At 39.7% G+C, this 288,358-nt stretch overlaps 1 protein-coding gene across 2 annotated transcripts; it reads left to right on the top strand.

Moving 5' to 3' along the window:
• Nucleotides 1-140,722: 140,722 nt before the first annotated feature.
• Nucleotides 140,723-283,030, top strand: FAT4 (FAT atypical cadherin 4). Of its 2 annotated transcripts, XM_082759456.1 has the most exons (17): nucleotides 140,723-146,141; nucleotides 213,366-213,497; nucleotides 216,300-216,561; nucleotides 219,140-219,490; nucleotides 223,747-224,669; nucleotides 225,419-225,593; nucleotides 242,033-242,213; nucleotides 245,579-245,829; nucleotides 248,724-253,073; nucleotides 261,816-261,920; nucleotides 263,120-263,427; nucleotides 266,778-266,863; nucleotides 268,247-268,426; nucleotides 269,301-269,425; nucleotides 270,546-270,763; nucleotides 275,236-275,497; nucleotides 279,624-283,030. In XM_082759456.1, exons 1-17 carry the CDS (start codon nucleotides 140,859-140,861, stop codon nucleotides 281,492-281,494), a joined length of 15,063 nt encoding a protein of 5,020 aa, XP_082615582.1. In that variant the 5' UTR covers nucleotides 140,723-140,858; the 3' UTR covers nucleotides 281,495-283,030. The 2 variants fall into 2 exon arrangements, with proteins under 2 accessions (XP_082615582.1, XP_082615583.1); XM_082759457.1 differs by lacking the exons at nucleotides 266,778-266,863; nucleotides 269,301-269,425; nucleotides 270,546-270,763; nucleotides 275,236-275,497; nucleotides 279,624-283,030 and having other exon boundaries at nucleotides 268,247-268,368.
• Nucleotides 283,031-288,358: the final 5,328 nt, after the last annotated feature.

Here is a 288,358-nt window from a genome sequence, read left to right as displayed (position 1 = left end):
AAAAGAACTTGGAATATCTTTAATCTCTGTCATACCCTTACATTTATAGGCAAAGTAGGAAAGTTCACACTTGTCACTACTTGCTTCAGGTGACTAGAAGACCTAAAAATCTGAAGCACATCTTTGCTAACAGACCTCTGCTGACATTAGTGTTGTGTATATTTTGTAAGCAAATAATCTGTCTCTTGCCATTAAATTACTCCTATTTTTTATTCTAATTGCAAGTAAGGAAAACTGGTTGTATGATATGATCCTCCTAATAAAAAAGAAAAACTACCAATGCATTGACTCTTCTCCCTCCCTCCAAAGGCACATATCAACACTCTGTAGTGTTTAGATTATATACGTGTAAAAAGTAAGAGAAGAAATTGGTTAAGCAGTTAGTCTGCTTGGTCCAGTTGCAGATACAGCATACAATTCACAGAAGAGCAATAGTGGAGTGACAGTGTTGAAAAACAGGGCTTCAAAGGAAAGTTACTTAAAAAACACAGACAGCACACAGAAGAGTAATAACATCTTGGCTTAATCTGACTTCAGAAAGGAAGCCTGCGATGGCTGTGATCTCACAAATGATACTGGGACCAATATGAATGCAGGTGGGGGTTTCCTTCCTCATTTTATGTTCTTCTTGGCTTTTCTTCAGGGGCTGTTTTTTATCAGTTTGGAAAGTCAAAATCTTAACAAAGTGCTTGAAAAAGAAACAGTGAAAACCAGAACATGTCTGAAAATCCGGATGGCTAGAGGACTATTTTTCATTCCACCTCCTTACTTATCTGCATTTAGCCATTGCATATTAACATATTAATACAAGGAAATGCATATTAATAGCACTCCGCTTATCTGCCCAGAGCAAAAAGCAAACGAATACAGCATATAAAGGAGCAACACTAGGTGCAGAATTCAGACCCATGTGCCTAAGAAGAAAACAACACAGCCTATTCTTTAATCTGTTGGTGTTGTCATATTAATGAAAGGAGAAGTTAGCCCTTGTAGTTTAATCTACACCACACCATAGACCTATCTTGGAAGTAGCTTGTGTTAACTGCATTAAGAAGGTAGGCAAAAGGTTGCAAAAAAAATGAATAATTTGGCATTCTCATGTTTGTCATTTTCCTTTTTAAAATAAAGCATTTGAGCTTGACTGCCTGTTTTACTTATTTTTATTAGACACTTTACCTGATAAATAAAAAATGATCCATCTCTGAGATATTTGCTGTCTATAACATTCTCTTTCTGATAAAACCTTACTAATTTGATAATATTTTCAATACTTTGCATGAAAAAAAAAAAAAAAAAAAAAAAAAAAAAAAAAAGATATACTCTCACATGAAAATAAGCTCTCCGAGTCTTCATTCAGGTAGGGCGATGTTGTGCTGTTTCATTGCAGATCAATATGCTGATCACAGCAACAATGGTAATTATGGAGTCCATCTTCTGGGAGGTGAGGATGCACAGCTCCCAGGAAATCTGCAAAAGTCAACAGCATTTGACGTCTTACATCAGGAGACTTTAAAACAGAGAAAAGCCAACAAACAAGTGAGCCAACAGACAAAATCCAGCTTCTACTTCAGAGAGGGTCAGTAGATTTTTCCTCTTCATCTATGTACTTGTGCCAGAGCTAAAGTACATCATTATGGACAGTCTCCTTCTCTGAAGCTAATTAATTCAGAGACCATTTTAAAAATAACCTATTGTTTTGTTTTTTATTTTTTTTCCCCATCTTGAGCATGTTTATATCTCTGTACTGTGCTTTCTGAGAGACCAAGGAAAATAACTAGAATCACCTATCTTTTTGCCCATTTTTGAAAGATTATGAGAAGCTGCATTTTTCTTTATAGACTGAAGCTTTAATCTTTAGGAGGCATTTGGATTTAGATGATAAGCTAAGTGGAATGTTCATGTTAGTGCTTTATATTTAAAAACACCTTAATGTCTGCACTAAATAAAAAAATGCTGGAGGTCCATGGGGATCACAATATTGATATTGTAGAACATTCTGTGTTTCCAAGTTGCTTTTTAATGTGACTCAGAATATTTTTAGTTGCTTTTGTTGTTGTTGCTGATGATGTTGTTAAGTATTTTTGATATAAGAAAGTAAAATCAGAGTTGTTCTGACCAGCTTTATCACAAAATAAATTCTTCCATGACAAATTTTACTACCATACTGCAAGTAGCAATATGGGTCTATGAGACTTTTATTCCACCATGGCAACTCATTTTCTTTTGATCTTCCATGGTTTACTTTACAGGCTCTTTGAAGCAGGGGCTTTAATACCAAGTTTGTGCTGAGAAGCTGCCATGATCACTTTTAGGGCTATAAAAATAAATCTAATACAGCACTCTTAACAGCTTGTAACCCCAAATATTTAGTTGAGGCTGGGTAAACTTTCTCCCATACGAAAAAAGTCTGTTAAACTGGTAGCAGTTGCAAGTAGACTGATATTCAGTGCCAGTAGTTAAATGAAAGCTATTGTAGAGGATTTATTTGTCATGCTTTTTGATCAGAAGAAGAAGAAGAAAGTGTAGCAGTGCTGATATTTTCAAACATTTTCAGAAACTTAATTAGTTGTTTTTGATGTAGGAAGAGGAAATATGAATTCAAGATACAGTATCTAAGTTTGTGTAAAGTATTTTTTTCCAAAATTAGTAGGTGACAAATCTGAAATGTCTTAGGGGTTTCATTTTCTATGAGATCCCAGAAATATATGACGTTAATCTCAACTCCTGTAAGTTAGGAAATAAGACTGTGTGTTCCAGAGGGCTTGTGTTCCTCCCGTGTCTGATCAGACATAAACACCCTGAGGATGGATTATACAGAAGGATATTGAAGTTTTTGTGAACACCATGAAAGACAGCCTTTAGCCTTCAGCTGAACAAGAACAGAAGCCTCTTGTGGTATAGCACTCTGCAAAACAAAGCACATCAAGCTAGATTTGACAGAGAAGTTTTAAGTTACAAGTAAAGATGTTTTTTTAAAAAACTCACGTGTGGGAATTTTTATTTCCAAATTCTATTTTAAACCTAAGAAAGTATGGGGATGGAAAGTAAAGGCTTGAATGAGATTTACAATTGTGTGAAGAAGAGCTGTGTGTAGCTGGGCAGTAGCACACACCATAATTGCCAAGTTCCTGCTTCACATCTGAGGCACTTCATTGACATCGGCCTTCTGTTTCACCCTTGCTTTCCCACTTTTTCTTCTCCAGATTCATTCTCCCAGAGGAGGTCCAGCCTCCTCATCTGTTCTAAGTGTCTGCGCTTTAGCAGGCAAAAATTGATTAACTGCCATAGCAAGTGTTAATGGATCATGGGCAAATGATCATTCATGGTGGCCAAGGAAGATTTATCTAATTTCTTACTGGACAGCTGAACAGTATGAAGGAAAGGTCTCTGAGATGTAAGCTTCAAAAGGAAAGAATGAAGCTGAAAAGAAGTGAAGTACAGCACCAAATCCAGAAGCACCTGGAGCATCAATACTAGGAAACAGAACAAAGCATAATTGGGTTGGATTTGATTGACAGTTGGACTCGATGGTCTTGAAGGTCTTCTCCAGCCTAGATGATTCCATGATCCTGTGGCCTGCAACTCCAGCTACTCTACTCTCTCCCCAGGTGAGCTTATGGCTAACTGAATGTTACAGTTCATGGAGTATGCTGAAATCCAAGAGAGATACAAAGAGAACCAGAGCAAGAAACAACTGATTTTGACCAATTATTAACGGCCTTTTTGAAGTACTCCGTTTGTGATTACTATTTTTAAAGAAGCACAACTCCTTGTCTCCAAAGACAATTGAAAATATATAACTTTTTGCCACCTTGCTTGGACCACCCTGCAATGCCAATGGGTTCCCCATAGTTCAACACCATGAACAACACCTCCAATGCAAAGCTGCACCTATGGGTTGCAGGGAAAGAGTGATTTGGACCATTATCAGTCATCTAACATATCTACAAGAGCTTAGACAAAACACTCTCATACTTTTTGACACCATTGAGCTACGCTTAGGGGCACAATGCCCTATGTAAGTTGGTGGGGGCTGTGTCCCATGCACACCTTTGAAAAGCCTGACATTCAGTCTTTTTAAGTACAGCTTGAAAAGCATCTGCTTCCTTAAGGAAACCAAAGCCGATTTCTATTTACATGTATGTTATTAGTAGCAAAATGGTTGGAAACATTTTTCATGGGATTTATCTATTGAACTGCTGGCTTTTCCCTGTCAGGATACAAGGCCATTTTGGGCAAAATGAATAGTGAAGTTTAATAAACATAGATCTCTGCTGACTGCACTTCACACAAGTGAGGTGGCAAGAATTAAAGTCCTTAATGGATATTTAATGGTGGATGAAATGAGCTTTCTCCTTATTAGTGCAGCGGCTTATTAGAGCAGGTTGCCCTCTCTAAAGCGGCCACCTGACTCACCTCTCAGGCTGGTGTTTAAAAGCCCTGCTCTGATTGCTAACCTCAGCTTCCCTGATCTGCGGCTCTTACATACAGTAAAACCCCTTTTCAAAAGGCTTCCTGTGAGATCCACAGTGGTCATATTTCTGAGATTTGTGGCATAATTTGCAATTTCACTGAGGTCATCACGTTCTTCTCTTTGATGCCTCTTTACAGGGAGACTTTAATGCCTGCTTTAATGCCTCCTTCCCACCCCGAGTCAAAGGCAAAAAAAAAAAAAAAAAAGTCATCAGTGTTTTCATTTTCATGCTCTGACATTATGCCTACATGTGATGCTGAATTTTTAGAACGGGTTTCCCTGACCACCTCTCCTTCACCTGACTTGAATGCAAATAGAACATTTGTGGCTTCCCACTGGCTGGATGCTGAGCTAAAGGAGATCAAGATCAGACATAAGGTTCTTTTAAAATTTCCATCTGTGTTAGTTGGGATTTCAGGGTTGTCACTTTTTCAAGAAATTAAAGCAATGACTAACATTTCCCTCAGTATGGTTTCAGCACAGATGAGGAAAACCCTTGGGTATGAGGGAAGAAATCCATGAGTCAGTTCTGACACACATGGGAACATGGGTTACTGCCATGGGTCAAGCAAAACTACTCACATCTCACATTTTCAAAGTGGTGGGCATCCGAGACCAAGGCAAGTGGGTAGAGAAGAGGTGGCTGCCCTGTGAAATCATTGGGAACCTGCAGAACCAGGTCCTGTTTGCAGCTCTGCTGTACACTCTGAGCTCTATGCTTGCTTGCTGTTGGACCAGGCCCATGACTTTCTGTGATTCGCATCTGTCCTGGCCAAGTTAGTTAATCAGCTTTTACAGAGCTGTATCTAATCTGCATTTAAATACTTGCAGGTTTCCTTCTGTACTTGACAGAGGTAAAATATTACAATTTGTGAGGGGTTTGGAAACTGCAGTGGAGAGTGCCATAAAATATCTGAGTAGTAATTCACATCAAATAAGATAGCAAGAGATTACTGTATATGGTCGCATGAATGGAATTGCAGGTTCTTATTTGAGGGTTTAAATATGAGATGTGAAAAGCCATACATTTGCCAGCATGGAAAATATCTTCTTATGCATGTGGTTTGTGGAAATCTGGGAGGAGATTTTTATCTCCACCTGAAGAAATTGGAATTTTAGTTATGGAGTTCATTAGATCTGGATTTTACCTCAGCTTTTGTAATGGGAATAAGAAATTAGATACTGATATGTACAGAACTTTGGATGTATAATTGGCCAGTGCCTGGCATTATATATTCAGCAGAAGTAGTGGTAGTTATGACACAGATTGTAGTTATAGCTTCAAGTCAATGAGAGGCACTAAGTCAGTCAGTCTTGTCAAATGAGCCAACATTTTTTTTCCTGTTGAATTGAAATTCAAAATTCAACTCTGACAGCTTTGGCAGAGGAATTATTAAATGATGAAAATAGAAAAATCTTTGCTTAAACAAATTACCTAAGGAGAATATTGGAAAATCTCCGTGTCTTATTTTTGAGTGCCAGTTCTGGCAGAGGCACTCAACAGCTTTACTCATTTGAAAAATATATCCTGGTTTATAAGATTATAAGTAATTGATCTGTCTTAACATGTTCAAGCCTGGTAGTAATTCAAGAAGGTGTTTGGTTTTTGTCATTGTGTGTATATATCATCTGTACCCCTTTCGCACATTGCATGGACATAAAGACTTTTATTCTGCATCTGGACACAGAACGTTATGCTCCTTGCCCATCTGCCTACACTTATGGTTGGCCTTATCAGTGGCATCAACAGCTTCAATTCTAGAAGACGAGAAGGGTCTTACTGCCAGCAGCACAGCTCTCCTGAAAAGTGAAGACAAGCTGGGGAGTCTAGTGTAGGCAGGAGTTCAATCTGGACACACCACAGAGAGCCCAGAATTGAAATATTTTTCTGAATATCAAAGAGCTCATTCTTTTAACTCATCCCTGACCTGGAAGTTATCAGGGACAGTGTGCTACTGGAAACACAAAGTGATTGGAAAGGCACTGGAGGGTAGCAGAAACGGAGACTAGGGGGCTGGTGGGAAGTGTGGGAGTCCCAGGGCTGATGGCTGGGAGGAGACAGTGGGCAGAGGGGATGATGTTTGCAGACCTGCTCATGGACAGGGGGCTGGGAAGTCTCCCCCAGTATAACAGAGGATGGTGTTTGCATCTGAGGCATTGGAAGAGCTAAACATCCACCCATAGCAGGGGTCAAGGGGTGGGGAGGTGGAGAGCGGAGCCCTGTTGGGCATTTTTGGAAGGGACTTGAGTGGGATGTGGGCACTTTTGCAAAGCTGAGCAAGGGAAGTTGCAGGAGCTGTGATGGAAAATGCGTAAGGGAGGTGAGGAGCGGGCTGTGAGGGATTATTGTCTGAGCAGAATGGGAAGGCCAGGTGTTGAAAAGAAAGGCTGTGGAGGAAGAAGCAGCAGGCTTCGGATCTGGCATTCACGCAGAGTGCGAAGTAGCTGTGGTTTATTTACCTTGGAAAGGCTCGAAGCACTTCTCCCTACTGAGAAAATTAAACAACGTGAGTGTTAACTACAAAACTGTGTACGTTACAATCACCTCTCAGGAGGTCACACAAGTGACTTCAAATCTTGGCTCCACCGTCTTCCTCCTTCCTTCCCATCATGCACACACATCTATTTGCCTCCACGATCATTTCTTTGTTGGAGGCTCTGAAGGGCCAACCGCAGGGGCTGGCATGCACGGGGTGGGCTGCGGCAACCGCGATGGATGCCTGCGCCTGCTCCTCTGTGTCCTCCAGGTTGGACGGGCTGCCCCTGCCCCTGGGTGCTGATGGAGACCAGGCCATACAGCCTGCGTGCTCGTATCAACAGGCCACGGGGCCCACACTGAGGTGTTGTCTGTCCACGTCCTCCAACATGGTCACCCCTCGCTGTGGCTGGGATCAATAAGGGGTTTGGGCTTTCGTCTCAGGGCCTTCTTTTGTCTCCTGAGTGAAGACAAAACAGGAGAGCCTCTCCCAGAAGTGAGAGTGAGCCATGGCATTTCTATTCTTCACACATTGCATTTCTGTGATGCGGTGCTGAGTGTGTAATTTTATCTGGTAGGTGGTCTAACACTCAGCTCAGTCCTTTGCTAAACTCCTGACATAAATTTCCATTTCTTACATCCCCGTAAGCTACACTCCAGTGAAGTATGTCTTTTTGGAATATTGCTCAGCAGCTCACGTGAGTCTCTGAAAACAGGTAAAAAATCCCCATATTGACCTCTCAATCAGTCTGCATCAAAAGAACATCCATCATGATTACTGAACTTCATAATTGACCTTATGAGACTGCTAGAGAAAACTCGCTAAAATTATATTAATTTCTCCTGTGACACCACTATTTTCTTCCATGTTGTATGAAAGACAATTAAATGAAGGTCGCCTAAGGTCAAAACATCTATTCAATAGATTTGAGCCCATTTCCATACACGCGCTCTGTGAGCAGGGGTTATAAACATGACATCAATTTCAATTATATGTACTGATGCCTAAGAGACAATGAGCTGATTTATGAGGACGGCACATGGTGCTGGAACACATTCATTCATTCATGGACTTGCAGGAAGATTAGTGCCTCTGCTGTGCTGTATATGTTGAAAATATGCAACATTTCAGGATACATAAGCAATAGTACATTACTGGAACATTAATATAATGTAGTTGTACTTCTGTGATGCCTTATTAGTCAATGCTATGAATGATGTAATGTCAAACAGGTATAACAAGTAATGAATAATCAGCAAATTTGATTATTTATGAAGAAGAGATCCATAGTTAGGATCCTTTTCCTGCCCATTGGCCACTCATTCTTGAAAAAAACAGGACTGAAGAAGTTCCAGCTTAGTGAAACCAGATCAGTTTAGGTGACATAAGGCAGCTACCAACAACAAAGAACTGACTAAATTTGTCTAAAATTTAGTTTTTATTTGGAATAAAACAAGATTTTTCTCCAACAGTAATTCAGATGACTAGACCTGTTTTATATATATATATATATATATATATATAAACAATAATGTTGTTTAAATAAACGTTTAGCTACAGAACGCATGTTTTTACTTTATATTAACTGTCATAGCTACAATGTTTTATCATGATAGAGGGGCTGTTCTGATATTTCTGAATTCATAATAACAAAACTGACCCTGTGAAACTAAGCTGAGGTTTAATAATGCATTTTCTCTGAAACTACCTAGTATTTTTAATCTGGACAGAATATAAAAATACATATCTTTTATAGATATAACACACTGTGGTTGGGAAAAAAAAAAAAAAAAAGAAAAAAAAAAAGAGAGAAAGCATAAAGAAAGAAACAAGGAAGGGTACAGATGAGAAGCAGAATAGGAATTTACCCCAAATATCAGGAATGCTCTGGGTAATTTTTTATCTTGAAATAGCAGGTTGTAAAAGTAGCTTCTTTCTCCATTAACCTGTCCCAGTAGCTATCTGCTGCTGCACTGAAGGCCCTTTGTTAATAAAGACAGTTCCTGATGGTGGTGAGCAGATAACCCAGCTGATTGTAATCGAGGTGCTGATGCTGACCTTGCCGGCTGCTATCTCATTTACTGGTGCAAGGGGAAAGAAGCCTCCTCTGTCCTCTCCCCAGAAACCTGTAGGGCAGAGGATGACAAAAGAGAAACAGCAGTGGTTGGGCTCTTGGCACCGAGGAGTCAGCAGCCAGTAGGCTGCCTGTTTGTTGGATGGGAAGTGTGGGAAACACTGTCTTGTTGAAGAAAAAAATACTTTGAAGCACAGTATTAATAGAAGCAATGTGATTACTTATCTCGCTGGATGGCTGATACACCCCTGCTGCACAAATAAATGCCGGGAAAAACATTTGTGAAGTGCAGGCCAACCATCCTGTCACAGGTGAATGGCCACCGGTCAAGCTGATGAAAGTCTGGGATGGCCAGATGGAAAAAAGAAGCAGGGAAAATTAAAGCTACTCCAAATAAATAAATCCGTTCCCAAACCGTGACAGACTTATCCCACTGAGATGCCATGTGTCATTTTGCCTGAACATTTCACAATTTTCTGCAGTAATTATGTGTTGCATTTACTATTTAATTTCTCTACTTTTAAATACAAGAATCCAGCAAATAATTGCCTGTTAGTTAGAGCAGTTGCCTATCTGAGAGTACATAATTAGTCCCTTCCCTCAGCAACTGCTACAAGCTACTGGCAGAGACAGGCTATAGGAGGAGGTGTTTCAAAGGCTTTTTCTTATGGATTGTATAAAAGATTAAAAAAAAAATGAAAATGATGATATTATTAATGCCATCATATCCCTGGAGAAAGGACTGAACAGCTCTGCCACCGTTCCTCCTGTGCTGACAGCTCGCTTGAATCGGTCCTCTTAACTGTAAATCATAATTAATGAAAATGACAAGAAAACATCATGTCTGAGCCTTTCCATTTCAGAGGGAGAGTAATTGAGTCCCAGTAGCCCTGGTTTGTGCCTTGGAGCCACTGGGAACACAAGGAAAACTGTACATGGGGCCTTCCAACCCTGCAAGCACACAAAACTCCCCGACCCTCGTTGATGATCCCACTGCACATGCCAGCAGTGGACTTCGCTCACTGGTTCTCACACAGTGAAAGTCAGAAGCAGTTTTCTCCTTGTGGAAAAAAAAACATAAAAATAAACAAGGATGTTGATTAACAGAGCTGGAAGTGTTTACTTCAGCCATTCACATGCAGAAAGATTTGTTGCTCCCTGCTCGGAGACCAGCAGTGATGCTTGCCACCTCTCCCTTTTTGCTCTGGATTCCTTAGTTTTTGCCAAGTTCACCTACATCCAAAACATCCAAAACAATTGGTTGGATGAACAGCAATAATATATATATACATACAAGAACTACGCTAGGAGAGATCATGCTCAGGCTCATATTACTTGTTTTTCTTCCAGACAGGATTTAATGCACACTTATATCCCCAAAACTGGTCTGTCCAAGAAAAAAACTAACACTGTTCTCATGGATTTAACATAGATTTCATCAGAATTAGAAGTGAACTGACACTGTAACCTCCGCAACAAATTGCTCATTACTCAGCACTGATGTGCCCTCCCTTATGAAGCAGCGGCCAGCCACTCACCCCTGCTCCATCGGTGCAGGGTTCCTGCAGCACAGGGGGCATCCAGTTCAGCAGACATGTACACAGTGCTCCGGGAGCCTAATTGCAGTGGACTGAGGTGTTTCCCACTCAGATTTAAACAACCAAACTGGGCACCATTGATTCCACATGGTAACATGGGATTCCAAATTAATTTCAAAATAGCCGGGCAAGCTGCCTGCTTCGAAATCTGTGCTACATTGCTCTGTTGCTGCATCCCAGGGAGTGAGCTTAAAGGTAGATCGGTATGTGGACACAAACTGTAGTCATACCACCAGACTGCAAAAGAGACCTGCCCTTCATAAGTCCTGGATACAGCTGATTAGGTGTGAGGAAAAGAAAGCAAGAAAAAAAAATGAATATTAGCTCTTTGGCTTTCAGCATTCAGCAGTGAAATAGCATCATGCTGGCAATTAAAGTAATAATAATAAGACAAAAATCATTCCAACAGAGAAATTATATTCAGCCATGTGCAGTTGCTTCAGTCAAGCAATACAACACAACATGTCATGTCCAGCAGTCTTAACTTTTGTCATGTTTTCTACTTTACAACAGTATTGCTTCATCAAGAAGGAAATCCAACGGGCTCTCACTTGAGTTGACTCCAGGGAAGAGTGCATTGCAGGGTTTTCTAGTCAAAATTTAACTATATAGCCAATCCATAACTAGCCTTTTATTTATTACTCTAAATCCGACATTTCATAAGCCTTGCCTCAAACCAGCAGAACACAATGAGGCCACAGAGAAGTACGATCCCAGAGGCTTTTCCCTCAGTTTTCCTTCAGACAAGTCTAAAGATTAAACCTGAAAAAACGTCCATCTGCTATTAGCAGTCACAGCTCTGCTCTGGCCAGGATGGGATAAGTGCTTGGCATCTTCGGGGCCTTTTGTCCTGCTGAGGATGGAGGGTTTGGAGATGCACTCCTAATCTCTAACTTCAGCCTGGTCCTTCCCTGTTTCCTGATCTGGGGGGAGGAAGAGGAAGACAGAAATTTGGATTCTGCCTGGTTCCCCACCCGTAAAGAAAGTCTCATGGCCGCAGGGGCTCTCTGGTGCCGTCAGGAGCTGGGCAGAACTGGCCGAGGCAGAGGATGTCTAAACCCACCCCTGGGCACTCCCCACTCCAGATGTCCCTGAAATGGCCCCTGCCCAGTGTTTCTATTTAAAAGGCATTTGGAACGAGCTTACCATTGCCAAGATAAAACTCGTTACGGGATTTTTGTCCAGTGATGCCTGCATGAAATCTTTTCATTTGGAGGTCATTGCAGTGATTTAATGGTGCTTGATGGTTTTGTCTTTTTTGTTTTGTTTTGTTTTTCTTTTCCACTGAATGTGGAACCAATCTGATCTCAGTGCTTACTTATGTGTTGCTGGGTTGTATCACCACGTGGCACCAAGTTTGCTATAAGCAAAGCCAGAAGATTTCTGTTCCATCAGAGAAACCATTTCCCCTCTTTTGTTTCCCATAAAATCCTGTTGGGGCAGAGTGGTGAACTTTAAGCAAGCTGCAAATTCATTGTATCAACACTACTTGTGCCCAGCTTTTCTTTGTTACACTCCTTTAGGAGCTGAAGCAGTCACAGCAAGAAGCTGGGATATGTCAAGAAAGCTGAGCATTGAGATTTTATTACCAAAACTGATCCGTGGCCATAACTCCTCAAGATCTTTGAAATTTACTGAATTTAAGTTAATATTAAAGTTGGTACCAAAGAGAATGGACTGTTTTGCAAATGTTCTCTTACTTGTGCTGAATAATATCATTTTTTGCGGGGAGGGGGTTTATCCTACAACCTAATAGTAACTGGTTATGAACGCCATGAGATCTGTATTGAAGACAGAACTGCATCACTAAGCCAATATGTGATCGTGAATGATATTTTTCTGTTTCTACATACCAAATTGCTCTAATGCTCCATCTTCCAAAAGAGGTAAAGAGGTGCTGTGTTGATTCAGATAATTTTGACAAAGAATAATCACACAATGAACTATTTCAGCAGATTCACTCTATAAATAGCATGGCCTCATTCCACCCTAACACATTTTCCATGCAACCATCTTTATAAGCAGCTTGGAAAGATTCTTCTGATGGCTACCAATAAAAACAACCATCCGTTGCAATTTCGACTGTGCAAGTAATGTCTAACCGCTCCATCTGTATAAAAGATGTTGTCCAGATCTCCTGATGATGTATAGCACTTGCCCTGATGGCAATGTGTTAAGGATTAGAATAATAATAATAATAAAAAAATCCAGTTCTATGATATGAAGCCTAAAAAAAAACACACAACACAGGACTTTTGTCTTTGGCTTTTTCCTCTCTGGTCTCCAAGGTGTCCAGACAATCTCAGCAATGTATTAATTTCTGCTCACTTGCCACAGCCCTAGAGGAACAATCAGTTTGTGGGAGGCACACATTTCCCAGGGACACATTTCCTGTTAGAGACAGCAGGGTGAGCCTTGCCTTCCCACAGAGTGCATCCAGCAAGCTCTGGCCTTCTTCTGGCAGTGCCTTGTGATGATGCCCAGTGGCTGTGGGCACACTGAGCTCTTCATGATATGTTTGGTATCTTCATTTCTCCCTATCTTTGCCATTTAATTGAATGGCATTATTTCACAGAACAAACAGGAGAATTCTCACCAAATTTACCACAGTCCCCCATGCTTTTAGGGGGTGAAACATAGTTTAATGGTTGAATTACAGAAGTTAATAGTCACTGTTGTCCAGTGATTATCAATCAGCTCCTTTCAATGTCTCTCAAGAGAAAAATTCCAGCTATCATCCTCATTAACGATGTAAATGCTCCTGGGGCAACTGATAGTTGAAATATGGTCTTTTATTTGTCCTGCCTCCCGTGGACACTAAGACACATTTCACTATGCTGGTGTGTATTGTAAACACGAGCAAACACATTCAAAGGCAACCTTATCCTATAACTTTTTATTTCCAAACCTCTTAAAAATGAAAACTCTTCATTGTCAGGAGAGCTTTTAATAGCTTCCACGTTCATCTATCACAAAGAGGGCTTACTCAATCCGCCACCTCTGAGCTGTCAACCATTTCAGATTGCCTTGTTTATACGCCCTGGAATTTTGTAAGAAATAAAACTGATATTCTAAGTTGTATAGACTTGCAGACTTATTCTAAGGCTAAGGCCACAGCAAATTCTGTTTGTTGTATCAACATTTAAAAACTAGCACGGAACAAATCTCTCTGCTTAATGGCTCATGTGCAATTTGAAATGGAAATAAAATTATACGGTTAAAGTCTGTATAATACATTTAAATGGTTTAAAGAGAGAATAAACAATCAGTGACAATACATGTGTGCATTAATGCAGAGGAGGATCAAGTCTTTCAAGTCTTTTAGATTTCTAAGGGGCCTCCCTGTTTTAAAAGTGGCAGGAGAGCTTGTTCACAAGAGGATCAAAATATATTATCCTGCAAGGAAAACACAATTTATCTCCACACAGACAAAAAAAAAAAAAAAAAAAAAAAAAAAGGAAGCACACACAGATCACCAAGGAAAATGAAATGAAAAGCCAAATTCAAATCATCTCAGCCCAACATCTACTTCTTTTGGAGATCCAGACCCAAGAAGGTCCTGTGTGGTGGGTCTCCTCGCCACTGCTTGGAGAGGGCAGCGTGGTGCTACGTGGGACACGGTGCCACATGCTGGGTGTGAACGTGTGTCTTCATTCAGACCATGGGATGTCTTGGGAAACAGCCGCTGCCACAGCTTTCCAGTCGGTGTCCTGCATTCAAGCATTTGTGGTGCTGGCAGAACATGGTGCAGGCATCTCCTGGGTGCTTTATCCTCCCCTACGATCCTGGAGCACGCAACTGAGATATGCGTAATGGCTTCTTCCCATCCAGAAATACCAACAGGAATGGGCCCTGCCTGGCTTGCATCAGAGAAGTCCTGACTAAAGCAATATGGTAATTATTTACTGTACAGAGCTTTTTAGTAAGTGTTTTGCTATAAATATTTAGTTGTACCACTGCAATTCTTTCCCCAGCTAGAGTGTTGCAAGCTGTAGGTAATCTTCTCTTATTGTTATTTTTCCCCTCTCTTGAGAGCTGCCCAGAATAACTCAAACTGAGTCTTTTTGGAGAAAGGACCATCTCACTACCTAAGCAGAATACCAAAACCTTTATGCCAGGTAGAGAAGGAAGCCAGAGGCTGATAATCAAGATGTAGTATGTAGGTTTAGCAAAACTGTAAATTTTCAGCTTTGGGAATCTAATACATTAAGTTACCAAAGGCCTGATCTTTCTCAAACTGCACACAATGTACTCAAAAACTGAGCTGAAGCTTCAAATTTTGTTGCCAGACAGTTAAGCTGGTGTGGCTTTTGTTTGACACCAACCTCCAACTGAAAGGCAGTGGGATTTTCAAAGGGGCTGCATGTGTTTGTGGGAGGGAGAGGGAAAAAAAGATACAAAAATGTTCTCTCAGTTTCTTAACAGGACCCTCATTTTAAGAGGTACATCTGAATGTTAGCTCAAGGATTTAAAACATCTGCTCCCATAGGTCAGTGAAATTACACTGTGATGTATATCCTTGGGTTGTGGCAAGGATGAAGCTTGGTGGGGAGATGGTGGTGCTGGGAAACTTGGAAAAGCTGGACTGCTTTGGAGGATGGCTAAGCAATGGCTTGGTTTCCTATGGTGCTTTGTCTTATAATGAGAAGTGTATCTCACCCCTGCAAGACTTTTAGGTAGTGGGATCAGGCTGGTTTAGACTTACTGGTGATGTGCCCACCCAGCTCCTGGTCTGAATGTTCCCCCTGCCTCCTCCCCATACCTCTGACATGGCCCTGCTGGGTGTACTGGGGTCCCCATCTCTGCCCATATTCTTTCTCTTCTGTTCCTTGGGATATCAAAGTCCCTATATGCCTGAGGAAACAGTAGCATTTCTATTAGACCTCTATCAAACAGCATCAAAACTCGGAGAAGTATGTTCAAAAATAGAACGGGGTTCACAGGCTGAGGGAGGGCAGCTTCTATAAAGTTGTGCAAACACCCAAGGAAGCAGCCTCTCCCATGTGCTAATTTAAAACCCCTCTGCAAATGGATGATTATTTCTACATTAAATATACATGTACATACTGTTAATGTTTGATAAATAATTCAGTGCTATAATACCACTGAAAAAATAGGGCGCTAAGCACAGATTTGGTAATGCATTGTATATTATATTTAGCTTCAGTCCTCTATTTACACCAACCTTTTTCTTTTCTATTTTTCACCCATATACATGTATATATATACATACATATGTATACATATATATAATAAAGAAAAATAAGGTAAATTCCCTCAAAAGCTTTGTTTATGCCTTTATGAAATGCAAGCTATCCCATGGCAACTGCTGGTTCATCCCTCTGTTACATATGGTCCGGAAGTGTCTATCAGATTAAAGTTTAAAAGGTTTAAAGTCCTTAGAAGTGGTGGGGGAGGAACGGGACTGTGTTCCTTGTTGTGCTGTGATGAGTATTTCCCTCATCCAAGCTACAATCTTCATTGTATGACATTAGGAAAGGCACAGAGGGTCACAGCAGCTGGCTGCCTCGTGTAGCCACCTCGGTAGGGGAGAAGGCAGGGCTGGGGCAGATGGGGAGTCCTCTCCTCTGCTTGGGATTGAAAGTGGGGAGGTTGTCTTTTGCCCCCCGTAATGGATAAATATTCTTCAGCATTGGCTGATGAGGGTGGTATCACCATTTATTGAAGTACCTTGCAGTGCAAGAGGGTTACATAAATAAGGGCAGCATCCTGAAGACTTCTGAGGATATGTAATAGCTTTGCTTTCCCCTGGCACACAGAGATTTACCTCTTGCACTAGACATGGTAAATTTAGAGTGCCATCAGCCAGGCAGCTGGGTCAGCATTTCATCAGGTCTATAAGCCCTCAGCCTTCAAAGCACCAGCAGAAGTTGATGCTGTCAAACCAGATGGGTTTTGACATCAGAGAGCTGCCCCTGGGTGCTGCTTGCAGATGGGGGTTATTGACCTTCTGTATTGAGTTTGTGAAGAGCAACATCCCTTTCCCTGTCAAGGAAAACCTCTCCCAATGCCAGTGCTGAGTCTTCTTGCTGAACAAAACTGCATCCATACAACTAGCAAAAGGCCAAGGCCCTCCTACAGAGTGAGCCTTGATTTATGATTATGTTCACAAATTAAAATTGTGAATGATTCAGGGTAGGCATGTTGCCATTTCTCTGTGAGGACTCTAATCATGAGGGGTTTGTGAATGCTGAATGTTTCACGGATTGTACGATGAGTTATTATCAGTCCAACGTTTTGCATCAGAAAGTGTAATTTATAATCAGAGCTCTCTGTTCCTTCCTCAGATCCTTCATTCACCCAGGTGGGACAGAAACAACACACAAGGTCAATGGCTAATCACACAGCCACCTATGAGACAATCCAAAGAATCCTTTAACACACAAGGATTATTCATCCAAACTGCTCTGAGTGTATTTATTAACAAATACCTGCTATCATGATCAGCTCACTAATGACTCACTTCGAATCTGGATAATTTTCAGATGAAAGGGAAAGGACAGTGGCAGAATCATAATTGCAAGATGATTATGAGCATCTCCTCCCTTTCCCTCCCTCGCCACTGCGGGAGCTTTAAGGAGTAATTGGATATTCATGTATGAAGGCTGAGGAGCTAAATCATGAGCAGGTCAGCCAAATGCCCTATCTTTTGTTCACAGAAAACTTTAAATGACTGTTGCTATGCAATCATTTCCAAGACAGCTCTTTTGAAAAAGCATCATGGTTACCAAGATGCTTCAGAAATACTGCACATAGACACAAGGAATTGGGAGTCTTCAGAATAGTGGATTAACTACCCAGGATGTATCAGTGCAAGGAATGAACGTCCACACATGTTATCATCAGGAAAGCAACACTATGTAGCAGAAATGGTTAGCAAAGAACGCATGAAATGGAAAACTCTACCTCCATGGGTGGTAATAGTTGGTAATATTTCAATATAAACTATGGAACCATTTAGTTGCTGTGATGCATTAATATGATGTCTCTTAGCAATCCTTATCAAACTTGTTCCTCAAAAACTGAGACATTGCTGCAAAGATCTAGGTGGCTTTTTGAGGTCCCTATCAGCCTTTCTATTTGTGAATTTATTTTTAATTAAAAAATTAACAGTTTTCTTTGGAGAGCATCCAATGTTAAAGAAATTCCCATTCTATGTGGTTACAAGGAGTACTACTGCAAATATTTACTGCAGTGCTAAAACATTATTTCCTGCTTATCCATTGTGATTAACTGAAAATAAACTAGGATTTTACAAATTTGATCTCATAGTACCAGGACAATTTTTGTTGTTTATTCTCACATTTTATTGTTTCATATTACAGGTTTTGTGCAGACATTTCCAGATTTTCCTAATGTGGCTGTTTTTCTTCCTGGAAGATCTTTGTACCTCGGTGAGTTGAATTGCATGACAGCTTTCCTGAATTTCAGAACTGATCAGTAATGAAGCATGTATTTTCTGTGACCAGTAATAAGTAGAAATCATTGGCTGAATGTAGAGTGCACCATGGAAAATTGTCTGAAGAAGTGCAGTGAGAGAGAAGAAAAGGTATCTTGGACAAGTTGCTTGTCTCTGTGTCTCCTTCCTTTCATTTTCATGCTTTATAACCCTGAAAAATTGTTTCTCTGTCTTGGTGCCAGCCAGGTACAGCATAAGCAGATACAGGATGAAGTGTGCAGCACCTGGCAACATTTCTGAACCCTGAGCTGAAATGACAACTGTGAAAGGACCAGAAGGGAAGTGCAATTTCTACAAGAGAATCCCTGTCATGCCCGCTAATTAATGCCTCCGGCATGTGAACCCCTGTCCCTATCACACTGGGCTGAAACTGAAGCTGTCAGCTCATTTGGGGCAAGTCACCATAAGGGCTATGAGGCTGTAATATCCCCTACAGCCCTGTCATGTTGTTTGCAGCCCAGAACAATATAGTCAGCACAGGGAAGCATCCTCCAAGGAGGAAAAAAAAAAAAAAAAAAAAAAAAGGTGTTGGAAAACAAGAGAACAGAGAAGCAAAATCACATAGCAGTAAGAATTAACAAGAAACACATGAAAATGAAAACTACCTCCATGTATGTCAATATTTGCCATCTCCAGCAGCATGACCCCCAGAACAAAGGCGACGGGTTCCCTGCTGCCTAGTGACAGAAATGAAAACAAACATTTCCTACAACCCAAGCCTGGCTGCAGAGCTTGCAAGTAATCTCTTATTTATATATTCTGCTCAGGGGATAACCTTAGCTCCAGAAACGCCTGGCATTTCAGCAGAACAAGCCCGTCTTTGGGAGGCACACAATGGCCGAGCTGCAGGCACAGGGCTCCCTGCTGTGTTCTGCAGGAAGGGCTGTGATTTCCCTTCTTGGTTTCTCTGCATTTGCAGGGGTATTACTGCTTATTCACATAAAACAAAAGAAGGAATACAGTGCATATGGTCCCACCTTTTTCTCCCCTGCTTCAGCATATTTAGCAATTACCACGAGACCCCATGCTGGAGAGATGACTTCTCGCCTTCACTCTCCTATCAGAAATGCATTTCCAGGATCATTCCCAGCAAATTAGTCAAATCAATGACTCGGTTGTCATTAGATGAGAATGTAACACAAACTCTCATTACTTTCCACACTGGCCTCCCAGAAGCACCAACTGCTTGATGAAAATGCTTTTGACTAAGCAGTACCCAAGGGTAAGACCTGGTGGCACTTTGAACTGACCCTTAGCTCCTACCCCATGGTCCACAAGTGCCCGCTCCCTCAAGGGCACTGAGACAATGAAACCATCCTCAAACCTTGTGTCTCTCTTCAGAAAAGATTACTTTTAGCTCCTTAACATGCCTTAAACCCATCCACGTGAGCTGTAGGGATGGGTGGCCAAGGGACTCGGGAGAGGAGTATGGGACCACAGAAGCTTTGCTTTGTTTCTGGTGGCTCTCATGAAGTTCAGGAGGAGGCTCTTGCCAGCACAACAAACATCACACAGCAGTGTGGCAGGTTCCCACTCACACAACCCTTCTGATGGGGAGCCTCACACTTACTTTTTTGTCATACTACACACACATAAAGTCTTAGGGCATGTGGTTCCTTAGTGCATTTAAGGTCTGGGTGTTATAGCTTGGAATAAATAGTAATGCCATGTAAAAAGTGGGGGGTAGGGTGAAAAAAGGGAAGAAAACTGCTTTCATCTCCACACCACCTGAGTTTCCAGTTCCTAATCAGCAGTTGCCTGAGTTTAACGAGGGGCTTTAGCTAACTTGTCTGCTTGGGATCAGTACCATCAGAGCCAGCCCCGTTGGTATTCCTGTCACCCAGGTGCTTCTCCCCGCACCTCTCGGGATGTCATACACCCTGCCTGGACCATGCTGTTAGGTCCCTGGATGCTGCACACCCCATCTCCCTCTGCTCTCTCCCTGCCCCTGCTCAGGCGATGTGGGAAGACGGATTCATTTGCAAATGTAAATACCGGCTGTCAGAGAGGGCAAGGGATTAGCTTTACATATGAAGAGGGAGGTGGCACTGCATGCTGTCAGGCTCATTAGGGAAGCAGGGCCCGTGTAGCTGGACCATTTGGTAATGATCTACCCACTCTATCCTTCCTTTGTTTCTTTAACAACCCTCCGGCTCAGGCCAGGTCCCCTGGGCTTTGACATTTTCCCTTCAAAAAAAACCCTATAGCCCTGATCCATTTGTAAGACGGGTTGAGAAATCCAATACAGACGCAGAAAGGATCTGTACAATAAGAGATATATATATATATATATATTTTTTTTTAATTAAATGTAACCCCAGCCATACCTTTCCATCACCAGCCTTGTATCAGTTGGTGCATTCGCATAGCAAACTGGATCAGCTCACAGATCCTGCCAAAAATAAATTCTGTAGGATAGCAGTGGACTTCAGCAGGATCCATGGGCTGACTGCATTCACTGTACAGCTGCATGATCAAACGCACAATATTCAGTGCAAACACACAGGTGGAGGTGGGAGAGTGCAGGTGGAAAGGATGGAGAGTCAGCAGTCTGCTTCGGGTGGCTGCGTCCTGAAACAGACACAGAAAGCTAAATTAACTTGACAGGAGCTCATATTGTGCTATGCATCTTGGGCCCAGCGGATGCTGCAGGCCAGAACAGACGTGATACAGAAAACACCTGGGAATTTCACCACGTAGCTCTGGAACCAAGCCCATAGCTTTACAAAAGCCAATATTTATTTAAAAAAAAAAAAAAAAAAATCAGATTTATTACCACTACAGCTGTGGATCACTGGGTTCCTGAGGACTTGTCATCTAGCTGAAACCAAACTTTGATTTCAGCTTTTTGCATCACTAGCATGAGCTTTTTGCAGTAGGGTCATTAGGAGGTGGAAGGGAAGTCCATGGCTGCTGCTGCACCACCAAGCACACAGCTGAAAATTGGTAACATATTCTCTGGATTTCCATACACAGGAGTCGAAACCAGATGACCTGGGTGAAAAAAATCAGGAATCCTGACCATGAGAGAGTTCTAAAAGGATTCCCCTACACCCTGTTTTCTCTCTCATTCAGATCCCTTGCTTCTCTGCAGTTATTTAGACTAATGTAAAAACAAAATTCTCTGTAAGAGGACTTCTGTAAAAATTAGTTGAAAATTGGCTGCTTATTTCAGATGCTCTTTGAAGGCAGACATGCACAGCCACCACACCATGCACTCATCAGCTCTGCGCTGCACCACCCATACAAGTTTCAGTTCCTGGTCCAGAGATGGCCAATCTCTTCAACATTCACGTTGTCTAAAATGAAATTCCTTAAGTCAACACCCACTGCCCAAACCATGGTTACTAACCCAGCCCAAACAACTTGGGATAAAATGCATTTATATTCTCAATTTGCATAAAAATTAGTACAGAAAATGTTCTCAAAGGCAGCAGTGGCATGAAATAAAATGCAATTCTGCTCCATTTCCTACTGGCTGCAGCCCATGCTGGCCATCCTGTTTTCCAATTTCAGTCTCTCCTTTGAAGTTAATTGTTTGCTAGTGAGAGCCGCTGAATAGCAAACCCAATGTGACTCACTGATAGCCTTTACTCTGTTCGGCAATTGCCTTCCAACACCTCCTGCAGCCCAGGAACCTCTGGGGGCTCACACTTCCCCGCCAGGCATCTTACACCAGGACCTCCTCCCACGGCTCCGTGGTGGGACCTGCCCAAGGACGGCTCCAAGCTGCCCATGCTCTTACTGGGGCACCTGACCTTTGCGACTTGAAGTCACACACTGGTTTCTTTTGGCTAATTCAAAGGCTTTCACTGTTTAGAAACGAGGAGCAGGTGGCTCTCTGTTTTGGCAGGTGAGGTCTGTATACTGTTGTTTCTGTATGCTGGGGAACTGCTCGGTGGATTCCCTTTGTGAAGGGAAAAGAGCACTCTCCAGACATCTTAACAAACTCTTGATTTTTTAAAAGGGACTAAATTCTTCACAGTGTGAAAGTAAGAGGGAGAATTAAGATCTTTTTTTTCCTATCCTTTCAATAAAAGCCTACAGAAAGTTTTCTATTAAAAGCCCCTTTTCACATCCACACAAAGGAATTTGCATTTACATGCTTCTGCGCTCAGGAAGCCCGTGGTTTCATCACCTTGTCTTCCCGACTGTGAGAGCTGGGGTCATGATGCACAAGTTTAACCAACCATGTTTTTTTCTCCCATAAGAGATAGTACTTCATTATTTCTCTTAACAACTGCACATATGCTTGCAAGCAACACATTCAGGTACAAACAATATTATAAAGGAGAAAATAAATTTTCTGTAACAAGCCATGCATACAACATCATTCACAAAGGCACTCAGACAAGAACACATTAAAATACATGCAGCACAGTCAAAAAAGTTGCAGATTGCTGTATTGATGGGTTTATTTTCTTTATTATTTCTTCAGCTCTAGCTTTTAGCTAATAAAGTCTTATTATGCACCTCCCTACACTGAGAAAGAATTATATTTACTAGGAGAAAAAGAATACTATATTGCATCCCAGACCGCCTAAGACATTTTTCTATTTCTGTGGGTTCTATAAATGGACTTTATATTTCCTTGAATACATTTTAATACATAAATGCAGGAAAATTATTCTCTTGCCTGAAGCAGACAACTTGGCAAAATGAAACAAAACAAAAGAAAACAAAAAAAAAACCTGAGTGGAACAGCTGTGTTCTCTAAAAGCTGCTAAGAGCTTGGATAGTACCGTTCGTTGCTTTTGTGAGAGAAGACAGGAAATAAAAAGGTCAGAACTGTGTGAAAAGCACAAAATAAAGGGAAATCAAAGCAATTCAAGGTTTAATTTAATTTTCCTTTGGTTTCTTCTGGAAATGTTAAGACTTTCATAATACAATGGAATTTTGCCCCAACATTAAATTTAGCTAAGCTAGATGTTTTAAAACATATGATTATGTTTTATTAATTCAATGACTTTTCACTCTTTTGCCCTCCTGTTCTTCTCATCCCTGCTATTCAGCATGCTCCATTACCACAAGGAAATGCAGGAGCAGGAAATAAGAGGAACTTAATTAAATTGCAAATCTCCTTAGAAATCTATGTGATCTACTTTCCAATCACCTTTTGGATCTGTCTCTGAAATGACCACTGCCATTTTCTTCATTTTTACTATCTTCTAGGGTGTTTTTCTCTCTTTTCTAATCACAAGTAGTCATTTCTCTTTTCTGAGGAGCTATACTCTTCATATAGTGTACAAGTCAATTTTCTTGGCTAGCAAAATGGTTCAGTTCAACTTTGTTTTTTCATGAAAATGTGTCTGTTTTACTCAGTTGAGGGGAGTTGGAGAGTTTCTTTAGCATCCTACCTTCTAAACTCGAGAGGTCTGCTACAAATTCAATAGTGCAAAACCTCAGCTAAGTTATAAATTATTGCAGTGAATTCATATCTCCTGGAAACAAACCAGCATTTTGTTTTGGTTTAGTTGATTTTGGCTTTGTATTGCTTCTATATAGAACAACTGTTTTGAGAAAGTGCTCTGGTCCAGGGCTGTGACGAGTCTCTGCCGCCTGTGCCAGACAGGGAGTTGCCACCACTGTGCCAACAAAACACAGGAAGAAGTCCATCTCCCATCTCTGGAGCTGCCCAGCCCTGAGTTAAGACCTTCTCCTGTCACTAGTCGCTGCAGGGACAAGAAGGGAGAAGTTGGTCAGATCAGGAACACAAAAGCGATGCATGTGATGTGCTGGCCTGCATCACCTCCTCCCACCCTAACCCCTGCTTCCACACCCAGCCCGGCACTCTCCCCTCCCACTAGCACTATTTTGTATCTCCCTTCAGAAGTATGGAAAAGCAAGGCATGTTTTTCAAGCTTTGAACTTTAATGAAATAGGTGTGGGCTACACAATACAAATATCTATTTTCACTCAGGCCACTGCTGGGAGAAAGTGAAAGAAGAGACCAGGTGTTATTTGTTTGCTGCTCCCTGTAGGATTTTTGCTTTAAAGTGCTGTGTATCCCAGCCACTCTGCATTCTGCTATCCATAGCATGGCTAAATATAATTCTTCAGGACTGAGGAGGAAGCCATCAGCACTGAGGATGCTGGCAGCCTCAATGAAAAGCACTGATCTTACACAGCTTATGCTGTAAAGCTACAGGATCATGACATCTTAATACAAGCAAGGATGAAAGCAACTCTAAGCAGACCCTTAGGTGATGTATAAACTAGCAGCAACAAGCCGGTTCTCCAGCTAGGTCTACACTAGGGCAACTGGAAGAGCACTGAAGTGTGAGGTCCTGGTGTCAGACACGCCATGACTTCAGGCTGGGTGGCTGCACTCCATTTCCCTTGACTCCATGTCTGGAGTGTCCCCTGAACCAGCATGTGTTGATATTCATCTGAAACCCAAACTGGTCAGATTTAATCATGACGTGGCTTATTAGACTTACATTTTATTTTTAGTGTGGTGTGAACATGACTGAGGAAAACAAAGATGCAGGTAACTGCAGTGCACTATATCCCTGCCAAATTGACATTGTATGTGTCACTTCAGCTCAATCCAAAGCAAATATACTTCTCCACATGCAACTGCCCCGACTGGTACTCCTGAGTAAAATCAGCATGCAGGGCTTTACACCCTGCTGCAACCAGGCCAAGTTCACTTATGGCCAGACCACCAAGAGGAATAGAGATTTCAGCAGGAATTAAGTCTTTTTTCTCTTCTTAAATATGAATTGTGTTCCTGTTCCTACAGTTTTGCAGGGTACCTGGAGGCAGGGGAATTCTTTTCAGTGTTGAGCAGTAGAATCATTTCTATATTTTTGTAAGATATGGTGAAGATGGGTACCAAAAGACAGAACTGATACTGCCTGTATTTGCTTATGTATGATGTTTATCTCATTCTGAACTGAAAAGATGCAGGTTCCCTTATACAAATGCCTTATAAAATAAAGCACAATCTACCTCATCTACCTCTACTTGACTTTAAAACATAAAAGTGAGGTAATAAGAGAGAGAATCACCATTCAGGGTTTTCCAAAATCCCCAGTACAGACATTGTTTTTCATTTGGCATTTCAAACAACAAAGCTTGAGGGCCTACCCCGATGTTTCTTTATTCACCTGTTTTCAAAATAAAATAACTTTAAACATATTCCTTGTTAACTAGGAGTTAATCCTACACAAAGAATAAAGACTTGGCTGTGAAAGTGGTTTTTGCCCTGCTTATTAGTCTCCTGGGGGGGGAAAAATGTAATATCAATGCATCAAAAACTTGATGCAAGCCTCTAAGTCTGCAAATACCTGCACCTGCACTCACATGTGGAGAGTAAGAACCTGACCCAATGAAAGTCAGTGGGATTTCTGCCCTCAGCTCCAGCATGGTCACTGCTTTACCCTGTGAGCAGTCAGATTAAATGAGAACTGTGCACAATCAGCTACTCCAATATTTGTAGGGGATTGTGCCCATGTTTTTAATTCTCTCCTAAATTAAAGATTAATTATTTCAAAGTGTCAATTGTATTATTTTGCTAATTTGTCTGTGTGTGATTCCCCATGCCAGCTGGGCACATAATAATGTAAGCACCACTCATTTTGAAAAAGGCTCAAACCAGGCAAAATGTTGAACACCCTTTGTAGTGATTAAGTCCTCTGAAAAGAGCAGAGGATGGTGTGGTAGTCAGCTTGATGTTCCCAGCACAGAGCTATATAACAATCTCCTGGTGTGAAACTTTGAGCGAGTTCCTGGCTGAAATGTAGAAAACAAAAGGAAGAGGATTTCTTGAATGTTTTGCAGTTTATGTTGGAAGCCAATTGGGTTTTCTTCCATAGTAAGCAGGTAATAAATACCTTGCAGAAGCAGGAGAGAAAAATCACAGTTAGCAGTTTTCAAGTGAAAACTGTTTTCAAGTGAAGTTCAAATTATGTTTCCTCCCAAATCTTTATCACTCACAATCCGTGTCAGGAAAAAGAGCAGACATTGACTTAGGCACATGCAGCATTAAAACCAGTTGCTTCCCAAGGTGAATACAAATGTGGAAACTGGCAGAGATGTAATGCCTTTACCTTCAGGTAGTTTGTGAAACTTAGATCAAAACAGTCTTTGGGGGAGCTGCCATTATTTCTGTTTGTGGCAGAAGCACCCAGCAGCCTGACAAAGTGAGATGTAATGTAGACAGATGGAATTCAACCTCACTTTAGGAAGGAGAAAAACTACCTTAATGACGGTTTATTTATCTTAAGCCATTGCCAGTCCACATCTCAGGATTTTTGTTAAACCTTTTATATCAAATGGCACATCATGTGCGGCAACTCATGAACAGCTGCAACTTTGCTGTAAATATTTTATATGACTTCAATTAAACATCTGTTTTGTTGGTGTACTGCAGCCAACGCTTAACCTTGGCTCCTATCAGAATAATGTGCACCTCAGAGCATTTCAGTTTCTGAAATCACATTTAAATAAATCATTAGCTTCATAAATAGGGACATCTTATCATATGTATTGATTGTTAAATGGATCTTCTCCAGGAAGAACAGTCTAGTGAAGTAAGATTTCTTCTTACATGCACTGATGTTCAGCTTCAACAAACATGTGCAGTACATACATGGGCAATATGCACCAACAAAAGGTGTCCATCTTCTTGAAAAAGCAAGGCCTGAATCTGAAATGACTGGCACAGGTTTCTTTCAAAGAAAATCAAAGCCAGAATCCAGAGTGTGAGAGCCTCAGAAATAGTATCTTTCTGTTGCTCAGCAGGGTGTGAAGTTATCCACTGCCCCCATGAAAATTACCTTACACTTTCACTGTAATGGTTTTGACATCTTTCTGCCCAGGTGAAGAAAAGTTGATTTTCTTTCCCCTTAGTTTGATTTAAGATCAGACAAAGTATGTAGAAGTAGCAACACTCATACTGTGTTTATCAAAATGCAGAGAAAGAAACTATAAGCTATAATATACAAGGATGAATGATTACAAGAAGAGAGTTGTACAAATAAAGAAATGGGATGTAGAACTGCTTTGCCACACTATGCAAATCAAACTGTCATTATCTCTACAAGTTTAATCACTCAGCATTTATCAGACTGATTTTTTTCAAGAATTCAAATTAAGGGTCTGGTTTCTTATTTCAGGATTCAACACCTCCATAACCAAGTGGAAAAACTACATTATCAATCAGCAGAGAAAATGGAAACTGTATATCACAGATCAGAGCGGCCCTGCGTATGTCTCAGAAATGCACAACATATTGGATAAATTTAATAGGATGAGTTCACATCACACAAACAAACTCAGCAGGCAAGTTACCAAAAATTAGGTGTAAAGAACTGAAAATCTGTAAACTTCAGAAGACAACCACATGCTTAACAGGAATCCTAAACATGCTTAAAAATAGACATTTCCCTGATCTGGAAGCTGCTGAGTCCCACATCCGTTGCTCAGAGCTATCTGAATGCATTCCCAATTAAAGGCACTGTTAGCAGCAGTGCAAGTGCAAGCTCAGGCTTTCCATGAAAATGGGCCAAGGACACTGATTTTAATATGACAGTGAATGTAGTGAATGCTCATTATCTCTTGCTGATTTTGATGGAGAGCTGAGAGAAAACATCACTAGAGTGAGGGGGAAAAAAAACAAGAACAAGAAACCTTACATAGGCATGTTTGATATTCTGATATAATGAAATTTGGGGATTCAGCTTTGGTGACTTTAACACAGGAGAATTTAGTCTAGCAACTTATATAAATTCCCAACACCCTGCTAGAAAGCAGAGTGGAGTTGAAAAACATTAAATGAAAGGTGTTTTGCTTCACATTTTAACTATGAATCCCAACACATCTAACATGCAGTATTAGGCCCAGCATCACCACATTGCTGGCTTGCTTTGGACATGCTCAGCCATGATTAGTGTTTATTTATGACACCATCAAGCCTTTAGCGCATGCCTGGGACCTGCTCAAAAGCTGTTTTTTGTGTCTGTGTGGGGGGCACATCCACTGGTGTGGATGAAAGCTAATTTGGGGAGAGTAGCTGCAGCTTTTGTGTGATGTCTGTAACTGAGGTTTTTGGTCATTAAAACCGAAGGCCTTACTATTAATAAAGGCCAAGCTGTTCTAGTAGTGGATTTTACCTCATTTAATGCAGCCATGTTACTTGTGATCTCCCCTTCAGCTTCACCTATTTAAATTCAGTCAGAAACATGATGCCTGGTTGGGTAAGAAGGCCTAGGGCCTCATGTGCCTCAGCTGTCCTTTCTTTCCCCAAGCTGTCATGGAGAAATGAACACTGCAGATGCCTATGGAAATAGCAAAGGAATCACTCGGTCATTTTGAAGAAAAATACATTTACATTTACAAGGCCCAAGGTGGGCAGGGCCTTGAGGGGCACATTTTAGAGGCCCAGCCAACGCTGGGCTTGTTCTTCCTTCCCTCCATGACACAACCAAGGCTTGGAGAGAAACCATGTGTCCTTGCATCAGAAACACCTCCACAGCCATATATTCTTGTGCTGGAGGGGCACCTTCTGGTGTTTTGGGGATAAGGAAGAGAGGTTGTGCCTCTGGTTCCTGGTCAGGTAACGGGCACAGCCATCCTGTTTGCCAGATCATCTCAGTCCTCGGGCAATTACAGGACACATTCTTCATCTATCAAATGGCACCATGGCTCTTTCTGAACGCTGTTGGCCCGCTTGCCACAACTGTGAAAGGCACAAGGCCTGGGCCGAGAGTTTTTGTATTGAATTCAGTACTGATGCTCAGTGCCAGCCACCGCCTCAGATCCCTGGGAGAACAAGGCCCCACTCGCAGCCCAGGCTTTGTGAGCCCAACAGCTATCGGTGTTTCCAGCGATGAAAGGAGAGATGTGTCTGCCCCTCATGTTACACGGTTGTATGCTGTATTTTGCTAGGAAAGCTAGATGTGTGCTAGACCTGTTGGCAGATTTATCACTTGCTTTGCAATGCTGTAGGTTCTTTAGAGAACAGCACAGTAGCTTCCTGTGCTGTTATTTTAAAGCAGGTTTTCTGTTACCATTGATCACAGACACCGTCTGTAAGCTGAGAACTTTCCACAACTTAAATCTCGATGTGAGGGCTCTGAGGGACCCCTGCATCCATGGAAAGATATATGCCTTTGCTTTGGAGAGGAGGGGGGTAAAAATAAAGTCAACATGAGCTTTTTGTCCTTGACCAACTTCAAGAGTTTAAATTTCCTAGCAACAGAGAACTTTGCCCATGACAGAAATAACAATTGCCCTTCAATTCAGTGAGGAAATATTTCCTCTGTGCTCCCAACTAAGATTTGTGTGCCTGCACCCTCCATTCTTGTAAGGTGCAATATACCACTTTAGGGATGTCCTTGCTAATCAGTGCATAACGCCAAGGAGAAGTGCTTTTTTATTTTATTTTATTTTATTTTATTTTATTTTATTTTATTTTATTTTATTTTATTTTATTTTATTTTATTTTATTTTATTTTATTTTATTTTATTTATTTTTATTTATTTAATATGTGAAACATTTACTCAGTTTATATGCTAGAAATCAATCTCTGCCTTCAAATGTATGCCTTCAAAGGAAAGAAGAAAAATAACTAGAGAGAGAAAAAGAATGAAAGAAAGAACTTCGCTATGAAACTTTGGAGAATATTTTCAGGTGTTGGTAAAATCCCTTAGAATCACAGAAAAAGTACAGCATCAGGAAGAGTTGTAAAGAAAGGGTCCATGGGTATCTGTATAGCTAGTTGTTCCCTTCATTTTTTGGTGGCACTACATTTCTGAAGTAGGAAATGAAGTCTTTCCTTGTGGCTGGTTGAGTATGGGCCAAACTTTTTGAAAAAAAATTTGCCCATCAGTGAGTCCAAAATCAGATCAGTTCATCTTAATCATCTGCCACTGTCCTTTTGCTTAACACACGACAAATGGATGTTCCCAGTCCCTACACATCACATTTTATAAGGGATTATTATGAGAAAAGCTTATTAATCTTGTCAAATTGTTCAGAACACAGTTTAAAGGATTATTTAACACCAGGTTCTCTCTCTCTCTCTTTTTTTTTTTTTTTTTTTTTTTTCCCCTTACCCATTTTATGCCTTTTCTGTTTGCTCAGCAGTTTACCACCTTAGTCATGGTACATTGCGTCTCACATAAAAAAAGACAATGCTTTCAGTGACAAGCATTTGACATGCTACATGGAGCAAATATAGGAAAAGATAGGGCTAACAGAATACCAGTGCAAAGACAGCTTTTCTTTTCTTCACACGTTGGAAACGTGAACAGGGCGTTTTAATTATCTAAAGTTTTTGCAAATGAAATTTGGATTAGTTTTGGTGGCAGTTTCATTAAGATAAGGGTTATTACTATTTTCCTTCATAGTCTGTATACATGTACCTCTCTCCATATTTCTCTGCTCTCCAGCTCTTTGGCTCTCCTATCTCTTTTTCAGTCTGTCTTACCAGTAACTTGTCTTTTCCCTTTCAAAAACACCATCCATCTGGGACTTCTGACAATCTACTTATATTCAATCTTGGGAATTGCATCTAATAATTTGTCACCTTTATAATGTGCTAGTTTTGGAGGGTTCATTTCTCATATTGTTCATGTCTCTGCATGACAAAGCTGATTTCAACAAGAGAAAAAGAGAGAGAGAGAGATTTAGATGCTAATAGGAAACGACATGATGTGTGCCAGAACAGAGAATCTCCACTATCCCTTTCCACATAAAGGAGTGTCACACCACTCTAAGAGGGTCCAAAATATTTTTTACCAGCAAGAAGTATATGTTCTGTAAATGAGTGACACCAAAGTTAGAAATAGTTAAATATCTCTGAGTAGAGTAGCCTTAAGTTAATTTCACTGCTTTATTAATTAAGGACTAACTTCTGTCACCCCTTGTTAAGGAGGATGCCTTGATCTAACTGTATGTCTAAAATATGAAAACTAAATTATAAATGACATATAATATATCTTACAGGTATGTTTTACAGTGAAAAACTACAAAGCAGTTATATACTTTGTGCTTCTTTTCTGGTATATGTTGAAATATCTTTTATTGTGGGAAGTGTACTGCAATAGTGAAGGACAAGTATTGCCACCAATTGGCAATACTTGTGTCATCCCTGTCTGTCAATCAAACATCTTTGTCAAGAAACTAAAGAAACAGAAGGAATAAATATCTATTAAAACAAACAAGCAAACAAACAGAACAGCTATCATGATGAAGTAAAGTTTTATAACAATAGTGTGGTAAATAATTTGATTCTGTGCAAGAAAGCTATTTAATCATACCATAGAAAATCAAAATATATCCTGGTGAATGAAAAGTTTCATAAATGGCTGCCTCTCAGATGACTGGGCTGGGCAGGTCACACTTCACCCCAAAGCAACTCAGTATGTGTGCGTGTTTATGTATGTGTATATGTGCATACATATACACGTGTGTGCATGTGGGTGTATTTAAATACACATATACTCTGTAACAGGATTCTGGCTCCTTAATCAACAAGTTTATATTACTTAACACACTATTCCTGGCTTTATTTCTTCTTCTTCTCTGGATACATAGAGTCAATCACCTTGATACAGGTTGAAGAGGAAGCCAGTGGGGAATCCAGGCATCCTCGAGCCCTACCCAGTGGCTTTCTGGCCTCATTCACTGCGCCCCAGAGGACTGAGCCCTGACCAGTGACTCATCAGCCCTTACCTCCAAGCCAAAAGTGCTCGGAACAGCCCAAAACAGTCCTGCACCACAGGAAATAACATGGATTTCCTAAATTCACAAAGCACTGCAAGTTACTGATTTGACAGCATTTTTTTTCCAGTAATTCCTTTACATAAGAAGAAATAAAAAGAAAAAGAAAAAAAAAAAGAAAAAAAAAAAAAGAGAGAGAGAGATTGGAGATTGTTTTGGCCTCAAGAAATAAATGTGATTCTTTATAGATATTCATAGAATCATAGAATCATAGAATATCCTGAGTTGGAAGGGACCCTTAAGGATCATCAAGTCCAACTCTCGACACCGCACGGGTCTACCCAAAAGTTCAGACCATGTGCCTAAGTTCACAGTCCAATCTCTTCTTAAATTCAGACAGGCTCGGTGCAGTGACCACTTCCCTGGGGAGCCTGTTCCAGTGTGCAACCACCCTCTCTGTGAAGAACCCCCTCCTGACGTCCAGCCTAAATTTCCCCTGCCTCAGCTTAACCCCGTTCCCGCGGGTCCTGTCACTAGTGTTAATGGAGAAAAGGTCTCCTGCCTCTTGACAACCCCTTACGAGGAAGTTGTAGACTGCGATGAGGTCTCCCCTCAGCCTCCTCTTCTCCAGGCTGAACAGGCCCAGTGACCTCAGCCGTTCCTCGTACGTCTTCCCCTCAAGGCCTTTCACCATCTTCGTAGCCCTCCTCTGGACACTTTCCAACAGTTTCATGTCCTTTTTATACTGTGGTGCCCAGAACTGCACACAGTACTCGAGGTGAGGCCGCACCAGCGCAGAGTAGAGCGGGACAATCACCTCCCTTGACCTACTAGCGATGCCGTTCTTGATGCACCCCAGGATACGATTACCCCTCCTGGGGTGCAGGAGGTTCACAAGGTCTCTTGCTGTTCTCATTTTACAAGTCATTTTGTTACCTCCTTCTGCAGTTATCCCTACCTTTTTCCCTTAAGATATCCAAATTTTTTAGTGGAACTAAGGGGTCATAACTCTAGCTATATGGCAAAGAAGCAGACAAATATGTGAAGTCCTCCGATTAATATGCATATGTTGCTGAGTTTAAGGCCAGAATGAGTGTTATTCAAAATTATAAGCCTCCAGCTTAAAGAATAGCTAACAGAAATGCTGACAGAAACTAAAGCTGCTCTAATAGCAAGAGAGTGCAAACAACTGAACATTTTTATGCCCTTGAACTATTAATTATACTACCTTGGAAGGATTAAAAAGAACTTCTGACTGACCTAAGTTCTGCTTTGAAAACAGAGAGAGAAATACAGTATTCCCTGAGTCCCTGACTAGTTTAAGTATGCATTTGTTAAATTTAAGACCTGCCAAAACCCAGTTATTATTTTCTAGCTGCTTTGTACCCAGAAGCTTCTTATAAGAAGTGACTTATGGAACATTTCAAGGCTTTTATACCAGCAACAATAACCATCATAAAACTTGTGGAATATGACGTTAGACTCCAAAATACCCACAGCATATGTTCTGACAATATTTTGTACAGCAGCAGACCCATGAAAAGATTTTAATACAATTAACGAGGCCATTAAGAATCCTAGGGATATCATTACATTTGATAGGCACTCTGTGAATAAAAATAGCTTAAATTATTGTAGTTTTCCTTATTAAAGTCAAGTATTATTTAAAGATTTTTTTTCTGTGTGTGTATTTCACTGCTAACATGCTGGGCATAAAGAAATCAATGTGAGACAAGTATCAAACTCCTTCAAATCTTTATGACAATCAAAATAATTAATTTACTAACTCATTTTGACTATGACAATTCCAGCTGTTAATCTCACCCTAGATTTTATTTGGCTTTGAACAGACATTTAGTGATTTCCACTCTGGAAAACAATTTAAAAGGCCTGTCTTGAGGAGAGGGTTTGGTAAAAAGCTCTCACCAACTTAAGGAGAAGAAACCCTGCTTTAAGTCAGTGCAATCACTCCAGCTATTGCCGTAGACCAGTTTGTAATGTCTTTGGAAAGATTTGGGCTGTCTGTCTGGTGACTGCACTTGTGCTCTCTGAATCTCCTACCCACTGTGAATTAAATTACAATCGGAATAGCTGGAGTATTTCTTGCAGAAGAAATGTAGAAACCATCTTCATAGCCCTGATGATGGGGAACTACTGCCAATCACAGATCAGTATTTGTATGCCCCAAAAGCAGCTTGTATGCTTGATCAGGACTCAGATGGGCAGCAAGGAAGATTTATACCAATCTTTGGTATGAAGAATTAAAGCAAACAGGCAGAAATTGATTTCCAGGAAAGACGAGCACTCCAGAACATAGTTTAAATAAATCAGCATGTTGATGATACCAATTGATTCATCAACACAAGTAAAATTAGGTACAAACTTCAGCCTTCTGCATTTTTATTTTTTTTTTTGTCAGTCCTGTTATTTTCTGAAAATTAGTTACTAGCGAGAAAACTAGCAATGATAATGGTTTTGTTACAGGCTATGATTTATCATTTTGTCATTTTCTCTTTCTCTTTTCCTTTTCCTGTTTATTTTTCTGTGGAAATGAAGGTAAACAGTCCCAGCAACCAAAACAGGGAATGCATTGGAGCAAGAAGCCACTGCAAGCCAGAAGCTAGGGCATAAGTACCAAGGCTTGAGAAGCTCAGCCTGGTAATGAGCTTGTCCGTAACCACTGGAGAATTCCAAAAGGAGCTCGTCTGCTAGCAGAAGGAATCTGTGAAATTATTCTTAATCGAATATTACACTTTGTTGTTTAAATGGGAGCCAGCTAGAGGAACACAAATGCAGCTTCTTGTGTAGGTGTAGATATTCGACATGGCTCCGTACGTAATTGAGTTTAAGTGGTGGGTGGATGAGGGATGAGGGGAGCCTGACTTCATGAATGCAGACCAGAGCCCAACTGCAGTGCCTGTCTGATGGTTACTGAGTGACCTTGGAGAGAAGATCTCCACTGGACATCTGTCCCTACCACAGTGGATACCAGAGCTGGTGCTGGAAGCCCTACCACTGCAATATCTAATCACGAACTGAAGATGTTTCCCTTTGGCAAACATTCCCCACAGTCCAACTCTGAGGTCCATAAATAACTAGATTAGGATAAAAGACAAAAACAACACAGTCCCTCCAGTGCCTCTATTCACCAGCCATAGTGCAGCTGCTCAGACTGTAACAGCCGTGCAGGCAGCACTGTTGATGGGGACCCGACGTTTTGCCAAACCATTGTAAAAAATAGATGACACATATACTGCTGCACTAGGACTGACGTGGTCTTGGCTCCCGCGCAGCTGGAAAAGAAAGGCAGTGTTTCTGCCTACCATATTGCACCTCTGAGGTGCAAGAACACTTCAGCTTTCAGAAAAGACATGCATCTTGCCAAGGAAGTAAATTTTTAATGGTAAAGTCCTCTTGAACTTTATTTTTCTGAAACACTTCTATGTGCACCTTCTCTCTGCTGTGTTCCTCCTAGGTAATGTGCAGCTGTTCTGAGAGAAAATGGCATTTTTTCCTGCTGCTCTGAAATTCTGGGAAGTGTTTTCTGTCTCAAAAGTTGCTTGTTGGGGTTGTAAATTCAAATTACTGCCATATCTTATGGCTTTCTTTGGCAGCAGAGCAGCACCACAGAGTGCAGTGACATATTTCATCCCAGGGAACATATCAAGCATATGTACACTATGCTGGCGGTAAGAAAAATGGAGCCCCTTTGTGTTCCACTAGTCACGGCAGGCATTAATATGCAAAAGGAAAAGGCTATGCCAAATGAAGAAAAATGGGAGAGTGGCGTTGCAGAAGAGCAAGAAATTTACTTTCTGTAGGTGCTATAAGTACCCATCACTGGCAGACTGAAGCGTGCTCTATCTCATACCACCACCAAGACAAATTGGTGGTACAACCCCCAGTCAACACGAGCTGCTTGGGAAGACATTTCATGCAAACACCAAGGCAAGGCCCCATCTCTGAGGGGGTTTGCTCTGTGGGAGTTATTATATTTCAACAAATTATTAGGGACCTAAATAAAGTAGAAAAATATATGTTGTAGGAAGACATGTCTGGAGGAAGATCAGGACAGCAAGGCTACAGCTAGGTTGTGAGCTGAGACTGTAACCATGAGGTTTCTCTTAAGAGTCGGGAATGAGCTGACAGACCTGAAACGGCCAAATGTTTTAGGAAAGCCTCACCACTGGCAGGGTGGGCAGGTTGCTACCAGTACTGCCTAGGCTGTGATGTATAGGGAGGTCGCCAGCCCTCAGCTGTGCCAAGAACAAGACCAGAACAAGGCCCTTGGGGGCACCTCTGAGGAGGGCGCGGACCAAGTAATATGAAGAGCAAGCTGAGAGACCAATAACTCATAGGCCACTAGGGCTAATAAAACATGAATAAAATCTGGAAAATTTAAAATAGAAAAGGAGTCTCTGGCCTGAGTCTCATACCTTTATTTATGAGTGGTCATTGCTAACCAAAACTCACCATAAAACACTCCTTGCCATTGCCAAAAAGGGCTAGCAAAGCTCGTTCTCTCCTCACACCCTGAAGCACAGAGATCTTCATATAGATGCACTGGAGACTGTTTATCCTGGTCATGCTCCCTCCATTTTTATCCCTTTCCTTCAGGTTTTGTTTGTGGTTTTGCCTGTGCAGATGTAAGCCTGTTCTGAGTGGTGTGTGTCTTTCTCTCATGTAGATATGCTATCATCAATCATTTGGGTGCAATGGTAGCATTTAATCTTTTTTTTTTTTTTTTTTTTTTTCTGTTGTAGAGGCTCAGAAAGCCGGTCCTGCAAATCCCTTGATTGCATTTAGCTTGTGTGATTTAGCCCTATACAAAGTGAGATAAGAGAGTTTCAACATAACAACTCCATCTGTCCACTACTGCAGCCCCCAACCGTGTGCCCAGCTGTTCCCACTGCCCCTCTTCATCCCTCTTCCTCTCTGCTTACCAGGTTACCCAAACCTAGATTATTTGGACATGGGTGAGGGAGCCCTCACATGAGTGAGAGCTGCTGTGGGGTAACGCCAGCAGATGCTGACACCAATAAATATTGTGGTGGCTCCTGTGGGGCCCATCCAGCATGTGTGGTGCTGACCAATGATGGGCAAACTAGCAGCAGCGCTGTTATAATTAGCAGTAACAAAATATGGCCATCAGAAAAAGGCAACATCTTTCTCAGGAGTCAGGAAGGGTAGAATACAATCCCTTTATGGCTCTAGATTAGATGACTAAATGAGACATCATCCAGCCAAGCCCCACAGCCCTCAGACACCTGGAGACAGACCTCAGGAAGGCTTTCTAAGTTTGAATTTCTATCCTTTCTCAGAGAAGTTTAAAAGTTTGGACTGCTTCACCAACTTCTTTCCACTCCCCTTTTTGTTTGAAATGTGCAGAACTACATGGAGGTCACAATTTCTACAGCATTTTGGTGTTCAGACCCCACAAGGCTCAAACTTTTTAGGGCATGCCATAGGCAGCAGAGAGCATGGCCTGCTATGAAAGCCCTGCATACAGAGTGCTGCCTATCAATCCTCTGTGTCTGGAGCAGACCAGGAGCACAACAGAGTGCCCTTTGCAGTGCTGAGAAATTGCATACCCCGCTGGCTGACTTGGTGAATTTATTGCTATCCATCTTTCTTCCCTGAATCATCACTCAAATCTTTCCTATCCTGCTGTAAAATGTCATTCCGATTAGACAGCTGAAGAGAACGAGAAAAAGTAGAGTCATAAAATGGCATAGCACAGTCAGAAAGTAAATTTTAAAGTTATGGGTCTCCTTCAGGTTTCCAGGAATGTAGGCTTTATTCCCTTTTTCTGCCGCTTACAGTTTGCAAAGTCAAATGACCAAAATATAACATCCAAACTTAACTACTCTTATTTTCTTATTTTGGATGCATTTCATTATCAAATACTCAAATATTTCTTATTTGGATATATTTCAATATTTCTGCTTTATCACTTGGCCATTCATAACAGCAAACCCAAAACCTTGTGTGGAAAGGAAATATCAGTGGAATAAGACATCCGTGGCAGTACAGCTCCAGCAAATTAGATGACACTGTTCCATGATGAACAAAACAGCAGCTGAAGTAAAACAATACTGCTATATCTCCATTTTATATAGAGAGGGTGAAATAGATGCACAAAGATGGTGGCACTGTCACGATCGCTCTGCAGCTCAGCTGATAATGAGAAAAGGATTCATTAAGCCTCCTGTCATACTTTCCTCCCTCACATGTGCAGTATTTTCTCTCACCTTTTCCTCAAATGTTTGATTAATCAAGTTGAACTACAGCCCTGGCTTTACTAGTCTATACAGAGCATCTGTATAGGTACACATTGCAGAATATCTTTGTCCTTCTTCAATCAGCGAGGATTATTTGCTGTGGCAGGGGAGCAGCCTTGTCACTCCCTGAGCCCCATCAAGAGAGCAGCAGCAGTAGCTATCCCAGTTATTAGTGAGAATGGTAATAAAAAAATAATCTTCTTGTGGCTTTGAAGGTCCCTTATTCCATTGAAGCAGTAACAGTTATATACTTTTTTTTTTTTTTTTTTTTTTTTTTTTTAATGTTTAATAGATAAATTTGCTTTTCATTGTGGGGTAAGGGGATTTAGTTCTGCTTGGTGCTCCCAATGGAGAGGCTAAATTCACTTTCATTAGAGGTGGATCTGGCCCTGCATGGCTACACGCATAGTCCATGAAGTTGAACAAGAGGGACATAACGGCACCATAGCATCTAGTCCTGTAATACTGTAAGAATAACAGCAAAGTACAATTATTCATGATTCATGGTTCATTTATTTACAGTAATATTTTGCATAACAAATAAATGAGGATTTTGCAATCTGCTTGTGGACATGCTCATGGTTAGGAAAACTGGAGAGGCTCATCCAATAAATAATTAACTGTGAATTAAACATTCATCACCAGCAGTAGAAAAGTAATAAAAGCATTTGTTTGCATTCCTTTTTTATGAAGAGTAAAAACAAAGATTTTTTAATTGGTTTTTAATGACAGACCTAAGCCATAAGTGTAGATGTTGAGTTGAATATCTCTGAGGAATTTTTACGTGTTGAATTTTACTTCAATCTATTATAAAAATATACTTCCATATATACTTCCAATATACTTGCAAAATATACTTCCAAATACAAAGACTGTTGCTACTTGACATTTCAGTGACCTGGATCCTGGATTTCAATCAAATAAACCAAATGAAGGAAATATTTACAGTCGACAGGGGCTAAGCCTGTGTGAATTATGTTTAAAATTTAAACCAATTTATCATTTGCTTATTTGTTTTCCCTTTCAGATAACAAGAAAAAAAAAATGCTCAAAATCACCAGTTTATAGTTACAGATTGATACAAGGCAAGCATGTTTGCAACACCTTGCAGCTTGAGCCTAGCCCAGCCAGACACAGAGCTTTCCACGCTTTCCAGATGCTCAGGCACTGATGCTGTTTTCATGATCCATGCCATTTGGGTTCCTAGTAAAAATCATCCCACTGGAAAATGGAAAAATGCACAAAAAAAACAAACTCCTGTCAGAGTGCCCCACAGCCAAAAATCTTAATTTTGTATTTTGCTGAAAGGTTTCTGAGATTTCAAAGGAGCCAATGTTTTAATGCAGGTCAGATGGCTTTGTTTCTATGTATTATTGCATAGGAGCTTCCTTATGGACAAGAATACAGTTGTTGCTTTGTTTTATTTTTCTTAGAAATATTACGTCCAGGCAAATATTTGATGGCATTACTAAGAAAAGATTATTTTCTCAGAAGTAATTTTACCTCTCCGTGTGAAGTAAAACCCAATGTTTCATTTCTGTGGGAAAAAGTCGAAACACAAGACAAAAGTGTTTAGGATTTTGTTTCATGAAGCTATCAGAAATGTGGTATTTTATTGCTTTTGGCACTACCATACGTTGTTTCCCAGCTCCACTGCTCATGTCCCAGCACATACAACCTTACACAACATGACAGGCAAGTAACTTTGGGATCTTATGTAATACGAAATTCCCAAGAAGGAGAGTGGGATGACTCAGGAGAAAGAAGCGCAGCCACATAGTTGGCCTGAAGACAAGCTCTGCCACTACTAAAGCAGGATGCATTGCAGTGCTTATGACCACGAGTGAAGCCTAGGAGATGTGTGGTGGCTTCTGCTCCCCATGAAGGTCCTACAGGACTGTGGGGAGCCACAAAATTTCACTCGTTTTGCAGCAGTTGCAATCTGCAGCATCGTGGATGTGGGATTTTTTTGGAGGACTGCACAGGCCTTGTGGTGCTCAATGTGATCCCTGCTGGCAGCCGGGATCAGCCCCAATCATTTGTCTCCGCAGCAGCCAACTCAAAGAGATTGCATGTCCTATAGGCAGCAGCTTATTTCTGGGTCAGCCATGACCTTTCCCTGCTCGTATGGATGTCAGCTGCTCCACACTTATCTCCAGCTGGAGAGGACTTGCATATTTTGCTTCAGCCTGTCATGGGGTGAATACAAAATGCAGTCTGCAAGCACAGAGCAGAAACGTATGTGTCTGTTGGTCTGGTGGAAGTCAGGCCAGCTCTGTTACGGGCCTCAACATTGGCACTGCAGTGTGGGAACAGAACCTGGCTTGTTGGGGCTGATTTTCATAAAACACTTTTTAATGATTTATATTCCTTCTTTGGGTATTAATTTAAATGACAGAGAGAGGTTTGGGCCACTGCATTAAATATATTAATGCATAGTTTTGAGAGTATTTCTGGGCATGGATACCAAAATTGAAAATTCAGTGTACTTGCAAAATTGCAAGTATAAATCAAATAACATCTAAAGCATTTCCTCAGACCAATGGTTTTAAGTGCTCTCAACAGCTGGAAAAACTGCAGACTCTTTGCTATGCAAAATTGGCGTGTATAGATTTGGAGCACAGACAGACCTTTGCTAAACTGCAGCAATCTGTCATGTTTAAATGTGTTTGCTGTTAGCAGGGCACAAGCCTGATTTGATTACCGTGGTGTTCTGACAAAAAGAAAACCATGCTTTTATTGGGAAAGACAAGAAAATAAAGTTTTTGAGAACCAACTCAAGTTACCAAATATTAGAAAGGGGAGTTCTGGTTGTCATCTCCAGTATTCTCTGTTTTGGCTTTCCATTTATTTATTTATTTTGGAGAGAAATGGGTCAAAAATTAGAAAAATACTTAGATATAGAGGAAAGTACTTGACCTTTAGCTTCTGAGTGAAATTTGCAATTGTAGCAGATAAGTCTCATATTTTTTACATTATTTATACAATTTATTATCAGTCTTAGCAGATAAAAATAACCCCTTTTTTTTCGAAATAAGAGCTCCATGAATGGTTCTTCTGAAGGTAGATGTGGAACCAAAAAGAAGGAAATGGTGCTTAGCAGTTACTGATCATGCACCAAGTCTCTGTAGTATCTCCTGTAGCTGGCTGAATGAGGAATCCAGCTAACTGGAAGAATTAATTTCACTGAGGTTTGCTAATTATATAGTTCAGTACACATCCTGAGGTTTATTCTTCAGAACAGTTATTTATTTCAGCTTTCGTTGTACAATTCACCTTTTTATGAAAAAAAGAATTTGACCTTTTGTGTTACTTTGACCAGAAGAGTTCATTAAAACTTGGAAAACAATACCAAAACAGAACAAAACAACAACAACAACAACAACAAACACACCTTTAGAGTTCAACTGAATTGCCATAGCTCTTCTTTGCAGGCACTGCTTCAGTTACCAGCATGCGAGGAGAGAGCCTGGACACCACGCAGAGGAGCACTGCTCACTAACAGGCTGCAGCATCCAGGCAGAGAAAGGCACATGCTGAGCACTCAGTAGTTTAGGTAAGATGCTGCCAAATGGTTAATAATCATCCCGGAGGCAGAGGAATCAGCATGTGGCCTTCAGTAAAAAGGCTACAAGCCCACAGCTGCACAGGGAAATGGATCCCTGGTGTTTTGGAGACTGTGGGAAGTGGTCAGTGAGCTGTGATGAAGCAGCTGTGTCAGGAAAAAGCAACAGGATGCAAATATCCCTGCCACAGGGACTGGGCTAACTTGTAGTTATGTTGTATATTACGGCTGCCTAAGTTTTATCTTGACACACCGTGAGAAAGGCCTTTTTCGTTACAGGCTAGAGATTCCTGTGAGCAGAGCTGTGCCCTGGGCTAGTCACTGCAACAGGCTCAGCTTTGCTTTGCATCTATGCTGGGCTGCACTGCAGCGTACTGCTGGCTTGGAATAATTGTCTACTTCGTTAGCTGCTGTAGCCACATATTCCATCTTCATGCAATAGTAATTGCTGCATGAATTCGAGGGAGGCTTAACTGACAGCAGAACTCATTATTTATAGATCCACAGCCTATTCTAAAATGCAAGAGTGCATATGTTGTGTAAACAGGCATGTTTATAATGGGCAAACAGTTGCAGGAGATGAAAGCAGATACTAACTCAAAGGTACTTTCCTTTAATTATAATACGCATGGGAATTAGGAATAATGACTGTGTCCCGGCACTTTTATAGGAGCCTGGGGAGAAGAGCTGCCAAAAGCACTACTGAAAAACAATTGACAAAATATTTATTATTTTCAACCATATGCATATGCTGGCTTTAACTATGCAAATGGTCTTAGATGCAAAGGTCCTACATGATAACTGAAAATAATTTCTGTATTGTTATTGTCCAAAGAGAACAGACAAACAAAAAACAGAAAATGAGCAATTCTGTTCTTTGTCTTTATGTTGGTGATGTTTCTAACATTCCCCAAGAGCAACAGGTATTTATCTAAACTTGGAAAAAAAAAAAAAAAAAAGAACAAGAGAGAGATTTAACAAGCAGGACCCAAGTAATATCTTCGTTTTTTAATAAATTTTCTTTTCCTGTGAACAGTGACACTCTTGTGTTTTCCTTTCCAAGATGTAGCTGCAAACCAGTTTATCAGATACAAATAAAATTTTCGTAACTTCAGCAGAGGAGAATAATGAATTGGCTTTATAAGCCTATAAAACAACCTGAGTCTGTGGACATTTGGAAATAATGGTCTCAATTAGGATCTGTAATGCATTCTGTGAGATATCATAAGAAATGTGGCAGCACGCTCATTTTTTTCCTCTCAAAATGATCACCTGCAATATGCAATAAAATGCTAGGATGTACTCATAAAAGAGCCATCACAGTATCCTCCCTAATATATATGCAAATATTTCATCACTTGGAAACTTTGAGGCACATGGGAAAGCTGTTACAAATTAACAGCAACTTCCAGCTGCCATATAAATCAAAGCAATAGCTCTTCTCTAAATAAAGTACCCGCTCAGGGAAGTAAGCTACTTGGATTAAATGGTGATATGAACTGGTCCTGCTCGGCACCGCTGCAGACAAGAGACAGAGCCTGGCTCTCACCACTCTGCGAGTGTCTCACCACTCTTCGAGTGTTTCCCATCGCTGCTTGCCCATTGTGGTGCTCTCACCTTGGGACTGTCACCTCTCTAAGGTTGAGGCTTTTACAGCTTAGAGGACTTTACAATCCTCTCTGGTCACCACACTGTACTGATACTGATCCACTGAGGCCTGACCACTCCTACTGATTCAAGGCTTTAGGAGGTGTCTCCATGCTCCAGGTGAATCCCAGAAGTTGAAAGGGGGTGAGGATGCCCTGGTTCAAACCCTTTCCTGTGAAAACCTTTGAAATCACAGACAGTGGCTTGTTCTGTGCACTTTGTACCAAAAAATAAGGTAGTACTGCAAGAGACTTCACTCTTCACAGCAGCAGGCAGCAGCAGGATGCCTGCCCACGTTAGCACATCTCTGGAATAAAGCAGCCTAAAGGAAGTAATCAACATTTTTCTAAAGTTCAGGGGAAAGAAAAATATAAGCGTTTTGCTCTCTAAGAATCGTCACAACTAAATGATTACAGAGAAGATGAAGTCAGGCAGGCCAAATTACATTAGTGCCCACTGTGATACTGCAATGAGCAGTGTCCACTCAGGAGCAAGTGCTGCTCAAGTAGCAGTGTACTTTTTAAGGTCTGCTAAGTATTCTTGTCCTCAGTGCATGCAGAAAATGATCATTAAATCTGTGAAGGAAGACTGTAAATCAGAAACCACTTGTTCCTGATCAAACAGGGAAGCGCAGAAAAAAAATAGGACATTTAGGTGGCAAGATAAGATAAAAAATGAGATAATCCAAAAGACAGATAGCGTACCAAATTCATTTTCACTTGTGATGAGTTCACAATTCACTCATGTCCTCATGTATCCACACTTTTCTATGTATAAGCTGCCTTTGCATACATCTACACTGGATGAACATTAAAACAATATCGAGGTCTGCACAGAACCCAGGAACTGCTGCCAGTTAATGAACAAAATGGATTTGGAGGCTGCAGGCTGTGCCGCCTGCTGGCTGGTGTTGCCCTACCATCCCCCAGTTCTCCTCAGGACACACTAAATGGCATCATGGGTGTGGAAATGGGCATTCTGCACCAGCTCCGCTAATCCCCGGCCCTGCTAATGCAGGCTCATTCCCTACTGACAAACAAGTGTATTTCCCTCTGGTCTGACTTCAAATGTGTCAAGTAGTGTGGCTCCAGTGGAGGTGTATTTCACAGGATAATTGATTTCACTGTCAGAAATGGAGCAACTCATGGCACGTAATTCAATGGATAACGTTTCTTCCCCTGCCCACGGTAATCCTGCTAGCAGTTCAGGAGTCTCTTGACTGTCTCTGCTTTGGGGAGTGCTTTGTGCACAAATTTGCTGCCAGGCAGAGAGCAGACCTTTGCAGGTGCTGTCTTGCCAGAGCCTGGGCTGGTTATTCTTGGTCCAGGGACACAGATATTCCTCACTGGACACAAAACCCCCATCTTCAGCAAGAGGATCTAAGCAAACCATTAGGGTTCAAAAGCTCTCTGGAGAAGTTAAAAAAAAAAAAAAAAAAAAAAAAGTGAAACAGGAGGGAGCAGCCAAAGGCAGGAAGACTTAATGCTGAGCACTGTATAAGCCCTATAATTCAGTATTGTTTCACAAGTATTTTAGGAGAGTAGGCCCTGGATCTGATTCTCAGCTCTTCTGGCTCAGAGTATGCTGAAAATTTTCAAAAGCACAACATGTCAAGGGAAAGGAAAGAAAGATAACAAGAGCTGCTTGCTCTGAAATTTCAGAAAAGGAAACATTTTTGCAAACTAAATGTTGAGCATTTTCAAGATAAACTCCAAGGAAAGTTACACCATTTACTAAAGATCTACTCTTGGTTTTGGAAAAGATTAAAGGCAGTAGTGCAGTTTGCATTAGAGAGTGTGAGTTATATCTCTGTAAGTTGTATAGCATAGACAATATTGCCCATGAAGCAACTGTTATTGAAAGCTCATGGCTCCTCTCCAAGAATGAAGATTTCTTTTCCTTGCCTCTCTGGAGAAAAGTTTATGATTTATGTGCCCTATCCCCAGACAAGCTGGGATGTTGCTTATTTCTGAGGTGAGCTGTTTTGTTCTTGGACAGGGAGTGGGAGGGCAGCAGCAAGGTTAACAGCTCCGAGAAGCTCAGTCTTATGAAAGCAAGACAGACAGGAGAGGAAAGTGGGAAGAAACACTAGTGTTGGCTGCAGCCACGCAGGCAGGCATGGTTTATTAGCCGGAAAGAAGTAGCTGCTCACAACAGCAGCATGGAAAGTCCAGCAGTGAGGGGGCTCACATTAACTGTTTTACATTTCTTCATGGGAACAACTTCTAACCCCGTCCTGCTGATTCCAAAACCCAGGAATTTCATGCTTTGAAGAACTATAATAATGCCTTTGTATATGCTTATGCTACATCCATGTATTGTGATATTTACAGCTGGAGCTGACAGAGGCTGCTTGCTGGGGTCTGCACATGCTGGGAGACCAGGCAGAACATCATGCAGCTCCTCTGAGCAGGGCAGAACAGAGCAAGTACACGGAGCGTAGCCACAGCTGCCCAAGCCATCACATCACGTATGGGAGGACCACGGCCACACAGCCTGAGGAAACCAAAGTGACTTGGTGTTTGTCCAGTCCTTACAAGTCCTGTAGTAAGTTGATCTTCACAGCAGCAAGTGGGTACCGTCAGCAGCTGAGGACTCCATACATACATGTATGAGGACTCCATACATACATACATACGTATATACATGGCCTTCACTGTCTGACATCCAAAGGGGCCTTCAGCTGTAACTTCCCATGAAAGTCAGCACACTCTTTGCTCCTGTGTGTCTATTTTAGCTGAAGAATTAAGGATTAACAGGAAGGAGGGACTGAGTGAACTGAGTCCCTGCGGCCTGAAGCTCGTACCAGACAGGTGGACAGATCAGCCTGCAAGCTGCGAGAAGTGACTGCAGGCCCTCAGGAGCAGGTAGCTCCCTCTGCACAAAGTCAGGGGGACACAGCGAGTGTGCTGGCTCCCTGAAATACCCAAATCCCACTTGCATGATTCCTTTTAAAGAACCACAGTTTATAAAAACAATTTAGAGCCATGCATTTCAAAGAGAACATTGTGTCATGCAATAGGCAGCCAATACCTCGCCGGGTTTTTCAGGAGTAATTAAATTGGTTAGCTTGCCTAATAGGATGGACAGAGAGTTTAAAGGGTGTGTTTGGATAAGCATATAAAGCTTACTCCAGCTTGTGAGCCTGCCAGAAATGGGACTCTCAGATTTGCCAGAATGGCATTTGTGGCTCCTGCAGGCTGGCTACATGTTCTTCAGCAATGCCACCTTTTGTTGGACTGCCCTCTAAAAAATGACTGCAAATTTGCAGAAAGTCTAATTCTGGCACATCTTTCAAACATTATTAGAGCTCTAGTCTGGCTCTAACTATCTCTTTCACTGCTAGTCACTAACCTGGCTAAATACAGATGGGTCTTCAATGTCACCTGCCGTGCTCTCTGCCCTACCCTCCCCTCCTGCTCAAATGCTATTTCCACTGCAATAGATCCAAACAATCAAGGCTTTGGGAGGAAGTGATTTGTTAATGTGGTACCCATGGCATTAAAAACAAAAAACATCAACAATATCAGACAAGTGCCTGAGCAAAAATCAAACGATGGAAAAAATAACATTTCTGTATACAGGAAGTGCACAGATGAGGGAAATAACTCTAGAGGGAGCATAAAGACATATCATTTTTAGGGAAAAGAGGAGACATGCAATCTGCTACATGATTTTGGGCTTTTTGTTTGAATGACGCTGAGCAACCCTTCTTTTTAGCTGATGCCTAGGAATACAAATTGTCTACTAAATATCCACAGCTGCAGTCTGTTCTGCTATTGAAGTGGCTGCAGCATGTCACTGCTGTTTGCATTGTGTAAGAAGAGAGAAGGGGGAAGGGTTCAAAGAGAGACAAAGACCACAGCAGCATTACTAAGGCCTGTTTATTAAAGCTGTGGTTTTTAATGTTTCCCCTTTCAATTTCCCATGCTCCTCTTGGTTTGTTCAGTAAGAGAAGGGGAAGTGGCAGAACAAGGATAAGTGAAGAACCCGAGCTAGGTGAGGTCCATGTTCAATTTGAGACAATTCCTTTCAGTAGCACACAGAATTTTGTTTTAGGAAAAAATAAAAAAATTAAAAAAAAAAAAAAGGGGGAAAAAATCATGCTGTTATGAAGATAGTTCGATGAAGGATTTGGAGGGGTTGATGCAATAGAGGTTAATGGTGAATTTTGAAAAATCATTCCTATGCAATGGAGTCTAATTGTCAGACCGCAGAATTATCTACAGGAAATGCAGGTGAAGGAGCTTGTATCAGTGGCAGAATGAGGAAGGCAGAGGATGAGGACAAGCAGAACCTGGGATGGTCAAAGCAGAAAAGGTCCATGGAATAAAAGGCTGAAGTGCTGTCATGGGTCAATGAACAGAGCAGGGCATGTCTTCTTCATCAGATCCAAAGGGAGAAAATACACAGAGTGGAAGGAGAGAAGAGATGCTTCTCCAGGAAAAAAAAAATATATATAAATAAAATAATCACAGATCCCTTCAAGCACTTTTGTTCCTCTTTAGGAGATATAATGTCTTGTAAGTACTTATGCCTCACTCAGGAACATGGTTTGGATTTCTACCTGGTCCACATCCCTGGTCCCTGTGTCTTTCATGTTGGAAAAGCCAATGCACACAGCTGAATGTGCTGTCTCCCTGTTGATTTCTTGTCATTGCTATTATTTATTATTTGTACTGTGGTAGGATATAGAAGTTCTGGTCATGGCCCAAGATCTTATTTTTCAAGGGACAAATACAGACAAAAGCAATGTAACCTTTTAGAGGACTAAAGATTTATTGATTTTTTTAAGGATGTCTGTAGTATGCAAAGTGTCTTCCATAATGCAGCAGACCAGATTATAAATAACACACAAATGGCGTATTAGAAGCCAAAGAGAAAGCAAAGCACAGATTCATCAAAAGCTAGAAACTCATAGCCCACATAAAAGACCACTGAAGCTCGAGGTACAAAACTCATATGAACTTCTGGGATTAGGCATGTTGTACGTTTTTAACCTTCAAATAAAAATGATTAGCAAGAGTAAAGGAAGTTGTAGGAATGTTATATATTATCATGTTGCTTAAGTTAGCACTTTCTTTCCAGTCTGTGCTGTGTTTAATTCATGGCTGCTGAAAACCAAAATCACTTTATTTTAGAGAGTGAATCAGTTATAATACTATGTTAGACAACAAGACAAAGATCAAAAAGTCACATTTTTAACATTTTAGTGAAGTCATTTAAAATATAATATCTGCGTCAGGCCCTTTAGAACCAAGTATGCCAGTTGCACTGCGAAGTCTCAAAGCATACAATGTTTTTCTTCGGTTCTAAATTCCTTCATTTAATGTCCGATGGTATCACCACTCAATCACAAAGAGCGTGAATCCTGCTATCTTCCTACTGATTTCATGGGGGATAAGGGCTTTGTTCTTCTGACTTTGAGGGATACATTTGCACATAGATCAATACAGAAGGCAAGGTGAATTACATCGGGAAATAGAGACAGAGAATAATATAGTACTTTAAGTCATTTCAGCTACCTGCATTTATCAGATGAAATATACTAATCAACAAACTTAATTGACTTTCAATTAATAAAATCTCTCTAATTTGAGGTATTTTTAAGTCATATTTTAAAATCCAGACATTACTCTATTCAGACACACTTGGAATAATTTTGCTTGTGTTTTGAATAGCTAAAGAACCAAAAGATTATACCGGGGCCCTCTAAATTAAAATTACACTCACTAAAAATGAACCCAACTTGCATATGCAACACTTGAAGTTTTAGCAAAATTTGATTACTAAGAGATCTGAATGTTAATTTGCTTTATTTTTCATAGCAAATGTATTATTGAAATATAGACATTTATTCAAATTTGTGTAAGATACGCTATGTGTAATAGCGTGGGTACAGTTTTTGGAATAAAAATTGACAGTCAAAGTGCTATTGAGAGACAGAAAGGTACAGTTCCATGAAAATAATGTTTTAGACATGTTTCACAGCAGGAGAAGAATGGCAACAGAGAGGAAAAGGAGAGAAAAGGGGGGAGGGGAGGATTGAATCAGAGGCAAAAAGACTTAGAAAAATGTTGAAAGATGGGTAAATATATTGAAAGAAAAATGCAATGGCTTTGCAAATGTTAAACTACTCTGAGTTTCTTGCTATAAACCTAAAACTTACAGTAGGCACACGGAAATAAATCTCCATTTACTGAAGTTATTTCTGGTTCCAGTGACTCCGTGTGGATATATGAGTAGCTTGACTGGGTCAGGGTAGAAGCATAGCTGAGCACCAAGTGCAGTCACTGATATGTCTGTTCCTTTATGCTGAAAGACGGGCTTGATGAGTTTCATCACATTTTTGCTCTATCAATTGATTAAGACATCTTTTCAAGAGGAATCATTTCCAAAGTCTCCTTCAACTGGTGCTTGATTGAGCGTGATTTGTCCTTACACCACAGCATAGCAATCTCCTGGCAGTGACTGCAGGCATCATGAAACTGTTCTCATCACACAAGCTGCAACACTCATCTCCATCGTTGTGCTCCCTGAGTGGAGACAAGTAAGGAAATAGATGCTTTGGGCCTCTCTCTTTTCATCTCTTCTCAGAAGGTGTTTTGTTGTCCTTTGTATTTCTGCATGGGAGAGAACTTTGCCAAAGGAAAGTGAACCATGGAATGATTTATTGAAGAAAGCATGTGATAACAGCAAGAATTTCGAGTTTGCTCGGTTTTGAAATATACTGCTGGTTTCCAATAATGTTTCTCATGGTAATATGAAGAGCGATTCTTAAGCCAGTATAATCTGCTAAAATGCAGCTTCAAGCTTTTTTTTTTTTTTTTTTTTTTTCCTTGTTTGTTTTAGTATCAATAATATTTTACCTCCCTTTACAGCCATGAGAGCCTTAGAATTGTTTATGTTAGTGACCTGCTTTCTGAGAGCAGTTACTGAAATTGTGTTTAATTCAGGTTCTGGGTCCATGTATGTCTGAAAGCTCTCCTGGCCTTGCAAGAGCCCAATGGAGTGCAGGGCAGTTTTCAGACCTGCCCTCAGGTAACTGCACAGAAACCATCACACAACAAGAGCTTTTGAAACTCTTGGCCACCCCACATTCCCAGTTTCCTTCCAGATTTTTCACTCCTTGCAGAGCATCCCCTACAACAGAGGTGGTCATTGCACCATGGAAACAGAGACACAAATTCGGGATGGCTTCGACAGGTCTGTTTTGCTCTTCCATCCATAGGGAAGAGTTGCATACTAATTCACCATGTGCTCACTTATTCTGAGTTGGTATAAAAGGTGATCTAGCTTGAATGATAGTTCTGCTTTCCCATCTTGAGTGTATGTAGAGATCTGCAATTAAAATTACCTATTTTATTACTTTTAGTGTTCTGTTTCTAATATAATCACATCTGGCTTATATCAGACAGGTGCTAAGCATTTTGTTCAACTGCTTATGGAAAAAGCTAAAAGTGATTAGAGGTGACACACTGAAATTTGATTTCTTTACCTAAAGGAACAATGCAATTACAGGTATTACTATTGAATGTTTCAAAATTACTGTGTTCTTAGAAACAAATCATCAGTTTATGGGGTTGCTACTTTTCTCAGAAAGATAATCCTGCTGGCAATTTGGCTATTAGGAGCAGCTGAACAGAAATTAAAATCTAGGCTGAGCAACACTCATTGAAAGGAAATTATCTGAAGGGATTAATTGATTCTACACTGTAACGTAGCTCTTCAAACAGCTCTTTTTCCCATCATCTTAAATTTAGCAGTGAATTTCAGCTGGCAAAATACATACCTTACAAAGACAGCAAAATAACTTTTTGGGGGGACTGTGGAGACCCCTCCAATGTCAGGATTAAATCTTCCAGCTGCTTAGCAGGTGTTGTCACAGGTCCCCATTGTGCAAGGCCTGTGCCAGCATCTTTAGGGCAATGAGCCACTGACAACACTGGGATACCGGGGAGCATTTCATAGAATTATGGAATCATTTAGGTTGGAAAAAAGCCTTCAAGATTATCAATTCCAACCATCAGCCTTACTACTGAGTCGCATCACTAAACCACATCTCTTAGGGCCATGTCCCCACTTCTCTTAAACAGCTTCTGGGTGTACTGGGTCTGGCTGGAATGTTAACTTTCTCGGCAGCAGCCCATACAGTGCCGTACTCTGTACTTGTAGCTGGAACAGCAGTGTTATCACACCAGTGTTGTGTCTACTGCTGAGCAGCAGTGGCACAGCATTGGGCCTTTCTCTAACCCTCCTAGGGGGTGGGCAAAAAAGTGAGGAGAGAAACATCACTAGGGCAGCTGACCTAAACCAATCAAAGGGATATTCCATACCATGTGGTGTCACACTCAGCAATAAAAGGTGGAAACAGGAAGAAGAGGGGAGGGGTGGGCTCCTTCTCTTCGTTGAGAAGACGTCGGTCCTCCTCTCGAACACCGGCTGCGTGCGTTGAGGCCTTGCTTCAAGGACGTGGTCAATCATCGCTCATTTGTGGGAAGTAGAGAGTAATTTCTTTCCTCTGCACTTCCTTATAGCTTTCATTTATTTTGTTTGTTTGTTTTCCTCCCTTTTTTCCCCTTTCCCTTTTATTTCCCTTTAGTTAAATTGTTTAGTTCATGGTAGTCTTTATTTAATTATTATAATTATTTCCCTTTAATTAAATTATCCTTATCTCAACCCGTGAGTTGTTCTTTGCTTTACTTCTCCCCCTCCTCATCTAAAGGAGGGGGAGTGAGAGAGCGGTTGTGGGGTTTAGCTGCCCAGCACGGTAAAACCACCACACTGGGGGACTCCACCACTTCCCTAGACAAAGTTGGGTCTGCTGCTGCCAAGGGGCTCCTTTTATTTGAAATACGCCTTTGTGTTACATTTCTTCACAGTGACATACTTCATTTGAAGTTAGAAGGAACTTCCCGTGTTTGTGTGTGCACTTTGCAGTGCTTCCATTACATATGGTGGCTGTAATAACCTACGTGAAATGCCCTACCACAGAACTGAGCCCCATCAAATCTGTTGAATGGGGATTTCTATTGAGCATAGCTGTAGCTTTGCTTCATGTAACAAAAATTTCTCCCCTATGTTACCCATCCTCAAAAGTCATACTTCATATATGAAATTTTATTGTGCTCTAAGCAACAGCATCTTCCTGTTGCCTGAAATAGATAATTTCTCCTACACTAACAGAGTGGAATAGCTAAAACACCCAGATCTGGCTTATGAAAAGTTTATGACTGCATTGAAAATACTTGCAAGTATGATATTTGATGGTCTCACTTCAAAATAAATTATTTAACAATTCATATTTTTTTAGCCTTTTAAAGCCATAAATTATATTAGCATATTTAAAGAATTAAATTAATCCTCAAAAATCACCTTTTAATTGAAAAGCAAGTCAATTAAACCAAGGAGAAATCAGTCAGTCTGACTATATACTTTTGATGTTACTCCTACATGTACCAAAGCTTATTTACAATTAATAATAATGGTTTTATTCAAAAAGCAAATACTTGAAAAGATATGCTTTCTGTTGAAAGAGAGAAAAGAAAAGAAAAGAAAAGAAAAGAAAAGAAAAGAAAAGAAAAGAAAAGAAAAGAAAAGAAAAGAAAAGAAAAGAAAAGAAAAGAAAAGAAAAAAAAGAAAAGAAAAGAAAAGAAAAGAAAAGAAAAGAAAAGAAAAGAAAAGAAAAGAAAAGAAAAGAAAAGAAAAGAAAAGAAAAGAAAAGAAAAGAAAAGAAAAGAAAAGAAAAGAAAAGAAAAGAAAAGAAAAGAAAAGAAAAGAAAGGAAAGGAAAAGAAAGGAAAAAAGGAAAAAAAGGATAGTCTGATCTTTCAAAAATCTTTTTGCTCATAGACTTTTTGACAGAGACAGTTTGGGGCTGCTGCTCACCAGTTACCACTACTGACCTAGTAGGTGTAAATCCATTGGTTCAACTTGCTTTGCAAAACGGTTTCCTTCTCTTTGACACTTCTTTTGCAGGCATTTTACCTTTGTATAGGAACTTCTGTTTATTTCCCTTTGGGATTTTAAACCAGCAGTTTGGAGCAATAAATGTATTATTTGTTCCACCAATTGGCTGCATGAAGCTGTTACAGACATTTTACTCTGTAAAGGCATCTGGCTAGAAACAGGCAATGTTAACTAGTATCATAGCTATAAAAATAAAACAGAGCTTAAGATCATAACTGTAGCAATAACCTTGCCCTAATAGTATAAAACAAAATAGGACCTATTATGAATTTATTTATTCTTTTATTACCATCTGTCACAATTTCCATTTTGGATAACTGTGGAACAGTTTCATCGTTTCTTCACACTAAACAAGTTTGGAATAAAATGCAAGTTAGAAGGAAATGAGATAACATTAAATCAACTTGTCCTGCTAAGTGCAAGCATTGGTATCATCATCTTGATTTATTTCTTCCTACCCTTTAAGACGTTGGCTTATGATCTCCATTCCAGCGAGAAAGTACGAGACAGAAAGCAGGGAACAGCACAGAGGCACACAGTATTTCTGTTTTAGTAAATCTCCTTGAAATGACACCAGAACATAAGGGGTACATAAAGTAAAACCACCACAATGATACGGAGAAACAATATTCTTTCCCTGTTTAAAATGTCAATGCTGTTCATAACAGGTAGGCAAAAACTAGTGAAAGGATAGTTATAAGAAAAATTAGCACAAAAGAAAAAAAAAAAAAATTTTACAAATGGCACATCATGTGAGTTTTGGGAGGTTGACAGTTTCACTGGGCATATTGGTGTAAATGATCTGGCCAGAGGAAGAGAAATGGGACAGCTTCCACAGCAGAAGAGCCCTTCCTGGAGGTGATGCTTCATTGTCTTCCCACTGCCAGTCCCATTGCTTCACCCTGCCTGGCTGTCTCTGGCTGAACCAGAACACAACCTGCTGCACCGGGTCTGTGCTGTAGTCAAAATCACACCAGGGACCAGTCTGTCCTCTCCACTATCTGCCTCGTCAGCCTTTGGACCACCTGGAAACTAGATTTGCTATGTTAAGGTTATCTCTCCAAACCACTGATATGAGTGCTAAGCAGTGCACAGCCAAACTTTCTGGCCATGCTCTGGCTGCCCACTGTGAGGACCCATAAGAAACCCTGCTGCCAGTGATGACTCCTCATGGGTAATTAATGTACTCTACCCTAACTGTCAATACTGACCCCACTTAAGTCAAGGCCACTGTATAAATTTCTGCCATCATATCTATCTCCTTTAGGAGTATGCAAAGCTGTGGTCTGTGATTTACAGTCTTAGGAGCTGAAGAGCCCAGCGTAGATAGAGTTATACTTTATCAGTTTATGTTCATTCCAGTTTCTACCTACAAAAGAGAGAAGCTGCTGCAAGAAGCTGCTGCAGAAGAGCACAGCTGGATTAAACTAGCTAGAGATACAATCATTTTTTGGACAGCATGGCTATGTAATTCTATCTATGCTGGAACAATTTTGTGTGTGTGTGTGTGTAGGTAGGTAGAGAAAGGGTGCTACAAAAAACAGTCCTTAGCAATACTCCAAAATATGAAACTAAAGGGTTCCCGTGTAAATATTTGCTACAAGATTAAAATGACTTCCTATGGATAAATCCATGCAATATAGATAGATAGATAGACAGATAGACAGATAGATAGATAGATATTACCTAAACATTACAAAGGTTGTTTGCAATATTTTTTTTTAAATTCCAATTGTTTAGTTGCTAACAAAGTGTGTTATAATAAGTACACACTTACACATTTTTACATACATTTCTAATTCATAATTTCACTGACTCTTCTTTCTCAAAGACTGGAATGACTATACTGTCACTGTAGAGAATTTCCTTGACTTTATTTTTTCCTTTTCTAACAAGATCAATATGGCATTAGAAAATCAGTTACCAGTAGGACACATTTTCAAGTACCCCTAAATGTAGGAGTGAAACTGAGTGTTTGGGTAGAGGTCCCTGAAACAAAGTAAAGCAGCTGTTGGCTTGTCAGTGTAAAACATCCTACAAATGCATAAATTTGTGACATATGTTCACTGAAACAATTTTGACATAATTTTGGCTCAACATACTGTATGCATCTTTCCCTAAATACTGTATATATATACTCTTGTTTAATATTCACAGAATTGTGTACCATTTCCCAAAAGCATAAATTAAAGAAGTAATATTTCTCTGTCATTACAGTTTATGTCCTAAAATAAAAATACAAGGTTAAAATGATTTCCCAATCACTGCACCAAAAGAAAACATCACAGAAAATGTATATGCACATGTAAATTGAAGTAAATAAAATGCTCTGAGTTGCAGTGGCAGAAGGGTATTCATCACTTTTGTAGCAATTAAGACAACTTGGTACACAGTTTTCATCATTTATAGAAGTTGAGGGAAATCTGGCTGTTGTTGCTGTTTAATGTTTAACTGAACAGCTTTACCACCATTACATGTAATTCACAATGCTTTCTGAAGAGAGTTTGAAATTCACTTCTTTCAGGAAAATTATATCATTTAATATTTTATCGCCTTCCCTCCAAACTCCAGTTTGCCTGTTCAAAGCTGAAAACTACTCCCAACAACAAGGTATTTACACCCAGCAATCTTGTTCTTCTGAAGGTATTGAATCACAGAATCACAGAATTTCTAGGTTAGAAGAGACCTCAAGATCATCGAGTCCAACCTCTGACCTAACACTAGCAGTCCCCACTAAACCATATCCCTAAGCTCTACATCTAAACGTCTTTTGAAGACTTCCAGGGAATGATTCAGAGCCAAGGCCAAAGAAATCCCCAAAGCACAAAGCACCCTTCAAGATCCCAATACCCCAATGGGCAGTGGGAGAGAGGATGGAAATTTGAACGGGAAAACCTATAACCTGGAGCAAAGCATGCCAAAAAAGCTTTTGTGCCCATGTCTGGGAGAGGGGAACCAGCCTCCAGCTGGCAGCTGGGCACTTGGGCTGCCCACCTCTTGCCCCAGACAGGGCTTAAATAATGTAGTATTTACATAGAGGAAAATGATTTGTATGCTGCATGCCAATTTTTTTTTCATTATTATTATCATTATTATTATTATTATTATTATTATTATATTTTTATTTTCTTTTTTTTCTTTTTTTTTTTTTTTTCCTTTTCTTTCCCAGACTCAAGCTGAGTTTTTTGAGTCCATTTCATTCAGCACTAGAAGGCCTTGTCAGAAAAGCAGCAAGATACATAGGACAGGTCTTCCGGGGAAAGAAATATAAATTTTAGTCAGCATTTTTATGTTTTGAAGATCTAAATGTTTTAAAAAGTGATAGGTTATATACTATTAATTTTTATGTGAGTCATACTGTTAATTTTTATGGGATCCATATACTAGTGAGTAAGTCTATAACCCAAAATTATCTCCAGTTCCGTAGTTTCTTATCTAGCAGAATGTCATTTCAGTCAGAAGCAAAGCTGCTACAGTAAATCATTGTCATTAATTAGTTGAATCAATAAGTTTCCAAGTCTGATTTCAGAAACTGTAGTTTCCATTTTTGTGGACGCTTCGGGACAAATCCTGCTTGCAGAAACTGTGGTGCAAGTTCTGAGAGGCAGCGTTTATGCCGGCTGAGGAGCTGGCCAAAGAAAAATAAATTTTACTGAATTTCAATTTGGCATATGCCCACTGCCATCAGTATCTTCCAGTTGGGATTTATTTATAATTTTATTGTGTTTTTAAGAAATCTGTATAGCTAATACAAACACGGTTTTGGCCAATCTGTTTGCACTGGAAATTCTCAGGCCTACACGCCTCTTCAGTCCCAAGCTGAATTTGGAGCAGTGGCTGCTGGGGACAGGGGAGTAGGCAGGGCCTGGGGCCTAGGGTTCAGCCTACTTAAACCAAGTTAGTGCTAAGGAGGCTTGTTAAGGTGTATGGTCTCCTGAAGTTGTCACACATACCCAAGCGTTTATTTCACAGCTTAATTTGTCCATTTAAAAAAGTACAGATGAACTCTTTGTCCATTCTAGCACATTAAACATGTTCAGAAACTTTCTAGAAATGCTTAAATGCCTTTAATCTCCTAAACTACATATCTGCACTGAGGCTGTGGGGTTTGGTTTCTTGACTCCCAGGCCATGTCCAGGACACTGGACAGTGCCATTAGCCACAGTGAGAAGAAACATGAGCAATGTGCAAGGGCAGTGCACAGGAGCAGCCACACTCTACAAAGTCCTTCATTTCCCTGTCACCAGGCCTGCCCTTCCTTGCAAAGCCTGTGCTGAAAATCAGTGGGTGTGTTAGGCTGGCTTTGGTGGAGAAGATATATGTATGTGCCCCTGGCTGAGTATTTAATATTGGCTAACAGGGGAACTGAGCTGTTCCTGTGCCCTGGAGAGCTCACTGAGGTTCAAAGCATTAGGACATTGACATACAAGTTTTCAAAATACAGTTTTTATATTAATCACAAGTGGACTCAAAACTTTCTTGTTTGTGTTGTACCATCTTCATTAGCCTGAGGAAAAATATAGCCTTATCTAGGTGGAAGCAAAAGAAATGAATCCCTTAATTCAAGAAATAACAGGCTTTTTCAGTCAGGCCACACAATTATGTTTGCGATTTAATTTGATATAGTTGCAAAGTTCTTCCATCATTTATTGGTTGTGCAACATTTGAAAATGCGCAGAATGAGAAGATACTGGAAATTGCTTGCAGCTAGTAGAAATATAATTTCATTCTGTGTTAGCAGAGAATGCATGTGTCATTCAGTGCCAGTGGAAAGTTTTGTATCTTTTCCTTTTATGTCTGTTGTTAAGAAAAGTCAGACAAGAGGCATTGTTCACAGTCTCATCAAGTCATGCTGCCATGAAAAGAAAGACAACAGCAATTAAACTAGGCTGATAATTATCAAGACAACAGAAATCAGACTCAGTTTTAGAGGACAAAGGAGTGGGCAGGGGGCCAAGAAGAGTTAAAGGATGTAGTCTCTCTACCTTGCTGAAAAAGGAACAAGATCAACTTTATTTTGTGTGTGTTTTTGTTTTTGTTTTTGTTTTTGTTTTTAGATTGCTTCAATATCTATAAAGGTCTACCCATTCTTTTCTTATGGCTTCCTTTCATAGAAAACCTCTTTCTGTTTAAGGACTAGGGCTTGTAGCAGAAATTACAGGGTGGAAGCAGCCTGTGCTATGTAGCAGATCACATTATGTGATCAAAATGGTCTTTTCTGCTACTAAAATACCATTGCTAAATATTCTCAGATTTAGTAAGCAGTTTATGAAGCACTTTGAGCAAAGCCTATAATTAGGACCACCTGATGCTGCCTTAACATACAGGGATGGACAGCCACATCTATGCTGAGCAGTGAGTCTGTATTGCACAAATCATTGTTAATGAAGGTCCTCAGGCTTCCTTAGTCTGTTGCCTTCTCAATCCCCAGGATTTCTTCGTCTCATCCAGAAATCACCCCTGAAAAATTCAAGGCCAAGGGGAACTGTGTCCTAATTGAAAACAAAGCCCCACTGAGGAAGATCGCTACATTTTACTCAATTAGAGTTTGTGTTTGACACTGTGAGCCATAATTTATCCAGGAAAAATGTGCCTGTAGTCTTACAGCAGCCCCTCAAACTGACCTACATCCTCAGGGAATGAATTTTGTTCTTGGATTCCTTTGAATTTGTATCTACCAAATGTTGCTGACGGCAGGAAAGAGAGGTTTGGGGATTAGAGCTCTTTTCATTTGTCTTGATGCTGTCTGCCATAAATATTGTTGCCTATGCAATGATGGTAAGGCCACTATGCAAGCATGAGAACAGAGTAATTGTAACTATTAACGGTACTAAGTTTTCCACATCTGTGGGCTATAAACTCAATTTAACAGAAAGAAAAAAAAAATGGGACCAACAAAACATTCCACAACAGCTAAACCTAAACTTGCTATTCAAGTTCAGTTCTTTCTAAGTACCTCTTTGTTAAGTCAACACTTAATCTTTTGACTGGTGATGGTGAAATTATTACTTCCTCAGGTCCCACTCTTTAAAGCATTTAACCCCTTAAATCTCTTAAAAGCACACTTGTGGTATCTGCTGCTTTTCTATCAATACTGTCACTGTGGTTGCTTGGGACTGGACACCTTTGGGCATCTGGTCTTTGTAATACCAGCTATATCAGTCACAGGGGGACACTTGTGCCTGACATCGGCTCATGCAGTGACATTGGTTCATGCAGTGACACTTCTAGAAGATGAGCTGTCAAGCTCTTTGGTGCCTGAGGGACATCACCTATGCTATTGGTACAGGAGCTGAAAATGTACGTGTTCTTTATAGCAGCTGAACTAAAGGCACTTCATTGGGTAAATGACAACAATGTGTTGACAGATGTTTCAGGACCAGTACAGAAGAAAATTTCATTCTCAAGCTCTGTGAAAATGGCATGTTCATTTGTGTGTGTGTGTATGTAGAATTTTGCTTTTTTAATGTTTAAAGAAAGTTTAAAGATCATTTAATGTCTTTAAAAGTGCAGTCATGTCTTAGAAAAACTGCATCTTCAGGTCATTTATGAACAGTCATATTTGTAAATTTTGGCTGGTATAAAACTCCTCACAGGCACATGCATTTCTAGTATGAGACAAAGATTGGAGACTACGGTTACATTTAGGTGGCAGAGAGTAAAAGGTTTGCCACTGCTTAGCTTGTGGAGCATACAGCATGAAATTTTACAAAGCTCTTTGCCACTTCATTGTTTTGATTTTCATCTTATATTTATTGTTTCTGCTTTTTTTTTTTTTTTTTTTTTTTTTTTTACCCCTCCTGCTACTTTTTTAGATGAGGGTCATACTCTGCCATTTAACCTACACGTTACTCCCACTGATGTCCTACTTATCAGGATGGGACAGTGTATTTAAGAGTTAAGCATCTGAGATAACTCTGTTATTCACATATCCTTCCTGTGTGATGGCTACCTCCACACCCACACATTATTTTCCCCTTACCCGTACCTTTTCCCCTCCCTCTTCCCTTCTCCCCAGTTTTCCTGTTCAATTCCCACTTTCCAGTTCTTTCTGACTCACTCTCAGACTTGTTTTGTGCCTGATACTAGTGAGAAACCTTTTGCCGCTCACCAGCCAGCTCTCATACCATCACCTCTTTCACCATTTCCATCCACATGGAAGAAAAGGAAACTTTTAGTCTAAGAAGCTGCCAAGACGCCGTGACCAAATCTGAGCTGAGCCCACACAGTCAACATCTTTTATCAGTGGCAGATCCGGGCCTATATTTTAACAGCACACTTTGCCTTGGAAAACTTGAGGTTGTGGAGTACTGGGTGGGCAAGAAGCTTTAGTTTAGCAGGGAGAGTCTCACAAAATACATTCACACCACAGTCCTTGGGGCTGGCAGCAGTCACTGAGCATTATCTCCATGCACTCTAGCTGCTATGTCAGTTATTTCTTCACTGAGTGGTAAAGAACAGGCAGCTGTAATTTATACATCAACAAACATGATCATTTGTGTCACAGAGCTTAGAACAAGAGGGAGAAACTGTTTTGGTCAAGTTTTTTAGCAAAAAAATAAAATAAAATAAAATAAAATAAAATAAAATAAAATAAAATAAAATAAAATAAAATAAAATAATCGACATCTATAGCCACAATAAAATATACAGTGACCTTGTGCTTGATAATTGTGCTCCTTCAAAAAGAAGGACAAAAATATTCAAAACTTGGAAAAAATGTTTCCCTTAAAGCAGTATCACCAAACTTGTATGTGCTTCACTTGTTAAATGTAAAATTATGATGTTTCTTTTTAAAAGATCTGTTTCAGTTCTGATGCTCAAAATCTGAGAGGTACAGTGACACATTTTGCTTGAACTGAACAGTTTTGGTTCCTGGCCATCTCAGATAAATTTCTTCTCTTCTTTTCATTGCACTCCTCAGTTTTACCATCATTAGCAGTTAGAAAGCAAACACTTGCTCACACAGTTCAACTCAGATAGTCTGCAACTGCATGGGAAAGAAACTCAGGGAGCAAGGCTCTGCCCTGGGTATGGATATGAGACTTTTGCTATGCATCAAAATCAAGAGAAACTCATGCCTTGGTCCCTGGGGACACCAGCACCACTGTCGAGCTTTGCAACAGCCTAGCTCCGTGCATGCACTGGAAGAGGTTGTAAGAGGGATTGAAATGCTTGACATGTGGGGAAAATAAGGTAAGTATCACTCCATTGTGTTTATTGATCACATTCAGGTTGTACAAGCTTGATGAGAAATAGTCCAGAAATTTAAGATAAGAAGAATCCTTATATTTCTCTGTTTATATGAATTCTAGATACGGAAAATTCATGTACACAATGAAAACTTTACACAGGTTGGACAGTACTATTCCTAGTCTTGCAGATTGCTCTCCTACTGCAAATAGCTGCCTCCCTTGCTACATGTCTGAGAGATGACTTCATATTTTAACAGTCCTCTTCTCCTATCGTATGGATGGGAAGGACTTCCTACATTTTATGAATCAACATGCAAATTTGAGACCTTCCCATAAAATCCTTCAGTAAACAGGATAAGTTTGCTCTAAACAGTTTTCATCCAGTAACAATTCACTTTAAATTCAGCTAGCATCAACAAACTATTTTCCCTTGTGTTCTTCTAATATCTGTTTCCTGGTGTAGAATAACAAGAAAAAATAACAGATATTTTGTCTACCCATTGAAGAATTTAAGTTAAGTTATAGGTACTTTTTAAATAGTTACAGTACTCTGGTAGTCAACTAAATTTTTTTTTTAATTTTAAATGCAAAATAATGAATGGAATTAAAATTGGAATTGCTTGGATTCAGTAAGTGTAGTATTGCAGAAAATTGAAGTAGGAAAAGTTTCAGAAGTCCACTACTTGGCATAAACAAGAATTTCACAGAAGATATCCTTACTGGAATGCATTAATAGAGTAAATAGACTTTTGTTAGATGTTATATAAAAGATTGTCAGAAAGATTGATGGTACAATAGTAAGCAAAAGAAAAAAAAAAAGGCAATTTCAAATTTTACGCATATTGAAATTCATACTTGATTGTTTTCAGTGCCAAAGTTAATGATAATAACAGGATAAGGAATTGATAAAAACAGTACAAAGAAATATTCGCCCAACAGATATAACACTGCATAAGGTTGGGATATAGAAATGAGTCTCACTAGGCATTTGCAAAATGCAGATTAATATGTATGTTTTCTTAATTCATAAGTTGCTATTTCAAGAGAAATACTACCAGGAACACATTTTTAGGCTTCTATGTAGTCTTACTAAGGGGTAAAAAGCAAACAAAGTAGATGCTCAAAGAGAAATGTCAAGAGTAACTTGGGCACCAAACTGGCACTACATTAAAGTGGCTTGAGACCAGGATCAACAGTTGTCGGAGCAATAAGGGGGTGACAAAATGGCTTGACTTATTTTAAGAGAACCTAAACATTGTGTTAACGTTGACAGCTGACAGTGAAAACATTGCTGAAAATGGAGTGCGAGACAGAGGTTTTCTTGATAGCCACAGGATGTCCTTGGAACAGAGGCTGCATCTCAATGAACTTGATTCCATTCACAGTACATTAGAAAGAAATTAGTTAGGGTTGAACATTATCATAATGTCAATGTAGTTTCTGCTCCAAGATCCATCATTCCAGTTAAGAACCATGCCATACTTGGGAAAAACAATGTCTTGTTTCCAAACAAGTCCAAACACACAGCAAATCACTTCCAGACCAAACACAATGTTTCTCTCCACCTTTCTTCTTCCCATGTTTTCTTCCTCTTTCAAGCACAGTTATAAAAACTCATGTTTTCAGCTGCTTTTGTCAGGAGAGCTAATGAGTTGGAGAGGGACTAAAAGAAAACACGGTAGAAATGGGGTCACTGAGAGGTTAAACTTCATGAATTTATTCATTGGGATTCAGCTCACGCCCTTCTGAAATGAGATGTCATCATTAAAATTGTGGATGACACTGTTGCACAACGATGCTTCCTGACAAGCTGTTAGAAAGACATGAAGGAAATAGGTTTCATTTAGCCTTCAATACATCATTGAGATAAGGAAACAAGCCTAAATGAAACAAACAATGTCAGAAAAGTCCTGAAAACAATCTGTATCTGTGTAGGATGATTGTAAAAGAGAAATGTTCTAATTTCATAAAAAAAAAAAAAAAAAAAAAAAAAAAAAAAAAAAAAGCATCTAAGCATCTCATTATTCCTTTCTTTCTTTTCTGGAATTAGTAGTTGTGAGACATGAATAGCACAAGTACCTTGGCAGTGAATTTATCGCACATTTCATCCTAGTACTTCTGGTATAGCAGAAATGTTAGCTGGGTGTTTTTTTAAGAGAAGTGAAGAATCTAGTTTTTTGAAAAGGAGAAAAAAAGGAATAACAACCATTTCTGATGAAGCACGAAGGGTACAGACTAAGGAGGTGCAGTCCAGGGCAGATATAGTCCTTTCAGTGCACAGGCTGACACCACTGGCAGATGAATCAAACAGCTATCCCAAGGCAGAAATCAGTCATATCTGGGCCAGTCCTGACTGGTGCTGTTCTGCCTTCTTCATTGGGGGTTGGCATCTTTTTCCAAAATGTTGCTTTAGTGCATTATTATCCTTTATTGCTAGATGGCTTTCAAGTGGCTAAATGAAATCTTCCTGGCGGTAATTGGAAACCATTACTTTGTGCCTTATCTGCAATAAACCCTTTCCTCTTTGCCCTCTGTACATTTAAACACTGCCACCCTATCCCACCCTCAGTTTCCTCTTCCTTTAATTCACTACACCTCTTCTCTCAGGCATGTTTTGGGGTCTCCCCTGGCTCCTGTTCCCCTCTGGATTCCCCCTTGTTTCCCATCTCTCTCCAAACCAGCACTGCAGGCATAGTGGTTTTTAGGCAATACCTCACCTTGAGAGGAAAAATTGCCTGTCTACAGCCTGCACTCCCATTTATGCAACCCAGAATGGCATTTTCTTCTCATGAAACAACATGCCATTTACTGTCTGATTCACCATCAAACACAAACCACTTCTGCTGAGCTGCTGCTTGCCAGTGTGCTCCTGACTTGCATTTGTACAGCTGGCCACTAACTTTCTAAAGTGGCTTAACTATCACTTGTCCCAGCTGAGCCTCCTTTTATTTGCTGCAGACCATACGTGTATTTAGGGAAGAACATTTGGAATTAAAATCCCATCTCCTAAAACGTTTCCAGCCCTTCCCTGCTTGCTGAAGTCTACAAATCTAATAAACCTACTCACTATTAATACCTCCAGCTTTTTATAACTGGATGTCTCAGTTATGAACAGCATTTTTCCTACCATCCTTGAAGGCTGCCTTGTTTTTTGGAGAATTTATGGGACTCTGAAGCTAACCAAGTTGCCCACAGAAAGGTTGCTGGCTCATCAGTGAGATTTACAGCCTGCTAACTACTCCATAATAAGGTAAATTGGGAACTGCTGGGCCATCAGGGAGTCTGACACAGAGAAAAAAAAAAAAAAAAAAAAAAGGCAGTTTCCTCTCCTTTCCCAAGCCCCTTGTCTTGTTATGTTTAAAAAAAAAAAAAAAAAAAAAAAGTTTTAAAAAGATGGAAACTTTCCATTTTAAGATAAAACTAGAGCTTTACTAAAAACTTTGAAAACTTTGAAAAACTTTGTAAAACTTTGAAAGTAGTTGTTGAGATTAACAGAAGTCAAATCTGAATAAATACCATGGAACTTTAAATGGGATTTCTATCCAATGGAATCCAATGGAAACCAAATGCCCTACAGAAGAAAGCCATCTCTCTGATTACTCTCTGTGCTGTATAATTGTCATCCATTTTATCATGACTCTCCAATTCAGAACAGCCTTGATTTTTACAACTGAGAAAACAATGAATAGGAGAAGACAAAGTCCCATATGACATACAGCATTTGTTGGCAGGGAATGGAAGCATGCACATGAACCGTAGATAAACTAAGCTGTAAATTAATTTTAACAGAATTGAGATTTCCTGGAAAAAAAAAAAAAAAAAAAAGGGGGGGGGGGGGGGGGGGAAGGGGGGAAGGGGGAATATACCATTTTTTCTGGAAGAATTTATGGCACTTTCTCTGCTCTACATTGGTGATGTCTCTGCTTGCACTTTGCATTGCTCTGGAGTAGATTAACTTTCTGGGTAGCCCTCATTACCACATTTCATTGTGTGACAGCATTTCTGTAATGCTGAGCTTTAAAAGACATTGCCATACACCTACTGCTGGATCCCTTCTGTTCTGATTAGCTACCCTGGGAAAGCTACAGACTGAAAATGAACTCTTCTTTTCTCTTCTTCTTTTAAACGTATATACTAATATGATGAAAAAAAAAATCACACTTGTCTGTGATGTTATTTGGAATAAACACCCACACATTGAAAAGAAGCTGTTTTCATCTCAGTACGTCTACTGACTATACCTGCATAACCTTTTCAAGTAAGACAACCACAAAAGGCAGGTGATTTTGGTATTATTTTGTTTTAGGTGACTTTTTCAGTATACTGTACAATTAAGCTAGCTGTTGTTGTTGTTTTTTGTTTGTTTGTTTGTTTGTTGTGTTTTGTTTAAATCTCAAGAAAATAAGTCAAAAAATTCAGTGCAGAGAGGCAGAATTAAAAACTGACCTGGAAAATATCACATAACTGGAACTGCAAACACTGATCTTAGCAAAAATCTGAAGGGAAATGCCAGCCAGAATTACACATTACCTTGAAAAGAACAAACACAATTTTTTTCCTAGAGCTACCAAAGGATCTGGTCCTAGTCTATAGCAATATAGTGTGGTTTATATTCCAGGTGTCCTCAGTTCACTCCCTTCACTGCTGAACTCAGACATTTAGTCTGCAATTTGTTCCATACAGGTGGACATGTGCAAGCAACAGTTATGCTGATTGTGACAAATTAGCTCATTTGCTTGCAATTGCTGAGGTTGAGGCAGTTGGAAAATGTAACAGCAAGGATTTTCCAAGTAAATGGCATAAACTTGTACACATATGTTCAAGATAGCTCATCTGCAAGGTAGTAGTAGTGGACAAACCACTACCCAAAATACTGAATGTAGCTATTGCAAGGAAAACATTGTGTGCTGAAGAAAGAAACAGGGAAAGTGAAGGCTGAGATTCCTTTGGAAGATCCAGTTCTGCCAAGGGCTCTGTTTGAAGTGGCCAGCTTGTAAGTACTGTTTGGAGTGATGTGCTGAAATGTCATAAAATCACTTCTCTATTTTGAATAGCTTCACTTGTCCAAAAAAATATATTTTTAATGCAATAGGAGCACCTACATGCCAAACCAGATCAAGCAAAAATCAGCAAAAAGGCCATGCACCACTTCCTCTGAGAAAGACAAGATACTGCTTCTCATAACCTCATCACCATCATCTGGGCTCTTTGAAGGCATTTCTTGCTTCTTTTCTGTTTGAAACCCTATGCTCATTTCAAGCACACTCTGTAGGGACAGACCCAAGGAACTGTGCTGTGTGGCCATAATGGTGATGCCAAGGTGCTGTTTTCTGTTCTGTTGCTTGATTTTTCAGCCCCTCACTTCTGTACACTGATATTAGGTACACAGCATGTATTTTGATTGCTAAGTGTTTCACGATAATGCCTTTCATATGTGGGTAAAAATTACATCTGTGCTCAAGCTCCTGACCCAAATCCATAATCCTGACCTGAGTTTCCTCCAAGGGGAAAAATGTTTGCATAATAATGATATGCTTGACCTCAGATCTTAATCTGGGAGACATGAATCAGAAGACAGGACTGTGGAATGGCAAGAACTAACTTATATTCTCATGTCTGGCAATGGCTCGCTCCGTGACCTGAGGGAGTCATTTCTTCCCTGGGTGCCTTGCTTTCTCCCTGTAAGCAGAGGTAATAATGCTTACCCTCACAAAGGCAATTTGAGGTCTATTGCCAAAGGCTGCTAGATGCATTTATAACTGCCTGGGAAAATTTTTGTTTTGTTTCCTAGAAAATGATCAGGATAGCAGCTTTTACATAGTTTAGAGGTATTTACATGCAGCAGTCCAAATCAGCCATTGCTAATACAAATCTGACTGGGTCTTCGAGGATCTCTGTGTATTTATTGTCCATCAACAGCCTCTATAATTAGGCTGCAAATACAGGAATGAGCTCATGTTTGGAGCTTCTGCCATTGTTTCACTGTTATAGGGAATTTCTATACCAGTTGCCCCACTACCAGTGAAGCAGGCATGTTGGAGAAGGAGGAAAGGGAACGAAAGGTCTTACCAAAGACCAGGACCCTTAGGACAGACCCTTCTTTCCATGCCCAGCTCTGCTAACGGGAGCTCTGACCCCCCCATGGATCCTCTCTGTGATGCCAAGCTTGGTGGGCACCCCTCTCCATGGGTACACACTTGCTGTGACTGCCACCCACTCTTCAGCTCAGCCTGGCTCTCCACTGCATGGATCTGAAGTTTATCCCCCCAAAATCACATGTCTTTATCCAGGGGAACACTGTTTCCTTAGAAGAGAGCTGGGTTGACATCTGTGGCACCTTCTGGGGGTCAGCTGCTGGTGGTGGGGCCTGTCACAGCTGATGCGGTGTGTTAGTGCAGCTAGGCCCTTCTGAGTCACTAACCCCAGGCTGGATATACAGGATGCAAACCCCTCGTTACAGGATCTTTGTCAGCCAGATACATGGTCTTTCTTCTTTCTCAGACTTTGAAGTGGTTTTGTGGTTGTATGAAAGCTGTTTAGTCAACACAGCTTCCCTGCCAGGCAGCAAAGTAGTTACTGGGATCAGAGTGTCAGGAAAGAAAGAAAATGTAACGCTGCATTCATTTGGAAATTTTATATTCATCTATGCGTGTTCCTGCAAGGTGGGAAGCCTCCCAAAGTTCAGTTAGAACAGCCACCATCCTCAGCTGTTCCCATAGGGATCCTTGGGGCTGCACTGACCACAGTGCCTGTGCCCAGGCCTCTCAGGCAGGGCCCACCTCCGCAACAGGGAAGAGCTCCCTCTTCCATTTACCAGGCCATAAAACTGGTTCTGCCTGTGGAGATCACCTCTCCCTGGGTTTCACTAGATTATGGACTTCACTGTTTTACGGGTTTGCTGCTTCCCATTTGAGAGCTATCTGACAATGCAAGTAAATAGGACAGAGTCTGCAAAGGGTTTTCCACATATGTAGATTTCTATCAAAGTCACGAAGCTTATGCAAATTAGGAAAAAAGTAAAAAAAACTGCCTGGAAAAGCATTTTACTAACCCTAAACATCCTTTGAGCTTAGAGAAATCCTTTCATGGGATCCATTTTGTGTACCTCCTTACTCAGTAGACCTTTGGTCTATCTCTTATGTTGAGATAGATCCCTCTTCATCTAACAGGACATGGTCACTTCAAGCCTCTTCAAGAGATTCAAATCATTGTTGCTGGGGTAAAAAGAAGAGAAGAAAATAAAATAGAAAAAATACTGGTTAGATGTATTGAGAAATATTGTTGTGTTTGAATATGGGGTCTTTCTGGTTCATAACTCTAGATCTCAAGCCGTAGTCCAACAAAAGAGGGAGAAAAAAGAAAAAAAGAAAAAAAGAAAAAAAAAAAAAAGCAATAGAGTTGCCTGATCAAAATATTGCTTGCAGGGCAAGATAGAGCTTTTAATATGAGGTAAGACTCCATTTTTCTGGCTTTTCATCTAAACATAAAGTACCACCCCTATCTATAAATTAGTATTTATTTGTATTGTTGTATTTCTTAAGAATTGAGCCATGGACCAGAAATAATATGTTGTTCCTTAGCAAATACATGCATGCATAACCACAAAGCTGGAACCTCACTGCAAAGAGAGGATCTTAAAGGCTCAAAGAAAGAAGATGAAAATGCATCAACTTCATTCCAGATCTAAATCACTTTTAACTCAATCATTTTTCTAGTTTCAAATGTTAAAGAAATTTCCTCTTGTGCTATGTAGCTGATTACTAGGTGTTTTCTGCCACATTTAATCATGATTAGATATAGTTTTATATCTTAGAAAGCTGTACTTTGCCTTTGTGCAATCTGTGTGTGAGAAAGGTTTGAGTAGATTCATTTCTCACCAGAAGATTATATTGGAATAACAAGTACACACTTGCAAAATTTTCTTCTGATTTTGAGGACCATCAGACTTTTATACGTTATTTTTTCCCTCTCGGTTTGGCTTTTCTCTGCTTTCTTTTTCAGTCCCTCAGTTCATTAGTCTCACGCTTTCCCTCCACTCTCTCTGTCCTGCCATACCGTCTTCTCAGGTTTTCCTTTTTGACAGCTGAAATATAAGAAGGAGAAGATGCTTTTACTGCTACTTCTGACAGTACAAGTATGAGCCAAAGGGTGATAAGACTTCAACTAACAGCTACGAGTGCCTGTAAGGAGAACTCCCCTTCCTTCCCCACCCCCACTCCCTTTTTTTTTTTCTTCCATTTCTCTTGATTTGGAACTAAAGAGAAATCAAAAAGCCTGATGCCTCAGCATTTGAACAAAAAACACAAGAGGAAAGAGACATCAGAGAGTGTGGCATGGTCCCAGACCCACCTATGATACACTAAATCACAAGGGCCCAAGGCTGCTGATGTACTAGTCTACTGGGCAGAGCTTTAGTGGGACAGCCAACAAAATACTCCTTATCGTCTCTGAAAGTTTAAGCCACCTTCTTCATCTTAGAAGTCCTCATGATGAGAGATATCTTTTAGAGATATCATTTATTCTTCCATGAAACCTATTATTACTCCTTCTCCACTGGGTTGAATAGGTTTACACTAGAGAATAGAATCCCTTAAAGTTTTCAAGCATTAGGTAAACTAATAGACATGAGAGATCCCTTAACAGAGGAAAGTATTATCCTAGAAGCTCTGAATGTTTTTTTCCTGTCATACAAATGAATATAGTGGATGTTAAAATCCAGCATCCTGAAGGTTAATATCTTCTTGCCAACTGGAAGAGGAGGCAGCCTGGAAAGGTTCTCATACACACAGCTCCACCAATGCTCTTGGTTTTCAGCAGGAAAGGGGCACTTCTGAGCATGGCAGAGCTAGTTTATAAGATGGCCAGCGTGGCCATAGCTGTCTTTGCACAGCAGCAGGGCTAAAGCAGTGCCATGGCTGAGAACCGAGGTCCACTTGGTTGAGAGCTGAGGTCCATCTTTATGGCAGAGCCCAGTTTCCCTGCTGGTACCATACCCACCTGTCCTCCCAACTCATTTGAGTAAGAAGCTTTGGTTCACTGTTATCTCTGCTTTAAATAAGTGATTTCAGCAATCACTTTTTGCTAGTTTGAAGTGTTTCAAGCTGGCTATTGCAGATGTTGAGCACTCGTCTGGGTCTCTGCCCAGGTATCACTCCAACGATTTGAGCAGAAGCATTACATGCTTGAGTGATAGCTCTCTCCATGTCCCTACCTGGACCTACCCCAACACACAAATGCTTCTGGGGCTTAAACCATCCCCAGCTGATCTTCCTGTCACGGCCAGCTGCTCGGTGCTGGGTATCACACCACAGCGGTGGGGAATTGTTTAATATAACACTGCAGCTTGAAAATGCATTCTTTTCAAGCCAAGGAGACTAGTCTCCTTCAAGCAGGACTTTGAATCATAAATAATGTCACTTGTCTTTATAGAAAAGATGACACTCAGTTAATAGGGTGGCAAAGTTCATACGTTACCCTATAATTAAAAAACAAGGGGAAAGACGGACCACTTGAAAGGGTTTCCCGCTGTGACAAATTCTGTAGATAATAACATTTCTGCGCTGCTGTAAAAAGCTACCACTTTGGCTGTAAATCCTCCAGCAAGGGTAATGAGTAACATAGTTGGCCTTTCATTTGTTTTGAAGCCTGATGCCCAATCTTTTTGGAAAATAGAAGCACAATGCCTGAATCATTGGATCAATTGATCCAGAATGTATCTTAAAGAAACAGCTTTGCTTCCGCTTCAGTGCCTAATTTCAGTTGTGTAATTAAGGCAATATCATTTGCATTTTTGATGTATGTGCATTTTGGTCTGCACAAACAAATGCCATGTCCATGATTTAATTCTTATCTTTATTTTCTGGTGGCTCACATTTCAAATCTCTCTGTACATTGACAATTTATGATTATTATAATTATTGTTTTTGTTATTGTTATTTATTATTGCCAATTGACTGCCACAAATCCCCTCCCACTAGAGACTTTGGTGGCAGGGAAACATTCTTCCCTCATCTGCCAGCAGCCTCTTAGCACACAACCCTAGATGAAGAGCACTTCACAGCAGATAGTATTTCTAATCTTAATAGGCTCAAACTTTAAGTTTCGTTTGCACCTTTGTTAACCTCAGAACAGAAATATAGCAAGTTCACAACTTTTTTTATTTTTTTGTATAGAGTGTAATGAAAGAGCCCCCCCCCCACACACACACAACCTCCCATTTCCTCCTGCGATTAATTGAAATGCAGCCCCCTAAACCTCCACTAATTTGTTTTGAAGCTAGCTATTTCCTCAACCAGTTGCAGCAGATTAAAGTTGTTGATAGGAGACAGCATTTTTTTTTCCTTCCATTGCTACATGCCAGTTAAATCCCTGGCTTTGCTCCCCTATCTCTTGACACGTATATCTGAGCCACCACAGATAAACCCACCAGGCTCAGACACAAGTCCACTAGGCCTGCGAGGGGCTCACTTTGCTCTCTGCTGAACAGCCTGGTGACAGGCAGTGAATGTAGCCACAGAGGAGGAGGGACAAGGAGCAGAGCGCCTAGCAGTTAAGGTTATCATTTCCCAGGCTACTTCAGGGGCCAGGTTTTTCCACCCTTTCCCATCCTGAGCACTCCAAAAGCAGGCAGCTGCTGAGCCAAGCAGGAGGCCAGTGCAGCTGCACGCATGTGAGGCAGGCAGCGTGGAGGGCTCTGTTGTTTGACTTGCCAAAAAAAATTACAGGGCACATTTATCTGAACTCTGGGATTCAAGGCAGCATACGGAATAATTTTACCAAGGCATTGACTGGGAGATTAAAGCTTGTTGTTAATATGTGCATGGTTGTATACTAGCTAAACCTATTCTCCTGAAGGTTACACATGACTGGGTTGTTCGGACAAAGCCCTTGTTCTCTCTTTTTTTTTTTTTTTGGCACTACAGTTAGCTTGATTTCATCCAAGTCATTCTCATTCTTCATGTGTCATGCTCTGCGTATGCTTGCCGGCAAATTTACATCCTAAGGCGGTTGTGTCACAACCTTCCATACAATTTTTTTTTCCTGTTCTCAAATGTAGACATATTCTTTCTGGGACTGAATCCCAGTTTCCTTCTATATATTGTTGTCTTTAGTTTTCGACTTGTTTGGGACAGGGGGGTTCCGCTGTCCTGCTGGGGCTGGGGGGAGCTCAGCTGCAATTGATCTAGCACTTGACTGACGTACTATGTTTCTGTTTCATCAGCTTTCCACACAATTGACCATAAAATTAAACCTACACTTCTAAAGCACTTAGTCAGCTGTAAGAATTACCCATTATGCCCATTTATTTGCTGTATGGGTTTTTAGTTTTATTTTATTTTGTTTTCTTTTTTATTATCATTATTTATTTTGTGCTTGTCTAGTGCTTTGCATCTCAATGTGGCTATTAGTGAAATGTAAAAGGGACATCTAAGGGCCACATAAGCAAGGAGACATGGACCCACCAGGCTCTGAACCGTGTTGTTTTTTTTCTTTTTTCTCTGCTTTTGTTTCCACTGTCATTGACAGTGTTAGCCCAATAGAGTTTGTAAGAAAATGTCTTCAAAGTGCAGTTCTGTTGCTGCTTGACTGCATTTGTCTATGTTTTTTCTTTGTCTGTCACTGAAGCATTGACTCAAGAATCACTGAAAACTTACATCAATTTCTAATGAGTAAGACTTTACCAAGCAGGTATCTGGACAAAGAACAAACAAGCCCTACTTTTCTCTCCAACCCAGCTGCTTTGGATCCCATTGAAGACTGCCAAATAGGTTAGAGTCATGCGTGAAGTTTGTCACTTCTGAGTTGCTGACAGTACCTACCTCAACGTACTACAAGCTATGCATGTTAAATGATTTTACTGAAAGAAATTGAAATGTATTGAAGCATTGCTGCCTGTTATGTAGCACTATTCTTTCCACATGCAGTTGGGAAAAAGCAAGAAGTGATTGTGTTTTGCCATTACAATACTTGGTTTTGGTAAATATGAACATTTCAGAAGCTGAATAAAAGTAGTCACTATAACATATTCAGCCCATCTATTCCAGCACATGTTTGATACTAAAATATAACCTCCTGCCTAGGACTGTCTGTGATTTTACATATATAAATATGCAATAGAAAGAGATGTTCTGTAGGCTTATAATGAAATAAAAAGTTCAAGGCAGACCAAAATTACCTCCCTGCCTTCCTGCTTTCTAAAGGACACTTTTCATGGTATGTATGTCCTTGTGTCCTACCCATTCCTCCATGCAGGAGCTCAGCAGCTCCACCACTGGTTCCTTCAGTGGGGAAAGATCCAGCCTCTTTCTAGGTATTTCTGTCAGCATGTTTTCATCAGTGCTGAAGGATCATAAGCAATGACTATTGCACATCAGAAATGCCCCATAATCCACGGATCCACGCAGCAGAGGCTATAACATGTCACTGACTCCTTCAATATTCAAAGACTCCTTGGAATTGTATTTAGCATTATACTGAAGAACTTTTTTCACAAGATATCTTCGCCACAGACGAGAATAAACAAGAAAAATATATCTGTTGGCAAAGATCAAGTCTGAGTATTAGAAATGTCATTATATCACTTACTGGTAAGAATACTCTTCTTTTAAAATAAGGCCACCAAGCCCCATGGTATCACTATTTCATCACATCCTTTGGACCATTTTTTTTCTGATATATTACCATAAGTAACAAAATATACTCATCAGGAATGGCATCACTATGGTAAGAAATTAAGTGAAATTATTTTGAGGTTCTGTTTAACAACTTCTAAACAACAAGTTGGGGTGTGATATTAAGTGGTGAAATGGAAAAGGTACTTTTAAATTTAGTCTCTCTACCTAATCCACAATAAAAAGAAGTTATTTTCTTTGGGTAACAATTCTTTGATAAGATCTGTCAGTACCCAACTATCTGATAATAGCTGGTAACTAGAGATCCGGTGTCACCTTTTATTTTATTTTCTTATTCTGTCAGCAATACAGGGATAGGCGGATAAAGTAACTCCAAAGTTTTCAGAAGTTTTCTTAGCCATAATTTATAAATGAAATCCCAAAGGAACTTTCATTCTTTTTCATAAATCACAAATTAAATATGATCCTCTGAAAGAAAAATCACTACACAGTAAAGACAACTGACAGTTGTGACTGAAGCTCTTGCCAGCCAGCCATGTGTTTAGCACAAATGCATTTCTTACCCCTGTGGTTCCCTCAATTACAAGCTGTAAATCACATCTCCCAGTGATATGTCTTACCATTCGCAGTCCAAATCATAAGGTTTTTGCCACTACTGTTAAGAGCCCATGTGTGTTGTAGTGGCCTGGCACCTCTGGGGCTCGGGGCTTGTGTGAGCTGGGTTTGCTGCGGTGCGGCATGCAAGCTGCGGGGCCATCCCTGGGGAACCAACTATTTTAACCATTTTTATTAAAAAGGATTTTTTTCATTTTTATTTTTCATTATGCAATGTAGACTCCAAGGGCATAGCATTTTGACTAGACCAGTAATAAACTCTGACAGGGGGTTAAAGAATTAATTAGGCTAATATGCAATTCTTAATTCCATAGAAGTCGGTAGTTATCTTGTTGCTCATAGCAAAACTTTGTGTGAAACATCTTGGGCTGGGATTTTGAGATGTAACATGAATGATTTCAAGATGCTTTCTACTTCGAACTGTCCACCTGACTCTATTTTAACATACTCAGTGCTCTGTTTTGAATTTTAGGCTTGCCAATTCAAAAGAAAATGACCTGGGAAGACAGTTTAAATAAATAATGATCAGTTATTTGCTATTATTCAAAGAAGACTGTGACATAATACATGTTTTAAAACCAACAAGGTGTAGATAGTTAAACTATTGTATTAATCATAGATAATAATGAAACTATTACACTAGTAATGTAATTATGCAAAACCACCATTTAAGTCTATTTATTTTTGCTACTGCATATGTATATAATGAACACTTTCCACAGGTCCTCTGTGTAGCTTTTTTATGCTTTGACTAGACCATATCTTGTCTTTCCTGATGAACACGCATTGATTTGCAACTCCATCTACCGTATTTAAACTTTAACTTTAAAAATCGGTATATCTGTGAGCATGCCCCCTCTGTGCCTTTTTATCAGACCAAATCAGCATGCAGGAGGAATCGCAGGAATCCCACTCCCGGCTCCGCTAGCCATTAAAGCTTGACCTGTGACTCTGTGGCATTCCTCACGTCTCCTGTGCAGTCATTCCTCTGCTGCCACAGAAACTGCCAGTTATTGCTGGCAGCAATGGCCAACTGCTTTGATCACCTGCCTTGCTATAGGGGAAAATTATACACACCGTTCCAGCACACCTACAAAAGGAATACTTAGCGTTTTCCTCAACCTCTTCCTAGGTCATTGGTCTGGTCCCTAAAACAAAACTACTGGAAGTTTCAGCACTGTTTTGATTGTGTCTGCATGGTGAGGAAGATGCGCAGCTGGTAGGAATTGTGCATTTAGAGGCACAATGAAGAGGACCAAAATGAGGATCTGCTTCCCTTGCTGGGGATACCCTGTACTGCACTACTATTAATGTTTAGTTAGTGATTTAAAAGATGTCAATTATTTCATTTTTCTAAATCATTAAACCCCAAAATCTTTATTTCCATTCCTGAATAGTGAATACATCAGCTTTGATTCAAAGGTTTATCACCGAGCTTGTCCTTTATCTTGTGTCATATACTTGTGCTTTGTACTTTTCACATACCTGAATTGTACATATCCATAGAATGATTTATTTTTCCACATAGTTTTGTTTTCATTAATTTTTTAAGTTGCCCTAGTAATTCATTTCATTAACACAATCTTATAAATGCTACTGAGGAATAAACCAAAACAAGTTACATAAGAAACTGAGTCTTAGATTTTATTTTCTGTGTTGCACATGCAAAGTTTTCCTAGTTAATTAAGAACAAACACACCCACAGCACAACTAGCTCCTACAACATGAATTTCATTTCCTTCAAGCTAAATAAAGACCAAACAAAACTGTTCTTGTTACAATTCTGATCTTCAAAGGAGTTTATTTATTTCCTTTTATAGGTCTGGACAGCCTTGAATGCTCTGTGTTTAGATTAAATCAGCTCCAGAATCCCTCTGTCCCTTTTTGCTGTAAACAATGCTGAAATGGGAATGATACCTTAAGATTAAAGCTGAACCCCCCGAATCAGTGGGATTAAGTGAAAAGAGGTTGCCAAGAAGAAGGAGCAGCCCTACCCTAGACTCCTGCATTCTGGGCCCTTGCAGGTCTCTGATGCTGGGCAAACCACTGGAAACAAACACCCCATATCCCTATTTACATATTGGAATGAGGATCTGTTCCTGCCTGCTCTGGTGTCTCTGCCAGAGGAATTTGTTTGGGGCAGGAACTGCCTTTTTGTGGATGTTGGTGAAGCCCCTGTTATCACGGTGGTGTGAGGTACAAGTAAGAGTACATGGCTGCCATCTGACCCACAGGTCTCAGCATCGTCCTCCAAGCTGGGCACTGAACTGGTCTTCACACGTTGGTGAATTTGTATGATGCTGTCAATAACACCTTTCATTTTTCTCTCTTTGCCTTAAAACTGAGAACTCTGGCTACATCTTCAAATTTAAATAAATAAATAAATAAATAAAAGTATTTTTTGTCCACTTTCTCTTTTGTAAATGTTTTTTATCCCCTTCAGGTTACTAAAACACATAATCGCTGCATCAAGATCAAATTTTTGACTAGCCACAAATTTTTCTAATTGTTTCTCCATAGCACTTAACTTTACTGAACCTGTAAGCTGTCCATGACCAAAACAAAACAAAAAAAAAAAAAAAAAACAAAAAAGCCACGTTTCTTCCTAAAAAAGTCTGTTATGTTATACTAAGACTAAGCAAAAGAAAGGAAGACAGTATTGTCCTTTGCAGGAGTGACGAATGATGAACGTCTGGTGGAGCTGTGATGAATCGTGGTGTCCTAAGGACACCGGAGGTAACACAGGGAGGGGAACAAGAGTCTATGAGGTCAGTTGGTATAGAAGGGAATCTCTCAGACATCTGCTACCTTCTCTTACATAAGTGGTCTAACACACTCATCAGACTCAGTCCTAAATAATTTTTCTCCACTTATATCCAGCTTTGAAACTTGCTAGTTTTATGTTCAGATCTGGAGAAGGCATATTCACCTTTGTATTTGTCTACATTGTAGAGGGCAAGTATTGTCATAACTGGAGGTGTGCTGTGTGCTTTATGTTTCTTGCCTGAGCATTTAGCATACTTTGCCTGATGCATTTAGCATACTTTGGTACGCAAGAACTTTGCCTCTAATGGGTTAGGTGAGAAAAGACATTTTTTGAAGGCTGGAATAGAGGAGAATGAGAAATATTTCTTTCTAAGTGTGACATCTTTCTGTTGTATCCTGGGGTAGGTTAATAATTTTCAATATGCATTTTAAATTTTTTAATATGCATTATAAAATAGGATGGTATGTAAAAATTCAGTTTTCATTGTGAGGCACACTCTGCACAGAATGCACTTCCATTAAGACAGAGGGTCCCTGAGATTGAATAGCCTTGGCCCTCCATCCTGTATCTCCTAGCTAGCACTGGAGCACTTCTTTCCATTGCCAGTAAAAGCTCAACTGCTCACCTCAAGCAGACCACCTGGCCAAGTCTAGCCAGATGTCTTGCAAACTTGATTTTCATGATTGGATAGAAAATGTTACTCAAAGTAATGCTATTTCTAAAGCCACTTATTATATTCTTGTTGTTTCTGTGCTGTCACTTGAGAGACTAGATGAGATTGTCTTTGATGGATGAGCAGTGGTTCATAATCCAAGATCTGTGTTCCCTCACATGTTTGAAAATGTCAGTACTAAAATCTCCCTGGAAGCCACTGAAGCCATCACAGATTAATATTAGAAAGGAAATTACAACATAACACAATATTACAATATAATACAATACTGCAATAACCCCATGTCACCACTCCTTGCTATTAGTACATTACCATTGCTGTTTCTTCCAGTGAGGTCTAGCTGTGTGGACCAAGCTGCTGCCTCTTCTCAGACACAAAACATGCACTTTAAGATCTCCTAGACTTTTCCACCCTGCTCCCTGGCTCCCAAGGCTGAACATTGTTTTCCATGACCTAAAATATTTTTCCCCAGTAAAACTGAATAGTTGAATACACATGGAAAGCAATCAATTTCACAAATCATTGTCAGTGCTGTGTGTAGCACTTGGGCTGACTTATGCACATATCTTCTTGGCTCATCTGGGGAATGCCCATCCTGCACATGCATGAAGTGGTACACTGGGGAATAAAGGGCACTGCCTGCCCATCCCTGGTGCAAGCTGGGGGGAAGAGTGCCGTTTTGGGGACCCACACCCCTGTCCTCCCTGTGGCTGTGCTGGTTCTGCAGGGAGATGCCATGGCAGTGCACATTCCCCCACCACGTGGCTGTTTGTGAGGACAGGAAAGTTTTTAAGCTTCTACATCCCTCTTCTTGATTACCCCTCAATACTAGCATAGACTCAGTGCACTCACTGATATGGATGTGTGCTCTCACGAGTACACAGAAGCAGGCTGTACGCCCTTCAACACGTACACTAGCTGGTATCTCACACGTGTGGCTGCTCAGAGGGAACCACCTCAGCATTCCCGCAGCACCAGCTGGTGCCAAGCCAGGGTGTGGACAGCCTGGATCATAACGCCAGGCTCGAGACTTCCCCCCCTTGCCAGTAACAGGAACAAAATAATCTAGTTTAAATAATTCCTCAGCGGAACACAGGTCACACCAAAACGACCTGCTCACATCCTTTCATTAAGTCACTTTTCACACAATTAAAATAACTAAATAATAAATAAACAGGATTGCTAGAAGTTAACAGAAAGTAAAACAACGTTTATCAAGAAAATTAAGATTAATTATTCACTGAACTCTCATTAGGAGAAAGAACCTCATGAAGAGGGAAATGATAATTTCATTTGAAATGAAGACTGGTTATAAATGCGTTTGGGTATTTTTGGAACAGGTTCTGGTAAACACAAGATAAGCTGCATTAACTTACATTGGATAGCTGTTTAGTTGTTAAAATAAATATCCAATTAAAATAACATGAAGTATGGTGGAAGCATGCTATGCATAAGCTTTATGCAGAGCCCAGTGAGCAGGGAACTGTCTGGCAGTGCTCTGTGATGGAAACTGGTCAGAAGAAACTGAAAACTCACATCGGGAGCGTGCCTCGTTGAGAGCGCTGTGCTTAAAAGAACAGGAGGTTAATGAGGTCCTTGGTGGTATTTCAGGACCTGAGAAGAACATACTGCTCACTGAAAGCTTTTTAAGTTATTTATAAAGTGTGTTAAAAAGGAACTAATTCTCCTTAGATTACACCAGCGTGTGAGGAATTCTGTTCTTTAAAAGCCCAAAGCCATTTCTTTTAATGAAAGTGATGCTTAATTTATATAGACAGAATCAATTTAAAACACTTTCCTTTCCATTACTCATTATTATTGTCACAAGTAGCTGCTCTTCCGCAGCACTGAAAAGCTGGTAAAGGCGAACATCTCTACCAAGCCTGTCACTCATTTATATCATCATTTTGGGCATGTTTTGCAGGTTGTCTGTCTCTTAATCTCTTATAATTGCAGAAATAAGTGTATTTGCCCCCCTCTGTGCAGCACTTTCAGATCTAGTGTTGAAAGTACTGTAAAAGCATTAATTATTATCTTACTAGTGGCAAGTACATGAAAAATTACTTCAAATCTTGCACAGAGGAAATGTTTCCAAACCTGAATGTAATTTTTATTGCATCCTATTCATATTACACAGGCAATAATATCTCTGTAATAAAGCTGAAACATGCGATTCTTTTGTACTAGATGCAATTTTGTAATTAGTTCCATGGGATAGCTCAAGAGATGAGTGAAACTGATAAAAGTATTTAGCAGCTTCATCCTTAGCTTGCACGATGGTTCAAATGCTGCTAAAATGAACTTGCAGCCACCTCCTCAGCGTGCAGATTGGCCACGAGCTCCTGGAATGTTGTGCCTTCCCCAGAGAAGTGTTCTCTTTCTGCCCACCCCACCAGCACCCTGCCCCATGCCGGGGGCTGTGCAAGCCACACACACCCCTGAGAAATAGACTGTTTGTTTTTTTTTTTTTTTGTATGGCTAAAAAGCAGGAAAAGTCGGATGAGGACTGGAAACTTTTCCAAAAGACAAAGTTAGTCATAAGGAAGGTTTCAGTGTGATAACCCAGAGAAGGAAATCCTATCAGTGTGAGCAAGAGCTAGAATAAACAAGTCACCACAAATACTTCTTTCCCCTTTAATAAATATTTGACTGAGGTCACCAACCTCGCCTGAAGTGGACTTATATCTGACAATGCAGCTCATTCCTCCCACTTAGAGCTGAAAATCGGCTTTGCTGCTTTTAGAAGTCAGAGCTGGCAAATCGGTTTGCACACAGGCTTTTTCATCCTCTACATCAGCAAACAATCAGGAACTGTTATTACACTGGTGTATTAACAAAATCTAATGACATGGTCCTGAATAAGCCAGTTACTTAGCTTCGTCCCTCTGTCCCAGTCCACCACTCACAACTGTTTCCAGAAAGTAATGCTGATTGCGGTACCCAGAGCCACTTCCCCTTTAGGCGGAGAAAAAAACAACCCTTGGCAGATTAAAGCCATGCCACAAGGCCATTCTCCTCACTAATGGTCCAAAAGAGTTTTGGTAACATATCTTTCCACTTGATTCATCTTGAAGACACTATTTTGTCTATGGAGAAGAAATCATTCACATATTCCTCTGTTCCAAATTTCTTATTTTATGTTTAGGCACATTCAGTTTTATTGTGCATGTGTCTTGGCTGAAAAAAGGGGAACAATCCTGAGAAGCACTGAAAACAGTTATCACCAATTGATGCATTGCATTTCTAATCACCTTTGCTTTCTGAGCTTTCTACCCAAATATTAGACCATTTCCTATGGGATCTTAATTACCTGGTATTGCAAAAACTCTCTTGCTGGCAAAAAGTAGTGCAAGAGTGCCAACCCCTGCTTTGTGCTGTAGTGTTTTCACAGGTGGGATTTGCTGCAAAACCTCTTCTTTGTATGACATATATAAAGTACATGGTTTCACTTTAAAATATACAAGTTCTCAAAATATTTGAAGTGCAAAACAGACAGTGGTGATCATCCTGAGTTTGGAGGAAGATGCATTTGATTCCAGAAATAAGCATGGAACACTTTTTCAAATTGTGTAAGCTGACCATAACTGCACCATGTTCTGCTTTGCTCTCTGAAACACAAAGCAGCTGATAGCTTATAAGGAAACTGCCAGGATTCCCAGCAGATAGAAACTACAACAGCCTCATGTTCCTGACACCAGTGCTGCTGAAACACTCACTTCTAAGCCCCCTATCTGTAATACAGTGTTCTGCATAGCCAAGTATTTCAGAAAAAAGCAGCAAAGGTTTTATAACTCTAGATATGAGAGAAGCAGTGACATATGGTATGTCCTAAAGGCTAAAGAAAATGTGGCACAAATCATTAAGCTGCCAGGAAGCCAACATGTTTAGTAATTTTCTTATCCAAAACTGGGTCCTGTATGTTAGGTGTAAAAAGGACGTTGACATCCCTAGAGTTTGCTGCTTAAAATGCTACCACCTTTTATTGTAGCAGAAGACAGGGCATTACAGGCTATAGTTTCATGGGAATGTAAGGGTGAAATTCTCTTGTCCTAAAATATGCTCAGTGTCACAACCACTGTCTTACTATACGCAGCAATTCCCAAAGTCTTTGGCTGTGCTATGGGTGTTGATGTTCACAAATCTCCAGCTCCCTTGGACCAGTCATGGGAATGGAGAAGGCAAACTCCCCAAATGTGAAAGAATATCTGAAAATATACAACTGCAGACTTTCACCAGGTTGAGCATAGCCCAACCACTGACATATTATCCACACGGTCTCCAAGCAATGGCAGGATGCCCATGGCCAGGATGCTGGTTTGCTACTTGAACCATCAGTAACAAATGTATTGAAAAACGAATACCTGTAAGTTCATATGGAGAGAGGTATGGTCCTAGATTTCTTTTTATGTCATCTGATTACACATCACATCAATTTGACATATTTTTACGCATCAGATTTGACTTCCGTGACCCCATAGTATGTATACAGATCTGCATGTTTAGAAGTAAAAGGTTTAAAAGGTTTTGTCAAGCATTCTTCTGCTGTTATATTTCTTCTCATAGAATTTGTAATCTATTTCTCAGTATGTTCCTAGTGCATCCAAAAACAAGAGCAAAGTCTTTCTATGGTTAATCTAGTGTCCATAAATTCTAAGACCGTAATGAAAACTTGTGTGACCTCATGGATAAAGTGTTTGATTCATATTTTGAAGGTCATAAATTCAAATCCTGTTAATAGTCTCTCTTTATTAAATGTCTCATAGCTTATTTTCATCAGTGTAATTGCACACTAGGTCAGTTAATTATTACTAAATTCCTCCAGCAACAACAAAAAAGGCAAACTATATACTAAAAACAACCTAGAATGTAATGCTTATAAAATGATTAGCAATTTAAACAGTCTAATTAAATGAGGTAATTAAGTTTAAGTAGATTCCTCATTAGAGTAATTTTCTGTACTTATAACTATACAAAACTCTCATAAGGCTTTTTGGGAACTGGGGAGTCTGATGCATTTCCATGAACTTAAATGTGCCATGATTGGGGCTCATATGCATGTACCTGATGAAAGAATTCAGCTGGGGGAATTTATAAACACAAGTATGGGAACTCTCAGTCAGAGAGATCTATTCTCTCTAATAGTATCTTGTTTAAATTATTGAAAGATATATCACAGGCCTTTCCTGAGTTCATTTGGAAGAAATGCCCTGTTCCATTGTATAAAAGCAAATTACACCTTGTTTTGAATCAATATTTCTAGGAAACATGAAAATATTTTACAAATAAAAATAGCTTTCTGTAGTATTTTATGTTTGTATATCAAAATTAATGTACTGTTTCATTAAGCAGCTGTTATATTTTGCATGGAAATACCTTGCCTCTCCTGACTTGTGAGAACATACAGTTGTTTCTCAGGACTCATGGCAATACTCTTGCTTAAATTGAATAACACTTGGCAAAATACATAGAAAATCAGGGAAAATGGTGGTGACAGAAAATGATGAGATGTTGTATTCCTCGCTGAAGGAAGAGGGCTTAAGACAAGCCGGTCTCGAAGGCACACCCTTAACAATCTGTGGTGGTTTTACTCAGCTGGGCAGCTGAGCACCACCACAGCTACTCTCTCACTCCCTGCTCCAGCACGGGTCCCCCACAGGTGGCAGCTCCCCCCAAACCCCCTGTTCCAGCGTGGGCTCCTCTCCACGAGCTGCAGCTCTGGCCCGGGGCCTGCTCCTGTGGGGGCTCTCCATGGGCTGCAGCCTCCTCCAGGCCACATCCACCTGCTCCACTGGGGGCTCCTCCACAGGCTGCAGAGTGGAGATCTGCTCCATGTGGGACCCATGGGCTGCAGGGGGACAGCCTGCTCCACCAGGGGCCTCTCCACAGCCCGCAGGGGAACTGCTGCTGCGTGCCTGGAGCACCTCCTGCCCTCCTGCTGCACTGAACTTGGGGGCTGCAGGGCTGGTTCTTACTCCTCGCTCTCCCAGCTCCTGTTGTGCAGCAGGTTTTTGTTGTTGTTGATGTTGTTGTTGTTGTTGTTTCTTTGTTTATTTTTTTCCCCTTTCTTAAATCTGCTCTCACAGAGGGGCAAACAACATCACTTATTGGTTTGGCTTTGGGCAGTGGCAGGTCCCTTCAGAGCTGGCTGCAACTGGCCCTTATCTAACATGGGGGAGCTTCTGGAATCTTCTCACACAGGCCACCACGTACACCCAGTACACAATCACACAGCACAACAGGCTGACATGCTTCAGAGCAAAAGACAACATAAAATGGCAAAATTCTTCTTCTGAACAGGTCAGCCCCAACTGCTCCTTCAAGCAGCTCCTGCTCGCTCCTCTCCAGCTTCCCGCTGGGCACTGCAGCCAATGCGCTGCTTCATGTGGTGCATCAAGCCAACAGGGAAACAACCATGCAAGTTTTAGTTCACTGCTGTTTTAACAACTCTGGTAAAACAGACAAGGTAGGAGACTCTAACCCCAGTTTATATTGCCATTCACAAACATCAGACCATGAGGTTTAACTCCTGTGCTGATGTAGGAGTAAGAGAATCAATGAAAGAAAGGGCAAAAGTATGTCTTCATCTGTATACTGCCATAGGGAGGAATTTTTCTGTATTTTCTTCCACCAACTGGAAGTGTGCCTTTTTAATAGCACATAAAAATAATTTGCATGTGCTCAAAAAAGTGCCTATATAAAAGTACAGTGTTTTGGATTTTTAGAGTAGAGTTTGATATGACAATTTTATCCTAACGTATCAAGAACTAAAAATAAAAATGAAAATATAAGAAGTGGAATAAATAAGAATATAAGTATATTCTTTCCAGAGGTGACTTTCAATCTAAAGCCAGCGTAATTTGTCTGGAAGCACACTTCACATAAATATGTGTCTCACAACATGTTGAGCCCTAAGGGAATGCTGAGGTGAAAAACATGTTTTATTTATTTTGTATGGTTTAAGACTAGAAACTTTACAATCTACAGCTATCCATGCATGAAACAATGAGAATACTCGGAAACAGAGTACTCAGAGAAACAGAGTACTGGCAGTATGAGGCACAAACCCAGCACAGACTTCAGCACTGGGGGAAGAGGGCAGCTACTTTTCTATGTAGAAGTTATCCCACAAAACTTGCTGGTAAGGTTTGTCTACAAGAAATTGCTCATATGAGTGTCTTGTAAATTCAAGATGAAATTCATTGTCAGTAGCAAATATAACTATATGAGAACAAATAGAAGTTATCAGTGATAATGCACACTTTTGTTGATTGTTCCATGGGTGAGGATTTACTTTCCCAATCTGTGATATCATTAAAACAATATGAAAATATTCAGTTGGTATCCCCACCATATGGAATAATAGCAGAGGCAGGAAATGAGTCGTGTTTTCCTTTTCTGAGGCAAAAGTGAATCAGTGTTGTAGTCTAAGTTTACCATCCTTCATGGCTGCAATCGGTGTAGCTAGATATTTCCTCTTTCCAGACTACTGGCTAGGTTGGTGGTCTGGATTGACATTATAATGTCAATGAATGAGGAAAAACAAAACAAAACAAAACACTTTAAAAGTGATCAGTGATTAAGAATTCATCAGGATGAGCTGTGCCATGGAGACACTGAGGTCTTGATTTGAGATCTAGGAGTAAAAGCAAGACAATACAGATGGGCTGTGAGTGGTACTGCAGAGAGCCCTCTAGGAAGATGAATTTTTTTTGTTTGTTCGTTTTTGTTTTTGTTTTGTTCTGTTTTCTCTCATCTCTGTACACTGCCATACAGAATCTTCTGTCAGTAAAGGTACCCTTAATATTTTCATTGCAAATTTGAAAATACATGTTAGAGCACAAACTATGTATTTGATGAAAATTCATTTAGCTTTTTGAATGTTTCCTGATCTTTTAGACTTAATTAATATGCAGCTTTATCAATGACCAAGTTATTCACAAACTGCATACTCTCACAAATTTTAAATTACAGTATTCTATTTATCAACAAAAAAAAGTCTCTGTTGCTTACATGATTGAAGGCCAAATGATTGCTCTTTTTTTCTGTATGAGATATTTTAAACAGAAGAAATTAGAAGTGATATTCTAATAGCTGTATAACACTTGTAACTAGAAAACAGAACTCTGCATTGGAATATAAACTGGTAAAATTACTCATCTAGCTACCTAATTGGACATTCAATCAATTAAGAAAACTTTTTTTTTTTTTTGTCCCTATATTTTATCTTTGTTGTTGTTGTTTGTTTTGTTCCCTAAACCACAATTCAGAAGTCTGAAAGGAAGAAAGTTTTGCAAACTTGGTACATAAGCATATTATATATACAGTAGCAATTTCAAACTCATCTGTGTTTCTTTAATCTTGGTTTGGATTATAACAACTGAGGTTATGTTAGAATGTAACAGCCACTGTCAAAAAAGAATCCTAAAAAACGTAATATGAGAAAATACCATACTTCCCTCTGTCCTCCCAGCTCCAGAAAACCCACGTAAAATCCAGAGCAGCTGTACTGTCTTATGAAGTAGAAGTCTGAATATTGGTCCTATCAAAGTCAATTATTATATTCTTCTATCAAACTATGGCAGTGATTATGGCTCCCTGAGGAAAGAAAAAAAAAAAAAAAAAAGATGTTTTGCATAATTTCTGTTTATTTGTGAATTTGGCTTGAACCCAGTGAATGGTATCAAATAAATAAAAAAATACAAAAAAAAATAATCAGACTGAGCAGTGGAGAAGAGCAGTTATCACCCCATGGCTCCTTGCAATAAGACAGTGCATTTTTATCTTTGGAAAATACAGAAAGTACAGCAAACTGGGGTTTCTAGCTTATCAGCCTTGCAAGGAAAGAAAGCATACTGAAATATACATAAATGCTGCAACTCAAGGAATTATTGCACATAGACTTTCAAGTGGCAAATGTTCTTTATTGCAGATGTTATTTATTCTGTATCCACTAGTACTTTTGTCTTTCAATAAGAAGCAGAGACACAAGTTAGCATGTTGATGTGGGATGAAATAGATGGAAGATATGAAAAAGTTACATATAGGAAACAAGCGGTTATCTTTAGTCTATTTGCCTGAGTAAAGCTAGAGACATCTGGGTTTGATCTTATATATGTACATTGCTTTAAAAACATTGAAGTAAATGCACACAAGTTGTTAAAGCTAATTATTTTTTATTTTTCACTATAATCAATAATCTTTCCCCTCTGGTATTTGGCATTCCCAAATGCCTGCCATTAGTTAAGAGTCCTAAGTAATGTGTGCCTTTCTACTGTTTATTTGGCTTCTGTTTTGTTTACATGCAGTTTTGTTATTATGCCACCCATAGAAATCTGGCATACCTAAAGAACAAATAGCACAGGAAACAAAGTACATAACATCAGGGGAAAATATAAAACTGAGAGAGGTCATGGGTATATCTGACACACACACAAAAAAAAAAAAAAAAAAAAAAGAAAAAAAGATCATGAGCTCTGAATTCCAGTTCAGTGGGTGTTGCTTACCCAGCAATTACCTCTGACCCTTTGCATTGAGTTTTCAGTATAAGAGCTGCCACCTTTCAGATAACCCATCCTCAAAATGGACTTCTGAGTAATCATTCAATGCAAAAGCAAAGTATACAAGAAAAGTTAAGAATGTTTCAAAAAGCAAACAAAAAGACTTGGACTGAAGTGTGCCAAACAGGACAAGAAGCACACAGAAATGGAAAAAAAATAAATCTGTGTGCATTGAGACAGGGCTACATGCTGGACTCAGAAAGCTGCAGATGTAGGTTTTAGAAAGTGCCAGAGACTTCTGGAGGCAATTGTACTGTGTCAGCTAAATCTTCCCACATGGACACCTTTTCCCCAAGCCCTAATGCTATTAAAACTCCCATCAGTTTCTATAGATGCTCCAACAGCAAGGAGAAAAAGATCAGCTGCTGGAGAAGTGAGAAATCTTAGTTCTCACTCTGTTCTCACCAAAATGATTCTGATTCAGGGTGGCAAACTGAATGGTACTGAGCACGGGCTTTTCACTAACCCTAGAGAAACAGTGAAGTGTGCCTTCAGAAAGAAGAAAAATAAAAGTGGCAAAGCACCTATATAAATGGGCCCAAGGCACCACGATAAAGCCCTGCTTTGGCTGGAATCAACAGAGATGGTGCCACTGGCTGCCCTTTGGATAGGGCTCAGCTACAAGGACAAGGGTGTTCAATCTACCTGTTGAAATAAAGGCTCATTTGCAATTATAGTGGCCTTCAAGGGAGTACTCACAGAAATAAGGCATCTCAAATAGTATTAGTTAATGTAATTCAAAACCAGTGGGTACTGAAGCCCCCTATAAACCCACAGCCTAGACCTATTTGAACTAAGTGGGGTCTTTAATTGCAACAGGGTTCTCCATGGCTTCCAACTAGCAAAGAGGAAAGTATGTAGCAGAAAACAGTATTTCCATCTTGGAATCACTGCATTAAAATATTCATTAATGGGCAAATAACAGAAACTAAAGTGAACTAAAGGAGTATACATTGGTAGATATACATGGTACATGCCTCAGGAGTGCTACAAGCGTAGAAACAGTGCAGTTGCTGAGTGACCTGAGACAAGTGCACTTCGGGACTGCACATACCAGTCATTATTCTACCTGCGCAATGGCATTAAGTGAATACAGGAATAGAACATAGGGTAAAAGTACTTAATGTTTTTAGTGTATACAGCCTTTTTGTGTAATAAGTATTTCATTGTGTTTGTATCATGGTATCTGCTGGTTATTTCTCTGCAGTGATCGATAACCGTGCTCAGACCTGTCTGTGTTCCATATGGTTACTGCAGCCAGAAGCAGGTTCTTTACAGCTCCTTAATCAATTTTAACTTTTGGTTTTCTATTTCCTATATAACTGTCATAAAATAAATATCAACTCCATGATCACTCATATGTAATGCCCTTGGCACCCTTTGGTGTGTACTACTACAGAGAAAAGGAAACAGGTTTTTAACTCCTTAAGCGCTGAGCCATCACCACCATATGAAAGGGCAAACAATGGTTAAGTATGAAGGAAGAGTAAAAATGAAAAAACAAGCTTGTGGAGACAGAAGTCAATCTTGCAAAGCGATGAATTCACTTCAAAAAGGGGGGAACATATAAAGTACTGCATGGTTGGAAGTAGTGTTAAAATAACAGCATGAGCAAAGGCATAGGAAAGGAACAACAAAACAAACCAATTAAACTCAGTATTTTATATTTTGACCTTCCTTTAATCCAGTAACATGGCAATCAGCAACATTGTTTTTAAAAGACTCAGGAAAACTTTAAAATCTGACATGCATTGATAAGCAGAAATCCTTTAAAGTAAGCCTGAGCTAACAGTTTAAAGCTAAATAATAGAAGGGTCCAAATTAAAATTCTGGAAAGGTTGTTAGGTTAGGTCAAGGAGTTTATTAGCACCTGGAAAATCTGTGCTGCTTTCAGATATTTGTTACAACACAAGAAATATGACCATAACTTGTGAGGTGGAACTCTCCTGAAAGGAGAAGAAGAAGCCTCCCAGTTCCTGCTCTGCAAGGTTTCAGATTTGAATCCAAGCTTTTGACATCCTAGCTTAATTGCTGCCTCCAACTGCATCTAGGTACAGTTGGGTATCAGGGATAGCTTCTAGGTCTGTGAAGCCCTTTTCAGCAGGCACACCCTGCCTCAGATCCCAACTGCAAATAAAATAAGAGATACTTCATTATAAATGGAAAGTCAAAGCAAAGACACAATTATAAGAGCTACTCTTTCTTAGCCCTCTCAGTGGCAATAACAAGCTTCATTACAGCAACATTATAATCTTCATTAAATAGAAACAAGTAAAGGAGAATTACTGTATTATAAATAAGGCTACCACATCTTAAAAAGCAATACAGCCCCACTACCTCATAAATTCCTCACTTTCCATTAACATAGAAATAAGAAAACAAGAAACCAATTCCCCCCTGGATTGTCCTTTTAAGAATTTTAACTCCCGTGCTCCACCCACCATCACAGGTGAAGGGCATATGGTCTGGAATCACGATGCAGGTGGGGTGATATATATAGTGCATCTGGGACAGGTAAGAAAAAGTTAATGCTAATTTCTGAGGATGGGGTAGCAATAGAAGGAATGGAGAAGCTCTAGTATGAAGTGGTGGTTATAGAAGCTAAATATAAAAGTGCATTTTTTTTTGCCTTAATAAGAAAATTAAGAAAAATAAAGCTAAAATGGAAGCGTATTTTTTTCTCCTCCTCTTTATTGTAGCAGTAGATTTTATAAGCTGAAAAAAGTATTTTTTATTTCTTGGAGTTTTATCATTTTCAATTCTTTAGTAAAAGTGAAATTTATTTTATATACTGCAGATTTCTCTTGTGACTGCCTTTGAGGAAAAATAAAGAAGAGATAAGGAATAGCTATAGCAAAAGCAAGGTAAGGCTAACTTATATAGCTCCCTAAATTTTCATATTGATTTGTATTAAGAGGTGAATATAGCCTGATACAGGACCTGAAGGTTGTTCTGTAGATGCATTCAATATTTGTTTAACCTTCCATAACAGTTCTTAGGCCATGCAATTATTTTTAAGGCTGTAGCTAAAATGTAAGAAGCTAAATTGGGGGATTTTGTTGATGTAGAGAGGCTGTACTATTTCTTCATTGTTCTATTACTTATTCTAGTCTGTCTATTGATACTATGATATTAAGTGGAAAGAAAAGCTTCTGTAAACCAGAATGTAGACTCAAAGAAATGCATAAGAACAAAGCCCTTACTGTATATGTAAATATGAGTTTTGCGCATAAACAGTACTTTTCGTCTGTTGTGAAACATGCATGGAATAAAGAAATAATTGTGATAAAAGGCTACTCTATTAAGGCCGTATTTTTGCAATGAAGTATTTGCATAATGTAAACATGCCAGAAATTCAGTAGAGTTCAAATGTAGTGTGATCATGAGCAGAGTAATTAAATTACAATTTAAAATATGTGAGCCATCTGCACTGCAGTGTGGGTCTTAGTACTAAAACTAAATCTACCAAAGCTCTGCCTATTTTTCAGTCACTTCAACACTTGCTATTAGTAGAGCATTCCCCTTGGCCTTGTTGAACTCTTATTAGGGTATTACACTTGTGTGGCTCCATAATTGCTTCAAAGGCCTTACAAAAGTGGATTCTAATGCATTTTATCCTAGGTAGGCATTCTCTAAGTTCATTAAAAGAATGTGAAAGACAGAGCTAGGTAAATGTGTAGGAGCATTTCAAATGGAGAATTTAATGCAGGCTGGAGGTTATTCAAAGCAAACACATTTTCCTACTGCTTTTATTTTCATGCTTGTAACAAATATATGAAAGTGTAGCAGCTGAACTTAACATCTAGGAGATGTCTCTGGTACTTCAACTTTAAATGTCTTTTGACCTTGAGAGAAAGGCATAGAAAATACACTGGGAAAAGACAGCTGACTGTCTAATCCAACAGATGATTTCATCTCATCTGCTGTGGTTTGCTTAAACAGAAGAAATAGTAATTCTCTTCCCTATTAAAACCAACACACAGCAACACTTCTTTTTGTGCTGACTTCAAGACTGAAACCCCTGTGAAGACCAGTGACATTAGGAGTGGCTGTTGGGAGTTTGTTGTGGATGCTGTTGTGGACCCCTCCTCCCAGAGGCTGTTTATCAGATGTGAACAGGAGAGATCATGTGCCATCTGTCCACAGCCTTATGGAGAGGCTTCTGGGTTTTGCTTGGTGCAAGGATGGAGGACTGAGACTTAATGTAATGGAGGGGTCCAGTAGCATGTTGCCAGGCAATGCTAAAGGTAGCCTCCTGCTACCATTTGATTCTGCTGTAGTTTGCACAGCCGATGGCTTTCAGCAAAATTTCAAGCTAATTTGAGGAGGCTGGGGTAGAGGGGAGGTGAACCAAAGGATCATCAGGGGCTCTAGTGGAAAGGGAGATTGTACTAAGTGGGAGCACTCTGAAAGGAATAATCAGGAAGCTATAACTGGGGGAAAAATGACTTATTTTCTAAGAAAACAGGAGAAAAGGTAGAAATAATTTAAACATTATGAGCTATGCTGTGCAAATCTTGTTAAACTAGAAAAGCAGACTAAATTGGTACTTAGCAGGATAGGTTGATGCAATTTCTCTGTTGCATTTCCCTTTAAAAGTGACTGTAGAAAGACTTCAGCATCTTTACTGACCAAGATAAAGGCAGGGAAACTCTTGATTGTTTTGTATTGTATGTGGTTTGGAGGTGTGAGCTTCCTGGAGAAATAATGTTTCTTCCTGGACTGTAATGAGGAAATAAAAAACATGAACTATGTGTTTATCTTAGCTCTCAGATTCCTGAAAAACTGAGTACATTTAGAATTGAATTTGCCACTGCATGCTTTTGTAGAATTAAATAAGTGGTAATGTAGAAAGGTAGGGGGAGGGGGGTGAGGATGGATGTTTTGTGTTCTAGGAAAAAGCTGTTGCAAGGCTAAAATGAAAAAGCAAGAATGAAGAGTTGGCTTCACTTGGATAACTGATACTTTAGTTTTAAAAAAAAAAAAAAGCAGTCATAACTAGAGAACATTTCACAGCAGAGCACTACAGGAAACTCAGCTACATTGCACAGGAGTGAGAATTTTTAGTTCAACATCACTTAAAAAAAACTTACTGCTAGTAATCCTTTTAACATTACAGAACAGCTTGAATTTGTTAAATTTAAAAGTATTAGGATATAATAATTTTCAGTTACTCCCATCCAAATGACAGCAAAGTACTCAAAGATCCCTGTCATGTCCATCAGGAGTCTTCTTCCTTCTATCTCTTCCCAAAAGGGAGAAAGGAAAGATTTTACAATCTTCTTGTAGAAATCCATAAAGCTAAATATTTCTAAAAAGATAATGAAGACAATGGAAACTGGTACAGAATTTAGCTACTGGACCAAGTATGCGTCTTATGTAGCAGAGTTACAGGGAAGTCCTAAGGAAACAAGTGATTGAACACCAGAGCTATGATGGGAATCCTAGGTGGCTGGATCCACTTCAGCTATGGACATTGCATCTGAATCGAAACTTGATGTCCATTCAAAAGCTCTGCAAAAGATAAATGATACAGTAGCCAGCTTTTTTCCACAAAGTTTTAAGTATACTGAGTAAAATTAGTCACAAGCAGAATCTTACTGAATGAGGAAGTTGCTATAAAATATTTCAGATTTCTAAAATGCCTTAACAGTAATGAATTTCTAGTCCAGCTCCTGCAGCATGGGGACTAGGTAATTCCACTATTACTCTGACCCATTGTCTGTGTTAGTTGAGGGCTGTGAACCTCTGTGCCCAGATAGCAACACTGATCCTTAAGCCGAGGATGTACCTGAAGAATATTTTTGGAGTGGCTTTGTAATCCACATACTTTCATTACAGAGAAAGTGTAAAGTACAGTTGTACTGAGAAGCCCAGGTAGATAACTTCTTATAGTTAAAATAACAAATTACATAGACATAAATTGTGGAAAGCAATATTAGTTATTGCTTCCCACTTCTGGAATAGTGTGTTGGCAGGAGGGTGTATGGTTTGGGTAGTTTATTTTTCTTAACTGCACCTAGTGATTTTAAAATTTATCCTTTTGTATGCATTTAGATATATTTGTCTCTAAATTGTCTCTTTTTAATAAATATTTCCTAGGACTGGGAGTATAGATGGAGTCCTGTTTGTTTTTTTTTTTTTTTGCTACAGCAATGCTAAATCTGCATATTATTCATTATTAGATGTATTATAGGCTGCTTATTATTAACCTGAGTGTTATTTGAAGATACATTGAAATGACTTTTCTAAATCTTCCTTACTATTATATATGAATCAGGAAACTCAATGCTGTTTTTCAGTGTGAAATACAGAGATTGACCAATTTTAATACAATATAGTGTTTGCCTCAAACATTTCTGTAGCTCACTGGGATTATGCATGATTTGCGTGCTTAATAAATAATGCGTATTCCTACTAATTTCAGTTGATGAAACCCCAAAACAAAGATGAACTCCTGAAGGACTGTTGGCAGATAGATATTTAATAATAAAAATAATAATAAAATCTTATCCTAGTTAAAGTCTACTTAGATATCTAAACAAGATCACTAAACACTGTACTTCTTATTCCTTTCGACAGTTCTTACATAAAAGTAGAAAGGCAATATATTTTTACTTGAGTAAATTCTGAAATTATCACAGCATGTTTTCCTGTGTTGAATACTCAGCATAATATTAAGTCATGCAATTATGTCATTATTAGTTCGGTAGGAAAAAAGAAATGAAGGGGAAGGGAAGAGAACTCATGTGGCCAGTTTATGAACTCAATTCAAGCTATGAGCTTTTTTCCCTCTGGTATATGACCCTCCAAAGAACACAAGGAACAGACAAATGTAAATACTTAGCCTTCTGTCCATGTCTAAAAGCATTTCCTGGATTCTGGGTATGTCTATATATGTATATTTGTCATGTCTTCCTGCAGAGCCCAATCAGAGTTGGAACGTTCAGTTGCAATGCAGTGCTCTGAGACCAGTTTTTGACCAAGGCTGTTATTGCACCTGCATGGGGAGGCTGAGACATCAAAGGCAACACATGAAAGGGAGAAAAACAGTAAATTTAGGGATTTGATTATTTGTGTAAATCATCATAGATACAGCATTTCTCTTTGATGTAGCCAGCACAGCAAAGGGTTGGGAGGTCACACTTAAATTGTAAACTGCTTCTCGGCTCCTCCATGATCCTCCTCCAAAGCAAGATTTTTGTGCAATATAGTCCTATTCCACTTCATTTCCACCCCCCACTTCCCCTTTTCATAGTTTTCCTGTGAAGTGGTTACTTATTACTTGTGGAACTGCTGGTGGGATCAGTACTAAAAGATGTTGATGCAAAACCCAGTCTCCCTCTTGGTTAATGAAGTCTTCAAGCTAGTTCTTTGAATATGGCTTATAAGAAGGCATTTCAATAAAGCTGAAATCTGATTTCCAAAGAAACTGGAGGCAATCTAGAAGCAATGCAATGGACATTTTTGGCTCTTGCAAAACCAGGCTTCTGCTAGGGACAGTGAGCCGAGAAAGGGGTGCACTCACTTGTGCTCTGATTGAACCTGGGAGATGCAAACAGGGCTCCTGTCTCTGCTGAGGTAGCCTAATGCTTAATGCCACTGATGTTCCTCTGATCAATAATCTCACACATACTAGGTTAAGAATGTTTTTAATCAGTAAATTATACATTAAAATTTGCTAGTGTTCAAAAACTTAAATGAAATTAGTTATTCTAATCATAATTGACTAATATCTTTAGCTTGTTTGCTTAGGCTTGTTGTCTGGGATACTGTTATTAGTGTCCTCCAAAGAGAAGGATGTTTGGTACAAAGATCTCCATTAAAGGAAGTAGGTAAATTCTCACATTGCTGATCTATGCCACAACATTGTCTGACTTAGAAACTTGGTGCAATTATGTTTACATGAGCTGCAATAGTTGGATGGTACATGTATGTGTGGCATGAGATCCACAAGGCAAATACAGGTTTGCTATGGGAGCCCTGGCAAGCTTCCAGATCACAATTTAGGCATTCTTTGCACTCATTTCTGTAAACTCTTCATGAAAGTAAACCTCTATGAATTCAGGGGAGTTTATTTAGTGAAACAGTTTTTTGACATTGGTATTTTAAAGTTGTGATCCTACTCTTGCATTTAAGCCACTTTCCATGCTACAAGACATCAGTCTACCTGTGTTTAACTAATAAGTCTCTTACATACAGAATTTAAAGGCCATTTTCCCTCATTTCTGTTCTCAGTATAATGAGGAAAGGACCTTAGACCTGTGAACTTGGAGGAATAAAGATATTCCTAGACTGGAGCTTTTGGGCACCTTTGTTATTGATAATTCAATAGGTACCAGTGACATATTGATCACACTGGGGAATCAGCATCTCTGAGCTCAAGTCAAACTGTTTCAGCTAACTGGACAACAACTGAAGAAATGCGTAGACTAAAAGGGAAATTACCCACAGGATGTCACAAAGTAATTTATCCCATGGGGCTGTTGAGTGGATTAATTAGTAATGCTTGCTGAAATCGTCACAATTAATGTATTTTATTAGCTTGAATATTTTCCCTCCCTTCCTCTCCCCCCATGAAATTGCCTCTGAGAAGTCTATGGATTTTTAAAAATGCGTGTAATTGGGATAACAGTCCATCTGGATTTAAAATGCTTATTCAGCAAAGCAAGCTTCCTGTCTGCTCTGTCACATGGATCATGCAGACTGTGGTCCCAAATGATACTGAAAATACATCCCTCCATTTCCTCACCTGCCTTCTGAGTTAGACACTTTCCAGGACAGCTGGCTCCAGCTACCTAACTTTATAACCTCTCCTGCCTTCTGTCCAGCTCCAGGACACACTAGGAGTATTGCTCTCTCTATGACAGTGAATGATTGTTCTCTTACCTTGAAGTTTGTCACTCTACACTAACTTTTTGTTAGTGAGGAGTAGTGATGTACTATGATAGCGTGTGCATTGGAACCTTAATTATGCTTTCAGTGTATAATTGATTGGCCATTGTAGGAAAAGACATACACCCTTAACTTGATGAAGATGACTTGTAATCACTTTTTTCCCTTCAGGGGAAAATACAACAGCTTTGGGTTAGTATTTGAGCCTCTACTTTTGAGGAAAATGGATGATATTTTAGATCAGACTATTAGTAATTTAGTCATACTGTATTGTTACAAACCAGAATTCCAGAGAGCTGTGGGAGGAAACTGCCATTTCCTATCCCATAATAATGCATTATTACTTTAAAAATACTTCAAATGCATCCTGAGGTATAGAAAATTATCCTGTCTTGAATACAGATACGTACAGAATACATGCAATAATACAGGAAAAGTGTTTTTTGAAAAGCATGTTTCATATACCTTTGTTCCAGTGATGAAACTGGATTTTCTGCTTTTTGCATCAATTTTAATTGTGCTGATCAATGCAGACTGGAATGCATGTGGAAGCCTGTTAGGCTCTAGGGAGGTAAAGAAAAGTACTTTACATTTTCTTTATATGCCTGTAGTATTCTAAAGCATAGTAATAAGAAAGCAACTATACCTATGTTATAGATCTTGTATTCTGTAGCAATAAAATGGGGCTCTGTGGTGTTCATTACACTTTAAATCTCGTGTGGTGCAGGAGCAGATTAAATAATATGCATGAAAGCAGGCCAGTCACTGTCACTTCAGAGAAAATAATCCCTTGATGACTCAAGAAGGACCTAGGCTCTTTAACACCTATGGGCAGGTGGTGTGTTGTGGGGGGATTAAACTTCTTGAATGAGTCAACTGCTCAGGATTAACTTTTAAATTCTGTGAAAATTACATCTAGGAGAAATGCAATGCAGAGTGTTTACTTATTTATTTCTGGCAAAGCCATTTATTCCCATGTGGATATATAATTACAGGCAAGATCCAGGTATAATTCCTGGAAGATTGAAATAAGACCAACAGCAGGAAAACTGCCTCATGTGCAAACTCTTCCTCTGCCCTTAGGAAGTGGCACTGAGGTCACATGCTTGAAGATTTTTTCATCAAAATTTTTATGATTATGTTCATCATAGGATTAAGAGAACATGTTAAAGTATATTTGAATACAAAAATGATCAAGTCTTTCTTTGAATATCTGTACGCATAGTGAGAGCATCGTTTTTCAGAGGCAGTCTTGGAGAAGGAGCAAACCTCTGTGATTACAGCTGCACAATTTATCCCAGCAGAGACTCTGTGCTTTTGCGAGGAGATCTGTCATATCCCAGCCCTGTTTAAATTGGCAACACTGCTTGCGACAAGGTCCCCCAGCCTTTCTGGAGGGGCAAAACTGCTCCAGTGGCTGGGTCTCCAAACACTCCCTGCTGCAAGGTTGTCAGTCTGCTGCTACTCTTTTACACGCTGCTTGTGCTGATTAGTTTTGATGGAAAAATTGCTTTGGAAATAGTATTATACATCAGCGTGCTCAAAGTGAGTCTTTCATTCCCTCACGGACATGATTATCTCCATTTTCTCTTTGGCAGTGTTTTTCAGAGAGGAGTGAGGTGGCTTGCTTGGGAGGGGGAGGCTGAATGCACAGCCCTCGCTTGCTAGCCAGTGCCTCCAGATCTGCTTCTGTTCACCCTGTTGTGCCAACCCAAAGAGGTCAACAATATCAAGGAGTATTGCAGATTGCATTAACAGTACTCCAGGTTGCAGCTTTTGAAATATCTTGTGACTGATGAATGACTAAAACCATTAGCATTTCCTACTAATGATTTCCAATTGGTTTCTCTAATAAAGAAAGCCACAAAAGGGAAATGGAAACAAAGCCGAACACGCAGTCTGTGCTAGGTAAAGCTCCTCAGCTGGAAAGATGGTAGTCTTAATAATTGGATTTTTTGTAAAAGCGCAGAAGAAAAAATAACAAAGGAGCCCAACTACTAATTGGCTTTATATAGCTGTTACGAATGTAGCACTGAAGAGACAAAATCCTTCCAGAAAGCCCCAAGGCAGGCTTCAGGGATGTGGTTATGGCCACTTTGTGTCTGCTGCTTCATCCCCTGGGCTGGCAGGGCAGCTGTTAGCTTTCTGCACCCACGAAGGAGCCTTTCCCAGCTAATTGTTTTGCATAAACACAAAGGATTTTTCCCTCAAATCTCCTCTCAAAGGCAGCCTTTGAAGAGCTGGCAAGAAGCCTACATCTCCAATGAGCAGGGCTCTTTGTGGGACCCTTTCTCTACTCTGCTGCGCCTTTGCTTTTGCAGCCCTACAACCTTGCTTGTGGGTAAATTCAGCAAGGTAGCTCAACTATGACTTTGTGTGTGTGTAACTCTGCCATCTTCAGTGAAACAGCTTGACCATAGGTAGGTCAGTGTGTGACAGTTAACATCCAGGCTTTGGTCCATCTTACAACCTCTTCCCCAGGTACCTGCACACCTCTGGGTGGACCTGCACTCTCTGCCCTGCTGTGCCAGTTTCTAGGTGCGCAAATACATGTGAATATATTTGTCCAAAAAGCTGTTATTCCAAAAATTAGTTTATATTTGTGCTATACAAGTTCACAAACCAAGCCTTCTGTTTATATTTTGAGTATATTTATGTACAATAAAACCACATCCAATTCCTTTCTTCTTACACACTCATAACAGAAAACTCAATTAGGAGTTAACCTGCCCAGTGCAATGCCTGCTTTCCAAGATAGCAAACATCAAATTATTTTTAGGTGACTGCAGTGCTCTCTTGACCTTGCAGTTTTCCACCAGAGAAGCCTCTGGCTCATCTGCAGCACCCCATGGGCTGCTCTGTGCTCTGCACTGCTGTTCATCCTCACTGTGCACTCTTTCCAAGAAATGTTACTTGCCTGCACCTCTTTTCCCAGCTGCTGAGGTTTCTTCTGCCACATGCAAGTAGCAATCTGTCTCCACTAGCTGCTGTGGTATCTTCACTGCTCCTGTGTGCTTCTGCTCCTCTGAGCCTGTTTAGCAAGGTATTTAATACTGCCTCATGTCAAAATTTGGTTTCTGGACTGTCACTTGAACCCCATATTAAGGGAGACTGTGATATTTGTCTTAGGAACAGGAAGGGGTTGGCTAAAATGCTTAAGCAGGGTCACCTAGAGCAGGTTGCCCAGGACCATGTCCAGATGGGTTTTGAAGCACTTGGGTGCTCTGCAGCATGTACAGCACTTGTTTCAGGGAGAACAGTGCTTGAACAATTACAGAAACATCATTTATGTCTGTGTAATGGATTTACTTATCAGAGTTTATTGCTTGGGCACGTGGTGGGAGGTTGTTTTAAAACCACAGGCTGTGTTCCTTTAAGACAATAAAACAGTTCCCAAACTGCAAGTGTGTAGCATAAATAGAGACAGAAACACCAGGCAAGTGCAGGTGAAGCAGCCCCAACTGCAGCTGCAGGGCTCCCTATAGCTGCCAGGTCCCCAAGGCTCTGGCTCGTGGGGACTTCTGGGGACCACAGCACTCATCCCTCGTATCAGAGACAAGTCCCAGGTTCCCAGGCCAGCACCTTTGCTAGGGAAAGGCCACTGGCTTCTCGTGTTACCTTATTTGTGATTGCATCTTAGGGCTGTGAGTTGGTGGGGGGGGGGGGGGGGGGGAAAGCTGGGCTAGACGTATCCAGTTAATCTGATAAAATGTCAAAATACTTCTGTGTATGAGATAACCATCTGCAGGCTTCCTATGAGTGCTTTGTGAGAAGAATGGCAGCCTTGTTCAGAGGAAATGCCTGGATAAAACAGTACCTTTTGAGGCAGGTAATCTTTGGGAAGATATTCTGTTAGACCAGCCCCATATTATAAATTATCTGCAGCTCCTACTGCAGAACACCCACAAATAAATACTTGCCTACCGGTAGCATGAAAATTAATGGAAGAGCCACCTCTTGTATGTAAAAACTGATGTAGACTTCTTGCCTCTAGTACAGCTATGTACTCTTTCACCAAGTGACTCTATGAAATGACATACTCAGAAACTGTGTCTTGGGAAGCTGTTTTAGACAACACAGAAAAAGATGATGGATGGTTGGCCTTCTTCTTCTTAGGTTTGCCAAGTGCCTCCATTCTTACAGTTTTAATTTGTTCTAAAAATGTTAAACCTAAATGCTGAGCTGAAATTTTCCATGCTGGATGTCAGCTTTCTGCTGCTCTTATTTACAATTTCTTCCAGTAGAAACTTCAGTAATTTTAAGCAAGAGAAAATACTTTTACTGTATTTAATAATTAAATAATTTTGTGGATGCTCTTAAAGACTAAATTCCCATTTTGATCCAATAAAAATGTATTTATGGAATGGATGATATCTGTGTCACAGGAGTTTCCTGATATGGTAAACTTTTTGACATGACAACATCAATAGTATTATGCTATTTTTCATGTAGCATCATTTATAACAGTGCAATAAATAGTATTACTTCATTTCCATTCAAGCTGTTTCTCTTCTCTCATTTCAGTCCCTTATGGACAAAGAGTTGCAGGGCAGCATGACATATAAGAACTGTAAACTGCAAATAAGTCCTTGCTGTAAGGTGATGATTTAAACGTGACTTTCTGCATTTCAACCTCATACTCAAGTTTCACCCACTTCTTCCCTTTGCAAATTGTTAACAGTACAACAGTAAGGATAAAAAAATTTAAAAAAAGTTTCCAAAAGACGTTACTATTTTGCTTCAGGAGTTCCCTATACATCACAAACTGCCTTGCAGGCATTTCGGAATTGCCTGTTGTAGGTTTTTCTGTACCTCTGTCTCCCATCAGGGACAGGGCATATTTGAGCAGAACCAAGAGGACGATTGCATTAGCTTTATTTTGAGGTTCATTTTGAGCTGGAATTGGAAACGCAAGACAATCCTCATGTTACTGAGAAATGAGGGAGAGTCAGTTTATAAAACTCTGAATTTAATTTAAAATCTTTAAACTCTAGTCTCTTTTTTTTTTTTTTCCTCACTACCTCCTGTGTTTTTATGAACACAGTCATGTAAGATGATAACGTTTAGTACACCATAATGATTCCAGAAGGAAGATATTTCAGTGTCAAATGTATCACTTGGAGGGAAAAAGCACACCTCAGTGAAGAAGGTTATTTTCAAATTAAAACCAACCTTTCCTCTGGATGCTTGAGGAGCAGTGCCTCAATTCTTCATGTGGGAGAACAGAGTCTGTGTAATGTTTTGGAGGTACTTACTAACAATGTATTATAAGCCTAAATCCCATACAATGCTCACCTGTGTTATTAAAGAAAGATGTCTGAGACTAGAGGCAGCAAATGAAGGCTCTTATATATATCATGTGCACTAGAAGGTTTCAGATAGTCTGGCTTAGATGCAGCTTATTCTTTTTCCTTATAAAGAGAGCTTCCAGTTTATGGCCGAGGAGATTTAAAAAAAAAGTTTTACATCTTCCCCATGTTGTTTTGGATTCTCTGCTTCCTTTTCATTACCACAGTCACCTAATTACTCCCTGTCCATGTGTGTTTCCTCTTCACCCTTCCACAATCTCCCTGCTGCATCCTTTCTGGGTTTCCCCCTCCATTTGTTTTTTTGCTTCAGCCCCACTCCTGGGCCTACTGATCCCAACGTCCTTGTCCTAATTTCTTTTCCAGACTGAACTCATTTCCTTTCTTGGCCATATTTCTCCTGACCCATTCCAAGCTTCCTTTACACCTGCCCAGAGCTGTTTTCCTGCCAAACCCAAAATACAGTAATTGTGCTATGAAAGTCTTTTAACAAGGCCAAATACTGCAAGATGAAGAAAATGACAGTGGTGTTTGCTGCATTGCTCTTCATTTACACGGCTTCTGGTGATCAAAGTGTGGGTGCCAGTGAAGAGTGTATTAGATGTTGGGTGCCATGTATCTCAAAAAACATGTATCTGAGAATAAAAGGACAGATGTATTATTTCAGTAAATTCATGTATCTCAGTTGCAATAATAAAAAGATATTTGATACCAGATGTGGATTTGATCCCTAGAGGAGGAAGATACTGGGGATTATGAAATAAAGCACACTGTTTCTTGCTGGTTTGCTTGTTTTCAGTGCACTAAACTTCCAGAACTTTGTTTTGCATTACAATGATATTACTGGCATGTCTGTGCTTTATCCCACAGAAAAAAAAAAAAAAAAAAGGAAAAATAAAAGCCAACATCCTAGTCTACACTGTTTTATTCTGAGCAAGAATTCCTCCATTTGCATTGCCCTTCTTATTTCTTGTCTCATACTTGGAACTCTAGTTTCTTTACTCATTTGACTGTAAAAGTCGGTCAAGCACTGAGTGTTAACCTTTTTAAAATCTAGATTTTACCAGGACTTGTAAAGTTTCATTCCTCAGAGCCTCTCCTGCTTTAAAATTAGCTAGCACAGTGCTTCCTGTATTACCTCTGCATCATAGGAAACAAGTTACTGTCGGAAGTTACTTACTTCATGGTATTCAAATTGAGAAAGGAGTCTGTGGTCAGAGATTAGCTTTTGTTTTAAATCTGGATGAACTAACAAAAAAAAAAAACACACAGAAGGAGGGTACACCCCCACATGCTATACTGTGTATGTAATCTAAAGAGTGGTGATGGCTGCAGATGCTAATGTATGTTGCAGCCATGGTGTCTCGGGCTGTAATCTTGCCACATCTTTAATGTAGCATTCAGGCCTGGTCTACATCTGGGAAATTTCCAGAGAAAACCTAAGTGTTATAATGAGTGACGGTGGTGATTTAAGAGGTGACACTTTCCTCTCTGTATTAATCTTAAGCCAATGTCCCAGCATGATGCTGAAGAAAATTATGTTTCTAGAGGTATTATGCTTTGAAGGAGATGTAAAATGGTGATCCGTTTCTTGTGTCTTTATTTTGTCATTGTATGATACCTCATGTGGCAGTTCTGTTCCTTCAGAGTCAGTTTAGAGGCAATTGTATTTCTGCAACAATACGTTTCGTGCTTGTGTTAGGTCTTTGAAGTGCATTAGAACAATGTTATTTTCTTGTGATATCTCATACTTAATGTGGGTTATGGCCACTGCCTCTTGGTGGTCTTTGATGAAATAGGGAGAAATGTCAGTAAGACTAACTTGCAGAAGACAACTAGTATGTGTCTGAGACCTCTTGCTAACCCTATGTTTCATCTAGCTGAAGTTTCAAACCTTAGCTCTTGTGTTATTTTGCTGAGGAATTTGTACATGCATGCTATGATTCTGAATGCACGTAGGTACTTATTCTTGCCAGTTGTATTTGGACTTGATGCACATTGCATTGTCTTATTGGAGCACTGTTCCAAACTGCACCTGATGGGTCTGTCTGGGAATGCATCCTAGCACACTGTGTTTATCTAGAGACAGATAATGAATAGTTGGGAAAAAACACAAACAGGCGCTTGCATAGGGAGTCTAATAATGGCTCCCTGTTGGTGGTATCTATAAGATGCAGATGTGGGAAACAGCAAGAGGTCCTAATTGATTGTGGTGGAGGGATACTGACAGTGTGAGGAATAAAGGTAGTTATGAACCAAATACTTCTTTCCCATCCAAAAGAACAATGTGTACTACTGGAAAATATGGGATGACAGAATCAGGTAAACACCAATTTCACCCTCATTTCTGTCTGTTCCATAAAATTTCACATGGTCATGTTTTCAGTATTCCCCCTCTCCCCCAAATACATATTGGATTTGATAGAATATCTCCTGCTGGACTTCTCATTGTCCTGTGTATTCCCTCTACTACATCAACACCTCTCTGTGATGAAGATCAGCTGTACCATATCCCAGATGCTTATAGACTAGCCAAGATCTTGCTCAAAACTCATCTGTCTTCTTGGCACTTGAAGGTCGGGGATGTTTTTGAGATTGCTTTCTCTCCCTCCAGTCACAAATGACCAACTGCCTTCCAGCCTTGGAAGTCATCACTTCCTCTGGGCTAGAAGTCCAAAACCCTGTAGTGAAGAAAACCTTAAGGTATAAAGCCACTGTGGACTGCGGGCTTTGTGTGCTTCGTATTTCAGAGACATCATCTAGCATGAGGGTTTCACTGAGCTCTGGTCTATGAGCACAGAGCAAAGAAGGTCAGGATGAGGAGCACTTGCAGAGGCAGCTGCAAGACTTAAATAAAAGAAAAAGAAAAGTAGGGCTTCAGCAAAGATTAATCAATCAGCAGGCAGTAATCACAACTGTTATATATATATAAGTGCAGTCTGCATAAAATGGAGACACGGCAATTAAGTATGCAACTTCTGTGCTTTTTAATGTGCCTGAAGGAGAGGTTTTAAACAGTGCTGCTAAAAAAGAAAAGAGGAGAGAAAAGGAGAAGAAAGGAAAAGGATATGCCCTCCTGTTTTAACACATTTTCTTTCTGAAACTTCTACTTCTTCCAAAAATGAGCTTGCCTCCATATGTCATAGCTATTCCTGAGGAAAGATGTATGATAAAGCATGCACACAAAATGCTTTGGCTGAGATACACGTTTGAAAATCATGTAGTTTAGCGCCCTCAGCCACCATGCATAACTGAGATGGTATTTTGATATGCATGTATGGCATCAGCTGCATCTTTGCCAGAAATCCAAGGTGCAAACAACATTTTACTATGTTGCCCCAAGAGCAGAAACCAAATGCTCATCTTGTTGCCTTGATGAACTCTTGACTCCATAGCTGTGATGTGCTATGGTGCACCAACAGAGGACCACATTCTGTTGCATTTGCTGGCAAGGGTAAGAGTCCTACCTTTGCATGGCATTTCCTTACTGCCCTTATTTCTGTTGCAATGAAATAAGGAAATATTGGGTAAAAAAAAATCAGTCTATCAGACTACTACAATAGCAGATGGACATGGTTAGACACTGAAATAGACATAGAATGTGTTAGACTTAGGAGCTAAAAATATTAACATACCTTCTTTTTGTCTTGCCATTTTAATCACAAAAGCCTTTACAAAATTGTGTTATTTTGAGATCTGACCAGATCAAACAGCAATGTTAACAGTTAATATAAAACAAATTTTGATGTAAAAGGTTTTATTACTTCTGAGATAGCAGGATATCTACATTTATATCAGGAGAAAAAAAAAAAAAGAAAAAGAAAATAATAAAAAAATAAGAGCCCTACTTAAAAACTCATCACTAAACCTGAGAGAAATCCTGATCACTTTTAAGGCAATTTCAGATATTCACATGTCAACCTCCATTATCCTGTTTCTTATGCTGTAGGAAATTCCACTTACATCATTGACTTCCTGCTGCTGTGGAAAATAGACATTGGTAATGGTTTAGAGTTAGAATTAGCCAGATCTCCAGTTCTCAACTGTGTAAGTTTAATTACCCAGAAATTATCAGTGCAGTCTTTTTCTTTTTCCTCCCTTCTTTCCCCAGTTTCCACTCTATTAAAAAAAATCAAGTTTTTGCAAGCCAGAGTAAAAGTAGAATTTAAAGCTGTTGATGCTGCTCAGAGTAAGAATCTCCCTCAATTTAAAAGCCATAGTGGGCATAGGGAATTCTCAAACTGCTGGGAATATAATTGGTTTCTACAACTGGGGAGTACTGCAATGCTCATTTTCAGAGCTTAAAGGTGCAGTAGTAACACTTGTGTTGTCTGAGCCCAAGAAAAGCAGCTGTTTCTCACAATTTAATCCAAAATACAGCCATGTATCTTAGATTAAGATAGCTGCTGCTGCAAGTCACAGTGCCTGATAGGACCTGCCTTTCTGAATGTTTTCTGACAGTTTCCAGAGGTACCATGTAGCTGATATGCTGGTGGGAAGTTTCTGCTGGTTAAGGATGTGGCAATGACCTTCAATGGACAATTTGGGGGAGATTTTTAATCCTTGTAAGACACATGGCTGACACACTGGTGTATCTGAAGCACATGGGATTCAAACGGGTGTTTTTAGGACTTGTGTTTCATCCCCTCTTCTCAGTCTCACTGTGCATGACAATGTGTATTTGCTGCTCATATCTGGCAAGCACAAGAAACAGAGAAAAAGAAATGATCCCTACATTACTGGTAGCAGTGCGTGCTTTTTGCTGTGTCACATATTTGTAGTGTTATCAGGGATGTTATCTTAAGACCATACAGCATCAAGAGCAGCTGATCAGTTTGACTTTGGAGAAGTGATTCAGAGCCTAAAATGGCAAACACCATCTTTGCTTGAGAGTAATTGCTTTGTGTTTTTTGCATTCACACCTCTATGTTATGGAGTGCGAATGCCATGGCTCCTTACCTTAGTGCTGGAATGACTATTTGTTGTCTTTCTTGCTGATCTTTATAATGAGCATTGCATTTTCTTTTTTCCTCTGTCCCTCCTCCCAAGTGAGAACACTTCCACATGGGGAGTTGTCATGCTCATCCATTCCCACTTTTTGGTTTCTTTTTCAGCTGACAGTGCTTGCCAGGAGCTCAATCCACAGGTAGAGCTTCCCAGTCTGGGCTGCGTTCTTGTTTACTCAGATTATTTTGCTGAGAGAAATGCCCTGCTGTGATATTAAAGGAGAAGAAAAAGTGGGAGATTTGATTAATGAGCTGCCCGTTGATGTGGGGATGTGCAGGCAGACTAGTCACAGGAGCTAAACCTGGGTGCTGAGAGTGCTGCTCAAAGCGTGAGGATATTTGCATGTTTCATTCGTCTAGACTAGCATCTCAATTCAGGCTCTTGGATGCAGCTCATTAGCAAAACTGGGAGGCTTTGCCATTTGTCAGATTACATGGTAGTAATTAGCCATTAGAGTGCAGTCCTATTTTTTAACTTTGTGTCAAAATTTCTCTGTTCATTATCTGTGGAAAACACTCACAAAACAATCAACATCCATTTTGCTGTAAGTACAGTTGAATGTCCTTGCTTTCTTCAAGATGTTCCTTTCTGATGTTCCCCCAGTTGTCCCTGCTGTTGCTCTCTTATTTTCCTGCCATGCTTTGGAGAGACTGAGGATGGCATTAAGTTTGAGAGTTTTATATCATCTCTGTGAGCATCCTTGAATGCTTACTAAGACTCATTTAATGTAAGTAAATGATACATAACTTTAATAATCTAGTAGCTGTGTTTATAGTCATACCCAGAGGCTTAGCATATGCCTATACTTTGGTAATATGGGTGGTGTAGTAAAGCAAGGCAAACACATGAAACCAGTTCTGGTTTAGCCCTACCAAGATACAAAAGTTTGTTAGTGGTAACAGAGGTTAGGGATATGGTTTAGTGGGGACTGTTAGCATTAGGTCAGAGGTTGGACTCGATGATCTTGAGGTCTCTTCCAACCTAGAAATTCTGTGATTCTGTGATAAGTCTCTGGGACCTGATGTACCCTGCCCTGTTGATGCTGCCCTACAGAAGATGCAGAAGGTGAGTGCTGGAGACAGCACATCGATCCAAACCACTCTCCTTGTTTGATCCCAGGGGGAAAAAAAGCCATTTTGCAAGTCAAGGATGATGCACTGCATTTTTTCCTATACCCTTTGTTTCTCTAGAGAACAGAATTTAACACATTAAATGCAGCTTTTCAAACTGTTCTTGAAAAACAAAGGAGGAAGTGGGGTTGTTAGATGTGGTGATTGCAGACAAACACTCAAGGATGTGTCTCCTTCCAGTGAAGCCCTTTTCACATCCTCGGGCATCATACAGGTATTGCAAGCATTCAAGACTCCAAAAGACAACAAAACCCATCCCACTTACAAACTTTATTCTTCTCACTCCCCTGTCACCAGCTGGAAATAGGTGGATCCCTAGCTTTGATGTCTAGGCAGTGGAAAAATATCCCTCTCTGCAAATACAGGCAGGGACAGATTGTCATAGCAATAGACAGACACTCACTCCCACACCAGATAAATTCATCCTGTGAAGGATTGCTTTAGTGCTGGATAGCAAGAATTTCACTGGGAAATAGACATAGTGACGAACAAGGCAGAAATGCACTGAGGGAAAGTCTAATTGATCTAAAGGATATTTTTACTGCCAAATCAGAAGTGAGCTAACAAAACAAAAACAAAGCAACAACAAAAACCTCATGTGGAACTGGGTATTAGTTTTTCTTGTCCTGGAGTCCCAGAGGTGTCCTGTGCATGGATGGCTGGGTGCTGGCAGCCAGGGGCAGGGCACACACCCTGAGGATTCACTGGTGAATCTCACCTCCCCTTTGTTTTTTCATGATCATATGCCACTGCTAGGCAGTACCTAGAGAAAAGTGCACATAGAGACTCACAAAATTGTAACTGCTGTATTTTTGACAGCCCCACTACAAGAAGGTTCATGGTTTCTTTCAAGGTTTCCCAAGAAACATGGTGTGTACACATTCATAAAGGAAGAGCAGAGAGGTCTTTCTGATGCCTTGCCCTTGCTCCTGTTCTTTGTCCTCACCCTTTCAAGGCACCTGCTTAGTCCAGAAGTGGTCCTCAAATGCTCATATACAAAAGCCACCAAGGAAAAGACTTGGAGGTGTTCCTGTTTAAGTCCCCACAAAATGTAGGGACTTCTTTTACACTGTCATTCTGCATTGAGCCTGTAACAAGTGTGCAAGCATAGCCGAGGCCATAGAGCAGCCCAACAATCTCATGGAGTTTTGTCTCTTTACTTACAGCATCCAATTTTCCATTTTCATCCTAACAGCAAGTGAGAAAGGCAGGTATAGGGAATTTTTACTTTCAAGCAAATATATCACCTCTTTATAAAATCAAACCAAATCTTTAATAGATCTCATCCCCTTCATTTAAACAACAGACAGCTACCAGGGACAGCATTACTGCTGTCAGTAATTGTAAAAAAGCTTCCACAGTATAACACAAATTGGCTCCCAAGAGTCACCGGAACTAAACATAATGGTCCATCAACTCTAATTTTCCTAAAAAGTGGTCAGTAAGAAATGCATTAGAGGAGGGAGTTAAAAATTCTACATCGCAGCTATTTGCTTGACCTGCCCTCCCAATGGGCATTTTTTTCCTAGTTTTATGCTCTGAAATACAACAGTTCCCTTCCCTTCCTGTTAGTCTCTTGGGTAGGGAGGGATGCCTGTTTTTGAAAAGTTCTGATCATTCTTTCAATAAAAATAAATGCTTTTCTTTTTTTTTTTAGTCATGCTAATCTTCTTGAAATATCTTGGGGTAGTGAGTTCCACCAGTCACTGTGTGAATATTTATCTCCTCTGAAACATGGCAAACACAAACCACATACCCACTGAACACCCCTACCCATCATTTTTGAGTTTCTAAGAACAGGCAAGCCTAGCTTGCTTCCTTAATTTCCTTCTTTATTCTGCTCGGTTGTGTGTTTTCTTTCAGTCATCTCTAAAGTACAGAGGCCAATCTTCTCCGTCACTCGGGGCAGCTGTCCCTACCAATGCACACCCATGTGAGGGCCATCTGTGGGCTGGCCTGAAGCCACTTGTCCTGCTGGAAGATACGTTCCCATCTCCTTGAACATACAGCAACTGCTTTAAAATAAGAGCCTTCCATTTGCTTGCTTCAAAGGAGCAATTTCTTGGCTGCCTCATTTCTAACCCTGTTGCCAGCCTGACATTTGAAAAGGGATGAATCACTTCACTTTAATTGTGGCTTTTTGTGGTGAGTAGCAGATAGGTTATTTTGTAAAATAGCACAGAAGACCATAAAGCTTTAGAAAAATTTTTCCTATTTATTGCAGAACACCTTGTTTTCCTGTTAGTGCAATGACTAAAAGACACAAAGACACTCTTTCCCTATAATCAAGTTACAGCATCACAATATGGCTCTCTTTATAGGGGTCATTAGGTCTTTTATTTGGGGAAGAGAGTTCTTTCCATAGCTTTGGTGAATTAACTCTTTTGTCTGTAACAGAAGGTTCTTCCCTCGAGCAAGCTTTATTTAGGCTCTACAAAGCAATCTCAACTGCCTGGAACTTGCATATTTATTTTGCTCCCTTTGTTAGCAAAAAAAAAAATTATTTTTCTGAGCAAAACACTACATAAACTGCATGCTAGCTCAAGTGTCTTTTTTTTTAGATACCAGTTTGTTGTTTGTATGCCATTTGCCCTTGGGGGAAAAAAAAAAAAAACAACAACAAAAAAAAAAACCTTGGAATAACTACTGCAATATTCAAAGAGTGTAAGACTGTACAGGAAGGCCACCAATGAAAACTCTCTGGTGTTCATTACCTAACCTAAATTCTGCAGAGCAAAAGGAATGTGTTTGGATTTCTATTCATCAAAGCATCAATTAAAAAAAAAAAAAAAAAAAAAAAAAAAAAAGCTTTTCAAGGTAAAAACTTGTCTTCATTCACTGGAGTGGAGTATTGTTTCTGATTTACTTCTTTCCTCAGCCTTAGCTTCCATCCGAACACAGCAGCTGCTGGCAGCACTCTGCAACTGGACTTAATGGAAATGGAAGTATGTACGTGTATATGTTAGAAGAGCCCTTTGCTACAGCTTTCCATTTGGGGAAATATGCAGCAGGAAGTTGCTGTTACCAGGCTCTTACCTGCTAGCTTTTCATGTCTGAAGACCTCCTCTGTGAAAAGTATCATTGAATTGAAAAATGTCAAAGTTCTTCTGGGCAAAGATTTTAATGTCTGCCACAACTAAGACTATGAAAATAACTCTCTACGCTCTTTGTCTTGGGGCTCATTCTCTGCTGAAACCATGTTTTCCCATGAAGCCAAATGAAGCAACTCCTTTCCAAAAAGAGGGGAAACAACAATATGATTAAGCCAACAGATGAGTTGTTTTGAAAGAGCTACAGTGACCTTGGACCAGGCAGCAGTCTCCAGTAGGGAAACAATTGAATCACCTTGCTAGCACGTGACTCTATGACAATTAACAGATTTTAGCAATGCCCCAGATGTTATCTACAAGGGGAATAATATCTCATTGTGTTATACCCGCAGGGTATAAAGCTAACTCATGCCATCGATGCATACTCATTGCACTGAGTAGGAAGAGATCCAGTTGTTAAATTCTTTGCCTGTGCTCTGCTGTTGCAGCATTGGTGAGCCCAGATGGCCTTGGAAGCAGAGACCAAGTGCCCCTGGGAGGTGGGCGAGGGAGAGCAGTCACACAGCTGCTCCACTGGCCCCCACAGCTGACCATACAAAAGAGCAAGCCAAGCAGCACCAAGCAGGGAAATGTCCTGGTGTGGGTGCACATCAGCCAGTTTGCATTCTGGAAATTTGGGGGATGGAGAGGCATGCCAGCTCTCTGCCCATCCAGGCACTGAACCCTGCTCTCCATTGCACATTGTTCCCTTTACAGTAATAGACCCAGTCATATTTTTTAAAGAGAAAATGCAAGAATCATTTCTAGAGAATGCTGCTCTCCTGATTCCCTCCTTTTTTCCCCCCTGTCTAGCAGGAAATCCTGCTGCTGTCCTCCCCTGCCTATAGTGTTTTGTCCAACAGCCTTTGCCTGCGCTAAACAATACCAAACACTCTTGCTGCTGCAAAAGGCCAGATTTGGATTGCAGATGGCAATCAAAAATCTACCAGCTCCTATTATATCCATTACATTATTCAGTAGGTAGTAAGAAGGCTAAATATGTTCAAAAGTAGAAAGGGAAAAAAGAAGAATGGAAAGATAATCTGAATAAACTACCTGGTTATTTAAGTATTATTTTTAAGCAATAGATTTTTAGGTTTTAAACAGGCACTTCTAAGTATTTTCCACAAAGCCAGAGTAAGATGGTGGCATCTAAAAAAAAAAAGGCTGAAACTTTCAGCATTTCAGTCACAGAAATAAGTAAGGAAATCCCAGCAGATGATGGCACGCTGCCATACAAGGGGAACCCACTGACTACAGGGCACGTGGTCTGGACAAGTAGCCTGAAGGTTGGAGGCCTTATACCGCCAGGCTGCGCAGGTGATGTGTGTGCAACCTCCACTGCTCATTTGGGTCACTTGGAGTCTACCTGGCTCTGCCTTTTTTGTTTTTTTTTTTTGTTTTTTTTTTTAGACTTTTTAAAAAATGTACCTTTAGAAGTCATTTGCTGTTCTCTGTCCATATCAAAATAATTACGGGCATTAGAAGAACAAGGATAACTGGAATCTACAGACACCTCTCTTCTTGCTGCCATTACTTGGCACAAGTGGAATCTTGCCTTTCTTTGTCTCTCTCTTGCTGTGTTTTTCCATATACTTACCTAATGCACTAGAAAAAAAAATGTAATATGAAATGTCAATAATACTTTGAAAAATTGAATAATAGTACAAATAATATGTTATTTGAAAATTATGCCTGAGACATCATGAAATTCCAAAATTTTTTCAACTGTATTAAAAGCATTGGCTGTTATTCAGTATTATGCTCAACCTTGTTACCACAAGCAGAAAAATGTTTTATCTTCCTTGAAGTCAATCTAATTCTCCTTGCACTTTATAAGGTCTCCTTCCTCCATGAAATTAATCTTTGTTCCACTTGTGGAGGAAATTGTCTCATTCCCAGATTATACTGAAAAAAATATCAGTGGCTTCAAGAGAATTTAGGGCTCATCTTGATGCACTTTTCCCTTTTCCTTTCTCTTTCCTTTTTCCTTTCCCTTTCCTCCAATGGCTTCCCTTGTTTTCTATTTGTTTAATTTGTTCATTTGAGGTCTTATAGATATACTTTTTATGAACGTCAGGAGAGTATTTTGATTGTTTCTCTATCTTCAATTTCAAATACCTTCAATACAGATCTTACTATTTCATCTATTCTTCCCGATTGGTAAGATATTTGCATTTAAACATCCTGTTCCATTTGGTTTATTTCCCACATATCTGAATTTGCTAAGTAGTGTGTGCAGCCTTATCTTAATTAGCAGCTTCTGATCCAAACAGCTGTATAATTGAATTTATTATTTCTTATACTTCAGGGCTTATATTCCTGCCTTTGTGGTACAGTTGAGATGTGATTCTTCCTCCACAGCTGGGAAAAGAATGCTATCAGGACAGTATTAGGAGAAGTAACAACAGGAACATGTAGAAATTCCAGCTGGAGCTGGGGCTCATTGTAGGTGTTGTTCACTGTATCCACGGTGTCCTCCATGAAAAGATTTGCAGACAAACCAGATGAGGACACAGGTAAGAAGACATGATGTTATTCAGACTTTATTATCATCTCTGTGAGGAAGAAGATGCCGTTTTCAGGCTCCTAATTTTGTACCTAATCTTTGATCATACTTCCTCCTGATAATGGGCTTTGCTAGCATAAATATTTATCATTATGTCATAAACTGAACAACCCAAAGAAAACAGAACAAATCCATAATGACAGCAGAAAACAAACAAGAAAGCCATGGCAACACAACTGAAAAAGTAGCGGGCTGCTCTTCAAAAGCCATTTCAAAACCAATATTGCCACGTTGTGCTCATTCAGTAACCTTTTAAAGAACAATCCTCTTATGCCAAACATTATTTTGGCAGGGAAACTTAGGGAATAAGTTAATAAATCTAGCAACATCTAAGAGCCTTTTGAAGAGTATTTGCTTCCATTCACGTCTCCTCCTTACTCCACTCTCAATTTGAAGTCCTGAGTTTTGTTTGTTTCACATAAAAAATAACAGGGCTAATTGGTAGCATGCTATTAGTCAGACCTCGATACTACATCAGGCTTATATGAGAGACTGATTCAAATGTCTGCTGGATGGAGAATGACCAGCTTGACTCCTGGAAGCCCACCAAAGCCTGCATTTGTGTCCCCTCTGCAGCGTACATGCATCTGCTGGTGGAGGAGCCAGTGGGGTCAGGAGGGCACATGCTGCAGAAATAAAGCCATACACTGATCTCTCCTCTCCCTCTTTAACATGATAGCGACTGCAGTGGCTTTTCATCCATGAAGGCATACATGCATCATTTATTTATAACATGTCTGTTATATCAAAATATGTCAAACACAAGCCACTGCATCCGGAGTCATCCAAGAAATTGAACTTCAGGGTGTAACCGAGCATGAAATAAGTCAGCCAGCACAGATAAGCTGCACAAGTACCAGCACAGTGAAAAGGAGCCTTCCTCCTCTGACTTCTAAAGTCCAGACCACTGTTTTTTCAGTTCATAAACCCGCTGATCCTGATGATGGTTAAAAATGCAACTGCCAACAGTAACATGTCCTGTTAGCCTTTATAAAGTGCATAAGAATAGCTGTTTCTCCTAAGAATAACTGCTACAGCAAAACCAACTTTAAAGCTGTCTTTCGAATTAAAAAATATTTGGCTGAAGTTTACGCTGATGTCAGTGAAATATCTATGAGTGAGGACTGTTAGCAATAGACGATGGTGAGGCGATGTTTATTGGGGCAATAAACAGTTATAGAAATAGGGCTGTGGGTGGAGATTGCCAGACCTGAGCCTGGTGGGGAGAGGCGATGGAGGGGAAACGCATGCCTGGCTCATCCAGGGTGTCATTTTAACACCAGCATCAATGACCAGCCCTGAGCTGGGCAGGATTGCTCCCACCTTGCTTCTGGTTTATGATCCTTGCTTTTTTGCCCTGCAGTTTCACCCTGAAGTTGTTTGAAAACAGACATCATTTCAAGATTAGTAGATCCTCTTTCCAGTCTCAGTTCTTCTTGAACCTTGGTTAGAATACAGAAAACAAATACATTCCACTTCTTAACCAAAAATCATCAATTCAAGCCAAAGGAAAATTAACAATTTTTCCTTCACAGCTTCTATCTTCTTACTCAATGAGACAGCTTTGCTGTTCCAGTCCATTGGGTTTATTATATTTACTTGTTTCCTCAGATTCATTGATTCATTCATTATCACAAGTAACCTCATGTTTACCTCTCAATGAACACAAAACAAGCTGTCAGAATACCTGGGGAAAATGAATACTCTGGAACTGCAGTGCTCCTGGTGACATCTTTGCTGGGGCTGTAGTTACTATTTTGTGGGGCAGGGAACTGGAAAAAGCAAGCCACTCCTTTAAGTCTTTATTTACTTATCTGACACGTGAGTTTGTACCAAAAACAAAATGATGATAGTATTTAATGGTGGTGAACCAGTTCTTTAGCTGATGCAAATAGTCATAGATTCTGACTTTTGCATAGCTTCTTTAGCAGCTAACGTACATGTCAAAGTCAAATGGTGTGGTAGACCACCTGTGAGCTCATACTTTTGTGCTGACTTAAATTCATCTGTACTATATTTGACCTTAGTTGAAACACCAAGGAAGAAGGAAATTCGCCACCACCAGGTCAAAACTTCTTGCTCTGCAACATATCCTATCACTATTCAATTTTCTATGCTATTCACCTTTATTCATCAAGCTTACTCTCTCTCTTTTTTTTTTTTTTTCTTGTTCTTTATGAAAATGTAGATGAAAATATTTCTCTCAGGCCAAGGACAGCTGGTTTTCCTTTTCTGGGGGAACTGCAGGATTTGTTGACCTGAATTATGATGGAATATCTGTAGCTACAAAGAAGAAAATTTCTAATAATCGCTTCTTTTTTATATTGTCTTCTGCAGTATGAATACAAGATCCATAGCTTCTATTACAGTAACAGATATGTTTGTTGAAAGACAAACAAATAGCTCTAGTCTGGAAATAATATATATACTAGCAACTCCACAAAATGTTACGCTTACTGCATACAAATACTTGATGTTTTGTCTATGATTTGCAAAACAAAACAGTTGTGTTAAAAGAAGAACAGTATTTATTCAGATACTTGTGTATTTTTTTAAAAAAGTTCCTTCAATATTCAGAGCCATGCACATCTAAAAACAAAGAAGAAAAGTAAACTAGAAAGAAGCTGTCCAATGGCTTCCCAAACTTCATTTTTAAAATCAGCTCCCTGCAACTAGATGACAAATAATTTATTGTCTGACTGGATTATGCAGATGTTGAAAATACCGTAAGGTTTTTTTTTGGTTCCACAGAGTCCTGCGAGGCTGTTTGGGCTCGCCTCCACAGTACTGGGATTTGGCCAGCCTGGCTTTCTTGGCCTCTTTGATGTTCATATGCTCTGCTGGGCTTCCTGGGATTTGCTCCTTCCTGATTAGAACAACTAAGTACTTTCCCAAGCCCATCAATTCCTGGCACTACTCTGCTCCGTGAGTCACAGGAGGCTAATTGAATCAGTGGTGTTCAATTCCCTCCATCCCAGGACCTGCCCCCAGCCCCAGCAGCCAGCACTGACATCAGGGAATTGTGGCTGAAGGCTGCTGATGGACCGGATATGTAAAGGGGGGGGAAAAAACCACCAACAACAAAGGATGTTGTGTAAGGAGTGAAACAGTGACAGGTAGGGGACATCTGAGCAAAAGTTTACTGCAGAGGATGGAATAATGCACATTCTTAGAGATGTTCTTTGGAATGTTTTTTTGTTTGTTTGTTTGTTTGTTTTTTTCAGGCTAAGGTAGATTTCACATCTCCCTGTTCATATTTCTAGATATTCTTTGCTAGCTATGCCTGAGTTTGTTGTATCTCCTGCACCTTGTCCTGTCTCCCCTTGATTTCAACTAGACAGAAGGTTCAACCATGCCCCTCAGCAGTGACTGCTAGCTAACACTTCCAAGAGAGAGGAGCTTTGGTACTGTGCTGGCCACTTTTTCCAGCTCCTGTGGTAGTCGATACACTTCTCAAAGGAGAATAGAAAGTTCCCTGGCCTGGAAACTAAACTGTACTGAGTCCTTGAGACAGGGATCAGACCACAAGTCTCCACCTGCCAGGCAGTGCGGCAACCACAGGGGCAGGAGGTCGTGTTCCTGCTTGCAGGCTCCCCTTTTAGAGGGGAAGTACATCTTGCAACACCTTTGATTGCAGTTTCTGAAGTTTACGGAGGAGCCAAAACATACAAATGTTATAAAACAACAACAGGAGCTGAACCTTAAGGTTTAGCTCAAGGTTTGCGTAGGAGTCATGTGTCTGGAAGGCAAAGAACTTCTGAAGCGTTATGCAGGGACGTAAACTTTTAGCACATCTCCTCTTTCTTCTAGAAGGCCTGATTGCAGTGTGCAGGTAGTGGCACAATTTCCTTTTACCAAAAAGTGCAGAGGAGGAAAAATATGCCAGCTGCGACTGTCTGAAGAAAAGCCCCATTGATTTATTTGCAAATGCAGCTGTCACTCGCTGGCTGTAGCCAGTAAAGCCAAGCAACAGGACACGGTACTAAAACACTGCAGGGCACTTGCACTTTTCTTTGCTTGCAAAGCACCTCACCCTGCTACAGGCCCACAGGGATAAAACAGGACTGTAGGAAAAAGCACACCCCTATGCCTTCCCTTATCCAGCCATGCTTGTTGGAGATGCAGGGGCTCCATCTGCTGCAGGGAAGGGGGCACCCCACTGCAGGCACAGCATGGGGAGCTGGGTGGTACAGTGGGATCTGACATGGAAAGAAGTGGAAAAAAAGCACCACGGAGTGCAGTCTGTGCTTTAGCAAGCTTCTGCTGATGAGGGATAAGGCTCAGGCTCCCAAAGGTGTGGCAAACAATGGGTGTCCCTACATATCTGTACTTTGGATGTGATGAAGGTAATCCAACTCGCCCACCCCAGCTCAGCGATGGCCTGACAGAAAGCCCATGGAATAGCTGAATGAATATTGTGTTAAACTGCTGCTGTGTTGCCTTCTCGTATTTAACTTGGGATGGCACATGGGATTTTTATGTGTAATTCTGGGGGCTCCCAAGCCCACTGACTCAGCTTGGGGTGTGGAGTAACACGTACCAACGATAAAAGGGAATGTTTCCTGAGTGCTAGTTTTCAGTTCTGTACAAAACAAACACTTCTTTCTTTACTATTTCTCTAAACTCCATTTCTGAAGTTGATTTAGATCTCCCTCCTTTTTTGCTCCAGTTTCAGTCTGTTGGCCACATTCCTCGCCATTCTTAATGCCCACATGAGCCCCATTAAGCTGCATGCTTCTGTGTATGCAGAAGTACATGTTTTTCTGGGCTGAGTTTTGTTTGCCAAATCTGGGCCTGTTTTCACAGATAATGACCTCATTTTTTGTCTCTTTCCCATTCTGTGTCCTTCTTCTCCGTTTTTGGTCTTTTCAAAATGTAATGTGACCCTCATACATCATTTTTAACGGACTTATAAACCTAGTATAGCATGGTTGTATGTAAATTCATGCATTTAGAGGCAGTAAGAAAAAAAAATCAGTTCTCTCTCAGGATCTGAGGATACCTCTGTCGTTCAGAGTCAAGGAGTTTTTATTTATTTATTTTCTATCTGAAGCTATTAGTTTCAACAGTGATATATTTAGGGTAAAAAATAGAAATGTCTTCTTTTCAAGATGTCATCATTCATGCCTGCATTTTTTGAAAGGCAAGATTCTGACATTCTCTCACTTTTCATTTGGAAGCATATTTGTATGTGGTGTTATAAAACGCATGAAATCAAAATATAAAAAAGATTGATGAAATTAAACTTTTTTATTATTTTATTTCACAAAGTACATGGAAGTTCTAGTTTGTTCTTCTCACTAGTAATGAAAAATATTTTGGAGAAATATACAAAGTATACTTTCAGAGTAGTATTCATCACAGTCATATTGGTAGCCTTGTGTCTGTGTGCTGGGTAGAGAATTGTTGCTGATGAGGTCTTGGTAAACTGCCCTTGGCCACTGAATCAGCACACAGCTTTGCAGCAGTAGTCAGCAGCAGTTTAAATTTGGAAATGAATTTCGTAAGAAGGACATTAGTTTAGTTAAGGGCCCCCTGAGAAGGATGGGGAAGGGTTCCCCAATGCTGGCAGCACTACAATGCCGTGCAATGGGGACGTTCAGGTCTAAGTGCCACAAAAGCACCCGTGGTACACATGGGGCTATGAGGTTTCAGTTGGTTATGCTATACTCCTGTCTATTGATACTCCCTGATAGCATCTGGGATTTCTGAGCACTACAGGGACCTTTGTAAATGAAGTCGCCTCAACAATGTTTGTCCTAGACTGAGTGCGCTGGGGCAGACAACTGATAAGGGACCTACAAGCTTGACATCAATACACAGTTGCTCTGCCATAACAATACAACAGCTACCTCAGCCTCTAGGTTACAACTTCTCAGAAATAAGGAATGCTCATTAATGTGGAAGATAATTGGAAGTGGTTTCCTAGAAAGGAAAGCCACTGCAGGCAGCTGCAATGTAGAGGGCGGGTGTTTACAATGGTGACTTTGTTTAGAAGCCATTGACGTCTGCAAACAAAAATCTATTTAACTTCAAGAGAAAAATATTACAAATGCCTTGTCCTTCCGCTCTAAACTGAGTTGACAGAGATTCAGCAACACTACCTTCCTCTGTACATAAAACAGGTTTATGTTTCTAAAGACATTAATGTGAATGACATGGGTTTCTTTTTAGATTTTTTTCCCTTCTCCAATAGATGTGTGCTAAAATATCTTGGCAAATATCAGAAGTCAGTCAGGGCCAGGGCAGTAGAAATATTTTTCAGCAATAGCTGTGTTGCAGAATGCCATTGTTTCTTTTCACTTGGAAATAATTCTATTTAGGATTAAATGGAAATGTTTATTTGAAATCTCATTCTCATCAAATATCTCTCAGATACTTAAAATTTTATAAGCGCAAAATGAAGGCATTTATTTAAAGAACATCTACCAAGCACTGAATAAGAACTGACTGACATACAGACAAGTATCTGTAATATACAGACACAGATAGGTAATCCTTACTCAAGAGCTCTTCGTTTTAAATCTAAAAACAGTCTGAAAAACCTGCAAGCTAAACAAAAATACCTCAGAGATATCATTTTTATTAATAATTATTCTTTCCAATTCAACAGCGGAGATCACAGCCATGTTCTTTTTGGGCCATATCCTGCACTTGCTGAATAGCTAGCGTAATTCTTCCTGTGGACTTTTACACCACTGACCTTTTTAATGACATAACTTAGGTAACATGCCACCTGTGAGCACACAGAGCAAGGTAGCCCCTTCACCATAAATTTCATTTCCTCCATCGTTCTTCCTGATTTAGGAGAGCAGTCTTCTTGTCTTATTTCTCACCTCCTGCCTATGGAGTTTCCATCAAAATCAAAATTTGCCTGTGATATTTGTATGAATGCTGCAAGAAATTCCTTGCTGAAAAATATCAAGGGAAACAAAATCTCTTCACATGCAGAGGAGTCCATTCGTTATTAGAGCTAGAGTTACAACATCAGTATATCTAACTACATGCACAGGGTGCACATTTATGTAGGTCTGCTTCATGTGCTTTTAGTTAAGGTGAGGTTGAATTTTCTTATCAAATGAAAAAAAAAAAAAAAAAAAAAAAGTGAGTTTTAAATAGACCCAAGGATGTTCATAATAGTTCTGTTTTTCCCCCTTTTCTCTTCTTCCCTTTCTCTCACTCTCAAGAGTTCACTTCCCTTCTCCCTCCCTCTCTCTGTAATACACATATATATTATGAACAAAAATGAAAGGACAGAAATAAAAGAAAACTGCAGAATATTTCAAATTGCAAAGTAAAGAAAATTTAGTGCTATTGTGGAACCAACATCATTTATAGTTTTAAAATTATGATTTTTTTTTTAGGTAAACCCACTTTTCCCTGTCATCAAGAAATGATATAGATGGAAGAAAATTTTTGATAGCCAACGTTTGTGTGTCAGTAATTCCAGCATGCTTAACACTTGATGAACAGAGAGGTAGAATTAAGGTGTATTTTGTTTTGTTTTTATGCCAGATCTATAAATAAGTATGAATATGAAAATAAAATATATTATGATATGTTTTGTCCCTGAGGATTTTTCAGTGACTGTTCTGAAATGAGAAACAAAACAAACAAATAAATAAAGACAGAAAACAAAAACAAACAAAACAAACAGGGAATTATTTTATTCCATCCTTTACTTTTAATGCAATTCCTGTGACAGAGAATAAATTATTTAAAGAAGAAGTTGGTATCTGAGATGGCACTTTTCAGTTCTTGGTTGGAGAGTTTTGCTGTCTGTGCTGAGCAGGGGTGGCATTTTCCTCTGCAGTTTTTGGAGCATGTGCCATGTCACTGCCTTACAAAGCCAGCCTGAACAGTGAAATTTTATATGGAGATTGTTAGATCTTTCCAGATGCCTGAAGAAAAAAAATATATTTTTGTATCCTTTTAGCTTCCTTTCTTTTAATTATGGAGTTTATGGACTGCTGTAGATAAACTACACTCCTTTACGAAATAAAAAGCAAACAGAGTGAAAAGTAGGTACTCTCCCCCATTGATTGCCCAGATGAATCCTTTGGAAGGGTCACCGTGTGGTGCCATCTCAGGTGGCAGGCTGGGGAAGGACAGTTTGCCCAGGCTCTCACCAGCTGAGAGGTGGGTATGGGGCTTCCCCCCACTGCTGAGCCTCACCTACCTGTCACCTCAAGCAAGACGTTTCTCTGTGAGACTACCCTGTAGACTTCAAGGAACAATCGAGCCATAAAAGCAATGACAGGAAAGTGCCTCTGATGTCTTTCCACTGTTTTCAGTCCCTTGGTAAGTATCACATTGTCAATAGGAGTCAAAAGCTCAAGAAGCTCATAGGTGATAACGTAGAAGATAAAATGTAAGACTGATTGATTCCTCAGTCTTCTTTCAACTCTACCATGAAAAATTTAGATTTCATCTCATTTTTTTCTTCTCTGGGACTGTTGATGGGTACAAAAAGGAGTGATTATTGTGATGGTAAGGCTGCACTGGGAAACCGTGACAGCATGAGTTTCTCAGCCAATCTGGATATTAAAGCACCTCCTATCCCTGCTGTTTCAGACTCTTTTACCCTGACAGCTGAGATGGTCTCCGGGCTGCATCTCTCTTCTATGTATGACCTATGAGCTAAAGTACATCAAATTTTGTCTGGTATTTGCTTCAGAGTTAAGCATGATGCTTTTTTTTTTTTTTTTTTAATGAACTGTCATAGAAATTTAATACTGACTAGTCTACTGGTTTACAGATACATTTTGGTAATTACAAGAACCTAGTGGACACCTGCATAAGGTGAAATCCTAGGATTTTTTTTCCATTAATTTAAATAAAGCCTTGATTCAGAAGAAAGAACATGAACATTATTTTCTTAGGCATTTCTCTATCTTTTGAAACCTTTCCTCTAACTTGTAGTATTTCACATATGTATAAATGCAAAATTTTATGGTAAGCCCTTGGCTTATCATATCTACATCTTCTAATTTTCAATAATTAGACTTATGGAAGTGCTTTGAAATTGATGAATTTGCCTAAGTTCAGTGCTGCTTCAAATTTTCTTCACTTAAGGAATGATGGTTTAGATGTTTCGTGTTTAAATCATATCTGGTATTCTGCTAGATTAAAAAAATACGATACTCTTGTTCCTCTCTGCTCACAGTACAGACATTGATTTCATGTTATCCTTACAGCCTTTATTACCAAATATAATTTGTTTTTCAGATTCTGAAGCCAGATGCTATTATCTTGAAAAGCATTTGATGTACGTAAATGTAACAGCCAATTCTATAAAACACTTCATGGGTTCTTGTGTTCCAGGGCAGCATTGACAAGATTTTGCTAATTAAGAAAATTAGTTTTGCCCAAGGAGGGAGAAAAGGTCATCAATATTAATAATAGCATGATCTTCCTCTCATAATCTGAATCACACTTTTCATAATAAGAATCATAAAATTATATTCTTTGGAAGACAGAAAAAAAAGATCAGTTTTGCCAGGCATCCACTGAGCAAAGATAGATAGGTACACTGCAGGCTATACTGAGCAAAGTATTTGTTGTCTATGCTGTGCGTATGGCAGCACAAGCTTTCAAATATGATTTCAGGCTCCAAGAGGAATGATCAGGAAGCTCTAATCTAAAATACCTGTTAATGTGTAGCTAGAAGTGAGCATAACAGGGTTTTTCATTTCTGTGATGCAGCATTTCCAAGAATATTAGAATTTGAGATGAAATTTGGCTTGACAGGATTAACTCTAAATGAAAATGAAGGGAAGCCGCCAATGTCCAATTAGCAAACATGCAGAGGAGATAGCTGCATAAAATAAAAGTGTGGCTGTTCCACGGGCACCAAAGCTGTCTGCAAGACATACTAACAGGGCGCTGCAGGTCTGATGTGCACAAAGCAGTGTCCACGGGGTGTTTGACAATCACTGGCTTCAATTTTTTAAACAAACAAACAAACAGGGTTATTACATGATACTAATGGGGCTCTAAGGAAATACACCTGCTTGGAAAAAAAATACAGAAATCAAAATGTAGCAAGGACACAAAACACTGTCTTTAAAACATAATAGGAAAGGAATGAGTAGTATGGCTGGATGATGAAAAAGAGGAACCCCAGTGGAAGCAATTCTTACGGTGTTTGCTTACTAGCATGAATAGATTTTGAAATATATAAAAGCCCGTTTGATAACTGAGTTGGAATCAATTTTATTACCTTGAGACTTTTTTCCTGGAAAAAAAATAAATAAATAAAAAGAAGGCCAGAGTGGTACCTGGACCTGCAGCTGCCTCCAGTGGGGACAAACACAAGTCGCTGTGCTGGAACCACTGTTGCCTGCTTCAGTGGTAGAGGGAGCATCCACAAGCACAAGCCAACCTATGGCAACCACCATTCAGCAAAACACTGGTTTTGCAGCATATCCCATGTATGTCACAAATTTATTTTATAAGGAAGCAATATATGCAGGTTAAATCTGTACTTTCTAGGGGAAAAAACAAACAAACAAACAAACAAACAAAAACCTCAAAGCATTATAATGCAGAGATAACAGGAGGATCTTAAACAAGAATTAAAAACTATTGTTCCAGTAAACAGTTAGAAATTGTTGTTTTCTTTTTCTTTCTTTTTTTTTTTTATATATATATATATATTCAGACATCACTTCATATATATTATGTTTCCTTCAGAACATTGCATTTAATGGTGGTGAAAAAGCTGGTGTGCATGGATCGTGCTTGCTGCAGGACTTAATTGTGCCTTATGGGGATTCCCTTCTGCCAGTGATTAGATGGATATTGATCCATGTAGCTAGAGGACCTTTTTATTTTGTACTTATTTATTTATTTATTTATAATTGATCTATAAACAGATATTTGAAAGAAAAAACACCAGGAAAGGAACACTTTCATCTTTCCAAATTCAGCTATTAGAAAGCCTGCTAACAATCTTTAGATATCTTGGACCGTATCTCTTACTCACAGGCAAATTTGACTATTATTTCAGGGAATAAACTGGAACCAGAGTCACAATTTCCCTTGCAGCTCAGGTACTTGCACAGCACATGGTGCAGAAATCAGCAGCTGGTAGAGCTGGTAGGGACTGGCCGTGGGAGCAGAGGAGACAGACCTCAGCTGTGGGCAGAAACTGCTCTCAGCTGTATCTGCATAGCAAATCCACCTGTGTGATATTTGGACATATCATTTAAATCTCAGGTTCTACAGGGCTTCTGTGTGCAAGTCAAACACAGCTTTTCTGTGTGAGCAGAAGAGGTGGAGAACCTCCATTTATGTGGTGGCCAGGGAAGGTGCTGAGGTGCCATGGTGGCCACCAGGTTTTTCCAACCACTGCCTGAAATCACACCACTCGTTGAGCTCACTAAAACAAAGATCTTCCTCAGCTGTTTCTTTTTTTTTTTTTTACAATACATCCCATTATTTTCGTGGGGTACAACAGGTGCAGGGGAGATTATTCAGCCTAGTGCAGAGAGGCCTAATCATAGGGCTGCTGTTTAGACGGTACAACCTTGATTATCCAAATGTCATGGGGACACTGAATATGTTTGCATAATTAAGGCCTTGGCTAATGGTAGTGCTTCTAAATGTAATTAATAGCTTTCTGGGGATATGATTATTTAGAAAAACAGGGAGATTGTGGTAAATGAAGTTCAGAAAACAGTGGTACAATTTACAAGAGCTAGCATGAAATTAGTGGGGAATTAATGTGAAATAGCAATTTATGAAGAAATATGAAGATATCATTCATTCTTAAAGGTGTTACTCAGGTATGTTAGAAGAAGACGTGCAGCCACATTATGTGTTAAATTTAACAGAAACTGTAACTGGAAAATCATATTCGCAACACTGAAAAAAAAATGCCATATTAGGTTTATGAAGGCAGCTGCCAAATGTATTTCATCATTTAATAACATCTTTCTTCCTTTTTTATTTGTGTGGAGGCCATTCTCATTTTGTTCAAGGCTCCTTCCGATGAGCATAGCAGAAGTAGGATATTTTCTTCCTAACAGTACAACTTGCACTTTTAAAATGAGATACAGGCACATGGTCATGACTCCAATGAGAATTTATTGCCTTTGTTTGTTTGTTTGTTTGTTTGTTTTAATGTCAAGCAGACTTAAGAGTGACTATGCAATACACATCCCCACCAGATCTGAGCAGGTCCCAGCCTTGTGCCCCTTCTCCTCTGGCAAGTGGGAGGGTGCGGGCGGCCCCAGCGTGGCGGCCAGGCTGGGGGGAGCATCCCCCCTGCGCTGCTCTGCAGGGAATGCAGAAAGATGGCTTTGTGTCCAGCACGGATTGGAAATAGAGTCCAGCTTTTCAAATGCCTGGATCTGGGCAGACAGCTTGAAGGAATTCACATAGATGCTCCAAGAAAATACTAAGGGTATTAGTTTTTGCAAAATCTTTAACTTTTTTTCCCCTGTTTCTTAGAAAATAACAGAGAGCTACTGTACCCTGCTGAGACCAACATCTGTGCAGACAATTAAACCCTTTTAGACTCTGAGCAGGGGAAACTCAGAGTAACTGGCCCTTTTCTACTACATCCTCTGAAGGATTACAGATAAATAAAAGATTTTGCAAATAGCTGGGCACATACATAATTACAAAGAGGTCCTGGTGATTTGTTTTTAAATAAATTTGGTTAACAATGAAGATTTATTTTCTGAAAAATACTGATATTGGCACTTGGGTCTAAAATGCAGCTCTGACATCTTTGTTGTGTACCTCCTTTGGAAGGGAGCCAGATCTAAGGTGACAGAATAAGCAGTTGAACAAATCCTTGGGTTTCGTTCTTCACATTTCACAGGAAATAATTTTTTGAAACTTGCTTCACAATGATATGACACCACAAGCTCATTATACAGGATTCTGTTTTCTTCTCAAAATGTCTTTCATTTTCCTTAACCTTTTCTATCATTTAGCTAGGGTAGGGCAAATGGCACAGAATATTTCTGCAATTTAAATTTATACCTGAGATTATAGTGTGAAGGGGTCTCCAAGCAAGGACAGGTGCTGGTGTTTTGTGGGTAATTTAAAGGTAAATTTAGTCACTGCTCCGAAGGGCTTAAAGCCTAAATAGACAAGGTAAGTGAGGAAACTCAAGTGAAGAGCTCTGCAAAAGGAAGAGAAGTGGAAAAGACACAATCGCAGATATCATTTTAGTGTCACTTTCTAAGGGAAAATGCTTCTGTTGAAATTATTCTGACCCAGGGCTGTTATTAACAGTGTTAATCGCTGTACTTTTCCCAGTGCACAAACCATTCTGCAGAAACGGAAGCTACATTAAGTTCTAGGAAATCACCACCAGCAATTTCAGGTTCCTAGGAGAACAGACAGGTTAGCTGGGGCCAGCCTGCACCCCTCGTCATGGCGCAGGAGGGAACTCCACCACCTCTGGGGACAACTAACAGGTGGGTGCTTTTCACACAGTGATTTTGGGAGCCTTTGGTTCACTCTGATAGATGGAGGTACTGATAAAAGTACACCATGGGAAATATGCACTCCTTCAACTTGGGATGAAAACATGTGATGGATGGACCTCCTACCACAGAAAAGATGCCTGAAAAATTCTGACCTGTCAAATTTTAAACCCTTGGCATATCTACAGTGTAAGAGGAAAATGTCACCTCTTATGACATATCTTTTTTTAATTTAAAAAAAAAAGTAAAGCCCTGTATTCATGGCACAATATCAGGAAACATGTTCTGCTCCTTCTAATTTGTCAAAACCAATGCAATTCTCTGTACACAAGCCCATCAGGGAAGTTATACAAGTTATATTTATATAAAGTTATATATATTAAAAGTTATATATATATATATATATATATATAAACATATATATATTTATATATAACTATATATAGTTTAAATATATATAGTTATTTATAGTTTTATACTTATTTTGTTATATATATAAATAAATATATATATAAAGTTATATATATGTATAAAGCAAATGTGAAGGTAGAAGATAAGATTATTAATGTTTGGGTATGCCCACTATGCAGGACAGCCGTGTTTGCTTCCTGCAAACATGACCTAGGCAGGTGGGAGCACCCACAGAGAGAGCAGAAGTCTGGATAGGAAGAAGAGTGTTCTTATAAACAAGGAGACCAATCTTCCTTCCTGAAACCGAGATTCTGCTTCCTATTTAAATGTAACCCCTGAATCCAACATGATGCACAATGGTACTATGATATTAACAGTGTTGTTTTCAGGAGGCACCAAAACTGCAGTGATGGAAATACTTATTTCAGTGTGAAAATGTAAGCTTTCCTAATATTTAGTGTGTATCTAAGTATTAGTTTCAAAATGTGGCTGCGATTATAGAGAAAGAAGACTTACATGTTTTGAGAGAAAATAATAGTTTAATTATGTTTGCACACCAGGTTAGCTTCATAATAACATTTGTAGAACATATAATTATAGGCGTTTTTCTAATAAATGATCATGAAATGAAAGAACACCCCTGCCAAATCTGAACTAGTCAAACTTTGATACCCAGAGTGCCTCCCCATGGTTAACCGTGTGCTGTTCATGCTCTGGGAGAAGACTCCACTGGCTGAGACCCTCTGCTTTCAGGTACACTGTGTATGAAATAAATGGCCTGCAAACAGGCTTCTGCTGGCTTTTGCCAGTGCTCAGCAGGACATGGAGACAGCCTTCGTCTTCTCTGTCTGAACTGAGTGCAGTGAGCTCTGTCAGAGTTCCTACTGGTTCCTGAAGCTGGCATATTCAGGAAGCATAATGGGGAGCAATAGAAAAAAATAACAGAAACAGCAACAGTTACACTGTGAGTGGGGATTTTCATTCTCATTACTTCAAAATTAAATTGAAGCAGCCAACTGTAAAACAGAGGATGGATCAAATGTAATGGAAAGTGTCTCTTCCATATGGATAACGAGTCCTTGAGAAATAGAAACAGCTTAGCCTCAAATACAACTTGCATACAAAAAAAAAAAAAAAAAAAAAAGTAAGAAAAAAAACTACACCAACAAAAAACACTTTACTAATATAAGTGATTCTGTAAAATTGCAAATGATTCAAGACAGCATTTCTTCTGGAATAATGCAACGAATGCATACTGCAGTATGTAAGCAAAATACTCCCTAAGGGTAATCGAAGCAGAAATATCAGTAATTACCACTAAAAGGGCATTTCAAATGAAGAGGGGCAAAAGAATTACTTGCTGTGCTCATTCTCCCTCATCTGGTTTTCTGTTTCTGTTGCTATTTCATTCTTTGATGGAGACCACCCAACCTCAGCTTCCCTGTTTTGGTTGCTCTAACTGGAGAAACCTCAGCTCACACTTCAAGAAATAGGAGATGTCTGAAGCACACGATTAACACACAGAAGTGATGCGAGCCCACATCGAAACACTGCAATTTCACCATCATTGATTGCCAAAGGCAATGCTGACTAGCCTGGGGGAATAAAAGCCATGCATTAATGTATCAGCCCACGTATTGTTTGGTTGTGCTTGATGGTAGCAGGGATGAGCAGTGAGTCCCAGCTCCCTTGGTCACTAGCTGGGTGCTGGGGCCACTGCCCTGGGTTTGGTTCTGAAATCCTCAGAGGGTTTTGAGACTCAGCTAGTGGCTTTTCTTTGGTGTTAATGACTTAGTCTGAATGCTTGTCACTGGATGCAAAATTACTGGATCCAGCAACACTCACAGGGGGGCAAATTAACCACATCCACCTGAGTTTTGCATTCAGTATCAGTCAAGAATTTATCTCCTGTTTTTAAAAATTGCATGACAATAGAGCATGACAATACAGCGGATCTAGTATCAACACTATTGACTGCTATGCTGGAGAAGTCTTTATTTCACAGGAAATTTAAATCTAACTATGTGGGAAGCAGAAGCTGCTTCAGTAGATGATGATCTATCCTGTAATTAGCAGACAACAACACACTGACAATCAATACTTTTTAGCTGACGTGGCTCTTCCAGTAGTACGGCAATATTTGTCAAAAGAGGGGACTCATTTATGTCTGATATTTCTTTACTTCTTTATGATGTTTCGATGGCAATTATATTAAAACACAATGTTTTGAAGGAAAGTCTTGTTTGCAACAAATACTGCTCTCAAACCTAGTGACCAGCTAGCCATGCTTGTGAGGAACTAATCATAAAATAGGGCAAAATATACCTTTATGAATTAATCTGAGAGCAAGAATGCACCCCCAGCCTGATATTATCCCTGTTGCTCAAGTAGTATTACAAATGTACTGGGCTGAAGCAAAGCCAGGGTGTTCCTGCCTTCTACACCACTGCATAATCATATTAATTTGGCACAGTATTTTTGTGAGACCAAATGGATTGCCTTAAAGCTTTGTTGGATGCATTTAGGCCCTGTAACCTTTCAAAACAATGAAGATAGGAAACTTTCTTTTTGACCCTAGCAAAGAGGAGTAGGAGAAAACAAATCAGAAAATAATATTCTTAAAAAAATATAAATCAATTAAATGAAAGTTACACATATATAAAGTTTTAGTGTACAAAAAACCCCCACAAACAAACAACAATATATCAATGTCTCTATATTATTGGGCTTAATTTCTAATTTTTAGACCTATAATAACTCATATGAAATCTATTTTTTTTAATGTTACATTGATTTAAAAATAATTAATAATGATTTACATTTCCTAACCACAAAAGATGCTACAATTTTATAGAATTTGGAAGGAAAAAAGAAGTACTTTGTAATCCGTGTCGCAGTTACCAACAACCCCTAGGTATTTTTTCTCTAGGAAGTACTACCTGCAGATTTTGCATAATACTTTGCGTTTGCTAAAGCTTTCTCTCTTCCTGTAGTTCACTAACCTCACTACAAAATACATTTCTGTCTCATAGTCTATTTTGTAACATTGTGCATCCAAATGGTGTGGCATAAGCCTCATAAGAGCTTTAGTTAATCAGGTCAAAGTCAACTAAGTAAAAATATTCTGAGTGTATCGGACAGGCTCTATGTGCCCCAGAGACTATTCACTATGAAGGAGGGGTAAGCAGTTTCTAATCTGTATATATATATATATATGCATAATTGTGTCTCTTAAAGTCTTAAAGTTAAGGCAAGAGTAGCCTATTTGCATTAGGTAATGGTAAGTAACTTCAATTCCATTGAAGTTCATGTTATATTGTGTGTACTGGAGTGCTCATATGAATTTGCACATATGTATATGAACATCTTGAACATATTTCAGGACAAAGTTCATGTTTAGACCAATATCAAATTAACCCATCACCTTGGCGTCATCAAATTCCACTTGTGCTGCAGAGGGTTGCCCTGTACAGCTATGCTTTGCTGTTTCTTTCTCTGCAGACACCTATTCTCTGGAGCTGCAAGCAGCCCTGCAGGGAGGTGAGGGACCTGGTGTACCAAGGGATGTGTGGCCAGTGAGCTGTTGGCAGCATCACTGCCCTGTCCACAGGGAGCGGAGCTCACGGGGTGCACCCATGCAGCTGCTTCTCAAGTGATAAGTAACCATTCCTCCTCATTCATTGTCAATTTATGTAAGTTCCCAACACCCACTTTCAGTCCCCATTTAGCACTTAGTTTGTTGTAATTACACCTTAGTGTAATACATGTGTACTTTAGGATGAGATTAAACAGTGATATAAAGTAGCTATGCCTTATCCTAACATTCATAATATGTTAGAATATTAATATTATATATTTTTTTGGTAAAAATAAAATTCCACCTTAATCAATAAAATATGAAATGAATGAATTATGATAGACCATAACATATTTCACCTTCTCTACAGCCTGAAGGCTCCAAAGTTTTACCTTTTAGGGGAAAAAAAAAAAAAAAAGCCTTCATAATAAATCTCCATGTCATGTCATTCTAGAAGCAAAGACATAAATATCTTGTTCCATTTTATTTTGAGCCTGATTTAATTCTGAGAGCTTTATTTTTTTTATTGAGTGTGAAATAGTCATTTGCTTTAAGGAGATGTAAGGTAAAGCCTATGCAACACTTACATCTCATACAACTCAGTACAGAGCCTGCATGCTGTTTTGCACCCTTGAACACATCACAGGTTTTCTAAGGTGTTTAAAAAAAAATGATGAAAAATGTCTGCTTTTTTTTTTTTTTTTTTTTTTTTAATCTGTTACTTCCTATAGACTGTATGCATTTTTGAATGTTATGCAGATTCTCTTTCTTACATAAATTTACCCCCTGCTGTTCCTTCAAAGATTATTACCTATTAGCAACTTGGGTTGAGCAGATAACAACAAAGTATTCCAATGATGAGTCTAAGAATTTAATTAGCATGGACTGAGCTTTGTACAGCTGTTATCAGTCACTGTATCGATAGCTTAATAGAAGCTCATTTATTCAGGTTTATAAGCAGCTGCAAGCGAAGCCCTGAAGAAAGGGTTTAGAGACTCAGACTGCTCCAGGACTTCAGTGCCTGACTGGGAGATTGCAGGGTGCTGGGAACTGGGAGCTGCTTTTTGGACAGTGCTATCAGCTCTGCAGATCAGAAATACAATGACCAGTAGAAATAGCTCTTGAAAATGTATAAATTAAAGTAACATATGTGAAAACCTTTATTTTTTTTACTGTTCCTCTCCTTCCCCCCTCTTTTTTTTTTCTTTATCCTCTAATTACATCCATATCTGTGATTCTGTGATACTGAAATAACTGCCATTATATGTCCAATTTATAACAAATATTTCTTCTTCCGAACTCCAAGTCAATTTTAGCTGAATGGATTTGCTGTTTCAAACACTGCATTTGAAACATGGGTATATTACTCAGCTTCCTTAAAAAAATGGCTTCATGAGAAGAGTCAGTAAAGCACCACATATCACACATATCAGTAAAGCTGCTGGACTCCAAAGGACAGATTTAACTTTCAGATTTGTTGATTTGCACAGCTGTTGTACTGGATGATAGGCTGTATTTCTGATTTAAAGGCATCTTTTTCTTATGAAGACAGAGTAAAAGCCCAGCAGCTTCACAGTAATTGATACACTAAACCAGATTACAGATTTGCAGGATTCAAGACAAATAGTTGGTTTTCTCAATGTCCAACTGTCAGTGGTTACTAAACAGATTGGACAAGAGAACTGTATCCAAACAGTGTGGTATACAGATGTCTGAAGGAGTAACAAGATGCTCTCATTCTCTTTCTTCAAAATAGATAGCAAGGCTAAACAAGCAACGAAAAGTTCTCCAAAAGTTCACAGAAATTATGAAAAAAAAAAAAAAAAAAAAAAAAGTTGAAATTGAGCTTCTGGGATATTATCAAAATTAATTATTATTTATGAGTTAGCAATAGTATCTGTTCATGGCATAGGCAACAGTAACTCAGAGATTATGCTACTTCGCAGCTGTACTACACCATCTGGTGGGTATCTAGGAAATTACAGTTTCCGTATCAAAATCATTAGTAGGTTTTTCAGTCTAAAATTGATGAGAGCATTGCCATTTCTTATAAGCAGCATACTATGAATAGAACACTACCAAAGCTTTTATGTAATTTGTGCTTCCCATTTGTCATGTGCTGAGTCCCAATGGTGGATGCACATGCCACATATTCCAGTATCTTCCAGTTCTCTTTCAAACTTCTAACTTGATCTGTGGAAATTTTACAGTGAAAGCAGAAAAAGAGAGCGATACAAACCTTCTGCTGCTATTTAGGGTCTTAAAACGGTGTTCCAAGGAAAACAGAACAATAAAACTTAAAAGAAATGAAAACAACAAGGACAACAAAAACAAAAACGGTAAAGAAACATTAGTAATACCCTGGATAATTCCTTCCTGTCTCCTGGCCAAATCAGATGTCCTTAGGAAGTCCCAGTGTCCTGTCTGGGAAGCAGAGGATTTCTATCTGTTTTGGGCTTTTCTATGGTTTTTATTTTGCGTTGTGTTTTGTTTTCAGAATCTCTTTAAAAACCTTTACAAATGGGGCAGCTGCTGACTTCAGTAAGATTTCACCAACAACCAGGCCACGGCTGTTAAAAAAGAAGACATAATTTTGAAACAACAGTGCCATAGCCACCATACACAGTTAAGAACACTGCTGAATACTCTGGCTGTTAAAAGAAAAAGAAAACATACTGTTGCAGACAGATGTTGCAAAATAAATCTACTGGGCTCAAACCAGTATATTCCTAGGCTATAAAACATGGCTGGAAAAAAACATTTTAATGTTTTTTTTTCCAAACACTGCTGGTCTATTAAGTGCTAAATATCAAAAAGGCCAATTCATCTCTCATTAGTGTGACTGGGAAGACAACTGAGAATTGAATCAGACTCAAAAGGGTTGATCCTGCTGCTACCTACCAAAGATGCTCCTACCAAAGACAACATGATCCTCAGTAACACATTATGAATTATGCCAGCCTAAAATCTGCAGGGTCAGAGCAAAGAGAACTTGAGTCTTGTGGAGACTAAACAGGGGCATCAATAGCAAGGCTCTGTGATGAATTATTTTTATTTATTTGTTTGTTTGTTTGTTTGTTTGTTTTAAGGACACGCTGCTTATAGTGACACATGAGTCACTGCAAGCCCCCCTGCAGCCTTGGTAGGACACAAGTGCCCTGCTTCCCTTTTTGTAAGGCAGAGAAGACAGCAGGGGCTGTGTAAGGGAATGAAGAAAAAGCAGACTTCTGTCAGCTGTTTTTGTAACCAGTGAAAAGTGGGTGTGCATGTCAAGAATAATAACCTTGCCCACGACTGAAGATAGGGTTTCCCATATTTCCTATATTGCATCAGTTTCCAGAAGGATTTTCTGCATTGAGGTCATAGCTTTGAGCCCCATGAAAGTGTTTACAAAAGCGTATGAGTGGAGCTGATTATGCCAACCTAAGTCCCTGGGAGCCCAGGGTTTTCTAGGCATAATAGTAATCGCATATACTCACATCCATGGATTTTAATTAATTCCTTCAACCGACAATGAGTGGACCTCAGGAGATCCATGAATGCCATCTGAAAGTCCTTATGAAAGGCAATGGAAGAGAAACAATCCTCTTGTCAGGAGGTTTAAATTATCTACAATGACACCGCTGCCTCACTTGCTCATGTCTATGGGCTGGCTTGTGCTAATTCTTACCTAGACTGTTGTCCACATTTGGCCACTTATGTGCAGACCTGTTTTTTTGGCAAAATGATAATAATGAGAAGGTTGTAATCAATAGTGATTGATTTAAATCACTATTTGTTCTGCTTCAGTTACTGATAAACTTCTTCCTGAGGAAAATATTATATTGGTATGTCACAACTAAAAGCAATGGAGTAAAGCTGTTTTTTTCCCCCGTATCTTCCCCTGACTGAAATACAAAATGGTGTTTCTAATTTGAATGAAGTTAATCAAAGGAAGCAACAGATAGAAAGCTCAGCAGAAGAACTGAAGAAGATTAGATTTACCCATTCATCAACAGATGCTTCACCCTCTTAAGAAAAGGGTGTCTCAGATGAGGCAGAGGAATATGACAAGTAAATACAATTCAGATAAAAAGCTAGGAAATCATGAAACTGTACAAGTGGGTGAGAGAACATGGGAAATTGTCCTTTGCAACTGTGTATTAAAATAACTACAACAACAAAAATCCCAACACATTTAATAGAACCCAGCTTTGCCATCAAGTTTTGTAGTGGGAAATTCGCAATTTTATTATAAGACCTAGAATTTCCTATCGCCATGCTGGTCTTGGGCCTGAAATAACACTGTGGGGGGGAAATAGATTCCAAAATGTGCCTGTGATAAAACTGTCTGAAAACTGATCTCTTGGTCTCCTTTGAGGATGTTCCCAATTCTCAAGCAACTTGGTTGTCATAGCACCTTCCATAAAGCTCTGCCAGAACATCGAAATATCACCTCTGAGGGAGGGGTTTTATGGGCTAATAAAACAAGCTGTCTTGGACTGTCATTAGGACGTGGAACATAGGTTTCAACAACAACAACAACAACAAATTATCAAATGTTGGTTTATGTGAGTAATGGCAAGGCTAGTCCTGTGGTAAAAGCTCCTGGAAAAACACACTCTGGAACAATGATGAAGAAAACATTTGCTTGCTTCAAACACAAAAAAAGAGAGACATATAACAAAAACAATATTTACAGTACAAGTCAAGAACTGTAAGCTTGGCTTCTGCAGAATACTTGACAAAGCACATGAAACTCTAGTGAGTTACAACTGGAAATCTACCCTTCACTGCCTGAAAACTTTCCCTCCCACAACATGACAAATTCAGAATGAAATTACTTCTTGAAGGGAGTGGTCATTGCTATAGAAAGCCTGCAGACTTCACTGGCCAGGCCAATTTGCCAGCATGACACAAGGATGGTGCTCGGTGGCCATATGTGGTGGTGCCAGGGCACGATGCCAGCAAGGTGCCACCACCACCAGGTGAACGGTGGCTGAGGCTGCACTCCCCTGGTCCATCCCCAGGATAAACAGAGCTTAGGCAATCGACCTCAAATGTGGACCAGCAAATGCAGCTTGAATCTTAACCCCCACATCCAGTGCTAGTTTAGAAGCCTATAGCATATTTCAAGGTCATAAAATTAAGCGTATTGAATTCCTACATAGCACTAAGCCTAAAGGACAGCATGGCTTAGAGAAATGACTGATACCTACTGAGAAAAAATATAATAATAAAATAAAAACAAATATTCTTGCTAACTGCTTTCAATGGACTGAAAGATAGCGTCCATTCCTGGCAGCTGCTGTACACTCAACATGTAATTATATGACTTGTCTCTTTTCCTGGCATCTTATGACTGGGTACACAAATGTCAGTAAAGCTGCATTAAAAAAAAAAAAAAAAAAAAAAAAAAAAAAAGTGAAAAAAATATTAGAATAATTCTTGGCATGCAGGACCTGGATTGCTCATTTTAAAAGTCCTTGAACATATCAGTAAAATACTAAGAGACAGTTAAACAGTTAATAATGTACGTTCAGACAGGCTGGAAAGGACAAGCTGGTTAGTCTGTTGTCTGTCATACAGTCATGGAAGACTCTTGTGCTGGGCGAGGGCAGAATTCGAGCAATGAATGCCAAGTTGATTTGTGACACATTTTGAAATAGGCTTTATCTAAGAAAAAAAAAAAAAAAAAAAAAACAACAACAACAACAAAAAAAAACAACCAAAAAAAACAGACAAAATCACATAAATATTGAGTTTGATACTAGTTTTGTGAGTAGTGATACTAGGGTTCTTTATAGCATTTAACTCAATCCCATATGAGTCCTGATAAAATATCTCTGCTCAGAGAGCAGACTGTGTTCAACAGGCTAACTTAACTGGACTGCTGGAATAGGACAAAAAAAAAAAAAAAAAAAAAAAAAAGAGGTATCCTTGTTGTAGTAGAAACCATCTGTCAGAAACCATCTAGTCTTGGTCAAATATCGTTCTAGATTTTTATCAGTGGTCTGGGAGAAAATGGAATTAATTTTGATAAAAATGTCAGAAAAATATGTGGTATAGCCAAATGGTAAGTCAGTTATGTCATTTATTCTGAACAATCTGGAATGTTTTTTTGACTGAGGTATAGCCTACACCATATGAAAACATAAAAAGGAGTGGTAGCATCCCCACACAGTCTGCTTTGTCGGTTATCCTCACTGTGCGGGGAGCTGAACTCAGAGCAGCCCGCGTTTCAGTGTGGTGTAACTCTGTATGTATAGGAACAGGGAGCGTCAATCACACCAGCAGGACAGCCGAGGGTGCATCTCTCAGACAGGCTAAAGCTGGAAAAGATATTGGCCCCATTTCCTGACTACAAAGGTCCCCGGTGCAGGGCTGACGATAAGAAAATGGATTCAGTTGCTGTATGTAGGAGTACAGGAATACCCTCCCGGAGCTGTGAGGTGAAATTTCCTTTATATATCATATGGGTGAAACTAGTGAAACTAGAAACTGCTTCCTGGGAAGACCCAGGCTGTCCTTTGAACAGCTTCCAGCTCTGCCACCCACCCTCACAGGAATGCCATTAGGCAGGCACAAAGATTGAGTTCTTCCGAAAAGGACTGACACCTCCTGCCATAAATGAAGCCGCAGCACGCAGAGGATGGAAATGTGGGGGGATTCCAGCTGCCTTCAAGAAATAGGGGAAATGCCCAGTGCCGAGTCCCTACTGAGGAGTACGGTGCATCAAACAGGCAGAGCTTTTGTGGTCTTGCCTTCAGCACGGCAAGTGCAAAACACAGAGACAGATCCACCAGATCTGCTGAATCCATAGCTGGTTTCTACTCTGGCTGCAGGGTAAAATGCTGTCTTTCTTGTAATATCTGATCATAAGCCTGAGGCCTCTTAGGACTCTGTGTGATAAGAGGTACAGATTCAATCTGCATTTAGCTTACACAGGAAGGAAACGTGCTTTATTTATTTGTTTAATTATTTTTATTTTTCCCTATAATGTGTTGCTCCAAAATATGAGTGCTTCTTATTTCATTCATCAGCTTCTGTGCTTTTGGTGCCTCCTTGCACAACGTTTCAGCAGTATCACCGGCCACTTTTGGTAGCACAGCGTTGGCAACGCATGAAACGTAACAGCCAGATGTGCTGATCTGTTGACACTGGACCCTGTGAGGGCACTATTAAGGTTTTGCAGGGGAGTGTGAGCAGGACGGTGTGAGGATTAGATTGCTTTTCTGTATCTGGAGGTGAAACCCTGATGAAGTGTTGGGCTGTGTTATCAACAGGATTTTAGGCAACATGAAAAGTGCAAAATGACCTTTTCTTCACTTTATTTCTGTATTTACAAGGTTATGAGTGGTGAAACACTTCCTAGAATAGCCTTAACGGTGTCTAAAGTTGTTATTATTTTTAATCTAAAGGGGTCAATGCTTGCACTGGGCTTCAGGGAAGTTTTTTTTTTTTTTTTTTTTTTTTTTTTTTTTTACTTATTACTTTTTGCTGAGGTTTAAGACCTTTTTTTTTTTTCTCTCTCCAACTTTATTCAAGTTAAGCAAAAAACTTTCTTGAAGTGCTCAGAACTGCAGTTGGTTGAAGCAGCTCAGGTAGCACAGGAGATGGCCGTGATTTCCACGAGCTTCAGTTATTTAGCGGCTTTCGTATGCCAACAAAATCATAGGCTTGTTTTAGTTTCAGGCTCAATAACAGGGACAAAAGCTACCAGGGGCAATAAATGATTTCTCTCCTGCTATATTGCTTCCTACCTTGGCGAGCTCCTCATAGCCACTCTTTCTCAAGGCAAGCTGGGGGGTCCTTGGTGCCGTCGGGATTGTTGTCATCTGAGCTGCTCGGCACGACCTGCATGCAGGGGAGGTGCTGGCTGTGATCCTGCGGCTGGCAAACGAGCTTTTCTCACTGGCTTTTCACTTCTGTCACAGGCTGTCTTTTCTACTGATGGCATGTAGAAGTAACAGCGTGTGTGTAACATTCACATCCGAGTCTTCATATAAACAAATTGTTCATTTTTCAGGAGGCAAAATTAGGGGTAGTGACAGAGGAGAGAACTGAGCCGAAGGAATTTATTGCGCTGGTCCATTAACTCCTTTAAAACACATCCTGCTGACAGTGCCAGTGGCAGCACAGAAAGTTTTGTTTTGTTTTATATCTAGCATAGCTGCTCTGATTTCAACAGGTTTTTTTTGTTTTGTTTTTCCTAGCCCTTAAAATAACTTTTTGCTAAAACTAAAATAAATATATAAATTAATAATTGCCCTTAAACAATTTCATAACTTTGGATACATAAACTATTCCTAAAAATCTAATACAGCTGTTATAAGAATGTTATCAACGTTTTCTGCCTGAAGTTGTTTTGGTAATTAAAACTCAGCTGCAGAATTTAATCCAATTTTCTGTAAGCATTTTGATTGCAAAAACACTTTCTGAATCCTATGAAATTTAGATGTGCTGAAACACTTCAAGAACATTTTTTTTTTTTAATGGTTGTGGGTGGCTGGTATCTAGAGATACACCAAGGATAGTTTTACATCCATAGGCACAAAAGGCTTAAGCAAATTCCATTTCTGAAACAACTTGCTGATATTTAAAGTCATCATGCGAGATCAGCAACATAATTGCAACTATTAAACTGCAAGGCCTGTAACATTGCTATGGATATTGTTTAGTTTAGTATCATGCATAATTGCACAATCTTGCATTTACTGTTTGTGCTTATGCAATGAAAGAGGCACCTTCCGTTACTCCAGCACCTGGCATTGACGGGCGTTATTTGCAAGTGTGTGCGATAGCGTAAACCTGGTGCTTTGAACTAGCTCCCCGTATATTCGCTTTCCTTCTCCTGTTCTTTTCCTTTGCTTCGGGCAGCGGCGGCCGGTGGGCAGCAGAGGGCGCTCGGGGAACGCGGTTGTGCGGGGCACCCGCGCTGCCCCCTCCGCTCCGCCGGGACGGGACGGGACCGGGCTGGGACGGGGAAAAAGAGAAAAGGTAAGGGATGGGGAAGGGAAAGGGAAGGGAAATAATAAAAACAATAATAAGAGAAAAAAAAAATATCTTTTTTTTTTTTTAAAAAAAGCAAAATAAAGTAAAATACAGTAAGATGAAACAAACGAAAGAAAAGCAAACAAAGTAAAACAAAGTTAAATGACCCCCCAGCAGCCGCGGAGCGCTTCTGGCCGCCCCGCCACCCGTGTCCTGGGGGCCCCCCGGTTCCCCACCCCGGTGCCCGATGCCCGCTGCCGGGTGGGGTCGGTCCGTGCCGCGCCCCCCCGGCGGTGCCCGCCTGCCCCAGGTGCCGTGCGGTGGGCGGGCGGCGGGCGGGGATGGAGGCGTTGCTCGGCGCCTGGCGGCCAATGGGCGGCGGGGGGGGAGCGGTCCCGGGCGTCAAGAGGGAAGGGGTCCATGAGCGCGCCGCAAAGTTGGGGCCGGGCGGCAGCAGCGGGCGGCGCGGCCGCGGGTTGCGGAGCCGGCTGGGGGGCGGCGGGGGCTCGGCAGCGTCTCCTGGACCGCCGCTGGGCGCCTGAGCCGGGCATGGAGGAAGCGGTGGCGGCGGCGGGGCGGCCGCTGCTGAGCAGCTTCGGCGGCCGCTGCTGAGCGGCGATGCGGAGCGCAGCCCCCGGCCGGCCCCCGGCCCCCGAGCGGCGGCGGCGGGCGCAGGAGGAGCGGCGCGGCCCCTGAGCGCGGCGCCGGGCGGGCAGGGCGAGCGGAGCCTCGCGGGGAGGGAGCGAGGGAAGGGGCGCGGAGCGGCGCCCCCCCGGTCGCCATGGGCCGCCCCGCCGCCGGCCGCGGGGCCCCGCCGCTGCTGCTGCCGCTGCTGCTGCCGCTGCTGCCGCTGGGCGCCGCCGCCGAGCCCCGGCAGGTCTTCCAGGTGCTGGAGGAGCAGCCGGCGGGCACCTGGGTGGGCACCATCGCCACCCGGCCCGGCTTCACCTACCGGCTGAGCGAGCGCCATGCCCTCTTCGCCATCAACGCCACGTCGGGCGCCCTGCACACCCGCGCCACCATCGACCGCGAGAGCCTGGCCAGCGCCGTGGTGGACCTGGTGGTGCTCTCCAGCCAGCCCACCTACCCCAGCGAGGTACGCGTGCTGGTGCTCGACCTCAACGACAACGCGCCCGTCTTCCCCGACCCCTCCATCGTGGTGACGTTCAAGGAGGACACGGGCAGCGGGCGGCAGCTCATCCTCGACACGGCCACTGACGCCGACAGCGGCACCAACGGCGTGGACCACAGCTCCTACCGCATCGTGGCTGGCAACGAGGAGGGACGGTTCCGGCTCAACGTCACCCTCAACCCCAGCGGTGAAGGAGCTTTCTTGCACCTGGTTTCCAGGGGTGGGCTGGACCGTGAGGCCACCCCCTCTTACCAGCTGCTGGTGCAGGTAGAGGACAAGGGCGAGCCCCGGCGCCGTGGGTACCTGCAGGTCAACGTCACTGTGCAGGATATCAATGACAACCCGCCCATCTTCAGCCAGACCCTTTACCAGGCACGTGTTCCTGAGGATGCACCCGTCGGGGCCAGCGTTCTCCAGGTGGCAGCAACTGATGCTGATGAAGGCACCAACGCTGACATCCGCTACCGGCTGGAAGGAGGTGACGGTGGCGGCGGTGGTGGGGAGGGGGCTGGCAGCCTCCCGTTCGAGGTGGACCCTGAGAGCGGGGTGATCCGCATCCGGGAGCGCTTGGACTATGAGACGCGCCAGCAGTACTCGCTGACGGTGCAGGCCACGGACCGGGGGGTGCCTGCACTGAGTGGCCGTGCCGAGGCCCTCATCCGCCTGCTGGACGTTAATGACAATGAGCCCCGGGTGAAGTTTCGCTACTTCCCGGCCACCTCCCGCTTTGCTTCCGTGGATGAGAACGCAGCCCCTGGCACCGTGGTGGCCCTGCTGACGGTGAGCGATGCTGACTCCCCTGCTGCCAATGGGAACATCTCTGTGTCCATCCTGGCGGGCAACGAGCAGCGGCACTTTGAGGTGCACAGCAGCAAGGTACCCAACCTCAGCCTTATCAAGGTAGCAGCTGCGCTGGACCGGGAGCGCATCCCTGCCTATAACCTGACGGTGGCGGTGGCTGATAATTACGGGGCCCCGCCACCACCCCCTGGCTCCCCCACTTCTTCCTTTTCCTCTGATGGGGCGGTGGCGGCTCCTGTGAGCCGCTCGTCGGTGGCGAGCCTGGTGATCTTTGTGAATGACATTAATGACCACCCCCCTGTCTTTGGGCAGTCGGTGTACAGGGTGAACATCAGCGAGGAGGTGCCGCTGGGCAGCTACGTGCGGGGCCTGAGTGCCACAGACCGTGACTCAGGCCTTAATGCCAACCTCAAGTACAGCATCGTCTCGGGCAACGAGCTCGGCTGGTTCCGCATCAGCGAGCACAGCGGGCTGGTCACCACAGCCGGCCCCGAGGGTGGCACCGCTGGGCATGCTGCAGGTGCGTCCCCCTCCGTTGGGCTGGACCGAGAGACAGCTTCTGAGGTGGTGCTCAATATCAGCGCGCGTGACCAGGGGGTGCAGCCCAAGTTCTCCTACGCGCAGCTGGTGGTGACCATCCTGGATGTCAATGACAACAAGCCTCGCTTCAGCCAGCCTGAGGGCTACCAGGTGTCCCTGGCTGAGAACTCCCCGTCAGGAACTGAGCTGCTGGTCCTGAGCGCCACAGATGGGGACCTGGGGGACAACGGGACTGTCCGCTTCTCCCTGCAGGAAGCTGAGCCAGCAGTGGCAGCGGTTGGCCCACCCCTGGTGTCCCCTCGCAGGATTTTTCGCTTGGACCCAGTGTCGGGCAAGCTCAGCACCATCTCACAGCTGGACAGGGAGGAGCAGGCTCACTTTTCCCTGCAGGTCCTAGCTACTGATTTGGGTTCTCCTCCCCTTTTTTCAGTAGCTCGGGTTAACGTGAGCCTCCTGGATGTGAATGACAACAGCCCTGTGTTTTATCCTGTCCAGTATTTTGCCCATATCCAGGAAAATGAGCCAGCTGGAACCTATGTAACCACAGTGTCTGCCACTGACCCTGATCTGGGACCCAATGGGACTGTCAAGTACAGTATCTCAGCTGGAGATACCTCCAGGTTTCAGGTCCATGGCCAGACAGGGGTCATCACAACTAAAATAGCTCTTGACAGGGAGGAGAAAACTGCTTACCAGTTGCAGATTGTGGCCACTGATGGTGGTCATCTGCAGTCACAGAACCAGGCCATTGTCACCATCACTGTGTTGGACACTCAGGACAATCCACCTGTTTTCAGCCAGGGCATGTACAGTTTTGTTGTATTTGAAAATGTTGCCCTGGGTTACCATGTAGGTACTGTTTTTGCTTCCACCATGGACCTCAATACCAATATCAGTTACCTTATTACAACAGGTGACCAAAGGGGCATGTTTGCCATCAACAGAGCGACGGGGCAGATCACCACAGCCAGTATTATTGATAGGGAAGAGCAAGCATTTTACCAGCTGAAAGTGGTGGCTAGTGGCGGGGCAATAACTGGAGACACCCTGGTCAATATAACAGTCAAAGATTTAAATGACAATTCACCGCACTTTATTCATGCGGTGGAAAGTGTAAATGTGGTTGAAAACTGGAAAGCTGGGCATACCATATTCCAGGCTAAAGCTCTTGATCCTGATGAAGGTGTTAATGGCATGGTTCTTTACAGCCTTAAGCAAAACCCAAAGGGCTTGTTTTCAATCAATGAACAAACAGGTGCTATAAGCTTAATAGGACCACTGGACATAAATGCTGGGTCTTACCAGGTTGAAATCCTGGCCTCGGATATGGGAGTGCCACAGCTGTCCTCTAATTTTATCCTGACCGTCTCTGTCCATGATGTGAATGATAACCCTCCTGTGTTTGACCAGCTTTCCTATGAAATCACTATTTTGGAGTCAGAGCCTGTGAATTCCCGGTTTTTCAAGGTGCAGGCTTCTGACAAAGACTCGGGAGTGAACGGTGAGATAGCTTATAGCATAATTGAAGGAAATACTGGGGATGCCTTTGGCATTTTCCCAGATGGACAGCTGTACATAAAGAGTGAACTGGACCGTGAGCTTCAGGAAAGATACGTGTTACTGGTTGTTGCCTCTGATAGGGCGGTAGAACCGCTCAATGCTACTGTGAACGTTACGGTAATTCTGGAGGATGTAAATGATAACAGGCCATTGTTCAACAGTACCAACTATGTGTTTTACTTTGAAGAGGAGCAGAGGGGTGGTTCATATGTGGGTAAAATAAATGCTGTAGACAAAGACTTTGGGCCAAATGGTGAAGTCAGGTACTCTTTCGAGCATATGCAACCAGATTTCGAGCTGAACACGGTAACTGGGGAAATAAGAAGCACTCACCAATTTGACAGGGAAGCTCTTATGAGGCAGCGGGGAGCTGCAGTATTTAGTCTTACAGTAATAGCAACAGATCAGGGGTTGCCAAAGCCTCTAAAGGATCAGGCAACTGTACAAATCTACATGAAAGACATCAATGATAATGCCCCCAAATTTTTGAAAGATCTCTACCAAGCTACAATATCAGAATTGGCAGCAAATCTAACACAAGTTCTGAGGGTTTCTGCCTCAGATGTTGATGAAGGGAATAATGGATTGATTCACTATTCTGTAATCAAGGGAAATGAAGAAAAACAGTTTGCAATAGATAGCAGCACAGGCCAGGTGACCTTAGTAGGCAAGCTAGATCATGAAGCTACTGCATCGTATTCTCTTGTCATCCAAGCGGTAGACTCTGGAACAGTTTCCCTAAGTTCAACTTGCACATTGAGCATTGATGTATTGGATGAGAATGACAACAGTCCTTCCTTCCCTAAATCAACTTTGTTAGTGGATGTTTTGGAAAACATGAGAGTTGGTGAACTTGTTTCCTCTGTCACTGCCACTGACTCTGATTCAGGTGACAATGCTGACCTCCATTATAGCATTACAGGGACAAACAATCACGGGACCTTTAGCATCAGTCCCAACACTGGTAGTATTTTTCTTGCAAAGAAATTGGACTTTGAGACGCAGTCATTGTATAAGCTAAATATAACAGCAAAGGACCACGGAAGGCCACCACGGTCATCTACAATGTCAGTGGTAATACACGTTAGGGATTTTAATGACAACCCTCCTAATTTTCCTCCAGGGGACATTTTTAAATCTATTATTGAGAACATACCTGTTGGTAGTTCTGTCATTTCTGTGACTGCTCATGACCCAGATGCGGATATTAATGGGCAGTTGACATACGCAATCATTCAACAGATGCCGAGAGGTAATCATTTCCGTATAGATGAAGTCAGAGGAACAATATTTACCAATGCTGAAATTGATCGTGAGTTTGCTAATCTCTTTGAGTTAACAGTCAAAGCCACTGATCAGGCTGTTCCTGTGGAGTCCAGGCGATTTGCCTTGAAGAACGTGACCATTTTAGTGACGGATCAAAATGACAATGTTCCTGTGTTCATATCGCAAAACGCTCTTGCGGCTGACCCTTCGGTTGTGATCGGTTCGATCCTAACAACAATTATTGCTGCAGATCCTGATGAGGGCGCCAATGGAGAGGTGGAATATGAAATAATCAATGGAGATACCGAAACCTTCATTGTGGATCGCTATAGCGGAGACCTAAGAGTAGCATCAGCTTTGGTGCCCTCTCAGCTCATATACAATCTCATAGTTTCTGCCACGGATCTTGGCCCCGAAAGGAGGAAATCTACCACTGAAATGACTATAATTCTGCAAGGGGTTGATGGGCCTATTTTCACCCAGCCGAAATACATAACCATCTTAAAAGAAGGTGAGCCTATTGGGACAAACGTGATATCTATAGAAGCGGCTAGTCCGCGGGGTTCTGAGGCCCAGGTGGAATATTACATCGTGTCTGTCCGGTGTGAAGACAAGAGCCTGGGGCGCCTCTTCACCATTGGGCGCCATACCGGTGTCATCCAGACTGCTGCCATTTTGGACAGGGAACAAGGAGCGCGTCTCTACTTGGTGGATGTTTATGCCATTGAAAAGTCGTCAGTTTTGCCCCGCACACAACGAGCAGAGGTATAGCTTTTATTCAATAATTATGTGTTTGCTCTCTAAATAAGCTGTTTAACGTATATGGTTTTAATTGAATATTTTATAAATATTAGTGCACAGCAGAACACCTGAATGCCAAGTCTGCTGATTCATTAATTAGAGAAAACCTTTCAGCCTGTATACTTCAAACATTTTTTTTTTCCCCTCGAAGCTGCCTCTCTAGGAATTTCAGAGAGGATTGGCCATAGTGCTCAAATTTGACTACTATAGGCATAACATTGGCCAAATACATTTTGGGTACTGAATGCTTTAGGTCCTAAAAGCTTTAATCACAGGCATATCATGAGTTTTGCACACCTTCTCATTTTAGCAATCATTAATTATTTTAAGTCTTTGTATTCCTGTGTGAGTTACAACCAAAATACTGACATGATTACAGTAATGAAAGATGTTGAAGATTGGCCAGGAGGGGATTGCTCTCTGAACAGTTCATTTAGTGTCTCCAGCCTGCCTTGTGGTTTTCCTGGTGAAGCCCCTCAGACAGATCTCCACATGCATCTCTAATCTACCGTTACTTCTTTACCCGCACAGATGAGCATGAAAATGCTCTTGTTTCTCTTCTCTAGTGTGACAGACTGAAAAAGTGTAACAGTTTAGCAGGCACCTTTCCTTATTAGAAAGCAATTTGCTTTGGCGTTGACTCGAGGGTCTTTAAATGTGCTCTATATCACTAGCTTGAGCAGCAAACAGGTTTGAGACATCAGCAGTGAAGTGCAAGTATTTTAATTGCCACAGAGTATGGCAATTGGATGACAGACCTGAAATTTTACACCATTCTTGCCATCTTGCACGTGAAGACTGAGAGACCTGTTGTGAAAGGGGGCCTTGTGTTTGGTTTAGCTTGCACCACGTTACGGAGATGCCTTCTGTGCTTTGTTATGAGTCATTTAACTTGCACTCGCTGGAAATTTGGGTCTGGCACCACTGAGTGTGTCAGCCAGTGGGGGATGCTGGAAGTACAGTGGTTCAACCATTTCCCCCGCCAGCTAAGCCCATTACCTCAGTATTGCATAGCCTTGTGTGTCCCAGGTGTTACCCCCATCTATATTTCCACTTCAGAATTATGTCTTTGTCTTGAGTCACCAAGGTGCTTTTTTTTTCTTCTTTTTGATTTTAGCAGATGGGGTATTTCTAATTCTTGCTTGACATCTGTAGCTTTTTCTCTTGTCACTTTCTTTGTTGTTGTTTTTACTGTTTTTAGGTATGGTCTGTACGTAACCTGATTTTCCTGTACTGACAGTGATTAATGCTTTGTAAAGCACTGTTGTCAGACAGGGAATCTGAGCAGAACTCAAAGATTTCTCAGTGTGTATGAGTGAATTTATCTCAGCAGCATATGTGCTGTTTGCTGTTGATTATTGTTTTGAAGTGTATCGGAACATGACCTGTTTGCTGCTGCTGGTTTATATAGTATGCTGTTTTCATGGGTAGATTTCTGTCACACTGGTGCCTGCATCCCTGCTAGCAATTTGTAAAAGATAAAAGCAAAAACTGATTTAAAAAAAAAAAAGAATTATTAGTTACATTTTGTCTTGATGGACAGTTATTTTAAGGGTTAAGCCTTTGTCAGTGAGCTTTTGGATCGCGATCCTGCAGCTTGGAGTCTGCCCACATGACTGAAGAGTTTCTTGACTGAAGGGGGACTCACAGGAGACCCTATGGTTGCAATAGGCTCACACATTGTAAAAGTATTTAATATGAATATTTGGTGAGCAGCGAAAAGAACAACTATTGAAACTTTAAACAAATTTTACATTGTTGAATACAAACCACTCCTGAAATCAAAAACAAATGTTTTATTCTGTAAAGAATATTGAAAGCAATGGTTGGGAGCTAGGATTTCATATTATTACTTACATGTTTATAGCTTCTTAAATGCGTCTTTTCCCAAACATAATTAGCATACAGTGCTTCTTTAGAAATATATTATAAATTATAATCAGCTATCAACCTTAAAAAACATAACCATATGCAGTATTTCTCTTGACTGATTTCATTTCTCTGCAATGGCTTTTGCTGCCCTGCACTTGAACAAGAACTACTACAGTGAAATTCCTTGCATAAGCTGCCTGTCAGTGGGTGCTGAATAAGCAACGCAGCTTTTTTCCATGTTGCTTATGGATGTTAATTTTTTTGCTCACTGGGACAGTGGTTTGATGAAATGGGTGTGCTCGATACAGTCTCAGAGTTTACTGCCAATCTTTTATATGAAACAGCTGATACCCAAGTAGATGACTAGTATCTTTTACCTTTAAAAACCCGCACTCATGCTACAGTCTTTATGCATCAATTCTATAATCCAGAAGCTTTAATGTTTTCCTTCAGCTCTGATTTTTATGGTGATGGTTCACAGAACACAGACGAGGGATAGTGAATGTGCATGAACCTGTAGAGGTTATAAAGCCACAAAACCTAAGTGTTCTTTCACACATAATGTCTTCAACTTTTTTAACATTTACATGACAAAATGAGGACTGACCAATTTTGGATTCCTCTGTGAGAAGCAGGTTATAAAGCATTTCTCTACACACACAGACAAAGCATAATGGGTCTGGCTGGTATCACAATACCTGACAGTTTTTAAGCAGATAGCTGTTACGAGAAAAAACTCGAGTGTTGTGCATTATCTTTCTTCCTTCTCATACAGCGTGTTGTTTTGCTGTTGCATCTGGTTAAGGAGGAGGGAAAGAGCAGCAATAGGTTATGCTTAATAACTTTCTATTCTTACTGCCTGTAGCACCTTCTGCCCCAATACCAGACATCATCCTAATTAGAGCGTGGCATGTGTGTGAACCAGAGAGCACTTTGAGCCACTCAGCAAGAAGTTGTTATTCCGTCTTTTTTCTAACTTGGGCTTTAGGAATGGTTTTGGGTGGCAGGCACCTGGTGTGAAGTAGGGTTTTTTGCAGCTTCAAAGCAATGACTAGGCATCGTCTAAGAAGAGCAGGCTTGTGTGAAACCACTTATAAAATAAGTGAATCCTTGTCCTTGGGAAATGGCTTTTTTTTTTTTTTTTTTTTTTTAGGTTCTGTTATTAAACTCTTTCTTTCTTTTTTATAGTATCAACTATATTGAAATGACCTACTCAGTGCTCCAACTGAAAAAGTCTCTCCCACCTTTCACATCCATCCCTGGGGTTTTCCCTATATGATCCCACTACAGAGCCATTCATTGCATAGCTATCCGGTTTGTACTCTACCCCTTTCTGAAGGGAGGGTCCAAGGTAAGAGCTATGCATTGGCTGAATCCCCTTCTGAACACAAAGCAGCTGAAAGTGTAGACTTGCATTCTTTTCAGTAAAGCAGGTAAACAAGCTAAGAACTCTTTGCCTCAGTTTCTTTTTTGAGGTGACAAGTGATAGGATGTAAGACAATGGTGTCAAACTATACAAGGGGAGGTTTAGATTGGATATTGGGAAGAATTTTTTCATGGGTGGGGGTGGTCAGACATTGGAATGGGCTGCCCAGGGCAGTGGTCGAGTCACCATCTCTGGAGGTATTTAAGAGCCACGTGGATGTGGTGCTTAGGAACATGGTTTAGTGGTGGACTTGGTTGTGCTAGCTGATGGCTGGACTTGATGATCTTAAGGGTCTTTTCCAACCTATATGATTCTATGATTTACAGTTTGTGGGTTTTTTTTAGCACTTAGGTCTCATATTTGTGCATAATTCTGTGCTCGTTATTGCCATATGGAAAGAGAAGTGTGAGTTTTTTGGAAAAATGCAGGTCATGAGGTAACGTTTATGCTCAAAGTACTACATAGTTTGAGATTTGCAAGGAAAACAAATGCTTATTCCATTGTATTTTACAGCCAATTTGTGTAATTTTGGATAGTTATTAAATTTGAAAGCTGCTTTATTATTTTGATTTAGCCTATTTCTGTGTAATCTACAGTGATAAACCAGATTATTTGACATTGTATGAAAGTGTTCTGTGATCAATCTTATTTTTTTTCCCCACTTGTATTAGTTATTAGGTGTTGCATTGCTCTTCTCTGAGAGAAAAATAATGTAGGTGTCCCAAAGGGAGCCCTTCTGTTTGCTATTTTATGTCTTTTAACATACTCGTGCTGGAAAAACAAAGAAACAAAAAAAACAAATGCTTAGCTCCTTTCTCCTGGCTTTCCAACATAAAATCTCTTTTAACCTCTTCCAGCAAGGATGAGGATTTCATCATCGTGATCCTATATATGTTACAGAGTGACTAATGCGTATGGGTATCACTGGAAAAGCATGTGATTATATTCAGTCTTGCCTTCCAAAGCAGTCGTGTGGTGTATGTTATTTTGGGGGATTGTATGTTGTAATCTGTGTCTGGGGTGGCAGTAATGTAAGGAACCTATGGACGATGTTGTTATCTGTGCCATGTTACTAGGGATTAAGCAGAATTAGACAGAATCTTAGTTTGCATGTTTAACCCTTAAATGAACAGATTCATTGGGAGGAGTAATGAGCTTGCTAGGGACCAGCAGTGCTAATGTGTCTGTCATGTGTTACCAGGAAGAGGGTAACAGTTGGGGTGTTGGACTAGTTCAGTCCTTTTATCAGACAAGATATAGGGATTTCAGACAATGCAGACTGCTGGCGTGGTAAAGGTCTGGAAACTAACGCAGGCAGGCAGACTGTGTAGCCATCTCCCTCTGGAAAGAAAATCATAGCACATTTTACCATGACTCTGTGTGAACTGCAGCTACAGCCATAAAACCCTAGCTGCATAGTGTAATTAGTTTGTGCAGCTTTTGACTCAGCCCAGCCTAGGTGCTGTGGCTTAGCTAGCTCTGGGTCATTGTAGCACCACGTGGGTCCTTGCTCAAGTGAGATGGAGGGCTTCAAAAGCGTCTCCTCTGTTTCGTGTATATTGTGCAGAGCTCCAGAAACCCAATGGAAAGCAAAGTGATACTAAGCAGGAATGACAGGATACATTGGAGAAGATGCAGGCAGAGCCATAGGAGCATTCTTGTCTCCCTCCTGTTTAGGTTGGAGGCTGCTTCAGAGATGTGAAGGTGCTGCCAGGGTTGCACATGGCCTAGACTTAATATCTCTCCCAGGGAGGGAAAGGTGTGAATTGGTAGGGCAAGCAAAACATTGAAGGTGTTACTTCTCTAACAGAGCTGGCCAAGGATGGAGGGCTTTAAACTTAGAGAATGTGAACCATTTTACCAAGTCTTATCTGGCTTTTCTCTGTATTTACCAGTGCAAATGGGAACAATGGAGTACTCCCTGTATTCATACTATTTATAAGTCATTTTATTCTTTAATGATACATGGCACGTTAATTGTAGCTTGACAAAGGAAACTACTTATGAAACATTTGAGTAAACAATGAAAATCGGCCTTCTTGTCCAAGTTCCAAAACCTTTTTTTTTTTTTTTTTTCCCCCCTAGTGCTGGTATTACTGATGCTGAGAAATCTGGAACTAAAGGTATTGTTGTCACTTGCACTGATCTTAAAAAAGGGATCTATAAGCTCTCCTTGAACTAGTGTGAGATGGATGTGACTTATGTTGAAAACTGTTCCAAACCAATTAGTGGGTTTCAGTTCAAAGCTTTTAATCTTCTCTCATTTCTTTAATAATTCTGCTTTTCTACATTTTCTCAATATCTAGAGTTTCTAATTTCTTTGCTGTTTTTGCAGCTTTGGGGCATTCTTGCATGTGAGGTCACTTCATAATTTTTATGTTAAAAATCGCTAGACTTTAAAAACAACATTCTTTATTATGGAAAATATTTTTCATGTGTCTCTAATGTAAACATTAGAAATAATGGCTCACAACCAGTGTGAAACGTTTGTGTGCTTATTTTTGCTAAGTGTTAAATTCTTCATACAAATCTCTGACTGATTCTTAGGTTCTAGTGATGGTAATTAGCAAGTCCTTTTCCACGTAAAATGATACCCCCCCAACCTTGATGGAGTGCAGGTTTCTTTCTAAATGCTAGTGTTATGTGGAAACAATCGGTGGCTGTTCATTTTGGAGAACTTCAGAATTTAGGCACCTCAGCATGCCTGCCCTCTTGGTGTCTCCTGCTCTCATCCCCAGCTTTGCTGCAGTAAGACAATGTTGCTGTTGGCTCCTTAAATCTTTGTTATTGTCTCCGCCTGTTTCCTGAGTGTATCTTGAACTTTGAAGTAGCGAGTGCCGCACCTCATCAGAGGGTGGTTCGTACCCTCTTGACTGATGGAAAGAGGCTCCAGAAGTTTTTGTGGTCTTTTAGGTGTGTTTTTTTCTTCTTTTTTTTAGGTCAGGGCTGAATGTTGTTAAAACACCACTCCAAGGGCTATTCTTTCCCTCTCCATAACAAAGTGCCTGTTTTGTGTATATCAAAGCAACCCCGGAGCATGACATAGCTATACTAGTGTAGTTTGTTTTAGCTGTGTCTAGACTAGGGAGTAGCATTACCATTAACTCAGTTTGGTTTGTTACCCATGTAATTATGTCTGTGCAAAACCTGTGTGTGGACAAGCCCTAATACTCTAGGGTTCTAATTAGAAACAAAATTTACTGCGAAGAAAATTGAAGTAAAACAAAGACTTTTCTTAACATTTAGTCAGGAAAAGTGATGCCAGATCAGTATGGTACATCGTATGATTTGTTTCAGTAAATTTATAGCCTTAATTCACTTGCCAAGAATAATACCAGATATGTTGGGAAACTGTGTCTTTGTTTTACTATGATGTTTCTCTCTATTCTAATAAATCTTGTATTTAATTAGATCACTTAGTCTAGACTGTCACCCAGGTTTGTTTTTGTAGTGATCTATTTTTGTTTACCTCCTCAGAGCAATAGCATACCAAAAGGAGAGTAGAACAGATGGAAGCTGATAGTTCTGATTATACTGTAAAAATACATACAGTTACATTAGTTAATTCAAAGGAATTTCAAAGAGTCTGTTATGAAGTGGTAATTTATATGCCAACAACTATGCAAAAGGTAATGAAAACAAGCATTTGCCGTAATATTTCATATTCTGCAGTCTTCACGTGTGTACACACTGTGAGTAGGCTATTGTTCGTATTGACATAACCATCTTGAATTGGTATATCATGGTTCTGCTATGTTTACTGCAGACATCCAGCTCTGCAGACAGGTAGCCATGCTTGTGTTATCTGTTGCAAACATTCAGTAGCCTCTGAGGTTCAGACAGATGGAAGGAGCTTTGTGGCTGCTGCTGGTTGAGAGGAGCATCTATCTTCTCACAGTGAATCACCTTCCCCCTCTCTCTACCCTCTAGCCTGGAGGTGGTATCCCTGGCAAAGTCTGGGTTCCCTGCAGCAGCCAAGCAAGGGAAGCTAACTCCTAAGAGTCCCATGAAGTTGGTCTGGAGAGGGAAAATCAAAGATTGGAGATAACTCAATGGCAGAGAAGGGTCTGTATAAAGATTGCCTTTTGATGGTGCCCAGGAAATGAGCAAGGGCTGCTGGCTAGCCCCTGCAGGTTGCTAATGTGATGGAAGGCATTCACTGTCTATTCCCTGTGATTGCCATAGTGGGATCATCTCTGAGAGGTGGGTTGTGTCTATCTCCTTGTGGGTGGTGTGTTTAGCATCCTTTTTTAAAGCTAAAACTTGAAAGGATTTTTCTCACGGATCTGTGTTAAGTAAACAAATGAGAGTAGTTTTGAGATGTGCCATATGACCAGCAAATGAAGTATCATCAGCATTAACACAAAACTGCCATCCTTGACTTCAGATATACACATTTTCCAGTCTCTTGTCTAACTATGCTGCCCTATAAATATGCATGTACGTGCATGTGTCAAAATAATTCTCTCATCAGCTGCTCAGTTGGAGCTGCTTAGAAAACAACCAGTCTGCGTCTCAAGGAAAACTGTAGTCTCCCCTGTAGCATCCACCTGTACTGTTTTCAGATCTCTGTCAAGCCAGGCCCCAAGTTGCCATTACAAACACGAAGTGTCTAATAGGCAAGGGGAACATGGCAGTGCAACTCAGTTCTGTTCCAGTTTCTCCTCTTTGTATTTCTAACCTTCTGAATTTCCTAAAAATCGAGGACACATTTTTCTGTCATAGTACCTCTGGTACAAGATACAATGAAGGTTCAGACCAATGTCGTATGTTGTCTTTGGTGAGGCACATGTGGGCCTGCATTGCAGTGCAGTATGTCCCTAGAAACCTGAACTCAGATAGTTTTTGATAAATGGAAGGCATGAGAGAGAACAGTAAACTTCTATTTCAAGGGTTGATGTTGGTAGGTGTCTTTCTGGGCCTTTGCAGCCTACTGCTCCAGCATGGCCAGAGGTCAAGTGGGAGTTGTACTGGAGTGCCCAGCGGGCTGGGCCCTGTATCTTCTTGCTGCTCTACTGTTTTTCTGGAAAGCTTCTACCCAGTTTAATACTGCACATCCGTAATCTCTCTCTTTCACTGCTACGTTATATTTAACTTTTGAGGATTAAGGATGCTACTTCTTGCTTGATTCTATTTGGCATTGAGGAAGCCAATAAGATGGAAACTTTCAGTGTCTTACAAGTGCCTTTTGACTCATTTCCAGGTTCTTAGGTGGATATCTATGCTTTATGGGACAGCTTATTAGTACAGAGAGTAACAATCACCCTCACTAATGGGAAGCAAGAGTGGTTTGTTCCTGACCCTACTTTGGGAGAGCAGAGCAGGACCAGAGCTGAGCATGGCAGTACCCTGGTGCACTTCCTGCCCCTGGGAGCTGGGTCAGGGATCATGCCAAGGGTCTTCTGCCAGGTATCGGGGGGAAGCTGCTCCCAGCTGATGCACAGCTCTGCTTTGGTACTGCTGCATATGTGCTTTTAATGTCTACTGTGAAGTGAGGAATGAACAAAGGACAATTCTTGTTTAGTGAGTTGTGGTAATTTTAGTTTTAAAATCATTTCAGGCTTTTCCCTTAAGGATTCATTTGCAGCTATATTCATTTTTAAAGCCTTTGAAGCATTTTCAAAACATGTTTTTGTCTAAAATATGCACAGGTAAAATTTTAATTTACAATTTTAAGCAAGCACATCTACTCATCTTTCAGTTTTTAACTGAGCAGTATACAAGTTTGGGTTTTGGTAGTTGCAACATTTCTTAAAATACAATTCAGAAGAAAGCTGTTAATTGAAAGAATGCATACATGCTGTTTCACCTACCCAAATCTGTAGTCTCCTTTTTAACCTGTACACAGAGTTGATAACCTGGCTATGCCAAATTAATTTGTGTAGCATCCAAATCTACATAGTGCTAAACTTAACTCAGCTATAGCAATTGGTTATCAAAACGATAATTTGATGTGTAGCATCCAGTAGCACCTGGAGAAAGAAAATACCAAGTTCATATCATAGGACAAAAGAAAAAAAAAAAAGTTTACTACTTAGAATTTCAAGCTAGAGGTGTAGGTTTGCAACAATCACTGTATATGGGGAAATATGTGATTATGTTTCCCTTACAGTGTACCAGGAGATAAATTGTTCCTTGGAGAACTAGAGAGAAAACGGAGGTGAGGGCTTTTCATGTCAACTCCTTTTGGATCATTTTTGATAAATTAAGAGAATTCTGCAGAAATAGTTTGGAAGAATAAATAAAATGCCTGAACGATGGCACATGTCTGTAGTGTATGTGCTTAAAGCTTGTATTTTCCATAGGGGATTTCTTGTATCATGTTACACTCTGGGATTCCTGGGGCTTTTCCCCATTCCACATTCTTTATTCTTTTCAATACAACAAATCTTTTTAATCCATCAAAATGTCACACTATCTGAAATATGGAGACATGTTGCAATTACAAGGCTGTTTAGAAACAGAAGACAAACTCAGTAGTTTATTGCACTCTTATTCTTCAGAGACCTGCATTTTTGTTTGTGTGTTTATTTAAATGACTTTTTTTTGTGAGCATGTTTTTATTCCCTTTGAAAGCTGCTAAATAAAGTTTTTATGTCTGTCTGGTTTGAGAAAAGAATTTGAGCCTTTATGATTTCAGTGAACAAATTAATGAAAATCCAGATTTTAACCCCAGCAGGGTCATGTCAGATTGTCTGGAAACTAATTTATGGTAGCGATGATCTTAAAAGAAGTTGAGGTTTTCTTTCCATGTTTTTTTCCCTCTCTAACACCACTCTTAACTCATGTACTTCTAGCTTTCCAGGAGTCAGCTTTTATTTTATTTTTACATATAAATTTCTTAACACTGAATAAGTCCTATGATCAGCGCTGTAAGTTGCAGTTTTTTATCATCTGTTTATTTCTCTACATTGTGTTATCAAATGGGGTTGCAGTTATTCAGAATATGGCTAAGTGATAGTGTTGAGATCGTAATTAATTAAACGTAAGCAACGGTGCCTTCTAATTTCAAGTCCTGCAATCGACAGATTTAGACGGCTGTTTGAGCCATGCACTGGTGGAAAGAGGAGGAAGTGGGAGTGAACGTTTTCTTTGCAGGGCAGGATGATATTGGGTAGGAGAAAGCTGCACACATGCCTGCCAAAATACTTGGATCAGACTAAAGGAACACAGATGGCTGAGGCTGATAAAGGTGTCTCTTATTGTTTTTTCTTCTCAGTACTGTTTTGAGTTTGTGTGAGAGAAAGAGGTAAGAGGGGAGGAAGAAGACTACATGAATATGTTTATTTTAATACATTTTACAGCATAGAGAAGAAGTTGCATAAATTCAATAATCCTGTATGTCTGTGCTCAGTAGGACGCCGTATGCTGGAGCTAAGCCTTCCTTTTAGGTTTCGGTAACAAATGAACAATAACGAGCCCTTAGGGATTTGCGCTGCAGTTCTACCAAGTCCTGCTGTCTGACCTTTGGTTCTTATCTCCTCATAGGAAAATTACAATGCAGTGCTGGAAGCAGCTCCTAAGAACTGGACTGAATGTGTTGGCTGCCCTGGCCTGCTCATAACCAGCCCAAATGCTAGTGCTCCTCTTGCGTGGACCCTGCATGCCTCCTTGTTTTTCAGACCACTCATTATCACGTTTATTTATTGTATGCAATCTGTGTGCTTGTATGCGTATGTTTGTATGTATAAATAATATCTTGCCTGCAGGAAGGTAGTGCATAAGTCTGCAGTTTGTTTGGCACAGGAGGAAGATGAGCTACTGCAGAACAGGGATGTGTAAAGGAGCTTGTAAGGGATGAGTGAACCGCACACACTGTTCATCTGAGCAAAGTTCATTTTTTTTTTTTTTTTTAGCATTTCTGCTATTTATTGTTGTAGAAATCAATCAGTCACCACTATCTAGGTAGTACTTTGTCTGAACTTTAAAGTTGCTTGCAGAAATGAGTCATTTTCACCAGACATAGTGGTTGTTCCAAGTCATCGGATCCGTTACACCCCTAAGCAACAACATCCATCAGTGCAGAGCTGAGAAGGAGGGACTAGAAACAAGGCCTTTTTTTCCCTCCATGTATTTAAAGCAAAGTCTTGAACAAGCATCTTCAGTAAGAGGACTTAAGAAAGATTCTTGTTTTCTAAGTGTAATGTTTACCTGCTCATGACAGCTGGAAAGCCACAGGATGTGCCTACAGGTGAGCATGAAAGTAAGACTTCATGCTAGAGCAATTTAATTTCATTCTGAACGTCTTCATCAGTTGCTATCAATAAATTGACACTGCAGTTTTTTTCAGAGGAAAAGGCCAAACTTGTCCGAACCGTCTTTCTTGTCTGTTGTCTTCTAAATGTTCTCTCTACTTCCTTGATCCCCCCCTTATACCTGTATTTTTAAAACAATGAAATACATTTTTTGGTGGTGTAACACTGTCCAAAACTGCTGGAGGGAGACAGTGTTTCATTCTAAGATTTGCTGATATAAAATGAATGAGCTTTTATGATTCCTTGAGGTCTCACATGTGCAAACAGTCTCTCCTATAATTACAGGATAATATTATGAATATTAATTATGGCTACTACTATACAAATAGAAAAATAAATGCAGCCCAGATACATTCTTCCTGGGAAGAAAAAAAAAAAGTCCATATGTTGTGAGCATTAAAAGGCTGCTTTTTTCCGTGAAAATGTATCATTGTTATTACAGCTTTGGCTCTCTGAAGGACTTACAAGCATAGGAATCTGGAATTTATAAAAATGAATCCTTAAAAAAAAAAAAAAAAAAAGACTGGCTTTTCTTTCACTTAGTTATGTTAATTTTCCATCATTATAATTATATTTTTAATTAAATTCCTCTTCACTTACACTGGTACAACCAAGCAGAAAATGAGTAAATCTGAAGGACCTATTTGTGTAATTTAAAACCTATATTGAAAGTGACATGGGATAAACACCAAACAACTAGCAAAATCTTGCCAAGGAAATAAGGGAAACAAGACATTCTGCGATCTTTAATTACGCATTTTACATGGATGTAACGTAGTAAAAAGAAATTATAAGACAATGCTATTAACACATTGCTCCCATGAAAAGAACTACCAATGGTACGAAGAAGGTTACAGGACAACTTTATGGAGCACAGTTCTGTAGAAACTGTCAAGAAAACAAACTCTAGAAGTTTTTAGATATTTAGACATTTCTAGTTTTAGATTTACATTTTTAGATGGTCATTGTTCATATAATTCTAAAAATAAAGTAGAGCTTTATCTAGTATTAGAGTGCTTTCTGTTGTGGTGTAGTTTTTAAAAAGACAAAAATTACCTTCCCTGAGCTAAGTTAGAATTTTGGTATGTGATATCTACATAGGCTGGTAAAAAGAATGGAAATTCTAAAGTAGTTTGGTAGGGGCATGTTGGCAGCCTAAAAATTGTATTACCAACACACGTATTAGATCTATTCCAGCCAGGAATAGGTAAAAATAGCTTTCTTATGGGAGGGGAAAGATTCAGATTTTAAAAATGTAGTTAGTGAGAAACTTTATGCATGCACACAGTCAAGACCCAACTATAAAATCCTGTTCTTTTCACTCCTCTTGAAGACTAGGACTACTAGTGTAGAACTAGCAGCTTGACCTTCTGGTAGTGCCAAGACAGGCCATCTCCGAATTTACAGAAAAGTATTTCCTATGTAAAATAAAATGGGCTGCCTACTAAAATGGGAATTCCTTGAGGAATGATTATGTGTTCGCTGCAGAGAATGTCTTCACTAAAGAAAACTTGAGTTGAGCTGTTTTCTTCTTTTACTGCGATTGGGACCAGCAGTCCTTTTGATTCAGCAGATGGTGGGCTTTGGGGTCACCTGCAAGCTCTTGTGCCCTGCAAGTTTTCTCTCTCAGTATTTGCTTACCAGGGGAACCGTAACATCGTGGTTTAGGTATCTCATTGTTTGGCTCCCCAGATGCATTTAGTAGTTGTAATAATATCACTAATAAGCTGTTTGTTGAGCGTTCCAGTATCCCCCAGCAAAGTGAAAGGCAATGAAGAAGGTGAATGCACCTATCTGTCATGGCTGGGGGACTCCTCCCAAAGTGCCCATCCTGGGTGGCTGGGACCTGCATGCCTTGCTTGAACTAGGCTGCTGTGTTCAAGGTGGCTAAATTTGGGTAGCGAGTCCCATTGCAGGTGCAGGTTTCTGTTCACATGGAGAATAGCAACCAGCAAATGCTCATAGCATGTTTGAAAATAGGTTGGCGGTAGCAGTTCTTCCTTCTTCAACACCTCCTGTGGCCCCCATGTTCAGCTGTAAATGGAAATGTGTGAAATGGGTGGTGTGTTCAGTTGCTCAAAAATGTTTAATCAAGTTTACATGGCAATCTTCTCTTTAGAAGAAGCTCAGTTCATTAATAGTGTTATAATAGTGTTTCTGTTTTATTTTTTATTTTTTTATTTTTTTATGTTTTTATTTTTATTTTCAGCCAAGAAAGTTATATTGGAAAGAAAGAACTGTGTTAGTAGGCTGAAAGATACTATCTTTCTCCACCCAAATTCCAAAGCATATTTTAATACGATTATAAAGTGTAGCTGTGTACTTCTCCAATAAAAAAATAAATAAAAATGTCTAGGGTTTAGAATAAAGGATTCTGAAACAAGGAAACATTGCCTTAAGATTTCCTCTGTGACACCAACAGACACTTTTTAATTGGGACAGTCAGTGTGGCTTTCTCTTAAAAAGAAAAAGCTTAATGATTAACTAAATTCTTTTTCTGTCCCTCCCACTGAGCATATAAAAGAATGTAGAAATGAGGCACTCAGTTGTTGTTGTGTGCACAATAGAAACACAGCTGAATATTTCATAATATATTTTATATAACCAAAAACATGAATTTCCATGTGATAGTTGTCAAGTTTTGAATATAATAATGTATGCTCCGAGTCACGGAATGTTTTCTGGAGAGAACAAAACTAACCTTCTCCCTGGGGTGTAGAGAATGTAACACCTACATTGAACAATTTATGCACTATATATGTGCATGGCAAAATTGCCATTGAAAATGGCAAATTTGGTAAATTATTACCAATTCAAAACCCAATGACATTGCTCTGGCTCGATGTTTCTAAATGCCCAGTAAAAGGTAGTGAGACTTGAAATGTGCCTGCTGTGAACATGTAAATTCTTTTGTTGGTGTCATCAGGGGAAATAAGGCCTTTGTTTGATAAATGAGGGGATTGTCATGCAGTTGGCAACGACTGTCATCTTCCACTTGAAATTCCATGTGGTTGGTGACTGCCAGACACGATGGTGTGTCGAAAACATAGGATTAAGCATCTCTTGAATGATGTCTACATAGTATTCAGCATTCTTTTACTTGAATCAAATTCAGATCTCTTGAAATTACATTTTCAAACAAATGTGTAAGATCTGTGCATATGCTTTTGCAAAAATATATTCTTGATATTTGTTATTTTGAGATATTTCCCTTCTCATTTTGTCTCTCTGAACTGGCATTTGGTGTTATTTTAGGGATACATTATCTGGGGTAGTAAGAGGGCAGCAGAGCTTACATCAAATTTTTGGAAATTGTCTGCTTTTACATTGTACAAATCTTCTTCCAAATTACATAATAGTGGCTCCTTCATGTAATAGGGTTGTTAGAGTAGAGGTGCACTCAGGAGGCAATGGAACAATGAGAGGTGGCTGAAGAGGATCAATGGACCTTGTACAAATTGGATTCACCCCAAAGTGCATAATAGATGTGAAGCTTTCTGAGATACCGTGTTACATAGGGCACTGCATTTTTAGCTCCTGTTCAGTGGAATCAGTTGCATTTCTCTGTTCTTAATCTCTGTCAAGACCCCTGTTTTACTTACTGGGAAGTAGTCTGCTCTTCTGGGGAAGAATTTTCCTTGTATTAGCTGATAGCACTTTGTAAATGGCAGGTTTTCATTTGTTCTTTTCCTAGTCGTGTGGAGAATAATTGTAGTATTGAGCTATATGATTCACCACAATCATTAAAATACAAAACTTTATGTACTGTTCTGGTAATCTAACAGATGTTATGTATAGATCGAGGTAAAAATTACAGCAAGGTGGTTTCAATGTGGTTACTTTAATTTATATATTTTTAAAGTTACATCCTTCATAAAATTACCTTATAAATGTGGCATTGTGGGTTTACATAAGAGATGTCTGTCAGTAGCTTGCAGCTAAATATCCTTACTTTATGAGTCCCCTAAAAGTCATTTTTCCTCTAATAGTCAATCAGTGGTAGTTTCATAGGTGCTAGCTTGCACACACCTAAGCATCTGAAATTCAGTTTTACCTTTATGGATGCTGGATTTAGGCCTCTTATGGCATGTGAACTGTGCTGTCAGAAAAATTTACAACTTCACATCCAAGCCTAATGTATATACTTCTGAGGGAGTGCTGTTTGCATTACGGGCTGGTAGGTTTTGCCTGGCTCCACTGGCTGTCTAAAAGATGTGTGGGATGATGGCACACTGGTGTGATGGTCAGCTGGTCTCATCTCAACGACATAATTTCTTTTGAGGGACATAAATTCTGATCCAGGCTCGTTTGTTTCTATCATGGCAGTTCTTTCCTGAAAGTGGCCTTCACTGGATTTTTAAGGGTCCTTTGAAAGGAGCCTGCATGTTGCTCTCCAAAGAGGCAGTTTAAGGAGGTATCTGGTGGGGGCTTCCCTGGCTCACCTCCTGCCCCCAGCTGCTCAGTGCTGCCCTTGCTCGCTGCCTTGGCACCAACAGTTGTTCTCAGCACACTGTAAAGTGGCTTAGGAAACAGATCCAGCTGAAAAATAGCCCCAGAATAATTATTTTTTCAGCCAGGTCAATTTTCCTAACCCATTTTACAGCCTAGTGATGCAAGAGCCTGTGCTGGCTGACAGTAAAGGGCAGTGGGGGACTGGGGATGAAAGGCTGGCAATAGAGCAGGGGGATTAGTAGTGGCTTAAGCCAGGATAGTTTCAAAAAATGTTATACAGGCTATTTTTCGCTCATGGAATATTTTGATACTGCTGAAAGTTTCATTTCTAAGTCCTGGCATCCGGGCATTTAATAGGTTTGGAGTGTTTGGGGTTCTGGAGCATCTCCTGGGACTTGGTTCCTATATCTTGTGTGCCTCTGCTGGATGGAATAGGGTGCATTGAGTAGACCTGAGATAACTAGAGCCTTGGAAGAGAACCCCATTTTCTCTAGAATCTTCTCAGTTCTAAGTCTTCATCTAGTTCATTGGCTTTTTTGTTGTTTTCTATAAAATCCTATTTTCTGTTCTTATCTATATATATACACATATGTATATTTAATAGAGGCTTATCTTTTTCTGGCTTTATCAAATAAGCAAGTTTTTTAAAACGAAGCAGAACATGGTTAGCTTTTGGATTTGATTGCTATTATTTTGAAGCTGAAAATGCTGTAGAAGTCAGGTTTTAACGATGGCTTGCAACAAGTCTGCCAAAGAAAATAACAAAGCTATCTAAGGATTTAGTTACTAGTACAACTGTTTCCTCATTTCAAATTCAGGCAGTCCTGGGTGAATAATGGCATACAGGAATGAGTGGAATGAAGGAATGCAGCTGGATGCTGCAGCCCCAGGAGAAGTCACAGAATCGTGGAATCAATCATCTAGGTTGGAAAAGAGCTCCAAGATCTTCTAGTCCAGCCTTTAAGTTGAGGTCATCCAAAGTCAGGGCTTCAGTGGTCAATGAGGAGAAGCACTTAACAAATTGCAAAATGATCTTCCCTAGGCACAGGGGGTTCCTGGTTACTGAGCCTTCGGCAGGAGAAGAAAATGAGCACGTGTCTCTCTTTCAGAGTACAGAGCCTTTGCAGCATCAGGCAGGAGAGCTGCAGAGAGATGGTCATGGCATGGTGTTGGAAAATGTGTTGATGTATGGTGTACATCACATTCCCAAGGGGAATAGGTGAAGTTTAGCCCCTTCTCCACCTAACCATCATTGCAGCCTCTATCTTTTTTTGCCACCTTCTTTGCACTGCTACAAGTCCTGCAGTCACATCTCCAAAGCATAATCTTTGGAGGTAAGGCAGGCAGGCTGTGGACTCGCTGTGTGTGTATGCAATGATGCTGTGGTGTAATGGAGGCTTGTCCCACGGACTCCCATGGTGCCTGCCTCACTTTTTTGGTCTTGTGAACTTTTTACTTGAGCACTTGCCCAAAGTAAACTCATTGTAAGTTAATTCTGAGTGTAGGAAGTCAGGATTTGTCTCAAGAGAAACACTGAAAAATAGGAAGATAAACCTTCAGTTTAGAAGAAAGATGCCATTTTTTCTTGCTATTGTACTCCAGTTTTCTGTCATTGTCTGCACCCATGGGTGCTTTCCTCTTCTGTTAATTTCCAAATGTAAATTTCATATATATGTTTATTTATGTATATGTATGTGTGTGTTTATTTTAGTGTGTAGTCATTTTTATTTATTGTTTTTATTTAACACTTCTTCCTGCTCTTTTACTGGCAGCAGTATTTGATTTATTTCTGTGATTAATTCTTATCCCTTTTAAATCCATGGAGCTTTTTTAAAAGGAGAAAGAAATCTTAACAATAATAGTAGCATTCAAGCTTCTTTATCTTCATTTTGTTCCAGTGCAGTGGTGGATATTCCAAATTCTCCATGGTAATAGAGAAGTATTTCAGAAGCAAATATCTTGCCAGATCTTTGCATTTTCATTACAATTATTGCTAAGGAGAAAGAGTACTTTATCAGCCATAGGCTTTGTAGCACTAGAACATAGATGTTTAAAGCTGATGCAAATTAGTGTTCTCTTTTCATTGTGAGTATACTGCTGAAGTAGTGCAATTTTTTTAAGAACCAAAGATCTTTTCTTAGAAAGACTTCACTGGCATCTCTTTGGTACGCAAGCAGTGCAATGCATCCCTGCGGTTTCTTACAGGCCGAACAGAAAGATCTCCCTTACTCTGCCTATTTTGTTACTTGTGGATTATGTGCATTAGCTGTTATCCCATTATATGGTACATTCATAACTGCTCTGTTCGAGTTCTGAAGTAACCAGGTTGGGACTGTGTATAGTCCAGCTAACATGAAAAGAGTACAGGCAGGAAAAAAAATGAGTGTTTGGCTACTGGGAGGACAAATAATGAACCAAAAATATCTCTTTAAATTTGTTCAATGTTTTTCTTGTTTTCTGTCTGGGAGATGTCTGCCTGACTTCTGTCCTTAGACAGACATTTCCCCTCTTTCATTTTGCCTGTCATATCTGACCTAAGCCCCAACCAGGGAATAATTTTTGCTTCCAGAGGCTCTGCCTGGTCTTACAGTAGTTTTTCTATGCTGTAAGTGTGATGAAAACAAGGGTTAGGAACTGTGGTATTTCTCTAAGGTTATCAAAAAAGCAGATCCAGCTCTGTTTTGTGAAAAGAAGTTGTTTCCTAGAGTGAGCCCAAGGAGCCTGGCTACAGCGGTGAGTGGGTTGAAGCCTTGCAATACGCTTGCAGAGCTCTGCTGGGGACGCTTGGAGGGTGGGTGGTGTGCACAGTCAAGTTGCAATAACAGCTACGCTTCTTTTCCTACAAAATGTTGTATTTTTATTTTGTTTCATTTTCTAAATTAATCCCACTGTTGAGGTTTTACTTAGGACTGAATTTAGAATTAGCATTTTAGCGTTAAACAGTTTTAGTGTCTAGTTTTTCTACATAGACAATTTATGGGACAAATACACTACCTTTTCAAGAGAAATATATGTATTTAAATGTAAGCCTTCTTAGATCAAAATAGTTCCTATCGAGTTAAGGTTAATAATGAATGCAATACTGTCCTTGTCTGGACTAATTATTGAATGCTTCAAATTAAGGATATTCATCAAGGCAAACCAGGAAGAAAGTGATCTAATAAAAAAATCGTGTTCAAAGGGCTTTCATCTCCATTGAGATTACATACACGAGTCAGTTTGAAAACACTCACCTTTGTTCACTGACATTTAAGAAATTAAGTAGCTTGGAGCTACTCATTATGTTGCAGTTACTTAAGACTTGTTTAATTAGTGGTGGATAAGACGAATTCTGGAGAAGTCACATATGATAGCTGTTTTGATACTTGAGACCTGGTTAATTGCATAGCTAAATGATTATTAACAGTTAAAAAAAAATGGAGTCATACTTCACAAAGTAAAACCATATAATTTCCCTATATAATACAGTATAATATTTTATTAAAAATTTGTCCACCTACCAAATTTTACCTGCAAGGCAATGGAGGTTTGTGAGAATTGTGTAGAATAAGGATCCAGTCACTCAGTTAAGGTATGACAAATGTAATAAAGCAAGGCAAAGTGCATGGAATTGTTTCTGTTTGGATTAATTCCTTATGTACAACTTTTTATTAGACTTCTTCACCATGGTTTGGTGTGCATTCCTAACAACATAAGAACATGCATGTGTGGCAAGAAGAAAATATTATACCGTGTTGTGTAATTGTAAGGGTTGAACCTAGATCAGAACATTGCAGCTGGGTCTGCTGTGTCCCTGTATCAGCTAAACATTATGCCATAATACATAAGTAAAGAGAAAGGAGTTCTTTCTTTCCTTATGGGCTTCATGTATTTACGAATTTTCATACTGATGGATTTTTGAAACATTCTTTTTTTTGTAGATATGTTGAAAATTTCAAACCTAATAGTAATGTCAACTGCAGAGTATCTTAGGCATAGCAGCATGCAGTACTATTATGTAGAGGACAGGCAAGGTACGGAAGTAATGCTCTTAGAAGGTCTTTTGACTTTTGGGGGTTGTTCACTTTGTTAGCCCAAACACTAAAACCTTGTGTTCTTGGGTTCTGATTAGTGACACTTTAATAAAGTCATTTGAAGTTCTGTAGACTGAATTTTCCACCTTTTCTAATGTTTCTATGGTCACAGGGAAGCGACCTGTATTCAATCTTTTAAATGCAGATCTTTGAAAAGTTACTGTGCAATTTTGTATACCAGACTTCTTCATGGGTTACAAAAAGTGCCTTTTTAAAAAAGCTACAGCAATGTCTTTTTCTTTTCTGTTTTCCTCCACTCTTTCTTTCTTCTGATGTGACAGCAATTGACTAAACTTGGGTCTTTTAGGGTAACAAAGGATTGAGAAAAATCTTAAAGGTTTTTATTGCTGCACTTTTTTGGCTGGGCCAGGACAGACAAAGGCCTTTCCACTTGATTAGATAATAAGGCTAACGTAGGCTTTGAGTGAAAAATATCTTTGCATTCTCCTCTTCTCTTTCTTCCAACCCCCCCCAAAAAAAAGAGAAAGGGAAAAAAGAAAAAAAAGAGAACTATGCCTAATCAGCCACAATTAAATCTTTCATGGCAAACTCACTTTGGAGGAATTAATGCATTTTGTATTGCCTAACAACTCAAGTGAACATTTACAACACGTGAGAACTGAGGGGAAGAAAAATTATGGTCGTCTCTTTGGTTCACAAGAACCAGGGAAGGCAGGTCATTGACTTGATTTTCATGGGAAGATTGACTCTGGAGTGCTCGCAGATTCAGAAGCGGAGCGAGCTGGTATTGACAGCTGCGGCGTGGGGAGGGGATCGTTGATTGTGCCATGGCTTGTTGGGGAAAAACAAGGGAAGATGTAAAACAAAGCGCAGAAAGGGAACAGTGGTTGCAGTGTCTCCAGGCTGATGAGCAGCTTCTTGTCAGTGCTGGCTAAGAGATGCACTTTGACTCAAGAAGCTGGGGTAGAGAAATATTAGTATTAACTAAAGAGGTTGTCCTTAAGTGAGAAAGAGCTTGCTCTTAATTAAGCTGAAGAAGTTGTACCATGTTCCTCTGCTGTATACAATGGGAGACTGCATGGGATGCTCCTTCAGTCCTGTTGTCCTCATCGCTGAAGAATAGCTCATGCAAAAGACACTGGAAATCCAGGTGTGTTTTCCCAAGATAGCCTGTAGTACATATTAAGAAAAGAGTAATATCTGAAATGGTTTTTAATTATTATTTTAAAGATTGCTTTTCTGGAACCTGTTTTGTGAGTAGACTGTGTTTAAAATTTATCTGGACACTGAGGTGTGCTCACATAGATTGGTCCACTTATTTCAGATCATTGTTTGTCTCCTGTTGCCCAATTAATCTCTTGCTTTCTCATCTCTCCCTCTGCCTCTTAATCCATCGTTTCCCACTCTCACGGTGTGCCAGTGGCTGTACCTCCAGCCAAGTTTCCTTCTAACGTAGAGGGTTTTCCAACTTCCTCCTCAGGAAGGTTTTGGTCCCTTTTGAGTGTCACATGCAGGATACACAATTGTTACTCAAAGTAAATATTTTTTTTTCTGATAAGAGGCCCACTCTTACAGTGAAGTTGCAGTTAGGACAAAATATATTACAGCCTAATCTCACGAGCTAGTAAAATAGCTTAAACCAAACAAATATGCAGATTGTATGTGATTTTGCAGGTAAAGGAAACATGGCAAGAGCCAAACCAAACAAGTCTTACACTTAAGAGCTGCCTGGGAGAAGGCTTTTGCTATTTTTCAGGCATTTACCTTGGTGCTTCAGCCCCATGGAGCCAGTTAGTACTGAGCCCAGGCTGCCATCTGGGCTCCACAAGATGGATGCCCCCCCTAGCAGCCAAACTCACCCCTTGCTCTGACCAGGGTCGCAGGCCAGCTTGTGGAGCCCAGTCTGGAAGGCTTCACTAATGTGTATGTGGAAAAATCGCCTCACAGAAGTTCAAAACCAAAATAATGAAATTGTGAGAGAATGGGGTTTGCTTGTTTTTGGGCTTCTGGAGTGCTAGGTGGCCAGAAACACGGAGGTGGTGGCTGGCTTTTTCCTTCCCATCTCAGGCCAGAGGGAAGGGGACCAGGTAGCTAGCTCAATGCTATCAACTTTTGTCTGACTTGCAAGTGAATAACTGTTTTTTTATATATTGCTCTGTATTCATCAGACCCTTTCTCTGTGTGCCTTGCAGGATCACCACACTGTCAATGACTGCAACTTCATAGGTGACAGCAGTTAAGTACATCTTAGCCAAATTTTGACCACTTCTTTTGAATCCCACATAGAGGACTTATGTATATGCATTGAGATATGAAAACACATGAAATTTATTTGTTAATTAAGGTGTATATATGATGTTTCCATAAACTGCGACTTTAAGAAGTTATTCCATCTGGAATGTGCTGCCTCATTTTTTTCTCACTTCAACACTTAGTACTCGTTCATTATTTTATCTGTTTTTCCATGAATTACTAACTGGTCTTGTACAACTATTTTTTATTTAAAAAAATAAATTATAAAATTCACTAACTGAATTTTCCATTTAAAAAAGCTGGAAGTACTGTTTACACATGTAACTAAAACAATTTACATAGTTACTCTGGTTTGAGCTGTTCTTTGCAATGGGATATAGCAGTTATCCAAAGCAAAGTCCTCAGTTTCTGATGCTGACTGAAAGCAAACCAACCCACGTTCCCCCGCCTCCAAAAAACCCTGGGGTTAGTGCTGCACAAAGATCACCATAGGAAGTGGCTGGTTTTTTTACCACTGGCTTTTATCTGAATCCCTGCTTTGCTTGAGCTTTAGAAGTCAAATGAGCAGAAGAAATGCAGCAGATAATTTGAGATGTGTGTGGGGAGAATGGAAGCTGAAAGATGGGCTTTCTTAAGGCTTCACTCAGTTCCTGCCTTCCCAAAGAGAAAGCAGGGAGATTATTCTTACTGGCTGTATTCCTACAGCAAAATAATAGCCTTGAGGATGCCTGTGTGGAAAGATACTTATTTCAGATTATCTTTGTATTAAGTGGTTGGGGGGAAAGCAGAGGTAGACCATTGGGTTGAATATGTTAAACTGCTTTATTTTATAACTACGAATGTCAGTCCTCAGTTTAGACCTGCCATGCCTTAATCCATTTGTCCTGCAAAGCACTTCCAACTGTTATTGGTCTGATCTGGGGTCTTACACCTTGCCTGGGAAATGATCTGTTTTTAGCTGATTTGTGGGCCAGCAACTTGCACATCCCGGCAAACCCGTTCTGTCAGGTCACTGCTGCCTGCAGCACTTCTGTAGCTGCTTTTTTTCCTGCCTGAAAAAAAGCCTGCTCCTCTAAACCAGGGGGAAGAATGGACTGCAAAAGGAACATCAGGTCGTGAGAAGGTGGTGTACGAGGATTCAGGGAGAGTTACATGTTATTGCTATGCATTCAAGCAAAAAAATTTGCTTTCATTGAATTCAGAGCTGTCGTATTAACATGTCAACTCATGGTGCAGTATGTTGCAGATGAACAAATGTGGTGTAGTAATATTGCATTAAAATACAGCAATATCTGTACAGAACTAAAGGCACAACAAAAGGAAAAAAATCATTCTAAGTAACAGGTGCCTGCAGAAATACCATTTTAATTCCAAAGCTGCTCTATAGCTGCTACTTAGTGCATTTGTTGTATTATAACACATACATTTCTGTACAAATACAGAAAAGCAAGCACAAAAGCATTTTCATTACTAGCCCCTAGGCTTCAGACTGTACTGGTGGCCTTTCTGCACTCCAAACTTTCTATTTAGAAAGGCTGAGGATTTTGTATCTCAACCCCTTTCTAACCTCTTTCCCACTGACAGGGTGCAATCTCTGATTTATCACTTCCATTGTTTGCGTTAATCTAGCCCTGAGTAGATCTATTATCTGTCTTCAGCTTTTCTTAATGATAGTTTTCCCAAGTTGTTTGGCACTTTAAGCAGTTGCATGATTGGATATTGCAGGCGATGTAACTTGTGTTCCTAACTTCAGTGCCCCATTGCCATTAGTTGGACTAGGAATTCATCATCTTGAAGAGGAGGCTGATTCACTTAGCAGTTTCTTATTTTTTTGTGTGTGCATTAGTCAGAATAATGGCACATTTATACTTGCAATTCGGGATAGACAATTTAGATGGTGTAGTTCTTGTAAGTTAGCTTTTATTTAAAATGCATGTAACTGATTAAGTGGCTTGGCAGCCAGTCAGAGTGATTACTTAAGTACTGCAACTTCACAGCAATTTTAAAATGGAAAAACAGCCAGTAATTTAGTGATATCATTGAGAAACATAGCATTCTTTCAAAACAAGCAAAGACTTTGTTCACAAGGGATAGACGTCACCCCTTCTTTTGGCCACTGCTGTTTCATACATTCCTATATGCTGCTTTGTTCCATGTGAAGCAGAAATGAATGTCAAGTGTTTCCTTTAATCTAGTGCAAACTTTACATTTGCTAAAGCCATATAAAACGTTAGAGTTCATCCACCCTAAAATTGCAAACTCTTGTTTTGTGCTTTGTTAATTGGATTAAGTGGTTGTTGTTATCTCTTCAAAAAGAAAAAAAAAAAAAAAAACAAGCTTTCTGGGTATTTTAGTATGGAAGAGCTCGTTTACATTTGCTTTGTCTTGGTCATCAGGAAGCTAACTGTCAACTTTGGCTTGCCAGTGTTGATATTTCTCTCCGCCTGTCAAAAACAGTGCAGACCATCATCCAGGGAACCCTACCATTCAGGTAGAGCAGATCATAGACAAGCTGAGCAGTAACATGGCACAGCAGTAATACAGGCACAGAGAAGTGAGTCTTCTGAGTCTTGCTCCTCTGCTGTCACTTAGATTTTGTCGTTTTCTATTTAGGCTTTTTTTTTTTTTTTTTTTTTTTTTTTTACTGAAGTCATAGTGCAGACCCATGGCACAGTGTAGTCCAGTATTAGATGGAGAATTCCTGTTCTAGCTTAAAAAAAAAAAAAAGTCACCTTGCAGTTTGGCAGTACTGCTCCATTTGCTTACTGTTCATTTTCAAGACTAAAATGAGTTACTGTCAGGCTTGCACATAATTCTGTGCTTGGTCCTGATGCAGTATCTGCAGATTTTGCCTGTAAGCTGCACACAAATCTATATCATAGGAAATTTGTCTTCTTGAAAGTGGATAAGGGGAAGCTAACAAACCATGGATTGTCCTAATTTTCTTCACAGAAAAGTTGAGCGAATCGTGTAACTCATCTCTTAGATGCTACTATCTGGAGGCATGCATCAGCATCTAACAGTCTAAAGATTTGTGTGGTTTAAATAAGTGTATGAGCCTACTTTAAAGTGTGTACAACTTAAAAAAATAAAAAATAAAAAGGATAGCTGCAAAGGTAAACTTGTCTCAAATTCGCAGAGGCAAGCAGGTATCAGTCAGGCTGCTTTTGTAAAGAGCTGCCTGGATCCCAGCTGCATCCTGTGATTGACACTGCTGCATCCAGATGGCAGCAGTCCTGCTGTTTTCGACATGCTGGGTTTTCTGTCCCCAGCAGGTCCCTGTGTGCTCTCCTTGATGGGCACTGAGCGGTGAGCTGATTAAAAGCCTCCTTGCTGCTGTGTCTGGCTTTGGGCAATTGCAAAGCTTTGCTGAATACCGCTCAGTGTGGTTTTGGTCTGTGTGATTTGGTGAGTCCTGCCTTAAATTCTGTGTGTCAAGGGCATTGAGAAGACACTTCTGTTTCTCCCCATAAATGAAAGTGATCCCTGAGAGCATGAAAAAAAAAATTATTGTTTGATAGGAAGTATTTGATGTAGAAATGACAGCTTTGAGTGTTTAATGCTTGTAAAGAACAGATTGTTGTCATGAAGATTTCTCAATAGTATTGAGAGTTGAGGTGCTTACAGAAATGTCCTCAGCAATGACAAATCAGGAAAAAAAAAACACACCTAAATAATGTAACTAGAAGACAATTTAGGCAAGAATTGGTTTCTTGAGCCCAGTTCTTCCAGCTAATGGTTTGTCTGCAGTCAGGGATATCCTCAGACAACATCCTGAGACCTGAAGCTCCAAGGAAGCTGGCTTACACGGTATGGTAGATTGTATCTGCAGACTGCACTGCTGATTTTATCTGTGATTAACAGAGCTACAAGGTAGTTTGTTCAGAAGGAAATCTACCATGTTACTGAGAAAGAAATAGGGAGAAAAAGATAGTTTAAATAATGACTTTTCATCCTCCAGCTCACAGGCCGAAAGTACTAACAGACTGATTGACTAAACATGGAAGAAGAAGTCCTTTTATAGTCACATTGCAGAAGAAAACAAACAAACAAACAAACAAAAAACACAACAAAACAAACACCTTACGATCACACAGTATTTTTACTAATTTGCTCAAAAACAAACAAACAAAAAAAAACACCAACAAACAACTACTTTCAATACCGAGCAGCACTGCAGCACTATTGTCATTCTTCTTCCCATCAGTAAAATGAAATGCTGAGACCGTTCCCCCATCTAACGTTATTCCTCACATGGTGACATTCAAAAACCCATTGACAAGCTGCAAATGATGTGTGAAGCAAACTCCAGGATTAAGTTTTATAACCTTCCCCAGGGGGAAAGAATTTGGAGACAGGAATGAACTCAGGATAGTAAAACAAAAGGGCACAAGTGAGATGGATCAGGAGAACTCATATTCATATTTACCTAAATGAGAAATACCAGCCAGTTTTAGTTTATGTGGTGTCCTGGGGGTTTTACACACAGGTATGTAGGACATTATTTTATAGCTCCTACTCACAGGTTTTACTGCTCTCACTAATGAGAAACTACATCTCTCTCTCCAGCTTTGCAGCTGGGATTTGAAGGTGCGATAAATAAAATATAAACGGTAGAAGACCGAGGGCTTATGTCCTGTGGATATGTTTGCATCTTGGGTTTCAAAAGGCATATACCTTCCTCCTGGGGGGGCTGTCATTTACTACTGAGTTTGTTGTCGGATGGGTGTGAATAGGCTTTGGGGGCCTTTAGACGCAGTTAAATTGCACATGTTAATGAAATGGTGGGGCTAGGGACCTCCTTCCCTGCAGTAATCAAAGAACCAGCTAGTTCCCTGCCATATCTGTAAGATTATTTCCTTTCATCTGCTAGCATTAGCTTCTTTTGAAGTCATTTAGGCTGTGACTCAGCAGAGAGGATACTTGGGTTTTAAGTTCGAAGCACACCCTCTGGGGTTAAAGTGAAGTTCAGCCGTGCCTACAAAGCACACCGAGCACATTAAGTCCTATGGGGGGGACGACGGTTTGATGAGAGATGGCTTCCCAACGCCATCTGCGTGCAGACATCGCTGAGCGAGGCTTGATGCTTGGGTTTGTTTCCAGGAAGTGTACTTAAAAAAAATGAAAAATCGTGATGGCTTCATAACGGTTGCCAAAAATGCAGAGACCTCCTGTGTAAAGCCGAGCTCTGTCAGCAGGACAATACCATGGGGAGAGCTCCTGTTGCCAAATTAAGATCTATGTCAGGAATGAGAGGTTGGGACCTGATGTTGTTACTCTGTCTGATGCTGCGTTATCACCAGTGTGATAAGTTACTGTCCTCTTTATAGTTCGCAGTGGAGTGGCAACACTGTCCCTTCTAGGTTTCTGAGCCATGTGTCGTGTTTTGTGTGCAGTCATTTTTAAGGTAATAGTTTTGGTTTTTTTTGTTTTTTTTTTTTTTTTTTTTTTTTGTTGTTGTTGTTGTTTTTTTTCTCTTTGGATTGCTGCATGCTTTTGTGCATCTGCTCCCTTCAATACAGGTCATTTTTTAAGGAGGGACCAAAGTTTGGAAAGACCAGAAACATGTGCTTTCAGGAATTTGAGACAGAAAATATTCAGCAAGATTCTTCATTAGATACCCTTTGGAAATATGCTAAGTCAAGAAAAAGTACAAAGATATAAGTTCAGCATGAGGAAAAAGTTTTAGTAATAACTAAACAGCCTTGTGTGTATACGAATGAAATCACGTGGATTTTAGTTACAAAGCAGGACTCCTTGCTTGCCTTTCCAGCCCTTCTTTCAGTGTGGGTCCCAAGCATTCCTTCTGCCCAGGGTGCAGGAGGAGGCAACAAACGCTCGTCAAAAACTAACCAACTGAATTATGGAAAAATAAGCATTCTGCTGTTCCCCCGAGTACAGCAGAGTTCCTTACAGCCCTAACAAAGCGAGGACGTAGCTTGGTCCCTGCAGACCCCAACCCACATGGGTCCTGCCCTCACTTCTTGCCAGTCCTTTTGGGGAAGTGTAGGGCTGAGCGTGGCTGTGACCATCAGAGGCTCTGTGGTGGAAAGGCTTGGGGTGACTTTTTACAGTCGTTTACTTAGCTAGGTTTGTGTAAACAACTTTACTTGCTGCATTTCAGAGAAAGGAGCTTGTATGCAAGTATCTGCTCTCGTGAGTGTTACTTCCTGAAAAGAAACTGAGTTATTGCTGAGCCTGATGGGCTTTTCCTCCTAAAAGAAAGGATGCAAAACATACATGTGCAGTCTTTGGACAGCTTATTGTATTTGAAAATGTGGTTTTGATTTCTTTCATTCTTTTTTTTTTTTTTTTTTTTTAATAATGTTTCACTATGCTTTGTGAGCAGTACATGCATCACAGCTGATTTTTTTTTTTAATTAAAATACCCCTAGTGATCATGGGTGATCCAGCATCTGCCCTTCTTGGCCCTTGATGCTGTGTGGGCACAAGCCCAGGTGTGGCACAGCTGTCCCCTGTCCCCAGCTGTCAGGGGTGTTCCCAGTGACCTGACACCTGGCTGGTGTCTCCAGGTGGTAACCTGAAGGTGGAAGGTTGTGCCCCTCCAGCCCCAGCTGCCAGCAGTCTCCTGTCCTCTGGCAGGGAAGTTTCAGCAGGGAAAGAGTGGTGACAACAGGTGACATTTTACAGATCTAAAGTAAAACAGGGGGAGAGAAATGGCCCTTCAGTGGGATACCCCTAGCAGGAAAATAGCTGAAGACTGTGTTTTTTCTTTAGCAGTGATTAGCACTCTGCAACAAGTGGGGTCCTACACCCCAAATATTTTTCCTGTGATCAGTATCAGACTCTGAATGTGATACTTTGGTTGTTTGACAAAGATCATGTTTTAGAAGTCTTGTTCCTATTGAGTAATGCCTTTGTGGCAAAGGAGACCTTCCCAGAATAAGATGCTGCTCGGTGCAGGTAACGGTTTGCTTCTAGATGAGGCAAATCCATCCATGAATTAACCAGGAGTGGCATACTGGTGTTGGTGAGCAACACGGACCTTTGTATGGTAAATGAGTGCCTTTCAGGGTGGCTGAAACTTCATTAACTCAGCTTCTCATTAATTGCATTTAATTCCTGTTATTGTTCACGTTTTTGTTTTTACGTATTGCTGTGTTGGAATGCTGCGTGTCATCCTGTGGCTTTGACCTGTAATACCCATTAAGTGCTTCCCTATGATTGCCTAAATCCTACCAGCGGATTCCTTAGGCTGTTCCGCTCAGGTCTCAGTGTTGTTGCACCTGTTGCTATTGTCTAAGCCAGAAGATGAAGATGGTAAAAGCAGATGGAAATCACAGTTTTCCGGAGACATTGCAGCAACCAGCTGTGAGAGTCCCTCAGGCTTGAACGAGGAGCTTGTGCTTGTGTGTCTGGCCTTCTTGTGGTCAAACGGGCTTTGTTTTGCTTTGCTGGGTATTGTGGTCCTGTTTGGTAGGTAGCCACAAGAAATAGGAGCAGGAAAGCGGAGACTTTTGTGCACATTTCCTTTGGAGGTCATCTCAGATGGTTTTCAGATGATCACAGAAAGGGAGTGTGCCAAAAAGTTGAATCACTGCTACTGTGTCGTAGTGGAGACTTTTTTCCAGAACACTTTTGTGTCGCAAGTAATGGCCACAGCTTGGGTACTGAGCTCTGAAATGTCTCATCGGTGATCCTGTGGTGCTTTGATGAGGAAAAAGTCTTTTTGAATTGCAGGGATCGGCTGTCTGTCTCTTAGAAAAATAAATTCCAAGTGGTCTTTGTTAACCACTAAATTACAGGTTATTGTGGCATAAAATAGAAGTTCATTTAGACTGCACATTTTTGTTCTGAAATCTGCAGGAGGAGGAAATGCTGTTATGGGTAGGAGGAAGATTTATCAAAGACGCATACGTTCACACACCCATTTTTTTAAAGCAATGGTCAGTAAATGATAGGCTTCCTTCCCTTGTTTTTTAATGTCAAGTAGATTTCTAACAAAATTATTTATATACACATCCCTTTTAAAAAAATAAAGCCCCACCAGGTCAGTGCGAGGCCTCAGTGTCCAGTTTGAAGTGGGCAGTGAGGGAACTTCAGACTCAACCTCCAGGCTTTCCTGCCAGCACAGCTTCTTGCCGGGATGGGAAGGAGAAAAATATGAATTAAACATTTCATTATCAATAGGTTGTGCATCTTTCTGCTTATTTTAATGTGTATTGAGTCCTACAAACACTCTTCCCAAATACAAATTATGCAGATAGCTTAAAGTTACTTTTTTTTCTTTTTTCTTTTTTCTTTTTTTTAAATACAAACAAATACAGAAAAAGGGAAATTGCATAACCTGCAGTCCTAGAACTCCAGATAGTGAGTAAACTATTTTCCCCAGACTGAGCAAAACTATACACATAAAGAGTTCACACTTCATTGCTAGACCTACTAGACACACGCTATTTATAATTTTGAACTTGCCAAGACAGTCAGGATGTAGGTTTCAAAGCAAATAAATGTGTATATATGCATAGCCTTCCTTCTTCAGGGACATTCTTCCTGTTTCCTTTTCAGTGTTTCTCCTAAAATTAGTTTCTTTCTTGCAGTAAACACAATTGGGTACTTCTAAATATTGTGTAGGGGGGAAATGTTACTGGTTTCAGTCGTCATGCTGTGGGTCTGAGTGATGCTGGTAGCAATTAATTAGTACCACTTGTTTTACTTGGTGCTGTTTAAGCTGTAGAAACCAAGGGCATGCTTAACCATAAATGACCAAACCATCTCCTGAAGGGCTTTGTTTATAGCTGCATTGGATGATCCGTAATTCCAAAGAAACGTTTCTTTCTTTAGACTTTGTTACTGATTCTTACATTTTAATGGACAACCATAATTAGTTTTATTGTTCCTGTTAGTCTAAAGATTTTAAACAACTCTTTCCCTCCCATCTGCCCCATCGCTCGCTGGGCTCCCCATTGCTGCCCCAGTGGGACTGTGCCTGTGGATGGCTGCGGCACATCAGCAGCACGAGGAGGATGAGCAGTGGGTGTTTGTGTGTGCAGGTCCCTCGTGCATCCTCCAACTGGCTCTGCCTTGTCCCATCAAGGGGACACTTCACACCCCGTGCTCACCCTCCTCCCCTGCCCCCCCTTCGGTGGAGCCAGAAGTACTTTGGGGTCTTTAGCTGCTGAGGCTTCCACTTGTGGCTGCTTAAAATTGGGTTGAAATCCTTCGTGCTTTTGCATACTTCACCACTCTTTTTTAAAAGGTACTCCTTGTAATAGAACGGTAAAAAAAATGTTGAAACAAAGTAATTGGAAGAAAACCCAGTGATCTTTAGGTTTGATCATGCTATAGTTTGCTATGCTGCAGCAGGAGCAGCAGAGGGAGCACAAGTTAACGCATGATTTCTTTACCAAGAGCTGTGCTGTCATCGCTGATGACATTTTGCTTAATGGTTAAAAATCAAAACCAAAAAAGACCCAGTCTAGTGAGTTTTCCAGAGGACAGGAGGATAATGTCCCCGGCATTAAACCTGGAGGGGCAGCAAAGGCAGGCTTACCCTTATGTCAGGCTGTGATGTGGGTTGCAGGAGGGCAGCGTGGTTTTGTGCCAGGTTGTGGTCGGCGGCAGATTCACACTGTGCGGTTTCAGGGCGCCGTAGTGCCTGCCCTCCTGCCTCTCGGTATTTTCCTGCTGGACCTGAAGCAGCAAATTAGTAATTGTAGGTATTGAAAAGGAAAATGATGACAACAGGCAACTGGCCAAGTTCATCTTTGGTGGGTGAGGTCAGAGCCACGAGATGCTGAAGCACGAAGCAGCCTGGCCTGGCCTCCAGATAACATTTAAAGCACAGCCTCATCTGCAATTGCGTACAGAAATATTTTTTCCTTGGAGTTTGCTCTGGCCTTTCAGCCCTGGGAAATGTGGGCTCCCTTCATCCGCTCAGCCCTTGCCACCCATTGGGTCACGCACGTGGGGCAGGCTGCTGTGATCAGTGTCACTGCGTGGCATTTGTCATTGTCTGCCCTTAGGCCTGCAATTTCACTGCCTTTTTTCCATACAAGCAGAGTTTTGGACAGGGCTGAATCTCCAACTTTCTGTTCCTAAAGCAAAGTCCCCAGTAAGGTCAAAGAGAAGAGATTCCGCCCCCGGAGTTTTAATAAAATGCAGGCTCTAAGTTTTCCCTTCAAATTAGAGATTGCCAATAGCAAATCTTTGTTGAATTATTAAGCAGAAGTAAAGGCTGTTGAAACATGCAGATTGATGGCAGGAGACCCAGAGCTATAACTTTAAAAAGCACTGGGGGCAGCAACCATTTTTGGTCTCAGAGAATAGAAAGAATAGAAATTTCTTTGTGTGGAAAAAATAAACCGCTCGTGTACTTTCACTAATTCACTCTTTCCACCTTGTTGTTTTATTCAATGGTCAACTTTGTTTCTGAGGGCACTGCTGACTGTGTGTAATGGAGATAGGCACAGGCTACTAAGAAATAAAAGGTTATCTGGGCAGGTCAGGCGGCGAATTCATTGTTTTCCAGGAACACTTTTTAAACATTGAATTGTGTAATGCTCAGAGCTGTGGCACAGAAGTTCGATGCACAGATGGTAGCCTTTATTATTCATCACCTATAAAATTAATTACCAACTCCATAGATTTTTAATGTAATTTACTTGATAGCTGCTTTGAAATACCTTCTGGAAGCGGCTATTTATTCTCCTTGGTGTTGCAGCTCATGTTTCTGAGAAGCTTCCCCAGTGTATTTTATTCAGTTTTCCCTTGAAATTTTCCAAGCGTCAGCTGGACTCCGAGCATGTACCCATGCTTCTCAAACCTCTGCAGGGTCTGAGTGTCAGAGCACTGGTCTGCTGCTCCCATGGCCACCGAGAGGAGATTAGTCGATGAAGCTTGAGGCTTCAAGACCAAAGAGAACACTGCGATGCCTAGCCTGATCCCTGGCTTTCACAGAGCTCTTCTGTGGATGCTTATGCAAATGCATCTCCCAAAGATATCTAATCTTTTCTAAAATGCTGTAACTCCAGCATAAATAGAAATACTTTGCCTATTTTACTCCTTTCAGTGGTGTGTTTTATTTTTTTTGATCTAGGGTCTCATAGGAAATTGTCGAAAGGTGAGATGCAGTTACTGACTCATGAAGAATCTGATGATAAAAAAGGCCAGTGTCTAACAATGTGAGGCCTTTGACGCCAAGTATCTAACACAAAACATGGTTGCCTATTGTAGCGTGTCTTTAAAATAACTCTTCTTTGTCAGAAGCAGGAAAATAAAGATCAGAAGCCATAAACAAGGATCGGCATGGCCACCCCAGTTACTGATGGCAAATGAAAAGTTGGCTTTATGCAGTGCTGTTCCTTTCACATTTTAAGAGCATTAAATGGTTATAGTTTTAAGGAAAACCTCTCGATGCTAATTCTGGAGAGGTAGGCTTTTTCCTTATAATGATGTTGGCTATATTTCTGCCATGGATATGAATATAATTTATCACATGCTTTGGTTAAGCTTCAGCCAGCTGTTTTTTATTGAAGAGCTGATCTTGTTTCACCAGCAGGAGAGCTCAGAGGTGATATAAGTAGCACCCGAAGTGCAACCAAATATAAAGCCTAGTGTCATTTGTATATGTCCAGCTCTGGCTGTTATCACTTCTAACCTTTCCTGTTTGTTTAAAATAAAAGTTCAATATTGATCTGTGGCATTTTTGTGTGAGAGAGCTGTGAAAGTAGTTCTCTTCATATATGCCTCTGTCTTACCAATATCCTGTGTGGGGAGAGAAAAATGTACATTCGTAATGGAAAAGTAAAATCATTGTAATTTGTGAATAAGTGTGGGTTTTTTTGAGGTAGACAGTACAAAAAAAAGGATATGAGCATATCTGTCTGTGCAGATGTACAAAAATTCAGAGCTTTGGGGCTGGATTTGCACAGACGTCTGTGCAATTGAAAGCTCTCTATAGTGAGGCAAACACAATCAGGTTTGTCACATTTCTTTGCTTTTTGTCCTCCCCACCATGAGGGGCCAGGTTTGCTCTCCAGACCTCTGATTAATGGTCAGTGTGAGCAACGTCCACCTTGTACTGCTCCACTCATGCTACGTTTTGGTAGGTTTGTGTCTTTGTCAAGTCCCTGTCAGAAAGTGGGTAGTTTGCTATTGCAAGAAATAAGAAATGAACAGTCACACACCTAGAAGATTCATTCTTCTTAGACCCAGAGAGTGTCTTGCTTTATCCTAATCCAGTATTGAGTTGGCAAACTGTCTGTGAAGGTACTGATCTTGTTTCCAAAATCATTTTCCTGGGTCTTGAGACTCAGGACAAGAGAAGCATAGGCCTACTTGGTCAGTCAGAACAGTGCTTGCATCAGCACATTATTATTATCTGGGGTTAGAGGGGGAAAAAAAAAAAAAAAAGGAAAAAAAAAAAAGTGGAGTAAGGAGCTGGCAACTTGCTTCATCTCTGAAAGCTGTAGAAGGAGGTAGTTCTCTGCACAACTGATGGAGCTACACAACAGAGCTCCCCCAAAAAAAGCACTGTGCAGCTAACAGTTGACATGGGTTCAAGGGAAGATTGGACAATACATAGAAACCACATCCTGCTCGAGAAGTGCTTGGACTGAAGCTGGCTGAAAGCTGGAGAAGTGTGAAGGTAATTATTCTTATATGTAGGATCGTGCTTTTTTTATTTTTTTGGTTTTAGACGTGTGTTTTCAGCCCCAAGTTATGGAATAAAAAAACATCTAACCAACCAAAAAAAAGAACAACAAAAAGAGAAAGCAATGAAATACTTTTTACTAAAGAAATGTTTTATACATGCTTTTCATAAATCATATATTTCAAAAATAGTATATGTATGGAATTGAATCTGGGCTCTTGTTTACAGCACTGCTGGAGGCCTGAGCTGGCGAACCTTTGGCCTGACTCAGTATAGTTATTCTCTGATTATTCTTCAGGCTGAAGAGCTTTTGATGTTTGCAGCTATTTAGAATAAGAGCCACATCAGTGCTTCTCAAATACGATGTTCAGATTTGCTGGACTGTTTGCATTGTAACAGAAATGACTTTCACACATGTTAGTGGAGGGAAGACCATTTCTGTGCTCATCACCTAAATGATGAAGAAGGGAAGACAGAGGGAGAAGATGTGCCAGCCCTTGGAAACATGGGTGGTTCCTGCAGCTCCATCGCTTTATTGGACAACAAAATAAGTAGCTATTGGCTTACCACACCAGGGGAGGGATCACTTACTCACTAGGACAGCTTTTTAATAGCAAAGTTAGTACTGCCTTGTAAGGGCATGTCCAGGGAGTTCTGTAAAACATTTTTCAGTATGCATTTCTTAGAGTGGTTACAGAAGTGTGTGTCTGGAATGCCACAGGTACAGTTGATCCTCTCTTTGGGCATGGGGATGAACTAGCTAGTTGTTTTCCAGATTTTTCCAGCCTTATTTTTTTGCATTTGTAACATGGGACAGAAGAACTTGGCACTGTTTTTAGAACTGCTAATCCTAGCATGGTTGGATAACTCAGATGTACCAAAATTTTAGGCCAAGCCAAAACACAGTGAAATTAATAAGTAGCAATTCAAACAGCAGTGCCCCAAAATAGGACAAATGTATTCTGAAGTGGCAAATGCATTAAGGAGCTTATATTGCTGTCAGTGGTAGGAAGTTTTTATACGGCTTCTTACCTTTTCTATCTATTATTAATCCTTTAAAGTTTTCCGGTATGTTTAAGGGGGAGCAGTTGGAAGATTTTTTTTCCCTTTCCTTTTCTTGACGGGATTTGACAAGAAACAATCCCTCGCTTTCAACCATTTGTCTTTCTCCAGCAAAAACTCACCCGAGATGTTCTGGTGGTCTCCCAAGAAGCATGATTTCTCAGCAGAGCAGGGCATTGCATTGTTTTGGTACGAACAAGGGCTGCCAGAAACAATACTGTGCTGAGTTTTCAGATTCATTTATTATCCACAGTTGCCTTCTTGTTGTGCATCCCATTTTCAACTAAGAGGATGTGTTTCACAGTGTCAGGAAGGGCAGTGTTTTTCCGGCACCTCTGTTCTGAATCTTTTTTTTTATTGTCAGAATTTTTGTTAATGATGAAAGCTTTGCACAAATAAATATTTTGGTGTTCATTTGCAATTCTTCAGCTGCTGCTGAGTGTCAATGAAAAGAAGGGGTTGTGATTTGTGGTGCTCTGTGGGGCTATAGCCAAAGGGCACCATTTCAGAAAAGTGAGCAGAAGCCAGCTAGCTGGCTGCCTTTCTCAGGGCATTTCCTTCAATGTAAGTACACACCCAGGGCTGCTAAAATATTGATGTACTGGAGTAACTCTAGGAAGGAGGGCATGTCATCTGGAGAGGTCAAAGTGAGGATAAATAAATGACAGACACCCAGAAGCAGTAGCCATTAAGTAAAGGTTGAGAGAACCACAGATTTCCTTCAGCTAACACAAAGTTACTTGTGAAATCTGTAGTCTGGGGTGGGAGATCTCTGTTTTCTTGGTGTCAGGGTTTGGTCAACATTGCTTGGCATTATACAAATGCAAAGATTAACGTTTTTACTGTGTATTCTTAATACTTGCTACTACAGCATATGAGTTTTTGAAATACATACAGGTATATATACATACACTAGGTAAAAACATCATATAGATTTAAACCCCTCAAAAAAAATCACTGAGAATAGGTTTTAATTTTTTTTTAATTTGTATTTTAATATTTGTTTATTTGATTAGAAGTGGAAGAAGCAATATTCCTTCATAGACTTTGTCATCTAAAATAGTTTTAATAGTTTTGTTCTTTTGTAATATGGAAGGTTTGTATTTTTTGACTGTTTTGTCATGGATGTAACTCCTTAGGATTTCAAGCTTACTGATTTATTTTTTTTTAATGTCCTTTACAGGTGGCATGCCAAAATAGATAAATACTATTCTCTGAACTTTACAGATAATAATCTGTCTACCAGGGACAGATTTCATGAGAAAAGTGATGGGGGTAATCAGAATGAAGGACAGACTTAGAGAAATGGGAGAGATTTGTTACTAAGAGCCCTATAAAAATATTTCCTTCTGTAAACACAGCTGCTGTATGAAATGTTATTTTAAAATATATTGTGAACGTCATATAAATGTCTAATTGACAGCTGAGATATTGCAGAATGTAATCTGTGTGTGTAGGTCAGGAAAAGAAAGTGATAATTCAGGGACAAGTGTTTCTGACACAAGTCACAAATCCAAATTTTATGGATGCTTTTTGCTCACAAATTTAGATAATGTGTGCCTTTTCTCCTGGGATTTAAATCTTCCTGCCCTGTAACAGCAGTTTCAGCTTCATCAAAAGCCTGTTTCAAGGCTGTTGTTTGATGGCCGGGCCTGGCACAACAGCCTTTAGTTGGCCATGTGTAGATGGCAGCATTTACCTACCAGACTTTCTTCTTAAATTACTTCAGGCAACAGGGATGATTAGTTTCTCCGTGCTGAAATAAATCACGTTTCAAAAAAACAATAGGGGTAAAAAATAATTTTGTCCAAACCCTGCTCGTTTTTCGTAAGTCAGCAGAATGACTAAAATAAATAGGGTAGATGAGGGGGTGAAAGAACATGTATGTGCTTTTGAAGGTCTCTCTCTGTGCTGGCCAGAAAGACAACAATCCTGCTCTGTGGGGATGGTATTTTATCTACAGGGAAAAAGCTAAAAGTGGTGGCTGCCTTTGAGAGTTTGGTTATTTGGGCTAGAAAAGGGCGGCACCGAGTGTTTGTGGGCCCTGATAATAAGCTTTGCCCTGGGACCTCGCCTCTCAGCCATCCTGTCCAGGCTAGTGTCTTGACTTTCCCAGAACCACTGCTGGTTTGCATCTCAGCTATGTCTCTGCTGTTCTTCACAGAAAGGGAAAAATAATAATTAATAATAATAATAATAATAATATGGGTGCTCTCCAAGCTGTTTCCATGTACTTGAGGTTGGAGGTTTTTTTATTAAATGGCTTATTTCTCAAAAGCTTTGAACTTTAACATGAATAACAAATGTGAATAATATAGGAATTCTTAGAGATCTGTCTGTAGGATTTTTCTTATTTATTTAAAAGCATTTTAAGTAATTGTGTACAGAAGGATTAGGAGGAAAAAAAATCTTTCCACAAAGTCCAGTTTCTGGACAAATAAGATACAGTTTTGAAAAGTAAACAACATATGGCACAGAATTAGAAGAGCTGGAAAGCACCATACAGTGCAACCCTCTTCATTTAGTAGCACTGGGAAAATTTTTAAAGGAGAGCCTTTAAATTGTGATGCTATTTGTTCTTGAGCTATTTTTTTCCCCCTTGACTTTGTAACATGGTATAATCTGTTAAAGTATTGCTGTTATTACTCCCATCACCTTACGCTAAGCAAAATGCAAGCAGCTCACAAGCAGCAGATCGGGTGGTGCTGAGCAGACAGAGGCTGGTACGTGCGTGGTGCTGTGAGAAGTGCTCCGTGTTGGTTGTAGGGACACCTGGTGACTCAGGTAGGCTGTAGGATCAGCTGAAATGATGAAACCTGTTTGGCGTGTGCTAGCTAAAATCTTAATTCAGCATTATACTTTTTTTTTTTCTCTGCAAACTGAGATTAAGAACACACATTGCAGGCTGCCTCTGCCCCACAGAGTTTGCAGTATAAATAAGATCATCAGAGTGTACTGGGGAAAGCAAAAAGGAAATACCTACGATTAGGGGAAAAATCTTTAAATTATTATTGTTGACTCATATTTCTGGCTATTCTATTAAATATAAAATGAGATGAGAACAAAAACAATACCTGGAAACCCCACGGTGTCCAAAAGTAGGAGGAATCTCACTGTACAGGGCTTTACTATTATAAGATTTTATAAGAGTCCATGACTTTGCAAGTTCTGTTGCCATAAGGATTGGCAGTGAAGCATAGTAAAGTAATAAAAGGGCAAGGCGTGGAGCCAAATACTTCTGTTTGTAATTGTGGTGGTGATGTGCAGAGCAGCAGGAAGAGTAAATCAAATGCAGATGTTTTTTTTGTATGAAGTCTTGACTTTTATTGGTGATAGTGCTCAAGGTGGTGTTGACACTGAAACAGCGCTAAATAAAGACTCGTGTTAATAGCATCTAAAAGGGATGTAGATGAAGATCCTGCCCATCATGGGTAGTGCCATGCAGCAGTTCAGAGCTTCATTTCCATTCAAAATCCCTCAGTTTTCTCACTCTGGTCACTACCAGGATGGTCTTATCAACTGTTTGTAGCAACCCTTCAACTAAACCGTTCCCTGGGCTTCTAGGGTGTCACAGGAGAAAGGCTTGGGAGGAGCCATGCGGGGGAGCACGCATGTTTTCCAGCACGGAGGCAGGCCCTGGTGTACCTTTGTTGTTCCTGGCAGAGGTTTGTCCTGCGATGTTCAGTCTTCCCAGCCTCTCCCTCCCAGCACTGCAGCGTTTCCTCCAGTTTCTAACCAAAATTCCTTTTATTACTATTTAAGTCCTCTGTTCTTCAGACTTGCAGAACAGTTTATTCCTTCTCTTCATGCTCTGAGGCTATTTCTGTATCATTTCCCCCAATCTTCTTTTTCTTTTTCTAGACTAAATCTCAGTTCTTTCAGTTCCATGCAGTTTGTGGGTCATATTTAATGGCTATATTCTTTGGTGCTCCCCTTTTCTGAGCTCTTTCCTTTGGATCCACACCACTATTGAATCTCAGATCCACATTACTATTGAACCGAGCTTGGATCAGAGTGTTCTAGCTAAGGTGAGTCTCTGACTAGCAGGGTGGAAGGACCATTTCCCATGCCACGTGCTCAGCACGCCTGTGTTTATGTCTTGGCATATTATTTGCCTTTTCTACAGCTGAGGCATGTTAATGGCTTATGTTCGGATGTGACAAAAAGATGTGACATCTGTGGCTTTTCCTCAGTATGGATGGTCTGTTGTTCCAGCACTGCAGGAAATTAGGTCTGACACAGTTGGTTTTCTGCTCTTTATCTCCATGTCTTTTAGGTGGCTACCAACCCTTTCTTTGGTTGATTTGCTGTCATCTCTCCTTTTTCTTTCCTCTAGAAAAAAAAGTCTTCATTGTAAAATGTTATGCCAGTGGCTTGGGCAGGTATTCCTTCCTTCTTCCTCCCTCAGTTCTCCAGGAGTGCTCAATCATGACATGGAAACAATGCCGAAATAACTGCTCTCAGGAAGGGACCTCCTGTCTCAGAGTCCTATGTTGGAAGGTCACCTGTAAATTATATTGACTGGGCAGAGCTTTCACATGGCTTTGCCCACAATATCATCTGCTGTATTGGTCCTGCTAGCTCAGGAAAGATGTTGAAGCATGTGAAGGAGAGCAGTGAAAATTATGAAAAGATTGCAAGTAGAGAACAAGGCTAGTGAAGAAAGCCTAAGAGAGCTAGTTATTTTTTTAATAGTTAGGAGGCAGATGTGCTTGTATTTAATCAGCCTTTTTGTATACAGAGACAGACATGCGTATTAATGGCATTGAAATAAATAAATAAAAAGTGGTGAGGCTAGGAAGGAGCAGTGCCTTGATTCAACAGAAGGAAATAGGCAGGTAGATTTTTGGAAAAATGTACCATCTGTGACACCACCAGTGCTTGTAGCATCTAGGAGAGCAGGGGTTGAATCATGGATGAGGTTGGAAGCAATGGTTTGGGTGATCACTTCTTCTCTCTTCCCTGAGGAAGCAGTAGACCCTGCAGATCCTACATTCCAGTGTGGAAGTACATGGATGCTCAGCCAAGGAAAGCAGTATTGCACTAACCCACAGTCACGTTAACCCATTTATCAACTGTGCAGCTGCATTTTGAGTGAGCTACAAGTAACAGAAGAGCTCTCACGGCATTTTTGAAAAAAAAAAAAAAAAAAAGGATGGGTTAGGTTAGCAAGTAGCAGTTACACCACAAGGGTATGTACCACCCCTGCTTCAGTAGGATAAGGACACAGATGGTAGGAGTTGCACGTCTACCAAAATATTTGAACCTCATCCACTTGGTTCACATGTTCTTGGCAAAGCCAAGACTGAAACTGAGATAAAAGCTCTCATTTGCCAGGCTTGAAATAAATCTCGGTAGTGGGCACCCAGAGGGGAGCAGCAACTCTTGCAGGATACTGCTCTGTGTGAAGCTGGCAACAGGGAATAAACATGCGGTCTCTCTTAAATACTGAATGTATTTTACCCTCTGTTTGGCATGATCTTGCTGAGATTTTTTGTTAGGCTTTGAGGACTTTCTGTAGCTTTTGGCTTTGAGGTGTGTTGCTTTTCAAAACTCCCACTGAAATGACTCAGGTGGCCATCCCTCCTACTGACATCCCCTGCAGCTAGTCAAGGTTCACCCTGAACCATGTGTCGATTTTACACCTTCTGAAACCTTCTTCCTTAAAGTGTTGGAGAGGGTTAATGCTAGCAGCTCTTCTAGGTTTAAAATTTGGGGCTTTTCTTTTCATGAGCATAAAATTTTTGTTTTGAGCAGACTTCTTGCTAAAGTATGTTTAACTGAACGTTTTTATTAAGGTCTTCATTTGTAAAACAGTATTACTAGCCAATGAATATTTCTTATGAAGCTCTCCAATGAAGATTTTCTTTTGATAGTAAGTTTCTGGAAGATGGCCCTGCTGGTTGCACACAAATCTTTTTGTCTTTGAAAACATAAAGCTCAGTTGTACTACCCAAATCTTTTTTCTTTTTTTTTTTTTTTTTGAGCTGCACTTTTATCTAGTGGATTAGTAGTTTAGCCCATGCATTGGATTCATACCCACCACATGAACTTAATAATGATTTTTTTTTTTTTTTTCATTTTACTTGTGTGAGTTGTCAGATCCCTATCTTCAAGGTTGTTGCTGAGCAGGTATGTACAAGTGCATGCACTGGCTTAAATGCAGATGCCATGATCAGAGTTACAGGTGTAATTTGTTCTTGGTTTTAATACACACATTGATAAGTTGTTGGCAATTGATTTTTCCTTTTATTATATATATTTTTAAGTGTACATTTATAAATGCAAGTATTTTCCAGCGGTGTCTGCTGTGACAATGGGTCTCTCTGAATCACTGTACTGAATCAACTGGATTTTAAGGCTGTATTTGCTGGCCAATGCAGTAACAACAGATTTTTCCCTTGTTCATCAGCCCTGTAAAAGTTATTTAGGTTACTGGATCATTTGGCACTTGGCAAGCATTATCTGGCAGTATGTCAAAACATACACACAAATTTTGTTGCTGTGGAGTGTGAGTTGTTCAAATATGCCGACAGGAAAAAATACATTGACTGAAATTCTTAGTCACCTTTTCTGAATCATATTTTAGAGAAACAAGATTGTATCATAGCTATTGTACGGAGTTACACAATTCAAATGGGCCTGTAGTAACAGTAAAATAAATCTTTTCAGTTGGCCTTATTTTGTTAGATGTCTGCTGTTTTCTGTTTTGTAGCAGATAACTAACGTAATGGCCACTTTCTGGCCTAGCTATTGGAGGCAAGAGCATTTACTCCAGAAGAAATTTCGGTGTAATTTAATTATGATTTCAATACCAGGAAATAAGCTCAAGTTTGGAAAAAAAATATTAGTGCTGCTCTGCTTTTCTGTTGCCTGATAATATTATTTGTGAAAATGATTATCAAATTGTCGGTGTTAACCAAGTTGCTCTTAATAAGATGCACACATAAATGTACCGACAAAGCAGAGGATCTGAGTTGACTTTGTACATAAATTAACAAATTTGATAAGCTATGTATGCTAATCAAAGCTAAGTATGGATAAAAGATGTGTGGTACAGAAAGCTTAATTATGCAGTACTAGTGAGGTCAATGACTGTACAGTATAAAAAATAGGGCAGAAATCCAGTAGATAAATGTAATTTTGAATCTAATTCCATATTCTTACATTTTTTATATGCAAAGTAAATTACAATAACATGCTTAATAAGAGCTATTTCACCAGGGACTGATATAAAAAAAGAAAAATCCCGACAGGAAAAAAAAAAGGATGTCTTTACATTTTTCAGACTAGTTTAGGTAACTTTCTATCAGTAGAGAAATGATCTAGAATTCCTGTTTGCATCTTTTTTGTGCGTTACAAGAACATGTTCATCTGCTTGAAAAAGAAGAAACAAGGAGGTGTTGGGGCAGCAGTGATGGATTTACCAGAGATGCTAAAGGGGCTTTCAAGCCCTGGCTGTGTAGATCCCATGCTCTGCATATCGATACGTCTGCCTGGCACCCCAAAATGCTGCCCAAATGGTTGTTTGAGCAGTTGGACCCGCAACGAGCTAGACCCCAAGAGAGGGGACTTTGTGGTCCCTTTTGCGTGGCTGCCCACCACTGAAATTGCCTGTTGTCTTTGTGCTGTTGGGCCTGGCGGGGGGTCATGTCCCACTGGAAGGCTTGTTCCGCTCTGTGAGGTTTTGTTTGGTCTGGAGGACTTTTTCCCCCCCCCCCTTTTTTTTTTCCCTGTTCTCTTGTTTTACTCTTTGTAGTGGTTAAGGGCTGAGATGGGAAAAACTTAAAACTAACATAGGGTGTAATCATCATAGGTCGTAATTTTGGCTTTTCCAGGGCTCTACATGAAAGGTAGTGCTCTCTGAAGTCTGCAGATCGCGGGGTAAATAAGTTTACTTTGCTGTGGGTCAGACCTACTCTGCAGGGCCAAAGAAGGGGTCATTTTCTTGCAGCTGGGCCTTTTTGGCCAGGACAGGGTCATGAGGATGAAAGCAGCTCTGTGACTATGCTACCTGCACAAGATGGTAGCTTGGAGCTACCCTCCCACCCAAGGCCAACGTCAATATCCAGCACAGAGAAGTACAAGGATTCCCTATGCTTTTGTGGCTCTGCACACCAGCACAGCAGAACAGGCTCAGAAACATAATGCTTTCTGCCATACATTAAGCAGAGGACTCACAGAGGTGTTGTGGCATCACTTCAATACATACAGAAAAGCTGGTTGGAAAACACCTTCCTTGCTGTGATTTGAAATTCTTGCACAAAATCAGCAAGATTAATTTCACCAGTGGTTACCAAGAAGGGCAAGAAGGAAAATGTCAGCTAAAAGTAACTGGACAGAATGAATACTGAAAAAAATAGTAAAGCTCCTACTTCTTATCCATCTTTAATAATTTTAAATAGGAATAAAAGTTTATTTCATTGGGTATTCAATTCCCCTGAATAAATACGGACAGAAAGTCATTGTTCTGAATTCATACAACCTATTGTGATTATTATGAATTTATTTCTTAACAAAGCACCTACTCCTGATATTACAAAAATTACTGAAGTGGGTGGGTGGACAGTATGTGAATTGCTTAAAGAATAAGCTATTAAACAAAAGCATATTTCAAGTATTTGTTGGTTTCAATCCATATCAAGAAAGCAAACTGTTTACAAAACTTTTTCTTGTTTGCCTTTCTATAATGTCAGCTTCCCTGTAGCTCTAATGGTTTAGGTTGCTATATTCTCTCTTGTCTGCAAATGTGGCTATTTTGGTGATGATTAGTTAGCGAGATAGATTTGCTCCTAATCTTTTCCACATTTATTCAGCAGTAATTCGACAGACTTTGAGACTTATTATGACTGTTCGTAAGCCAGATTTACTTCTTGTTTAGTTTCATTTATATATTGTTTGCACAAAATATGGTTCTTTGGGTACTTTTTTTTTTCAGTCTCACCCAAGGCATCTAAGATTCAGCAGTTTCTTATTAACTCAGTAGATGCACGTTTTCCTTTTTTTCTGCAAATTTTCCTTGAAATGGAGAGAGCAGAAGAGGCCACATTTAGCTATACTTTGCAGTGTTTATTACCTCATTTAACTAATTATGACCAGATGTATTTCTGCATGACTTGTTTCTAGGTCCTGCATGTATCCTTCTTTCAAAGTTAGCTACAGTAGCTAAAATCTTTTCTCTAATAAATAACCCAAGTGCACGTATCCCACTTACAGGGGTATTAAGCAGATTTTAATTTGCAAAAGCCTTTTGCCATAGCCCTTCCCAGGAAGCCGTCTTCATAAATTGGAGGAGAAAGCTAAAGTTTCCTTCCCCAAGAGAAAACAAACAAACAAAAGTAGCATGGACTATTTCTCTGTGCAGATGGAAAAATCTTGACTAAACATGCAGCTTTTCCCATGGAGTTTGGTGTTTAACTGTCCAGATTCCAACCCTGAATCTTTACAGTACATGGGCTCTAGAAAGGCAGCTATTATATTTGGGAAGTGTAGCACTGGCTCAAATAGGAAAGGCTGGCTACAATGACTACAGGTTGCAAGAAGCTGGTGTATCTTGTTAATTGACTTGCGTTCATGTTGGGCACGAGGAGATGGCTGTCACAGGAGATGGGAGAGGTGGTAGTGTGAAAAAGAAGGATAATTAATAGTCCAGATTTAATTCCTAGGGAATTTGAACTCTCACTGGATGAAGCAGAAGCTGCCTTACGTTGTGGCTCTAAGTGTGAAGTAGATATGTGTTCATACGTGTCGTGGGTGGCTGGTTCTTCTCAATTCAATTCACTTTGTCATTTTCAGTATATAAAATAGGCTGGAAAATGCACGACACTGAACATTTGTGTGATTAAAATTGGACTGTCACCCCAATGTATCAGCGAGTGGCATCTCACTTTGAGTGGTGGAGCAGGCTGGCAGAACAGTAACTTCTCATGAAAACCTCCTGTGAAAACCACGTTTCTCAGCCTGGCTGTCAGTAGGAAATGCCAGAGAAGTCCCAAACTCTTTCAGCAGGAAGTTTAAGCAAGTTTAAATATGGTATGGTATGAGTGGGGATATTTGTCTGGTTCTGAAATTTCTTGATCATCAATACAGCAGATTACAGTAACACAACTTCTGAGTCAAGCCTTCATTTCTGACAAACGTGTTGTGAAAAGTGCAGTTGGCTACATGAGCTTTGTTATCTGAGGGTGCTTGCCAACTCCTTGGTAGACTAAAGATGCAGGAGGTCAGAGGGTCATTGCTGTGACCAAAATGGTGGAAAATTGTTCATGTACTGTCTGCCTGCTGCCTGCTCTCTGAGCTGGAGCAGCCTCCTTGTCAGCTGGCTTTTCCTGGCAGCTGGAAAGGGAAAGAGGCAAGGCGATGGGTCCATGTGCAATCAGCTCAGGTGAATCTGCAGTGTATGGTAGTGGATATCTTGTGTTTGCTCAGAGGTGCACAGCTGAATCGACCCCCAGAGGAACAGCCTGCATTCTTCAAGCCACCTCCTGGAAGTGGAGGCCTCGGGCCTGACTGACAAAAGGGCTATAAGAGGACTGAGCTTCATAGGGAGCAAGAGTGCACCACTTAGCTGTAATTTCTCAAGTTAGCACATTCTTTCCTTACTGTGAGAACTTTTTCCATGGATTCATTGTTTTGAAATGAATACCCGTGGCTGTTTGCTAGCAAACAGAAGGGTTTGGCTGGATGAAGTTGCTCAGCCTCTGCCCTGCTTTTGAATGTGAGCACGAGGTTGTGTTGCCTGTTTGCGGGCTGGGATGTTCATTGCTCTTCTGTGCATATTTCTCTGCAAGGCAGTTAACAAGTTTGGAGTTCTGCTGTGGCCTAAAGGATGTCATTTAGCAAAGATCATTGAAATGGTGGTACATTGCATTGTTCAATGAAGTCCTCAATGTTGTATTAAAAAAAGCAAGACTGTAAAATACAAATACCATAGCTAGGAGAAGGGAATGTATTCTCTATAGCATGTACATGTATTCACATGAAGCAGGCAGGCAGTTCTGGCAGGGTAGACAGGAGAACTGCAGTGTTTCTTCTTGCCCTTCTCATTAGCTTTGACAGATTTGAGGGGTTTGCATTTATGCACAGACAGGTTTCAGTTAACTCTTTTAACTGTCCCGTGTTGTAGGCTCACTTTCATTCAGAAGCATTTAGCAAGTACATGAGGCTGCACAACACGTGAAAAGAAAGGCATTCACTTTGCCGGAGTCTTTCTGGATTTGTTTTGGGGTAACTGAAAAACATGAATCCAATCATCAGGTAGCATCACTACAAGCATTTTCTCTTTGTTTCTTTTTACTGTTATTCCTCTGACCTGAATTAATTTATGCATAACCTGTACCTTTCTCCCTGAAACGCTCAATGAATACTGGCTGCACTTTGCAGACAGGCATAATGCGTCACACTGGGGAGTTACCAAGCCTGGTTAGAGAGCATTCATGAACTACTGGACCTCCAGAAGCCAGAAAGCTGTTGTTTGCCATTTGGTTACGCCTATGTAAGAAAGATGTTTGAAAAAAAAAAAAAAATGCAGAGGTAATAGACATCACAAAGACATTCTGAATATATCAGCAATCCATTAAGTAATCACTTTAAGAAATGTCGTCTTATTTTGAGAAAATAAATAAATAAATCAGCAAATAGCACACAGCAAGGCATGACATTGATTCATGCAATAAAAGGATATTTTTCCTTAGAGTGAATCACAGCCCACCTTGATAACCTTGATAGAGGATGGGGTTAGTCTAATTAGGAATCTTGTGAGATGTGACTTGGGGTGGGGGAAAGAAATACCATGGAAATGCTTTGTTCCTCATGAAACTTAATTTTGGATACCTTTTCCTTGAATTTGAGCACAGAGTACTTTATTACATAGTCAGAAATGTGTTTGTGTGTTGTTTTGGTAAGTCATCTCACCACCAAACACTGATACCTTTGAAAAGGCATTTGGATAACATGCTGAAACCTCTGTGAATAATCAGCTAGAAGCCACAAAGCAAGATAATGTATCTGAAGTTGAGAAATGTGTATTATGTTTAATATTTTTAAGCCTAGATGGCAACACAAATGCATTTTTGATGTTAAAAGCACCACCCTCAGCAGATACATGAAAACAACTTTTAAGTATTTGCTTCTGTTGCAGAAAATAATTTCCTGGCTATTTTTAATTTCTGCATCATTAAGTCTCATTCTAATGAGTTTCTAGTCAATTGCACATTAAGCCTATCCCAAAGCTAATGATTAGAGGGATCAAGATCAGACTACATATGGCAAATTTACCATATGTATTCCAGGTTCAAAGCCTTCCATTTCTTGCCTGCTTAGCAGTCAGCTAGCGTTTACTGCATGGTAGCAAATGTAATAGATGTTCATACTTCTACAGTACCTCAGAAAGAGAGCGGCATTTCTTAGCTCCATTATCTGTAGCTGTTGAAGAATCCCCAGGGCAAGTTATTTTAAGTCAAATTGACCTGGAAGATAAAGACATTAACAATTATGAATATAACTATAATATAGTGGGATGAGGCATAGTTTTTTCCCCAGCTGGTCATGTACTTAACTTTTACCATGCTATATTTGCAGAAATATTTACAACTTTTGATTTTCATCGTGCCCATTAGGTTTGAGCAAATTACTATACCTCTCCTAAGGACTGCAACTGACCCTATCTCAAATAAATACTGATGGCTCAATCAAATTTAGGAATGTCCATGATTTCTGAGATAAGCAGCAAACAAAATTATGTTAAAAGGTTGTCCAAGATGTGGTGAGTTCACAAACATGATGACTTTTGTCAGAACTCTCCTGGGGTATCTAAGATAAGATGCAGTTTGATTATTAAAAGCCAAACTGAAATAAAATTCTGCTGTCTGATTTTGCTTGTTTTTCTACTACTTTAAGACAGACATCTAAAGTTGCTCAGAAGTCTGTGATGAGCAACAAAAATGAGACTTTTTCAGTATTAGTACATTGTGAAATAGTTGCTGGATACACTTTTTTTCTTCTGAATTTATTATTCCATAACTTGAAATAAAAATCAAATGCATTTTAATTCAATATCATATAAGTTGTCTTTTAGGCTTTAGATTTTTTTTTTTCTGTTGAAGAAAGCAAATCCAATGCTGACTGTATAAGTTAAAATTTCAAATTACATCTTGCTACACAGGACTAATCCTTCTACTGATTTCAAGGCTTCCATTATTATTATCTATAATTCAGGATTTATGGGTTTAAATGTCAGTTAGATATCCAAGAACAACTGAAAGGCAGCAGATGCTCTGCTTTTTCCTTTACTCATTGAGGAGTTTATTTCGTTCAAATGCTTCGGGCCTTAATTCATCTGTTTTTGATAGCGAGGTTTGCAATACAGGTCATGTTATACAGCAGTAGTTGTAATGCACTTAATGCTGAATTCAGAAGGAATTTTCAAAAACATTAATTATCTTCTCCATTTTGTTTTTGTTTCATTATGCAGTTGCAATGGGTAGAAGTAGTGGTATCTGTATTTAATGATTGCTATAAAATAGAATGATTCAGATCCGTTATGAGTGGGGGTATACTGGTTTAAGCCAACTGTTATTCGGTTGGTGGTAGGCTTTGTTAAGATGCTGGATATAGTTCAGGAAAGTACAAATAGCTTTGCTAGTGGATTAACTGAGCCAGTTCTCAGTGAGTTCTTGCCTTGACTTATTAACATTGACTTCAAATGACATTTGACCACATAAGAACTGAACAAATAATGGAGAAGCTCTGCAAAATGTTTAATCTATTAGAGGTTGTGTATGCCTGTATGATACATATTTGTTTAATAAATGGCATATAAGTTTAATATACAGATATTACATATACAAGTAGAATAATATTTTTCCCTATGAATAGAAAATCATAACAGAATGCTGTCTGTTCAGTTTTATGTATACTTGAGGAGTGGAGGACCTATATCTAAACTTATTTCACTGTGATGGTCATCAGTGTAGCAATAGGCAATGAATAAACTTTGAGCATGTGGCAGTACATTTCCATGGTGGTTTTACAGATCTAAAGTTATTGATTGCTTGTTAAAGAATAATGATTATTTTCTCATCCTTCTGCTGATGGCTAAACAGTTTTTCAAATTATGGCATGTCTTTTTTTGAATGATATACCTTAGGAATCCAAAATAGGGATACAGTTCAGCTCACCACCCTTAAATGTATTTTCTGTATTAATATTTTTAGGGCTGCAACTGATTGGACACATCCATTCTGCTAAGCATTAAAGTCCTGAGAAAAATCATGTTTTTTCTTCATTTTATACAGTATCTTCAGCTATCAAACAGAATGGAACTGACCTTCAGTCATAAATACAATAACTACACTACAGGAGGTGCTATTACTGTCAGAACGCAGTCAGCTATATCAGTTCTGGTTAGAGTGCAGTAAAAATGGAGTAAGAAAGAAAAATGAAATATTATACTTAGAGTGGCATTGCATCTTTAGCTCTTTCCGGAGCCTTATCAGGAACTGCTTTAACCAGTTAACTTCATCCTTGTCGGGCTGTTTCCATCCCCTGCTTATAGTCCTCAATTTTCATTCATCTTCAGTAGCAATGTTTGCACTGACACTAATGGACACAACATCTGGCCTTTGAGTTACACTAATTAATTCCTGTGCCCATGTCTGGAATGAAGCATTTCATATTAAAACAAACAACAAAAAAAAGCAACCTGGATAGAGACTTCTAATCAGTCATTGTTGCATTTTTCTCCCTTTGTGAATGCGGATTGTTATGTAGAGGACTAATGGAGCTGGCTTGTATTAGCAATGGTGGAATGGGATTTGGCCTGCTAAATTCCTAATGAGAGCTTGTTATATGAGTTAAGAAGAAAGTACATTTCATACACATAGTGATTTCTTTTTTCCAAATAGGAGACTAATAAGTTTGCAATAAATTCTGTACTCCTGCTTGTAGTGTTCTGCTACTGCACTTGTCCCATCAGAATGCTTGCAAAGTAGCGGCATCAGAGCTTCTTGGCAGTCAGTGTAAATAACCAGAGGACATCCATCAAGGAAGAGGCGAGCCCTGGGTCTCTCTCCCCAAGCACCTTTTTGCTTGCTGTGGTGGCAGCAAGGATGGTATTCTGGGGGGGAAGAGTGCATCCTGAGCCAGCCCTGCTCCCTGGGTTCCCCTCACCAGAGCAGTGCCACCCGCATGGTGAGGAGCATCCTGCAGCCATGCCCACCTTGTTACCCACTGCCCTGATGGCATCTCCAAAGGAGCTTCTGCTTCTCTGAGCTGTAATTCAGTCATGGGCACCATGGGAGGAATGGCTGCATTACATGCATGCTTTTCGGGAGGCTTAAAATAGGCAGACTTCTTGCAAGAGGTTTCCTTCCTCTGTTTGTGGTCAGTGTCCATACAGCTTTTGGATAATGTCACATTTTGACTGTGGAAATGAAGAATGATTAGGGCTTAGGCCAGCAGCCAGATCTGCCATGAACTGCATGATACTGATCATATCACCTTATTTCTCCATTCCTAATGTTTTCTTCCTGCAAGACAAATACTATAATAATAATCTTACTGTTACAGATGCCTTTAATCATGTTTGAGAAATCTTCTGAAAGTCTGTAGTAGATGGCTATTGATAAACTCAAAAATTGATGTTAACCATTTATGAATGCTAATATTGTTTTTCAAACAGTATGTTCCTAGTTACATATTTATATTTTTAGCTATAGAATATTTTAAAACACAGTATCCCCGTCTTTACCTCCCATGTAATTGCTTGTAGGAAGAGAAATAAATCCCTATAAAACACACTAGGATGTCTTTGAGGCATGATGCTTTCCCAGTTTCCCTCTCAGCAAATGTTCATTATGAAGTTACACTGGTAATTATGCTGTTGTCACCATTAACTGCGTGAGCTAGCCGAGGCTTTGAGTCATTGCCATCGTTTAATTATTCAGAACTCTTTGCTCGCCTTGTTTTCTTTCTCTCCACTGATTGATGACTTTCTCAGAAATCGTTAAGAGTTATTACATTTGTAGCTGGAAAGTGATTTTCACATAAAAGTTTAGCTCTGGCATTCTTCTACATTATGCTGAGAAAAAAATAAGCAATGTCATACAAATTTAACTGGGCTGAGACTTGGGATTTTTGGTGATGGGGAAAGAATGCAAAAAGGGGGAGTATTAATGCAGTGTTATTTGTTAGACCTCTTCATGATGCCCAGGTTCACTGTAATTTTCCTACTAAGAGTCAATGTATGACTTTCTTTGGTTTCATTTATTAATTTTGGTCACATTCTCTCTGTTCTCCTACCCTTTAATATAAGGCAGTCATTTAACTGTAAGTCATTCAATTTTTTGTTCACAAAATACTTTTTTTCTTATTGTTTGTAAAACTATTGAAATGCTCCAATTGTAGAAGTACAATGAATGATCATTCTCTAATCTGTTCCACATGGATAGTGGGCGAGTTTGTACATCCAGAGCGTAGAACTTCTTTATTCAGTTAGAAACCACCAAGACTGATGCTGTTGCAGTTTAACCTACAAGTTCACTTAGAAAAACTAAAATGAATGCATTTTTAAAAACTTATAGTATACCACAGCATAAACAGCTTATTAAAGACATGACATTTATTGTCAGTAATGGCAAAACAAAACAAAGCATAAACACAAATAAATTGAGCTTAGGTTAAATCTTTCACAGAATTATATTTTTTAGTCATGTATTCATAAGGGTGCTTATATATATATATGAAGGATATCTGATTCTTTCATAGTTATATTTGAACATCCATTCTGACTTTTTTTTTTTTTTTCTGAACATATTGGAGGATCTGTTGTGTCCTAAGAAGGGAACTGCTGTTTCTCAGTACCACTAAAATTCTTCCCATACATTCTGTTAAAAACCTGGAGGCTTGTAGTAATGACCAGTGGTGGAGAACTTTCAGAGGATCAAAGATTTGGCACAGTTGAGATAACAATTGAAAAACCAGAGTGCTATAATGCAAGGAATAGTTGAGTTGCTGTAGCTGGGACATCCGACTGGAACCTGAGCAAGAACAGCCTCTTTGGTTTGACTTGTGCTGTAAATACCATGAGAACAGTTCTTTTGTGGTATTTCTGCTTCCTGCCACACTAAAATTAAGATATGCAGAAATACCAGTATATTTCTTTCTTTATTTTTTTTCTCCTTTAAAGCATACTAAGATTATCAAACTTCAAAGTTAGTTTTGACTTGATTGAAGGGAGGCTTTGATTTGGTCATTCTTTGTCTGGAGTAGCCTGACTAGCCCTCCTAGCAGCTGTGTTTGTTGCATAATTGTTAAGTGCTGATGATATTTCTGACTCAGTAGTCAGGGCTTGCTTAGAACTGTGCCACAATAAAAGCACGTTCTTGTAACATCCTTTGGGAGCAAGTGGTTGTGTAGCATCCCCAGGTTACTCATGGAATGTCCCAGAAGAGGGCTGCAGGGCAGCACGTAACTTCGTGGTTTAACCTGTCATCTCCACCCAAACAGCACAGAATTGTGCTACACTGAAGCTAGAAAAGAGAAATGCATGTCAATCAACCCTTTGAGAGGCGAATTAACCACAAAAACTGTTGAATAAGTTCATTCTATTCTTGTGTTGTATATATATATGTCTACAGTTTCTCTTTTCTCTCTTTCTGTAAGCTGTCACCTTTGAACATGTTGAAGTCAATGAGAGGTGCAAAGTTATTGGTACTGGGAGAGACAGCTGTAATATAGCACTTGAATATTGGTATAGGACGTGGACTATTAAACGTTCCCAATATTGACTCTGGAGGCCACAGTGTGTAACTTCATAGGTAGAAGTAGTTTCTACCTATAAGGAAAGATGTAGCAGACCTACAGAAACCAATAAAAGTCAAATCTCTGAATTTATGCTTGCACAAAACACTTCATATTCTTTATTGAGGTGACTGTAAGAATCACACGCAAACACGCTTTTCCAGCTATTTCTGTGAATGCCTGTTTTCTTTTGCTTTATTTTTCTTCAGTGTGTAAGCTCATATATGTATATTTCCAGGGGTACTGAAACTGGTTCTTAATGACTGGGTTTCTAACTTTTTCCATATCAAATCTGAACTCAAAACTGAGTAAGAAAATTCAAAAGATCAGAATAGGAAATAAAATTCGTAATTGACCTGAAAAAAAATATAGTGAGTGTCAGCCACCTTTTGCATTGTCAGGACAAAAATGTGTCATTAAGCTGATCTGAACATTTCTGGAGATCAGAGTGTGCAGTTATATAAACTTGAATCTTCACAGTTTGCTAAAGATCCAAAACAGTTGTTCAGCTGTTCAGCTTTAGGAAGGCTCTTATCACAAAACTTCATCACTAAAACCAGCAAATTCTTAAGGAGAGATAATGTAGATGAGTTGAATGTTATTGTGCAGAAAAACAAAGCTGAGGCATACGGGATTTTGCTTTTTTTTTCTTTTATTTATCGTCCAAGTACATCTAATATGTTCTGCAGTGGTTTTCTTTTAGCAAGGACTTAGAAATAAAGGTCATGATTGACCAAAAAGATAACTGGGACAAGATTTGCATGAAGATACAGCTGTTTAAACAAATCTACTGATATATGGGAGAAAAGTGAATAAGGAGGGCTGGTATGTCCAAAAGATTGAAGTTCCTGGCTGTTTCATTCAATTCTGATGAGATCAGCCAGGGAAAACAGCCTAACTATATGCTTTTAAGGTGCAGACTTGGAAACAAAGATTTGGAAACAAGGACATACTGCTGCAAAGATAGTTTCCCCAAACCTGCAGCCCCAGGGGTTAGCCTTTTTCATCATTTCCAAGCCCTTGGTAAGTCTGGAAGACCTTTGGGGCAGGGGGCAAGGAATGGCAGTGGAGTCCAAGGCCTTACCTTCATGAGCACTCATCCCATGGATTTGCATTTTCATGTCCTTTTACCAAGATGACAGTGTTCATGGACTTGTTGTTTCCTCTGGGAGGAGGAGGGAACCTTTCCAACCAGAGCTCAGCTGCCTGACCGCATGGTGGAGTGATGCTCACATTGTTTGTGGTGACTCAGGGGACACGGCCCTGTTGCATGGTGCTGAAAGCAGCCAGGGGACCCTGGTTGAGTGCATGTGTTCCCATTTTGGAAGAGACAACCAGCTCTGGTTTACTTGCTGTCATAACTGTTGTAAAACTCCCCATCACAGATGGCTGGAGACGGTTGTCTTGGTCCCACAAATAAAAACCACATGTTTCTAAACTCCTAATCTGATTAGGCTGATGCCTTGTCTCTCTCCTTGGCAAATTTCCTTGAGACTAGGGATGAAGCTGGATGAATCTAAGATGAATCTGTTTTAGCCTTCCCAGGACGAGTGTTTGCCCCCCAAATATTCCAGAGAATAAATAGTACCATAAATGTAAGCAAAATAACTGTCTGTTTTTTCCTTTTTAATAATGCCCAAATTTTAATTGAGTTTAAGTCAGAAGTGTCCCTTAAGAGTCTGATTCACATGGAAAGGTGATCTCAGATTAAGGATGCTTTCCTAAGTCCCGTGTGATGTACGTTCATTTGAACAGACCAGCAGAGGCTGTTGCAGCCCTGCAGAAGAAAGGAAAGGCAGGGACGTACCGACCTGCGGTGTCAAGCAAGGAGGTATGGATTTCCTGTCACTAAGCAAACCCATCTGAACAGCCCTTTTTGGGATCCTCTGAGCACCAAGGACCTTGCCCTGCTGGCAAAGGAGACCACACAGCCATCCCTTGATGGTCAGCTGGATCTGCTGAGGGCAGCCACAGGGAGAAGGTTCATCTGCGGCCACCTAACAAGGCCTTCCCGGCCACAAGTGGCCCATGGCCATGGCAAGGGAACCTCCCAGGAACAGCGGGAGCAGATGCTGAGCTGCTTCAGAAAACTGCAGTCTGCAAACAAGGAGTGAGGTCGAGGAGAGCATTTCCCTGAAACTTGCAGAGCGTATCTACATGGAGAACGTGAAAATATTTGGAGTTCCTAGCCCTGCTGTTGCTTATTAGCAGCCTCTTGATGCTGTGGTTGAAAAGCTTTTAGGCCTTTCTGAGAAACGGCCCTGTTCTTCTGAATGTGAAGCCCCCAAGTAGCACTTCAGACTTGTATTTTATTTATCAAAATCTATTTAGACTTCTGTAGTGTTTCTTCTCTGAAAAGTGTCGCTGTTAAACTCTGGTAACTCTGCATGACATCAGTCAGCATTCAGTCCTATAGCTTTAATTTGTTTCCACTCTCAGAAAAGAAAATATATCCCACCATCAAACTGTGGTTTCTTAAGTGACTACAACAATGCTTTTTCTACCATTTCCCTTGGTCAGGGAGCTTTTCTTCTACTGTTTCAGCAACCTTCAGTGATGGGGTGGATTTATCCTATTGTCCTAATGATTGAATGTGCCTCATTATTATCAAATGTCACACCTGTAAGTTTAATTAGATGATTTGTTTAATTTAGAGGTGTGACATTCCCATCCTTGAATTGCTAATGCTTGCTTTTTCTATCTTTATGTTGTTGTGTTTTTTTTTTTCCTTTTTTTTTTTTTCTGGCATGGAGTGAAATGTTCTTACCAAGTCAATCCATTTATTATTAAATGGCAGTAGACCTCATTTAATTAAATGCAAAGTTATAAACTAAATGGTTCCCAAATGTATAATGTTTAGAGAATTTAAGAAAAGAAAAAAAAAGCTCACTAGAAAGTGTCTGCCAAGTGTTTGTATTGGTTTGGCAGGTATTTGGAGTGGTTTTTGTAACTAGAGGCAGTGCTAGATGCAAAAGAATTAACGTCTTTACGAGAAAATTACCAGTTTTACCTGGGAAAGTGACATGGGACCACATATGTGTGTGTGTCCCAGCATCAGTGGGTAGACAGTGAAAGGATGGGTGCAGGAGCTTTTCCTATGCCTCTGTGCTCGGACGGATGGAGTGGCTCTGCCCTCACTGCCCTCCTCTCCATGTACCATGCCCCAGAGCAGTCACACCTCTCAACACGCTTTGTAGCAAACTGCTCTTTCAGGCACACGTAGCAGTCCCTGAGGTGAATACCCCTGTAATGCTCCCCAGGGCTTGGCCTTCCTATGGTGAGCAGATTGCAAGCTGTGCCCTGTGTACTCCAGGACTCTCAGTTCACCAGATATATATGGTGTCTACATATACACACATACATACATTTGGGCTTATGGTCCTTAGTGCCAGCCCAGCTATCTGTTGGTCCCAGCAGCTTGCCATTTCTGGGTGGAAACAGAGGTCCTAGTGTATTTGCTGATCCTATTGAAATGTTAAAAAAAAAATAAAATGTTTTTTGAACAATCAAAAAAATTTTTTGTTGTTTTAAACTATGGGAATATTAACTGACTTACACATGTTACTCATTTAGCAGTACTGACAAAATAACCTGTATTTCATTACGGCCTTGGTGTTGAAGGGGGAAAAAATATGGCTGCTTGTGGCATTCCTTATCGTTCTTATTCCTTGTACCACTTTGATGTTTATCTCTCACTTATTGTGAAGTTGGATTATTTCGATTTTCCATGTATACAATTATGCGTGTTTTGATGTGTGTTTTAAAATCAGTGTGCTGTTGCTTTCTGAAATTAGCCAAGGTTTGAGTATCACATTCCTTAGCCCAGTCTTAATTCCCTCTGCTACATGCAAGACTGTGCCTCTTTTTGGAGAGCAGTAAATTATGCAGCACTTAAACAATTACTTAAACAATATTGATTTCAGGGGGAGCGGGAACAGCAACACAGCTTGCTTTGCCTTTAGCAAAACATTTTTTCTGTTCTAGCTTTTCAGAAAGCAGAGTCAGCCCCCAAAGCCTTGCTCTTCAGTATGACCGCCCTGCACTCGGCAAGGCACTTCGGGGAGGGGAGCAGAGGCACTCGTGTCCTGTCCTTGCTCGTGGCCGTTCCTGTGGGTTTGTTGTGGGCCGCTGACTGCCGAGGATGTCATGTGGCACAAGGTTGACAGGAGTAGTAGCTTTTGCTTGAGGAATAACATCAGTCATGGTTGCGTGCATACAGTACGCCCAAGCAATAAATAATTGAATCATAGCCTTAACTGTTTGCTTTACTTGCCCTTTCCAAAGTAAAGCTGCAATGATGCTTAGATTTGAGCATATAACTTTCTTTCCCTGTGCCTTGGGCTGCTTAACACATCATGACAAATCTTTGCCTGGACTGACCTGGCAGGGTATCCAAACACGAGTGGCTTGGTCGGGGTTGAGGCAGTAAGTTTGGGCAGCACAGAATGCATCTTTGTTTGCAGTTTCTGAGTAGGAAGCCAGTGTTGTCGCAGAGTGACTGGGACGAGTGCCTGGATCCAGTGTTTATTTCATTAGCTGGGGTATCAGAATACCATTTGTCTTGTCCTCAGTGATTTATGGTATGCACGCTAGGATTAAGTGCTACAAATAATAGTTTCTGAAGTTAATTTCTGTATACTGCCTTAGTGTTTATTCATCTCTTTCCGTGAACATGTGGAGGGATACAATTTATCAGCCACATATGTTTACTCATGAGCTAATAATGCAGTTTCCCATGTCTCTGGTTTTAATGAATGCCCTGCCCAGGTACCGATGGGCCCCTAGCATGAACAGATAAATCATATAATTACAGAATGGCTTGGGCTGGAGGGGACCCTAAAGCCCATCCAGTTCCAAACCCCCTGCCATGGGCAGGGACACCTCCCACTGAATCAGGTTGCCCTGGGTCCCATTCAGTCTGGTCTTGAGCACCTCCAGGGATGGGGCATCCACACCTTCTCTGGGCAACCTGTGCCAGTGCCTCACCACCCTGTAAGTGAAGAACTTGCTGTTAACATCTAAGCTAACTCTCCCCTTGTTAAGTTTAAAACCATTCCCCCTTGTCCTGTCATTATCTACCTGAGTAAAAAGTCATTCTCCAGCTTTTTTGCAAGCCCCCTCTACGTACCAGAAGGCCACAACGAGGTTACCCCGGAGCCTTCTCTTCTCCAGGTTGAACATCCCCAGCTTTCTCAGCCTGTCTTCACAGGAGAGGTGCCCACTGATCATCCTTGTGGCCTCCTCTAAACCCACTCCAACAGCTCCACGTCCTTCGTGTGCTGTGAGCCCCAAGAGCTGTGTGCAGGACCCCAAGTGGGGCCTCATGAGGGCAGAGCAGAGGGGGGCAGTCACCTCCCTTGCCCTGCTGGCCTCACCTCTGTTGATGCAGCCCAGGATGTGGCTGGCTTTCTGGGCTGCAGTCATACTGCATGTCTGCTAAATGCAGTATTTGCAGCTCTCTCACAGGAATGAGCCACTTCTTTTCAGCAGTGGTACCATCTGGGCTTTGTAGATGTAACCACAGCAGGTAACGCGCTTCCAGACAATGCCTTATTGTCTGCATAGGCAGCCACATGCTGCAGTCGGAGACCTTGCATACCTACTTAGAATCAAGATTAAATTACCAACCTTTTTGGCATTTTTATGTAAAATGTTCTTTATTATGGTCTTCTCATAGCTAAAGTATGAGTCACTTGCAAGCCGTAATAGATTTTGGCTATGCCGCATGATGAAGTGTTCTGGATGCAGTGAAACATTTAATCAAGACTCCAGGCAGAGCAACTCCCAGTGGTCACCTTAAAAAAAAAAAAAAAAAAAAAAAAAGAGAGAGAGAGAGAGAGAAAAACGAATTATGGCACCTTTTCTTTGCAGCGTTAAGGTTAGTGTTTGTTAGGGACATCACAAGAAGGTGACTGTTTTAGCTTTAAATAATAACGTAAGCAGATTTACGCCTAATTTTTCCAATAGTGTCAGTTAAATAATTGGGTTTGTGAAAGCACTCTGATCTCCCAGTGTTTTTTAGAAGATATTGATGGTTTATAAAAATGAGTTAGTTGTAAACCTTCAAATTGCCTTACTAAACTGTACTTTATAGTATGATTTCACCTCCAGGAAAGTTATGCAATGTTAATATAGTGGAATTGCAGCCCATGGATTAAAATTACCTGGGAAATTACAGCATTACTTATAAATCCTATTCATCATGTTTATGTGCACATTTTTTTAATGAAGAAAATGAAATGTTGATAAAATGTGTTGAGACCTATGTTTCCAAATGATTTCAAGGCTGGTAATCAATAGTAACTCCTAATTTTGTTAGGGAAGAGAAAATCCTGATAGAGATGGGCTCAAAATGTTGTATTTTGCTGTGTCCATGTATGATTTCCACACTCTACATAGGGGTGGTTGGAATGGGTGATCACATACCCTGTGACTGCTTTCACATCCTCTCTTTCCTTAAGGTACTCTTTGAAAATGGACCTTTGGGCTTTGACATCTAAATTAAGTCTTGTGCTTTGGTATCCTCCTGTGGAGAGATCTCAAGTATATGGCTTGACACATCCATTTATTGCATGAGTCACCATCACCTAAAATCAAAGACTTTGCCTGAAATTTACTAGGAGGAGTTTAGATTACATTCACTACACTGATTTTTACTGATTTTTTTTTTTTCAGATATGCTACCCCAAAACTGAAAAATCAAGTGGTTGGAGCTGCCGCCTCCTAGACATTTTAACTTGTCTTTTTTCCAGCACTGCCTATTTAGTTTGCTTGTTTGTTTTTTTTTTGTTTGTTTGTTGTTTTGTTTTTTTTAATTTATTTTTTTTAGTCCCAGCCACAATCTTCCCACTGTTAGTAGTGGGATTCTTAACAACTTTGTATTTCTATATAACAGGTTTGCTGGCCTGCAGTACAATAGCCTAATGTGATTTTTATTGTACTAGCATGTCCTGGGATTGTTTGCCTCCTAGAGAATGGAATATTCAGATGCTTCATTCATCTTCTGTCTAAGCAAAAGCTATCATCTTGTCCCAAGGCATTTTCTTTAGAAGTGGGCTTACCATCCTGTTGTGGAAATTGTAAATATACAGGGTCTGTGGTTCAGGTTTCCCACCTTCCTGAGCTTTGGTATCAATGGTTATTCAACTAAATTTAAAATTAAAAACTAGCATTTTTTTCTTGCTAGTACTCTGATTCTTAATCCATTCCTTTACCTTCACAATTTGGAGAAAGCAAATGCACTGCTCCTGCAAGCATTTAGTACAGCTTTAACTTTACTGATGTGAGTAGCCAATAAGATTACTCATGTCAATAAAAAAAAAAAGGGATTGTACATCATACATGTGTTGTTCAGGATTAGCAAACCATTGCTTGCTGGATGAACAACAGGCCAAAGTGATGGAGACAGGAGAAAAATAACTAGTGTTGGCCATGTTCTTGTGTTAGCTGCATGTATATGATAAATTAATAGTTGAATTTTCTCTTTTTTATTATTTAGAAGAATATTATTTAGAATATTTGACAGGAGATTGGGAACAGAGTCCTTTCACTTTTGTTCTGCTAAAATTATTTATGATAATGCACTACCACAGTCTCCAGCAAAGAAGAACAAGCTCCTTATGTTTTTTAATATGAAGGATCATATAATGGCTTAAGCATAAACACAAGCCTTCAGGCAGTGTGTGCCAATACTGCCGTTAGATTAGATGGTATCTCTCGAGAGATGCAGTGTATATCACGGCAGCAAGCAAAGGAAAGAATGACTCAATATATAAATTGAAAGAAAAGCTGTTGCCTTTCCATTCTGTTTGATCTTTAATCAAATAGCTGTAGCATTTGAAGGAGTATTGAACATGTGAGACATCTGGGACTTCCTTTCTTCTTAGATCATCTTCTAGCGAGAGATCTCTGATGAAGCATGGAACACGGACAGGGTGGCTGCAAGCAGGAACGACTGCACATGGTTTTGGGCTACCAGTGAAACTTGCTGCTGCCACATGAGCTAATTCAAGTTTTCTGTGGCTTTTTTTCCCCCTCATTTTTGTTGATTAGATGGAAGAACTTTAGAAAAAAAAAAAAAACAACTCTGTCTATAAACCCTACTCACCTTGAAATATAAGAAAAACAAATGTTAATACATGCAATAAAACAGAGGGATAGATTCTGGCCAAATGAGTCCATTGGTTTATAGAAGGCGTTACAACCAGATAGAATTTGGCACGTTGCCTTCCAGTGCAATGTTTTATTTTACATACCTTTGTAGCTCATAAACCCAGCAAGTTTGGTCACTGGAGTAATTTCTTGTTCCAAAATAAAACTCTAATATTAAGCTTTTTATGTTGAGTATGGAATTTGTCTAGCCTGTTCAGTAGTAATTCTCTGGGGTACTAGTATTTTTGAAGTTGATTGGTTCTTTTGGTCTTAGAAATTAAACTCGGTCTTCTAGTAACTGTTTCTTAATTCAACACATTATTTTGAGTAAGTGTCAGAATAGATTATTCGAATGCAAACTCTATTTATAGCATCCAGATAGTAATTCTGGTTAACAAAAAATAATAATAAATTATTTTGCATCATAACTGAGTTTCTTCTTGGGTCCAATATTGTTTCTTGATCTGTGCACAAAGAGTGAAGACTACACTGCATTATCATTCTTTGTAGTCTCATTCATATAGACTCTTCATAAACACCCTCAATTCAAAGAGTGTGTTATTCAAAGCAAAGACCACCTTTAAAACAACAAAATCAATGAGTTTCCCACTACTTCCTCATGTTCAGGTTCATGCCCTAAATGCTTAAATACTGTATGCTTTATGAATTGATGTCCTTGTTTGATTCTTTATATGTATTTGTTCTGCATTTGTTTATTTAGGAAAAAAAAAAAAAAAGCACCAATTTGAGCAGCAAATAAGAATCCGAACAAGATTAAGGTCATTAATACTTCCTCTGCTTTGAAAATGAGACAGCAAGCTGCAGCAATCAGGATGTCACAGATGAGGATGGGTTGGCCATCTGTAATAGTGGCAGGGGCATTGCACTGTTGCAAGGACTTACTGCTACTGCTAATCTCTGTGGTTTGTTTTACGTCTGTATTTTTGCATTCCAGATTAAAACACAAACAAAGAAAACCCAAAGGTAGTTTGCATATAATTTGATATATACAATTATTGTGTTTATTTTACACTGCACCTTTGCAATAGTTTGCAGATAAGCAACCTTTTTTTTTTTTTTTTTACTAAATAAACTGAGGGAAAGCTTTAATTTTCAGGCTTTTCTCTAGATGCATTAAATGTGTGAGGGGAAGCATTATACTAGAATGTTTAGAAAATTTGAGTAATTTTCTGGAGATTTACACACATACATATGGATAGAACAAAGCTTGTCTGATTTTTCCACTTCCCCCTGTACAAATAAAGCAAGGCAATATTTTGAATATATTCTTCAGTTTTCCATCACATTCATGAATGATTTAGAAGTCACTGCAACTAAATAGTCACAGTGATCCCATGGCTTCAGCAGAAATTCAAGACTGTTTAGAGGGGCGAAACCTGCATCAGTAGGAGGAGCCATTTATGGAACTGAAAGGTGCAAGCAAACAGGCTTCACTCCTTTTGCTGCTGCTGTATTTTATTATATTTGAGTCCTTATTTTATCTGAGACAGTAACAAGCTTTGGTTCCTATATTAAATGTACTGTAGGTATAAATGAAAATGAAGGATTTGTCAGAAGGATGGGAATTTGCAAGAGTTGCTTGGTCAGAGACTGTCCAGAGTGCACTACTTTGAGAAGTCCAAGGACTGCTCTCAGGTGACTAGTGCCTGGCTTGTGTCCTCAGAGGCACTGAGTTATGGGTGCGAGGTCATGCAGAAATATTTCCTGTGTTGGGTAGATTTGGAGGACAAGAGGAGGAGGGGGGTGCTGATCACTTTCCATATAGCCCGGGCACTTCACTTCCTCCAGTCATACAGACATTTTCACCAAGCGGTTCCTTCCTGTTCCAGGGGCCAAGAGTTGGACAAATCCCTTGAGCGCTCTGTCTTTCTTCCTGTGGCATATTTCAGTGTTTGAGTCCTTTGGTCTTCTGAAATGGATATTTATTCTTGTACTTGCTGTTGTCACTGGAGGGTGTTCTGTAACGGGTGCAAGATGAGAGCACAGCATGCATTCTGTAGACCTTTCTGAACATCTTTTCTGAAGACCTTTCTGCCTGTGGTACAGATGGTACAGATGACCTTCTTGTCTTGCCTTGATTAAGTCTGACATAGATTAATAACTACACAGTTATTAATTGGTAGCATATGATGTTAATCAAAACGTGCATTTCAAGAGTCAGAGTGATGCACGCTAGTATGATGCACGCTAGTATCTTTATGCAAATGTAATGTGGGACTAGAAAGATAGAGGCATTTGGCAGCAGAGAGATGGTTTGGGTGTTTCTTTAAAGCTTTGGGGATTTTTTAATTCTTCCCTGGCAATGATGTGGTAAGATGTACTGGAACTTTTCAGTGTCCTGTGATACTGAAAGACTTTGTGGTCATGGTTGTCCTAGGAGCTTCTACCAGGGGTCTACATTTCTGAAATAATTTCAAAGTGAAATTAATATCTGATCTCCTGAATGGAAGACTGCCCTTTAATCTTGCATCCTTAAATTAGGCTATATACCTAACCTTTCTTAAATAAGGTCTTGGGCCTACAGTGCAGCAATTCACTCTTTTGTCTTGTGGAGACTGTGAAGATTTTTCTCAAGTCTTTCTAAGTAACCTATTATTTACAGGAAATTTCTGTAAATGATCACATCCTAGGATTTTATTCTTTAGTTTTGCCAGTGCCATGTGTAAACTAAAGTGGTAAGACATAGAAGAAGTAAAAAAAGAAGTTTTACACAGGGCTGGTGATGAGAACTAGCCAACAGTGAATTATGAAGCAATATATATTATCAAAGCCCTGTGAATAAGCAGCAGTTATGGTGTAAGCCCCCTTAAAAATAGTGGTCTCTATCTACAAATTTATCTCCTTATATGAGCATTTTTTATTTTTTTTTCTGACATTTAAAGCATGTCTTTAATATAAAGTAGTGTCTTTGTTTACTTGCCAGGTGATTTTCCGGGATAAAACTATTTCTATAAAATCAATCATTTTTACTTTTTATTTTCAGTCCTCCAGAATCGGACTTTATAATTAATTAATTTCTCACACAAACCATGCCGAGCCATCTGTATCCTTGGATTCTTATTATTTTACATGATGCAAGCTGTAGGCAATGCAGATCTCCTAACCCAAAACCCCAGAAGTTCTCATATATTTTTCATGTTTTTTACAAAGAGCAATCTCTCATTGTGAAATTCGGTTCCAGTGCTGATATATCACCAGTAGCTGTAACGCTGTAGTTGTGCGTGATATACAATGGTATTAATAAATAAATTGCAGAGCTGTGCAGCTGCTTTAGCTTGAAACTGTACCTGGTGAAATGCAATACTTTCACCAAGAAGTGTGGTTTGTTGTGCCAGTTCAGGGGGAGGACCTCCTTGGCAGGTGACAAAATCCTTCGTCTGTCACTTCTGCTGTGTTTCTCCCCTTTCAGTGAATAATCGTCAGTCTGGTGCAGCAGTCACTATGAAAACCATCAGTATTCTCTGAAAATTTGTCTGGTTATTTGATTGTTTGAATCATTGTTTGTGATGCTCTGGTTAGCACTTCTTGTACTTCTGTTGTCACAGATGTGAATTTCACAATAAAACGTTAATTTTTCTCAGTCCATGAAGCACAGTACCATTTGCAAATGATCAAAGGAATTATATATGGTGTAAATAAATAACAGTCTCCTATAAAAGGCCATTTAAAGCCCAGTGTTTTGTCTGCATTTTCAGCAGATTTCTCTAATATTGATGTAATATAGCCTCTGTTTTTAAAAACTTGTCAGTTCCCTTTAATGCCATGGCAGGCTGTCTGCCTGAACCTTCTTTAGAAACTGCCTCAGAGAAGCAAGGTGAGATCCCTGGCTTGGGAAGCCCTCAGAGAATCGATGGCTTTGGGGTGCAGCCACTGGGATCTCGGGGAGAGATGCTACCAGCAAGCCTGGCTGACTCAGTTGTTCTGCAGACAACCGAGCCTCTGTCACTAACACTTACTTTTGGGATCATCCTGGTGATTGTCAGCATGGTTTGGCAATTACTGATCTGCTTGGGGATGGGGAAAAATTATGGCAGGTGACTAGAAATAGTAAAAATCATAGACTTCATATCACCAGGGGTGTCTGCATTGATCATACCCAGAGCAGGCCTGTATGTTTTCAACGAACTACAAGGAAAACCTCTGTGGACAATGGCATGGCAACTACATGCAAGTACAAAGTAATATTTTGCCTGTCAGCCTAGGTATCTTCTTTAAGTCATCCATGTCTTTGCCACCCTTCCTGTGGAATGGCCCTGTCTACTTTTCTCTATTCCTTAATGAGAAATAAAGACAGATTGGCTTCCTCCAGCTACTCAGTTTTCTCTGTAGAGTTTCTTCAGAGTTTGGTGGCCATTTAATATTTTGAGACCCAAACCAGCCCCTTTTTCTGCACAGGAAAAAAAAAAAAATTAAAAAATGATGCCAAATATTCAAAAAAAATATTTGGAATATTGCATGTCATACCTAGCAATCAGGGAAAATCAAACTCTATGGCTTTTTGAATTGCCATCAGCAGAGGTATGAGAACTCAACAATCCTGCTTATGGAAAAAAAAAAAAAAAAAAAAAAGAATAAATAATACAATCTTTCAGAAACCATCATTGCTACTTGGGAAGGCATACACATACAGCAAGTGAAAACAATATGTTTAGGTGTACATAAGAGAGTGGGTGCTAGTTGCTGCTTCTAAAGTAACATTTGTGTTTGCAATTAGACAAGAGCTTTGAGAGAGGGAAAAACACATATAAATGTATATTTTAATATAAAGTGCAAGGGTGTTTTTTCCTCCCTCAGAACTGAGAGTTGCCAATACATAAACATTTCAGAGAGAATTTTACACCACCTCATCTTTATGTCAAGCAGCATTTAATGGTTGAATGATCCCCTGCCCCGGGACTTGGCAGCTATCCTCCAGGGGCCGACTTTGGGGATTACAATGACAGTCTATCAGTGGATCTTTTCCAATATAAACTAGGCTAGGACCATTTAAAATCAGTCGCTATCAACAAGTCAAATTATCTTTATTTATGTTAGAGGTTTTCCTATGAGTATTTTCTAACAATGTGGAATTTAAATATCCAGAGGGGCTGTTCCTGTTGTCAGTGTTATTTGGGAATGTTCTAATTCATGCGATTAGGCACAATTTACCTGATTTCTTTCAAAATTATGTGATTTGTAACATTCGAGTCTAATCAACATCTAACTTGCAGTGCTCACACAACTTTTTCTGATTCTTCCTCTTTATAGGTGGAAATAACGCTTCAGGATATCAATGACAACCCACCAGTTTTCCCCACAGATATGCTTGATCTGACTGTAGAGGAGAATATAGGAGATGGATCTAAGATAATGCAGCTGACAGCCATGGATGCTGATGAGGTAGGAGCATGGTTTCATATTTGAAGAACTGTACTAAAAATGCAATTCTGGAAATTCATTTCTTTGAGGACACTGCAACTAAGGAGCTGTTAAAAAGCCAGCAAAAGCCTTCTGAGCTACTGATATTAAACAGCCAGTTGGCTTAGCGTGGGATATTGTAGTCTCTTGTATGTGTCAGGCAAGTATATCCAAATATAATTTAATGTATTCATTACTTTTGGAAATTAAGTTATGAGAAAGTTAATCATATTGTTTTTTTCACTTGAAATGATTTTCTTTACACTGGGGAAAGACCTAAAAAGTCAGTATGAGCATGCAAAGAAGCTTGTGTTGTCATTAAAATATAGTGTTACACTTAACAGCAACAAGTAATTCTTGCATTCAAATAATAATGTAATTCAACCCCCTCAGGAGATTTTTTTTTTTTTTTTTTTTTTGTGGTTATTCCTTCTGTGATTGTTAATTGATGTAATGAATCTTGCTTCTACATAGGGATGCACTAAAACACGCCTAGGAATGGTATGAATGATAAGAACTTCTTCTTTCTTTTGTTTTCTGGGAGCAGTCTGATGTACAGACAGAAAGCAGGATTTTGGAAAAGTGCACAATCATAACAAAAGTTGTAACAGTATATATCTTCAGGTTAGGAAGAAGTAAATCTTAAATGGCCACTTTCTGCTGAGATACAGCAAACTGATATCTAAGATTTTAGCAATGTATTACGCTCAAGCCTCTTTTGTGACCATTCCTGCTGTGTTATGCATTTCTGTCTTCTTTTTTCACATGTGCAACCCATATATGTAGCTCAGTAAAATGCGGGTGCCTGAGCATGCTGCCTTTACTACATGCACAGCTGCTTTCAGAATCAAAGGTTTAACTTTAAAAGGGTGACAGAATGCTTAAAAATTATGGTTGAATGGTGTACATGAATCCCTCTTATAACTATGATAATGATTTTCAATGATAGTATTAAGGCAGCAAATTTCAGCCCCTTGTCGGTTATAATAAAATCTTTGTAGAGATCTGAGAGACGATGTAAAGACAGACTCTAGCTGATAGATGTTACTAAGGGCTTTAACAATTACAACAGTTTCTAGAGCTTTGCAAATGCATTTCAGACAGTTGTTGATGGGAAGTTTCTATACAGCTTTGTAATAGGTTTCACAAACCTTTTATTTTGCTTTCCTTCTCACCTAATTGATGTAAAGTTACTAATTTGATTAGGCCAGAATCACATGTAGCTGCTGTTTTAGCTGTGCTCTGTTAGGAGAAGGCTGCCTAGTAAAACAAATTGTGGAGAAACTTGGTCACCTATGAAATCTTAAATTATTATCAGCTGTTTTTGTTAAGCCACACAATAACAGGAAAATGAATTACATACCCCAGGTACACCTGAGCACACAGAGTCTGTGTACACTGAAGCTCTGCGTGCAGCTGTCAGAGGCTGGGCACCTGGAGAAGGGTGTTTTCTTTTGAAATTTCATTTTATCAGTTAGCTCAATCCAGCTCTTTGAAACAAAACTCCAGAGAAAAGGTTTGGCACGAGGTGCTATCGTAAGGCCAGATAACTAATGCTTTCCTCTCATCTCACAGGTATAAGTGAGTATTTATCTCCCTTAATTTGCTTTTTTAGGCAAGAATGTTTGAAACAGCTGTAATTTCTTTCTCCCTGATCTCTTTGATTGGGGTGGTATGTGGTGCCCAAACAGAAGGCGTGGGGGAAATGGCCAGCCGCAGCATTAGTTGCTCACCAAAACACACTGCTGGGCATCACCAGCATGTGGAGCACAAGTGCGCCACTCCAGAGGCTGCCAAATGCCAAACCTTCAGTGCCTATTTCTGATGGGGTGGGGCCAAGGCAAAACACATCGTGTCACTATGTTAGTTAGAGGTTTTTTTTTTGTTTGTTTGTTTTTTTTCCCAGAGTTTTAATTTCAACCTTTAAGGAAAAAGAAAAAAAAATGATTTTTCTGTGTAAAATTACTTTTCCTTCATTTTCTTTTTAACCAAAATGCTCAAAGTGCACATGTATCCCTTTTTTCCCCCTTTATTTCATTTTTTTTTTTCCACAAGGTCAAATGAGATATTTTGTTCAACCCCCAAAGCTAATGTTTTTGGCTTCCAGGGACTGGCAGCACAACCCAAGAGATGAGAACTGTGATTTCAGTGACACATGACTTGTCACTTCAGGGCTGCTTATTCACGGGGATGAATGCATTTCCTTGCATAAATTGACCTTTTGGGGGCTGCTGTATGACACCTGTGCAGTCATTGCTCCCATGAGTTTCTCCTGACCAGAACCTGGTGGAGCTGGTGCTTGGCTCCCTCTTTTTCATGCCTCCCTGTCTTCCTCCTTCCACACCCCACCTCCTGTGACTGAAGGAGGGCAGAGTTGTGCCCACTGGCAACAGGCTCATTTAATTTCACCTTCCAATTTAAAAGAAGAATAAACACTAGTCACTGGTAGAGGAAAGGTGTAGCATTGCCTGCTGATGCTGGCTTGAGGTTAAAACAGGTATTAGAGCTTTGTGGTCTTGGTTGGATGAAACCCTTTTATGAACAGTGGAGCAAAAACTATCCGAACAATCTCGTCATTTCACGTCTCATAAATAAAAACTGTGTGCGTAGGCATCTGTATTGGGGGACTGAAGCTGAGACTGGGCAGGAAGGCTGTTTATTAAAGGAAACTGTTCTGAAAATTTTCGCCAAGTGCAGTTACTGGAACGGTTCTTGCCTTACTGAAAGTTACGATGTGGTTTTCCTGGCAAATAACTTGATTTGACCACTTCTGTTTTTGCTTAGGGAGCCAATGCCCTTGTCACATACACTATTATCAGCGGTGCAGATGATAGCTTCCACATTGACCCTGAGTCAGGAGACCTGATAGCCACCAAGCGCCTGGACCGAGAGCGCCGTTCCAAGTACTCCTTGCTGGTTCGTGCTGATGATGGCCTGCAGTCCTCAGACATGAGAATAAACATCACTGTCAGTGACGTTAATGACCATATCCCCAAGTTCTCCAAACCAGTGTATTCCTTTGATATCCCGGAAGATACCACCCCAGGTAAATAGGAAATGACCCTAAAACTGACTGAAATTTTCTTTTCATCCATCCAGAGGGACTTGAGAAGGAGAAAGAAAACCTCTCTGACTAGTCCAGGAGGCAGCAGTGGTCAAAGGCATCTCTCAGATGGGATGGAGAGACAGAGAGAATCGCATCATGCTGAAAGTCTGCTTGCTAGCAAATCAGTATCACTGGTGCAGTACAATAGGGTAACATTTATTTTGGGGAAATAGAGAAATAGTTGCCACTCAAAACAAAACAAAAAAAAAAAATAAAAGCCAACAACACAAAAACAAACCTTAGTTCCTAGATGCAGAACAGGAATTATGCCTGTATGACAGTGGAAACCTCTGAGTGCTACTATTAAAACAAACAAACAAACAAAACAAAGCAAAAACAGGAAAGTAATAGAGGGAAAAACTTACGGAATGGAAACAATATACTCTTATGGAAAAGATGCAGAGTTGATGCGAGTATTGAATGCATTGCAGATAGGATCACAAAATTGGTTGCCATTGAGCTGCTGATATTTTATACATTGATTTCTCAATAGTATTTCTGACACACACTCAGTTACTAATCCTAACATCATATTTTCTTAATATCGTCTTTGACTCCTACTTTTGACGACTTTTTGTACAAAATGTGACCTTTAGATAATTAATTCCTAGATTCCTAGAATTAACTGCAAACCTTCTGAGTTGCTCATTTCCTCTTTTAAAACTTGTTTCATTTGTGATAGTGGTTTGGTGTTTACAGGTTAGGTTTTAAGCTAGAAACTATTTAGACCAACTAACCAAACAACAACAAAAACTTTTCAAAGCTGTGCTATATATTGTGGGTCAAGATGAGAAATGAATATTTCTCTCAATAAATAGTTTCCAGTATTCTATACAGAGTGCTTTCATAAAAGCAGTATCTGCTTTATTAGTTACTGAAGCATCTTAGAAACTTTTTCTAAAACATAAACAAACAAAGGAGATGTAAATTACATAGTGATAGCTTTGAAGCTTTTATTAGGGCTTAGACTCATGAGTGTGGGAGGCTCAGCTTGGGACAACGGAGATTACCCCCATGCCTCCAGCTTCTGCGCTCTGTCCCACAGTGACAGTTCCAAAATTCAGTGGTGTTTTACGTTAAAGCAGTATACTGTAGTCAGCTGTGCTTCAGGAATTTGGAAGTAATCGAGACAAGACATCTGCGTAGCATTGGGCAGTTTGGTTGCTGATCCCCAGCTATGCTATTCTCTCTTGCCAGTCCTAGTCCTGAGGCTCAGTCTGTTTTAGCAGGAATAACCCTGTAAATGGCGAGCATATTTCCCTCCCTGTTGAGACAAAGCTTCTCTCCTTAATTGCGTATGTGGGGTATAGATCTGTGCCTTATACTGGGCTTAGTGGTGGCAGGCCAGTTGTGTGAAGTCATGCAGAAGGAAGAAACAGTGTGAGGTTTCCCCTCTGAGAGTCTGCTTTCTATCCCAGAGGGTATGCGCAGTGAGTATTCCCCTTCCACTTGCAGCCCAGCAGCTGTGGTTGCAAGTTGCACCTTCCTGGGGCCTCAAAGAGGGTCCTTGCTGTGTTTCCCTACCCCTGTGTGCTGCACAGAGGTTAGCACTGCTCTGATCCTTCTTTGCTGCAGGCCCGCGAGAGGGTTGGTGATCCGATCCGGCTTAGGAACAGCCCTTTTTGCCAATTAGCATGCAATCAGAAATGTTAAAGCATTAGGTAATCAAATGTATGGAAAAGATACCAGAATATTCAGCTAGATTAAACAGAATTGTAGCACTATTCTTCATCCTGATGATAAGCAATTTTTGTTGTCACATTGCTCAAAAATAATTAACTGTGCTAGAGCAAATGTAATTCATCTGGTTCCAGGAAAAAGAAGTTAAATGATTAACTTTCTTGGAAATGAGCTGATCTTAATTATAGTTAGTATTCAATATACTAAAAACTGACACTGAATTTCCAAACTTTAGTAAGATAGGTCAGTCATGTGAATGCAGCTATGCAGAAACGAAAACAATGGCACAAATTCATAAGGAGTTGAATTTCAAAAAACATTGAAGAATGAACCCCTATAAGGTTTCTGGCTTTCTAACCGCAGTTACCCTGCTAAGGCACTTTTTTTCAAAAAGTAGGGCTGGGATTTTTGGTGTGAGTACTGACATTTCAGTTTTCTGCATTTAATAAGAAGTATATAGAAGGTTTCAGAACTTGTGTTTGTCTGTGGAGAGAAAAAGGTCCTTTGAATAGCAGAAAGAAAATACAGAAAAGGAGAACAGCTATTTTTGCCCCAGCTGGTATCTGGAACTGCTCCCATTTAAAGATAAAACCAAATATTGCTGACCATTTCTTGGTGTATTTTTTTTAGTTGCCATTGAAAATAAACATCATACTGAATATTGTTCCTCTCAGCGTTGAAAAAGCTGTCACAAAATTTAGGCATACAATTCTGAGGCTTGAATGTTTACCAACCGACACCTTTTGTTCTACAGAAATGCTTGTTAATGAGCACCCCGTGCCCACGTTGGTGACGTGCCTTTTGTGAGTGACTTGTTTTGCACTCTTATGCTGTGCAGGTTCATTAGTGGCAGCCATCCTAGCCACAGATGATGACTCCGGTATAAATGGAGAAATCACCTACACTGTAAGTGAAGATGATGAAGAGGGTACGTTCTTCCTGAACCCCGTTACTGGAGTCTTCAACCTGACTCGTGCATTGGACTACGAAGTGCAGCAGTATTATATTCTGACCGTCCGTGCAGAAGATGGAGGAGGCCAATCTACTACCATCAGAGTGTACTTCAACATATTGGACATAAATGATAACCCGCCAGTATTCAGCATGGCTTCATACAGTACGTCTTTGATGGAGAACCTGTCTCCTGGGTCTGCTATTCTCAACTTCAGTGTCACAGATGCAGATGATGGTAGGCTTTTCCTTATATTCTGATGATAAATGCATATTTCATGTTAGCAGTGTATTAGCAGATCAAGTAGAAAGGGCAAATTAGGGCTATCCTTAGGACGCCATTGTGTGCTTACAATTACTGCATGCTGTGTAAGTAGAGGTAATTTTCCTCATATTTCACATCAGGTTTAGGAGGGTGGCTTCATATTGCTGTTGTGGCAATGAATTGCAGAGAAGCTGTGTTTTATCTAGAGCAAGTTTCAAGAATTAAGCACCAGCAGACAAATTATGGTGTTCAGGTTGCACATTTAAATAAGACCTAAATGTGCTTTCAGGTTTGTTTTTTATTTAATTTCCTGAACTGTACTATAATTTATAAGTATATCATTAAGAGGATTGTGATCTACAGGGTATGGATAGCAGAGTTTAAAAACTGACTAAAAGAGATCATGGGAAATTTTCTCTTTAAAATAAGCTTTAATTTGGGGATTATTTATGACATCTAGAAGGTGTTAATGTGTTGGAGTGCTAAAGATACGATCTTTATAGCTTGCTTAAGCATTTTGCCATATAATTTATGCCCAAACAAGAATAATTGCAGAATATGGTCATAAAATACATAAAAGTGATTCCGTAACATACTGCATATTAAGTGTCCATAGACATTACTCAGAGTGACTTAATACAAAGTTATTTATAGCACTCACACTGACTTACAGGTGACGGATATTTTGTGACAAATTAAGCAAACTTTTCTCTCAACTGGAGGCTCAGGAAACCCTGTAATGTCTTATACTGAAATGTGGGCTTCAAGAACAAAGCATATACATGCTTCAAGGAACCCCAGTTTATGTATGTATAACAACAGAGCTCATCAAGATTGTTCAATGAAACATTTTTTTCCTCAGGAAATGCTTTGTTCAAACTCGGACATTTTTGTGGGAACATTCAAGTGCTGATGGATAGTGCTTTCAGTGATAAAGGGTTGTACAACTATTTTTGAGATCAAACTGAGAAAGTGAGAGAGAGAAGTTTCCATAAGATAAGCCAGCAAACTAGAAATTAGACCTTCATGATATTGGCTGTTCTTGTATGGATCTCTTCTTCATCACTCTTGTCAAAGATTTATTTTTTTGTAAGCTAACTATATATTGGAGGAGGAATTTGTACTTGCATCTACATATACAGGGAAGTTATTGCTCCTTCAGGCATGTAGAGAAATGGGTTTGTGTCTCATCTCTCCCCTCTTATAGATTGTCTTTTCCTCTCCGAATATTTTTGACTTCATCACAATATAAAGTGGGTAGAAAATGAAGAAGGAAAAAAACAACTGCAAACCCTAACAACCAAACAAGGAAAAAGAAAAAGTTTTAAAAAATTAGGATTATGATGCTTGGCTTCAAACATTTTTGACAGTTAATTTCACTTAGCCATTATGGGTCTGTTTTCCTTTTTTCTTGCACCTCATACATTATTTTCCATCTGCATGCAATGGATGTGATCTGTCATAGCACTGACGTATCATTTTACATTCATCATGCACTCAATTAGGAAGGAAGTAAATGAGCATTTGAGGAGCAATGCCATGAAAAGTAAGACAGATATCTTGCCTCTTACGTTTTCTGTCACACTGACTTTTCTAACAGGCTGGATTTAAAATTTAATAGGGCAGAAATTTCATTCCAAGAACATGCCAGGCTGAACTGCAACCCCAACAGAACTGCAACTTTAGCAAATGTGGTCATCTATTTATGTTTTTGTTTGAAGCCCCAAACCTTTTATCCTGTGTTTTCTTGAATTTATCTGGAGTACAGAAATAACCAGTATTATACTGCACTGCATGTGATTCAGACAGTGCATACAAATATGATTTCATTGATTATGTTACATGATCCCCAAATAGCTCTGAAAACACATTGTTTCCTAATGAGATATACCTGTTGCTTTAGGATAAACACTGATGAACAAATTCACTGTGATTGTGAAACAGCTTCCACTGTCATTTTCTTGTTTGACACACCACTGGGATTTATGTCAGCTTGAACCATACAAATCCATAGTAAACATCAGCTCATCTACAGAACAATAAATGACTCGGTTTCCTTAGATACATTCATTTTGAGACTCATATATTTATATATATATATATATTTCCATATGTAATTAACAGAAAAATCAGTGTTTCTTCTTGGGACAAAGCACACATGTCAGTTTGTTAAAATTTTTCTGATGGCAAAAGCTGTCAAATTTCCCTTTTAGACTAGGAAGTGAGACTCTATAGCATACCTATAGACTATAGGTATTTTTATTTATGGAAAATAAATAAAAAAGTAGGATTTTTTTTTTTTTGTCTCATTAAATAAAGAAAAATAGAAACAAGATCTTTAAAAGACCATCATGGAAACTGGTGGCTTCATGTCTGAGCTGTTACTCAGAGTTTTACTGTATTAACACTGGAATGAAATAAGCCTAAACCTAAGAAAAGAGGATGCCCCTACATTCACCATAAGAAAAATCCAGCTCCTAACCTGGAGAGAGAGGGTGGATGAGGTACATAATTCCAGATTTGTGTGCTGTTTGAAACAGAATAGTTCAAGTGGCAGTCCCAGCTCCAGTGATATTTAGGAAAATCTCCTTCTGCTTCAGGAGAACCACAATTTAATCTATATAAACATTAGCAATGTTAAGACCTATGAGAATACAGGACAAGGAATGAGAAGTTACATGGAGGTGAGATAAAGAATAAGTAGTAAATTTAGTAGGAATACACCACCATAGAATACAATGAAAAAAATGTATTTAAAAATAGTAAAAAAAAAATTTTATTCTTTAAGATCTAATTCCTACCCATTTCCAAAGTCAGTCGTCAAAATCTTGAATTGCCAGAAAGTACTTTACTGAAATCAAAGACTTCTATAATTGATCATTTTAAAGTACAACTGAACAAAAAATAGAATAGTACTACATTTTCACAGTAATTCACTTGGTCAAAGTAACATAGAAACACTAATATCTGGCATACAAGTGTATTTTTTTTAAATTGTATTAAAATATTTTGTCTTTCATGTTTGGTTCTATTTACTTTTTAATTAAGTTTCTACAAGAGAAGAAGAGAAAGATGCCGATTAGAGTAGCCACTCTAAAAGGCAAGTAGGACTAGAGTTCCCAAGTCTGAGCTTAGTAAACACCATTGATTAAAAAATCAAATACAGGGGTAATTTTGATACCTAAACAGTTCAGTTGGAGGGAAAAGAGCTCCTGAGTAAAAATGACTAAATGCACAATGAAGTAATCAGCTGCTTAATCAGGTGGCTTGGTTTCTTTGCAAGAAAACGTGAGTTTGAGGGGTAAATGAGTAGTGAACATTTTGTTAATCTGCTAATCATAAATCACATTTTTCATGACCCAAAACAAGAAGAAAAAATCAAAATTAATTAAAATATTAATAACATGAATGTATACTATATTTAAAAGTGTGTATATATGTAATATATAATTTTTTTGACTGTATGGCATATTTAGGGACATTTTGTAGCCTTGTCAAGACTCACAATGCATTTCCCTTACCAAAATTATAAATCACTCCCTGACCATAATTGCTAGTTATGTTTCAGTCATAAGATGAAGGCTGTTCATCTGGTATTTTTGAACACTATTCCATGTATGGTAAGCATACCTCTCCACTGTATTCACTCTTGGCCTGCTCCATCGAGGCATGGCAGTTTCTGTTTTTTTGTTTGTTTTTAATTGGGTGGAAGAATTCATAAAATAATTAAATCAATGATAACTTTGTAGCCTAGAAATGGGAAGAAAGGAGCAAAAAGACTGTTCTGTAAGAAGCAGAGCTTTTGGGGCTTGGTTTCTGAAAGAAAACACTTTAAATCCTTTGTCCATAACCATCATAGATGGAACAAAGTACACATGTTCTCACCACGTGGCTCCTGCTGAAAGAAGTACAGAGACAAGCTCTGATGGCCATTCCCTCAGTGGGCTCTAGTAGGGCACTAATTAGTGCCCTAATTAGTTCCCTCTAATTAGCAACATCCTTCCCTGTCTCTCTTCAACTCATGTCAGAATTTAATTATTTCAAAGGCTTCTGTTCCACCATGAAACTCGCCTGAAATTAGCTGATGGATTCAAAAATGATGATGGGGAAGCTGAACAGGCAGCATGATCATATAATCCTTATTTAGATAGGAAATGAGGCTAGAAACATTTATATCTAGTTCAGTGAAATTAAATCATGCTCTTACCTTTTTTCTCCCACTCCACCAGGCCCCAACTCGCAGCTGTCCTTCAGCATCACCTCTGGGGACAGCGCAGGACATTTTGGCATCGACAGCAGCGGGGTGCTGAGCATCCAACAGCCTCTGGATCGGGAAAGCCAGTCTTTCTATAACCTTGTCGTGCAAGTCCATGACATGGCCCCTCTTCCGGCCTCCAGGTACACAAGCACAGCCCAGGTTTCAATTATTCTGCTAGACGTGAACGACAGCCCACCCAGCTTTATCTCTCCGAAGCTGACCTACATCCCAGAGAACACACCGATAGATACGGTTGTGTTCAAAGCACAGGCAACTGACCCTGACAGCGGTCCAAACAGCTACATTGAGTACAGTCTGCTTAGGCCTTTGGGAAACAAATTCAGCATTGGCACTATCGATGGGGAAGTCAGGCTAACTGGGGAGCTTGACAGAGAAGCTGTGTCCAACTACACATTGACCGTGGTGGCTACAGACAAGGGTCAGCCATCCCTTTCTTCATCTACAGATGTGGTAGTTATAGTCCTCGACATTAATGATAACAACCCCCTTTTTGCACAAAAGCTTTATAAAGTAGAGGTGGGAGAAAATACTTTAACGGGGACAGATTTAATCCAGGTGCTTGCTACCGATGGAGATGAGGGTACAAACGGGCAAGTCCGCTATGCCATCGTGAGTGGAGATACCAATAATGAGTTTCGCATCGACTCTGTGACGGGAGTGATAACAGTTGCTAAGCCTTTGGACAGAGAGAAGAAGCCCTCCTATACATTGACTGTTCAATCCTCCGATCGTGGAAGCAGCCCAAGGACTGACACCACAGCAGTCAATATTATTCTGAAGGATGTCAATGATTATGTTCCCACATTTGAGCTTTCTCCATACTCTGTGAATGTCCCTGAGAATTTAGAGACACTTCCCAAAGTCATTCTTCAGGTGAGTACGTTCAACAAATAAATATGTGTTTGCTACAATTATTAGTGAGCCCTACGATATGTTGTTAATATGTAGTGTCTTTCCTCCACAATTAAAAAAAAATAAAATAAAAAATTGAAAAGTTCTCTTTTGGCTGTAATCTAATATGAATTGTTTGTTGTTTTGTTTTCCTTTTTGTTTGTTAGTTGTTTTTTACCAAAATTTTATATTAGGCTTTGAAGGGTCTTTTTGCGTCATTTTTTTCACCTGACCTATCTTCCTATGTACACTGGGACTTTAAGAGTTTAGTATATTCCCTCATCTCAGGCTCAACTTTGATGCAACAGGTCTCTCAATCTGATCATTGCCTACATAGGATGAGGCTCTGATCCAAATGTTGAAAGAGCACTAAATGGATTCAGACGGCAGGACATGCAGTGCTTTCTTTGATACTCAGCCCAGCCTATACCAAATCATCTGCGGTTTTCACTATATCCCAACGCAGCCTTTACTATGTTTATGCTAGAGAAAAATAAGTAATTAACTATTTAAAAATTTTCAAACAACGCTTTTGAGTCCATCACCACTGTGTTAAGTCATTTTACAATTACAGCTAGTTTATAATAGCCCTTAAGGCACTGGGTTTAAATCAGTCCATTAATTTGGATTAATGTCATAGAGAATACTTTTTCCTTCCCAGTAAAATTGTACAGACCCTGCATTTACCAGATACTGATATTTCTCCCCATATCTTTGTGTTGCTATTGTAGGTTGTAGCAAGGGACGATGATCAAGGCCTAAACAGCAAGCTTACCTATGTTCTCGTGGGTGGAAATGAAGAAGGAGCCTTTATTCTCTCAGCCAGTGGAGAGCTCCGCTTGGTGCAGAGCCTGGACCGAGAAACGAAGGAGCAGTATGTTTTACTCATCACCGCTGCTGATTCAGGTAAAATGTGCAATCTCTTCTGGTTAAATCTTGTATCACTTGAAAACGTTGTGTTCTGGGTGTAAAAGAAATACTTTTATGGTGGTCTGAAATTTTACTGCATGGAGATTTGTACCCAAGTTTCAGTTTAGGTCTCTGGGGTGAAATCTGGGCTCATATGTTGTCAAAGGGAGTTCAGTTTCTGGAAGTCAGGATTTTATCCTTATGTCTAGTTGCACGATATTAGGACTCACTACAGCTTTAGGCGGGTTGGTTTATTTTCCCCCATAGTAGTAAGTGATCCTATGTGGGTCATGACAGCTTCATGAACGGCAATGAAAAACTGTATAACGTTGTCGTTGGAAATGTGCAGACAGGTCAAATCAATGGCCAGAAAACAGCTATGGACTACTCAGTTAATCTTACTGAAATGTTACCCCTGAAAAGTAATGACAATTTAGATTTCAGCATTTTAATTTTCTGCTTTGCTCAGCATCCAGTCTTACGTTTGCTCCAAAATCCCTAATGTATACTAAGTTCCCTCAGTTTAAAACACAGACATGAATTCTTGTTATGAAGATTAATCACATTTTTACTTTAGGTGTCTGAGCATAAAATTTTGGTTGCAGATTTGGGTATGAATATTAGTAACAAAGACATTCTTCATCATATTCTGGACTGATCTCCAGTCCCCCAGAGTCTGATGGGATGTAATTTATTGCAGAATATGTTCTTACTTTCTAATAATAAAAATAGAAGCAATCCTAACTTGTTGACAAGTTGATGCAATTTTGTTTTCTGCCATATTGTGTGCAGGATCTTATGTCAGTGACAATATCTATGGCTTATATTTTCCTATTGCAGCAGTGCTCAGGTATTTCACAGTCTGGGCACAGCTGAAGCTGTGAAACACAGTTTTAGGACTTGACGTATCATTTGTCTTTTACTTTGGCTAGATATGCTATATTGCATTGTATTTTTACACTGGCTTTCCAGTGTAAAGTATAGCTGCAAAGTGCTCACTTGTGAGTTGTATGTGCTTGGGCTTGAATATCCTTTTGTTCCTTCAGAAGCTGAGGCTGGATATAAGAGAAATCAGATCCTTGATGCCTGTTTACTGTCCCAGTCCAAGTTAGCAGGACTGGGCATCTATTAGGACCCTATAAAACATAGCCCTACACAAAAAATACATGATGTCTGAACTGATAAGGGATGTGTCAAGTGGCAAACAATTATTACTCTTCCCAGAAAAAGGAGCAAGAAATCTGTTTCACCCTATGCCTAGTACCATGTATAAGCCAAAAGTTTGACAATAGCATAATCTTTTCCTAAACTCTGGTTACTAAAAAATATGAAATCCCCCCCAAAATTAACCCAACCATAGCAAATGAAAATATTTATTTGGGCTGGGAGACATCTGAGTTTCAACTAGTCCAGAGGAGATTTTAGTTCATGAAGTGTTCATCGGGCCTTTGCCTTAAGTAGCTGACAAGAATAGCAGCATATTTCATCAGTTCCTATGTTTAAAAACACAGATATTATGCTGATTAGGAATAATTTGAATATTTTTTATATAAAATAATAGCTATGTTATCATAATGCTAAATCACAAGATATTACTCCCTCTTGTCAATATTAAAAGATGCTAGCAAAAGTGTTCAGAAACAGTTGCTAAATAGTAACTTAAATTTAACTGTTTTAGAGTATTTGCTTTATTTAAATATTTAATTAAAACAATTAATTATAAGTAATAATTAAAATAATTAATATTTAATTAATTAATTATATAAAATTAAATATTAGATAGAGTATGTTATCTAGAGTAGCAAAAGTTTACAACCTGACTAATGCATAGGCTTTATATGACTTGCTATATTTTTTTACCAACCCTGTGAATAAAGTTAGACGGTAACTTTTGATCAGACTGGAGACATACCCTAAATTCATACTATCAAAGAAAGCATTTAAAACTGTTAGTTATGATTTATCTAAACTAAAGCACCACGGAAAATCTCATGGTCCTGTAGAAGTCAATGCCAAAACATCCCTTTATTTCATGGAAGCAGGTTGTGGACCACAGTTATAACAGGTACTCTGAGTACTCTAAATATATTACATACTGAGGAAACTCTATGGGATCTCTGTTATGTTTAAATTAGTCATACTGAGTTCAGCAGTCTATGTGGTAAAGAACACTCTGGCATATAATTCGTTTGAGGCCTCTTAAGGAGTGAGGTTGTCACAATAAGGTGGAACAAACGGACCAAGCTACAGACTCTGAGATCTCTGTCTAGCTGTGTCTCAAATTTTATATTACTATATATTACATTATCTTATGTCAAATGTACATGCACTACCGTGGACATTTGGCAGCCGAGTTAGAAAAATATTATGGAGGAGGAAGCCTCTTTTAAAACGAGTTGTAGCTTATCAGAAGAAGAATGTATTACTTTAAAATATACAAGGTGTTTTAAAAGCTACCAGTATGGGTTTGTGATGGATTTCCAGGTGCTAACATACTGACCTTTGCTAGTTGGTGCATTCATTAAATAAGGTAGTTCTGGCTGTACTACCAAAATTATAGCAGTCACACTATCGTGAAATGTGTAAGAAAAGTGTTTTAAATATTACATTCTTGAGCAGCTGATAAACATTTATAGAAAATATTCTCACAGGCATGTCCAGTTCTTTGCCTAATGTAATTATTTCTTTCTAATATCTTAGCTTGAATTTGTTAGGTAATGCTTCTGTTCCTAGACAGCAGAATCCTACATAGAGTAAATTCAGTGAGAAACACACATACAGAACTGTTCTCCTCTATAGGAAAGCAGTGCCTGCCAAAATGTTGAAGAAGGCAGGCGTGTCTGAATTCATCCACATCTGTATTATCTCCGAAAATAAATCAAGGGAAAGGTATTCTACTTTGCACTTTGAGTATGGCTTTTATTAGCTGTAATAAACAGTCTTTCTGGTTGCCTTTAGCAGCCCAAGCAACAGGCTTGCCCATAGATGGTGCCTCTTATTTAGTTTTATTTTTTTCTAGATAAAAATCGTGGTAGACATCCAGATGCAGTTAGCTCTGGAAATGTCTGGGTAGTACATCAAGGGCAAAATTCTTCGTCCAGCCCACTTCCCATTCTTTTTAGGATCTACATCTCAATTTTTATATGCTGCACTGGCTAATTTAAAACATTCAAGGATGATACCTTACTCCTATAGAAGTCTATGCCAATTCTTCCCTTTGTTTCAAAGAATCAGATGCAATACATGCTTAGAAGCAACTTTAGACGTAAGGACTGATGGATTCTCAACTTTTTGGATGTCTTCCTGATCTCCCTAAACATAAACAAGGATTTCTTACTTATGTTTATTATCAGTTCATCAGTTTGTGACTGTGGTTCTAATAGTTCTTTTATAATGTTTATGGAGAAGTTGATGGAAAAATTATTTTTATGTAGAGGTGTCAGTCTAATATATTGAAAACAATCGATGGTCTCTCTACAAGGCATAGACACTTTGCTCATGCACATTGCTTCACCCCGTACCTTATGGGTTTTGTAACACATACTGGTGGGATGTACCCTGAGTCTATTTGTAGCAGATGGAGGATTACGACATGGCAAAGCATCAGCCCTCATATGTGAAGCATGAGCTAGCTAGCAGGGCTGCGTGGGATCGGGTGCCTGTGCTAGCCTCTAGGCTTCAAAATGCCGTGCAGGCATGCTCTCCTGGAGCCTGGATTTTGGTCCAGGACATATGAGAAGAGTTCATGAGTTACTGAGTATTAAGAGTTGAGCCGAGCCGCTCATAAGAGTTTTGGGCAGGTGAGACAGGGAATGCTGTCATGACAGCTTGCACCAGTGATGGGAATTGGGCACTTGTCGGAAAAATGCTTTCCCAAGGATTATTCTCAGACCAGAAGCGAGTGTCATGATCTATGTATCGTCCTGGCTCTGATCCAGCTATTCCTTGACCTGCTGTCCTCCACCTAGTCCTCTAGGTAGATCTTGGGTCTACAGAGTTTTCCCTTTCCCCTGGGGGAGGGCAAAGACTGATGAAATGTTTTCAGGTGCTTAGATGAGTGTGGCAGATGACACAGTGAGTTGTGGCCACACAGTCTGCTTCATGCCCAGTTTCCATGACACAGCCTGCACAAAGGTTCATGATTTCAGCCTCTTCCCTCACTTTTGCATTTCCACCTTACTGCTTGGTATCAGGAGACTTCTGCTCTAAGCAGTAGGGTTTTACAGAGAGGCACAAGGCATCTTCCGGAGCTGTACACCTGTGGCTTTGTTTGAGAAATAAAACATAATTCAACCTCAAAGTTCACCCATCCCAATTTAGAGCCCCTCTTGCAGCACAAGCTGTAGACCAGAGTGTGTGAATTATAAATACAATGACAAGCAAAATGATGGACTGTGGAATAACACGATAGTGTTTAAATTGCACATGCTCCCCCAAAATATCTGCTAACATAAACGCCAAGAAACCTACGTGCAGCTATTTGAATGTGTCTTTACAGGACTGTTTCTACCATATAAATCATTTGTTTCGCTTAGCTCTACCCTTCTTCGTGGCAAAATGGTTGGGAAAAGAGACTTTCTAAATTATTTTTTTCACCCCATCTGGTGGGGACACAGCAATGGGTAAACATTCAGTCCTGGCAGCGTGACAAGGACTGGTGAAGCTGCTTTTATCATCCGGGGCTTTAACTCTTTGAGCCATTTTCTGGAGAAAATGTTAGCATTCCAACAGTCCTCCTCCTTTTATGTATTGGTCACAGGGAGGTAGAGTAGCACATCTGGAAACCTGCTAGCTGCCCAGGACTACTGTTTAAATAAACTGCAACCAGCATATCTGTTTTGGTTGAACAGAACGGCATGTTGCCACAATAAAACCAAAATCACAGTGTGATGTTTCTAATTAGCTGCGTTGCTGTATGTTTTTTAATTATTTTGTTAAATAACCTATTTACTGATTTAGATGATAGTTCTAAAAGAAATAAATCAGTGGACTGATAAATATATTTAGTTAGCTGATCGTCGTATACCTCGCTGGCCTGTGGAAAAAAAACAACCATATGTTTTTTCTTTACAAAATGTTGGCCCTCAACTTATGCATTCTTTCCTTCAAGAATGCAGGAGGGCAACCAAACATAGAGGTTATATCCTTCTCAGGAATTCTCATTTGACATATGCTTTTGGTTCTCTTCAATCTTAAAATCAAATTAAATCTGACAATGCAGTTGTATTGTTCTTCTCACTCTTTCGTTTGACACATTTTGAAGTATTTCCTGGTTTGGGGTGACAAGTAAAGGATGACTGTATTTTCAAATTAGAAAAACTTCAGCCTCTTTATTTCCTAGTAATAGTAAGAAAGAGTCTCAAGGGTTAACATTTTGTGAGATTTATATGACAGGGCTTAAAGACATTTATACTCATCCTGTTTTCTTAGCATACACTGTGTTTCTACTTAACAGGCAGTCTGCAGTGTGAAAAGATGTTGCCTTAAAAGAGTGAGTTGTATTTTTAAAACAAATTCAACTATTTTTAAATCTTGGTGCTCTCAAAACAAACAAACAAACAACTCAAAAATCTCCTTTAGAAGTGGCCTGTTTTCCATGTTTTTATATGTTATGTCTAAATATGCACATCACTTCGGCCATTGGTGAGCTAAATGAAGCTGACATATGCTTACCTTGGTGCTTAGCAGTTTACATAATGAATGCTCTCTTCTCTGCTCTGTTTTATGCTACAGCTGTTCCACAATGAATGTTGGTTTCTATCCCAGCCCCATTTATTTCCATGCTGTTAGGGAAGCTCTTCCTCAGGCCAATACTATCTACTTTGAGCCTGGTTTTGCTATTTTACTAGTTGTATTATTTTTACTATTATGCTACTGGTACTAAATCTATTGTTTTAGTAGTTTTGCATGATTTTTTTTTATTTCTTTATTTCTGAAGCACACTGGAGGACAACTGGCAGCAGTCTCATCAGGGAGTTTGCAGCATTTATTTTGTGTTGCCATCATCTAAAATCAGGAGAGAGGAAAATCAATAGCATCTTTTTTTACTTGTGGGAGGCTAATAGCAGGATCCTACCCTTTCTGAGAGCCTAGAAAGTCTTGGCAGTGTTTTAATTTTTCTCTAGAAGCCAACAGGCTCAGAAAGATGTTTAGGCAGCAGGAGTAAGGCAAAGTCAGTTGGATGTCCCCCAGGGAGTAATTGTCAAGGAAGAGAGTGTATTCATGTCTATACGATGTGACATATTTACTCCCCAGAGGAGATGAGGCTTTAGCCCATCCCTTCAGAGAACTGCCCTACAAGATGTGTAATCCAGCCCCAGAATACCATTTGAGGATTTTGGTCTTTTATTTCAAGTTAAACCTTCTTTATTAGATCAGTTTTTTTCAAAATAGTTCATCGAGAGTCTCTGGGCTAAATCCAAGTGTATGTGTTCCATAGGGTGGGGTGCAGGAGAGGTGTGTGTTCGTATTGGCAAAGGGCTTAAGCTGGTCAGCACAAGCTAAAATACCTATGAAAAGAAGGAAAGTTACTTTTTCACTTAGGTTAAAATCACAGGCAGAAGAGATCTTTGAGATCAACTTCAGCTGATGGCGGATTTTATTTGGACAAGGCAAGCAGAGTTAGAAATGTGTGTTAACATGTTTATCCTCTTTAGTTCAGGCATACTTTTGCTACTTTTAGAAAAGTACTCAGTTAAGTACGTGCCTCTCCATTCAAACATTTCTTGTGTTGAGATTGTAGATAGAGAACCCAGCAAGTCATTGGCAGGTTTAGTTCAAATGAGATCATCTGTTTTTAGCTGAAGGTTGTTGAATGAACTGGTTTCCATTTCATTGTCTTCTGGTTTTGGTTGGGTTAGAGGTAATATACTTCTTTTGTTTCATCAAAAATAGTCGTGAGAATTCCCGTATCTATTAATGAATATAATTTGATGCCATGTAGAAAGAATGAATAATGAGTGTGGATGATGTTATTGCTTGCTCTATGAGGTTATTGCATTATAAATGAAGGAAAGAGGAATATTCTGTATTTCAGTGTTGTTAGTTATTATACAGGATTTCTTACCACAAAAATATTTATAAAATATTCTTGTATTTATTTGTAAAAATAACAGAGAAAATAAATAAATAAATAAATAAATGGCTACAAATAACAGCTTTGCAAGGCATGTATGTGCCATGAAATGTTGAAGCTGGTTTCTGCTTCTTTTTAAAGGGTTTATTTAATAAAAGCATTTAGCATCATCTTTAACTCAGTATTGCAAATTTATCTGATTACTGACAGAAAATATTTAAAATTTTAACAATAAAAGTGTTGAACTACGGTAAACTGGGATCGACTGTACTATGTACTGTATTGTATGGAAGACATAGTTCAAAGAGTTCTTACCACTCAGTTTTTCAAATAGCTTATCTACTTAGTAGGGATGTTTCTTCTCCTTTATTTCCATCCATGCTTTTTTTTTTAGACAGCTTGCACTGCTGTGAAATACTTTTCTTGCTTTCATTGAAACACCATTATTTTCTCAAGTTCTTCAATTGTGTCTTGTTTTAGTTTCTTGAATGTCAGCCCATGTTCACAAAAGATTCATTGACACCTACTGTAATATGTAGCAAATGCAAATGGGATTCAAGCATGAAATGTTTATTCATAGGCCAAAGAAGATTAATACAAACTTTTTTTTTTAAGTTCCTTATTTGCTTTGTATTCTTTCCCTTGTTTTTCCCTTTCTCACTTTTTGCTTCTCTTGTCTGTCATGAATATATTTCACCTACCTTTGTGCTTCTACTGTGACCATGTTCCCAGTTCACATCTGGTTCCATTGGCAATGGTTTCCTTCTGCCACTGGTCAAACAGAAAGTACCACTGTGCTTTATGGATTTTGGATTACCAGCTTGACCAGCAGTCAATCCTGCTCAAATCAGCATGAAGTACATTAAACAAGCTAGATATTCTCTTGATCCTCGGTGTCATCTCTTGTAGGATCTTAAGATCTACTTCTCTCAGCCCCACCACCATTGCAATACAATTTTATTATATATATGTTGGACTGGCATGTATATATGTCTGCTGATTACCAGTAAATGGTTGTGGATGTATAGAAGGGCAGTGATGAAAAAACGAGAATTGAACTTCGGAAATATGCCAAGGCAGTTTAATTTTCTTTGAGTTTTTCACAGTACAGGAAAAACATTGTGCATTGTTGATCCAAATGAATGCGAACAAGACTGTCAGACATTTAAGATGCCTTCAGTGTTTTCCTGGCTATTTTTTCTTTACTATTATTATTTCTTAAAATGTTGTTGCAAGTTAGAGGGGGAAAAAGTAGGTATATCTGTTTGAAGAAAAAAAAAATAAAATTCATTTATATAAACTGGAAACCAAGCAAGAATATAATGTTTAATTTTTAGGATTTAGCAGTCAATAAAAAACTTCAAGGAAACAAGAGCTTTAGTTCAGTAATTCTGAGGTTGTTACACTCCTCTCATCTATTCATTCATCCATATTGCTATGATTAGCTCGGAACAAGAGTTGAAATGAAAATTAATGTAAAATGTTTGCCCTCCTGCTTACATCACTGTTATATGAAATCCTACTGCAAATGTGCTCAGTTTGCTGAATATAATTTGTTTTTCAAAACAGTAAGATAACAAAAGTAGTCACTATGCTATGGAAGGAAAAATTTTCAGCCTTTGATAAATACTAAGACTTTTCCAGTCATCATGATCTTAAACTATTTTCTAAATCAAATATAACACCTCACAAATTGAAAGTTTGCTAACTGATTCTTCAACAACAAATCTACAATTTCAGGAAGCTTTAATTACAAGGATAAAATCAGTAAAACATGCATATATGGCCAGAACACTTATCCTGCTGGTTAATCTTTGCTATTTATAAAGGGTGTTTTTAAAGCATAATTCAAAATCATGCATTACAGGAATTTCGCTGTGGGATATTCAAGAGTCACAAGCAGTCAAAAAATGACTTAGTCAGCAGTCCCTGCAGGAGCCAGCTTTTCTGTTTTTTCTGTTTACAGCAATAACTTATAATAAGGATAAGTAATTTGGTGGTTTTAAGAAAATATTTTTTTTTAAATCCCAGTGCCTTTCTTTTAAGTTGTTCTTTAAATCTAGCTACAGTCACCAGAGGCCCTGGTAGTGTGTACCGTCATGCCTCCCCTTGGAGAACTGCGTGCACTGTGGAAACATGGAGGTGCACCCTAAAAGCAGTCCTGTACCAGTTTTTGTTAAAAGCATTATATTCAGTTGTGAGAAATTGGCCTTAAGGATTTTTCTTGTGAAACTTACTTGGAAGAAGGCACTTTTTTGCTCTGGAATTAAGTTCAGTTCTTGCAAAGAAACCTGTGGTAGCTTCATGGATCTTTTCTAGGCACCATCCCCAGTGAGTGACCTGTACCTTAGATGTTAACAGATTACAAGTGTTTGTCGAGGGTTGGAGGGTTGTACAGCACATGAGATAAATGGTTGTGGCTTTTGTGGAAGGCAAACAAAACTTGACAGCCACGAGTTGCTGCCATCTGCTCATATCAGAAGCCCAGCATCCATCTGCATTCTGCAACCAGAATCTTTCAGCCTTTCCTTCATCAATTTTAAAGTTTGCTAAACAAAAGTAGCAATGGGGGAAAAATGCTTAACTGAAGGAATATAACAGCTACTGTTTTTCAGCTGAATAAGTTATAAATTTATAATAATGTGGATGGGTGTAGAACGAGGTTGTTACATGGAACAGTTTGAAGTTGGGGCATACTGTACTTTTGGTTTATTGTGTAGGTTTTATTTTCAGTCTTTATTTCTGTTCTGCTGGGTCTGCTTCTGTAATAGCATTTTTTCTCTGTTGGTAAACAACTGCATGTAACTTGTTCTGATGAGCAGGTCAGAGGATAAGAGAAAGGAAAGGGGAAGATGTGTATACACTGAGGAACTTAAAACTGTGCACACAAGTCCCACTCTTTTGATAGTATAATCAGCTATCAAGTAGCTGAATAGTATATTGCAGTTCAGTGTTGCCCCTTTTGTGAAACTGCAAAGCTTAGAGAATCCATAGAGTGCAGTTATTCAAATAGGCAATTATCAAAATGTAAAAATTGTGTGGATAGAAAGAGTTGAAGAAGCCCGTAATGCATCATTATTTGGGACACGGATTTCTTTTTCATAGAGATAAAGATGGTGTCAAAACATTCCTGAGGATGTGTGTGCACATGTATGTATCTAAGTGGGGCTGAACTTGTAATTGCATGAAAGAGCCTGTACTCTGTCTTGTGAAGATATATAAAAAATATATTTGATGACTTGAAATGATGGATGTATTCACAAATTTATGTCTGTTTGTTCCCAGCTTCTTTAGTCTAGGAGGATGAAGGAAGATGTTAAGATTTCTAATATCTGATGCAGTAATGGAAAGTCTCTTTTTCTCATTGGGTGATGCTAGCAGACATACAGAGCTACCCCAGCAGCTCCCTTGTTCTCATGGAGTGAAAGTTCAGTTAAATCAGCTTTGGGAAGCTTGAGGTGTAAATGCTGCTGCTTTGTACCCACTTATCTGTCTTAAAATTCAGATCTGACACTTTCAGAAATTTGTGAAAACTGGGCACATGCGTGGTTTCATTTGCCATTCATCTGCTGAAATGAATGACAGTAGGGCTAACTTCTAAGCTTCTTACTACACATGCTTTTTAAGCACGTATTTCAGCTTTTCCTTTTAAGATTTAATAGGAAAGCATATATGAAAAAACAAATAAGAGGAAAGCAAAGTACAGTCTGTATATCCAGCAAGGGTGAATATTTGTGGTGCAACTTGTAAAACTAACTACTCATTTTGCTCATTTGCATATACTCTTGTGTTCCAGGTAAATTAATTAAAGCTCATCCATGTTTCAAGTACATTTTCTTCTGTACTGAAAATCAACTAGTTGCATTTTAACTTACTTTATCTGCATGTTTATTTTAAAATTCCTCACTTGTGTGAGGCTCAGCACACTCTATCTGCATTTCAATGCAGATAGAAAGATTGGCTGCTTTATTATGAGACAGGCCTTGTTTACTTGAGTGAAAAAGTTAGTGCTCTGTAATAACACATACAGCTTCTAGCCCTGGGACTCATTCATTGAGTGTTTGACTGCAGAAGTGAAATCCGCTTTGTTGCAAAGCAACACATTTCAGTGAGGCAAAAATTCCACTTCTGTTAAATCGCTTTCCAATTTTCAGGATAATGATGTGTTTAATTTACCACAAAACATGGTAAACTGCCTGCAGTATGAGTTTGGATTAGTTGTTTAGATTCATTTTATTTAATTGTAATCCTTTTTTTTTCTTAGCAAAGTGTATCTCTAGTTTTTTACTTAAGTTTATTGTTAGTTTTCTAGCACTTAATTTTGATATTTTAATGCTGGCAAAAACTTTGTGTTCCTGGTTTCTGAAAGGAATGATAGTTTTACTATCTGCTGTGCTAACTATGGCACAGACAAAACCCAGGATCCATTAAAACTTCAAACAACTTGTGGATAGTGTTCTGAGCACAGTCTCCTATTTCTAATTTGTGCCATAAGCCATGCAGTACCCCACTGCTGAGAGGTTTTCCAAGCACATCGTCTTTTCCCAAAACTTCTTGAAGCAACTAACTTCTAGTTACTCTCTAACTTCTCTTTAGGTCCAGTTTTAACTTCTATAGTGGCACATTTCCAGCATCATCCTCTTTTTGTGGCCAACAGCCGCAACTGAGGACTGGTGGATGGGGCAGAAGACGCGCTTGGCGATCCCTGCCAGTCCTGCCTCACTGAAGCAGGCAGAAGTGGAGGGTAAGAGAGAAGAGAGCTCCTGCCCCTCTGCTGCTCCCTGCCCACCCCATGGTCCCCTGCTGCCATTTTGTCACATCACCTCCTCAAACATTCCCTGCAGAGAGGGGAGCTGCGGCCCACAGCTGGATGAGCCCGAGGTGGCCTCTCATAACCTCGTCCTGCAACTTGTCCTCCACCACAGGCCTCCAAGGAGCAGGCTCCCAAGGTCTGCTCCTTCTCTCCGTCCCCAGACACATGTTTACTTTGCAGATGTAAGCAAAAAGCTTAAATTTTTGGAAGAACATCCGTGGGAAGCAATTTTCTTCCTGAACTCAGCGTTGCTATTTTGACACTATCCCAGGTTAATCTTTATTTCAACAATGACGTGTGGACATTTGTGGGGCTCTCTGCTTAATGTATATGTACGGCTGTCACCTAGAAAATAAACTGTTCAGTTCATAAAAACAGACCACAGCACACAGATATTGGAAAATCAAAATAATATTAATGATATATTGATGCCATCTTTTAAGTTTTAAAGATCTGATGGTCACTGAACAGTCAATCTGATCTCTCCCATTTATTTCCCTGAGTTAACTTACGTTCTCTGGCTATTAATCATTCGATGTCTGTTTCATTCCTTCGTCTGTCTAGAAAATGCTTTTTCAACATGGATGTTTTAAGCCCTTGTGAGAGACTGTGCTTTGAAATCTGAAGGAACTAGTAGTATAGCTCTAGGGAAATGCTCTAAATAAGAGGTGGGTGTCTGACAAATAATTACTACTACTGCTGAAAAATAGTCCAAAATACTATGAAAAAATGGTAGAAATTTTCATGCAAGCTCACTAAAAGAAAAGTGTACGTTTGTGGCACTCCAAGCTGTCTGTAGGGGTATGCAAAGTCTTGTGTGACTACATATGACAATGTTACGTAGATTTTACAATAATCAATCATGCCTGATTTATCAAAATGGGGGCATCCTGAGTGTTTGGCTAATAGAGCAGAATTTACACAAAATTTACTACACTTATTTATGCAAAATGTTAAACACCGTTTGGAAAAAAAAAAAAAGAAAAGGATGATGCTCGAACATAATTGGAATAACTGACTTGAGGAAGATTTGCTATCGAAGCAAAACTAAGAAATCTGGGAACTCAGCCCGACCATGGAAAGTACTTCTTTCACCACAAATATGACATCTACATTTTATGAAACCTACTTATTACCAGGGGCCAAATTCTGTGGTCTTTATGCAAGCAGAACTTTCACTGGAAGTTCACTGAGGACGGTAGAATTTGGCCCCAAACTATTTCTTTTCCATAGAAAATTACTTCATTTGTAATTTCCTCTTCTTATATTTCTCAGTAACTGCAGAAATGTGAGCTGGTCATTTAATTTCAAGTGAATGCAAGCTTTAAGAACTCTGTGAAATTGCAACTTTATCTTTCAGTGTAATAGAATAAAGGAGTAAATTTGTGGACGTGATGTTTTAGTTAGAGGGGAAAAAAGGTATACTTGGAGAACTACATAGATGGGAAACCAATGTAGATGTGTGAGTTTTTCCATCTAAGTAAAATGAGAATGATTTTTGGTTTTGAACTGAAGAATGGTGACTTAGGATGTTGCAAACAGCTGAATTAGACTTCTGGGATACTTCTGCGAGCCACAAGCTAGCACTGAATGAGATCTGGGTTACTTATATTACCCTAGCTAATTTTATTAGTATGGTGCTCAACCTTGGCTGGTAAATTCACTTCTCTAAGGCTAATACAAATGTGCCCATCCTGTGCTATGCCTTGTAGATACACCCAATGGGGAAGTAATGGCCATCAAGTGCTTTACAAAGAGCCAACTTCTGCCATTCTAGTTTATGCGAGTGCTCTGATTTTGATGAGTGTGTTGCATTGATAAGGAATATATAGACAGGTAACAGTTATGGAGTGAGGCCATAAGTGAACAAAAAGAGAGTACAGGGATATATTTATATATATAAAACTTTGAATTTTATTGGATATATTTAAACCTAAAAGTATGATGAATACTGAAATACCAGGCCTGATGGTTGTCTGCAGCTAAGTTTCCATGGCTTTCAGCAGGACTGGGATCTGACCCTTGGAGCACCTGCTTGGTACCCTACAAATTCATGTTCCTCACAGAGGATAGCAGACTGAGGTTGGTTGGAGGCAAATAGCGAACCAAAAGCTGCTGCTTGGTTGAAGGCAAATAGTGAATCAAAAGCTGCTGCTATCAGTGTAACTCTGAGCCGGAAAATATCCACATCTGGCATCTCTTTCTATTACAGGACCATTTCCATTATGGAATCAAGGACTTAACAGCCATGCAGGAGAAAGACACAACCCATCAGAGCATGTTGCTTGTAGCGCATGTCCATGTGGTAGTGTGCCAGCAGTCATGGACCATCCTCTTCCCATTCCCCATGCTGTCTTGTGAATGTAGCTAGCATGGCACTGAGCCCCAGCCCCTTTCAGCCTGCAGAGTACCCCACTGGCATGCGCCTGAGCTGATCCCACCTCTCTAGTGTTGTGTTATGTCTCACGACACCTTCTAGAGAAGCTTCCACTGTGGAAGAAACTGTGAAGAAACTCAACACATTGAATTTTCCAGCATTGTTTTTTTGAGTGAGCAATTACATTTAAAACATTTAAATTACATTTAAAACAATGAGATTCAGGGCTTAGCTGCAAGTTTGCTTTCTTTACCAGGCTGCATTGCATTACTGATGCTCTTTGAATAGGACTTACCCAATATTAATCTCTGAATTATGCATAATTTGTTTTATCACCTGTGAAACTTAACAACTTTCAGCTTTTCATTTCATTAGCTGTGAGATGGATGTCGATTAAATGTGTTTGGAAGGCCAGAGCTTGATGACACACACAGCAAATACCACTGAGGACTCGATTTCGTTTAATGCAGTAATAATAAACACTCCATGGGCAATATTTCAGCAATCGGGAACGCTTTTGCAGCCCTTTCTATCTATAAGTGTTTGGCTGAATGACAAAATCGAGAAAAAAAAATAATAAAAAGAGTCTGCCTTAATGTAACCTTTGAGGCTGAAAGTATATTAATTGGCAGAATGAATTACCTCAGAACAGAGCAGAGAAAGGGCTCCATTGTGCGCGGCCGTGGCGTGAAACGTATCCTCTCTGGCTCTCATGTTCTTTCCTCAGCATTGTGGTCCAGCCTGTCCCATCAGCAGTCTTATAAGTGAGCCCTGCAAGATTTATAGCTCGTCTCCACTGGACACTTGTTCGTTCGGGCTGTTTGCACATTATGCTGAGTTGCTTTGTGGTGGGAAACCTCCTTCCCCTGCAGAAGCTGCTCCCAGCTCCTCCCTGAGATGGTGTGATGCTCCTTAAGCCTGCAGGGGTTAAAACGGGGAAAAACGAGGTCATTAGTTGCTCTTCTCTACAGAAGCTCAGTGTCTGGAGCCCTTGCCAGGGCCACGTGAGCCCCGAGCCCTGAGATGTTGAGGCCCAGCAGTAACCTTGTGCAGCAGTGACCTGATCATCTGCTGGGATGGAGGGATTAGGGCAGTCACACGGGGACTTGCCTGTGTTTTATCAAGTGACAGTTCAGTGTAATAAACTTGCCTTTCAGCAAGGACCCGAACCGGTCTCCAGGGTGCTGGCCCAAAGCATTTCATTAGCATTGCTTTTTCCTCAGTCCAGCCAATAATGAATTATTGTATGTCTTTGAGATTGAGGGGGAAAGGAATCTAATCTTGGGTAAACCAGGCATGGTCATCATCTGTCTTTTGAGTAAAAGTGCTGTATGCTGGGAGTTTTGAGCTCTTCTCTCTTATTGCCCCCTGTCTCAACACACACACTTTTGCTAGGTATTCAAAGAATAACAGGATCCCATTTTTTCAGGGACCCTCAGTGAAGAATTTAGTTAGCAGAAGGTGTCTTGCTGATTGTTGGCTCAAAACAAGAGCAATAAACTATTAAACCCAGCATGAACTTCTACAATTTTTCAGTGTCTTTTTTTTTTTTTTTTCCAGTTTTGACAAAGGAAAAGTTACTTGCTGCTAGTGATGCTTGCTTCTACAGGGAAATCAAGGCTGCGTGAGTCTAGAGACCGTGCAACCTTCTCACCCGTTCAGGGAAAGGTCTCCCTAGGTCAGGGTGTGACCGGCAGTGGAAGTGCTGTGCGGAAAGCTGGAGTTTGCCACTGTTTCCACTCTATTTGTTCTGCGGATAAGTAAATTGAAGGCTGGAGTCTTCACGGCTGTCAGTGTGCCACCTTTGAATGACTTCTCAAAGGCAACCACATGTTCAAATTGGTCCTAATTGTTACAGGAAGGTTTCTGAGTGGTTCCAAGACCATCTTTTTCCAGTGAGCTTGTATTACAAAATGTTGCTGGAATTAGATGAAACGAGATTAAAAAATATATTTTTTTTGTTTGTTTTTTTTCCTTTTCTTTCACAGCTTGTACTTTATGTCAAGATGCCTTTGAAACAAATCTGACCCTGTCCTGTATGTTGAATTGGCTTTCTCACTTTGTGAGCTGTGACATGTGCAATCATTAGGCTTTAAATCGGAGATGGCAGACCTCAGATTAACACTGTGATATTCGTAACCTCTGGCATTCTCTATCCCACTTTCCCGCAGGATCTCCTGCCCTCACTGGCACTGGAACCATCGCTGTCACAGTGGATGATGTCAATGACAACGTGCCCACATTTGCCTTTAATGTGTATTCTGCCATTGTTCCTGAGGATGCACCTACAGGGACAGATATTTTGCTAGTAAACTCCTCGGACGCTGATGCTTCTACAAATGCCGTTATTAGGTAGGTCGTTTAGCACCACTGTGTGCAGTCCTGCCTTGTACCTCGCCTGAAGATTTTTTTTTTCATAGTATCCATCATCAACAAGACATAAACCTTTAAGGCAGAAAAGGACAGTGTACAGCTAACTCTTTCAGCAAATCTGATTTTTGTTTTTAAATAAGCTTTTAGAAATGTATTAAGGTCAAGGAAATTTGCAGTACTGTTTTTTAATTTTTAACTACATTAAAAGCAAATGTGAGTCTAATTCACACCTAAGCGTTATTGTTGATGGGCTAAATGTCTTGCTAAGTATAGAAAAACAAACAAACAAACAACAAAAAAAAAAAACTAATATAATAAATGGATTAAGAAATTAAGCAGGCAGTCCTTCCGTATACATTCTTTGACTAAAGAAATATGACATAGGCTGTGATTATTCTGTGTTACTGACTACCGTCAGATTTTTTAGCCTTTTTAAAGCTTTAGCATTATATTTAGCATAGCATTTAGAACTGAGGACTTGTAATTAACTAGCCACTGGGCTGAACACTGGCCATTGCTAGTTCACAGGCAAGAGTAATTAAGATGCTAAGTGGCAGTGAGAAGGTAAAAATTATCCACTGAGGACAGATTTATTGGTAATGGAATACAAATCAGATTCTAATTAGTTATTAAATCACAAGAACATGTAGGTTATCTCTTCAAAATTAACTTTTGTTAATGTAAACACCCATGCCTGTTTCCAAACTTAAAAAAAAAAAAAATATAAAAGTAGCTTATTCATTTGCAATTTCTATTCATTCTTCAAAGTGTGTAGGAATATAACTGTGCTCATAAAAAAAAAAAAAAAAAAAAAAGGAAATAAAGAAGAATTATGTTATAATGAAGCAAGTGTATATAAAATACTGCAATATTTTATTTCAAATAGCTACAAGCCATAAATAGGAACTTTATGTCTTGGCATCTTTAAATATTTGAAAAGTGTCCAAAATTTCCATTTATTAAATTGTGAAACAATGAAGCTTTTAATCCATTTCACTCTCACTCAGAGAAACTATTTCTGGAAAGCTTCTTTAGAAAAAATAATTCCATACAAATCATGAATGATTATAATGATTTCATCCCATAACCAAAAATTATCAGAGCGCTCTCAGATTTCTTTACTATGTTTGAATTGCTTTGATATTTCTGCTATTAGTCTTTAGTCACTTACTCAATACCTCATAGCAGAATAGTTGATTAAGATGTTTTTTTTTTGTAAGAAGCTATTTTAAGACTGTTTTGAGGTTTTGTTTTGCACTTTTTCGACTCAGAAACATACTTTGTTTTTCTTTGACAGAACTTGTCCAGGTTTAGTGTTTAGAATAATGCAAACCTTAAAATATGACTGGTATTACAGAACTAACAAAAGCTAGAGGGACCAGAATACATAAGCCCTTCTTGTCAGAAGTGCTGAGCACTCAAAAATTCCTTCGCAGTCTTATTAGACCCCATTCCAAAATCAAATCTTTGATTTCCATAGATGGGATATACAATTCCATGTTAAGATTTTCATATAAAGTCAAAAAACGAACTTCATTATCCAAAAAGTAGCTAATCTTCTGCAAAACTGTAACATATCAATATATGCCAACTCTTTTTCCTCTTATTTCTGGTGATAACCTGTGAAATCATTACAAGGAGCTGATGAGGTTGTTAATGGTAATGCATGCTTGAATAGTATCGTTGAAGGCAGTATAGATAAGAAGGGTCAGCACAGTCAAAAGGCCGGATTTTAAGCACTTCAGTCAGTTTCCTGGTATACTAGTTGCCATGATTACAGTTTCATGTATTTATCTTTTGGCTTAGTTTGGAATTTATTTTTTTTTAAATACAGACACTTGCATTGTCAATTTAATTAGTGTGAAGTTATACTCAGCTATAACTCAGAATATCCCATGGCAAACGTATTTTTTTTTTAATGTCTCTCACAGTGCCTTTCCAACAGTAATGCTTGAGCCATTCTTCGTACATGGAAGTACATGAGAGAGAGACTGTCTCACACAATGTTAAAACACTGCAAAACACAGATGAAACGTGTCCGTGCTGCCGGCATTTAGAGAGATTTAAGTGGTGCTTTAAGCTTTGTGCACATTTCTTACACCCTAGATGCACTTTTCTTTGGCTGGAGAATAATTACATATGGCCATCATATTGAATCATAATTAAGCAATTAAAATATGCTCCTGGCATTCTGTAGAGATTAATGACTGAGCATGAGAGGTTGCCACAGCCTATTACACAGGCTGGCTATCAATCCTCTAGGAAAAGCTTCTGGCCTGTGTTATTATTTCTGTCATAGCGTGTTTTGATTTTGAAAAGCTGAAGATGTGAATGTTACTCTCTTTCATAACAGTAGTTTTCTTCTGAATATTTTATATAATTGTGTACTTCAGAAAAGTTGCTACTGTGCCATAACAGGCTTCTCTGAAGAAACAATGCTAATCTCAATTGTAGGGGCTGTAATATGAGATATGAGAGTTGTTCATTTTAGCCAGCTTTTTTTTCCTGTGTTTTGTAGAAAGCCCATTTTCTGAATTAACAGAAATCTAATGTTAACCAGTTATCTTTAAAAATACAACCTAGTGCTCCAGGTGCCTTTGAGATTTGTTCTGTACTAACAGAAGATGCGTAAGCATTCAAAAAGCAAGGACAAATTCACTGTGCTAACAAGCCAGAAGTGCAGTACAACGAGGTACAGTGAGCACAAAATCCGTTCTTACCACATTTTTGCACACTCTCTCATGATTAGTTGCTATTAGCATAGTTTTGCAGTTACTGATTTACTCTGATTTATTATGAATTACTATAAACTATAATTGAAATCTTGAATAGCAAAACTTTGCTCAGTATCAGGAAACTATAAATTATAAACCCTCATATTATTTTGTAAAAGTCATCCTTTTATTTTAGAAAGTAGTATTATTTCTAATTGTATTCTGCAGTTTCAGTTAAGAAATGTCAGTCCTTTGGAGTAACACTTAATGCATTAGCCCAAGGAAATCAGTACTAGAGGCTGCCTGTAGCAGGCCACTTGCAATTTTGAGAGAATGCCCAGCTGTGTCTCCAAACGTACAAAGGCTCAGTCTACTCCTCATTTATTAGAAATCTATCAGTGTTAAGCAAGTGCATTTGGAAATCCCCAGAAATGCCATTTCTGAGAGGTCTCAAAATATGGAAGAGAAAAAAAGTGAAGACAGATGGATAGGCAGAAGAAAATCTTTATGTCGATGTCCATCAGCATGGTGGTCTGAACAGTATAAAAAATTGTTATTGTCCTGAGGCAGCAGCCTGCCTTATGAAATACTAATTGATTTTTTTTTTCTAATTTTTTTTCTTTCAAACAGCTATAGGCTTACTGGTGGCAATTCACAATTCACAATCAACCCATCAACAGGACAGATCATCACCAGCGCCCTACTCGATCGAGAGACGAGAGAGAACTACACTTTGGTGGTGGTGGCAAGTGACGGGGGCTACCCCAGGCCTCTCTCCAGTTCCACCAGTGTGCTCGTTGCTGTTGCCGACGTGAATGACAATCCTCCCAAATTTCAACACCATCCCTATGTCACCCATGTCCCATCGCCTACCGCTTCAGGTAACCTGATAGGTGGCAGTACTTAGGATACTTCAGATTGCATTAATATATTACTGAATGCAAAGCTATGCCACAAGAAATGTTTCTGAGATATTCCTCTGAAGCTATTTTCTAGGTTTTATATTTGTGTTGCACAGGAATGAATACAAGGCAAAATATATGACCTGCATTTTAGCATTTTTTTTTAGTTTGTTCCTTCCATCCAGTCCCATTTGTACTCTTGTTATATAAAGAGGACATAGTATAAATGAGCACCCAGCTTTCAATCTGATAGGCAAACAGGTGATCAAATTTAATTGCTTTGTTAGGGTTAGGAAGGCAGTAGCCTTTTTTTCCTCTTAATGTCACCTCCTGCATGTAGATATTTTTTGGCAGCCTTGAGTAATTCTTAAAGAGGATTTCGTCAACATCTTCTGAAAAGCCTTCCATATCTTCTGTCTTGGATGTTAATTATGTTGCTTTTCATTGAGCCAAGTGGTGAAGTAATGTAAAAGTAAAGCCAAGCAGCAACCCTACTTTTGTTGAACGTGCTCCTAAGTTACAGTTACTTCACTCAATGCAGACATTAATTTCTGTTTTGGTTTATGTTTAAACAAGCCTGATAGATAAAGAAACTAGAAATGGGTAACTCTAAAATACTAATATTTTCTATTTACAAAATTGGCATTACAAGGGGAAAGAAAGAGGAGAACATATGCATTTGCAGGGAGATAGGGAGAATATACTGAATGATTCTGATACTAAGACTTTTCTAAGATTTAAAATAGACTGATATTGAAACTTCTGCTATCCCAAAACAGTTAAAGGTTTGTAAAGATGATTACGGTATTACCACAGATTCACCAAACTGCAGTCGTAGCAGTTGATTGTAGAAGCCAGCAGTTCTGTCCATTTTCACATGCATTTGCATACATATGTGATTCTTACACAGAGCAGTCCAAGACAAATGGTTTACAAAACAAATTTTCCTTTAAAAGAAAAATTTAAAAAAGCTTATTTCTTTGTCTTGGGGTTGTCTTTCTAAATTTTAAACAATTGCAAATACTTCTTCTTTTTATGGAAGAATGAATTTGTTTTTATTTCTTCCCTGTTTCCAGAACAGCATAATGGGAGTATATGATTATTGCATTGGTGAATCTTTGTGTACCCGGACTAGGGCACAGTGCCTTTGTATGGTTCTTTCTGGGTTGTTTCCTTAAATGTGATTATGAGGAGCACACATATGTTTAACTGATGTATTCAGGCAATACTGGTTTTGGACACTTTTTGTATGAGACCTCTTATAACTAAAAGTGCATAGAACACTTAAGCCATTTTTACTGTTTTTCACTTAGCAAAAAGCTTGAGATACAGGCACAAATTCCTTATTTGATAGCTTATTTTCATTAAAAGGAAATGTTGATATCTTTTCAAATTAGTTTGAAAGGCTGTTGACAGTGATTTTACTACCAGGCATAGCATCCATTAGAAAAAAAAAAAAAAAAAAAAAAAAAACACTTCATTGCAATGTAGCTTTAAAAAAAAAAAAAAAAAGAAAATAATAAGATCACACCACCAAAGCCTCAAAATTTGTATGAGAATTTTGCTTTTATTCCAATCAGAATATGTAGTGTATGGTTTGAAAGAAAACAAAGCTTAATTTGTCAACATTTTTAATCAAGACTAAAAAGAGAAACTAATAATAGTAATTAATAGTACAATTTTTTTAACTGAAGCAAAAATCTATTTTTTTCTATCTCATTTCTCACAAGAATTTGAATATTGTAATTGTCTAAATATTCTTCCCTATGGAGTACATATCATTGCACATGACAGATAGTGACATCAAGTATAGTTTTAAGGAGACACTGTCAAAGTAATTCCTGTGTGTAACTGATTTTGCCTTAAGAGGTTGAAAACAACATTGTTTTTTATACATAATAGTTATTTTCTAAATTTAAGTACTAGTAAAACATCAACAGAGTGTTCTGCAAATTGGTAGGACAGTATCAAATTCGAAAAGATCTGCCATGTATTGAATCTATAAACTCCAGTGCAAAAGGAAACTTCTTGCAAATAGAGATGCTAATAGGGTGCCTGTACAGTGAAGCTTATTGGGAAACATAAATGTGAAAGATACGAAACATAACATATTGATGTTATTGCACTGGAGTTTTCTTCTTATTATTATTTCTATGTGACTTAGCACCCTCATTCCTGTGTGACTCAGCACTCCTATCTCAGATGATCAGCATGATTTTAAAAATGTGGTCCCATTAGTTATTGTCATCTTAATACTCTTAAAAATCAGATGTGTGAGGCTATTGGAGACAAAGGAGGAATATCTGGGAAATAGGAAGAAACGGTTGCAAGGGAAGGTGAGACATTACATAAATAAATATCCAGTGGTGCTGCCTGTTCACTTAATAGTTGTTGAATTGCAGAAAATTCTTTGTTGTTGTTGTTGTGTTATGTTTCTTACATGGATAAATAAATGATGAGTAACTCAAAAAAATCAAAATCCCATTCAGTCTCACTTGATTTATGGCTTTTGCAATGTAAATGTTCTAGAAATAGGATGCTAGACTTCCAAAAAATTGTAGGTCCAGTTGCCAGTGCAGATGTATGCACAAACACTGACATCCATACTGACATTTCCCTGAATGCAGTGACCTAGTTTTCAGACCTACATTTTATGGCTGCATGCATGTTTTGTGGGCTCACAAACTCAGCTTGTTGAACTTAAGATTTTGCGAAGCAGTTTGTTTTCAGAGCAGTGTAAGAAAGAGCATGCTTCTCCAGGAAGAATATCAGAAGGGTTACCCTCACAGTGTTTCCAAGTGAAAAGCTGGTATCTCATTTTCCACAATCACACATTTATTCATAAACTGGCTTGTCTCTGTTCTCCATTTCAGGCTCATTTGTGTTTGCAGTGACTGTCACCGATGCTGATGCTGGCTCCAATGCTGAGCTCCATTATTCCCTTGTGGGGAAAAACTCCGAGAAATTCCATATTGATCCAGAAAGAGGGGCAATCCTATCTTCTAATGCACTGGCAGGAGAGTCTGAAGTCACCATTTCTGTCCACGTGAGGGATGGCGGCCGGTACCCCAAGACAGACTCAACAACAGTCACTGTGAGATTTGTGAACAGAGAAGAATTTCCACGTGTTCAAGCCGAACAGGAGACTTTCACATTTCCTGAAAACCAAGTAGTCGGTACACTTGTCACCACTGTTTCTGGGTCTTCAGCCAGAGGAGGCTCCTTGTCCTACTACATCGCCAGTGGTAACCTGGGCAACACCTTCCTGGTCGATCAGGTAACAGGACAGCTTTCTGTCGGTCAGGCTTTGGATTTTGAAGCCATACAGAAATACGTGGTTTGGATTGAGGCCAGAGATACAGGCTTTCCTCCTTTTTCCTCGTATAAGAAATTGGAAGTAACAGTGGTAGATGTCAATGATAACGCACCGGAGTTTGAGCAAGATCCCTTCATTGCTGAAGTAGTGGAGAACCTGTCCCCACGGAAGATACTGACGGTGGCTGCTGTTGATAAGGACAGTGGTGTTAATGGACAGTTAAATTATGAAATCATTGAAGGCAATACGGAAAATAGTTTCAGTATCAATCGAGCCACTGGTGAGATCAGAAGTGTCAGGCCCTTGGACAGGGAGAAATTGTCTCAATACACACTAACCATAAAGGCTTCAGATAAAGGCACCCCCCTCCAGAGCACGACTGTCAAAGTTATCATTAATATTTTGGATGAAAATGATAATGCCCCGAGGTTTTCCCAGATATTCAGTGCTTCTGTGCCTGAAAACGCACCTCTGGGTTTTACAGTAACCCGAGTCACAACTTCAGATGAAGACATCGGTATGAATGCCATCAGCAGGTACTCCATAAGGGATACCAGTCTCCCATTTATCATAAATCCAAGCACTGGGGATATTACAGTTAGCAGACCACTAAACAGGGAGGACACAGATCGCTACAGAATCAGAGTCTCTGCACATGACTCTGGCTGGACAGTGAGTACGGATGTCACCATATTTGTCACAGATGTCAATGATAATGCCCCACGGTTTACAAAGCCATCCTATTACTTGGAGTGTCCCGAGCTTCCTGGGATTGGGTTGAAGGTCACCCAGGTTTCAGCCACTGATCCCGATGAAGGATCTAATGGTCAAGTCTTCTACTTCATAAAATCCCAGTCCGAGTTCTTCCGGATCAATGCAACCACCGGGGTAATTTTCAACAAGCAATATTTAAGGTACCAAAACTCGAGTGGTTCAAGCAATGTCAACATTAATAGGCACAGCTTCATAGTTACTTCTTCAGACCGAGGCAGTCCTCCGCTGCTGAGTGAGACAACCGTTACAATTAACATAGTAGACAGCAATGACAATGCACCACTGTTCCTCGCTCCTAAATATTTTACACCTGTTACTAAGAACGTGAGAGTTGGCACAAACTTAATTAAAGTTACTGCAGTGGATGACAAAGACTTTGGTTTGAATTCTGAAGTGGAATACTTTGTTTCTGATGAAAGCAAAACTAATAAATTCAGACTGGACAGGAGTACGGGCTGGATTTCTGTGTCATCTTCACTAATGGCTGATTTGAACAAAAATTTTCTATTTAAAGTAAAAGCAAAGGATAAAGGTAATCCACCACTCTCATCTGAGGTAGCTGTTGAAATAGTTGTAACAGAGGAAAATTACCATACACCTGAGTTTTCTCAAAGCCGCATGAGTGTCACTATCCCGGAGAGTCACTCTGTTGGAACAGTGGTCAGGACGGTTTCAGCCAGGGACAGAGATGCCGCCATGAATGGGTTAATCAGATATAACATTTCCTCTGGAAATGAGGCTGGCACCTTTGCTATTAACACAACTACTGGTACACTGACACTAGCCAAACCACTCGATTTTGAGTTACACCAAAAGCATGAGCTAGTTGTTACTGCCACAGATGGAGGATGGGTGTCCAGAACAGGCTACTGCAGTGTCACCATTAATGTCATTGATGTGAATGATAATTCTCCAGCATTCAGCCCTGAGGACTACTTTCCCAATGTATTAGAAAATGCCCCGAGTGGGACAACTGTTATTCGTTTAAATGCCACTGATGCTGATTCTGGACCTAATGCTGTGATTGCATATGCTATTCAGTCCTCAGATAGTGACCTCTTTGTCATTGACCCCAATACAGGGACAATCACCACCCAGGGGTTTTTAGATTATGAAACAAAGCAAAGTTATCATTTAACAGTAAAGGCTTTTAATGTTCCAGATGAAGAGAGGTGCAGCTTTGCTAGTGTCAACATCCAGTTAGAAGGGACAAATGAATATGTGCCCCGTTTTGTGTCCAAGCTTTATTATTTTGAAGTTTCTGAGGCGGCCCCCAAAGGTACCATTGTAGGTGAAGTTTTTGCAAGTGATCGTGATATGGGAACTGATGGAGAAGTCCATTACCTTATCTTTGGCAACAGCAGAAAGAAAGGCTTCCAGATAGATGAGAAAAGTGGCCAGATCTATGTTTCAGGACCTCTTGACAGAGAAAAAGAAGAACGAATCTCTTTGAAAGTTCTTGCAAAAAATCTTGGAAGCATTCGTGGTGCGGATATAGATGAAGTAACAGTTAATATTACTGTACTGGATGCCAATGATCCCCCTGTTTTCACTTTAGCAACCTACAACATACAAATCAGCGAGGGTGTTCCTCCAGGCACCCATGTCACATTTGTAAGTGCCTTTGATTCAGATTCTGTCCCTAGCTGGAGCAGGTTTTCCTATTTCATTGGGTCTGGCAACAACAACAGTGCCTTTTCCATCAACCCTCAGACAGGACAGGTCACTGTCACTGCAGAACTGGATCGAGAAACGCTGCCTGTGTACAATCTGTCCGTGCTGGCCATTGATTCGGGAACGCCGTCTGCTACAGGCAGTGCCTCTTTATTGGTAACCTTGGAAGATATCAATGATAACGGCCCCACCTTGTCCACCAGCCAAGGAGAAGTCATGGAGAATAACCGTGCGGGAACTCTCGTGATGACACTTCAGTCGTCAGATCCTGATCTCCCTCCAAACCAAGGTCCTTTCACATACTACCTGCTCAGCACCGGCCCTGCAACCAGTTACTTCAGCCTTAGCACCACTGGTGTTCTGACCACAACAAGGGAGATTGACAGGGAGCAAATCAGCGATTTCTACCTGTCGGTGATTACGAGAGACTCTGGGGTTCCTCAGATGTCTTCCACAGGAACTGTGCAGATAAAGGTAATAGACCAAAATGACAACCCGTCCCAGCCCAGAACGGTAGAAATCTTTGTTCACTATTATGGCAACCTCTTCCCAGGTGGAATTTTGGGCAACGTAAAGCCGCAGGATCCAGATGTGTTAGACAGCTTTCAGTGTTCCCTCACCTCAGGAGTCACCAGCCTCTTCAGTATTCCCGGGGGCACCTGTGAGCTGCACTCGCAGGCAAGGTCCACGGATGGAGTGTTTGACCTGGCCGTCCTCAGCAACGATGGGTTGCACGGTGCTGTCACGAGCAGCGTCCGGATTTTCTTTGCAGGCTTCAGTAATGCCACCATTGACAACAGCATCCTCCTCCGCTTGAGCATCCACACCGTGCGGGATTTCCTGACAAACCACTATCTGCACTTCCTGCGAATTGCCAGCTCACAGCTGACAGGGCTGGGCACGGCCGTGCAGCTCTACGGGCTGTACGAGGAGAGCAACCAGACCTTCCTCATGGCAGCCGTCAAACGCAGTGGCAACCAGTACGTGAATCCCAGCGGTGTGGCCACCTTCTTTGAGAGCATCAAAGACATCCTCTTCCGCCAGAGCGGGGTGAGGGTTGAGTCCGTGGATCACGACTCGTGCCTGCAGAACCCATGCCAGAATGGAGGGAGCTGTGCGAGGAGGCTGGCTGTGAGCCCGGCTCTGAGGACCCACGAGAGTGTCCCCGTCATCATCGTAGCCAATGAGCCCCTCCGGTCCTTCGTGTGCAGGTGCATGCCAGGATATGAGGGGAGCCTGTGCGAGACCGACATCGACGAGTGCCTCCCATCCCCCTGCCACAATGATGGGACTTGCCACAATTTGGTGGGGGGCTTCTCCTGCAGTTGCCCAGAGGGTTTCACCGGCATGGCCTGTGAGAGGGACGTCAACGAGTGCCTTTCCAACCCGTGTAAAAACGGTGCTGCCTGCCAGAACTTCCCTGGAAGCTTCAATTGTGTTTGCAAAACTGGATATACAGGTATGCTTTCAATTCTTTCCATATTATAGTGAAGAAGAATTAGAAAAAGGGCAGAAACGTTCCTTTTTAGCCCATGATAAATTCCAGCTGCAATTATCTGAATATGTGCATTTCCAATAGGTGAAGAGGTCATGCAGAAGAAAGTATTTTTAGTTATGAAAACTGAGAAGACGAGGTGCCTGCAGTATTATTTCTTCACTGAAAGGGGTTGTGAAGTATTGGAACAGGCTACCCAGAGAAGTAGTTGAATCACCATCCCTAGAGGTCTTCAAAAAATGTGTAGATGTAGAGCTTAGTGACATGGTTTAATAATGGAATAGGCAGTGCTAGGTTAAAGGTTAGACCAGATGATCTTAGAGGTCTTTTCCAATTTAAATGATTCTATGTTTATTTCATTTTAGCTCTGTCCTCCAGCAGATCTCACTTACCTGATTCGTATTAGGGCAGAAGGATTTTTCAAGAGCTATTTTAATTTATTAAATATGTAGAAATCATTTCCAATGCTTAAATACGACTTTTTCTGTTTTTGTTATTGTTATACATACTGTAGTGTATTTTGAGTCTGTTAGAAGTGTTCCAAGCAAGAAAATCAGCCTCTGCCCCAAATTGCTTACAGTTGTACAAGACAGAAAACAGATGAAGGATATGGGAAAGAAAACAAAACTCAGGCAAAATGATCAAATATGCATATATGCATACATACATACATACATATATATATATAATAACAGAAATGGCTTCAGCATTCCTACCTCTTCTGAGTATTTTTTCTCTAATATTTGTTACATATTATTCCTAGAAAAGCAGACTTGGCTTTCATGGTAACAAGGCTCTAGTGTATAGTGTCATGTGGAAACTATATGTATTTCATTTGCAGTCATCAAAGAGCACATTTATTAATTAAATTATACTAAATTAAATTCCTGGCTCCTCATGTAAGGGTTCTGGATGCTTTCAGTTATTTTAAGATAAGTATCAACAGATTGAGATTGCAAATTATCTTAAACCACTAAAGTCACTGTAACATATATAGTGTTAGGGGTTGGATGAAAATACAGTAAGTCCTTTTCTAGCAGAAGAAAACTACTTGGTTGTCATGAGTAATTATACCATCAGAACTTTGGCCCGCTGAATTTGCCTGCTTGAAATTATTTTAGCATGACTGCCTTCCAGCCTTAGTCTTCATTTATTGCTTAGGGTGAAATTTGGGAAAACAGCCCTATGCCAAGTAGCCTGTAAACTTAAGTTCATATACATAATTGTTTGGTTTTTTTTTTCTGGCATAGTCTTTGTCTGCTTGGGTCTTCCTCCATCTGTGGTTCTTGTGTGTATTAGAAAGTTGTGCAATACTTTAGCTATTAGCATTGAATGTGAGGCACTTTCAAGAAAAAAAAAAAAAAAAAAAAAAAACATTAAAAAAATCAAATGTCTTTTCTACGATATGTGAATCATATATACTTTCTCTAGAAAATCACCACTTTATAAGCTGATACAGTCTGTCATATATTCTGGTGGTATTCCCCTCACCAGCCTTCAGGTGGCTATGGCTGTGGGAGAGGCACGTAGGTTCCCACTGCAGTCAGTGGAGATCTCTCTTCTGTCAACAGATCTTCAAGAGAAATTCAGATCACCCTCAAAAAGATTTGACCAGGGGATGAACTTCCAGTCTGTAATTATAATTTCTGAATGACAGTTTCTCAAGCGAAAAAGAGACAGGGACTTTGCAGTTGGATCTTTGTGCAAGGTTGCATCTAGCCTGTCTCACTACTTCAGTGAAACACTCCAGTTGCAAAATGGGTGTACTACTGCAAGGCTTCAGCCTTTTTGTGCATAACCTTTGGATAAAATTCAAGTTGTAGTATGGTCTTTCTATAATCTGTTCATTGTGTGCATAGAAAACAGACACAAATAAAAAATACAATTTACAATTAAACTTTATTTAGGTACAGGGTTGCCTCATTCAGACATTTCTATTGTGCTTAGAGCACCCTAAGCAAATAAAAGCAAAAGAAAATAAAACATTTTTGTCTGAGTACGTTCTTTAAGAAAGGTCTGAACAATGTTAATTGTTGATTATGGCCAATTTTTAGAGACATATTAAAGAGCTTAACTAGAGAAGATATAATAAAGCTTCCATTACCTCTTCTAAAGTGTATTTCTGCATCTCAGATACCCTGGGGTAGCCCAGGTTAAAACAGCTGTGCTCATTACAGTGTGAATATTTGGGCTTGCCACCATTGCCCCCAAAACTTGTCTGTAACCAGTGCAGCAATCGGGGGATTGGCTTTTGTTTTTGTTTTGTTTTGTTTTTCTTTTTTCTTAAATCAGATTAGCACAGGAGATATCATCTACTTCATTGCAAAGAAGATTAATCTATTTCAAACAAAGGCATGACTATGTCATTTAAGGCATAACTATAGCAGTTGATACGTGTTCGATGTGAAAGGTCTCGTGATACAGAGGATGCTGATGTGATCGTTTGTGTGAACCTTACAAACGTACTACTGAGCCTCAGGCCAGGAGCAATTGTTGTTAATTGTCAAACAGTTCTAATTAAGTTACTGATCCAGGAGTTTATTTTATGTTGTATTAGTATATCCAATTATTTTGCCAGGAGCATGGCAAAATAATTCTAGGGTGCCTCTCCCCTGTAACTCTTCAGGCCATTAGGACCAGAGGTTAAATGGACATATGTTTGATATTGCAACTAAGCAAAACACTTCATTAACTCTAGCAGCATACTGTAATATATGCCTCTAGCCTACAATTTGAAGCATTAAAGAAATGTTCAGGTCATTTTTTCTGGTATTAAAGCTTAATGTTCACCCTTTATGTCAGCTAAAAATAAAGCTTTACATGTGACAAACACTTGAAGAAAAAAAAAAAAAAAAAAAAAGAAAGATGTTTTAACTAAGAAAATGTGATAAGAGACTTTTACAATTTGAAGTGTTTGATTTCTTTCATGGTATGAATTAAATTTGGCATCAGATATGAGCTTCCTTAGACTACTTGTCAACACAAATAATTTTGAAATAGAGTACGACTGAGGCAGCTGTTTATATTTGGGAGTCAGATCTTTTTAAAATCAGTTGGTCATTGCAGAATCAAGAATTATTTAAGTGTCTTGGGATTAATTGGTCAAGACAGAAAACAAATGGCGCCAAAGTATGTAATTAAAACCCAAAATATCTTTGGAGTTGAATATCAGTAGAGCTTATTAGATAAGATCACAATTAATATTCAGTATATTTAGACATCTTATGTCTGCAGAAATGTATTTGATATGCTGCAAATTTAATATTCAATGGGTTCTGCAAATATCAGAATACAGATTGAGAATGTCAGAGAGAATGTTATGTCATTATCATACTACCAACAGAAAAAAATCACAGCTGTTTGGGATTTTAATCATGATTCATATATGATTAAAGATAGCCATAGTGCATGTAATAATAAAGCTAGGAACTGTTTCTTTATGAATATAATCCCTGAGTGCCTCAACGAGAAAAGAGACAGCCAAAATAGCAGATTTTTAATTCAGTGTATCATATACATAGCTTTGCTGCTTCTCTTGGAATGAAAATATTCTCATAATTGAATTTCCATGTTCTGTAAAAAAAAAAAAAAAAAAAACATCAACAACATGGTATTGCATACAATTAGAAATTAGTATTTTCTGAGACAGACTTTGTTCACTGTAAATTTGAGTGCATGAGCTATAGACCCTTATAATGGCTTACCTGAAAATTGAGAGTTTCTTTACTTGATTTATTATGTTTTGTCAGCTGCATTTCACTTCATCACACTGCAAAGGTAATTTAGTTCATTTCACTGAATAGGATTATGGAGAGCGATTACCTCAGAGCAACATTACTAAGGTTTGAACAATCTGTTATAATTACATCTCTTAATAATGATCAGGTTTTGTTTTTAAAATAATCACTTTCTAGAAGGAATATACTTTGTGATTTACAGTAGTTATCTGCCCTTCCTTTGAACCCTTCTTTTCCTGTTTTCCAGGACTCATTAAGATGAAGGAATTTAGGTTTGTGAAATTGTTTCAAATGCCAGATTAAAATACCAGAACCATTTTAAAAGATGGACATGGAGAACCACAAAAAGTAAAATTCTCAAATCAGCTGAAATCTAATCCGAGAGCATTCAGTTGGTATCTGTTCCTCCTACATCTTTTAATTAAAAAAAAAAAAAAAAAACCTGCTCTCAGGAAGTTTGATTTTTGTATAAGCTCATGCACGTGATATCATCAGTTTGAGGTGATGGATGATAAATGATAGTCCGTTATCAATTATCCTGTGTTATCCTAAAATTCGTGTTCTTCAAAAAAGGCTTTTGTGATACAAAGATGAATACCCTGACTCTTTTGATACTTTGTTTGAGAACAAATCTCCAAACTCATCTAACCACTTCATTTACCTGAACTGGAGTTCCCGAGATGGCTCAGATTTGGGGTCTCTGGTTCACAAAACATTGTCTGAGACATTTCCTTCCCCTCATTGGATTTAATAACCTGAAATTCTAATAAAGGTTATATGATTAGCCTAGTTCTTTATGCTGTCCTAATGAAACAATTCCCCAGTTGAGAAGTGCATAATAATCCAACTCTGTGAAAATACTTCTAGAAAATTAATTCACATAAGCCATGAAAACTTGTAAACCTCATAATTTTTCAAAGCACATTGCTTTAATGAGACAAAGGTCTATCAGAACCGTACTCTTAAATTCATGTTGTAAACCTTAAATCAGCAGACTGCTGTGGAAAATGATCTGCATAATCCAAAACTGCTCTAGCTGTATGAGATTTTAGCAAAAATCATTGGCTTCATATTTTTGCAAAGTAGTAAAACTTCAAGTTTGGGTTCAAGTGAAGATGCTTTTGTGCATACTGCCAGTTTCGTATTGCCTTCAATCCAGTAAGGTTCCTTGAGTGATTTACTTTATCTGTGGGGGTGAAATTTCAAATTAACTAGTGTTTCTGTCAATTCTTAAGAAAAACATAATTCTCTGAAAGTCCTGTTGTTGTTTTTGGTTTGCTTGCTTGTTTGTTTGTCTTTTCCCTCTCCAGAAAAAATTGTGTCTAAATAGAAGCATAATACCTTAGGCAGAACAGGAAAAGCAATAGATGCGCAAGCTATTTTAATCTTAATTAACACCCCCCCCCCCCCCCCCCAAAAAAACTTAACCTTAATTTAAACCCCCAAACCTTAACCTTTATTACCTATATTAACCTTACTGTGTTGGTAACTCATGAGATAGGCAACCAGGTCCAACTTGAATAAGTACACTTTTCAAATCAACTGTTCACAGTTGTGTTCAATGGAGTTCTAGGATATTAAGCAGGAGTATCTTCTACAGTACTTGTACTAAAATACTGGAAAGCCAACATAGCATGCTACAAGGGAGATAACTGAAAGTGGTAGGGCAACAGGTTCACACCTTAGATGGCTGTACAAGCTAGAAGAACAAGGTGTTAAAACAAACGAACAAACAAACAAACAACAACAACAACAACAAAGTAGAAATTTAGTAGAAGTTTGCAGGACCAAGTACAATTTAACTAGTATCACAGCAACTTTCCTGGAGGAATCCCAACAGTGAATAAATGCCAAACAAGCAAAAAACCCTGCTGGGTAAAGCCCTGAGTAACCTGATCTAACTTGGAAGGTTGCCTTGCTTTAAATGGCGGTTGGACATCATGACCTCTGGGGTCCCTCCAGCCTAAATTTTTCCATACTTCCAGAGCTTTTGTCCTTGTTCAGACATCCAGAAAGATCCACTTCTACCAATCAAGTCTGGGCAAAGATAACAGTGGGAAAAAATAAGGATATAGGAGGAACATAGTTTAGATTAAAAGGGAAGAGTAAGGAGGTGCAATTTGAACACTGGTGGACTATCCAAAAAACAGAAATTGATACATGTAGAAAGTCCTAGCAGACTAACCAATGCAGGCTGCCAATAACAGCTTGACATATGGAGACCTTTCCTTTAAGGAAGCACCAGAGTTTCTGTCTCAGAGGAGTCTGGGGAGGGACTGACTGAAGATCTGAAGGTAGAAGGAAATTTGAATGAGTTGATGAACTTCAGGATTTTGAAGAAAAGAGAAAATGAAGCCTTCTAACAGCAGCTGTCTTTAGAAGAAGCTGACATAAGGCAGTTGGTTGATAAGGTTAACCTGGAGGTATGCACATAAGAAAAGAAAATCGGGAGAGTTGGGATTTTGAAGGAAAAAGTATAACTGAGAATTATCTTAAGGCCATATTAAAAAATACAGCTGTCTAAAGAGCTTTGAGTGGTCATACCAGGATCTTTTTGGATGAGAATGAATTACATACTGAATAGAAGTAAGTTGCTGTTCTTCTGGTACATATGTGGCATTATATTGTACTGTTTACCTACTAACTTACTTATCAATTCCTAGTTTAAAACTCCCATAATCTATTTACCGTGTTTTTCTAATAATCTTGCTTTATCAGACATTTACTTTAAATCCTCCTATGGTACAGCCATAGTGACAAAACAGGATAGAAGTCCCAAATTATACTTTTCTTCTGCCAATACGACTGAAGAGGCGGAAGGACTCTTGCTTCCTGGAATAACCATGTTTAACATGCATTTAAAGGCAAAAAGTGAACTTCAGAGACATCTTTTGCTGGATCACTATTCCAAATATAAATAGATACATTTTTCCCAGGTCTTTAGCACTTCAGTGAATGTCAGAGAATAGCCAAAATTTCTTCTTCATTTTAAATAAATATTAGTTTTAATAGCTCTGATGAATTGTTTAATCAGAGTATTTGTCTTCTCCTGTGTCAAAACAGTTGGAATAAATGCAAACACGCTTTTATTAGTTTTATGAATTATTCAAACAATTGTTAAATATGAAAAAGATGTTGTTATTCACTGGTTAAAATATATGCAGCTAAAATAAACAACCATGGTCTGTTGCTGACTCAGCAAGTATGCTACCTTTAAGAGAGCTGATACAAAGAAGAGTACTTTGGGAAAATTTTAAAAGACTGAGTAAGCCCTATTAGCTTAGATTTTTCCTTCTGAAAACTAAGAAACGTCATTGAGCTAATTTAAGCATCTCAGCCTCATTTTTGCTACATGTTCTCTTTGCTAAGTCAAAGATCAATGTTATGTGTCATGATTTTTAAATAAAGAAAATATAAAAATCTAACATAAAAAGTTAGCTCATCCTTCAGTCATGCCCATTAGACAATAAAATACAAATAAATACCCCCAGAGCATAATTAGATACAGACACTGGAAATGTTTCCCGGATTTATGGTGAATCTACAAGTTACATGTTAACCACAGGAATCCTCCAGCGCTCCGTTTCCATCCTGCTTGCAGTCACACAGGGAGGGCTCCTGCTTACACGGAAGAACAGTCTCTAAACTTCTTTAGCTTAAACAGAAAAGAACAGAAAAAAGGAGGTTTTCTAATTAGGAGATAAGGCTAAAAACACCAGCAGAGTTAATATAGCGCAGTCCTATTTTTCTTCAATTTTAGAGGCCAGCGATCTTCTAAAGCCTGAGGACTGCATATCAGTGTGCATTGCTGTCATGTGCCATGTAAGAATTATAAAATATATGTGACACAAAAGGACGGACAGCCTCTATGCAAGTTCATGTGTTACTTCTAACTTAAACGTACTTTATGCTTGTATGGTGCAAGGAATAAAATAATTCATTATCCGTGCAAGAAGAAGCAAACAGAAGTCTTACCCTTTGTTAAGTGGGCCTAAATGAAGATCAAGGAGAGATTTAGAAAAGCGTGTCTGATTTTACAAATTTTTGCAGAGAAATAAGAATGAAAAACATGACAACGCTTTCAAGTTTTTGCTGAATCGGTGGTGAAGACTGGGAGTACAGGCAGAAAGTAAGGCAGGTACCAAGGTTGGCATATAGTGGAAGTGCTGACAAACTGGTAAAAACTGAGCAATGAAAAACTGAGAAGTGAAGACAAAACACTTTTGTAGTTAATGTTTCCAGACAAAGAAAATCATAGTTTTGTACAAAGAATCCCCTTGTCAGTATTCAGCATCTGTTAAAATCTTCACTTCTTCTCTTGGTTCCCTTCCTTGTTGAAATGAATTATGTGATTTCAGTATATTCTCTAGTGAATAATATCTACCACATGTGACAATGCCTGCTTAGAAAAGGACCATGTATCCAGGGTAACATGTTTTAGCTCCAGAGGACTGTGGTCCCTCTAAGTCAGGAAGGAGGTTGTAATTGATGAGGAAAAAGAAATATCATATAATGTACAATAGCAGCCTGTGTTTGCCCTGCTGTGTTCATACAGGTTCCAGCAAGAGCTGTCCTTACCTTTGATCCCCTTCACACTGAGTACATTGCATTCAATAGGGAAAAAAAACAAAACAAAACAAAACAAAACAAAACAAAAAAAAAAAAAACACTTCTTGTTTTAGTACAGCATCTCTTTTTATTTCATGATCTCTCTTGTATGGACACCAGTTAATAAAAAGCAATGCAATACCTATATGAGATAATTACAGTGAAACACTTCAAAATTTCTCTCGGTTGGTTGGTTAGCCTGGGACATGGTTAGTATGGCTGGGACAATGTCTGTGTTTCCATCCCTCCATCCCTCCCTAAACCTCAAATGATCTCTCCTTTCGTTATTCTAATACAACCCTTGCTTTGCTATTGACCTGATTCTTCTGACCTTGAAATTGATTTTGTTCCTTGATCACAGGGAAAACCTGTGACTCCGCTGTCAATTACTGTGAATGCAACCCCTGTTTTAATGGTGGGTCCTGCCAGAGCAGTGTGGAGGGGTACTACTGCCATTGCCCCTTCGGTGAGTATGCTCTTGCATCTTTATCTTCCCTTCCCCTATTAATAATTCTCAAGCATACTATTTATGTTTACCTATATGAAACTGGTGGGTATGTGTATATGGATCCCTGTCCTGTTCACAGTAAGAGAACTTGACTCAGCCAGAACAGCTTTAGTAGTCCACACAAGGTCTTGCCCTTTCACTTTATTGCATGTTAATAAAGTTTTGAGTTCCAAAACCAGTATACAATGCCGAGAACTGGAGAAGCATGTAGTACTGCCAAAATAGTTCAGTAATTATTAGAATTTAATTATCCCAGATTTGTTTTGTGGAATGAACCCAATAAAGACATAAAACAACATCAATGTTTTAAGGTATCGTGATGTAATTGCAGCAAGTTTGGTTCTGAATGCAAATCCACCCAGAATTGTCATTGTTCATATAGAAAAGCATACATGTTATAAATAGCTTTGAATATGGTTTTGAACTAACATGTAGAATAACTTCTTCATTCTACTTTCCATGTTTTGCATGTTTTAGAGTTTATTCGTTTCCTAAATTTATAGTCACAGTCCATTATAAATACAACTATTATTCATAAATTTTCTCATTGTCATTGCAGTAAAAAAAAGTCAAGGGAAATTGTGACAGAGAGATATGAAAAGAAATATATAAAATGCACCAAAATATTCAGATCAACAAAGACACTGAGAAGGCATAACTTTTTTATCACATATATGTTTATATTATAAGTATCAGAAATGGATGGCTTAAGTTAGAATTGTTAATTGAGAAATAGTTCATATAACATCTACAGAGAGAAAAATCAGCTGAAGTTGAAAATTTATTTCTGTATTTGGGTTAACAAATGCCTGATGATAATTAATAACTCCTTTTGATATAGCTATCAAACTTTTTTTTCCCCTTACTTTCTTAGGAAAGCATAGAGGCTCAGTGTAGTGTATCTTGTTTTCCAATACATTTAGTTGTCATCTGTAAGTTAATTTTTAAGTTTAAACAAATAAACTTCAACACCTACCTATGGGTAATAGGACTTTTCTGTTCAGGTAGCATATTTTTAATCATACATTAGAGGCTTTTAAAAAAGCCTGTGTATTATAATCCTATCTAGAGCACATTAATACTTGGTTTCTGGGAGTATGCTTGGAAGGAAAAAAAAAAAGCTAGCTGCTACCAGATTTTATTTTTTTATTTTGCAGGTGTTTTTGGGAATCATTGTGAACTGAATAGTTATGGATTTGAAGAGCTGTCATATATGGAGTTTCCCAGTATGGATCCAAACAACAATTATATCTATATAAAGTTTGCCACTATAAAAAGTAATGCCTTAATGTTATATAACTATGATAACCAAACTGGAGAGAGGGCAGAATTTCTGGCTCTGGAAATAACAGAAGGAAGGATGAGATTCTCCTACAATCTTGGCAGTGGCACATACAAGCTTACCGCGACTAAGAAGGTGTCTGATGGACAATTTCACACAGTTATTGCCCGGAGGGCTGGAATGGTAAGAAATGCTAAAATGGGTATTTAAGACAAGTTCAGCCAAGTCACTTTGGCTTCCACATGAACTCAGAGGAACATAAAATTAGTAATGTTGCATTTACCAGCAGAACCTCCAACTTTGGGGAAAAAATAAAAATAAAAATCCCTCATTTCTGTCTTACTCCAACTGACTCAAAGGCCTATAATGGTTTGTTTAGTATCATGATAATAAAAAATAATTAAAAAAACATGTGCAATGCCCTGGATTCTAAATGTGAAAGACGAGAACCAGGAATAATTAATGAAGTAAATTACTGCACATGAGGCTAATTAACTGATGCAGATTACAGGAATTATATTAGGGAAAACTAATTAACTATAGTAACTACAAAAGCCCTTAAAATTACCTTACCCTTTGGATAGTAGAAACAGGCAAACATAAAATTCCATCTCTGACCTCCTTAAGCTAGTTCAGAAATTTTGCAAATCTCATCAGACTAAAAACCTTTTTTATTTTTCTTTCTGTCTTTAAACTCTGTAAAATAAATGCAAAGATTTCAAAGTTGTTACGTTGTGAGGGTTTTTCTGAGAGAAAATAAGGGAATTACTTCCCTCCAGTCCTCCCAGAGGGAATGAATTTTGCCCAAAACTGAACAGGAACAATCGATTGCCAGATGTCTGGTACCTTGACCCTTCGCCTGCCTTTGTTTTTTTCCATTAAATATTTTCTATTCTTTTCTAATTTTTAATATTTCCAAAGCAGAACATAAACCAAATGCTCCTTGAGTTCAAGCCAAGCTTTTTGACTCCACAGTGTTTGAGTTAGAAATGAAACAAAATATATTTGTCATCCATAATCAGTAGCTCTTGCCCAACAGCTCCCTTTTCAAGCAGATATGGCCAACATATATGGAATCTCATATTCTCCCCATGTTTGAAATTAAAGTCACATAAGAATAATATATGGTCGGAGCTCAGATTTTGTTTTATATTTCAAGACAAAATTATATATCCAAATAAGATGAAAGATAATTGTGATGTTGAGTTATGATGTTGTTTTAACGTACCTTAATATCAGATAATTAATAATTTGCCTCTCAGCTTCCAAATGGTTATACTCAAAGATGCAAAGATGCACTTAAATCTTGAAAGGCACCAGATTCACATTTTAGCAACTACATTAATGTGGTATATCTATCAATATGATTGACATGGCTAAGCGTAGAAGCCCACCTTAAAAATTGCAACAAATAAATGAAATACACTTAAGAAAAAAAAAATCAAGCAGAAAAAATATTTTACTTTACTTGGATATGCCAGAGGGATAGACTACAGAAGAAGAGAGAACATGAAAAAGACTATTTAAAGAAAATTTCAGTTATAAATGTTTCAGACTGAAAGCAAGCATTTAAGACAACCTATACTTCTGTGTGATTTTTAAGTTTAAACCATCCCATTAATGTCAGCTGTTTACAAACACAGTATGCAAGTAGAATCACCTTTGTCTTAGATATTTCTGCTTCAGGAAGAATGTCTCCCAGGTGTCCAAAACAGTATAAAGTAGCCCCCCATCAGGGTTCCAGATCTGTCGTTTCCTACAGCACAGTGGGATTTTATCGGAAACTGGTAAAATCATTAAGTTGTCAGTCCTGAGATATTGCAGAGTGACAGGATAGAAAGTCTCATAATGCAGCAAGGTAACCGTAGAGTAATGCTTAAGTAACAAGCAGGAACATTTGACTAACATTAGAAAATAAATTGTATGAACTCTGGTCCAAGTAAAATATATTCTCAAATATCTAGCTCTTCAGCTGGGGTTGCAGCTTGGCTTTCACAGTGCATAGCGATGTGAGTTAGGGAGATTACACTGATTGAGCTAAGAACAAAAAACTCATTTCATTTTTTGTTGTTGAAGCTCTGAAGGAAAATATGTATGCGTATGATGGCATACAGACCAGTCAGCTTATTATTCTTTCTATGAATTGTTCCATTTATACCGGGCACATAATCTGCTTTGGAACTGCAGACTGACATTTCTCAGAAGCAGTTTGCTTATTATGTATGGAAAGAAATTCAAGATAAGCTTTCATTAAAAAAAAAGCAAATTGAACAATTTAGGCATACTGCAGAACATGATTTAGGGCTGAGAGCTATGAATGCATTTGGTCAATACAATGCGTCAGCTTGCGGTATGTATTTGGAAATAGCATGGAGAATCTGTTGGGATTCCCGCAAGACGTTGTTAGTAAACTTCATTGCAGGCAGGAGAAAAAGGCATTGCACAATAATGGCATACTGATAGCTATTGCTGTTTGCTCAGCTCCTGTGGAGTAACCTAAACCAAAATAGGAACCCAGGCATTTAAAAAAGTAATGTTTGATTTAAATTTGCCATAAAACTGTACCACACATCTAGTGGAAATGTGAGAAGCCGATATGTACAACTTGGAGATTATGTTTATTTTTTTGAAAAATTTGATTTAAGGAATAACTAACCTTCAGGGTTTTTTTTTTTTGCAGTGCATCTGTTATTAATAAATCACCATGAGGAAATTTCTTTACTAAATAAGGAATATAATAAAAACTCCTTTTTAAATGAACAGGAGTTATTTCATGATTTTAGTGAAAGCTTTGGTTAGGCTCTTAGTACAGAAATTACAATTAAAAGTGCCATGATTGGCTTGAGTGTAAATGACTGGTAAAAAACATTCCATTCTCTTGGGATTGACAGCTTTGAGACAATAATAAGTTAAAGAGGAAGACTGCTCTCAGTGCCGATGATGTCCAGCACTTTTTTGAATGTAAGCTTGGTCCTGCTCACCAAGCAGTATTTGCATGTTTCACTGTTATCAGTGTGGTCCACTTCGGTTATTATTTTAACCAGTGATCCTAGTATTTGTACTCCTAGCTCTTGTAAGGCACATTTTTGTTAAGTTCAGGATCAATATGTATAGTATCATGGTCAAGCCCCTGAAAGAATGCCCTTTGTGTTTAGAGGGAGCAGCTCTCTGTTAAGATCAGGAGTGGGGTACTGTATGAGCCAAAATAACTGCAGCTTCAAGGAATAAAGCAAGCAAATGAGAAGAAATCCAAAACTAAAATTTTGTGTTTAACTCTCTCTGTATGACCTAGTCTCTTAACTCCTCCACTAGTATCCACATCTTAGTATTCCCTGTGGTGATGCAGAATGGAGTTGGTCAGTGTTTCCAAAGCACCTTGTGATCCTGAGTGACATGGTAATATACAAGTGCTCTTGTGCTCAAGTGCTTGTTCTAGCCAAGTTCTTGATATAATATATTTAATCATAAACATTTAATGTGATTGGGAACTACACCCTTGCAATAAACAACATATTTGTGTGTGGCTTTTGCAGGCAGCATCACTGACAGTGGATTCCTGCTCTGAGGATCAGGAGCCAGGCTATTGCACTGTTAGCAATGTGGCTGTTTCCACTGACTGGTAAATAATTCTTCATTTTGTGGGGTTTAGTTCTGTAAAATGAAAAATCACACTCTAAAATCAGAAGTTTGGAATAATATACATGCCCTTAGCTTAGTCTCTGGGAAGGGATAGATGCCTAAGCTTCATACCTTCAGGAGGTGTGCAAAGGTCTGAAATGCCTCCCATCATTGTAGAAGCAATTTATATTTTCTATGTGTCTTGCTGGTTGCCAGCTCGGGCCACATTCCCATGTGCATGGGATTTATTCATTACAAGGAGTTTAATCAAAAATTCTCAATTCTCTACTCCATCTCTGTTCCCAGGCTGTGGGCACACATAAAAAGCCCACATAAGAAGCTGTGGGTAGTCCAAGCTGTGATATAAATGGGGGTAAGACGTTTTGCCTAATGGTATGAGATTTCACATCAGAATCCAGACAAAATTAACAGATCAGAATATCAGGCATTTGTAATTACTGATAACTTGTAAATCTTAATTAGAGAGTAAAACATAAATTTATTCATTATAATGAAATTGCTTTTAAATATACATTGCTGCTCTTAGTTTGAAATTCTACAATATTTAGTACTACAAATATTTAACAAAACCTACTCCACTTTTACTTTTGCAACCCTAACTATCTTGCCAGAACAGTCTTAGACTCAAAATGCTATTACTGTAGTAGCACCTATATTTCACTCTGGTGTTGTTCATTTTGGGTCTTCTTTTTTAAAAAATATACCTATAATTTCTCATGAAGGTGTAAGAAATAGCATTACCTGATTACTTTTTTCTTTATATATATATATATATATATATAACTTTGACATTTTTTTTTAGTACTTTCCAGATTTCTTTTTTTATAACTTTCATTTCTTAAACATCAGCCAGTACAGAAAGCAAACATTGCTGTTGTTGTTATTTACCGTAGCTAACTCAGAAGCTCCTTTTTCAGAAGCACTTCACTTATTTAGATCCTCTTTACAGGTTGCAAAAAATTTAATCCCAGCCATTGTTGCAAATTTCTTACAGTAGTCACAATCATATTTCGTGACACAGGTGGCTTCCTCACTAGCAAAACAGTTATATATTTGTAAAATAATGAATCCATCATCCAGCTGCTTAAATATCATCTATAATTTAAACCATAATTGAGTGAAAATCGTTATTCATTTTGTTTTCAAGCACACTGCTTAGTCAAGTGAATAGAAATTTTGACATTCGATAACTGAGTGTGAATTTAAATGTCATAGAGACATCTGTTTCCTCTCCTAAAGATAAAATGCAAATTTTGGAAGTGGAACTTCAGCCACAGACCTTAGCTAATAGTTACAGCTCCCTTGTTGTCATTGCTATCTTACGTCTGTTATTGCTAAACTTTTCTTTCTGCCTCTTTTATAGGACTCTTGATGTACAACCAAATCGAGTTACTGTTGGTGGCATCAGGTCAGTTGAGCCCATCCTTCAAAGGAGAGGACAGGTGGAAAGCCATGATTTCGTGGGCTGTATAATGGAGTTTGCAGTCAACGGACGTCCCCTGGAGCCCAGCCAGGCTTTGGCAGCTCAAGGAATCTTAGATCAGTACGTCTGCTATATATGGTATCAAATAGACAGCATTTACGATATAGAAAGCCAGCATGAAAACCAGGCACTATTCCATTCAAACACCGCTAGATATTTCTTGTAAAAAAAATGGCTGTAGACTTTATTATAAGGTGTGAAAAATTTAGGAAGAAATTGAATTTGGATGAAAAATTCACAAAAGATTATAGAAACTTCAAAAAAGCAACATCATTACATTTCTGTTGATGATTATTATTAGTGTTGCTTTGCAGGCTGAAATCGAGTAGCCCTGTTATTGGATTTCTTTATAAATTCCACCTGGTTTTGACAGTCTCATATAGTTTACTGAACCTCTACTCCCTCTTATTTCTTTTTAATTCGCAATGTCTGTTCTATCACTTTGCCTCTCAAGTATCACTGAATTTCCCTCATATCCTCTGAGTGGTCTTTCAGAAATGATCAACTATTTGATTCTATTGTTTTTCCATCTCACTATTCAAAGCCACAGTTGTAGCAATAATGTCAGTCTTACATCCAAATTCACTGGCTCACCCTTCCTCTTTTGACCCCCAAGTTTGCACTGTTCTTTGTGATATGAAGTCTCCGGAAGTCTGCAGTGTAAAAAGCACCTAAAAGAGTTCATTCATCTCTTGCGTAATGGAAGATAGGAATTTTACCGTCTCTAAATTTCTTTCCCTTTCTGTTATAACTGGATGCTGAAAGTTGTGATCTGTTTAGAAACATCAGCTGTCCGAGGAGAAAAGCCTCTCAGTTTTTGCACCTCTGGGGGAAAGAAAGAGAATATCATTCAAATACATGACCCTTTCCAGCACACTTGCTCTGCTTGTTTGTATGCAGGTACTTCAGTATCTTCTTCTCTGATTTGTTTCAGATGTCCCCGGTTAGAAGGTGCTTGTACAACTAGCCCTTGCCAACATGGTGGCACGTGCGTTGATCACTGGTCATGGCAGCAGTGCCACTGCAAAGATGGACTGACGGGAAAGCACTGTGAAAAATGTATGGAGAGGGTTTCACTCTTTCTTTTTAATCTACACCTAACTATATGGTTGAACTGATTGCTATTAAGAGTTTTTTTTCAGGGGCACAGGGTAATGAATCTTATGAAATAATGAAAACAAGTAACATGCTTGCCTCTTAAATAATTATGAAGGAAAATTCCACAACGAACTATTGTCCTTTCATGAGTTAAAAATATCAAGTTGCGTATATTATGTTTCCATGTCTGTATATCACATTTCAGGTAACTTGCACTCATTTAAAACTACTGCTTCCAATAGGGTGTAATCACTAATCAAAATAAAGCTATCCCGTAGGGAGAGATTTGTTTATTGTAGGGAGGTAAGAGGGTAAGGGAGAAGTCTTCCCTTTGCATAAACACTATGTACACGTGCTTATGGCTCCTCTGAACTGTAGGCCTTTTTATCAAATGACTGTCAGATTATATGCATGGAAGTATAGCAAATGTAAGTAAATGCAATGGGATTATTAACTTCAGTATGGATAGGTCTGTAAATCAGTACAGGATTGTCTAGGAGAGCAAAGTGATTTATTTCCATGTAGTTGTAATATAACAGCTGGGCTTTGTTTTCTTACATGTCCCATTATTGTTTAGCTGATTTATATGCTTTTATTGTGCCAGTTTACAAAATAATTTTACCATAATTTTAACAGCATTTGGTAGTCAATGCTCTGCCATTTTTTATTCATTTTATGCCACCACAAATAGAAAGTCATTATCTCTGCCCTGAAGAGCTTAGAGTTCAATATATCATGAAACCCTGCTTGCAGTAATGGAAATAGTAACATCTCTGGGAAGGAATTACAGTTCCAAGAGCCAAATTTTTTTCCCTACTCCCTCACTTGTTCCCTAGTGAGTTTTAATTTACTATTGACTGATACCAGCAGTAAATTACTAGCACACTCCCACTCTCAAACACACATTCTGGTTCAAGCCAAAGAATAGAGGGGGTGAAATTGCCATTCACTCCTGCTCTCCCCACTGACCTGCTCTGAACTTGATCTCCTCCCTGAAGAAAATGGTTGTTATCAGGAAGATGATCACTGTGCTATAGCTACAATGAGCTGCACACTCAGTGTTTCCCTGTCCTTGTCCCAGATATTACTGCCGACACTGCCTTATCGCTGGAAGGCAAAGGACGACTTGACTACCACATGAGCCCAAATAAGAAGCGTGAATACATGATGAGACACAGTGCTAGAGGCGCCAGCCCACGACCCATGAATGTGGACCGCTTGGAAGTGAAATTCAGGACAAGAAGTGAAAATGGGATTTTAGTTCACATCCAGGAAAGCAGCAACTTCACTACTGTGAAGGTAAGATTACAGCTAATGTTGAGTTTGATTTGATTGGACTGCCTTGTGCATAGTGATCAAAATCACATTTTTCCATTACTCTTGCTGTTTCCTTTCTAAAATACTAGGTCTTTAACTAAAGCTAGGCACTGCTCCAGTATCATTAATCTTCTCAACAATTCCCTTGCTATTTGCCAAGGTATCAGAAGATCTTGATGGCTTTGTATCTAATCAGTTTTGTCCAGACTCCAAATAGTGACTGTTTTAAGGCAGCAGGAATGGTACATATTGCCATATTTGTTATCATCATTAAGTTACACTCTACAGATCAAATAATTTCATTATTGGCCTTTTATCTTCTGATTTTTCAGGCCTCGAACCCAGACCCTCCTTAAGCTAAAAAACAATTGCCAAAAAGTTTTCATGAATTCCTACTAATGTGGCTCATGCTTATCAAACTAGGAAGTAAGGGATAACTTGAATTCATGAGGTTACCCACAGAGCGATGTCAATATCAGATTATTTTGAGATACGTAGCTGAATTAATGCTTCAAATGCCACACGGTTTTCTTTCCCAAGAGTTTATTGCTGCAGAAGTTACCTTTCTCAAGAGAAAGAGATGGTTCAGTTCCTGGCTATGACTCAGTCCATTTACTCATAACTCTAAATGAGTACAGCAGCGATGTTGGCAAGCCCCTTTATTGGGTTGGTGTAAGCTCCAAGTTTCCTTGACTGCTGTAATGCTTTCCAAGTTTTTTTCCCTGACTTTTAAAGAAACTCATACAGAAATTCACACTTTCTAAGCTTCAGCCCCATTGATATTGTCCACCTGCCCAAATCCTGTGCTGATCAGAGGTACAGAGCATTTCTGTCACACTGTCTGCTTTTAAGAAGCAAGTCTCCTGTAGTTCACTGGCATATGCTTTTACCATGTCATTTGATAGGAAGTTTCTGCCACAGTCATATTAGCTGATAAGATCTAATTATTTTGTGTTCTGGAGTAAAAATAAAGAACACAAATACTACCTTTTTTTCTCTGTAGTAGATTTTGCAATGTCAGCTCTCAAGCTTTAATTAAAAACAAAACAAAAAACAAGAGAGAGAAAAAGAGAGTTGCCTTTCCTGGCCGAAAGCACTAGTGGTGTGTTTATGCAAACACTCTTATTATTGTTAATAGTGGTGTAGTTATACAAGCAAGTGGAGAGTGTCAAGTCCCAGACCCAGCTGCACAAAGGCAAAGAGCAGAGGTTCGCCTCGTAACAGATGCAGTCCTTTAAGGAAAGAGAGGTAACTTCAGTGTACCGCCTGTTGCCAAAAAGTTCCCAGATGATGCTAGTTAATAAAACAGAAGGTCTGTTTCACTGTAGTTAGTACAGTGCAGCTCTTGCACCACTGCTCACACCCAGGGCTTCCCGTGGTGGTGGCCCAGTATGTCAGCAAATCCAGACATACGTAGGTCTCCCTTGCATCTCGATATACTCCCAGTGCAGAAGATGAGTTTTAGGAACTTCTGTTTATAACTTTTTCATCAAGCTTCAAAACAGACAGTTTCTTAACCTGATTTTGGAGTATTTTAATATGCTTGTTATCGAAAGTGTAAGCGTTCAGAGAAAACCTGCATGTGTTTTTATTATAAAATTGTGCTAGAGAAAAGCTATATGCTCTGTGACTACCTCCATGCCTTCATGTTTTTCATCTGTAGTCAGTTGAGTTTGGTACAGCTGGGATTGGGATAAAATTAGAGAAATGGTAACAAATTAGACCCACTGAGATTGCAAGCATTGCAATTCATTAAATGATGGATGTAACCTCCCTCTAAAAAAACCCTAAACCTGGAGAAAAAGGGTCTTATTTATGATATAAAGGGCTTCTTAATCTTGGAAAAATGAAAAAACTAGTAGATTAAATTAAACAATAGTCAAATTCATATGGAAAGTGCTTCTCAAAAAAAACACAAAAAGGAAAAAGGCAGGGGTTTCTTTATTAGTAAAGCTCTTTGTCACAGCATATTTTCTAACAAATAATGCGCACTACAACTAATTCAATTAGAAATAAGGGCAAAAATACATCTGGTTAAAAGTGAAATTACCTGTCTTGTTTTAGCTGAAAATCTCATCTAAAATCAGATTGGATTCACATAATGTACCGCTAGATCTATGAATTGTATGAGTAGAGAATGTGGATTACACATTGCCTATATATGCTAACATATGCACATAGTGAGTTGCAGAAATAAATCAGAACATAGCTCATTTCAACAATATCTTATCCAATGGGCTATAAATCTGTAAAGGCTAGTGCTCAGAGTTAAGACAAATAAGAAGCAATTTGCTCAGTAAAGGAGATTCAGAATATTAGTAAAGTTGAATCATTCTTATAGTTAGAAATATGTTCTCTTTAGTGGCTCTTCTTTTCATTATAGCCTACTTACCAGTTACACAGCCATTTAAATAAAACCTAGAAATGAGTATTATTTGACATTGTCAGCATCAGCATTTGTTTCAAATTTAGAAATACTTTGTAACTCAAGGAACCAAGAAGAACATCCCTTATTTTCTCCTGGTCAAAGAAGTCATGGACCGGTCTTGTGTCTGGAAATTTTATTTTGTAAATACCACTGCTATAATATTTATGAACATTAGTCACATGAATGCAGAAATAGCACTTTAAAGTCATAAATCAGTATTGAAATTATCAGTTGTTAACAGGTAAATAGTAATACAATTCTTCTCTGATGTGGAATTAGAAGATACAAGTCTGTGCTTAGTCCTTCTGTAAGCGTAGAGGATATTGTCTGATATGGTGTTTTCCTTTTTGTTTACATAAAGACCAAAACACAATGCAGTACTTTCATGGAGCATAAAAGACAAAATAAAACTAACAAACCAATGAAAGGTTGCAAACATAAATATATGTATATATTCTTCCCAATTAGTCTTTTTATAAATACTTACGATTGTGACAAATGGTATTTAATATGTAATGATCATCTGTGTGACTGCGTTTCCAAATACAGGGTTTTCTTTGGGCTGTGTGATAGTTTAGATGTCTGCCACCTCTGTTTGCGAATACCAAAAAGCATCTTGTCTTTGAGAGGGAATTTTATTAGTGAGTTCCCAAATAGTCCATCTTCAAATAAACTAAATTATGGCAGGTATAAGCACAGTGTGTGCACATATTAACCATTGCTTTTCATGATCCAAATGGAATACGTGCTAGGTACATTCAGCACAGGCTGCTGCCAGGACATGAGCGTGCTCTTACATCCATCTTAAAGCTGATCTGTATGAACAAAGGTTGCATCACTAAAGAATTAAATCCAGAGCATTTAACAGTTTCTGGAAGATGGAACAGCATTCTTGTAGTCGGTGTGTCACCTCACAGTTCTTCCCAGGTGAACATTATTTTTCCTGGAACAAAGCATGCAAGGCTTTCAACAAACCAGTGTCTCTGACCTCTCCTGGACAATGCATGTGCACGTTCTGCACGCTCCTGTTGCAGATCACAGCAAGGAACACAGAAGGGAAAGGAGTTGTCTTATCTAACACGTATGAGCAATGTGCAGAGTAACAGAGATGCACATGGAAGAAAATCTGCAACAGGTTCCAGAGTCACCTTATGAGCTTGTATAAAGCTTACAAGTTTGTACAGCCCTTAGGAGGTCAGCTGACAAGCCCAACTCTTAGACAGTATTTGAGAAACCTGTTTTTTTTCACTCCTTTATCTTAAATCTCATTTTGGGATCGTTTAATACTGAACTGATAAGAGGTTTAAAGTCCTGCCACACAAGTGTGGCATTATTTGCAACGAAAAAGCAAAAAAAAAAATTCACAGATATATAATAATATATATTTTTTTCTAATAGCTCACAAGTTTAAAATCAGTTTGCCTGAGGAAGCACCATTTGAAAATGCACACAAAATAATAGACTTTACAACTCTTTAGAAAGATTTTTAAAATACAAATATTTTTCTGCAAAATGCAAGTTAGCAGCAAACAGTTAGGAAATTGGAATCTTGCTCAAATCCTGACATACATATTCCTATTGTGTCATAATGAGAACTAGATGCAAGCTTTTGGGACAAGAACAGCATCTGTTCATTCTGTAGAGCATTTTCTTCACTTGCATTGATGGAGAAGGAAGAGTTTGTCTTTAATTGGTTAAAATGTTTTGTCATGCGCATGCCCAACAGCTGGGTTCTCAATAGGTTTTCCTCTTACGAGAGTAGCTAAAGAATGAGTGGATGGCAATTCTAAGTTTTCTACAGATGCAGTAATGAAATTAATTGCAGCCAAATTTTTAGTGCTAAATAACTAATGCATTTTTAATACAAAATGGTTGTTTGGGGAAAAATACAACCAAGCTTCTCACTACAATCAAAGCCATGTGTAACTGTACTGAGTAGGCATTACGTTGCTTATGTGTATATGGGGGCAAAAAGTAGTCTGTAAATATCTTTTAAAATTATGCCTTTTGCTTTTTTGCTGACCAGATTAAAAGTGGGAAAGTGCATTATGTATCTGATGCTGGAATTGCTGGGAAAGTGGAGAGAAATATCCCAGAAGTGTACACTGCGGATGGCCAGTGGCATTCTGTACTCATTGAGAAGAACGGCTCTATCACTATCCTGTCGGTCGACAAGACTCATAGCCGAGACATCCTCCATACCACGCAGGATTTTGGTGGACTAAATGTTCTTACCCTTTCTTTGGGAGGAATCCCACCAAGCCAACCTTTCAAGAGCGCAGTTGCAGGTATTATTATTATTATATTTTTTTTTTAATATAGTGCACATGAGCATGTTTGAGCAGACAAAGGGTGTCTATTTGCTTAAAGGTTGCAGAAAGTACTGTAATTCTTTATCAGTAACTAATATACTTTCACACTTTGCCAGGAAAATTGCAATTCGAATGAGTAAGGATTGCAAATTTTTCTTCCTTTAATATACACTGCAGCCTTGTTATTTTGAAAAGACGGCATTCCATCTGCAGATCTTGTTGGAGGCAGGGTTAGGGTTTGCTTGCTTGTCTGCAAATGAGTTGTAATGATTTTGTTATGTTAATGGAGAAGAAAGGACCCATTCTCTACCTGGGTCAGAATCTGGAAAATCAAGGCAAACCTACTGAGGCAAAAATTCTAAATGAGAACTTTGTCTCTGTAGGGGTTTGGTAAATACTGCAGGATTTAGCCTGTTATTAATATGATTAAAATATTTTCTGAAACTCCAACTTCCTGCTGTCAGATGAAGAATAGGATTTATTTCTGAGCAACAGAAACCACGGACAATAAAGAACCACCCTCTGACCAGCATCTAGCTGTAAAATCAGTAAATCAGTCTCCCTTAAGAGTTAAAGCAACTGTCTTAGACCCTGGCAAAAGATGTAGATAACATATATTTGATATTATTCCCCCAGTAATAAGTAAAGATGGAAGTGATTTTAGTTAGAAACTGTGAGATATTCCAGACAATGCAGGCATAGGTTTCACAAAGTTTTTTATATTAAAAGATTGTCCTGACTATAAGAAATGCGACCAGATAAAGTAACTTTGAAAGCTGCAAATTCACACTTCACATTTGTGTATTGTGAACTGTTTTGAAATGCGGTATGAAATCATATGAATGCTATGCTTACCTTTACCCTTTTTACATGTATGTTTTATGAGCAGTGTATGCATGGAAAAGCCAAAGAGGCTTTTAAGAAAGCTGGAACAAAGAAAATTGAGGACACTAAGTTCTCACTGTCTAATGCAGCAGCAGACAAGTTATGATTGTCTGCCTTCCACTATGATAGTATAATCCAAAATCTCATATTCATATGATGTGTTTTTTTTTAATACTGGATTACAATGTGTACGACATACCAAGGATTTACAAGGGGGAGACATAAAACTCTGCATGAACTCAGATGGTCAAAAATATCTGAAGCACTGTTAAAGGCAGACAAAAACATACATGGATGATGATTCCAGGGCTGTGAAGCTGGGATATCCAATGTTTTCAAACCTGGGTAGACCTGACAAAATCCCAGTTGCTGTGTGTCATGTCACTGCTGAAAGGGACCACCAAGCACGAGGCAAGCTAATCCTCCATTTTGCTTGGTCTCCAAAGTGAACCTAAATCCTCAATTTCCTCTTTATTTGGGAATGTGAAAACAGGAGAAAATGAAAATATAAGTAATGCTGAAATAAAATACAGCTCTTTCAAAATGGAAGTAATACAGAAATAACATACTTGCTTACAAAAATGTCTTTGGACTTTCATGTCCCTTTACACTATATGACTTGCATCTCTGAGTAAAGCTTACTTGACGTTGATGCCCACTCATATTTCATTTCTGACATCAGAAAGCATTCAAATTTTAAAACAACATCCTTTGAAGCTTATAAATACATAACGGCACCTCATACAACTCAAGTATGTTTGCTCTTTCAGGACAGTCAATATTAATAACTTTAATCTCTGCATTAGCCATTTTTATGGAGATTTCCACAACTATTCATGAATTTACTATTCATAGTGGCTATTCTCTCATTCACGAAGTACATTTGCAGAAACTAAACTTCCCCTGACACTAATGATGCATGGAATATTTGCTCCTTTTTATTGTTTCACTCAAGTGCAGTGCTTCAAAACTGAGTAGCGGCACTTTCCTGCTCCTTGTAGATTACTTCTGAAGCATAATAGCTGATAAATTTGGTCTTAAATATTACTTTCCTGTAAACCTGGCACTGTGAATGGTATGCCAAGGACCATCCCTCAGAAATTAAGGAGAAAGAAACACGTTTCTTAAAGCAATCGCACATGTTATACCTGGGAGTATAATTTGCAGTCAAATTTGTGCATACCATTTTGTCACAGCTCTGAGAAGAGGTCAGCGTTAGGTTGTACTATACTAAAACCCTTGCAGAAAGGATTAACTCTTAGGAACACAGAGAATTATTAGGCTGGCAAAAGACTTCACACACAACTGCACAAAGGCCGGGGATAATCCATCTCTGTGGGCTCTTGCAGCACTGAAACTGCATCACCTCGGCAGGGTAGCACTACAACTAAGCTACGGGAAGTTTGGGAAAAGCTCCCTTTAGATTCAGAGGCATAGAAGTATTGCCGTGAGCAGTGCCCTTCCTAGCGCTTTAAGACAGGAGGCTTAGCTGAAGCACAACAGGCAACTTCAGCTCTGAAAGGGTAAACTGGAAAGAACACAAGGGAAATCATAGCTAATGTTTTTTGTTAGCACAGCCAAGCCAGCTGTGAACATGTTTCTCTACATGTGGATGATAAGAAGTTATAGAAATATGGGAAAATTAGAAAAGGAAAACATTCACATATATTGAATGAAGTCATTAGAGGAAATATTTGTTCAAATTCATTTGAAAGATATTAAATACTATTGGAAAAGATGTTTCCCTATAGTAACCATTTGAATTCTTGGCTTATTTACTGAAATAAGTGGAGCCATTCATTTAGCTTCAATGAAATGGGTCTATGAATTGAAAATTAATTGAGTTACTTTAATGATATATTTTTAGAAAATATAATGTTTCTGCAAAATCCAAAGATCTCATTGCATAGTATTTTGCCAAAATGGTTGCTTAATATTTTAGCAAGATAACTTTGCTCTAAGGGGAAACTACTTTGTAATAAAGATCTGAGAATGTTCTTCAGACTTCCTTTGATGAGCCTATCTGTAAGAAAGGCAAGCTATAGGCACCAAAGCATCAATTTGCATTGCAAAGCTCAAATCTAATCTGCTCAGCAAGTGACAAAGTTGAGGTTATGCGTGGGCAACTTGTTTTTACCCAAAACACATTTTTTCATTTCATTTCATAGTATGTTTTTCCTTCGTTTGAACTATATTGCCAGTTTCCAAACTTGAGGTACATATTTCCTAATCAGGCAGTAGCTCCTCCTCCTGTGCAGCTTAGATAATTTCTAAAACACAAAGCAACATTTTGAATTGTATGTAGGCTTCTGCTAACATTTGCCTGTTCTTTCAAAGCAATGGAACTGCCAAACATTTTGCAGGGCTTCTAGAAAACAAGATTCATTTGTTTCAGTTTCTTAATTGCAGGTTTTAATACATTTTGTTTATTCACATTAGAATACTTCTGTTGCTTTGAAATCTTAGCATTGAAGTTAAAAGCCTTGAGCTCTTTGAATTCTGATTTGGCAGAATTAAAAAAAAAAAAAAAAAAAAATTTTGTAAGTTATAAAAGTTACATCAGAAGCTCCAGGGATGAGTAGCCTTTACCTAACCTTCTCTTGCTTAGAAGCAGATTTCAGTTCCTTTTTAATATGTACCCCCCCCAGAACCGTCAAGTTTATGAACAAAATAGTCATTACAATCAAGAGGAAATATTTAAAGAAAGCAAGAAAACATTTCGTACACCGTACTCTAAATTATTCAACAGATTGTTAGATAGTGAAACATCTGAACAGTCCATCCTTCAGGTGAAACAAGTGGAGTTACTCCAAATTACACCAATGTCCTTAATATCACAGATATTTCTACAGTAATTACAGTGGAAGGTAAAAATGTGGGGAAGCAACCATAAGCTCAGTACACCCAAGATGCACGTGTGAAGGTAAGGAGGCTTTGTGTAGTAACTAAATGCACAATTTGCCCCACATGCTGTTTGATATAGCATCACAAAAGAAAGCTGCCACCTCCATCATGGCCTCGGGTTTTGCAATTTGTTGCCGGTGTGTTTGTTTTACCTTTTGTTCCAGGAGGTAAAACACATACTGCAAGGCTTCTAATCTGATCAATAGCAGACTTTCCCTTTAGCATGGCATCAATGCTCAGAGTTTCTTATGCGTCTTCTGACAGTGCATGCTCAATCTCCAGATCCCAAAGTGACTGCTGCTTTCTTTCCTAGGCTTCGACGGCTGCATTTCCTACATCAAGTACGGTGAGGAGAGCCTCCCCTTCACTGGCAAGCACAGCCTCGCAACCCTCTCCAAAACAGACCCCTCGGTTAAGATTGGCTGCCGTGGCCCCAATGTCTGTGCCAGCAGTCCTTGCTGGGGTGAGCTGATGTGCATCAACCAGTGGTACGCCTACCAGTGCGTCCCGCCGGGCGCCTGCGCCTCCAACCCCTGCCAAAATGGAGGCAGCTGTGAGCCCGGGCCACACACTGGCTTCACCTGCAGCTGCCCCGAGGCCTATGCAGGGCGGAGGTGTGAGACAGTGGTGGCGTGCCTGGGGGTCTCCTGCGGCCCTGGCCATGTCTGCAGAGTGGGGCTCAGTGGTGGCCACGTGTGCCTGCCGTCCCCACACCCTGCCGAGCTGTCCCTGCCCCTCTGGGCCGTGCCGGCCATTGTGGGTAGCTGCGCAACGGTGCTGGCACTGCTGGTCCTCAGCCTCATCCTCTGCAACCAGTGCCGAGGGAAGAAGTCAAAGGCCCTGAAGGAGGAGAAGAAAACAAAGGAGAAAAAGAAAAAAGGAAGCGAGAACGTGGCATTCGATGACCCTGACAACATCCCACCCTACGGCGATGACATGACAGTCAGGAAGCAGCCCGAAGGGAACCCAAAACCCGATATCATTGAAAGGGAAAACCCCTATCTCATCTACGATGAGACCGACATCCCTCATGCCACAGAGACCATCCCCAGTGCCCCTCTGGCCTCCCCCGAGCCTGAAATTGAGCACTATGATATTGACAATGCCAGCAGCATTGCCCCCTCGGACGCCGACATCATCCAGCACTACAAGCAGTTTCGGAGCCACACGCCCAAATTCTCCATCCAGAGGCACAGCCCACTGGGCTTTGCCCGGCAGTCCCCCATGCCCCTGGGAGCCAGCAGCCTGACGTACCAGCCGTCGTACGGCCAGGGCTTGAGGACGACGTCTTTAAGCCACTCGGCCTGCCCTACTCCCAACCCCCTGTCTCGGCACAGCCCTGCGCCCTTCTCCAAGTCGTCCACTTTCTACAGGCACAGCCCAGCCAGGGAGCTGCACCTCGCCATAAGGGAAGGGAGCCCACTGGAGATGCACAACGATGTCTGCCAGCCCGGCATTTTCAACTACGCCACTCGGCTGGGGAGGAGAAGTAAGAGTCCGCAGACCATGGCGAGCCACGGCTCCCGACCAGGCAGCCGCCTGAAGCAGCCCATCGGGCAGATCCCTCTGGAGTCTGCTCCTCCGGTGGGGCTGTCCATCGAAGAGGTGGAGAGACTGAACACCCCTCGCCCCAGAAACCCCAGCATCTGCAGCGCCGACCATGGCCGGTCCTCTTCTGAGGAGGACTGCAGAAGGCCCCTGTCCCGGACGAGGAACCCGGCCGACGGCATTCCCGCACCCGAGTCCTCCTCTGACAGCGACTCCCACGAGTCCTTCACGTGCTCCGAGATGGAGTATGACAGGGATAAGCCCATAGCCTACACCTCCAGGATGCCCAAATTATCCCAGGTCAACGAGTCTGACGCAGATGACGAGGACAATTATGGTGCAAGGCTGAAGCCTCGGCGGTATCCTGGCCGCCGAGGGGAGGGAGGGCCCGTGGGGGCACAGGCGGCTGGCACCGGGGAGAGCTCCCTGCCTGTGAAGCTGGGGCAGCAGGCAGGAAGCTTCAACTGGGACAATCTCTTGAACTGGGGCCCGGGCTTCGGGCATTATGTAGATGTTTTCAAGGATTTGGCATCACTTCCTGAAAAAACAGCAGCAGCAGCAGCAGCGAGTGAAGACAGCAAAGGTGGTACAACGAAGCCTGTTTCCAAAGAGGGGGAAGCAGAACAGTATGTATAGGCTTTGTCTCCAGGTATTGCCGCAGGGCAAGGCCACGGGACACTCAGACCATTGTATGGTTGTAGGAAAGGAAAGGTCAGCATTCGCACCCCAGGCCAGTTTGGTTGGAGGAGACTTTGAAAATAATAACCATTATGCTGCTGAAAGAGACTTAAAACATTTTTAATTTAATTATGCTTGGATGAATTTATTTCTCCTGCATGCAATCTATTTGGAAACAAGATATTTGGCATGCAGCTTTTTAAAAGGGTTTCCTATTTACCATTGTTTGGTTTGTGATTCTTAAATTAATAATGCTTTGTTCTGAAAATGAACTAATTTTTTTTTTTTAATCGTGAAGGATGTGCATATTGTCTCCAGCTACTAACGTGCTTTACAATGCAAAAGTATTGAGGATTTAATTTTCCTTAAGAAGTGCATGGAAGAAGGATGATGAATGAAGGAATTACAGTAGTAAGGTGTCTCAGAAAACATAGCTACCATATCCTGCAGTTGCTCACATGTAAAGATTATGGAAGAAATCAGCTTGAGTAATTGCTGGCAACAGTGCTGTAAGTCTTATTCCATACAAGAGGTGCTTGAAGCAGCTCAAGCTGGTCAGCACTTTAGGAGATATTGTTCTTTTCAGCTTGTTAATTTGTTTGGGGGCTTTTCTGTCTTCTTTTGGGGATTTTGTTTTTTATTTTTTAATTGACAAAGTTGTGTGAGAGCTTCTGAATCTCTGTAAAATATTTGGGGATGCTCAACCCTGCTCCTTGCCTGCCCCACCTCAGTGCTTCCAGTGGAAGGGCAGTGCTCAGCATATGTCAGCACAGCACAGCCAGGTCACCTGGCTCACAGCATCATAATCAAGGGGAACGAGGAAAGAAACTCCATTTCCACATCTCTTGGTCTCTCATCGTAGCTGTGCAGCTGCTGCAGCCCATGCTTCTCCCCAGATCCCATTGTCCCATCTGTACTCTGGAAAGGTAGTAGTAACACTCACCTACCTCACAGGGTTGTTGTGAGGACTAATTAGTTAACTCATCTGAAGTGCTTACACATTATAAAGCACTATAATAAGTATTATCATAATTATTATTAAAGCACTGCCTAGCCTTTGTGACCTTTGGAGTGGCATTTTCTGCATTATATGATTTTCTATGATGAAAACTTTGAAGAATTATTTATTGTATAGAAAATTACTGCACTCTAGCATTTTGGAGCAGATATGAGGGAAAACTACTTGTAGACTCATTAATGTAGCTTACTGTTTGACCCAAATTCCCTAAGGTTTTAGGATAAGTAGAACTTCACAAAGTCCTTACATCTTCATGCAGATCTGATGAACCTATCGTACTGTGTAAAAACTTCAATTTTTTTTTTTTTTTTTTACCTAAGCTGTGTTTTTTATATCGATATTTTCCTATGCTGAATAGTTTTCTTACTTTCAGGGAAGGTAAGAAAAATACCTTTTTTACATTTGTTACTTATGTAACATCCATATTTTTCACATTTTGATAAAATTGTAACATACTGTATGCTTTCTACTTGTAAATGCCAATAATAGAATTAAAATATTTATTTAAAATCTTTAGTGTGTGTTATTTGAAACCTTTCATGTGTCTATTTCTCATTCCTTGATCTTCACTTTTATTAACTTTTATTACAGAAACTGGACTTTAAGAAGCAAGTTGGTGGTGTAAAATATACGTTCAGTGTTCAGCCACAGTGAAGGCAGCACAAGTATCACTGTAAAAATTAAATTAGTCCTTCTGCACAGTGGCAGCACCAGCCCAGCATGCTTCTTAAGGTACTGCCGAGTATCATAGGGTTCTTCCTCACAAAGGGGCAAGTTTTGCCAAGGGTGAGAGAAGCATTCAGTGTATCTCTTTTACATCATGAATGGCCTTGATTGGTTCAAAAAGTAGCAGGTTTCACCTTTCTCAGGGAGATGGAGAAGAGTTAGTATTGCAGCATTGTGACATTGTCAAAATATACAAAGTTTGCTTTCAGAGTTCTAAGAACATAACAAAACTGCCTTTTAGTCCATAGAGGATTATTAATAGGAACCAGTTTTATATTTGTTAATCAAGACTTCTATCTCTATTCAAACCTGAATCTTTCCAGTGGATAGTTATGAGTGTGAGAACAAGACTCTTCTGTAACAAAGCAGCAGTTGGACAATAAATAACTGCATTCCTGTATATTTATAAAAAAATAAATCAAACTTAGACAACTTGTTGGAGAATGCAAACAGTGAGGAAGTTAAGGCTACAGTACAAGCAAGAAGTGAGTTCTGAGGTTACCATTTTTATTGATGGTATTTTGTTAAAAGAATTTAGAAGACGAATAACAAGTTTTCTTATCCGTTACTTGTTTGTTTTAGAGTTTTTTGGTCATGTTGTTTTGGAACCAGCAAAGAGGAATCGATACTCTCTTTAGGTAAAAATGCTACCAACTATGTCTTGCCCCACGACAGTGAAAAGATAATGGGGCAAAGTAGCACACATTTGTATATAAGTAGTTTCTTCTGAAATAACTGAGATCCACAAATGATTTCTGAGTTTGAGAAGCTGCTGTAATTAAACATCTGTTAAAAAGCTGTATGTTTAGTTTGAATATTATCCTTTAATACAAACTATACCACATTGAAGCATTGACTTCAGTAACACATGAAAACTTTAACAAATGAAATCTTTTAAATATAACACCAAACATATTGAGAGCTACATTATTGAGAGCCACTTAAATATTCTGAGATGATCAAAAAAATTTTGTTAAGGGAAAATTATGGCCTTGCACAAAATTTTTCATACCTTTAATACAGTTTGCAGTTTATTGAGTTGCAGTGCATTCTAAATGTTGACAGAGAAAATTATAGGTTTTGCTGATGTCCTTGTTTCTCTGTTTCTGAAAAGCATAGAGATGTTTTTGATACTTAAATATATCCATTTCTGTCTCGATTCCTTCATTAAGGGAATGAGACAAAGGCTCCCAGTGAATCATGTGAAACAGTCATTCAGAACTATTCAAGTTGTAAGGAGCAAGCTGCATAATTCCCCTGCTTCATCATCCAAACTGCATGGTACTCTTTCAAAGTCTGGGACGTTATAAATCACATATCAGGAAAGGAAAACAGTCTGCACTGCTCACTTCAGTGCCCAGGAGCTTTCCAATATATCTTATGTCAGCAATGTGACTTTAATTGACTAGTCTTTCTGCAGTCAAGCAAGATTGTACTGTGGTTAAAGTTGTACTATTACTTGACTATTTGCAGGACATGGTTGATGGTTTCTGCCATCAGCTGCATAGGACAAGACCGATTAATGGATGTTGTACATACATCACTCCAGGTATAACATCTACACATTTGCATGATCAAAAAATTTGTATTAAAGCACACTTTAGAAAATATTTTAAATTTAAAATGCTGCAGTAATTTACACATTAAAAAAAAATTACAATGAGTACTGAAATATTTTTGAATATTTGAAAAATAGAATGGCTGCACTGTAAAATTGGTGTATAATGTAACTCTTACAGGTAAAGACTCCTTATATCTCCCAGTTTCTTATTTTAATCACTCTTCTAATGACTGAGTTAAATGTCAAGGAGATCATTCCTGTACTCTCTTCAGCCCTGTGTCTTTTTGAATAAAGTCCTTTCCGTGTCTCCCCATAGCTCTGAGTTTGTGTCCAGTTTCAGTGATGGAGCATGCCATGCAGCCAGCCTTTTGGGAAGCCAGGGCAGAACAGGGTACCCCTGTTGCACAGAACTGTAAGCTCCCCACCCCATGCATGGGGGACTAGGACTGTCTCCCATCACTACTCTGCATGAACTGACATGGGCTCAGGCATGGAGGTTTGCTCTGTTTTCTGCCTATAACCTCAGGGAGGAGTAGGATTAATATGTCTCTGTTCCCACTGCCTATTGCTTGGCCACTAGGAGCTTACAAACTCTGGTTTCTTTCCTGTGGGATGAGGAAGGGAGCTGTGCCACTGTTCAGCTTCTTCTAGAGGGCTAGAGTTAATCTGTTATTGTCATCTCAGATGGGGATGTTTTCTCATAGTGATTAATCAGATAAAGATAGATGGGAGTATGTCACATTTACTCGGCATTCACTTGCACAGCTATGAAAGTGAAAACGCAACAGTCTTTAATAACTGTAATTTCTGGTTGGCTCCTAAATTATTAAAAGATGTGAAATCTAGATTTGTCTGATTCAAAACTTTCAAATATTTTTCATCTGTTATACAGCTTGAAACACACAAACACACACGCACAAAAAAAAAAAAAAAAAAAAAAAAAAAAAAACACAACAGGCACAATACATTAACACGTAACATAAAGTCCCACATCCTTCTAGTGAAAACATCCCATGTCAACAAGCTGACTATGAATATGACTGCAGACTGCGGCCAACAACTCAAAAAGTATTGGTTAGCAGTGTGAAATCCAGCTGGGGATGTATTGTTTCGGCCTGTAAATAAGAAAGCTTGGGCTAGTGAGGAGTTGGAGATCTCACAGTTGCCTTCAACAAAGGAAGATGTATCCAGGTGTTCTTCAGAGGTGTAGAGCAAAAGGACTAGAGCCACAAATGGCAGAAAGGAAAATTTCTGTTGAATGATAATGAAAACTATTCTGGCACTGGAAATAGTTAGGTGCTGTGAGAGGTTGCCCAGTGATGTTGTGGCATTCCTGTCACTGGACGTACTCAGAACTTGCTTGGACAACATGCTGATGAACCTCATCCAGCATCAAGGCTGGCCTTGTTTTGGACCGTATGACCTCTAGATGTTTCTTCCAGCCTAAGCCATCCTGTGATTCCAGGTAAGTCCAGCATCTTCCAGTTCCCCTTCTGGTTGTTATAGAAAGAAGCAGGAGAGACATGCTGTGCTGGGGCACCAGCCCTTTCTTAGCACTGAAACATTTGAAGATCTGTCCATCAGAGGCACAAATAAGGAATACAAAGGGCACCTTAAGATGATCCCAGCTCTGATGCTCTTCCTCAGACAGGGAGAACAGGATTGGCCTCACTGTCCCAAATCTGCAGTTTCTCTTCTGCATTAGGAAAGTAGTGGGCAGATGGCCTTGGATTCTCATTCCTGCCTGTGCTACAAAACCAACAACAATTAACCAGTTTGATTACTGGCTGTTTTAAGTTATCCTAGTTTCACTACAGAAATTTACTGTATTTTGTACGTTTCTTCTTTGTAACATTGATCATATTTAATTTTTGCCACCCAGCTCCAACAGGAGCTGAAGTATGCCTGAGACAATAGGATGTATTGTGTGCTTTTACTGTACAGACATATAATCTCTTGTGCCACTTTAAAAGTAATGGCTTTTTTGTTGTATTGTAGATTATATTTCTTAAGCATAAAATTGAAATTATATTAGCCTTCATTGTGTTTTAAATTGTTGCCATGTAAAAACCACTTTCTTAACTGAAATCCATGAAAGACTCTAACTAATCTTTTCAATTGAAATTTGGGTGGGGGAATGAGAAAAAAAAAGAGGAATCAGAAAAAAAAAAAAAAAAAAGAGTTCCCATGTTTTCAGTAGAACTAAGGGAAGAAGTAAGTGAACAGGTTGGTCTCTCTATGCTTTCTCCTGTAAGTGTTCCCCCTTTCATCATTTTCCTTTTCCATGTCCATATACATATTCATTCAACGATCTTCCCTCTGATCTTTAAAGTCAGTGCATTGCTCATCCCAACGTTCTCACTTTGGTTTCCTGTAAGTGGCACTTAATGAGGGTGACTGACAGCATGTGTTCAGGTTGCCAGTGATCACAGCCTTTTTTTTTTTTTTTTCCTGAATATTTGGATATTTACACTCAATTTGCTTTTCCTATACTTTGTATGAACCTCACCTTACACTAAGTCAAGCTTTGCACAATCCTTTCTGAGCTAAGTTGGATTCTTAGTCAGTTTTACAGTCTTCTCTTTTTCCAAGTGACTCCCAGGTTTCAGCATCCTGCTGTATGGGGATAGTCAGCAGAGGATAGAGTGTTTCTACATTGGAGTTTTTTATAAAGTACCTTTATCTCTGTAAAGGGCCTTCACAAAGGAAATCTGCTACAGAACCACTCTACAATTTTATGGCCATGTGCATTTCATCTAGGAGCATGTTACAAAAATAAATGAATAATATCACTGTAATAGTAGCAGGCAAGTTTCTCAACAACTTCTAAACATAGTGGGGAAGAATCTACAAAAGCAATGCCAAAAGGTTTGGCAACCTGCTAAAACAAAACCGCAGGGCATTTCAGTTGATTGCATTCTCTGCTGGGGAGAAAATATCAGCATCCATGCTTATTACTAATGATGAAAATTGCTTGACATTTAATCGGCTGATGGTGAAACACCCTCAGCAGGGACAGTGTAGAGCCAACCTGTGCGAGGTGTCTGTCAGAGCTGGCCACCTTGCAGGCCTCATCTGGGATCTTCTTCAGACCCAGAGCCTGAGGCTCTTACAAACATGCTTCATGGTTTTCAAAAGCCTTAATTCAGGGCAAGATCACGAGTAATGCTATCTTGTGCCCCAGACTCAGGCGAAAGGCTGGTTCCCAGGGGTGACTGTAGTGATTCCACATGAATGACTGAATTTTGTTACTCTAATTTGCCATTTATTGGCAGGGAGGAAAAAGGCTCTCAATCTGTTGTTCCAAGGAAGTGTTAAGTTTTGTGGGACGCAGTTTTCAGAAGTTTCCACTAACTTGGCTCCAGCTCCTTAAGCCTTTTTTCAGCTCAGCACTCATGAAGGGCTGTTTATGGCAATACCCTGTACAGTGCCTTATGCAAGTCAAACAGTGGCATGCTCTGCCTCTTCTCTGTGGCTGTTAGGGAACACACTGTGGCTTCTTGCAGCTCTACATCAT

This window comes from Aythya marila (genome assembly GCF_965140915.1).
Source record: "Aythya marila genome assembly, chromosome: 4".
Taxonomy (NCBI): domain Eukaryota; kingdom Metazoa; phylum Chordata; class Aves; order Anseriformes; family Anatidae; genus Aythya; species Aythya marila.
Note: the sequence above shows the minus strand (reverse complement) of the source record. Positions and strands in the feature narration are given on the sequence as shown.

What these genes read in the sequence shown, in the direction of transcription:
- FAT4 (XM_082759456.1), top strand. Translation starts at nt 140,859, where the DNA reads ATGGGCCGCCCCGCCGCCGGCCGCGGGGCCCCGCCGCTGCTGCTGCCG. An exon ending in CCCGCACACAACGAGCAGAG is followed by an intron (nt 146,142 to 213,365) that starts GTATAGCTTTTA and finishes TCCTCTTTATAG; the next exon opens with GTGGAAATAACGCTTCAGGA. An exon ending in CAGCCATGGATGCTGATGAG is followed by an intron (nt 213,498 to 216,299) that starts GTAGGAGCATGG and finishes GTTTTTGCTTAG; the next exon opens with GGAGCCAATGCCCTTGTCAC.